The following is a 288,358-nucleotide window of genomic DNA, read 5'->3' on the forward strand; positions in this document are numbered from 1 at the left end:
CGGGGGTTTATGTGAGATGCACACTTAGGGCACTCTTCCCTCTCCCCGTACAATCTCAGCCACCACTCAGGCCGCAGATGAAACCCTCTGAGGACCCAGGCACATGGTGGGAATCCCTCTGGACAAATCTCCTCCTTTGCACCAGTCCCAGTGGCCCATTCCCTGTTCTAGATGAAGTGGTGGGACTTCTGCCACCATCCCGGGCCTTCAGGAAAGGAAGGGCAGGATGTACCCTGTGGCATCGGGTGTTTCCCCTTCTCCAAGCCACCCTCCAGGACAAATGGGGAACTCAAAAATGATCAGGCATCATGGTCAAACCGAAGGTAGCTCAGCTGTCCTCTCTAGCCTCCACAGGTCTTTCCAGCTCCATCTGTTCTTACTCTGCTACCTGCCTTGGCTTCAGTCAGGATGGGTGATCTTTAATAGAGCAGAAGCCACCTCTGCAGTCCTGGTCTTGCTTCTCCACCACCTTTTCACTCTCAGCCACTCGAGATTGAGCAACTGCTCCTGGCAAAGGAAGGAGAGCTGGTGACTCTGCTTGCCCGCCACTGCGTGGGGACATCTGCTCCCCTGCAGAGCTGGGCTATGAGCTGTGGCCACCCCAGGAGCAAGTGGGACAACCCCAACAAGGCAAGTTGCAGCTGCCCGTGCCCACTGGGGCACCCGCCGTGCTGGGGGTCCAGCTGAGGAGCTGGCCAACCCTCCTGGGGACGGGGAGGCGCTGGGTACGGCCAGAAATTTGAGGGGGAGTGGGGGGTGGGGTGCTGCTCTATTTGCCTGCAGGCACCACCAAGAAGCACCGAGGAGTTAAACCCCGTGGCTAACCCAGCTTCAGGTCTGCTCGCTTGCGTCCTTTTATTCACGACGGGAAAGAAAAGAGATTATTTTTAAAGAAAAGAGCTTCCCCACCTCCCTTTTCTCCTCCTCGCCCCCCCGCCCCCCCGAACCCCGGAGCCCTGATGGGAACCGGACGACCAAGGCGCTCATTCGCGGAGCTGCGAAGAAACCGGAGCGCGCAGCAATCACGCCCCCGACCCCGTCCCCCCGCTCCTCTTTCCTCCTCCTCCTCCTGCCGCCGCTCTCCCCGCCGCCCGGCCCCGCTCGCCCCCGGCGCGGAGCTCCCGGCGCCCCCGCGGAGCCTCGCGGCCCGGGGCCGGCAGCGCGGAGCCCCGGCGGGGGGAGCGGAGCCGCCCCCGCCCCCCCGAGCGGGGCGACAAAGAGCGGAGGCAGCCGAGGAGCCGAGTGTCGCTGTGTGTCCCCCGCCTCCCCTCGCCCCGCATTTTCCCTCCCCTTTAAGCGTTAGGGGGTCGTTTGTGTCCGCCGTGGGATGGAGATTTCTGGAGGGGGGGAGACTTTCGGGCTGGTAAGACAAAGGCACGGGCGGAGATAGTGAAGGTGGTCGCAGCCCCCCCGCCCCTTCCCTCTGCGGGATGTGCTCCTGCCGCCCGCCAGAAACGTGGAGCCGGGATGGGAGGGAGGAGGAACTCATCCTGGGCATCCCGAGCCCGGGACGGGAAGAAAACCCAGGAGGAGGGAGAGTGGTTTGCACTGGAGACCCTCAGGACTTTTAAAAAGGGGGAGAAGGACTGGGGAAAGCGAGGAACTGACCAAGCATGAAAAGCAGACCTCTGCAACCCCTGGGTATTTTCATCCCACTTTATTTAACTCTCCCCTTCTTCCTCCAGAGCTAAGGTTTCCAAAAAATATCGGCCAGACAGACTTCCTCCTTGAGTTGTCAGAGGCCTGAAACATTGTCTGATTTACTGTGGATGCTTCGTTGTAAATATTTTAGGCAAAGTAGAAACAGTAAACCTTTGCTCGGGCTGCCAAATGTCTCCCATGACAAATCATTGTTTTAAGATGTTCAGATTTGTGTGAGAAAACCCAACAAAGGGAAAATGTTTAGGCTTTGTCTCAATCCTAAAGCAATATCGTTGGAGGGAAGAAAAAAAAAAAAAGAAAAAAAAAGAAAAGAAAAATAAAAGATCCTGCTAGCTACATTGTAGTCCTGAGATGAAGAATTTTCATTACACACTTTTTAAGCACAGGTTTTATGTTACTGACTCAACAATGATTATCGTTTAAAATGTGAAACACAGACCCTAAATGGTTCTTTATGAGAAACCATTGTTTTGAAATATCTGAAATTAATTAGACTATGGCTACAGCCAATGTGCAAATATCAAACTGAACATCTGTAGAAAAAAAAGCTTCCTATCACTTGAAAGAATATTGTGAATCTGAAATACAGCCTACCAAGGAAAAACTAATTTGTCTAGCATAGGTTCTCTCAAGCTGTCTCTTGTGACTTTTCCTTCATCTTTTCTTAGGCATTTTTTTTTTTCTTTCTTTCTTTTTTTTTTTTCTCCTGAGCTGCTGTGTGTGAAAAGCCTTACATAAAAGTCAAGGAAATAATTCATGTAATTTAGATGCCAGAGTAGTAAGGTCAGTTCAGGCAAGTCAACTACCCTTGAAAATGATTCTACTTGGCCATTAGCTCTGAAGGTCTAACTTCCCATTCCCATCTACTTGCAAAGAGCTGTGCCATGCCGCCTGTGCTGAAAACGAGTCTATCAGTTCCATTTTCCTCTTAAAGGTACCGAAACGCAGGCTTCTTCCTGATTCTGCTGTGATTCAGTTATCTAAAACCCAATGTGTTTTCAGAAACCACAAATCTTTCGAAACAATAGACTTTTGTAAGTTCTCAGATTCTGTGTTTAAGAAAAGCTTTTCCCAGTCCTTTTCTTTCCTCTGCTTCAAGTCAAATATGTTTTTAGACCCAAATTAAAACTCTTCAAAGGAGTCAACATTAGTAGCAGTGGTAACCATAGTGTATACAACCACTTTCTCAAATGAAACACTTGATGGCTTATGTCAATGTTTCTTTTGTGGCAAAACCCTTCACCTATTTTTACTCCATATTTCTGCAGCAGAGGAGAGAGAACTCCAGCTATGAAAAACTATGAATAGAGTGTTTCATTTGGTAACAGAACAAACCACAATTGATAGCTGGGTATTATTTCTGCATTAAATGTAATGATGCAGACATGGCATTATCTCCACTAAGATTGTCAGCTTCCAGAACAGGGTTTATCAGGAGGATGTCTACGACACAGAAGCTTTCAGCGGCACTTGACCATGGCAAAAGACAAGAGTATGTTTCTTTCCTGTGTTTTGATGCTGCATTCTGTTCTGCCACAGTGCTTCTGCCCTGACTCCAAGGACAAGGGGCCAGGCTGGGATATTTTTGCCGATGCTTCCAGAGCTAAGTCTCACCAAAATCTGAGTCAGAAAGGTGGTGGTTCTGCCTGGTGTAAGCTAAAGTATCGAGCTCTGTCTTCAGGTCAGGCTCAACAAGCAGTCTGCTTTATGTAGCGAGCTCTGACTTGTTAAAGAATAGTTGCTTTGTAATTTTGGGGAGGAGTTGTTAGGGTGGGCAGGTCACTGCTGAGATCCTTCTTGACACTGATCCCCCTGAGGACCAAACCCAGGATGAGGCAAGAAGGGGAAAAAGAAACTAAGAAACTTATCTGCATCTGGTGGCCTCAGCCATAGTCAAGTGTTGCGCTAATCCATACTGTCCTGGCCTTCCTCTGGTAAACTCCATCCTGGACACACATTATTTTTGTTTTGATAACTCTGTGCCTGCATCATAAGCTTTAGTGCAGAAGTAATCCTGAATAATCGAATGTGGTTTTGTTCACTTACTGTTAACAAATGAAATGAGCCTTTCATAACTTCTTTGGTTGTTTTTTTTTCTTTTTCTTTTTTTTTTCTTTTTATGATAGGAAGGTACCACCATTGTGCAAAGAATAAACTTGCTGGGTCTGGTTCCACACTGATAGGACAAGCTCTTGAAACGGATTAAGAGAGATTTTCTTAACTAATCTCTTTTTCCTGGGCCTTCTCATCCTTTGCTAAAGCCATAACAAACATTCGCAAAGTGATTATCCAAAACCTACTGAAGTCACTAGAAAGATCCCGCTGACTCCACAAGTGTCAGTCAATAGTTTCTTCTCCTTTGCCATGTGTGAAAGGGAGAAAAGAAATGGAATAAAGCAGGAGGACCCTAAAAGGAGGAGGAAAGGGAGACTGTAGGCTTTTTCTTTGTCCTCCATCATGCAGGCAACTCTCTACATTTCTTCCCTGAGGTCTTCTTTCTGCAGATCAAAATAAAAAGGTGGGAGATGTTGGTAGCTGTTAGCAGGCAAGGAAAGATGAAAAGATCCACATCTACAAGAAAAGTCATAAACTACCTTGAGCACCCTACATGTTCTGGCTGGCTCTCAGACATGGTCAGGATAACGTTTGATATCATCATTTAAAATGAATAAATAAATAAAAAGTGCAAGATGGTCTGCAAATCTTACACAATTTCTAAGATCCTTGGGGTAGTTGCAAACATTTCCTTCACAAAATGCTTATCATTTCCTATGTAGGAAGTGATCCTCTTTTGTTCAGTGGGGAAAGGATGGGTATAACAGCATGGAGAACTTTTTAGTCCTTCCACTGGAGAACTGTCTCCCTTTGGTGCTGAGGACAGGGTTGCACATTGTACTGGCTCCTGCCAGCAGCTGTGATGGCTTCTTCATGCTGCTGCAGGTTCCACCACTGCTGACCCCCAGCACAGCCTCTGATCCTTATGCTGCTGGAGGAGTCCCTCTCTCTGATGAAAGCTACACCGCTTTACTGAATGGTCTGTGATTTTTTAATGCCTTTTTTTTTTTTTTTTTTTAATCAAAGGCCTTGAAGCACCAAATACAGTGCTCAAGAAGCTCGTTTGCATTTGACACAGCACATGAATCACGGTGGTAGCAGGGAAGAGTTTGGAAAGAGGAAGCAACTTTGCCCTGAAGACCCAATGTGCAAATAAAATTAATCAAAGACAGAAAAAACTGTGATTTGTAAAGCAATCTCATTGTTTGAGAGGAAGATGGGCCGAGTGTTTTGGGAAGCCTGGAACAGTCAATAAGTGAGAATCCATGTGTGGCGTACACTGCGAGCACCAGCGCCGTGCTCTGCAGCTCACGCCTCTTCCAACAGCTGCAGCAGGCAGGTATAGCCAACGAAGACACCTCCCAAGGTGTGCCCTGAAAGTCAGGCATTGAGCAACGCTGCTGAAATGCCTCTGCAAACCAAATCAGGGCCCTCTGCCCAAGGAACCTCAAGCTCCATATGTCCCCTGTCCCTGCCCCCCACCCCCTGCCCAGTTTCCAGGTCTCCGTTATGAGCAAGTATCAGGACTCTGATATAATCAAGGACTGCTTACCTGTTTTTGCTACTCTGTTAGCAATGGCCACCTCCTGAAGACACATGCCATTATCTTCTAGCTGCTGAAGGAAGGATAATAAGAAGTGCTTCTAGTGTCCAGATACTCAGCAAAAGGTTTTGTCTGTTGTGGTGACAGGGGTCTCTCAGGATGAGAGAGAATGGGAACAACTTTAGTTGTTACAACATTGGCTATAGGAGCTAAAAATGCCCTTTTCAGTATAAAATCACATAACAGTACCATGAACTTTGTGATAATTTTCCACACAAATGCCAGTGGATCTACCACCACTGTTAGCCTGTGCAGGAGTGCAATGGAGGGGTCCTCTTTGCTATTTTGAACAGGACACCTGGCTGAGCACACGCCTTCAGCACAACAGCCCAGCAGCTGACATTTCTATGCCCAAAGTGCTTAGATAGCAGCTTGTGCTATCTCTTCTGGCTGGTGAGTTTGCAAACAGGGTCAGTGACATGGTCTGCAGCAGATAAAAGGCTCTTACACTGGGGGCATAAGCTCCCCCGAGACTCTCCAAAATCTGCTGCCATATGGATGTTTTATGATCCCTGATGGTCCTTCCTGATGGTCCTGCCACCAGTAATGGTCCTGTAAGCCAAGAAATGATGGTGACTGTGGTACCATAAATACAGATAAACCCACCTGCCTGGTATTTTATTTTGGAGGAGAGGTGGTTCGGGTCTACTCAGGCTGGGAGGGCATAGATTTCTTGTCTTTGGCCTCAGTTACATCATTGCATAGAATATTCCAAGAAAAGCCACTTAAGAAGGAGTTATTTGATCACCTTCCTCTTTTTTTTTTTTCCTCCCCTGGTTCAGATGCATAAGGCACAAGTGAAGCTGTGGTTTTAAGTGTGTCTAGGGAAACCAGTAGTAACGCTACTCAGAAGCATACCCAGTTGCACAGCTTTGGTGTCTTGCTTATTACTAACATTGCAGGCTATTGCACTTTTTTGTGTGCAATGGATCAAACAGGTAACCAATTGAAGACGGCGTCAGCCACCCCAAGGGCCATGCTGGTTATGGGATAGTAGGAGAGAACACAGTTTTGGGGAGTTTGCTTCTTGCAGGCTGCCTTCTGGGTTGTTCCTATTATGTATCCCACAGTCCCAAAACGTGTAGAGCCTATCAGGAAAGCAAAGTAATACAGAGTGTGTAAGTTAGAGGAAACCCGACAGCATAGAAGCAACAACTTCTAGTGGAGCAAAAGCTGGCTTGTCCTTTGCACATAGCTGCTGCATGCCAGCTATGACCAAGCTGTTATAACGAAGCCCTCCAAAGTATAGCAACCTCTCTTTCTTGCATTAAACAAGTGTTTGGGACTGCAGGCTCAGGTCAGTCCAAAGGGAGAGAGGATGCACCTCCCACCCCAATACACTTCAGGGGAACAGCTGTAAGCAGCTCGGGGCATGAGGGTCTTCCCGGTTCAACAAATAAAAGCTGACTTTTGCACCAGGGAATTTGAGGGGCCATTGGGACAGCAGAGACAAAGAATGGACCTGGCGTCAGCAAGGCGGAAGTACTCTGAGGGATGACATGGCCTGATCGCAGGAGCTGTCTGTCCTGCATGTAGCCAGGCAGAGGTAAAGGGGGTAGAGGAGCAGCAAGATGCCACGAAAGCAGGAGAAACCAGGGGACGGTATAGCCGAAGGAGAATGAATGTCAAAACAAACTCTGCAGGACAACAAAAGGCAGGGGAAAAATAAGTGTTTGTTTTTCTCTCTGTTTGCTTTTTAATGAAAATAGGCAGGCCAGTATTTGAGAGTTGTTAGCATTTCTTGCTGACCTGCAGCTGGCGCATTTTTCACCCACTTCTGTCAGAATTTATTTGAGTTTGGTACTGAATGCTGATCAGACTTTGCCCCTTGCTTTACTTAGGCTTGGAATTGCTTATACAGCAAACACTCTCTGCTAGGGTTCTCATTAATCCACTTCTTTGTTGAGGTTTCCTAGAGGAATTCTTATTTGGTAAACCAAACAGCATTAAAAGGAATGCATCTGCACGGGGGATATCCATCTTGGGTCTCTGGGCCCTATTGTCCCATCTAAATTAGACTAGGAGGCCCCCTGTGTTTGCCTGGTGCCTCGATTCCCATTGGCACTTGATAGGGAATTAATAGCGTGCATTAGCGCAGGGCATGTCGCACGTTTGCGGGGGCCTCCGGCAGCGCCGCGCGCCCCGCGCCGCTAGGTGGCGCTTCCCTTCTTGCCAATTACCGTAATTAAGCCGAGCGGCGGGTGCCGCTGATGAGCGCAGCCCGCGCTTTCTAATCGGCTAAAAGGGCTGGAAGATGATGCACAATTTTCACTTTTTATTCTTTCCAAGGCAAGATTGGTGAATATGCTCCGGCTCAGCTTCTTCTCTGTTTGGGCTTTTTTTTTTTCCCCCCTTTTTTTTTCCTTTTTCGGATGCTCACAGTGATTTCTTTGCCTCTGCATTGTTTTGTTGAGACTTGTCAGCCTCCTACACGTGTGTGAAGTTAGATCCTTTCCTCTTGAGATAGTGCCTGTTATTGAAAACAGGCAACTTAACGTCCCAGTTCAACAATCATTCCTTCTTTGTTGCCTTGGTATCAGACTCAGCCAATACGCCATGAAAGAAGACAAGACAGGAAAGCCAATTTGGGCCTTCCAGCTACTCCTTTCACAGCACCCGCAGAGAAAGTTTAAAATGAGTGAAAACATTAGTTTCACTCAAGGAAACATACACTTTCGTTAAAAAGGAAGAAAAAAAAAAAGAGCCAAGTTTTACTGTGGATTATGTGACATTTCACCTTGTGCTTTAAGTTTCTATAAAGCCTAGTTTAGGTCAAACTGATTTTGGCAGAAAACCAGGCATAACTAAGAGCTTCATACAGTTTCCATCTGAAAACATAAATCAAGCAGCAGGCTCATGGACAGTCCAGCCAAGGTTTGCTGAATCTTACAGCTCCAGACAGTGAGGCTTTCAGTGAATGTAGTCTGATATGCAGTTTTGGCTATGATATGCAGATACGTAGTTTGTTCGTTTTGCACAGCATCTGGGCACAAGCAGAGGAGGAAAGGTAAGTGAAATGTGGCTTTTTCCAAGCTCGGAATCTGCCCCTAGATCCCTGGTTGCTGGCGAACAGTGGGCTCTTTTACACAGTCCTGAGTGGCTCGGCGGAAGCATGTGGGATGCAAACGGGAAAAGGGTACGAAGGGATTTATACACTTTTCAAAATGTGTGCACAGATGTATTTATACTGTATCATCTGTGATGCAACCAGATATCCACTCATAACTGCACACTCCCACTGCCCCTTTCACTTTTTTATCCATCCGTCTTTGTTAGCTCCATGTTTTGGTGGACTTGGAGGCCTCGGTTTTGCTAACCCTTGCATGCTTCTTTTGTGCTCAAACACTTTCCTCTGTGCTTAGTAGGACTGCTGTCGTATAGGGATAGAGACCTTAGTTTGCGGGGCAGGGTTTGTATGTTTTTTTGTGGAGTGCCTTGAGATGTTCAGTTTAAGAGATACTTGTATGGTTCTAAAATTGAATGAGAACACATAATTACCTATTTGTGGAACGGTCTAATAAGCTCTCATAGGCTTAGAGCAACACAAGGGCTTGAACAATGCTTTTCCTCAGCACTTACGCACTTTGTTGTAATTTTGTTTCTGCGCTGTGAGAGCCTGAGTGGTTTCTAGTGAAACCCTTCACGCAGTGTAACCTCCGCCGATTGCCCTCCGCTTCCTGCACCGCCGCAGCCATTTCACTTGCTTCACAGAGGGCTGGCTTGTTTCTTCCTGTGATTAACCCTCAGGATTAATACCTTTTAAAACTTCCTAACATATTCCGGTCCATTCTGCTGCTTTCAGCATCACACTGAAGACTTTCAGTGCACCGCTCTGTACTATGGATTTGGTGCCTTATTAATGAATACTAATTATGTCACTGCAGCTACACAACTGCAATAGGTGCCTTATATGCAACCCAGGCATGGAAGGGGTGGGGGGGGTGGGGGGGAGGTGGGGTGGGGAAAGAAGAACTGTACGGTACAAAATGCTGAGGGATAAAAGGTGAAAGTATTTTTACAATATTCCAAAGCTGACAAGAAGAAGTACTCCAGTTTCTGAATGTGGGGCTGAAGCTGAGAGCTGTAACATTGGTGAAATCCCTTGAAAGTGATCCGTGTCTGAAGACTAGAATTTGTTCATTGTTGCGGATGCTGTATTGACTATGATTTTTCCCTGGACAAGCAGTGGGGCTGCTGGACGTGTCAGAGGGCTGTATGGATGCTGGACTGCATCAGGAGACTCTACAGAGAGGTGCTTTGGGGCCAGTGGAGGTCCTAGAGCCTGTTAGCTCCTGGTAAATCTACTACTGTGCTCGTCAGCAGCAACCAGAGAAATCTCTCCATGAGCGTTACTTCTTCTTGCAAAGTTTGCCCAGTGTTTTCTGTTCATACATGTCTTTCTTGAATGTATAACGTGTCTGCTTCCTTCCAGTGCCTGTCCTTTTCTTGGGCAAACACTCCTTCTATTCTGACTTAAAAGCTGAGAAAATCCCGACTCTTGGTTTGTGTTTGAGTTCCCACACACCAGTGCTTACAGTATCTCAGGGTGCTGATGGAGAACAGGATCCGAGGTCTTGTCAACATCTATTTTCACAGGGTCGTTCTTCAAATTCCCAGTGCCGCAGAGTAGCTGCTTGTGTCCGAGGAGCCTTCAGCAGCACTGATTCTGTTCCTGAAATCATAATCACTTCAATCAGCATGAGGGAGCCTGAATCGTGGGTGCTAATACCCCCATTGCACGTATGTTCTTGACAGTCCTTGTTCCTCTTAATTACTTTGACCAACTGTGACACTAAAGAGAGGAGGGCTGAACAGGGCAAAGAGAAGAAGACAAGATTTTTACTTTCACTGCTTTCTGCTAAAACTTTTTGCAGAAGCTTTTCTTAAAGATCTTTTCCAACCTAAATGATTCTACGATTTTGATGTGAGAATGGTGTTAATTCTAACCCAACAAAAAAAAAAATATCTAAGCAAATAAAGCCCTTCTCTTAAGAAGGAAACTTGAGGAAATCTCTACACTGTTAGATTTTGATTCATTCTTTTACAGATATTAAGTGGTAAAAATAAATTAACCAGCTAGATCAAAAATGCTCCCTAAGATCTGAAGTAGTAATAAGTTATTCACTGTAGTTAGCGTCACAATTAAAATACCTGTGGGATATCTAAGTGCCACCCCTGAGACAGTTCCACAGCAATGTCCTGCTGTTGCAACGTACTATCCGACTATAGATGATCCTTGGGTGCCAAAAAGCTATAAAGACGCTCACTGACTTTTAAGACTGGAAGTAACACACGTAACATGCATACTTTACATGAAAGTCTCTACGCAGTCTTTTTCATAAGAGTTGATGTTTTTTTCAGCAAAGCAACAGCAAAGGTTTAAGTCAAGAAAAAAATCAGCTATTTCTTATGTGCTGTAGCTCTTCAGGATTCATTTGCAGTCTTCACTTTGCCAAAAGATAGCTGGTACCCAACCAACAGCAGTACCCTCTTCAGCCTGGATGAGCAAAAGAGATGCCCTGAGAGAGAACGGGGGTTTCATGGGAGGATGCAATGGAGGCAGCCCTCCACATGCAGTTCACTTCTGCAGCAGGTGAAGATGGCCATGAGTACCGTGCAACTATTGCTGATAGTACAGCACAGAGCTGAGTCTGATGAGAAACCTTCTCTCTTGGCAGTAGAAGGAAAAAAAAGACCTCAAAACAATCTGTTTTGGTTTTTTTTGTTTTTTTTTAAACTGATTTTTTTCCACTAATATTCATTACTTCCTAGTCCACATTCTTGACCTGATGATGCAGGTAAAGAGCCTGAGCCATGGTTACAGATCTCAGCGACAGAGTGAGCAAACTCATGAATGTGGAATCTCTGTTGAAAGAGGCCATTACATCTTAAAGACAACATTTTAACCTCTAACAGTTTAAAACCTGGCTACTGAAGTCTTGAAGGGAAACATTTCTGGGTGAAGGGAACAGGTATTTGGTCTCTCTAGCAGAAAATTAACTACAAGGAAGGAACACTGAACCCAAAGAAACTGGTCATAGGAGGTTACTCCTGTAACTACTGTCAAGGAGCCATTGCAGTCTTACCACTGGGTTTTTCTGAGTTCCCAAGGAATTAAAGGGATTCTTAAGGCTTAATTTGCAATTTTTCCTTGTGGGATGTGTATATGTAACCACATAGTTAGAACTTATCCATATACCTTTGCTGCATTTTTATTATTTTTATTGCTATTTTATTAGCTATTATTAGATTTTATTATTAGATTAGCCCCATTTTTTAAAAAGAAGAAAATATTGGAGGTATCTTTATCTCTTGTGTCTTTTTACAGTATATATCTAGGTCTTAATCCCAAGTCTTTGAATTTCCTCAGAGTTCTTTTATTGACTTCGAAGAGCTTTATGCTCTGACGTGATCAGTAAAAAGGTCAAACAAAAGGAATATGTTGGCTGTGCTTACGCTTCTACAAAAGGAAATTTGAAACCATTTAAACAGAAAAATGTTATCTTTCTGAAATGCATGTTTTCAGGGCCACACATTTAAGCCTGCCCAGAAGACTGCAATAAGCTCTTCACATAATAATGCAATTACTTTAATAGGCTAAAATAGGATGCCCTGTTTGTGTGAGTTCATGCACCCATGCCCACGCACACATACAGCACACACTTCACCTATCAAGAGGACTATTAGCATTCCCTGGGTTTTGTTATTGTGTGCCTATTACCCTTGGAAAAAATACATTAACATTCAGTTCAGGGGCTTAGTTCACAATTCTGACTTTGCAAGCTGAAAGCTGAGCCCTGATTTGACTTAGGCAGGCTTTGAAGAAAGGCAAGATAAGGTAGCATTAACCTAAGTGAGCAGTTCTTTTTGCCTGAAGGCAGAGAGAAAGAGAGAGCTCCTTTGGGAGAGCGGAGACCACCTGGGCATTCATCCTATCGGTCCACAAATCTGTGTGTTAATAGCATGTGTACAATAGCCTGTCAGAAAGAGCGGGAGGTGTCTTTGAATGGTACCTCTAAAGAATGGCCAGAAACTGAACGTTGGCTTTTTTGTTTTCTGAGCCCATCCCCAAGACAGGAAAAATAGATACCAAACACGGAGGAATATAGCCCAATGCAGTAAGTTCTTGATAATCCTGATAATTTTGTATCATTAGTTAGATGTAGGTACTCATACAACTGAACTTTTATGTATACAGGTGAAGTGTTTTATTGAATGAGGAATTATGGAAGAAAACCAACATAAATGCAGTTGCAGCTGCTTTATGGGCACATTGATGACTGATTCGGGAAAATGATCACAATTTTAGACTGAGATTTTCACTCCCGGAGTGAAAAGCCCAGCTATAATGTTCATGTAAGGACTGGCCCAATAAAAGTAAGCTCTGAATTGAGAAGCTGTGACTTAAATGCACCAGTACCACAACTCCTGCTGGCATGTAGCATAAAGAAGCTTTAGTTCAACCGCGGATCATGTGTCCTTCAGAAGGATTTGATATTAGAGGCCTTCTGCTTACATATTACCCATATATTAACATTTATACTGCCATGCAGCAAGTCACACAAGAATGTTTTCATATTCCTAACTTGAAAAAGTGCTCCCACATACAGAGCAATTCCATTATTGGGTCCCAGATAGCAAATGAAAGCTCTTACAGAAAAGGACTTGCACAATGACCTATTCAGATCAAAAGTTATACAGACATGCCTTTTTTTAGAGCAACAGATATGCTACCAGCACCCAGACAGACTAAAAAGAGCAGATATTTTAATATTGTAGCCATTTCTAGTTTGGTGGGAGGCATCGTTCAAGAGATCTTAGCATTCACTCCCCAAAGCCTTTCCAATTACCCATCACTAACCTACACCCATACTACTGCAAAACAGGTAATCTGTCTCCACGTACAAAACGTGGAACTAAAATATTCATTATCTTTATACATTGCAAGAACACAGAAATGGATATGGTATAAAATACATCTCTCCGCTCTAACAAAGACATCAACACCACAACATCTGTTCTTTCATTTCTCTAAACGCATGGTAAGACATCACTGCTTTATCACTTTTCAGCTAGAAGTATTTGGAGCTTGAGGGAGCTTTGTGTCTGGTGAGAGGTACACTAAATCATCTGGGAGGTGGTCGCCTAACACACAACTGCTGTAGAGTGGCAATACTGTATTCCTTCCACCCTTGAGCGATAACTTAAAACCTTTACATCATCCATGCAATGTTTATAAGGCAGCCAGACTGAAAGTGAGTCAGGGAATGGTGGGAACTCACAGTGAGCAAGCACTAAGAGTGACTGAGTGTTTCTTTGGAAAGCAAGGCAGATGGACGAACTAAAGTCATGAGGTACATGTAGCATATGGAGGATTATATGAACTACAGGGATGGTTGGTAATTTGCTGAGGAAATTTGCAGGAAGGAAGATGAAATCAGTAGATCGTATTCAGATCACTTCAGCTGTATCTGAGAATGCGTACCCAGCGTCTACCACTTTTTTTGCACGATGTGTGATTTCACCTTCATTCTTTGTCACACCAAAATGTTGCGACAGACACCTGGCATGACCTTACTGAGATGTCATTGCCACAGCATGTCGTGACAAAGAAGTCAAGACTTTTTGGTAATGAGACTGAGCTGGTCTCTCACCTCCAGAAAATAAATCAACATGCAAACTTTTTGGCAACTTTTTGGTTGCTTTTGTTCCTGTTCGAGCGCTAGGCTGTACCATGATTGCACAGAAAGGACCATAGCTTGTTAGCATCCATGTGCACACAAAAAGGGACCAATCCCACTTTGATTTAAAAATTACAGGTCACCTCTTGCTGTTCTCTCTCCTTTTAGCATCTTCTCCTGTAAGTAGTTTTCTACCCAGAGGTGAGGCACCGGTGTACAGAAACACAGCTGTCAGAAGGATGCCATGAAAGAGGGATATAGTCCTGCTCCTGATGAGCTCAATCAGCTTTTAATGTTTCAATTTCTGCAGGCTTTGGGACCACCAGCACACAGTGGCTGAAGTTTCTGTTCTCTCTCTTCTCATGTTGTGTTTATCTAATTAGCCTCACACACCACTTATGTCTGATGTTTGTGAGGCTTATGCAGAATGTAAATGCAATAAATGATACAAAGAGTTCAATACATACAGCTCACAGAAGCGTTACTGCTGTCTTTTTAACACATCACTTTCCACTGACTTTACATGAAAATGTAAAGCTGATGCTTTTATTATATAATGTAACAGTACTTTCAGTTGCTAAAGAGAGATTTTGAAGTTGAAAATGTCAGAGGCGTGGGGACATTAGTAATGAGCATTTCAATGTTCTCTTTTCAGACCTATTTCAAGAGGAAAATAAGTTCAGCAATCATAAATTTCCACTTTCATTTTATCATTGTTAGAAATATTTCCGCCTACAGCCCAGTCAACAGCAATCCAGTTGTGATTCATGGTTTTAAAGCCTGAATTATGACAAAAGGAGTCATAAATTGCAGGAATTATTTTACTTTAAAGATGATGGAGTATCTGCTCTGACCAGAAGGCTTTTAATCTATTATATTTCCTAAATAAATATGCCTAAGCAACTAATCACTTGCTATTAGCACTCTCCTATGATCACTTCAACTAACATAACACTGTACGACTTAAACAAACCGGCAATGTGCACAGCATAGATTTATGGGACTTAATTTCTCAGCTCACGCTTGTCTCTTCTGCATTCAAAACAAATCCAGACTGTAGCTGTTGGCCAGTGTTTGTAGGATCCATTGGTTTCGTATTTTGAGAGTAACTATAATATTTGTCAGCTAGTTTTTGCCTGCATGTTCTGCATGATAAAAAACCCTAAACAACTAACAACACAGCAACCTGCTGTGCCTCTGGATAATATGACAGCATTGGAAGACAACTTTTTTTTTTTTTTTTTCCCCCGCATGATGACATGTTATCTACATGGTTTCTCTAGTGGAAAAGATGTGGTTAGCACCAGCAAAAGCTTTATAGCTCTCAGCAACAGGGAGTCCAATTGGTATAAAAAGGGGGTGTCCCAAGGGGTTCCCTGCTTAGCTGCATTGGCATATGTCTCCTAGACAGAAACCAGGTTCTGAAATCCTGGCGTTTTGTCACCAAGAGGGTCCCCAAGCAGGTCACTTTTTAACTTGTTTAATAAGCATGTAGTATCCATCGGTTGGTGTTAGTCAATGCAAGTTACACGTCAGAATATTTGAAAAGAACTGTTTCAAGCACAAAAACAACAGAAGAAAAGTTTAGCATGAAAAAGCTTATTAATGCTTATGGCAAAAGGCGTAACTTTTAAAGCAACTCTTCATCAAAGATGATCTCATGTCTGAGGCAGTTTTTGTCCTTCACCTTTCCTAAATACATTCAGAAGGCCCCAAGGGCAGAAGAGTCAGGCTGCCTGGGGAGGATGGGGAAAGGTCGAACTCTCCTCATTGCTTCACTCTGATAATTCCCAGCAGCTCTGTTGGCACTTCTCACCTATAATCAGAGCTGAGGAGAAAACAGATTTATTTTTTTTTAACTGCTGGTTGAAAACAAACAAAATAGAGGACAAACAGAAAATAAGACCTTTATTTCAGGCTGATCCAAAGTTTACAGCTTTCAGTCAACTAAAACATTACTTTGGGATTAAGCAACATTTTCTCATCCTTAAAAAATAATTTTGCTTTGGATTGAGAGTTTCAACCTAAGGAAAATGAGGAACAAAAATCTGGCCTGAATGGGAATCCCCAAAATAATCTGAAGCAACATTTGGACTTCTGTTTACTTCTCGTTTCCAGTTTTTCCTGGACTTTCTGGGAATTTTTATAGGACACACCACCTGGCAAAAACTGAATTTGAATTTCTAAGATGTTATGTTATCACCACATCTGCATGTTTCCTAGAAAAAATGTTTAGCCAACTAATCCACTGGACAGAAGTGCCACATGGCAACAATAATAAATACAGCTCGGAAAGGTGGTTATTTCCCATTAGTAACTAGTCCATCAGTTGAAAGTGAAAATAAAACCAGTTTCCCTATTTGATTGTAGGACAGTATCTTCTCAAAGAAGTGTTTCACTCTTCCATAATTACTCCTTTCAAGCCCATTGGATGTACAGGGATGTGGTATGGCACCAAAGAGGTATACGGTGGGAACTTGGAAGCAAAGACAACTTTCATTTGCCTTGAAATACCTCGCTGCCAACTGTGTCACGCCAGGAGCTGATCCACAAGCAACTCAGAGATCCAAACCCTGAGGCAAACCAAGGCGCAGATGCCGCCGCACCGAAGCTGCCGTGCCGTGAGCTCGGCCTGGATGTGGCTGCAGCATCACGAGAAGAGGCTGGCGCTGGCTGCGGGCGCCCTGGTGTGCCGCTCGGCGGACAGTGAGAGGGTGCCAGCGCTCTGCAGCACCCTGGGATGGGACGGCTTGTGTTGGGTGTCTGGATTTCTGGGTCTGTGACCTCAGAGACACAGGCTGCCTGCGCCTTTCTCCGGCAGGAGCCAGCTGTGCCCATGCTTTGAGCTGCTCGCTAAGGCTGTGGTATCGCCGAAGCTGAGCTGTAAGTGCTGCCTCGCCGCATACACTAAGAGCTCGCTTGCCTTTGCAGGCGGCTTAATAACACGTCTCGTGATGGTCACTCCTCTTACACATTCTCCAGATGCATGTGTAACCAAACATGGTCTGGTGTGTCCATCTGCTGCTGCTACTGCAGGGTCTGTGGCTTGTACACAGTTTATACCAGCACTTTCCAACAGCGCAGGGACTTCCATTCATTTCCTTCAGTCTTCATTGGGAAACCACTGATTTGTGAGAGCTTGCTGGCAGTATTTTACTCCCTAGATTTTCTTCAGGAATTTTTTGCTCTTTGTCTTGGACCAGTCAGTTTGACCTTGGTAGGAAAGAGTTTACAGTAGATGATCCGCAGTGGTTGAGTAGTAGTCATGCACTGTGGCATCCAGGTAAAACATCCCGTGGGGAACAAGAGTCAGTTGGTTATTTAGAAGATGAATGACTTGACATTGAAGTTTGGGTGTGGAGGTGGTGGTGTCCTCCCCTTCCCCCCCAAAAAAAGCCCCACCAAAACCCAACAACTTGGTTTGAACCTTAAATCCCCTTGTAAACATAGGTGATACCTGAGAGAAATACTATATAGAAGCTCAAAATTTTTTACTATGACTTAAGCCAGGTGTAGCTGTGTCACAATAAAGCTTGGGTTTTAAACAGGAGTTACATACCAGGGATAGCATCCTGGAAGGATCTGGTGGATAGATGTTTGAGTGTGAATGTAAACTTTGTAGCAGGTAAGCTTAGTGCTTAGACACTGGCCTTTAATTCAGGTGACCTCCAAAGAACATGTACAGAGCTTGGTCTTCTTTCCTAGGCACTTCAGGTAGCAGAGTTCTTGAGAGATTTCAATGGTATTGAGACAAATTCAGATAAACAAATCTCTTGTATTTTGGTATGCCAACCCCACTCCTGACATACCCGTCATTTATCAGCCTGTTACCCCAACTAAGAAGTGCAACTGGATTTAAATTCAGGTACCTGTTGTGGGGAAGGTGACTGGGAAGGATAAAAAAGTAAATCAGTATTTTTATTTATGAGAAAGTGAAAGATCAGGATTCCAGATTGCTCTAAGTTCCCCTATCTTACCAGTGATTTAACTTTGCATATATTAACTGCAGCTATCACTAAATTTATTTCTGGTCTTTGCAAGCGAAGAATAGAATTGAATAAGATGGCATCCATGTATACCTCCTCCCCTCACACGCACACTTGTTTTAGGTACATACCAAACCTGATCAAAACCAAGCAAAAAAACCCTACCCACAAACCAAAAGAACCAACAAAATTGAAGCTGTTTCTGGTGCTACGCCACTAACACCATTCTTTAGATTATTGAAGGCATGTGGCCTACAATGTGTAGATCTGGGCTTGTTTTGTGAAGCCAGAGTCTGAATTCATCTTTGGTTCATGTACAGTCAGAAGCAGCCAGGCCATCTGCTTTGGTCTAATCTGGGACAATAAAGATGTCCACATGGTAATACTGAAATGCATGGTAATTCAGCCTAGAAAGCCATGCCTTTTCCCTATTCACATATTCTGTTCATATCACCCTCTAAGATTGTCTTGGTTCTGTAGGAAGTATTTTTGCAGAATCTAAATATTCACTTTTATTTAGTTTGTGCTTATTTTATGGAAAGCTACATGTTTTCAGGTCAATGGTCAATGGGATTCTTTTTACAGCTGCCTCCTCCTGTTTATCTGTCAGTAAAGTAAACTCTCTTCTAGTTGTTTAGAAATGGAAGTATTCTGCACTGTTGTGTCTAGGCGCCGTGTCGCTCATGGCAGAGTATGAGCTATCATTACGTTACCGGCCATGCTTAGAAAACCATGCTCTGCACGGTGGGAGGCAAAACGCCTGCTGAACAGAGCCAAGAGCTCTGTGTCGGTGCGCAGTAATGACGTTGCATCTTTAGAGCCAAAGGCAAGTTGCAGATGCCCCATCCCTGGAAACATTCAAGGCCAGGCTGGATGGGGCTTGGAGCAACCTAGTCTAGTGGAAGGTGTCCCTGCCCACGGCAGGGGCGTTGGAACTAGATGACCTTCAGAGGTCCCTCTCAGCCAAACCATTCCATGATTCTGTGATAAGCAAAATTAATCCTGTTTGTTAGCTCAGATCTACCAAGATCCACACCTACAAACCTGGTTATCTGGGTTAATTTAACTTACCCCTTTCTTCAGTCTCTTTGTAGCTGGCTTTCCTGCTGCCCTCTTGTACTCTGACCCATCAGCACACAGAGGACAGCCCCCGAGAGGACACCTCCATCACCTCACATCCCCTAGGCCAGGCACACTCATTGGATTTCACCCCAATCTAAGCCACTCCTTGCACCTTTTTTGCTCAGTGATTCTGTCACAATGTTTGCACTTCACTTGGGTCTCTCCCTACAGCCTTACCCCTATGGCTGAAATACAGTTTCTCACCAGAAATTACCGTTGAAGTACACTGCATGTCTTGAAGCAATATCCTTATATTTTGGAAGGAAAGCACAGAGCTTAGCTGCAACTAACAACATATCTGTGCTCCAGTGAGCTTTTGCCTTTCCCTTTCCATGAGAAGAGCATCTCCAGAAGGCTGGATCCCTTCTTTTATTTGGCCATATGCTCTTGCTGTAACTATGTTCTTTTCATAACAACCCTACACTAACCATACATTATCAACCCCTAGAGACAGAAACTTCATTTTAACATTTTCCTGTAAGCACCGTGCAAACCTAGAGTATAATGCTAATGTATTCCCCCACCCCCCACTTACACTTTAAACATAAAGAGAAGGGAAGTCAGCTTTAAAAAAGAAAAAAAAAAAACTGATCCAGTGTGAAGCATCCAAATCTGAATTATTTTCTGGTAGAAAAGACATGCAGGTGGTAAAACATCTGTTCTCTCTCTGGGCTTTAGGTATCCAGCATTGGCTTGTACTTAGCAACTCCTTCCTCTTCCATATGTGTTTCTTACAGAAGTTTTAACACTTACTTGTTGGGCTCTCTACAGCATTTTAAAATTCAAAACAGAAAATAACCTGCTTTAAGCGTAAAAGATAATATTATTTTTCAGAGTTTCCGTAATGAAGATTCCCCTCTAAGTTACAACAGGTTGTTTTGTATAAGGTTCAGTAACTTGCCCAATAGATGCCCTCTGTAGGTGTATCTGCAGTCCACCAGTGCTGGTTGCACCATCATAATCAGTACACCGAATAGATCTACCATGTATGAGCAGGACGGCTCAAGAAACCTAAGAGAGAAACGTAAGATATTAAAATGAAGGTGAAATAACACATATCCTGCAGGCTAGGACTCCAACAAGAAACAGGGTTTGCCTTTTTGTCTTCCCTTGCTGACTGCGTGAAGATGTGACCTCAGCGGTGGACTCCTAGCAGATCCACCACCGAAGGGAGATGCTTCATAGGAGGAACTGCAGGGCGTTGGTCTCCAGCACCCTCAGGGCACCAACTGACGCTTGCAGCTCCTGAAGATAAGACCACTTTGGGGGAGCAGGAGCAGAGATCTCCTCGACAAAAGCTATTTGGTGTCAAGCCAGCTCCCAACCGAATTAGTCTTTGGAGAGCTGTGGCACCCGGCATGACAGGCACCAGTGCTGAGCACTGCAGGCTGTCGTGTGCAGCTACGGATGCGGCGTGCAAGCACACGGCCAACGGGTTTTCTGAAGACAAATCCTGTGTGCCAGATAAATGGAGAGTAAGTGTAATTCACATCTCGACTGACAGACTGAGCACGGTGATGTTTATAAGAGCAAAATTTTTTTTTTTTCTGGCCCTTGTTCCTGCACTTTAGGGGAAAAAAGTTTGTATCAAGAGATCTCAGAAAATCCTGTGATGTCTTAAAAGTCTCAAGCTGAGGCCTGTCAGGATATAATTAACAGATGTAGACAGCCACTATCTCGGCATGACTAAGCTAGTTTTACACCGGATAAGCCCGAATTATATTTATTTTCATTTCACAACACGTTCATGATTTTAATGAACTAGTGTGAGATATGAACAGAGAAACAAGGCACCATGACCGATCGTCCTCCCTAAGCTGCTGGCTCTGGTATGTTAATGGAGACAGCTAACAAAGCAATCGCGCTGCAACAACCTTCCCAATAGATTGAGCAACATGAATGTGGCTGACAGGGAGAGGAGGGGAGGGAGCAAGCAGCTACTGGGGCTGATTCCCTAGTACCAGCTCTGTTATTTTCCATTTATGATCAAATCAAACAATCATAAGAACATTATCTCAAGAACATTGCACTTTAATCCAAAAGCAATTGGCCACGGAAACCAAACACTATAATTAGCCAGCAAAATGTGTCTCAGGCTGAAACACAAGAAATGTTTTTCACACAGGGGAGCACTATGAAAATGTGTAGAAAAGTAAATGGAGACCAAGATGTTTAACAAGAAGACACACGGGTAGACAACATGCCGTAACACAAATTAGACCTTGTCCAGCTGCAAGGTTACAAGTTCTGCACTTGAAACAGAAACTGCATTTTTCTGCCACTGACCTCCCACAAGCAGCCTACGGATGCTCCAGGGTTGTACCTGTGCCTAATATTGTGCCTTTATGGGTTGATACCTGTCCCTGTCGGCAGCTGGCCAGATGTTGACTTGCACAGCAAAGGCTTTGCTGTTGCAGCAGTTGCAAACATATGCACCTCATTTAATAAGTGACTACATGGTGTTAAATTTAAATATCTGAATAGGAAATTTTATGACGCTGGCTGAAACACAGCTCACTACACTGCGCCAAATACCATGGCAAAGCATTACTTTAACCTCTGGAGGCTGAAGAGAAGACAAAGGGCCAGACTCAGCTCTGACCTCATATGGAAGGACACAACGATCACATTTGGTGCTGCCGTATGATGCGCAGCAGGGCTACCCACGGGGAGACGGGCAGTAAGGAGCACTGTGGAGATAACAACCTGCCTTACTCATAAATCGAATGACTGGTTGTAAGGCAACATTCCCCAGGTTCATTACAACACCAATGTCTGTGGGAATTTCCTTTTTGGTCCTGCAACTGCTTTACTTCCTAGGCAAGGCATACAGTGACCTATTAATGAGCTATACCCGTAAGAACAGTCATGGCTAGCTTAGATCACAGCTCTACCCAGTTCAGCATCTCTTCACAACAGCAGTGAGAAGCAGTAGCTTAGGGACACATAGGAACAGGGTAATATGTATGATACCTCTCCCCCGTTACTCTCTCATCCCCCAGATGAGACCTTCTGGGCCAGCATTTGGTAAGCCTTTTACAGAACACTTCAGCTGCTTCCTCTTGGAGCCGTGTTAGCTTTTAGCATCCACCCTGCCTTTTGGCAACGAGCTTCAGGGGTTGCACGAAGAGCCACTTCCTTTTGTTTGTTTTAGTTTGTTCAGTTTGTTTGTTCAGTTCTTCTTTGGCTATGCTTGAAGCTCCGTTACTCGCTCCCTCTCACATTTCCCACTGCCTAATGCCACCTTCCAAACCCTTTTTGTTTATGATACATCTCTCTTACAGATACCCTCTGTGGATGACAAACATCAGAGGATGCTGAAATGTGACCTAGTATTTCTGCTTAGGATTTTGAAAGATCACAAAACGATCCATCAAAGATCTTAACAGCAAAGGTAGTTTTTGGTTGCACAAGCTCACAGGTCTTCAGTCAATCCTACATTCAGGGCAGCTATACTCAATTAAACCCATAGATGTATGAGTTTGATTCAGAAGTTATCTGAAGCCCCTAGTGCTGTTTTTGGCACACCTGGATAACTCGGAGAATCCCTCAGCAGAGACAGAGGAAGACAGAGAGGACCTCTTAAACTGCATCCATCTTTAGGATTGGGGCCACTGGTGGTACCACAGCCTGCAGCCTAAGCTCTTCTCTTCAGTAAATAAATAAAAAAATAAATCAAAACCTCCTGCTTTTCGAAAACTCCGCCAAGGACTACCCTGTTCCTCTAAAGCACAGCTAAGGGAGATCCCTTTTCACACACTACCCTGACCATCAGAGCCCTCCTGCCTTAAGGTGCTCCTATGCATTGTCTGGTTTACTTCTAGTCTGTCATCTTAGCCATGCAGTACCATTTTCATGAACTTTAAAAAGCACGTGGGTCACATCCTTGCTTTCCTGGTCTGCATGAGCTTTGGGGTTGACTGGAGTGAGGTGAGGATTTGAATCATGGACCCCCTTAGCAAAACTCTGTCAAGTAATTATATGCTACAATGGAAAGCAATTCAAGAGGGCTGAAGTATAAATCTAGCCAGGCAAATAAAGAAAAGCACCACTGTCACTAGAATTTATTGAGACATTTTCGAAGCCCTCAAAGGGATTTTATTTTGTGACAGTTTTCTATTCAAATTGTAATCACAGGGCTGGATGTGGAGTAACTTCTATTTGGCAACGCAGTCCCGGTGAGAGGGAGGGTGGATGTCTTACAATCACAAGCAATAAGAGAACAAATAACCTCGGAGCAGCCCGACCAAGATGTGAAGATCAATTTGAACATTTTCGCCTGAGCTGGGAAACAGAAATCACTGTCAAACAGGAAAAGCTGCCCAGAATGTGACTACCTCCACTCTAGCCTGATTTTTTTTTATTATTATTTCTCTCAATATCAGTTACGTGCTGAAGGGGAGCGAAATAATACGAAGAAGTTGTTGTGAAACACACGTATATCTTTTGTGAAATCAGAGACTGCATCTTTCATTTTTTGGCTTACGTATCATCTTGTGCTAGTTAAGTTTCATTTCTCATTTTACGGTCTTGAACCAGAGTGATGAAACCAGCAGGGTCACCCTCCCCCATCCCATTGTTTTAAGAACTGCCAGTGGTTTTCATGCATAAAACTTTGGCCTCAGCTGCCTAATTTGGGGACTTTAACTTCAGAGATGTCCCCTCTGCAGGGGTCTTGCACCAGGCAAGCCTGCAGGTTCCATGGCGTGGACCCCTATGCTTTAGGAGGAACTTCACACAACATCACTTCTCCTGTAAATCTTACTGATGGGTCACGTATGCCCTGCTGTCATGAAGGCAAGTTTGTCCATGAACTTTGTGACAGGGAACAGCTCTAGGCAGTGGTGAACGGTACCTGAAGCTCCATCTCAGATCTGAGTGCATCACTCCATTAAAACAGACATCTCTCTAGTTCTGCTTGAGTCTTCCCTTTGACTGATCTTACCTCCTCTGGTGGCCTGAATCCCAATCACATGCTCATACACGCCTCTGACGAAGTTTTATTAAGCAAATGCACCTGCTACAAGATGCAAAAAGCATCTGAAGGCAGATGAATCGTGCATTGAAATTGGTGATAGCAACGGGAAAGGTCCTCACCACACTTCCAGTTGGAGAAAGAACACTGGAAAACTAGAATATTGCTAGTTAGTTCCTCTGTACAAAACTGAAAGCAAAATCAAGATTAAAAAAACTGCAAAACAACAGCTTATTCTGGGCTAACTGCAGCTTATTATTGAGCATTTGCAATAAATCATCATCCAGTTTGGCTGCTCAGCTCAACTGAAGTCAAAGGGGAAGACACAACATTCCTGGGATTTGTCATGAGGAGGTTTGTCACATCTTTCCAAAGCTTGCGTGAGGAGGAATGAGACAGGCCGCAAGAGGCCAAGTGTTAGGCAGAAATTATTTCACTTCCTCCGTGTCTTTGCAGCATAAAATACTTCTCACCATAAATCACCTCTGATTAGTTTATTATGGATGTTTAGGTTAAATGTCTCAATTGCTCTTTTGTTCTTGGGAATCCAATCTTATTTTTATAGATATTTATTAGTACAGCTTCTAGACAGCTGATTTCATTTCCCATCCCTTTGTTTTTGGCTCTGTTGTGGGAAGGATAGAGTCATAAAACTAAAGCACCCGCAGACTTAAAAAGCAGGACACATGCTTTTCTCTCTATCAGCCACACCGACACCACGCTGCGTGGCTAACGGGGGGAAGACGAGAAGCCGCTCAGAAACCCACGCTCAGCTATTCTTTTCTCACAGACCTGCCACGGCTTTTGGAAGAAATGTGGTTAGCCAGGCAAGCCTTGAACACGACCACCGCATGATAGTTGACCCAAGACCCAAGGCTGCCTTGCTGTCCTTGCTGTGCAGCAACACGTGCCTTTAATTCACAAGTAGGAAAGATTCATAGCATCGTGTATTTTTACTTCTACTTCTCCCTGTTTGAAAATCACTGTGCTGCAGTGTCCCGGGTAAATGAGATGGGGATGGTCTGACGTGAGCAGAAGACTGGTGTTCCACATCGCCGAGCTTTCTCCACTCTCAGGTGAACAGCTCTGTGGACAGTTCGGGGTAACTGGCTCACTCATCCTCAGTCACCCGCATTACGTGAGGGTTACTACCTGCCCCTTGCACCAGCTGTAGGGAATAATCAACCAGCATTTGCAGGGGTAACACTGCAGGAGAAGTATAGATGTGGCAGATGTTATTTTCTTCCCTTTTGAACCTCGGTTATTTAATATCTGGGTTCTACTACGCATGTCAGGCACCTGAGTGCTCAGCTTTACATATCCATTCCTAAGGACCGGCCGTACTGCTGCACTCACTACATCCACACCTAATATAACATTTGCACTTGGCTTCCTCCTTAGCTGCTGAAAAGAGGGTGGAGTGAACTTTACTTCAACATGTCTGGTAAAAGTTCCCTGCAGACAATGTGTAACAAGGTTTTGATTTTCCAAAGTAAACTTACAGCAGCTCGTATGAATGCAGGATCCCTTCTGCTCCGACTACTCCCCTTGCAGAAGGAGTTCGCGCTACCTGCCTGCCAGCCCTGTCTGCCTCGTGCGTGCCAGCAGCTCCATGGGATGCTTTGCACCGTGCCTCTGAGTGCAGCGGGGAAAGCTGGACTACGCCGCCTTTAATGGGACTCTGCTGAACCCAAAGTGCTACAGCAGTTGTTCTTGGCACTGAGAAAGCTACCTCCTGGCAGCATTTCAGTTTGAACATACTCATAAATGCCCTTTGGGCTCGGGACAGGTTGTAGGGTTTTCTGGATGAGGCTGCAAGACAGAGGCTAGGAGGGATGGAGCAAATGGTATTTAGATCGGGGTGCACTCCAGGGCTGCCAGCAGCCTCCAGCAGGTTACCAGAAAGGATAAAGATTAACTTCTTCCCTCCCTATGAAGGAACATTAACCATGTGCTTGCTATGTGGAAATGGTACCAGCGAGTATTGCTAGCACTTCCTTTCCTAATACAGTGAGAAGTCAAAAGCAGAAAAAAAAATCACCCGGATGGTGTGGGAAACTCCTAAGACAGGTCTCTGAACAACCCAGAATATCCAGACCCGCCCCCCCCGCCCCCCCCCAATTAATCTGTGTCACAGTAGATGGATTTGTGCTTGATCACAGTATTTAATATTTTGATATATCTTTTATTGACTATTTAATAAACATTTTTCTTTCCTTCTCTGTCTTCTTAATTCTTTGTGGCATAAAAGCTTTTCCAGTGTCCTTGTAAATAAAAATCTAAAAGCCAGCTTCTCCTTTGAGGTGACTTTGCTTGGCATCTGCACGATACACGAGGAACAAGCAGCAGCCAAGGCAGCAGAAGAATGTACCTTTCCCCAAGAGCAGGCCCTGGGGGCCTGGACATCAGCAGCGCCAGGTGAAACACAACAGACCACCTTCAGACTGTCTACAGACACATCATCGTGCGCTGTGACTTTTTTTGCATACCACCTTGAACGGGTCTGATAACCCTGTACATCAGGGACTCTCAGCCACTCTGTTGCTCTCAGGAGTGCAGAAGCCACAACAATGGTGGCTAGCCATCACCCACCCATGGTCACCTACCCAGCCACCCATGGTCACCTACCTGGCCTGAAACAGCCACAAGCTTCAGTGTTTGCCATCTACATTCCCTCAGTACTCACGGAGAAAGAGAGGGCTATCACCTGGGAGCAAGTCATCTCATCCCAAGACAGGTAAGCTGAAGATACCCAACTTTTCCTTGCTGCCAAAGGAGCTGGGGTGACTGTCTTGGGCTGAACATCTCAACCCGTACGTTTTAATTCAGCCCAGACCGTTTTCCACTCACTTACATCCTTCAAGTACAGTAGCTTCCCACATTTGGGATACTGCATTAGGCTGATAGGCTAACGTTCCCGGGCTCACCGCAGGAGCCAAAGCCAACCTGGCCACCAGGACTCCAGCATGGGGTGGCTGAACAGCTCCAGCACCCTGGGAGGAACGGTGCTCTCTTCCTTCCCAAGCTCCACCCGTGCCTCACCTCTCCAGCCGGTGCCTCTGAGCGCAGTCTTGCAGTTTTCCCCTCCAAGTCTGACAAAAGGGAGACGAGGTGACTTAATTGGGCAGCGCTTTCCCATCGCCAGCTTTGTCATTTATGACACAGGTTCTCCCTTCACACTTCAAAGCATTAGGAACAACCAAGCGCTAAGGAGGCATTAGCAAAGCTGTTCCTTAGTTGGTTTTCTTTTTTCTCGCTTGACAATGAGAATACCATTAAATTTAAGTGGTTCTGGGCAGTGGTTTTAATCTCCCCCTGGAATCAGCTGTCTTTACTGGGCTTGTGAATAGTCCTGCAAATGTATTTTACTACCTTTTTGTGTTTTATATGGCCTGAGTTGTCTGCAGGATAGTGTGCAACTATCCCCAGCCTTTTCTGCTTAGAATTCTGGCTTTTGGTTAAAATTAAAATTGATTTTTAAAATAACTTTTCATCTACCTTGGGATTCAAAGAGGATCTTGTAATAGCCCAGAAAGAAAACCAGAAGTTAACGGGTAACATGAGAAAACTGGGGTAGATGCTTCGACTTAATCCAGGGGTCACACTCAACCAATGTGAATCAGGACCATGCAGTAGAAATGAAAGGCAGGACTTCCAAGTGATATTTAATTAAGCGGGAAAAGAAGGACAATGTGATCTTATTATTTTATTTACTCAGAGCAACATAGGTACTTCATGCTGTAGTCATGACTACTACATGATGAGTACTGTAACAGTAGGAGTTGCATAAAAACATCTGCTTAAATATGTACCTTCATGCCCTTCAGAAAGTACTAGAGTGGCTGTCTACATCTGGATCTCAACTTTCCCATCAGATGTTCCTCTCAGTCTCTCTCAAATAAACAACAGCTCTTTGTGGGAGAGGACCTTTGTAAACAGAGGCGGTAAGGACAGCAGTTTTTGGCTTAAATGTTTAAATGGAATTGATAGTTTCCCAGTTGTGAAGACCATCCCAGCTAGGACCCACCGGTTTCAGCCTCAGCAGAGGCATAAAGCTATGACTCAGAAGAAACCTTTACAGCACCTAGGGTACATGTAAGCATTGAAGACAGAGACTTGCAGTGGGATGGGACCGCAGCATTCATTAGCAGTGCTGCCAGGTGAGTGCAGAAAGCTTTATAAAGTCCCAGCAGAGTGATTTACATTCAGAACTGCTATTTATATTAAAGCTTTTTGGAAGATGCAGATGAATGTTATTCTCTGCTTGCTAAGTAACAACCGACTAGGCACAGCGCGAGCATTGGACTACATGGTCTTCAGAGTCACCTTCCAACCCCAGCTGTCCTGTGACTCTGTGATGTTGTAGGTAAGACGGTAAAATCTTCTTCAGTTAAATACTTCTGCACAAGACAAACAGAGCCATAAAAAAAACAAACCAGTGCTATCCTTCCTTTCCAAGAAGTAACCTAAAAATAGTATGGTCATCCCTTTTCTCAAGGGCATTAACAAACAGCTCACCTCTGACGCTATTTAGGCAGCTATAGCTGTTTGACAAGACTTGAGAATTCTGGCAAAAAAAGCAATTTCCAGTTGTTGTTATCCTCTGTGACCAGTGGGATTAGCAGGCAATTCAAGATCAGACAATGCCAGGCATCTGCTGCAGTCCTGCTCCCCAAACAGAATGAATTACACAGAGTCAAGTGTTTAGCTCAGGCTCAGTCCTCATCCCTTTTTCCAGTCAATATTTAGGCCAAAAAAACTCTCACTTTCTCTTTGTCTCTCTCTCTGTTTCTCACATGCTCTCTCTTTTTCTCAGGCTGGGCTCCCAGAGCTTTCCCCACCCATGCTCCTGGGCTTTCACAGCTTTACTGTTTCCCCCCACCCCCTGCTCTTTCCCTCTGTGAACAGGCATACACAACTCCACAACACGACCCGTCAGAAATTTTTGATCCCGCATGCCTTGCTCACGTGTTGTTTAAAGGTGGCAGCTGCTTTTACTTCAAAAAATAAACAGCTATTTCTCATAAGGCTTCCCAGACACACATCCTCAGCAGGTTTCACTGGAGTTCCTACTTTTTGTGTCAGTGCCACTGATGAAAGTGACGAACGGATGAGATTGGTAGCAAGACTCATCCTTTAAGATCCGCAGAAGTCATCTTCCTTCAGCTTGGTATCTTCCATTTTAGTCATGTCCATTTTAAAAATACGCAGTGTTTTTCTAACAGTAGCAGATTAATACTGATAGGTTTTATGAATGAAATTGGTTTTGGAGTGTATTTTATAATAGCAGGGAAATCATGTAATGGTCAGAGAAGGATGAAAATTCAGAAGCTGACCAACCTTATATGGAAAAGAAATGAGATGGAGGATGACAGATTGCCAAAAGGAAATTTAGGAAAAAGATTTGATAAGACCTCAGACTTTGTGAGGGGAATTAGAATCAAATTAGAGCAGAAAAATACTTAGCAGAAAAGAGGTACTAACCCCTGATGCACTATGGAGACAAGGGGGAACAGAAGAGGTTTTCCAGAAGATGTGAAGCTTCTCCTAGCTGCTGCCCTTTCAGTAGGAAAACCAGCTCCTGGCACATTTTTCTAAGCTGGTATTGCTCGGAAGACGTTCATTACCTTCAGTCTCTAAGCAGTCTGGACACACTTTCATTGCCGTGTTTTCCTACCATTTTTACTTCACTGTTTCCTCATTTTATTTTTCCCTCAAAGCAGATGGCAAGTCAGGAAAAAGAGCAGCTTAACCTTAAACATTTAGCAGCATCTCAGTTCTCATGTGTAAGGGCTTTTTCTTTCCTCAAGTACCTCTGGGCTGCTAGATCAAACCGCAGAAATTGTCAAAGCCAGCTAGACTGTACTAAACATTTCAAGACAATCATGTTTATACACACAATAATTTATATGTTACAGGTGCAAAGCAAGGAAGAACAATAGAACGAATACACACATATAAACACACGGGTGTCTACTTTTGGGAATAACAGCCAGAAGGTAGTTACAACAGTGATACAGATAGGCAAAACATTATCTCAAAGTCAAAATAATATTTTCATCCCAAAGGCAATACTTTACACAGCACTTTCTCAGGAAAAGAGGTGGGTTTTCTTTGGTTCACAACAATTATTTTGCTCTTGAAAAATACATTGTCAATCTTTTTGAACTAAAAGATCTGCTGGGTAAACAGGCAATTTTCAAACCTCAAATGACAAATTGTTATGCATAAAAATGTACACCCTGTTTAAATAGTTACTTTAAAAGTGAAAAACTCTAGATGAGTCTAACCTTTAATGAAAGATAGCACGACTTTCCTCCTGTAAAACAAATGCATGTTTTGTCTTCCTCAAAAGTACAGTTTAAACAGAAGAAAAAAAAATTATTTGGGAAATCATTTGCACAGTAATATCAAACAGAAGTATTAATTAAAGATGGCCTTTAAAATCTGATCTGCGTTTCTTAACTTTGGTTAATTTCCTGTCTTGAAAAACCGTTCGTGGGCATGTTTCTCTATTTTGTCTTCTGTCACCACTGAAATATTTTGGACTAGGGAGAAGCAATTGACTGACGTCTCATGTCAGGCTATTGCATGTGACAGTTTTATAGGCATGCCTGGAAGACACGGCCTTCCAAAAGGTGAGTTAGAAAACCGTGCTCACAAAGTAAGTCTAAGTTTAGTAGTTCTACTAAATAGAAGGTCGAATGGAGTGAGGCTTGAGTCCAGGACTGTTGGTGTTTTCACTAATGGGCTGGATGTTAGCAATGGAGAACGAACTTACAACATTCACCCGTAACACCCCAAAAAGCTGAGGAAGAATGAGCATTCAAAATAATCTTGACAAACTAGAGAAATCAGCTCCAGAATGGGATGCAAGTCAATAGGGTTAAATGCCAGTTACGAAACCCACGTGGGAATAGTCAGCTGCACAAACACAGAATGGAAAAACAAGTGACTACCCAGTAACTCTGCACTGAAGAATCCAATGATTATGGCGGATCACAGCATGAACATTAACTATGAGATGTTATGCCATCTCATAGGTGAGATATTCATCTCATGAAACAGGTGAACATTATATTTGATATATGAATAGGAGCACCGTCTGTTGACTCACAAGGGAACCCTACTGCTCTGTAAGCTTTGGAAAGCCCCTGCAGCAGAAACTCCATCGGCGTGGAGTGATAGAAAAGATCCCAGCTTTTCTTGGAGACTTAACCAAGCACCGCTGAGTATCATATTAATGCAGTAGGGTTTTAAAAAATACGTAAGAGGCGTTCTTACTGAGTTCCCTTCCCAAACTTAATCACAGGTTAATCTGAAACAGATTTTACTTGGCTTGGTCAATGAAGGCCACTGGGTCTATTTCAATGCATCCGGATGAATGACTTTGAGGATAAAGTGGACGCCCCCATTCCTTGTGGACAAATATGCATCCTAAAGAACTTCCACGGATTTTCTGCAGCTTTTGCAATACTAAATCTGCTCTCACAGATAATTTGTGCTCATTTTGGTGGGTCTCTCCTCTTCGAAGTCAACTGGAAAATGAAACCTTATCAGCAGAAAAGCAATCCTTTCTCACACACGTCTTCAGGAAAGAGCATTTCGCTAACACTTCTTAGACAGTTGTGGAGACTGACATAGTGCAAGGCGTTGAGGGAAGAGGAGGTGTCCCTGCTTATACAAACAGTTTCAGCTGGCTGGAAACTGGCTCTGTACCACAGCTACCCTAACTAGACGACACACCTGTGCTCATATAGCCCAAGGTATGTATCCACCATCACGTAATTTTCTGCTCAACTCCTCGCTTGACTCTATAAACTTCAAAAAAAAAGAAAAGAATAAACATTCTGACAGACTTTATTATATCTGCCAACTGTGTGTAACATTTCCTATTTATACAAGAACGTTTTACTATTAGAAACCAACAGTTTCTTGAAAGCAGATTTTCGCGGGCTATTCAGCTCCATTTACCTTCATTTTACGCTGCAGGCACAATTAAACCAAGCTCTTGTATTGTGGGTTAAGTCATGGAACATTTTCACATTAAAACTGAAACGATATACAGGCTTTTGCTGAAAGCATTGTCAGATCAGCGCTGGAAGATTTTAAATCAGGCAATGTCTATGAATGGCTGTATGAATAGGTCTTTTGTGGTCCTGTCATTTCTCAGGCACAAAGTCTTTGTAGCAAGCAAAATATTTTGGCCATTCACGTTTTACTGTGTGATTTATATCATTGTCCCAAAGCCCTTTGTGAATTTAAAATGCTGTGACCATGTTTTCCAGAAAGGAACGCTTAAATATAGTATTCCCAGATCCTCATGTAAGTTCTTAAATGTGGCCCTGATCCTGCAAATACCGACACGGATGCTTTCAGTTAAACACAGGACTGAATTCTGGCAGAATCAGGGCCTAAATAAGCTGCCTTTTCAAAAATACCAAGTAGTTTCCAAGGACCACTGCAAGCCGCAGAGCACAGAGGCAGGACTACGTTGCATAGTCCTGCTGACTTCAACGGGATTACTCACATGTTTAACACCCTTGCTGGAGCATGTCCTTTCTGAGAAGCACTGGCTCCCTCTGCCTCAAACGAGAATGGATTCAGGCTCTTAAAGCCGCAAAGCAGAAACCTGACATGCATGCTTAGTTCCGTACACTTGATTTTGACTGCTGAAGGTAAATACACGTTGCTACCTTTTTCTTCGATGAAGCCCTAAACCTAAATGTATGCACCAGCTTTGGGCAAGAAAAGGTCATGCACTAACACACTTTGCTAACTAGTCCCTTTACTCATACAGTGTCTAAGCAAATAAAGCCAAAATTGATGTATTTTTAGAATGCGGGGGTTTTTTGTTGGTGTTTTGTTTGTTTTTTTTTTTTAAAATCACCTTAAGAAAAGTGATGAATTACCAAAAATTACAATTCTAAAGGCTATGGATTTCTACAGAATGTTCAAATACAGTCAGTATTGACCTGATTAACACTTTACTCCCTAAAGCAGGAATACTTTATAATGCATAATGCTGCAGGGAACCTTCAAGTAAAGAGTGAAAGGATATTTCTTTGGATGCTCCAAGTCAGAAGATATGGTTCTGAACTCACAGTTTAGGAAAGTTGTATTTCAGTCGAAGTGGAAGATGATTTAGCTAGACCACGCCTACACTGAGCTGCTCAAAAAAGGGGCAGCATATAAGGTAAGTACAGTGGTAGCCTTAATCTTCTTTACATCTGACATCCTCTGGGGACAACTGGAAACCAGTTGATTCTGGATACAATCGGCAGCCAGAGACTGTTAGGATGTAAAAACACTATGGTGGTGGTCTCCTTCCCCACGCCACATGATACAAGATCTACACTGCAGCTAAGCTGATTTCAAGGCTGTCACAAATCAAGTCTAGCAGGCCAAGGGTCTACAACTGTGTAGTGAAGAATGGGGACAAGTACAGTGCAAGGGGATTACAGCAATATGTCATCGAATACTACCTCAGAGCAAAGATTTCAGCTCAGTGTCTACAACAAAGCCTTTCTGTTTTGCAGTTTATCTCTATTAGAAGCGTCAGTCTCTCAGTTTCTCAGCCAACAGATAGCTAGATGTCACCAAAGAGGTCCTCTGGCTCACAAGTGTTTTCCAGTGTTTCAAGATTCATCACATCCGGGGAATGCTTGCCCAATGTCTTCTGTGAGGCCAGACTGGGTCTGGAAATATAAAGCAGAGAGATTTGATACAAATTCAGATACAGATATAAACAATCCCAACATATACACAGCCAAGGTAACCACTTAATAGTGTATTTTGAGCTTTTTGTTAAGGCTACATGTAAGAGAAAAGTGCTTTTTTGTAAGAGCTAATTACTTCTGAGAGGGCAATGGCAAAACAAACAGATGAAACTCAGCTTATAAATGTCAAGGCTTCAGCTATTTCGTTACGAATGTTAGGACCCTGAGAATGACCATTTCACCCACAGTTTTCACATGGAAAGCTAGGGAGAGCCAAATGCAGAAAATATGCAAAGGATCTGCTCTGCTGCTATTGCACAGCATGATGCTCTACTAACTGCTCTTTATTTTTTCCCTGGTGCTAAGCACGTGTCTGTTGTCCATCAGTTTGACACGGAGGCACACGAAGAATCTGAGTTGTCTCAAAGGTCCACTCCCCGAAGGTGCAAGCCTCGCTCCCAAACAGCAGAGCAGAAGAAAACAAAGGCAAAAGAAGAAAATCCTTTCATAATACAGGAATCCACAGGGAATACAGGGACTTTCAAATCCATGGCCTTTCCCCCTATGTACGTTGTGTTTACATTTGCTATAAACGTATGCAAAGAGAAGCACTTGCCGTTCATTGATGTGTATGCTGAGGTGTGCGTTTGCACGCCTATAGCTGGGCATCACAGAGCCCTATCTGAAAACTTCAGGCCTGAATCAGACATCCATTGCACTGATTAACGTGCCACTCCGCATCAATCGGTCCTACCTAGCACACCTTTGGCTGCCCTCGTCAACGCAGACACTTTAAATGTCTCTTGGCTATAATGGCGCCTTGTGTTTCTCAAAAACCCACGTTCACTGTTTCTCCTCTCTCAATGAGACACCACTCTGGTAAAGACGGCTCGTGTTTCCAAAGATGGTGGCATGTGCAACAGATTCTGATCCCCACAGGAATTAATCTTATATGTATAGGCCAGATCTGCAAAAAATCTTTGAATCCTGAAGAGTCAACTTTGCTTTTGCAAGCTTTAAGAGGAGAATTATCAGTCACAGATACGGGTGTTCTCAGTGACAAGATACACCAGGTTGATATCACTAGCTGCTTTGAAAATAAGACAGAATCTCTTAATCTTGGCTCAGTATGCCCCAGGGAATCAATGCAGGAAGCATGGAACAGATGTGATGTGCTGGTATTGCAGGATTTTGGACCGGTTGAAGTTTCATAAGGGTTGATGTCTTCATGCCCAGGTATATTCCAGTGGTGTAATCCTGACAGAAGGTGAAAAATTCATGTATTACCAAGGCCAACACATGAGCCACCGGGATGGAAAGAACTAGACAGAAGTGATAGAAAGTGTTACTCTCGAATGCTGCCATATGGGGCTTAGCGCAATGAGGCATAGGATCATAGACTTATAGAACCACTTAGGTTGGAAAAAACCTTTAAGATCAGCAAATCCAACCGTTAATCTAACACTGCCAAGTCCACCACTAAAACAGTCCCTAAGAGCCACACCTACAAGTCTTGCAAAAGCAATCTTTACCTTCAGACTAACTCAACCATTTGCCGTTAATTGCTCCATGTTGTAGAGCCAACATAGTTACAAAAATTCAGTAATTTTTCTTCTTTTTGAAGAATTTCCAACAGATTCGGAACCAAGTTTCCCAGAACCCCTACCCAGAAATCTCTAGGGAGCAGAAGGTTTTATAAAACATTGCAGTCTTCAAAGTACAGTAAGTTTCCTAAGACCCCAGCCACTGCACGATTCATAGCCTCTCACACTTCAAGTCTGTCAGGCCCTTGGAGGTTCAGAGGTTTCACCACGATGTTTCCTGCTGTGGACCTGAGGAATGATTTTCATTTCAAGGTGGAGCCCCCTGTGCTCCTGGAGAATCAGCAAAAGCCCAGTAAATGCCGACTTTGGAATGCCGTCACTTCCAAAGAGCTCTCTGTTATTCACAAGGGTTTCCTCACCATGCTATCCATCACTCCAGCTCTGCAAACCATGGTAAAGTCAATGTACTGGTATATCCAGATTATGATATTTTCTTTCTCTGGAAGTCTAACTAGCGTTTTCTGTGAATTCTTCCAAAATGCTTTCCTTCAGGTCCGAATAAATCGTGTCCAAGCATATTTTTTTTCCTGTTGGTATGCAGTGACATCTAGACAGATGGGTGTCTCATCAAAAGTCACTTGGACTAACTGTGGAACAAACCTGCCAGAATCAGACCCTTAGCCAATGACCTCTGGTCATCAGGATCAGAGCACTCCACAGCCAGCAGTCAATTTATTTGTACCATAATTTTCTTTTAAATATAGGTAGCATACTCCAACACAGTGTGATGCTCAAGGTTACTTATTGAAGGCGTGTCGTGCCTTTACCTTTCTAAGTCTGTTTAAAGCACTAAGACTCCAGTGAGAATGTATGTAAAACACACAGTATAAAGCCACACATTGATAATTTTAATTAATTCTGAAAGGTCACATCAGCAAATAAATTAGGCTGCAAAGACCTCTGTACTACCACAGGCTACTTCAGGCAGTGGAATATTTTTTTTTAGAGCATATCCTCATACGCCATACAGGCACATGACTAAAAGACTTCCGGGACTCCACATTTGTGGACTTTGAGGTTTCACCTATTCCAGCACTTTCTGATTTTGAAAAGCAAGTCTGACAGTGCTTAAGCAACTTCAACAACAATTTTATCCTCATCGGCTAAAATAACCGTTTTCAGCACCATACACGAGATCACATCTATAAGCCAAATCACTGTGGAGTCTCAACTTTACACAGCTAGGACTATTAAGCTTCTGTGTTCTTGTAAGAACATGGTCCTCATTTAATCTCCACAAGCTGTATTACCATGCCTGTGAATAAACCCAACGACACTTGCAAAGTGGAAGCATTAGGCTCTTTACATGAAGTTCACAAGCAACTTAACTTTGGTTTTAAGACTTGATGATTCCTATTTACATGGCAATTATTCACTGAATGGCAACAGCTTGCTTTGTGCTGTGAAATTATTTTGAACCTTGGATTCTCACTGAAGCTGTATTACCATACGCTAATGCATAACTGACTTAATTTCTTTAAATTGCAGTGAGTTGTATAGTCCTCTCTTGCCAAAAAGCCTGCAAGTAAGGCATTCTTGAAAGTTTATTCTTCTGTTGGATCACTTTTTGAAGTCTTGCCTTTTGGTAAACTTAAACTCCATTAACACATCTGGAGAACTGCTGACTGTAAGAGATCATTTCATATTTCCTGACATTTAGTTCAAGCCCTTCATAAATTGAGACAGAAGACCAGATCCACAGCTGGTGTGAATCACTGGAGCACTAATAATGTCAGTGGAGCTCTGCTGACTTACACCAGCTGAGATTCTGGCCCAAGATTTGGAAGAAAGTGGTTACATTACTTGGTATTTCTTTCCACAGCTGAGTAACAGCCATAAGAAACAGAAGACACACAACACTTCAGTACTTAAGTAAACAGCAGAGAAGCTCAAAGCTATGCAGGGTCACGGTTTTGCATAGCTTGGGAGAAAATCCAACACCTTTTGCAGTAGGACAGATGGACCACTCCCACCCGTTTCTTGCGATCAATTATTCCTGAGCTCACACAGACCCCAGAGAAGATCTGCACAACGTCGTTCCAGCTGCAACAGACCACCAGTTCCACAAGATAATGTTTGTGAAGCCGTATAAAATAGAAAATAACCTCCTACGTGACTGCTACGAATGACAGGATTAAAAAGATCTTTGTAGTGGCAAAAAGATCAAACAAGTTGTAGTTGCACTGAAGGAAAATCAGCTCCAACATCAGCACAACTGCTCCTCTCGAGGTACTTCTTGCTGGAAATACGAAATGTTCTCGCACTTAGCTATGCTTGTATTGTCAGCCTAGCACATTACAGTTACAATTTTTGTGTTCTCCAGCAGCTCTCATGGGATTTGGGAAAAAAAAAAAAAAATCCTTGTAAATTAACATAGCTAGAAAAGTTTCCCAAGAAACTTAAGCAATCTAGGAGGCATAGTTGTCTCCTTGGACCACTACATTATTTTCCTCATTTTTTAGAAACGGAATTAATCAGTTCCAATCAAAAGTTGGCATTTTACTAAAAGAGGAGATTTTGGCTCTTCCAGAAGATGTGTGGCAGTGTTTTAGGAAAAGGCTGAATTTCTCAGCGTGCATATCTTTCCTTAGCCTGGTTTAATGCTTCAGTTTTGTCATTAAACTGAAAAAAAAATGAAGGCTTAATACCATGAGCAGATATTAACAGGGGATATAACCTGATATATACTTTCTTCGGTATCATAAAAATAGGTGGCAGCAGCAGCTTATAAACAGAGAATTGGTAGCCATTGCAGCATAAACATAGGAACAAAGGTGAGGCACCTCAAACGCTAACGAGCGCTCACATTGCAACTGGCAGGGTGAAAGCTCAGAGCAGCATTTGTGCTCCAGAGATGGTATTTTCAGTTCACCCTGAGAAAAGAACTTGGATTCTTTGATTTATAAGCAATCTGCAGTCTTGGCTGCATAAACCTTCACAGAAGGTCCTCAGAAGAAAGGTGCTCATCAGCCATTGTTAATAAGGATTGTGAAAGGAGCTCATGGCTCATGGCTATACGTAAAACCTTGGCCTTGAATAACCAATGCCCTGTGGTGCAAGCTCTTGGGAGACATCATATTGATTGCCTGTGGCTACTGGACAAAAAGAAGAAACTTCAACCATGAAAAGAAAAAGAAATGGTGTAATAGAGGAGCGGGGAAAGCCTCTTATGTGAATAGATGCCTCAAGTACACTGTGTGCAGACAGACCCCTTTAAAGTTGGGTATCAAAAATGTAAGGAGACTAAATTGAAACTACATCTGATTAAAAACACAGTGACACTCCCCTTTACAGAAATGCTACCATGATTGTAATTTAAGGTCAATTATAAAGGCATTTTTATTTTAAATTCAATTTATAATGGAAAATCAAACTCAGTAATTTGGTTTAGGTTTTGGCAATATTATGAGTATTCAACTTCCAGATATAGTCTACTCTGGCATTTATTCCTAGAAATAATGTGAAAACAAACCCATATATTTCTAATTGATCTTGCAAAAGAGGAGAACTTGCTGGACACCATCACCTTCATGATCTGAAATTACAGTTGATGGGCTTTTCCCTAAGCTATGTCAGTGATGAAACCGAAAAAATTTCTGCCAATTTCAATCATCTGAAGAGATCAGTGGTGTCAGAGATCATCAGAGCTCAAGCTGTACCTGGCCCCGACACAAATTCACAGAGGCTAGAGAAAAATACTTAGGAAATAGCTGAAAAGAATTATTTCTAGCTTAAGGGATACTGTCCCATCCCTCTTAGAGAACCTTCCATGCGTGGCGTTTTCCTACACGCAGTGTATTAAGCAAACAGTCTAGTCTCAGTTAACGTCAGCAGACAGATAATAATAAGCAGCTTGTTCAATTACACAGTTAATGAAGAATATTTTCAATGCAGCAACCACAAATTTAATGTTCAGCCAGGGAATCAATGTTCCTTAATAAGCTTCCACCTCTGGCTGAAAGCCAAGCTGTAACTGCACCTGCATTCATCACAGCCACTGCGCAGCAAGATAAGTCTGTAGTTCCCTCAATAAACAAAACTCAAAGCAAAACTTCAAAAACCAGGACACTGTCTTAAGCTCACGCAAGCACCACTCTTTGCTCTCTAGAACTAGAAACTATCAAATAGGGGACAATTTTGATTTATGCTTATACACGCTCTTTTTCTTTACATATCCCTGGAATCCTCCAGAGGGAAAAAAGTGAACTAGGAGTCCCCAAAACGTCACAGAAATTGGTATAGTGATTGTGGCGAGAACAAATTCACTAACAAATCTGCTACACTGAGATGATATTCATACATCTCCTATTGATATAACTTTTAATATTGATATAACTTCCAATGACTGTTTAGATCTGTTCTCAACATTATTAATAATCCACTCTATTTAGTCCTACAAAACAGAAGTCCAAAGATCCTCAGAAAACGGTATGTGACGTCCAAAACGGCTTCACAGACAACATGTCATGTAAACAATACTGATCGTACTTTTTTATTCAGTTGCAAATTCCCAATTAACTTCAGTTGGTGTAGGTGCAAGTCCTTATTTCAAGAGAGCATTCCAGTTTAATAATATAGTCTTGGATCTTTATATCTGACTGAATGCACTTGCAGATGCTTACTAACAAAGATCGACTTAAAAACGTAATAATAGATGTCACTTATAAGGAAAGCCCTAAACCATGTTTGTTTTAGACAAGTGGCACATATTTCTGTGGCTCAGTTCCACTTAAACTCCTTCTTGCTTAAATAAACTGGACCAAACTGCCTTTGAGGAACATACTAGCACCACTGCCTTCACTGGGAAAAAAACCCACAAATCTCTTAATCATAGCTACAAGAGTACATAGTAAAGGAAAACTTAGTTTGTTTAGGAATTTTGTCAAGGTCTTTCATAAATCCAGTACATCGCAGATTTATTGGCAAATGCTAGAAGCCATTCCTCATAGCCATTAAGAGCTATTTATCACATATACATTTATATAACACCAGCACCGGCTAAACTGTGTCATAACCCTTTTCCAGGCTGTCAGACCCTGGAGCTGCTCTCTCTCCCTAACCCTTTCTTATCCCCTCAGTGTGATCACAAACAGTAGCCAGAGACCTAAGGGGGCAAATAAAAATCCCCGAACCAATTTTTCATGTAGGAAATGTGTGTCCTCCTGCTCCCCTGTCTGCTGCCCTCCAGGACAGAAGGGGTCGAGGTGGCTGTTGCACAGTGGTGGAGCATGGAGGGGCAGGTCTTCCACCTGAAAATCTGAAGCCTGCAGACAGCAGCTACAACTGCAAAGCCACCTTGAATCAAATCGCAAAAAATAAGAGCATTTAACTGGAGGAAAACCCAGCAACCCTAAAACCTAGATTGTGCTTCAGATGTTCCATGTCTTTTCCACTCCTTTCCAGTACCGAGGCTCTGTTTAAATCCAAATGAATTCAACAGGAGCTAAGCGCTTGCCTGGAGTTTACAAAGCTTCCTGAACCTGAAGTTGAAAGAAGCACTTCTTTACAAAGCTTCCTGAACCACAGCTTCAGCTCGCAACTCTCGGGGGTCTACCCTTCGCACTGACTGCTATAGAACGAAACCCACAACTTCACAAATTAATAAAATTTAAGTTATTCTTAAAGAAAAATGGATTAGTCCAGCATTCATAGGATGAAAAGTTTCCTCTTAATACTAGACTAGGGTACTCTTTTTACTAAATTACTAGGTATAGCTAAAAAAATCCTCTTATCAGAAGGAGGTAGGAGAATCGACGGACATAATCCTTAAAATGATCTTTTAAAAACTCCTGTGATTGAATTAGGCAAATTCTTTCTCCCTGCTGAACACTTCGTACACATATACTGGTGCCCCGGCAGAAACCTATTACTGCCCAGATCACCCACTATCCAGAGATCTGCTGGGCAGGTTTTGAATCATTCACTTTAATCAGCTTATTGCAGAAAACCACTCTGGGTTGGTACAGTGTACGGATATGACTTATGTATGTATTTTCTGATGACAAAATGCACTTAGAAAGATAAAGTAGCAGTGAGTTATTAATAAATCCGGAAGCAGTGAATTGAATAAAATGGAAGGGGTTTTCAATTTACAAGTTAAGGTAGAGCAGATAAAGTATAATGAGCCTTTTTTTCCTCCCTGTAATAGGTCTTTATTGAGTAGAAAATTGTTTTAGTACCGATAATTGTACTTTCCTTTCTGCCGTCTCTTAACTCCTGTTCAGCCTCTACTATGTTCCTCCTGCCCCCGCCGTAGCCACAGATCTGAACTCATTCATACTTGGCTGAAATAAGATCAAACCTTTGATATTTAACATCAAATCCCTGCCTACAGTGACACCTGTGAGAGCTGCAACATGTTCAAACAGCAGTACAAAAAAAAAAAAAAAAAGGGGTGGTGGGGGGTGGGTGGGGTGCCTGGGACACAGCACATTCAGCCCTTTGAAAACATAAGGAGAAATGTAAAAATAGGAACCGTGGCTGAGACAGAACAGAGATGGACACTGCAACAGCCAGGGTTTTCTGGCTAAAATGGAAATTTTTCTCCTTTGCATTTTCATCATGCCTTACCCATTCCTGAGGTACCTCCTCACCCCGGGTAGAGAACATACATTGGCTTTGTCTGCCTGATGCCAACCCTGCCCCTTACTTTGGGGTGCATAAAGCAAATGAACGTGGGCTGAGGAGCCTGGTTCTGACTCCTGAGCTTCTTAACTTGCTAGTAATAATACTTCTTTTTACTTTGGACATGTGGTTAAGATGTTTTAACAACCTTCCCTTTAGAGAGCCTGTCTATCAAAATGTCTGTTCAGTGGAGTAAAGAAGCCACTTTGAAAACCTATCTTCTATTATCATATGAAGCAGAAACCATCTGCAGCTTATGACGGAACTGCTGTAAGACAGTCTGTATGGCAGGCTTCAAAACTGATTTTTTCTCCTCTGACACCCCAACTGGTCCCCATCCATTCGAGCTCTCAGGGTCTGCCTAAGCATCAATATCTGCAGTAAGTACTTTAACAGGAGCACTTAACAACAGACCAAATACCCAAGTCATTGCTTGTTGAGTAAATGCTGCAAAAGAATCTAGACTATAAGATTTTTAAGAAAGGTTATACTGCCTCCAAAACAACAAACCCCCCAACTAACCAAAGGGACAGGACTGGCCCTGTGTGTTCCTTTTAACTGAAATCCTTACATAAAGAGGGGTTTTCTTTCTAATGAGCCCCTCTACTTTTTATTTCCATAAATGGTCATAGTCACAGAAAGATTCTTTAGCCCCTAAATTTCAGATATTTCCTTTTCTGGCAGAACCGTTTGCATCCATGTTGTACCAGGATCTAAGGGACAGTCTCAGCTTTCACATGCACACACGGACCTCCCCCAGCAATGAAGGTCGGACAATTAACTGGTGCTAAGCTGGCTGTGACTGTGCTGGGATTGCTGCAGATCTGTCCCCAAAGGTGCTACGGAGGGGAGCCAGAATGGCCACCAGTCAGGTCCTGCCTCTGCATCGCAGGCCACCCATCCTGGTTTTGAGAAAGGAACCGAGACGGCTGATGGACGGGAGTTACATGGCACAAATTAATGAACATGGCAAGCTGAAAGACAGCAACCAACTCGGTACCTTAGACACAACTTTCTGATGACGACCTTTCCATGAATATAGACGGACACAGTTTCAGGGAGCCTATGCACCACAAGTCCCTCTACCAGATACTCCTTCTCAGGCTCCAGGCTTTCAGAGACACTTTGTTAATCAGGAAATTAAGAGCAGGGTCTTGGACAGACTTCAGGCATCTGAGGCTGGACTATCTGTCACTTGTCAAGACTACTAACCAGATGCACAAATGCAACCATGAGAACATGCAATACTGCTGACACACAGCCAGGCTGCTTCGGGCTGCTGCGCTCCCCTGCTCACCACCCTTACTTGGAGAGATCACCTTATGCTTTAGGCTCCAAGCCTGCTCAGCACCTGTCTCGGCACGAGGCACGGACACCTGCAAGCGTTATTTCACATGCAGTGTAACTAAAAAGCATTCAGCAATTTTGGTCACTGTGACCCGCACTGGGCTTCCCGCAAGGAAGAAACAGGCCATGTCAGCCAGTCTGGAACAGGTAAGGGAAAAGGTGATTTACCAGGCACCTACAACCTGGGAACAGCCGTCCTTGGGTCAACCCAGTGCTGCTCAGAACCCCTTCTCCAGCAGCGGCCAAAAACAGATGTCTGCTCTGTGAATGAAGAGTACGGTGCTTTCCCAGCGTCCAAGCGTTTGCAGCTCAGAGGCGTCCTGAGCCTGGGGTTAATTTCTGTGTATTCAGTAATATGCAGCACATTTCTCGTTCACAAAATGGCCCTGTTCTCCCCTGAGCCCGTGTAAACTTCTAATATTCCCAAAAATCTTGTAGGATCTCCACAGGCAATACATAGGAATAGGAAAAACAGCAGAAAACATAGAATACCATGAGAAGGGTGAAAAACATGACGAAATTGATTAGATACCAATATGCAATAATTTTCTTAACACAGCCATTTCAGTTCTACAGCCGAAGACAGATTTTATCTTCAGTTGTGATATATTAGTATAAACCTGAAGTACCTCCATCTTGTACCAGTCTGGTTCGAACCAGTATTCAAACTTTATAAAATTTTAATCCAGAGAGCGCTTTGATAATTGTGCTGGTGCTGCACCACTGACAAATTTAGATACTTTGCCTTTTTGTGAGTTTCAGCATAGTGCTGTAGGAGATTTTTTTGTCTTACAAATGCATTAAGAGAAAAGGGAGCACCATACAGGTGGGCAACTGGGACTTTATTAGGAGAAGGTGGATGTCAATCAGAGTAGAATAATCATGGTGAAACAGATGCTGCCTGTGTAAAACAACCCAGTGTGCTGTATAGATGAATCACTGAAAGTGCAATTACACCTGCATCTTGGGTTACTGGTAACAGGTCCAGTTATTGGAAACCCAGCTGGCTTGATCCACACTACAGTACTGGGAAACAGGAAAAGAATAACACTCATTTTTCAAGTACACCTCCTCGCTTGATGTCTCCATTTTTTCTTTTCAGAGAAAAAATAAAAATCGATAGTAGGTTTATAGCCCAACAATCGCAGGTCTTCTGTTAACTAAGATTGTGACAGTTTTTATGTTTTGTATCTTGATTCTGTCTAAAATGGTTATCTTCGCAAAAAAGAGAGGGAGAGAAAGTGAAAGAGCAAGAATAAGAGTTCCCATCTGAAACATAGCACATAACTGCCTCAGCCCTGGCATAAATTCTCATGATCAGAGTGAACAGTTCAGATAGTATAAATGGATGCGAAGAATTTAAAAGACCTAGTTGTTTAAGGAGTTGTGGGTTTTTTTCCAAGGATTATTATAAATAAAAATGGTTGTTTGAAAAGCTTCCCAATAATTGTGGCAGACAGAAAGCATTTCTGGTATCATTAGGGAAAGAAAGAATTTTTCAGAATTCAGTCTGAAGCCCGGATTTTCAGTCCAAACTTAGCTTAGCTCTCCTTTTGACAAAATCAGCTTCTTTCAGAGCAGAGTCAGACTAAGTTACTGGCACTTCGAAAATGATTGCACATGGAATTACCAAAGCTCTTCAGCTCTGAGGATTCATCTCAGGGTTGATGAGTTCCTGCTTTCACTTGTTCCAGCACCGTGCAGGGTAAGCTGCAATTCCCTACATGACATTGCTGGCATGCAGCCCTCCTAATCCCCCACTGAATCTTCCAAAGAATTTTATTACTAACAATATGTAGCATAACAATTGACTGCATTGTACATACACATATATACTCTTGCCTATTAAAAGATTATAGGTCTGGTCATGAAAGATGGAGTTTCCCCACTGGCTTTATTTTGCTTTGTATAGGTTCTTTGTACACAACGTGCTAACATCAGCCTCCCAAAACACAGCAGGAGGTCAGCGGACTGTGTTTTTAACCTGTTTGCTTTGTTTCCCCACACCCGTCTGGACTCACTAGTCGGACAGAAGTCCAAAGTATATGGCCATCTTATTTTTACCTTTTAAAACTAAGGTCAAAACGAAAAACTAACAAGTAAGACTGCCCCGGTTGCGTGTGCCATTGGGTTTTGACACAAACCAGAAGCAAGGAAAGAAACCCAAAGCACATCCTACTCACTGGTTAGGTTTTGATGGTGATATTTGTGTGCTCGCTTTGTATGCAATTGCTTGTGCATTGTTCTGCCAGGTACACAGCATTCATTGGAAACGCCTGCCTCAACATAAAGCATACAACAGAATCAGTAAGAAATTAACAGGTGCTGACACACTGATTCTATGCACTTTCTTTAAACTACGAGAACATTTTAAACATCAGTGAAATAATAAAATAATTTATATTGATCCCTGCAAAAACCATGACGCAAGATAGGTATTTGGAACAAAGCAGCAAGCTGAGAAAGATGTTTGACTGTGTGTCTGGTTTAATAACCAATGTAGCTTTTAAAAAATTTTGTTGACCAGCTTTACACCAGCCACTATGAGAAGAGGAATCCATTCTACCTTTTCATACTCAGTATTGCTGATTGTAATAAGATATTCAGGCAACAGTAATAAAAGCTCATTCAGATTTAGAACCGATGAAAGCCATTATGGTGAGGGCTTGGTACTGTCAAACTGTCAAGTTTCAAGCTTAATGTAATTCTTCAGAGTTTATGCTTTCTCTATTCCAGAAGAAAAAGACTGCAAGCCATTTTCTGCTGAGATTGCTGTGAGACCAAGGAAGCAAGCCATTTAACTACAGAATGCCAAAACACTATATAAGGCACCAATAAAACTATATGTCATGTTACAGCAATTCTTCAGGAAGGGAACTGTCTTGCATTCTTGGATATTACTAGTTAAAAAATACGACAAGGGCCTTGAGGCCCTTGGTGGGGTGGGGTGTGAGAAATTTCAGAGGTCTAGGAAGCGCGTTCATTTAAATTTTATTAATTGTTTCTGTTTTTCTATGCTAGAGACATGTTCCATTGTGGAGGAAACAATGAAATAATATAAAATAATAATGAGTCATTAGGTTTAGCCTGAATACTGCCATTTATCAGCAGAACATATTCTGCCTGAAGTTTTTTCTACAACTTCTTGCAAAACTAGCACTGATACGAATGCCCTACACACACTTCCAAGTCACACAAGCTTTGTGATTGTAAAAAACACAGAACTGCCAAAACAAGGTGCATTCTGTGTCCTACCTGTGTGAAAGTCAAGTATGGCATGGATAGTGGCGCTGATGTGCGTTTCCTCTAATACCCAGTGGAGCTGGCTCCACAACGCTGACAGCCAAGTGCCACCAGGTCTGTGGAATTACAGAAGATCCCAAAGTGGAAGGGAGCCATAAGGATCATTGAGTCCAATTCCCTGCTCGTCACAGGACCACCTAAAACTAAAACGTGTGACTAAGAGCATCATCCAGACACTCCTTGAACTCTATTTATCAGTCTTCAGCTCCTCAGTTGAAGCTCCCTGTGATGATGAAAATCATCCTGAACAATGACTGGATGCACCAGGAGGCAGATCTCTCAGGGAGGACAGATTACTTCACCTGTTCGTTTCCAATATTCCATGAAACAACAACTGTCAGTTCATAGTGAACCTGAACTGGAGTTGAACCACTTGCCAAGCAGCCAGTGAGTAGACAGCAATAAATAACGATGCATGAAGTCAACCTCAGTGGAAATAATACTCCACTTTGAGTTTTAATTCTATGCTGACGGAAATAAGATTTTCTCTTTCACTGGGGGGCCAGGCGTATTAAAACTCTGTGAAAGAGAGTACAGCACAGGGCCACGTAAGGGACCCAGATAATGTGACGGAGATCTGGCAGAGATCATAACCCAGGCAGGAATGACCATAGAAGGAAACCCCAGTTCCAGATCTAGGAGTGTTGAAGTGCCATCTATACTATCTATGTTACATCTGCTCACCTCCAGCAAAGAGGAGGTGCGGCCAAACTATAAATAAATCAGCATGGTGTAAGAAAAACAACTGAGACTTTGATAAAACTACTATTAATGACTTTGGCTTGTCACAATTGCTGCATTAAAAAAAAAAACAACCAAACCCAAAAAACAACACAACTTTCCTCTGTTAGCCAAAAAATTCCCAAGAACAAAAAAAAACAGTCATGTGTTCATCCACAGCCTAGGAGACTACGCGGGAATGAATTAAAACAAAGCTGTGCCCAGGCACAAGGGGTAGGATGCCGTAAATATAAAAGCAACTGATGGGCATTGTACCATTTGCTGCTCACAGATAAGATGCCTATACCTACAGAAGGAGAGGCTGTTTGGACTTAAAACTACTTCTGTTCTTCCCTGCACGACAGTTTAATGAACAGATACACACATCTAACTGACCCTTGCTTCATAACAGGAAGTGCTCAACAGGCAGAAGAAAGAGTTGGTAGACAAGGCACAAAGAATGAAACCCCTATTTGATTACTAAGCTGCTGCAAAACCGAGGCAGAAAGAAATACTCATGCTCCCAAACAGAAATTGTGTAGTAAGATGTTCTTCCGCTTCCTGTAAGCATCCTAGAGCTGTTCCCAGCAATACAAAAGCAAGCAGATTCAGAAGGCTTGGAACTAGACTGGAGGCTTATCAAAACCACCCAGTTCTTCTCAAAACTTACAGCAGAGAACAATGAAAGGGTACATCTAAGATTTCTGCAGTACTGCTTTCAGAAATGAGAGGAACAAAAAAGCCATCCACTTTTTACAGAGTGGGATGAAAAATGGGATAACATGAACACTCTGGCCAATTCTTTTGAAGTTTGGATCAAAAAAGGAATGAAGCCTTGGGGGCAGGGGTACAGGAAGAGAAGTCACTACTTTATCATATTCAGTCATTCATCCTCAGCATTTCTATGCTTATTACATGTCAGCAATCACAAATTAGACAGCAAAAGTATGATAAAAGTAGCCATGCCTAGAAAGCGCTTCTTACAGACAATGCTTAATTCACAGATGTAGTGTTTTTCCTTTGAATCGTTGGCTGAAAAGAAAAAAACTCTTAGTGAAACTGTCCCTGGTGAGAAGTCTAGATCAATATGAGGTGAACAGCTAGAATGAAATCAATAAAGGGAATAACGAATCCAAAGACACTTCTTTTTAAAGCAAAAAACACAGGTGAATCAAATTCCCTCACAGATACTGTCCTGCCTCACTGGAGTTTACTGGCCTCCATAAGGGTTGAAGTTCATGAACCACCGCTGCTAAAATGCCCTAAAATAAGGAAAATAAAAATCAGGGAAAATTGTCCTGTGCAGTATTGCATTACTGTGTGAATTGCCTTCAGCCTTGTCCTTTCTCTCCATCCCATAACGTGGAGAAGGTAAAAGCAGCCGCAAAGGCACACAAGCCCCTTGGGAGACCCATGGCCTTCCACGCCGGTGTCCCAGGGCTCACTAGCAGGCACCACCGGCGTGCTGCCCTGTGTCACCTCAAAACAGCACGTGGTTGCTCCATGGACTCTGTTAGCTTTTGCCTGCACCAGCAATGTCACATCCATCCCTACTTCAATGCTAATACATACGAAGATTAAAAATTGAAAAACCTGGGTGAGGGAGAGAAATGTACGTGTCTCCTGAGGACCACTCACAGCAACACAAGTATGGACAAAAATTGCATTTGGAGAGAAGCCGTCACTGGCAGACTGAAGGTGGCTGCTGGACAGAGGTAAGCAGATGTCACGCTATGTAGTAAGAGCAAGTTGTTATTGGCAGAGGTTAGAATAGCCACATTGCACATGTGTATCTATGCTGCGGTGGCTTACACAGCTTGTCCCAAATGAGTGCCAAAAACACCTATTTTCCCACCGTGCCTTTCCATGCATTTCATTCATTGCTTCCACTCTCATCGTCCAGCAGTCCAAATTGCAAAATCCAAGTGCTGCCTCTGACGGGAAAAGGAACACAGTAGCTGGCTGGCACAAACGGTACAAATTGGGAGAAACTGGATCTGGGCCAGCTACAGAATAGGCAGCTTTTGGTGGCAGAACAGTTTTCAAAAGTTATGTACACCATGCTCCAGCAGAACCTCCAACGGATGATGTATTGCTTACTCTTTCCAGACCTGAACTCCCCTAACGAGAAGCAAATCCTAGAATCACTAAAGGGTTTGCTGAGTTAATATGTTAATAGTGCTTCTTTATGCTACAGGAAATTAAGAGAATCTTCTGAAAAGAAAAAATATCAAAAAAACAATCCCGGGAATAAGCGCACTGCGGCGGGCTGGCCTGTGTCCGGCGGTGCGAGGCGCTGCCGCCCGCCGGCGCCCCCCGCGCGGTGCCGGGCAGAGCCCCTGTAACCCCCGGCTGGTGGGGCGAGGCCCGGGCAGGGAGAGCGCTCGGCAGTTCCCTCCCGGCACAGCGGGCTCCGCCGGGGGAAGCCGGGGGCCTTTGGGGCCGGCCACAGCAGGGCAGGGCGGGGAGAGATCCCCCCGGCCCTGACACACACCGTGTGCTGCCCTCCCCCGCGGGGCCCTCCCCGGGCGGGGGGCACGGCCTGCCCGGCCCTGGGCTGCCCGCGGGCTGCCCTGCCCGGCCCTGCCCGGCCCTGCCCTGCCCTGCCGGGGGGGCTCTGCTCCGGGCCGGTCCCCCCCGGCCTCCCCCTGCCCGGCCCTGCCCTGCCGGGGGGGCTCTGCTCCGGGCCGGTCCCCCCCGGCCTCCCCCTGCCCGGCCCTGCCCTGCCGGGGGGGCTCTGCTCCGGGCCGGTCCCCCCCGGCCTCCCCCTGCCCGGCCCGGGGGCTGCAGGGCCGCTGCTCTCAGGCAGGCTCTCTGCTCTCTCCCGCAGCTCCGTGGGCCATTTCCCCCCCTCCTCAGCCGCGCTGCCCCCGAGGGGCTCCCGCCGTGGCGGCTGGGCCGGGCCGTGGCACGCCGGCAGCCCCCGGCACCAGAGCTCGGCCGCGCAGACCCAGCAAGGCACAACCCTAGCTCAAGGCTTCTCAAGATGTCTGTTGAAAAGACTGCAGAGAACAGGAATCACACCGAGAACAGTCGTGGTAATACAGTTATTATTGCAAAAAACCCACAATGATAAGTAACGCATGCCGCACTAACAGCTATTTTGCAAGGCTGGATTCCAACCTTACCATTCAAGGGAAAAATAGAATGATGCTAAACAGGAGATCTGGAAACAGACTCTTCCATCTTGAAGTCAGTTTGCTGAGTAACCGCCCAGCCACCCGTGCAGCCTCTGGGCTCCAGCAGTCATCACCTCCTGCAATATCCTGCCTCCAGGAGAAGTCCAAGGAAGTATCTATGGTCCACAGACCCCCTGAACTTGTCCCCTACACAACAGCTATTCAGGGAGCTCTGCCGCACCGAGGGTATATTGTAAAGCCCAACAATCTCTTGTTATCTGAAACTGGAGGCTGTTAGGCAAATTTCCTGAGGATATGTTCTTGCCAACCCTCCTTGGAATAATCTATGTCTATGAAGCTATTTATATGTATAGCCAGTTGGGAATTTTCTGGCTGTTTTTCAGCCAAATCAAAGACGCATATTAAATACACATCCATGTTACTTTTAAGAAATGTTGGGAAAGTAGGGCTTGGAGTTCATAAACCAATGACATAGTTACACTCGCCCACATAGAGCATTTTTCCTATTAGTGACAGATAAAGTGGCTAGCAACCTTTACTGCCCTTCCTCAACTTTGTTGTGCAATGTTCCCGTCACCAGTGGTACTCCTGTCTTTCTCAGACACGACTATCTTAGAGACTAAACCACACACATTGTCAGAAATTCATTAGGTCTCCCTCAGATCTAAATTTCTAATTTTGGGGAAGAGACATTAAAAAAGGTTTACAAACAAGAATGGAATGTGGGCACTGTTCAGCGTTAAGTCTTGCACCCAGTATTAATGAATATTGTGACACAGTGTACCTGGGCCAGACCTGGTCTGATCTGCAGGGGTGAAACAAAAAAACCCACACAGGACACCATCTGATGAATCACGGGTGTCTTGCTCCCTGCAGCGCTGAAGTTGTTACCGACAGCCAGTATCGGCCCTCCTCGTCTCTTGCTCCACTCAGGTGTGCATCTCAGTGGCTCTGAAGTCCATCTGGAAGGATGTGACAGCAGCGAACCATTTCTAGTAAAATGAACGCTTACACCTTTTAATTTGGCATTTACAAAAAGTGAAATGCAGATTATACTCGCCTTTTAAAAGCGTCCTCCCCATCGCAGAACAAAGGTATTAGTATTTTGCTTTAAAATATACCGGATTTATCACTGTATAGTGGAAACTATCTAAAACATGAGGGGGAATACAGTCATTTATTTTATATGTTTGCCAGATGAAAATGCAGATATTAAGCACCAACTTAAATTTGCATTTGAAGAGAAGGGTACAGACGAGTTGTTCTGTTTGCTGCTGTGACAGGACAGTCCTCGTTCTCAGCTTTTTCAGTTTCTGTCATACAGCTGAACTTGTATTTCTGGGTGAATATGCTAAAGAGAGTCTAGAGGTAACTATTAAACCAATAACTGCAAGGTGAATAAAAAGCCTCCTCCGAGACAATCTTTTACTTAAAGTTAATCATTTCAATAGATTAATCACTTTGGCTTGAATTTCTGTGCTGCTGGAAACTTGCTTAAAATAATCTAATAAAACCAAATGATCAAACAAACATGCCATTCTCTAGATATTTGTATGTTAATGGAGCATTTTATGAATATGAATTGGACCAAGTCTTCTGATCTGGACAGCCGTGAATTTAAGTTTAATGGAAATTTCCAACAGAACTATAGTTACCTCAACAAAAGACATGTAAAAATAACTTTGCATATGTTTATCATAGCAATTCATCCTTATGTACTATTTTTCAACTCAAACTGTTGATTTTAGAACAGAGAGGACTGCATCTTGGTTTCTGTCAAGATAAACACTTGTGACATATAGTGGACAGAAAATAATCCAAAGTGGCAAAATTGATTTTGGAAAATGACATTCACTAACACAACTAATGGTGAGTAATTCCAGATTGGGATTTACCAGATTTGATTTGAACCACAAACTACTTCTTGGTTTGTAGTCTATGGAGTAATACTTTAATGTAACTGTGGCAGATTTCCCACACAAAAACCCCTCATTCTAAAGACATAACCATTTCCTTACACTAGTAAACAGCGTCTCATTATACTGATGACATTGTAAGAAATGCAGGCTTTTGATTAAGAGGATTATCATTGAAATAAAGACAGATCACCTTTTAAACATGGTTGGATTAGCTGGAGTTAATTTTGCATAAAGATATCATGTTGGTTATATTTTCTATGGGTTGATTTTTTGCAAATGCATTTCACAAAATAAGTAGGATCTCCTATTCTGAGACAATCCTCCACTTCTCTTTTCCCCTCCCTACACACATTCTCTGTACGGCAGGCACATGGATGACTACAACATCACAGGCAGCAACAGGCAGGAAACACCCTCAGAAATGTGCCTGCCTTTATCACAGGTCCAAGGACTAAGCAGTTTTCGCTCCTTTCCATGCACAGTTGGAAATCCATTGCCGTCAGCCTGCACTAGCACTGATTTTTCAGCACCTTGTATGAAACAATCAACCGACTGATTTTGTAAGGATTCCTGTGAATGAAAAAAACCTCCTTCCCCATTCCTTCTGCTTTTGGTCCACATACCTGACTTTCTACTGTCCTCCCCTCTGATACTGTTTTCTGCATTACAGTCCCCTATGGTTGGTGCACAAACAGCTGAACCAGAATTGCAAACTCCTCTGACTTTGGACTCTGCCAAGAGTGTGAGCCCAGCGTGAAGAAGCAGTTTAGGGATCCAAGTTCCTGTTGCCTAATCGGTCCTTTCACCCTAGCCAGGAGGCAGTCATGCCTTTGCTGTGGTTTTGCAAAAAACATGAATTATATGTCAGTACAATGAACTATCAATTACTGACTCAATTTGCAATGCTGGGAATCAAATCCCAAGGAATCTACATGATCAAAGAAGAATCGTAGGTTGCAAATTTTATTGCCGTATTTTTACTGGAACACAGTTTACTCCTCCTAAAATCATCTGCATTAACACAATACTTACATGGTCTGGAGCTGTTTAAACAAAACCTCATTCCACAATTCCACATTTCAAGGAAATTAGCCAAGTAATAAGACAAAGCATTTTCTTAAGAGTATTAGAAAAAGTAGGAAAAGTTTTAAAATTTACCTTTTGTCCCTGAAGCCTTGAAACTTTGGAAATAAAACATAAAGCATATCTTTTCTAGATAACGAAATGTATTTGTAATGGATTTTACAATTAAATGAATGAAAAGTTCTAGAGTCTGTTAGGGATTATCAAACTAGTGTAAAGAATTCACTATTACGTCAAATCTACCATTAAATTTCTTGAGCATTTAGCCACAGGCATTAGAGAAGAAATAATATTTTAAGCTGAAAGAGAACCACTTATTCAGAAGATAAGGACTTAATTTAACCTACAGAGCAAAATGTGAAGCATCAGCCAAGGGGATGCATATAGCATAACGCATATGCAGCAATGGAAACAGCTCTTGTTTTTCATTGTTATTTTCCACTCTGCATCCTGTTGATGCATTTTTTAAATCACTGGAAGCAGACGAAGCACATGTTGGCATGAGTGAGGTTTAAATGGACAAATTTACAGAATTTTTTGCTACCACCAGCCACAGCTTTCATAGAAGGAGCTGCAGAAAGGAAAGAATTTTTGGTTGCTTTCCAGTGAAGTTAAATCTGCAGGAGAAATTTAGGCAACACCAGACCATAATTGCAAAACAACATGCCCTGTGAATTCTGAAAGGCTTTGCCTTCAAGCATCTCACCGAGCAATGTCCCTAACTTATAACTGGGCTGAAAAAAGACCTGTTCTGAGGACAACCAGAACAGAGTATATGTCAGCAGGAAACATGGTTGGGGTTTTTTTGGGTTTGGTTTTTTTTTTTGGTGTGTTTCCCCCTGCTCCCTCCCATAGTGGACAGATAAAAAAATTTTGCTCTTTTCCTCTCTTACTAATAGTTTATTCTTCTTGAGTGTTGTCAGTGGGGTCCCTCACGCTAATAGGTCTCAAACTTATTAGCCTTCTCTGAGAGCACTTGCTTCAAGCAGCCTGAGGCCTCAGAGGCTTCAAGCTTTTTTTTTTTGCAATTCTGCACGCTAGGGTCTTGCACATTAAAGAAAAAAGAAGGGACTTTGAATGGAATCTCATTCTACTAGTCCCAGCTTAGCTATCATAACCCTACTGAAAGCAATCCTCCTGGTAGCAGGAGCCTGCAGTAAGATTCAAAAAGGTGAAGCTCTCTCAAACAGGCAGAAAACACACTTCTACTCAGTTCAGAAATAGGTAACACGGTGGATTTAACTGATGATTTGAGAACATAAAAGGAAGGAGAAAAAAAAAGTGAAATTGAATGAACAGATGCATATACCACAGCACAGTAGTTCTGTTGGATCTGGCAGGGGTAAGGAGTAGGCCGCTCTACTGCACTCCAGCCATGTAGATCTAACCAGTGGCTTTAAACACTCACATATGGATCTGAACATAAAGACTAAGATGGTTCCCATCTTTGGCTGCTTACTTTACACATACCTTTGTAGACCAGAACATCAGATTCTCTGGCCCTTGAGCCCTCATGCTTTTGCAGCTCCTGCGTCCTTGAAAGTAAAGACCCTGGGCTTCACCTGTCTGATTACTGGTGGTGTGTAGTGCAAGAGAGTGACAGACAGAAACCCCAGAAAGGCACTGATTATTATAAAGAGTTGTGGATGTAGTCCACAAGAGCTGGAAATCTGACTCCACAAAGGATGTGGATAAATATCTGAAGAATAAATTCAACAAAATGCACAAATTAAAAGGCATAAGCAGACTTTACAAAATATACTGTGCTGTACTGATCCTACAAAAGATGCTTACGTGCTATGGAATGCTATGGTTGAAACTGAAAAAAATCCCATAGCACTACTCTTCTGTGTGCTGCTGCTAAGAGAGAGACAGGATTATTCTCTTTATTATAGTTTGATTAGTTGAAGAGCCCTGCTCCCACCTGCCCCTGATGGAAGGAGACCCAGCACAGAAAGTCAGATATTGTGCTTTCCTACTGCCTATCTTAAATAGGTTTACAAACCTATTCATGTGTTACACTTACCTATTCATGTGTTACACTTACAGGATCAATCTGCCTACATTATCTACGTATGCATTCAGTCCCACTAAAAGCTAAACCAGCTTTATTCTTAAGTGTCCAGGCCATAAGATTTAGGTGTCCCAGTGTTTTCAGTACTTCAGAAAATGGTATCCTTTCCTTACAACAGACCCAATACTTTACCTTCACTTGAGAACTGCAGGATTAGACAGTAGAGGAGGCACATACCCGTATTCTCCGCATATGAACTATGTACTGAAAATGCGGCAGGGTTCTTTCTACACAGACCAAAGATGAGTTTTTCAATCACAGTAACTCATTTCAGCAGAAAGTACTCCTTAATGTGGATGGGGACACCACATTTGAACTGGTCATCTTGATACCGTCGAAGAAATCTCAATTTACACCATGTTGAGCTCATCTGAACACAAAACATTAAAGCGTGGTTGCAAGAAGCACAAACAGGGAAAATGAGGTAACACCAATGCAGAGCGTACCTTTTATCCATATAAACAATTTCTACGAAAACAAGGTGCACAACAACGAGGCAGGATGCCCTGACATCTAAAAGAGAAATTTGTCAGAGACTTCAGTGCTTGCATCTATTTCTGTATACAAATCTAGAGCTGTACTGGCTTTCTTGCATGCACAAGCTAATTCATTTCTCTATTTACATTGGCTTTCCAGAATATAGTGTTAGATGAGGGGTCTTTATTTAGCTGTAACTCCTTACAAAGGACTGTGAAGGGTAACAAACTGGAGTTTTGTCAAACTAATCTATTTCCTGCTACAGAAGAACTCTTCATCATTACTAGCATTTTTGCAGTGTGGTTTTAAATGAAACGAGATACTGCTTAATTTTTCTCTGGAAATGCCATTCTGCAAGCCAGTAAATATAACTGACAATTTCTTAATATATTGTCCAAAAGCTCTTTCTCATTTCAAGTCATCTTCCTTAATCCCATTTCTCATATTACATTCTCTGCTTAATGTTGATACCCTTCAAGTGTTATCAAATATTTCCTTTGTTGTCCTTCCTCCAGCCTGTATGTATTTAACGTAAAGCTGTTCCTTACAAATCCAGGCTCCAAATACCTTTCCTGTGTATGCTGTTCTTTACTCCATCTCTCCAGCTGTCAATACCTTTCTGCTAATGAGACTTCAGCATCCCAAGTGACAGGAGACCTCTGCTTATTAGACTAAAATTGAATTGGTCTATTGCTGTCAAATCAGTATTCTAAATTAATGCTTAATTTCCTGTCAGCTACTACTTTTAAATCTCTTTTGGCATTACTGCTTTCGAAGGTTTCTCTCGCCCATAGGAATCCATGTCTCAGATTATTTTCCCCTTGATAGGCTTGCACTAATTAATGTTTCTAAAATGCTTTTAAAAAGGAAACCACTATATAAATATTAAGTATCCTTATCTGTAATGGGAAACATGCTCCATTACCATTGTCACATAAACTTCACATCAACACACTTTATGCATCGTCCTTGGTCATGGGTGCTTGATTTTCTAAAAAGCATTACTAACTGAATACATTAATGGGAAATATTTATATGCAGCCTATGTACACATAAGAGCTGGGGCAGGCACTGCATGTGTTACACACACAAAATATAGCTCAAACCACTCTGTTGTTTATGTGTTTAATGTAAACAGAAACTTAGTCGAGTTTGCAGTTTTGCATATGTATTTTGCACCAATTTTCATTGTATAAACACTGTCTTACTGAATTATTGACTGTCTAGCAACGTCTGGTGCAGGGAATTGTTCAATACTGAATGAAATTATGTTTGGTAAGTTTAGGCAGCTTAGGTATTAACCATTCAAAGAACAACAAAAAAGGCCCTGTACTTTTGCTACCTAGTATTTCAGACAATTGAGTTTAATGTGTGTAATTTCAAAGAAACCCAAAATATTTCTGTACAGTTTAGCACCCTTTATCGACAGGTATAATGAAGAAGATGGCAAACTGTTGTTATCGTGGATGGTACTGCGCGGCATCCATTCTCACTACTAGAGTTGATGCCTCACGCTGCCCTCAGGGACTCGCAGTTCATAGCTTGTGGGTTTATAATACAAAGCACGTGCCCAAGGGGCTGATGAGTGCTGGGGGAGACAAAGGAGGGAAACTGACCCAGATAATTTGTTAAAGCAGGCATTAAATAGGTTGGCAAGGTTTGTTCTTCCAAAATGCTGCATTCTTGGTCCTGGTCCAATAAATCACTTACCGCAGAAGTCAATGGAGTTCTTCAGAGATTTGAAGGTTCAATTTTTGTTTACATGTTTTGTTTGTTTGGGATCCTCACAGCCAGCACCCTCCAGGACTAGTCTACCACTTAGCTCCAGGGTTCTTTGAATTCTGCCAACTTTTGACTCAGAAAGCTCTGTGACAAATTTTCTGCAAGCCTCACTTCCAAGGGAGGTGGATGGCATATCTTCACTTCCACTTGTATTTTTTGCCAACAAACCTAAATTCTATGAGTCATGTTATGAGGCATTCTATCTTATTCCTTTTTTTTTTTTTTTTCCTGGACTAGCAACCCTCTTCGAATTCCAGATCAAAGAACAAAAAACAGCACTTAATCTTCCTGAAGACTATAAGAAAGCCATTCTACCCAACCATCTAATATTTTTGTATGAGAGCTTATAGCTGTTGAACTGTACGTGGTGATGCCGAGTTACTGATAGGTGTGTTCCCACTATTCCTTTCCACGTGTGGAGGCTGATACACCTGTGTCACATTTGCTAAACCATAGTTTCAGATAAACCGCCAGCAGATTGCTTATTTTGGAGATTGTTTAGGCAGAACAGCACGCAGCCAATGCACTCGTCACGCTACCACAAGACCAAAAAAAGGTGTGTTTGCCTCCCTTATAAAACACAGTAGGGAGCCCTAAACTCGTATAAAATGTCTAGACTCTGGATAAACAGTCACCAAAGCCAGTGCTGTTGCTAGTTACTAAATTACCATGAAGATGAAGCTGTACTTTAATAGTATGTCAATCACATTCAAGGATGAGAAGCAGGTTTAAGATAAACTTTGCCCTCCAGAGATCTGCATGGTCACCTACAGTCATGAAGAAGCAGCCCCAGGACCAGTTCGGCAGGCTCCACATACCAGAGCAGACCTTCTCAGTCCACCTGTAGGTGATCCTCAGCCTGGTTCACTTTTCAACTCAAGTACATCTCATCTTCTGAGACCCAGCTGGAGTATACTAGGACTTGCAATATCTCTGTCAGAATTATTATTATTTATAATAGTTAACCCCAGTCTCCTCGGCAGCATGACAAAATGCAGCTCACCGAGTTGCAAAGGCATCCCCCTGCAGTTACTGTGTGCTCATATAGTTCATGTAAACATCATTAGGAATTCAGGACAGTCTGCACAGACAGGAGGGAAACTTAAAGAGAATCAGCAAAATGTAAAGGAAAAGGGCATACTTTACTAGATACGGATAGTTTCCTTCAGGAGTACAGTATACTTTGTTGTAGATTCACTCTGTTAACTTGATCTTACAAGTTAAATCTGTCTTATTTTCTACACGATGATACAACACTTTTAGTTGAATATTACCCTCCATGCATTTTAGTGTGTTAAAATTGCTTCAGATTTTATTTCCTGGGACAAAGTACACAAAGTATGGCAACACGGCTCTGGAAAAAAAAAATAATAATCCTGTATTCTCAGGGTGACATGAACAACATGCACAATTTTTATTTCTACTACTATTCACAGTAAAAGACAACTATAAAGATGATAAGGACTACCACAATTGGTTTGCAAGGGATTTCTGTAAAAGAGATATCTGAGGTGATTACAGCATCCTCAGCAAACATACTGGAAAATTCATAGCCATTTTAAACAAGTGACAATGCTACATAAACCAAATGTATGTATGAGTAGTGATTACCTTCCCAGTTAACATCTACCTCCTCCTTTCTGTACTGCAGGAAATATTTATAGAAAAAGCCAACCCTAACATGAAAGAAAACCACCTGTTGCTGTTTCCACAAGCAGCAGGTTTAAAAGACCTAGAAAATGGGACAGGTTTAAAAGAATTTTCCGAGATTTCATCCAGGAATGCTTCTTCCCTGGCTGAAAACCAGCTGGGCTGCTTGCTTGAAAACGGCTGAGCAATATTTAATCAAATTTTCTGGTGGGTGTCTGTGACAGAGAGAAATATTCAGAAGAACTAGGAAAAGAAAATCAGATCCATTTACACCAGTGACCTAAGCAGAAGCTTAAATTGAGATTTAAAGACATGAAAAGTGAACAAATGCACTATTTCACTCTGCTCATATTCCAAGTTACAGAGACATAAACAGATAAATACGGCAATAATTTCAGTTGGCTTTTACTGCGCAGCAAGCTCTTATGAATGACCAACTTCTCCCCACCACATTTTTAAAAGAATAATTTGTTCCTAGTCAAAAAGCCTGTATGCCAAGTCTCAGCACAGAATAAAATCTTTACAGTGGAGTTATAAATTTTTGAAAAGTGGGTTCTATGTACTCACATACACTTAACCATTACAAGGGTAGCAGGTGTCACTATAACAAATGATGTAAAGTTCAATTTAAACATCAGAGAACATACTGAAATACTTTGGAAATTGCCACAGGTCACTAACATTTTATATGAAAGAAAAAAAAAAAAAAAAAAAAAAAAGAAAACCAAACTCCCCTCCCTAACATTTAATTTTTCCCCCCATAAGGCAAAGTAAAGAAAATACAGACACAGATTCTTTGTAATTAACAGGACTGTGGTTTTACAGCTAAACATGGGCCAAGAAGTGGAAAGTTAACAAATCGTTAGACAACATACATTGCTCTGTATGAGAACTGTAGCAACCTGCAAAATAGTTTAGGATACATGAGCATGAGGTCAACTGTTTTCAGTAGATAATTGTACATATAAGCATCTTTACCTCATGGACAAGGCATGCAACATAACACAGGAATATTCTGGCAGCTTCAAAACAATCATATTTGCCTTCCACGTAATTTAAACAAATACAGGAAGTAAGGTTGCTAATCAACAGTTATGATTTAAATATTAAGAAGAAATTGTATTTTCTCTTCCTCCCCACCCTCCATTTTTCTGCAAGTCACCATAGTTTCCATAGCAGCTACACCGTTTGGAACACACTGGCCTCTTCCCCCTCCTTAATGTCACGAAGCACTTTAACACCTACTTAACTTTGAAGCTAGAGGGTTCCTGTGGGAGGCTGGTACCCTGTGTAGATGCTTTGCTCAATTCAGGGAAAAAGAGGGGAAACATCAGGTCACCCAAAGGAGAAATGTAACTATCTATACACTTAAAGATACTCCTCCTTTCCCCAACTGTCCTTCTGATAAAGTGCTCAATTTTCAACATGACCTCCAGGTTTCAAATGGGAATCCCTGCTCCTCCCAAGTTCCGTGTTGTACCTGGTAGCACTCGAGCCCTAGGAACATTGCACAATGACCAATGTTTTAAGCCACATGTTGTCACCATCCAAAGATCAGCTGGATAACTGACAGCAAAGAGCAAGTTTCACCTCCAGCCCAAGGTACCCTCTGAAGTTCACAGGAGCTGTGGTGAGCCTGGATGTGAGCCTGACGGCTCGACGTGGTGGCCCAGACCACACAGCTCTCCTCCTTAACCAGATGCTTGATCTCTGCTCTGCAGCGACACATCCTACACGGCAAATCTAGCCGATGGAGGTGCTTATGCAGTACGACAGTGCTCTTGCTGCTACCGGTGTCACTACCTGTATACGACAGCAAACAAGTCACAAAAGCAGCAATTTTAATTTAAATTTTTAAATTTTTAATTTTTTAATTTTTTAGATTTTAAAATGTTAAATTTTTAAAAATTTGAACCCTGCAAAACCAATTGTAAAACCACACCGAGTCCAGACATCAGAGGTTATTAGCAGCATCAGCAAAAATTAATACGCAAGCAAAAATATGCAGGGAGAAGTTTTAAAGGGATGTTTTAGTTTTTAGTTTTCTCTTAAGAAAGAGAAAAATATGGGCTATGGGGAGATTGGGTGTGGGACTGGAAGTGGCCAGCAGCTGTGAGTAAGGTCTGTTGCTTTTTTTGCTCCTTCCTCAGTTTACCCGGGGCTGCTAAGTACCCTCAGGACAGGCTGTTAGGAACCAAAGACCCCTTTGTCTCAGGCAGCTTCATCATCCGCAGCGGTAGCTGCTGCTCCTGGTAGCTTGACCTCCCGGTTCAGCAGGATCTGCAGGGAATCACCCGGCCAAGCTGCAAATACTGCTGGAATAATCAATCTCATCTCCTCTGCCCTAGGAAAAGCCAGCAATCCACAGCTTTCACCAGCAATGTCCTGCGCAGCTGCCTGTTTCACCTGTGCTTGAAGCTAACTGATAAATATTTAAGCCCTTACTCTTCTTGAAAATTAACATTTTAATCCGAGAAATACGAATATTATCTGTTAGACATTTTTTGTGGGGTTTTTGCTTCATCATAACTACTCTGGCCCTGATTCAACAATGCACTTAAGCATGTGCTTAATTTTAAGTAGATGAATAGGCCTGTTGAAAAAATGCTCCAGTTAAGCATAAAATTGATAACGTGTTTCAGTGTTTTGGATTAGGCTTTAATTGCAGGAAAAGTTTAAAGCCATATTGTATAACACTTAAACATCCACCCATAAGCAAGTTTATGCTTTCCCTTAAAAAAAAAAAAGTTACAGCACTGCTCCCTGCAAGAACCAAAGTATAGCTTTAAAGATCCCTAGGATGAAACCAATATTATCTTGCAACGTGATAAATGTACTGTAAAAAATGATACGTGACTTTTCTGCTAATCTTTGCTGTCACAGAAAAAAAGAGATTTTTTTTCACCAGTCTCTGTAAGTCAGATTACATAGTTTAGAAATACCAGTGCAGTTAGGGTCTTTTTTGCTAACTTGTTCCGTTTTCAAATCCCAAATGCAGTAATTGAGGTAATCGCGATTCCAGACCACTGTGATGTCAGCACCTCTTACAAGCTTTACAGTACACCTGATTTTTTTTAAAGTGAGAAGTTATAATTCCTTGTATCACTATCTTCCACAGCCCACTTCGAACAGGAAAACTATATTTTAGTCTTGTTGTTACATATCCCAAATAAGTGACTCAAATGGCATACAAGCAGTACAAAGAATGAACATGGAATATGTGCGCCTTTCTTCCCTCCTTATGAAGGAGGTGTCTATCAAGATAAATTCAGCAAGAAAGGAGATTTGTCCTGGTCTGAGAAGTATGATCCTGTTCAGTGTTAATGCCCATCACGATGAATTTCAGCTATGCTTGTGAAATGACAGACAAAAGCCAAATCTGGAAATCTGAAGCACTCTGGCATATTAGTGGTATGTTGCACAAAGAGACAAGCCCAGAGATGTGCAGAATGGAGATGTCTTTGCAAGGAAGACTTTCTAGATACTAAGGCAATCTATAGTGTGGATCAGAGATAAACACAAATACAAACTGTTCATGACAAAGGACACACTTTGGCACTAGCATGAATAAATATGAATTGGTCATGAAACATCAAGCATCTGACTGAAATCAGAGAACAAGAGGGACTGTGAAGTTCTTAAATTAAGGACGATGATCGGTATTCAGGCTTAACCTCCAGCTGCCTTAAAGTCGCTGCTTCTCTCTTAATGCAGATTAAAATTACATGTTCATTTCTGATGAGGTCCTGAGCAAGGCACATCATCTGTGCCAGTTACAGGAAAATATTTATGGGGTACTTGATAGGAAAAGCATACAGAAAGAGGAAGGGATAAAAACGCCAGGGGACATTTCTCTCTGCAGCTGACAGTAGGAGGCTACACACCAAAAAAAAAAAAAAAAAAAAAAAAAGCTCCAAGAAATTTTTGCAGTGCTTTTTTCTCTAGAGACATGGATACAACGATACCTATTCAGTAGCCTCAGCCTCAGAAACACAAGAGAATTATACTTCCCTACTTCTATGTGCAGTTCTCTGTTCACATACATTGTCAAACAGCAAATGAGACAGAGAGAGAATAGTTTCTGTAACAAAAAAGAACTCTGTCTGCTGGGACTCTCAACATGTTAGAAATGCCAAACTTTTATTCATAGCATCTATGTAGTAAGACTTCTCAAAAGATGAAGAAAAATATTTTATCAGCCTGAATCAATACTGGACTTTCTCATCAAACACTGCAGCATTTTATTCCTACAGGGCTCCCTGAGAGCTATTGTCTGAAGCCACTGCCATCACATAAATAATTTTTTTTATTATCAATAACAAGAATTTTCAATGCAATTGTAGTGGGAACAGTGTTCATACACTGATCTCTCCTAAAGCAGTTCCAGTATAGTAGTGTAACTATCCTATGTTGCCACCTTTGCAAACAAAAGTCCCCACAAGTTATAAAAAAACTCATGGGCTGTTCCTCTAAATGATCTGATTTCTCTCTTGTGTATTATAAAAGACTTTTCAGTGACACTTCAGTATGGGAGACGTGCGGCTATACAGTTTTCTTTTATTTGTACCTGTCTATTAGATGCTTCCAAACCAAGCAGGGCAGTACAATGCCCAGGGTAAGAGAGAAGCAACCTACCAAGATTTGATAGACAGTGCTGAAGAAATTTTCAAGTATACGTCAAATAAATTATATTGATGGTAAGACTGCAAAACAAACTCATCCACTGATTATTTTAAAATTCAAGCTGGTATAATATTTTCCCCTCAAAACCCCATGGTAACAATGGTAATAAACCCTATCGGATTACAGGGAACAAAGATATTACCATGTAGCATCATTCAGAAAACAAACAAACCAACAATAGGACATTTCAATACATTTTTACTTGATGATTTTTGTCTCTTTTAAACTGCATACGGTCTATACCAGACGTGGTTGTATTAGTATCTTCCTTAGATGATGCCAAAATGACAAGCTGTTGCAGTCAGAAAGCAATGAAGAAGAGATCCCATTATCTCCTGTGCTCATGAAGCAAGAGAAAATAGCATACATTTTGATATATACACTTGGTGGATTGACTTAGATTTGAACCATGATCATATAAAAGAGTATCACCTCTGACACCGCATTAGGTGCCACAGCAAAGCACAGTCATTGCAGAACAAAACTACTACGGCTGGTTCTTTTGCTTGACCGAGTATAAAATCAGAATGGGGGCAAAGGGAAGCACAACAAGTTAGAGTGACGTTATTAGTCAAGATCTTGTATTTCATTAATATTATGGCTTGCATGGCTGAGTAATTTTTGTGCAAGTAGGAAGGACTAACATCTCAATTTCATCTTGAATCAGGTCATCTATTTATCTTACATTGGTGTCCTTTCACCATTCTCTTCAATAAACTGTACATACGGGAGTCGGTGGTGGGGAAAAGCAAGTTTAATAATGAATAATTCACATGATGTAGAATATTATTTTCTCTGGTTTAGGCCAATCAAAGTAATGTACAATGCAATGATTAGACATAGTAACATTTATGCATGCTAACCCTGAAAGTAACAAAAGAGTAGCCAGAATATTCAACACAACTGTAAAAAGCCAGAACATTTATATGCAGTAACCTGCACTGCAACTGAAAGACTTACCCTCCTGTATGACTTAACCATTATTATTCAAGAGATGCTTAAAATTTCTCCACATCACTCTACAGCCATATGGAAATAATATGTACTAGAGCAAAATCATGTCTGGCAATGGATGAGCATTTTGAAAATGCTGGGGTTTATGCTCTCATTTGATGAAGAAATACCTCCATCTTTGCCTATAAACCAGATAGATTGTATTAGTGAAGTAAAATCTGTGCAAAATTGTTTGCTTGTCTTTGGACTTAGTGATTTCAAAATTTCAAAGCAATATGGCCTCTGGTGCATGAAGCAAGTTGTAAACCCCTCTTCAACAACTTTTTTCAGCTAAGCAACATAACTACAAAAAAAACCCAAACAACAACCACCCAACAACCTTTGCTACATAAACATTCAGGCAGGCCTAATTCAGCTTTTTCTCTGGCAATACCTGAAAGAAAATGAAGTGGTACAGATTTGCAAGGTGAATGCCTGGAATTGACAGCCTTTTTATGAAGCTGTAGTTTATTGGGATGCAATAATGAGTTGCGTTTTCCATACTTGACTGCAGTGATATTAGGATGCCTGATTGTGAAAATGGGAAATTGCATGGAATACAGGAAGACTGATCAATATCTCCTTGGAGGTGGATTTCTCTTTTGTTATAAACAGTTTGCCATGGACATTTAATTGCACCAGCTCAACTGTGCATCCCACACTGACAAAAACTCTTCATAGCACTGCCATAATTTTCTTGTTGATTTACAAGCTGACAGCGGATTTACATGAAGTCAGATTAAAAAATTCTAAGTCTTCTTTCCAAAGGGGCTCTTTTACATAGTTCTGCAGTGTACAATACTCTTCTCTTACTTGCCAGTGACACTGTGCTTGTTTTCTTATAATTTTTGTCCTTGGGCATTAAGTTTGAAGTTTTGCTTTGTTTACATCTAAAAGTTCTCCATTTCACAATGAAGTCCAGTGTCTCATTTCTCTGAACTGTAACACATAAGCGCTTCTGAGATTAATTCATCTATTCTCTGAAGATTTTACCGAAACTTTAATTCTCCTGTCATTGGCTCTGCATAGTTGTTTTTCACTCGTTTAGTTTTCATAGTAAATAGAGGAGCTTTAGTTACAACACTTTTGTGGTCATCATGGAAAGACTTCACCAATGAGGAAGATGAATACGTGGTAGTTCTTATTCTCTCCACTATACTCTGTCCTCCCTCACAAATTTATTGCAGCACTATCTGTTACTGCATAGCAACTACAAAAAAGTGAAAGTTTCTAGCATAAAGGAATTATGGATTTTCTTATATTTTGTCTTGTAATGAGTTGAAAACCAGTACGAAGATATTTCCAAATTTGTTTTCAATTATTGGGAAAGTAGTATTAATATGCAGGTAACAGCTGGCTGACTTTTTTATTTCAAGAATATGAACAATTAAGATATCTATACTGAGCTAAGATGATATCTTTCTGTAAAGTGATTTGGTAGGACAGGTCATAAAACTCAGGATTCAAATTGCAAAAGGCATACTTTTCTGCATTACATGCAGTAAAAAAACAGCAAACTCCAAAACTGCTTTTCCTGCACAGAAGGAAATTCATCCCTTGTACTACTATTTAACATTTATAAATGTAAATGGAGTCAAAATGATAAAATCAGTTTCAAAATGACAATATAATTTCTGTCATTCTTCTGTTTCCTGTGTTGTAGTCTATAGCTCTCTGTACGCATCTTAATTCAAGACTGAATCTTTCAAATGTTTACTCTCAGGTGTGGCACTTACTACACTGAGAAGTCCCACTGAAGTCTGGGGACACTGTTAAAGAAAAAAGTATCCCAGGAGACCAGTTTAGACTGAAGAATGTAGACAGGGTGTTTAAAGGGTGCTGCACTGCGAATACAAAAACAGTCTGATATTTACGTTGGTTTTGTAGAGTCTTCCCTAGCAGCAGAGATGGATTTTATGAACTAAGAGAGGCAAATTCAACGTTAGTTCAAAATGCATCAGCCTGCTTCAGAAATCTCAGCTCTGCGTGTTTAAGAGTAAAATATAAATGCCTATTGTTATTGTTTTTACACTGTCTATCATTCACACATGCTTTAATACAGATCTGTTACTAATTCAACTTCTATTACACTCTTCTTTTAAATCAACAGTACACGTTCAAAGCCACCGTGTTTACCCATACAGAATAAAGTGGGGTATCATCATAGAATGATACTAAAGAGACTTCAAGAACAACCAGCTTGGAGGTCTCTTGCAGCATAGGTTTCAGATAGCTAGGTGAGAAAATGCATGGGTTTTACTCTCGGATGCTTAGCACCTACCATGAATCCAGTTTAACCAACACCACCACAAGAACAATAAAAATCCTCTCAACTCCCACCGAGATGCTCAGTAGGACCAGGTTTTCAGAATGTTTCAGAAGGTTCAGAAGATCTCTGTCATGATACTCAGTAATGGGAATTGCTTCTGTTGACATCTTAGTGGACGACAGACTTTACAAAATACAGCTTTGTTTACGTATACTGAAGTTTTAAAGTAGCTGGCCATGATTCTTCACCACAGAGATTTATATTAGCAGTACATCTTCCGTTACCTTCAGTGTTCCCTGCGCTGTTTGAGAAACTAATGGCTGAGTGGAAACGCATTTTAAATGAGATGAGACTAGAACAAAGAACCCCCTCACGGGTTTGCTAGCAGTGATGGAGGAGGAGTATGTGGTCATCGTAGCCACAGGTATGGTGGGTGCCAAGGGGCAGCTGAGAGCTTCCCCTGTGAACAGTGCCCTTCCTCCATCTGATAAGCCAACACTGCCGCAAGGAGAGCAGGAGCTGCCTACGCAGCATCCAAGCACGTGTTACACCCACGCCAAACAAGTGAGTGGAGTGAAGTACTCACATTGTATAAAATACATGTTTAACCAAATGACTCACTGTATCCTACAGAGGATAGTAGGTGAACAGAGTTCCTCTATGCTTAATAGCTGGTAGGAAAAACAAGCAAGTAAATCACAAAAGGAAAATGAAGTTGTAGCGTTCAGATAATGAAGCAATTATCCACTTCACAATAATGAGAAAAGCACCTTCCACAAGGGAGTTTCTTCTCTTTCTTTTTTTTTTTTCTTTTTTTTTTTTTTTTTCTCTTCTTGTTTTTTACCCCGTGGAAATATTCTGCAGTCTACATCCCTTTTATCCTTTCCATTAGTTATTTTAAGGGCTACAGATGATTCTGCCGTGAAACAAAAACAAAAGGCACGAGTATTTCACATAGTGTATCAGAAAAGACAGTTTTAAAAATGCATAGCCTTATGCCTTAAGCCTCTACAAACACTTAAAATGAAGCAATTCATTGCTTTTCATGTCAATCATATACAGAGGTCTCCAATGCCTCCAAATTTTATGAACTGCCACTCATTCCAATCCCAAAGGTATGCCCTGCAAATACAAGCCTAATGATCCTAGAAAGTATGGTTGAAAATTTTTGCTCTACAAAAATGTAAATTTAAAGCACAACAGTAACAGAAACTAAAGAAGAAAAAAGCCTAGGAATTTCTTATTAATGAGTATTTTTATGCCCTTGGATATAGGCTGTCTTTGTACATACTGAAATAGACATTTTGGTCTTGGATGGATGAAAATGCTGCTCAAGGACATCTGCAGACAGTGAGTGTCATCACCTTAAGTCAGTGAAGATTATAGAGTATCTGGATTGTTTCATTACCATTTTAATCACTTACAATACATGATGTCTCTCGTTTCATTGTATTTGAACTTTTATGATAAACCAGAAAAATTGCTGTTATTTGTCAGACTTTACATACTAGCTTATGCAAAGCTTCCAAAACCTGCCACCGGTGCAGACTTGGAATTTAAATCGCATTTTCCTTTACATTAAAGATGGGGTTAATCTGCAAAATCTGTGCACTCCCCTGAAATTCAGTATGCATGTGAGCTGTTTCACTGAGAGGAAGGTAGCACTAAGAGGGCAGGTTAAATCACAGATATCGACACTGTGTTTTTTTCAAGGGACTCACAGAGTGAAGAAATGAAATATTAATCATTTGTAGAGCAATGGACAAAGAAACAAAATAGTCCAGCAGAAATAAAGAGGGAACAAATGGCTGTATCTATTGTGTTAATCAGCCTGGCAGCAGAAAATTAACTGGGTACCAGGTGTATAATATTGTGAAGAACTTATGCCTCCATTTGCCATGGGTAGCACCAGAACCGTTAGAAATAAAGTTAAAATGGCCTGGAAAATACGTTACCTGCTTGCCTCATTGTTCTATCTGGTTTTTAAGGTCTGTTTGGAAGACTCAGGTGAGCGGATTCAGCTAATACAAATTAACATAGTCCTCAACTTCACTCTTTTACATAAACTAAAGTATTAGATTAAATGAGGAAGCAGAAATAAACTGAAGAGTTAGCTCTTTTTTTTTTTTTTTTTTTTTTTTTTAATCAAATTGTTCTGTGCTACCAACATGGCAACTCTAAAAATCAAATAACCTATGTAAACTGACCTGAATATGCTAACACTTGCATTTTACCTTTTAAGTCACTCCCATTATCACTTTTCATCTGATGTATGAATACAAAATATTACCATGACATTGTCATTGTTACACTACGCGTTAGTATTTGACATGTGAAGGCATTGTTAGGATGGTGCAAAGCTATTTTTAATTCTTATACACTCATAAAAAACATTTTTATTATAAAACTGAGAAGTAATCTACCTCTACATAAGTTCCGACTAACAAAACCTATGAGAAAAACAGGTATCATTGGTAACAAACGGTTCCTGATACTGATGAAAATGCATTCCCTAATAATGCACATAATTTCATACTCGACAAGTGGAAGAGCTAGAGCTATGAAAAGTAATTTTTTCTTGAAATGAAAAGTAGTAACGAGAAACTTTTGATATGAAGATTTCTTGCCCACTGAAATACGTAATAAAAAGTACTAACCAAGAACTTAACTTTCACAAAAACCATCAGATTTGCAATTGCAATACCAAATTCTTCTCAGCTAGTAAAGTAAAAGATTCTTTGCAGCATTCCTCAAAAGATCTTGTCTCCCCAACTCCAGACCTATGCGGTGGGTACCCATATAACATGGTCACCATTGCAACTGCCGTTTCATGCACACTTCTTGGCAGCCTCAGCAGAGGACAACGTAGGATTGAATGTGTCAGACCAGTTTGCAGAAGAAATTTAATCAGAATATAACGTAATTTTAATCTACACTTTCCAGCCTTTCTTCAAGTGAATTTTATTTTGTCAAAGCAGTCCAAATAAACTAAATATTTAGAGATCGATATATTGATTATATATGCAATTGCATTTTGCAGTTTGGGTGCACGCTGTAATTGAACTATTACAGACAGCCTTATTAATTGTTAACTATACAGTGAATGTGCAAAAAGCTTATCCTCTAATAAATCCACTAGATTAATCAAAGTGTTATTGCTGGTTTTGGTATTCTTAGGTTGGTCTCACTAAGTCCTACTGATTTCTGTGTATGTAAATTTTATTCTTTTTCATTTGGCTTTTCTTAATCCCACTCCCCATCCTTAGCCTAAAATAGAGCTCTGTATATCTTGAGAAGTATGTGAAATATGGCATAAAAAAATATAGGTCAGAAAAAAATTACTCTTTTTCAGATTTTGTGTGTTGCTTTCTTAACCCCACTGTAGACTTTCAGACAATGTGAACTGAATGGGTACAGGCTTTAGTCACAAAGATATCACTTGCTCTCACTTCTCAGTTTTCTTATTTTGATACAACAAGAACAATAATAATAAAAAAAATATCTGGGGTGTATTTTACGCTTTTTATGGAATAGGAAAGTTTTGCACATGGAATGTGGCTCTGAGGAATGAGCTAGCTAGTAATTACGGTAAAAGTACTAATAACCTCTAGGGAGATTTTGCACAGACTTTACTGATACCACTATAAGGAGTAAGAATACCTCAGGGTAAGCATATGGCTTGTCAGTGCATGTCTGCTAAGATATGTTATTTCTCAGGGTACTATATTTGTACCACAGAATTCTGAAACATGAACACGAAAATAGTCCCTATCCTTAAAATACATGTCTTTCCTGAACAGTACAAAACCAGTATCATAAATGGCACAATCAACGTTTGTCTAAATTCAGAAATATGAATCAAATAGAAACTCCAGGTCCTCATTAACATACACAATCAATTTCTTATCAAAACTCTCCGGTTCCCTTGCTAATGTTTCTACTTCTAAAAATTTGCAGTTCATTACTTTTTCAACAATGGCCTCTGCAAGATAAAGCTGCAATGTGAAAAAGAAACAGACGTAAGTGGGGGAGATGGATATGGACAGGGTCCAGGGATTCAGATGTTCAGATTCTGAAAATTGGGCTAACGGTGGTGTTGAGAGCAGAAAGGGAAGCATGCTAGCTCTCGGCTCCATCAGGAGCTTGAGGACCGAGATGTGACCTGTGATACACAATTCTGCTCTCCCTTCCACACAGCTCCTTTGCAGGCAAGATATTTAATAAATACTGACTTTTTTTTTTTTTTTTTTTCCCCAAAAAACCCCCGCAACAGTCATTTTCCTCACCGAAACTGAAATCAAATCACTGCTAGCATAACACCTTGGGACAGTGAAACAAATGCTATTTATAACATCTAGCAGTAACCTAATATCATCAGGTATTCAAATATATGCCCTCAGCTACAGCATTTCCTTAAAGCATTCAATCCTTTTAAAGATCCAGTTTTTGTGGCAGCGGTTGAAAAAAATGTTCCTTCTACTTGACTAAGAGAACCATTTCATTCCCTAAAGGTATCAGATGTTACCTGTCAGGAATAGAGACAAGAACTGAGTCTTGTTTCACAGAAGAAATATTAAAAACACTAGACAAAATCAGTGTCACTGCAGTAAGTTGATGAAATACAGCAGTTGGGAAACAGAGCTTTGGTTAAAAGCTGCTGGCTAAGACTTAATCCAGGAAACAGCAAAACCAACATGCACACACACAAAAACAGAAAAAAAAAAAAAAAAAACCCAGAAAAAAAACCAACCCAGCAAGCTGCTTGGAAGGGCTTTTAGAAGTTGATAAAGGCTATCAGCAAAGGCTTGTGTTCTCTCGTAGTTAAAGAAGTAGACAGGCTGGGAGTCGCTGTGTCTAACCTCTCCGAACAGATAGTTTCAGTGTTGTTTTTAAGTGCTGACATAAGGTGAAGGTGGTAGCAGAAGGGACCTTCTGTACAGACTAAGGGAATAAACAAATCTGTTTATAATTATTATTTTTATGGGATCAGTAATTTTTATGCCTGATAAGTAATTAAGGAAAAAAAAAAAAAAAAAAAAAGACACGAATGAGGAATTCTGTATCTCCTGTGCTGTAGGTCTGGGCTGTCTGAGGGGGTGAAAGATGAGTCAGACCATGACTCAACGAGCTGTCATGCCGGCACAGGGGGAATTGAGAGCCACCTTCTGTCTTACCCTCAAAGTGGGTGATCTGGTCTCAGCAGTGCTGTAACATTAGTCATCTGATGGCAATAAATTCGTGGAACATTAAGAAAACTCTCTGCCATAAACACACACAGCCATAGAAACAGAACGAGGATAAATGAGCAAAGCAGGAGCAGAGCAGCCACGAGGATTGGATGCTCTCACATGACGCAGACCTTTTCAAAAGGTTCCTTGGCCATCCACGTGCAAAAACAGTGGTCAGGAAGCACCTCCAAACCTGATCAGAGACTTCGAAGCAGACGTGGATTACGTGTCAGCCTGTGTCTAAATACACCAGACCTACAACCTCACACCTAAAGGGCGTTCAACGATTCAGGAAGAATCATCAGCTGGATCCTTACACTAATTTCGACAGATCGTGTCAAGTGTTGGGCGTAAAGCCTTGCCATTGCAGCGTGGATCTTCATTAATTTTAACAGTAAGATCGCTTCTCTGAGTTAATGTTTCCAATCAAGGTAAGAACTGCAGAAGGGTGGGGAAACTATGTTCCACCCATGGAGCACAGCTCAAAAGCATTAAAAAAATGATCAGGAATTAAAACGTTCACAAGACTAAGACCAGAGAAATGGAGCACTGTTACAAAATGCCCTGTTGCAGCCCAAGGGCTTCTCTGCCGCATCTGCAAAACCTGGATTACTGGCAGTTCCTTCTCACCCATCAACCAGCTGTTGTGAGCCACCACCTCCAACATGGTCAAAACACACACACAGACCTGAAAAGGACTTACTGTATGGCTGCCCCATGGCGTTTCTCTGGAGGGCATAGACAACACAAAGACTTCATACATTATAAATATATCCAGTATGAAATTACAGACTGTGAGCTATCAGTCTGGAAAAAAAAAAATGGTCAGGAAAACAATCAAATAAATTAAAAGCTTTAATCTCTACAACATTACCATGACAGGAAAATAGCCTTCATGCTAGGACTAAATCAAACAAGTCAATCTGAACTGCACGCAAATAATTTTTTGCTAGGGACAAAGATCTGTCAGTTCTCGAGTTGTTTGAAACACTGAAAAAAATTTCCCATGAACAGTTTCAAGAAGAAAAAAAGAAAGTCCTGGAATGGGTATCTAAACGTGGCAGTAAGTAAGTAAGTATGATATGACTGTAAACAAATGACAGCTGCAGAGTGAAACTTTCAAATTTAATTATTCATGATTGTTAATTATTGGTTTTATTGCTAAAGTAGTATCTTCATCAATAGTAAGTGGAACAACGATATATATAATTTTACAGCACTTGTAACAATAAAATTCTTTGATATATGGCACAGAGCATGGTTTTAAGAGAAAAAAAAATAACAATTCATTAAGAAAGAAAAGAATATACTTTCCAGAATATTTTCTGGTTTCATAAACATATCCAGTTGTAACTTCCTCTTCCCCCTCCCCCACCTGCTTTTTTCTTAATCCAGTAAGATACACAGGAACTTTCTAACACTCAGGCTTGAAGCGGATAAAAATAAATGTGTAATAGAACAAAATTAAATTACTGTATTTTCCATCCAGGATATATAAGATGTTTTAGCCTAATTCTCTTAGTTACAGAGGGAAGTAAAAAGTAATGTGAGAACACCTTTTGTATTTTTCTTTTTAGAAAGGTAGCCTTTGTCTCCCAAACTGACAAAAACTAATCACCTGGAAAAGATAAAAACCGTAAGGATTTCTACTGCCCACAACTTTAGATGAAGCTCTATTGAGAGTGCTTAACCAGCAGAAGGAAAGGAAGGGCAATGCAAAAGCCGGAAAAAAGGAAATAGTGTGTTATCAAAGGACTATTAATTGCTCCCAAAGTAAGAGCGAGTGATCATCTTCTTCCTTTATTTACTTGGACTTTCAGCTGTCTAATCAAAGAAATGTTGTGTTGGTTGTGCTGAAAGAGAACTGTACCTTTTGTTTCAGTTATTGCCCACTAGACCTTAAGGGCTTTCATCGGACTGGTTTTATAGCTCACAACTGCACTTCAGAGAAGAAAACGAGCAGCAGACAGCTCCCGATGTCAGCTTACGTGGTTAGTAAACAGGAACAGGATTACAGAGCACCACTCCGCTCACTGGAGTTCTGTGGCTGTTATTACTTGCTCCATCCTTCCTCCAAAGCTGAAATTTCTAGTTATAGTAAATTTACTGCATTTGGAAATCTGACTTTCTAATTATAGTTAGCTTTAATATTCAAGCCATTAGATCAAAAAAGCTAAAACAAAACATCTTTCCACACGGAAGACTTAGATTACAGGTTTTGAGTACTTATATTCCCTGCTCCCAGAGCAAAGCAGTTTGGCACGAAGTACATTGCCAGTGGCCCTCTTGCAGCTAGTACCTGACTAAGTAAATTAAAAAATGCTTTTTTACTGCCCTGCAGACCTCAGTATACTAGATCTTGGTCTTCAACTCTAAAACCTGGAAGAAGAAAAGACAGAAATGCACCTCCTGCTTTTGTCCTTTGCTCCCTGCATCCCTCTCGTACAATCCACCTTACCGAAGTGTGCCCTACCAAAGCCACGAAAGCATAGAAGTATCAAGTCCTCTTTTTGTTCAGAGCACTAAGTTTTATAATTTGCCTGCAGGCAGGAACAAGCAGCTTTTCAAGGCTTTTATAGCATAAAAGAATTCTTAAAACAGCAAAATTATTTTGGAAGAAAAATTCTAACTCCTGCTGGAGAGAGCAAAGATGTTCCAGATGATCTGTAAATAATATGTAATATATGCTGATGTTTTTCCTCTAAATTTGCTCTATTCTGCCTTTTTAAGGCTTTCTGAACATTGAAAACAGAAACCATTTCTAATAACGGATGCCATTAAAGAATTCATGTGTACTGGCTGAAAACAACCACAAGCACATTTCTCGAAGCATGTAAGACTTTATAGCTATTTCTGTCCAAGATGAGGCCTACAGGAGTGAAGAAAACCTACGATACTCTGTACCACCATTTTTTATTCAAGATGTTTACTCCTCTGCAGATGTTATAGGTTTATTTCTTTTCTTAGATGCTGACTGAACACAGCAAATCACTCCCCTGGGAGTTTGCGAGCCAAGGCACATACAAGTATCCCTATAAACGTCTGCCTGCATCCATAGGAATCCAGATACCGTTAAAAAAGCCAGTCTTTAAGGGGTTGACGAAGCTCACGTTTTACCGGACCTGACGAGAATTCTGGCATCTCGGTGAAAAAAAAAAAACACCACACCCACCAAACACAAAGAAAATGGGCCATTTATGAAAAAGCTTGCAGCACAACAGCGTCAGCTCCGGCTCAAGCCCTGTTATTTTATGTCCCACTCACCCCCCACCTCTTACCCCAGGTGGAGAGGGGGGCAGTGGGAGATGAAAGGGGTAATCGGGCGCAGTAAAAGCGCTGAACGGGCAGCGGCGGGGCAGGAGCACTTGCTGCGGCTGCGGCAGGAAGCAACAACACACGGCCATTGTATCCCAAACCTGTCCCGACAAAGGCAGCTCTGTCCATCTGTTTACTTTTCCCAGTTTGTCTTGCTTCGTGCCTTTGATAAACTGTCAGGACTAGTTCCTCCAAGGACCATATACCCCCCCCCCGCCCCCCCCCCCCAAACGCTCTCTGCCAGCCTCACATATGGTACCGTTTCTTGTGCCTCAGAAAGCCTGCAGTTCTCATAAGAACTCTTCATGTTTTCCATAATAATTTTAAATACTTTTCGCATTATTTCTCCAGCTGTGCTGTGTACAGACTGAGCAGCATTGCAAATCCTGCCCTATAACACCACTTACTCTTAGCTGGTGCTGCGATCTTGCGGGTTAAGCTGCAGAAATATTAAACGCTACAGATCAGATGGCCGAGTGCCAAACGCAGTGCCAGTGTTATACAAAACAGGTAACTTTACCAATGTTACCCAGGTGCTGAAATAAAGCAAATTTTAAATCAGATTACTTTTAGCTCATTTGGCTCCAGACAAACGGAACACTCGGGTTTCTCAGCTCCAGAGACATTTTTTTGTTTGAAAGCTGATCAGGGTGAACTACGTCCCAGAAATCACCACTGTCAGCAAGCTTATAGAGCAGGACATCTATTCGATAAAATAACATTTTTCAACAGTCAGGACTTTTCCATTTTTTAAATGCCCCGGAAGAGGAAGGGGAGAAAGTTTCTCAGGTGGGGACTCTCGTGGTATATGACTGCTTCCCTGGGGTCCTGCTTTGTCACCCCATGGAGCTGGGGACAGCTGGAGCACAAAAAGGGATAGTTGTGGAGTAAGAGTGTCATTCATAGACCTGTACAATACTGTGTCATTCGTGGACCCATGCAATACTACTGCTCTTTAACTCCACTTATTAAACTAATAGCTTATTTTGCAATAATTTGTTTGCGTAATCAAGCTCATAGCAAGGCCTGGAATACAAGAACTGTTAATACCAGGGTGACTTGTAAAAGCCAGAGAGAGAAAGGGGATAAAATGCATGTCTGACGGCAGAAAACATTCCGCACTGAGAGGACAGAGTGGCCTTTTTCTGAAGAATCGAGCGCTCCGCAGCTGCCCTGACCTCATTATATTCAGTCCGATGAAATTCAAACTTCCTATTCTGACACCATCTTAGGAAGGTGAACGAAGAGGTTTTCAACCTCACTGGTCATGGATGAACAGGCACCTTCCTTCCACTGATAATTAAGAGAAGTCAGATGCCTAAACGGCACGCATGCTCTCCAAAGCCTCACTCCTAGGAATGCAGCTTCTGGCAAGCAGTGTTTGCACTGAAAAATTTCACCGGCCCATTTTCACTCACTACCCCTCCAAGCTTCAACAGCTACGGTTCAAAATGAGAGATCCCCTCTGGCAAGGCTGAAGCAGATTGGTGATAAATTGCTTCTCCTCCTATTAAGCCATTTTCAGCACATTATTCTGGTCAGTTCGGTAGGTGACCATTCTCCCTAGGAAGGCACAGAGACCTGAGGGAATGAAGATGAAAGCTTTTTTCTCCATACATAAACATGGTACATTTAAAATTTATTAAGATCCTCATCTAACTCCTCTAAAACCAACAGATTGTTCACAGTGCTCTTTTAATGGGAATCATAGTGGATTACCGGCAAGTACAAACTCAAAGATAATCCATATATGAGAATTTAGTACTCCCCCACAGCTGCATGGCAAGTATTGTTTGCCTGTCATCAGCATTTTTGAGCATTTCTTGTGTTATTATGCTTTCACTAACTGAAAGTAGCAATGCAAATATTTATGCCCAGTGCAGTTCGAACTGGTGGTTTCCCTGGGACATCACACGGGTGCTGATTTCTTCACCACACACCAGCCTGAAGTATCGCATTCCAGCCTCCTGTCCTTGACGCCACTGAAACTGTTCCCATTTACTCCAAGAGTGCAACCTATGCTTTAATATTCTACCACAAAACCTTTTGCCTTAGAAAGGAGACGCATTCCTTTCCAAATCAACGGTGGCTTCCTGAGAAGGTGGGCAGACCGAAGAGCAGCCGCCAGAGACATGACGGACCTCTGCTACACAACCACACATGAGACTGCTGCTCGTCTCACACCACCCCTGGCTTCCTGCAGTTTTTTGGGGAGCCGCAGGACACAGTGGCTTCCTACTTTCTTTTGTTTCCATATGTTTGAATGGATGTCATACACTAAATCACAAATCAGGATGAAATAGGTTGTTGCCGCTGACTTTTGGGCTGACTTTAACCTTTTGCAGACCACCTCTTTACAAAGTTATCTTTTGATGAAAGTCCTAATGATTTGGGTGACCACAGGAAGAGAGATCAGTAATTGTATTTTCCATAATTACCCTTTAATGTTGGAGAACAAAATAGGCCTTTTTGTTTCCCAAACAAACCCCCACATGCTATGTAAAAGAAATACAGATGAAATTTTGCTTAGATACAAAAATCCCCTTTCTTTACCGAAGCCCTGCACATTTTCTAAGAACTGAGATCTTAAGATTTTGGTCGCATCTTTTCTCACACATTGAAATCACCTATGAAAATAATTTCTGTGAAATGTACAATAAGAAATTTAAATTTCAATCCACAAAAGTCAAAAGTAGTTTACTCCAGCTCCATGTAGTTATGACATCGCCCAACATTAAGACCTGCATTCTGAAATAACGGAGGATTCAGTCCTCCAGAATTAATATTTTATGCTCCCCTTCTTTCTGACTAAAATTCTTAGAAAGGCATACACACAGTGACACGGTGAGATTACATAAAGAGGAGACCAGAGGCCCCATTAAAGTATTCCAGCAGGTAAGCTCAATAAGCACCTGACTGATCTTTGCATAAACAAACCATTCAAAGGCTAAAAGCAGGTCCACCTCCAAATGATTTTTACAACTGATGAGACTAAGTGAGGAGGCTGGGTCCATATATCAAAGGAAAAATATTTATTTCAGTTTTGCTAAGTATCTGTATTCATCCATTCAATCACACTGTATTGATCATGTGTTTGTTAGAAAGGATTCTTTCCCTAATGCAAATGATCCCCAGCCTATAAGCTCATTCTCTTACGCTTAGTACTGTGTTAAGTATATATTTTTTTTTCAGACAACGAGCTGCATGTAATTTTTTCATTACTAGAACAAATGGATGCATAAGAAATCTTCAGTCGCTTTCTAGTTAGGGCTACAAAAGCCCCATATCATCTGTGTAACAGTTTTGCATTATTTAATACCATGAATAGTTGTATACTGTACTAGAATACATGGTACAATAAAATCAGTCTAAGATGTATTCAGAGAGAAAATATTTGTGTTTTCTGAACGTAAAGAGAGAATTGTAAACTGCAGTCAATTAACCTTTTGTGTTGATGGGTAAGTCTAGGGACCACACGCCACGCATGCAATACTTATTACTCTCTTCTTTGTATTTCAGAGGTAAGTACATAAAATACTTGAAACACTATAGCAATTGTCAGACTGGGCTTTGGAGATTATGTAAAAGACATCTCCATTGATAGGAAAGAGACTATAAATAAAAACACATGATAGATTTTATTGATCTAACGCCCTCTGGACAAATAACTCATCAAGGTGTTTGAGAACATTTAGATGTCTGGTTTGAGCAGCAATCCACATCTGTCCATAATTTGAATTTTAAATTCTCACATTAGCTTCAGGGAAAAACAGTGGGTGTACTCAGCCGGCTAGAGGTATGAGGAAGAAGAGATAAGAAACATTAAAACAGAAAAGCAAGAAAAAGTGTCTATTTCAAAGTGTGTTCTGTTAATTAAGATGTTACGAGCCAAAAAGAAAATGCATAAATATTCCAGAGATGGGGCTCCCAGTTTAAAAATAAATTTAAGTCAGAATTCAAAACAACTCCAGCAGACATTTTTTATTCTAGTAAATACTGGCTTTTTCAGTTTATGAACTACTTTTCCCTGATTTTTGAATGCAGGGACAATACGTTTTATTTAAGACTGAATCTTTTCTTAGTAAAATTCATACTAATTTGGTTAATGATCAGTTGCTGGATAGTGACAAACCCCAACAGATTACGCCTGAAATACATGGAATATACTTAATTGTTCTGACCTAGGCTTGAGCCTACAGTAGTTGCAGGAAGGCACTCAAACAGGCGTCTGCCCCAACGCACCGTGCTGAGATAAATGCCTGACCGATCAGGTTAGATGAGTGATCCTACCGCCCACTGACTTGCGATGCAATTAATGCAGTCCTATTATTTTAATTATATTTTAATTTTTGCGGTCCCTGGGAGGACCAGGAGGTGTCTCGTTCCATGGATTCATAAAGGGACCTCTCGGAGGTCTCATGCCTGCGTGGGATCACCTGTTCACGGTTGAAGAAGAGGTACTCTATTCATCATCAGATCCGTACAGTGATAAGCAAGGAAAATGTCTGCCCCGCTATAACCAGTTTTTGGAAGTGTCTAATACCTGCAAAGCATACAAGGAGTGAAAAATGTCTAGCTTTGGAGTCTAGGTATGAGAGTAGAGTCATGCAATGAAAACTGTACACTTGAAGCCAGCTTCTCTAGCCTAGGATAACCGTGTACTGCACTTCCTAGTCACGTTTACACAGAAAATGCTTCCCCAGTTGGATAGTAGGAGGACCTGAGTAGCCTACATAAAATACATGGTCTTGATTGTTGCCCTACAGTTGTCACTACCTCCTTAAATCACCTGATCCTGAGATGATCTGGCAAGCAGAAAGCCATACCACAGCTGAGACCCGATCTGTCTCCAACCACAGAAAGCTCACCAGCCTGCCCACAGTACAGGGACACTGGAGTATTCTGTAGGACAGTCTATATAGTTCACAAACAATATGAAACAGGGAGGAGGAAGAAGTAATGTTCCTGGGAGGAGGAGGCTGGAGCAGGTTTTCTGCTGTCTTCACAGCATCAGAAAATACGAAGTTGCAGAAGATAGATACCACTCAAATTGTCGTAACTTGTGACTCTGGAAACCTCCCAATAGGCAAAGTCTAGTGTGGTGGAACACCTGACAACCATCTCTTTAATGCAGAAGGTACGACAGAAGCTGGCAGGCATAAAGAAATGGTCAGGTCCGGCTAGCAACACGGCACAACTTGAGGTTTGGGAAAGCGGGAGGACACTGTCAGGCTCTATACCATTAGCCTCCCAGAGGTTTGCTTAATGTAGTCTCTAAACAGACCAAGATTTTTTCTGTCCCCTACCTATACCCAAGCACTGTTTATGCCTAATTATGCTTTCTTCAGAAGTGCTTTTTAATAAAATTGAAGCCTGCTGCTTAAGCCTTTGTCACACATCTGTGCCATCCTTGTGATGTCAGTTCATTTATAATTAAACACCAGAGCTTTATGATCTGTCAGTCATCATTCATCTAGGGGGTTGTCCCATTTATCCAATTAAACAGGTACACATTGTCAATGTACTATATTTTTTCTTGAATACTTGCGTGGTGCTGAAGCTCTGTACCTTTTCATTTAATTTGTACACACTAAAATCTAGAGCAAAATCCTTCTGAATTCAGAAAGTGTAACAATAAAAACAGTAGCTTCAGAATTGGCATTACCTATGAGTTCTCATGTAAGCTTCATACACAGACTGAATATGGAATTGCTATGGTATACTTTAATGTGGATTACTGCTTTAGTTCCCTTTCAAGTTAATATAAATTTCATTATAATTTATCTGATGGCTTGGTTCCTGGCAGGAGAATTCATTTTGCTGAAAGAACCATAAGAAAATAATAGTACCGTATGGAAAATAATATGAAATAAGGAAGGAGAATGAAAGAGTATAAATTTAAGTTTTCCCATTTCTGGGAAGAAAAAGACAGAAGTCTAGGGAGATTCTTGCTCACACTTTTATAATAAAACTTTGTCAATTATAGCCCAGTAATATCCTGTCCTGCAGCACAGATTACTTCCCTGGCTAACTAAAAATTAATTTTGCATAGTATAAAAACGTCTTTTGAAAAAAAAAAAATGAAAAACAACAAACCACAAAAAAAAAACAACAACCCACCTTCTTCTCTAAGACTTGGAAATTCTTCTCTGCCAATAGATCCGTAATAGAAGAATTGACATGTTAATAGTATCTATAAGAATTTATTAAAGATTGAGGACACTGATTGTGTCCTGTCACCCTGCTGACCTTATTTAATTTCCTCTGTGCTACAGAGTCTAAGTATGAAGAGTATCGGGATTCCAAGTATACAGATCTTGCCATCAAAGCTTTAAAATTATCTTGAATATTAATTCAGAGGTTTTTAGCTCAAGTGTGATTTCACACTACAAACATGATGGAATCAGTAACCCATAAATTAATATATAAAATTTTTGAAATCTCTGGATGAGCTTGGTCTACCGAGAGCCCGCTTAACAACCAAAACAGCTCTCTGGTCTACATAGTTTCTAGCAATGTCCAATTTCACAATCATCGGAAATGATTAAGCAGCTCCCTAGATAGCCTAAAAGTTCCTTGGGAACTTACCATTAGCTACACACGTATGTCCTCTGGTACCATGCACTGAGCTCTGATATAATCCAGAATTAGCAGGCAAGCCCCAGGACTATCAGCAGAATCTTCTAGAGAAGCTCAGAAAGTTAGATGAGGTGAAATGAAATTAATTTTAAGCTTGACATTCACACCACACAGTGCCTCCTTCTTCTCCAAAGTCTAGATGAGAATACTTGTCTAGTGGAACTCAGGATGCTAGACGCTACACAGCCTGAGAGACTGAACTACACCTGTTTTCCAGCAGATGGTTCAAATACTCAGATGCAAGGACCTAGCTTTTCCTGTTGCTTCCCCAGAGTCCCCTGAGGGACTGAGCAGCAGCTAATGGAGACTGTGTTGAATCTAAGATAGATGAATCAGATTATTCTTCACAGTTCTTCCAAGGTACCTGCTTTTGTCAGTTAACCCTATAAGAAATTTAGGCTGATGTGTCTGTCAGACAGGACCTGCCTTATCTTGGGCCAGACCTAAAGCTGAGGTGATGTAATTGCCCGAGTTAGACACCATAGGTGGAGCAGACTGGGTTCCAAAAGCTGTTCCAAGATGCTACTGACAAAGTTATGAGTTGTCTCAAGAAAAAACCTCCAGCCGTGGATCTCATATTTGTGTTTCCGTCATCTACATGTTTAGGTGAAACTGCTCAGAAAAGCAATCTGACTTTCTCTTTTCTTCTTTGTTTCTTCACGTATATTAAGACACATTTTGCTCTAGCAGACAATACAGACTGTGTTAAAGGAGTCATCATACTTTTGTAAGAACATGTAATGGAAGAATAATATTTGGAGATGTGAGGTGACGGCAAGTTAACCTACACACAGGTGCACCTTTGTGCGGACAGTGCTAGGCTCCACTTTGGCTCATTTTCTGAATTCCGTGTCAAATTGACTAAGTCTAACAACTGGAAAGTTTTCAAGATGAAAACTACTTGTCAACATGACTCAGCCAAGGAATATATTTAAAAGCAGAGAACTCAATTACGTTTGGAATGTCTGTGCCCTGCTAAGGACAGCAGTTTTAGGTGTGACAGAAATTTTAATGCTAATGATTTGGAAGTCCTAACTAAGACTCAACTTTTTAATGCTAAGGTAACAGAATTTGAATAAATATCAGGTGAATGCTTTAAAGCTAAACACTGCACTTAAATATTACTCAAGATGGGAATGTCTAGTGAAAAAGTGACAATGTGAAACAAAAATAGGAAGAGCCAGCTGAGATTCAGGGTGATTCAAGTCATTTGAAAGGCTTGCATAGAACATGCAAAATTAGCTGGCCAACAACATCCAAGCCTGCTTACATCTATAACAATTGATACTGAACTTCGTTAATACAAATGTCCCTCAAATTATCATTTTCTTTCACTTGCGTGTTTCTCTATTGGAGAGAAATTTATCTTTTGGTGGATATATCATGAAACTCAAATGGTGTTTGGAAAATTCTCAAGCACTCAGTGCCACTGTTTTGAAAGCTGGGTAAACTTCCAAGGCATCTGAAAAGCACTTTCTGTGCTTTAAAAAGGCAGGTCATGTTGCCTTTATCTTGTTAGCTGTAAAAACCTTGCTCAGTCAAATGCTGACACCAGAAGCTACACAGGCCAGTAACACACATCATATTCAATATGACCTATCTACATATGGGCTGGTTTTGCAAAGGGACCTCAGCAACAGAAAGTATAGAACTAATGAAGAAATAAGTTGTGTCTTTTCAGCTTGAGAACGTGTCAGGACACAAGATCTGGTGCAGGACTGGGAGTGGAAAGAGGAGTGTCTAGCTAACATTGTCATAGGGTAACATGAAACATTGACTCTTTTGTATATCTAGCCTAAGAAAAGGTTATAACAGCATTAGAAACGTCTCAGCCTTGCAAATCGTTTCACTAGAGACACTGTGAACTTAGGATTGCGGTCTCTGGCAACATCCTGCACCAAGTCATACTGAATAAAGAGCCTAGCGTGCATTCATACGTCTGTCATAAGACGTGATGGTTGATTTGGTATTATTTAGAGCAGAAAAGGTGTAGATGCGTACCAGGCATGCAGAAGGCCATTGTTATACACCTCTGAAATGTTATGCAGGGTAAGAGAAAGTATGAAGGCAAATAGGAGACAGAGATCTTGCACAAGAGTGGATAAAGACTCAGTTGGGCAGCCCTATATCCCTCTAGCACTCTACCCCACATCACTATAAACTTTCCAGCTCTTACAATCCCATCCCATTTATTTCAGTTTTTCTAAGTCTCCTGCTATATACATAAAAGTTTCTGCTTCCTCACTGTCCTATTGCAAAACAACCATGTCCATCACCTCCCCACTAGCGTGCTCTCAGCTACCACCCAACCAAAGGTGCTAACTGGGCAAAACCCATGCAGACGTGTCAGGGGAGCTGTGGCCATGCTGTTTGTTTGGCTAGCAGTGGTACACCTGAACCCACAGGCAGCTGGACCCGTAAGCATCACCTCTGTTTAGACTCATCAGCCATCACCTGCCCACACAGGGTCAAACAGGACATTGCTTCTTGGTGGCTTGTTGGCCCAACCAACCACTGTTGCTCCCAGCTTTGGGAAGTACAGCATATACCCTGGTAATTATATAAGCACTAACTTGATATATATTGTACAAAGACTGTTTTGCTCCCTTCTGCTTCTGTTCTTGCCCTTGCCTCTCTCCCACACCGTTATCATGGGTTGGGGGATACTGGTTTGGAAGTTTTGCTTATACTAGCTCTGGGATCACTCTGAGTAACACTGATAAAAAGTTGATGCTTTTGGCTCTTTTTAAAACTTTTAATCTGGAGCTCTTGAAGTATTTTGTATCCTTTAGAATCACCAGCGAACTCATCATATCCTGATGACATTTTATTTTTATTTGGAGATTTTCTGTTTGTGTTTTCAGATCTGTTTTTACTTTAACTGAAACAGCTGTTCAGATTCGATCACTTTGGAATTTGTCAACACAACTGGGTATGAACTGACTTTTTTTCTCATTGAACATCTTCAGGCAATGCTATAGTTACACAGACATATAAGTACAGGGGAGTATTTACATCCTGAGGGACTCTTTCTCAACCTAATGTTTCAGTACAGCTTGACAGTGGTAGAAACCTGAGCAGAAAAATAATTCTGTAGTTGTGATCAGCAGCAAATCCAGCAGGTATAAAATCTGTAGAAATGTTGTATTATTTAGTGGTGTATTTTAGACTTGAGGAGGCTTGAGGAGATTCTTAAAAAAAAAATTATGTATTTCTCTCTATATATAGATATATATAATTTTTCAGGATACTGTAATAGAAGTAGAATTTTGTTCAGGTAGTTTAATAGTTATCCAGGGAGCAACTCCAGAGAGACAAAAGCAATAATAGTCTGGATGGTTTACACCACCACTAGAAACTAAATGACATGATGCATCACCACTTCAGTTTTACACTTGAGGAACTTCAACGTCTAGTGAGTTGCACTGGAACACTGAAGTGATACACTCCTTTCTGAGAAAAAAAATAACCCCTGTTAAAATATTCCAAAGTGTTGCTTGGGAACCTAGGGAGTGGAGTGGTGCAGATCACAATGTGAATTTAGTGTTGATAACAGTTTTCTTCCTGTGGCCAAGTAGTAATTCAGAACCTGATAATTTTAAATAATATGTAGTTAACTTCTCAATATGGAAAAAAGAGATCCATCATTTTTCCAAACTTTTTCTAAATTCAGTGAAGCACTCTCTGTGAATACTTAATTCTAATTCTTAATTCTAATACTTGAACCAAATTTCTTTCAACCTTTTTCTAAAATTACAACCTCTTTCAACAACCTTCTTACATTGTGTTCTAAAGTTAGGTACCTTCATTATCTTTTCTAGAGAAACACAAGGCTAGAGGTGCCATTTTTTAATTTAACTGATGGGTCTCTTACTTTGATGTCACATTTTCTTTCTGATACCTAAATAAGTGGTAGAAGCGCTATACAAAATATTTATTTCTATACTCTTGAATAATTATCAGCCCTTAAAGAAACACATTAGAAATGTCTTCTGGAATGGAACCTAGTATGAAACTTACCCTCATCAAAGAGCAGTGTTTACATGCACATTTGGCGCTTTTTCTCAGTTTTAGTCATTATTATTGTGTTCATTCTAAATACATAGGATGAAACATTGATGTCAATGGCTAGACTATCATAAAGATTTGAATTGACATTAGTACTTCAATGTCTTTTGAATCACTAAGATAATCTTGAAAAGATTCTTTTATTTTATCTCACTTCTGCTATTTAACGTGCATTACAACACTGACTCTTTTGCTGATAATTTTTGAATATTGACCATTCTCCTTCAGTTTTATACCAGGTCCACTTATAATAGTTGGTATACAGTTAGCAATCTGAAGAAAATACAAGCACGTAATTAATTTTCAAGTTACTGTTCATGTGTCGCTTGAATGATGCAATAGCTACATAAAAACTGTTATGCATGGTTTGACAGCTGAATAAAGTAAGCGATTTTTAAAGTGTTATTAAGTAATCAAGGAAGTCCTTCAGCAGTATTCTGTGTAAGCAAGGGCTGTATTAATCTAATTCCGTACCTCCTGCAGCTTCTAACAAGCTCTTGTTTTTATTTATGTTCAAGGAGATTGAAAGGGTAGTTCTATTATTTTAAGAAAGACATAATGTGAAATTTGTCCAACTCTTCCTCTTATTCTACAAATTTTTAGACTGATGCATAAGAATGTGCTATATACCCCCCACAGATGGCAGAACTTATCAGAAAAGATACTGATTAATGTCATGCTGAATCCTGATTCAAGTTGACAGAAAGAGATGAGTCCTCTCAACCAACCATGAAAGTGCATTTGCTCATACCGTATGTATTAGTCACAGTGTATAAATTTATGAATATTTATCCATACAGACCAGATTTAGGGATGCTCTAAATATTATTGAAAATCCATTGTCATGGACTTCAAGTGCTTAATGTACTGCTTTGGGGAAATGTGTACATGTGATAAACGGGAAAATAAATGCAGAAATCAGTGCCTTTCATCACATTCACTCTCATCTGTCTGTTCAGTCATGTGCCCACCACTATCTCTCTACATGTTTCTGTAACCCTCTCTAGACCTTTTCTTGCTCCTTCTCCAACTCATTTTGAAAGATCAACTGCTTTATGAGGCAGCAGGTATAGGATTAGAAGAAAGCTCAGCACAAGTCTGTTTACTTGAAGTCCTTATCCCTTTGGTTTTCCTATGTTTTTTCACTAGATTTCAAGCAGTCTGGAACAGAAATGTCCTGATACCTGTATCTTGCTCAGTTCCAACAGCATCCTTGGCAACTATGAAACAGTAAATCTCAAGAACCTGTCATAAAAGACATAAAAATAGATGGAGAGAAAGCCACAGGAAACGTTGCTGAATAGGTTCTGCATTATACATTATATACAGGAGGTCTACCAGGTCACCAAAGTCTGATACAGTATTTCTTACTGGATAGATGCAGGTCTTCACCATCCACAGTAATAAGTGAAATTAAGCAGGTAAAAACAAATAGGCAACCTAGACAGAACCTGCAGTATTTTGAGAAGCAATATCACTACTGGAAAAAATAAATTCCATGGATTTAGTTCTGTGTTTTTTTAACAGAGGATTAATCGCTTATTTTAGCATAAAGAAATAGAAGTGTTGCTAAGTCCAAATGGCAACCTTTGCTGAGGTGTGACTGTTTTTGGTGGGTGGGGGGAGTTGGTGGGGCAAAGGAAGGAAGAAAGGATAGTTCATTGGTAAAAATACAGAAAAAGGGCAAATAGAAATAGAAGTAAAAAGATTAATAGCTTCATGCAGTGAATCTGACTTTTGAAGAGCGCACTGAACTGAGCAGAAGCGAAGCAATCACCTCAACAGAGCAGAGGCATTTGCAGGTGTTTGTGAAATTATTTCCCAAATCCTGAGTTTTAGTGTATTTTTGTGTACGGGGTTTTGTCCAGAACGTTTCCTGGGATCCATAATGAGTTAAGGGATTACTGGTCTTCACAGACAGTTGTGCTATACGGAATACTCTAATCCAGGTAAGAAGACAGACTTCATGATCAGTCTAATGAACAATGAAAACAGATACCTGAGGCAGCTTTATCCCATTAATATAGGCAAGCTTTCATCTCATCCTGTTCTGTGCTGTCTATCTTTGACATCAGAACTAAGCCGGCAAGCATGGTTACTTAGGCTTTCCATCAGTCTAATCTTAACCTCCTGCCAACGTGTATAATCAGAATCTCAGGCATCTACATTACCTGCTTCTTCCTATTAAAAGTAATGTGAAAATAATTCTGCCTGAAGAGCTGTTTTAGGAAATTGAGGTTTAATTGACACCATCATCAAGAGCCCTTCACAGAAGTGTTCACAGAGTGTACACTTGCTGCCATATTCTAATCACAAGGATGTACAAGGAATTTGAAATATGGCCTTCTTTGTTGTTCTTAATGCAATCTCCTTTTCTTCCTACCCACCCTTCCCCCTGGAAGACTGAAAATATTGTATCTTGGTCTACATCAGAAGCCAAAATATTCCAGCACTGCCAGTTAGCTCGACCCCATGCAATCTTTCCTCCTTCTTACTGTAATTTCCTGTCAAGGAACAATTCTTTTGCCTCCCACGTTAAAACACCCAAGCGGGCATCACTGTATTTAACAAAACTAATCCACAGTGCAATAAATTAAACTATACCAACGCACAACCTACCTAAGAGAGGCTTAAAATAGAAAATTGGGTTCAAACATCATTCCAATATAAAAACTTTACTAGAAAGGTAAGGGAAAAAACCACTAAAAATTTACCAGAACGGTAACGGAAGAAGATATTGTTTCCATTTATTAAGCTATCCTCTTATAATCTCACAGCTACCCATTTCACTGAAATGCACTATAGATTAATCATTTGAGACTTATATCTCACTAGATTTGTCACAGCAGTAAAATCGTGCTGTAAAGAACATGCCCTGAGAAAACACAGGGTAGAGTCCTGTCAGTCTTATTGAGTAATAACTTCTCCATCAGCAGGCGATTATTAGGCTATTACTAGTGACAAAAATTGGTGAGATGTGATATAACTAGAGAGCTGAGTGACCTCACTCAGGAGAAACTGCAACCTCGGAGGTCAGTGGATAATGATCATTTTTCCCTGCCCCAGGCTTTCAGCCTTAATATTTTCCCATCTTTCCCTGGGGAGTCGGGAGAAGTGGTGATTGTGGACACCAGTTCCCTGCACTTCCCAATGGAAATAAATCACCCCTTCCCCACATGGATGGTGGAAGCCTAATTATCTACTGCTCAGTTAAAACAAAGACACTGTCTGCACAAGAAGGCAGGATACCACCAAGAGAAAAGCAACTGTACTATGTTGTATTTATTTCTGCCTTAATTCATTGCAGTTGAGTATGGAATTGCAACCTTTTTTTTTTTTTTTTTTTGCAAATATTGCTATACATTGTGATCAAAGGTTTCCATCTTGTCCTCTGGTGACACACCTCATTTTCGTACAGCCACACTCACATAACACAGGTATTAAAACACAGCTCTTCTTTCCACTGCAGCCTTACGCAACCTCGATTATTTACAGGTGACTGTTCAGAAGATGAGTATCACCTATCAACACTCCTGTCAGGCCACACACAGTTACAGGACAATTTTTAATGTTTGCACAGGTGAGTCAAAGCAGTCTGTGTGGTATGACCAGTGACTGACCGCTGCTGCCAACGTCATGGCAAAAAGGGAAAGGAAGAAACTATCCAAGTGTAAAAAATTGCTGAGCATGAATGAAACACAAAAAGGACTTAATTCAGCTATTTAAAAAATCTGTGGTTTGAATCTCATGTTAGAGTATCAAGTGAACCTAACTGTCCACTTATAAGAGACTTCTTATACCTGTGTACATTTCTGCTTGAATAAGTTAATTATAAAGAACTTTCTAGCTGCATTCCATAAATTTTCCATGGCAGATACGAGCTTATCACTCTTGTGCACGGACACTACGTTGACTCACTGATATACCAACGACCATAGTGCTTTGTCACACCCTGCAAGGCTCTCTGCAGATTCTCTCTAATTGTATTAAATAAATACACTTGATGAATAAAAGAGTGGCATGTCAACGTGAACTCTCAAATACAACTTTTTTTAGAAGTGGGTAACTGTGGTGCAAACTTTATACCTCCTCTGGACCATGGAAGTTTATAGGATCATTTTCAGTGGAATCCAAATTTCACTTGGTTAAACTTTTATGAGAAAGAATTACTGGTGTGGACAGTAACACAAATGCCTGTGTGTAACCCTCTGAGAATGCCAAATTCCAGGATAAATCTATGTTTTTGCTACCTGAGTCACTGGTGGTGGCAAACCACATTTTAAATAAACCTTGCATTAGGACTTTAAAAATGTGAACCGCAAGCAATAAATTAAACAAACGCAGAGAGATGATCTCCGGGGGATTCCTGGCACACCACAGGCTACGAGTGCTTTTAAAGGGGTGGAAGGTTATCAAAAGAAAGACAAGTCCAGCTTATTACAGTATTGTAATATAATGCTAAGAGCTTTCTTTTCAAATAAATGATATATACCTACGAAGACTGCAAAAACCTTTTGAAGGTACAGAAAGAGAGCATGAAAATTAACCACACCCCCCCCACCCCCCCATTTATCATTAACAAGCAAAAACTAGGCAGTTGATTCCACCCACAATTACATGTGTGACTAACGTTAACCAGACCCTTAAGTCCAGGACAAACACTGAGCATGGGGACCATAGAAATTGTATTTAAAGTAAAAATGTCATTCTCTCTTTGGACTCTTCTAATGGGGCAGGTGATGGCAATGCAAGTGGCACAGAACACCCCTTGGAAACCCCTGGCACTTCCAAACACCCAGTCAGCAATCGGGATCTGTTTTTTTCACTTCATTGCGATGTTTCTGAGGACTCCAAATACCTGTTGCACACTTTGAGCTCTTTGAAAAGGCAGAATTCATATGTTGAAAAGAAAGATTTAAATTAACTGGTAGCAAAGATCCTATCAAAATCAGTGTCACCATGACTGCATGTAAGTATTTGAGCAAAACCAAACATACCCAAGTTAAGGGAAAGCATCCCTTTCCTTCATTTTAAATGTAGGCCTGATTCTGACCGTCACTCAGTTTTATCAATCAAGCAAGAAGTGTCAAGCCAGCAAAAGTAAAATTTCAATAATAAAAAAAAAATACAGTAACAGCCACATCAAATGTACAAAACTAGACTTACACGAAACTGAAAGTTTTGGCACACAGGCGAAGTCAGAGCCACAGTGCTTGGTGTAAACACATTTTTCTTTATAGAAAAGGCAAGTAAATAATACCTGTTGTTTCTCAGTCAACTGAATTAAAAGTTTCTTGCCACTTGCTTCTCAGAATTATGAAGCATTTTCTCTGTAATAACATATTTTGGCTGTCTCTACTCTTATTCTCAGGAGAATCCAGCATATTTGCATCCATAATAAGGTTTTTCCTGCATTTAAGATGCTTTCCCCAAAACCACTTCTGGATTTGTACATATCCTCAACAGTATGTACACATTCAACAGCAAAGAAATTATAAACACTATGCAGTAGCCAGAACGGATTACATTTTGAAACATAAAGAATAACTGTAAAGAAATTTTGGGTCTTATCCAGTAAAGGCTTCCTCCTGTGTGGATGAGGACCATAAAACTCCATCCTTTATTATTAGGAATTAACAGACTGACAGAAAAAAAAAAAGGTTTTGCTTTTCTCAGCTATTTAAATCAAAATAATTTTGATAAACCAAAGCAGAAAGACAGCTTTTTACTTATGGAAATAAAGCAATAGTTCTAAGCTGTAACAGAAAAGGAAGCTTTTTCCCTGACTTTTGTTTTATTTACAAATATACCAGCACTACTTGGGTTGCACTGTACTCTGTGACTACAGATTGTACAAGCTACACAAAGTATTCTGTATGCAATGACAATGATTAGTTTATAAAAGTGTGTAAAATTTTTTCTCATCTTCAGTAGGCACTATCTTCTCTCAATCCAAGGTCCAAATACTTTTAAAGTAAAACTATTATAGAAACATCCAATTATTTATAGGATTCATGCTGACAGGCCATACACTTAAGCCTCTATATTGAATGCATATTCTACATAGCTAATAGTGTTATTCATACGTAGTCCCCCGAGAGCTTTGGGTAATGCATCAGTAAGCATAATTTCTAACTGTGGATTGGGATTGCTTTTATTAATTTTTCTCCTCTAAGTATGAAATGCAAATTGTGAAAAGTAGAATTTGCATCTTAACTTGACTTACACATTATCTCTGCTTTGCACCTTAGGAAATTGGCCAGATATTAAGTTACAGTTAAAGCTTCGCCAATACCATCAGAGTTTACTGGAATCAGAATAATTGTATTTTACTTTCCTGACTCAATCATATTTTGAACTGTAAGAACCACCCTTTGTGACATTTTAAAGATGTGTAAATTGTGAACCACAGTTTGACTGTTATCAACTATAAGTAACATCTGTCTGCCTAAAGAAGCATTTCCTTTCATTGGGTACCTCAGATTTGAAAAACAACCTGCCAGAGACCTGGATAAACCTGAATCTTGGCAGTTCACTGACTTTTTTATTTCAGAATATTTTTATTTCAGAATATTCAGAATAATTATTCTGAATTTCCACTTTATCCTAAAGAGTATCTTTATCTCAGCAAATAATTAAACAGTCCATTTAGCAATCCTTATTCCACTAATCCTAGCTCAGTCCTTTGCTGATCTCATGTCTATACTTTCACTAAACTTAATATTATCCAAAGCACATTTCCAAGTTTCATTAAAAACGTTCACTCCTTGAATAAACTGCCACAGTAATACTAGATATCTATACAGACAAATACAACTTAACTCGTTTTCCTGCCACTGCACCCACACACAAAGCATGAGAAAGGCAGTACTCCTTTTGCTCTAATTTCTGTGTTAAACAGATTTTTATTTGCATTTTTCTCAGTATTCTTGGTCATATCTAAGAATATATTTTCATTCCAAATGACTAGAGAATTGCTAACATAACTAGCCTCAACATCCATAAATCTAAAATACTTGCGGAAACAGAACCCTTTCATTTTTCATGACTCACTGTTTCCTTTAGATGCTCTTAATTTCAAGCATAAACAGTACTTTCTTACCATACTTTAAAATGTTAGGAGAAAGACAAAGAAGATGTAATACCTATTATGTGATAATAATGACTGTGCTGAAAAACGCTGTGTTTTCAAAAAACAATCTAAAAGCCAAAAAGAAAAGAAAAACTTGGATGTTCTCCTTCAGTAAAGAGTTTTTTTTTCTTCTGATTTAGGATCTCGTATCAATCAACTTACGATGCAACAATATAAAGACAGCATTATGCTCTTGATGTTTGGTTTGTAACTGCCCCTTCATTGCCTGGCAGTCATGAAACAAGCACTGATGATGTCAGCAAAACTCACAAATGGAAAGTAACTCTAAATCAGTTTTAACTCATTAAAGCAAGAACCGTGGGATACAATTCTATGTGATAGCACCTTGAAGTATTTACATTACAAGTAAAGAATCAAATCTTTCTGCAGGTCTGTGCAGGAGAGCTCAGAAATAAGGATTCATTCGTGCATTTGCAAATGTGATCACAATCTGTCATTTGATCCTCCTGCCAAACAGAAAAGCATGATACGCTTCCAAGGGCTGTATGTATTCCATATTTGTGATGGAGCACTTCCAAAGGTGAAGGAATTTAGAGGTTAACTTCCTCCCTGCCTCCCCAGCAGGCTGGGGTGGTTTGCTTGGATCAGTAGTTTTTTGTTAAGTGACACAATACTGGAAAACATTTTGGGCAGGACCCCGATGTACCATCAGCTTAAGATAAAGCCTTTCACACTGTGTAGGATCTAGCCTTCCGTCCCTACAAATCACTGAACAGGCTTCATAAAAAGAGACATCTATATTTGTGAACTGGGTTATGATACTAATTCTGTATCTCCCTGCTTTTGACAGGCCAAGGAGTAGTGAAAATTACTAGCCAAGCAAACTGGCTGAAAGGTTGGTTAGCAGCTGGCAAAAGACAAGGTGAAGTTCAAACCCAAGAACTAAGCGGGGACATCGAGAAAAATAATCAGCAAAATGGAAATTGTTACAGTCCGGCTTTTGTAATGCTCCAGGTAAATGAGGAATAATACCTTTTTATCCAGTCGAACAATTCACACTGCCACTGTATTTTAAACTAAAGAAAGGACTGAAAAACACACTCCTGTACCAAGCAATTTCACATTTGATTTCTGAAGTCACCACAGGATCATAGAGCTACGTGGCTCTTTCATTGTCCGATACACCTCCACCGTTCTGGCAGGTATGTGCCAAGCAATGTCCTGACCCGTAGTGCAAAACTGTTGTTTACAATACAATTGACACACGCTTACTGCAAAAAGAAAAATGGGGATAGAGACTGAAAGAATGGCTGTTCCATATGGTAAGCCTTAAAATATTACTGATTATGTTATAGACAAGAAGAAGAGCCCATCTTCAGATGTAGCCCGACATGATTCTAGAAGCATATTAGAAATTATTTGCACAGTACGAAAAACACAGCGTTGTGCTGTTTTTTCTAAGACTTGCAGTAATTAAAGGAATTAAACCAAAAAGATCAATATCCTCTTAGCCCTGCCCTTAAACACAGGACTCCGGTATGCATACACCGAGGATTGCTCAGCCCAAGGCTTCTATATACCTGCAATCATTTGCCTCTGTAGGTTTTCCTTCCACAATCAATACTAAAAAGAATGAAATTGTATTTCAGGCAAACACAGTCAGGCTTTCAAAATCAAACTGACTACGTACCATGGGGAAAGGGCATTGTTCATTGTAATATACTGGACTTTAAATGAACAGAAGAGCAGAATTTGAAGTTTTTTCTAGACCGTTCTAAAAAATATATTATTATTCTTTTTTTAGTAATAAAACAGGATTGTAAGTATAAACATTGCCCGCTGGCATCAAGCCACAACTTTCTACGTCAAAATAAGATAATTATCTCCCTCATTTGAACTGAAATCTTTGCTAAACACGGGAAATGTCTTTGTAGTCTACTTGTGTCCATGTCTGTTTAAACAGTTTATAATCCTTTGGATATTACAGAAAAAAAGGGAAAAGAAGTATTTTCAAATCTAACTTACCACAGATCTTAAAAAAAAGATCAGTTTTTGATGAAAATACCACCAATCATACTGCAGCTCCGAAGTAATTCTATGCATAACTAAGCACCTCCCCGATCAGGTGAAAATGTTTCTAAAAGTTGAGAGTGACACAAGACGAAGACGACTTTTATTGTGTTATAAATTCTGACCCCCTTGTCTTTAAGAGTGAATTCTTTCTTCTCCCCACTGATCTTATTTCCAAAAATCTATTCTTGTTTGTTAACAATGGTATTGTGAATTAATTTTTACCGAAATTACAAAGACAGAATCACAGGATGGTGAGGTTGGAAGGGACCTCTGGAGGTTGCCTAGCCCAGCCTCCCTCCTCAACCACAGCAGGTTCTCCAGGACCATACCCAGCTGGATTCTGAATATTTCCAGAGATGGAGACTCCACAACCTATTTAAGCAACCTGTTCCTGTGTTTCACCACCTTCACCGTGAAAAAAGACACTCATAATGCTACTAACTTTCGGTGACACAGCTTAGCTGAATCTGTCCATCTTAGTCTGACACTTGCTATAAATGCATCCGTCTTTGTCTGCAGGGTTACACGGTAACCTACAGAACATTGTTTTAGTAGGCTTCAAAGTATTTGCTTAAAAGTCATCCAAGGCAATTAAAGAATTTTACAGTTGTTACTTCAGAGCTGTATTAAAATTACTAAGTGATTGGGACTGACAATTTAATCATTCACATCTATTGAAAGTTGGGTAAAATTACTGTAAATGACTATACGGAATGCAACACAAGAGTACTCAGTCTGAAATACGAAACTGCACAAGAGAGCGCAAAGAAACCCAAACCACAAACTCTCTGACATCTTTAGATATAAAAACATTTCATTATATACGAAAACTGCTTACTGTTTCCTGGCTGGCAGCTCTGTCTCGTACGCAGCCATCTTTGCTCCCACCCCGGCAGACTTTGCTGTCCTTTGTCTTCGCTTTCTTCTTGGAGCAGCATCAATGACGTCGGGGCTACGCAGAAGGGAATCCCTTCGTTCCAGTGCTGCCAAAAGGAAAATGATCAAAGTTGAAAAGAACTTGGAAGTGTTGCAAGACGATGCTTAAAAAATTTTGTTTATTTTTATTAAAATCTCTATACTGCTAAGATGGGGTCAGATTTGACAGCAGTTTGTGTCAAAACAAACAGATGACATAAAGGGAAATTAAAAAAATACCACATTTAAACTAGACAGATAAGCTGTCCTCAACATCTCTTTGTAGTCAGGAGACAGAAAGATGGGCAGTCATAAACCAGAAATATACTGATGGTCTCCTCATTCCTCCTTTCAGATTCTACAGTAACTAGAGAGGTAGCTTACAAAGCCCAGGGTCACCTACCTGAAGTTAGTCTTTGTTACATACAAAATAACTGAGGAAGACGTGCACATGGCACAGGGACATGACCCTGAGTGTTCCGCCTGCTACACGGCTTTTGTCAGACTACTGGTCTGCAGTATGGACAGCTATATACACCCAGAACAAAAAAGAATTAAGTAACTGTCAATGTTCATTAGGATAAACCCTTGAGAGAAGGTTACTGTTGTGGTCCAGCATTGTATTTTGTAATGTACTAGTCATTCCACTAACACGGACCTCCAGGCAACGAATCCTTACAGGTTCTGCTGGAGACAACAGGCAGAAAGACCGACGGACAGCCTGACGCCTGTTCAGTGAAGCATGGAATCATCCGTCTGGAGCAAACCCACGCGTAAGAAGTGGTCACACCGGCTCACTGGTGGAACCCGTGGAGCAGGTGGCCCTGGTTCAGACTAAACCTCTCCAAGTGACAAACAGTAGCTGCAGTCTGAAAGGAAGACAGGGAGAGCTCCTAACAGCTCACAGCCCAAACCTGCACATCCCGTCCGTGATTCCACCGACGCCTCTGCTGAAGGAAAGTAAAGTAGGCTCCGTTCAGGTTCATTTGCCTACAATTCTAATCTCCATCATTACCACAGAAACTACGATTTCAGATCTGGTTCACACTCACATTATCATGTGAATTCATAAAAGGTGCTTTACCATCACACTAGAAAAACAATCCCTGCTCTGCCTTGACAGTCACCTACTGGAAGCAAAAATGTCAAGACAACTGGATCCTTCCTTAAGCTAAACCCCTCCTTTCCCTTGCTATTAATGCACTCAGAAGATACGGAGATATTTTTATCCCAGCTATCAACATCACTGTAGCATGCTTTTATTTGGCATGCCTGTTTTAAAAATAAAATCTTTAATTGCTTTGAATTTTCAAGATGATATCCAGAACAGCACACATTTCAACTGAAATATATGAAATAATAATGTAGTGACGGAAGCTGATGTTATTATGGGAAATTCCCTGATTATTACTTTCTGTGCGTTTTAGGAAGATTGAATCTCCATGTGGATGAAAGACACCATAATTTGAGATTCAATACCAAAGGTTTTCACTGGCAGTGCGTAATGGGTCCCATTTCTTCATTCCTTTCACAGTAGCTATCAGCCTCTACTGACAATGAAATGGGAAGAAAATATGCAACCCACAAGTAACATTTTCACTGTATCACAAAAAAAAAAAAAAAAAGAAAAAAGTTTCTGACCAATAACACTGCAAAATTAAACATGTAGATAGAGGCTCCCTAGAGCAGGTGCAACCACTGCTTACAATGAAGCATATGCTCAAATACCAGAACCTCTTAGTTTTTACTTTATACTGCATCACCAACTTAGATTCGTAGGGTGAAAACAGGTGCTAGTGGACGTATTTTGAAGGCATAAGTCCAGTACAGACAAGACATGTTGCCTATAATAAATGCTGAAAAGGATTAAATTACAGCCCAATTGTCCACACTAAACTTTAACTAGCTGTGAATACTTTCCCAGTGCTAAATGTCGAAAGTATGTTTATGATAGTTACTATTTACTGGCAGCACGTTCAGGGTAGTGCATCTAACATTTACACTAACATTATTTTGTATATTTCAACATCACTTCCTAAAGTCAGCCCCTTCTTAATTAATACACATAAAATAGTTTATTACCAAGAACCTTGAACAATTTTATTATGATAGCTCTTATCCTTTCTTGTTGCTGTTCTCCTCCCACACTCTGCTTCTGCCAAAAAGCAGATCCAGAAGTTAGCTACATATACATAAACAACACAATGCTGATGTTAAATAAATAATGTCTCCGTGCTTTTACTTGTGTAATATGCAACGGTGCTCATGACCCCCACGCTCAGCATTCTTTACTGTTTAGACACAAGTATGGTTTATCTTCTACTAGTGCTCCAGTGGTGCTCGAGTGAGAAAAATGGAAGAGAAATGTTTGTATTTGCAGCATATTGCGTTTGTGAAACTTCAGGCTGGGAAATGTTCTCAGTTTTCTACTAAACATCTCAATCTAATCTTTCCCATTAAAAAAATGTTGCTCTTCTGACATATTTAAACCAAGCAAAATAAAAAATACTGACCTAAATGATTCAGTTAAACCTGTGCAATAAAGTTGACAGTTTCTATTGTGAGAATGTTCCTTTTTAAAACACCGAGAAGAACGCTTCTCATTCAGACAGCCTAGAGTGAAATGTTACAAATAGTAGTAAACTGGCTCAGAGATAATTGCTGATCACCATAGGTTTGGGGTTTTTTTGTGGTTGTTGTTGTTGGGTTTTTTGTTTGTGGTTTTTTTTTTTGTTTGTTTGTTTGGTTTGTTTCTTTTAAGCCAAACTACCTCTTAGGTTAGAACTGCTAATGAAATGATGGCATATACTTGAAGTTTAAAGTATCATGCATCACCATATGACTTTTAACACACACTCACTACTGCTGCCCCAAAATAATTCTCATTAATGGATTTATTTATAGCACTTGACTAAAAGCCAGAGAAAGCTTCAGCAAAATATTATCCATTGCTCAACACACAATCATTTGGAAAAATGAGAGACAGTCTTGAACATAAACCTAGTTTTTAATTCTGAAAAACTTTCCTGTCTAAATTTCATCACTATTCTAAGGAAGTTAAGTTCCTTGAATTCTCATGAAATTTAATTTCTTCCATCGGCATTATGTAATACGATATGAATGACTGTTATACCTTTGAGAAGAACAGTACCAATTCAAATACAGACAAGAGTATGATTTGATGAAAGCCAGTTAATTAAACCATGTAAACCACCAGGGCTGATGAAGAAGACAGAAGTTCCCAATATATAACATAACTTCTGCTGGTGAATAAGTTTGCAAGAAATAAGATTGATAAGAGAGCAAGAAAGGGAATCATAGTTCAAGAATATTTGTGCTTAAGAGGATTAGAGACTTTACATAAAAACTTTATGTTTTTTGTTTTTTTTTGCTGTTTGAAGAGTGATACTATTCTGTGGGTAGAGGGAGTTTTCAAAGAAGAAAGGATATTCTAGAAAATAATTTCAACTGAAAACTAAAAATAGCTTTCACTGGTTTGGAAGTCAGAATGAAATTAAATCAATTTAGGCTCATAATGTTGGGAGCTTGGAAACAGACGATGCCTTTACTCTAATACAGAAAAACACCAGGAACTCATTCGCAGGACCTTTGGTACATAGCACCTTGCATCCACAGAGAACAGCACTGCCTCTTCCTAGCTCTCTGCTGGGGGCAAAATCATTGCGGGGGACATGCCGGCAATGAAAGGGGGCAGATATGTTCGCCCAACTCCCCGCATCAAGGTCTGATCCTGGCAGCATTGTTTACTGTACTAACATAGCATCATGATCTCTGAAAACTACAGGCGCCTTAAAATTAATTTCTATAGCTCCCTTACAGCTATATCTTTAAATTGACTTTTGTGTTAATTTATTTTGATACACAGAAGTCAATTATTTAAAAATAAATACCTTCCAATCTACCACATTCACTTTTCAGTCTCAAAAAAAACCTACCCACCTTCATTCCCTGTATATCATTACCTATAACGAAAATTCTACAGCTTTAACTTTTCTAATTATTAATGACAGTGTTGTACTCACAGAAAACAGAATCCAGATCCTCTCAGTACAAGCTCTATTCTCATTAAAGGACTAAAAGCAGTACTAAAAGAATAGCTTTGCCATAAAAAAAAAATGGAAAGGAGCATAGCAAACAAAAAATCAGTCCACATTTGAGCAATCTGTTTGCCTACAATGACCTAACTTCACACAGATAAAAAACATAGCCTCAACATCCACATTCCTGACAGGTGTACTGCAAACAGGAAACAAAAAGTAGTAGTGCATGAGATTTTACATATAGCAAACACAGTCACAGACATCACTTCTCTTTACCTTGCTACCATATATTTAAGATATAACAAAGGATTCCCAAACTTGAACACTTATTTCATTCCTATCATTGGAAACATCTCGTGAAGCTGCTACATTTGCTTAGCTGAACTGTCCTGTGTAGGTCCAGATTAAAACTCTGTACCCTAATAGTATTTTGAAAATGATCTATTGCTGACTTTTAATGCAATATGGATGGCAGCAGAACATAGACCTTGTTATTTATAGTTGAAAGACTACCTCAGTGTCCTCATCTACTTATATTTCTATCCTATTGGTAACTAGCCTCAAGTGTATCGTATGTTTTTTGTTATCTTAATACCCATCATTTGTTTCCCTTGATAAAATATTTCTTTTCCTCTCTCAATGTTTGTGTTCCTTACCATGCTAAGTTACATTAGAGGGGGATGTGTCCTTTGCAAATACATCCCTACAGCCACAGGTCCCGTGGGATTAGTCCCACTGGTTATAATGCCCAGGACAGATTCTAAGTTAACCACAGTAACTCCAGCAAAGGAGACACTGCAAAGGGAAACATATTTAAACTCTGTACTGCTGTCAGATTTACTTCATTGAATTATCAGGACATAACACAAAACCAGTCACCAATGTCAACGGGATTCAAGGAACATTCACATTTCTGGCACGTACCACTAGATTAAAGGTATTTAGCATCGTAAACTTGCTTCCTCACAATAAAGAATTTGCATTATAAAAAAATTATGTTATAAAAAAAACCCACCCAACTTTATTTTTGGATTGGAATGGAACAGGAAAAAATTATAAAGGATGCAAGCATTTACCCTCAAGAAAAGGACTGGCTTTTGTTTAAAATGATCTCCTGTCCTGGAGATTTTATCAACAGCAGCACAAAAGTCTGCCAATTTTAATTTCTGTTCTGAATGAAAATTTACCTGATTCCTTTTTCATCAGAGTAGTAAGGACATCCAAAAAATCAGATTTTCAGATATTAATGCCATCACAGGTCCCCTAAATTCCTCTCAGAGCCCCCCGTTAACAGAACAGAATTTCCCGGCTGAATTCTGCTCAACTCCAGGCAGCACGTGTCGCTCCACAGAGGTATCAATCGAACTTCCAAGTTCTGCTGTCTCTCTTTAATGAAGCAGATGAGAAAAGGAGGCTCAGGGAGACCTTGCTGCTCTCCACAACTGCCTGACAGGGGCTGCGGGCAGGTGGGGGTCAGTCTCTTCTGCCAGGTAACAAGTGACAGGACAAAACGAAACAGCCTCAAGTTGCACCAGGGGAGGTTCAGGTTGTGTACTGGGGAAAACACCTTCACGGAAAGGGTGGTCAAGCATTGGAACAGGCTGCCCAAGGAGGTGGTGGAGTCACCATCACTGGAGGTGTTTAAAAGTTATGTAGATGTGGCACTTAGGGACATGGTTTAGTGGTGGACCTGGCAGTGTTGGGTTAATGGTTGGACTCCATGATCTTAAAAGCCTTTTCCAACAAATGGTTCTATGATTATACAATTTAACTTAAAATCAGTCCCTTGCTCAAGGACCTTGCCATTTTCACTAGGATGGTTTCTTTGGGAAACAACCAGGCTGCACACAAAATTACTGCCTCTTCTGCCTGTGCCTTTACTCAGCACTGGTAGAAGATAAACTAGACTGAAAGATGACAAAGTGGTCACAAAATGGGCACCAGGACTACCTGTGACAGCTGCTCCCCAAGTCATGAAAGAAAGAAAAAAAAAAAAAAAAGGGGGGGGGGGGGAAGCAGAACTTAGCGCTTTAATCCTTGACTATAGTGTAACTTCAGTAATTATGTGGTTTCTCAATCTCAGCCTAATTCCTAAGGGATCACCATAGCTGATAATAATTAGCGTCTCTTTGACATTCTCAGCAGAGTCTCCTAAATGAGCGGGTATGGAAATGAGTGTGTCTCACTGATGTAGGCAATTCCTGCAAAGTAGGATTAAGTCATTCTTGACAGGCAATTTAGGAAACATCACTTCTACCTATGCTAAAGTTATCCTGTATATACATATTCTGGCCATAATCAGGCATTTTTCATAAGAAATACATCTATTTAGATCACTCAGAGATCCAAAATTAAATATTGGTATTTATGGTTCATGCATACGCTTCAGTGCAAGTAACAGGAATATGTCACTATTTTAATTTTAGGAAAACAGTGAGAACCATTTTCCATTCCCTTTGTTCTGTTCTACTTTATATTTCATTCTTTGTATAAATTTGGGTTTACTGTACCATAATACCCTGGGGCCTACAGACAGTTGAGACTGCAGTTCTATAAATTTTCTGTCAGTTAGTCATTAACATTTATTTTTATAAAGAATATCTCCAAGGGAAGTGTTTATGAAGACACATTTTAAAACTCCAGCAAAAAGTTTAGATCCAGCTATACAAAATTTATAAATTGTATCCAGTTCAGTAAGGACGTTTACATTTCACCCTCCTAGACTATATTACCACTGACAAAGCGCTCTGTCTTAACAAGTAGACTTTTCTATTTACAGACTGCTCTTTCACTGATGCCACCCCTTTTCAAAACCTTTTAAAATACAATTATTTTCTTTAATTAAAAAAAAAACTTATTTCAAACCTGCAGGGAAGCTTATCAATTTATAATAAAAGCATGGTTTCCTTCTCAATGCTTATTTATGGGAGATACCTCAGGTGCTTATCTGTTACCAGTTGATATCATCTTGAAACTAGATGGCAAAAAAAAAAAAAAAAAAATCAGTGTAAATTTGACAAATAATAATTTTGGACAGGAAGCATAAACAAGTCTCTTTTCATATATCAAAATTTCAGAGGAGAAAAAATAATTTTTAAAAATACCTGCAGAGACTCTAAAGGAGCTCGTTAATTTTAAACATCAAAACCATGATCTCTAATAGAAATCCCTCGATTAAAAATACTTCGATATGGGATATTTCAATGAAACATATGCACTTAATCGATGAGATACTAATTTTCAATAATCCATAATAATGTTTGTTGCTAAAAGTACTTTAGTAACACCATAATTCTAAGAAAGTCACTGCTTATAAACATGGTTAAAGGTTACGATTTACCAGTAACTCAGCGATCTTGAAAATTCCCACAGTACACAGCTGTCTACCATATATTTGTAGTGTCTTTGGCCCCTAAAAATTATTACCTGCTTTACAATGCAAACAGAAAGCTTTGCAACATGCTCCAATCTTTCCTGACATGGGTCGGGTAGGGGCTCCATCACGAAGCAGTGAAAGCTAAGGGATTGCAGCTCTGATATCTGAAATCTACTAACAATTACCATTCCTTTCCCTGCCCTATTTGTACGGATGCTTGCAGAAGCAACGGCAACGTTGGCGGCTCAGGTGCTGTGGTGGTTTCTGACTAGCCAAGGGCTGTTTGGTGACAAGTTGGGCTGCTCAGCAACAGCATGTTCCAGCTTTCCAATGGTCTGCTGAAAGATCAGGTTTATCACATGTAGCTTCCGAAGTCCGTTTCCACCTCTGACCCTCACATCTTTTTGAAACTCTGCATTAATGCTGCCCGAGGAGACTGATTTTTGTGTACCACGGCTGGACGTGCTGTCGCCTAGCACACCAGCAAATCCGAGTTCAGGCAAAAGCATTTAAAAAGTCGTTGTCTGAAAAGGTTTAGATGAGCTCAGTGTCCTGGGTGTGACTGTTTGCTGGAGTCATTCTCTGGACTCCCTTGATGTTCTCTTTGGATCATCTGTACCACCCAGGGTGGAGGCAGGAGGCTTCTGAACAGCATCCCCAGGAGACATTAAACGGCATGCAGGTCAAGTAAACAAAACAACAAAACAGAGAGAAGAATTAAAAACATCAAGCTAAGAAAAGCTTTGGAAAAAAAAAAAAAATCCGGGCTGTGATCTCTCGATGCAGCGTGAGGTAACAGAGTACAAAGTCATTTCTCACCAGGTATGTAAAACATATACCTCATGCCTGCAATTCCAGCTGACAGCTTTTTTGCCCTAGTGAATTTTTCTGGTCTACAGCTTATGCTGGTTGCTGAGCCTGCCCAGCTTATCCAAGCCCTAGCACTGACAGCGGTGGGCTTCCAAGTACCACCTCTAAGGTTACCCCATACATCAGACATCACTTACTATTATGCCTAAACCCTGCCTGTGCGGACGGGGGGGGGGGGGGTTCTGGTGTTTGAAAGTTGCCTTTCAAACACCTAAAACACATAAAACCCCTAAAGAGGAGGTTTAATAATGGCAATTATATTACTTTATCTATTTCAAATCAGTGATATTTTGTTAGTCTTTATGTAAAATTGTCACCATAATGCTCTTTAGAATGCGAAGATAAAGTTGCATAGCTATTTACGAGCATTTTGAAACAGGGATTCTGAATTCAAGCTAATGGTAAGCCTCAAGCCCTTGGACATGCGTTTGTAAGAAATATAGCTACTCCTGCACTAACTTCTTCACTCAACATCAGTATATCTTGCGTGGTGAAATACACAACAGTAACTGAAAAGATCTGTAAACAATAAAGACTTCTGACTCCTTTTTTTTTTTTTCTTTCGTTTCTTTAGATAAAGCACTGGGTTGTCCTTGTGCTTGACTAGTCTTTAGATTATATAGTCTGCCTCCTGGAATTGTACATAAAGCCAGTTCAGAAGATGACCATCTTGACACACATATTTTATTCACCAAGAAGCCTGCAGGAATCATGAGGCCAGTGAGATCCACCTCTGTGTACCAAAGGTAGTCTTAAATTAAAAGCAAGTGCGAGCTACGCTCCGGCCATAACCTACCCAGTGCCCTGAAGTTGCACCACAGGGCTTTGAAATAGCTGAAGCTTAGACTCTTATGCCATGAAAATGATTTCTTTCCCCATTACACTATTTTTGAGGAAATCAATACAACTCAAGGGAAGCCACAGGCTGCAATAACTCTGGAAAAATCTATGTTTTCATAATGATGGCATTTTATGGTGAATAAATTACTAACCTCTACCAAAAGCTTTATTGTGTGGCATTTTCTAAGCTGCCTTAGAATTTATTTATTTATTTTTAGCTACTATTATAAATTCCGTTTTTTGGGGTATAGATACTTCAGGTTGAGAAACATTTCAGGCAGAAAAATCTAAAATAAAATTCTATTTAAACATGAACTTTGCCTGCCTATATTTCACCGTATATTAGTAAGGAAGAACAATAATGTTTAAACAAATGCTACATTCAGATCGGAAACTATTTTGCTACTTGCTTATATAGCAACATAAACATGTTGTCCTATCTGTTTTCTCCGAGAGACAAAAAGACAGATTTCAAAGTTTAAAACAATTTACTCTAAAATTTAGTGACATAAGCCCTATGTCCCTCTATAACAATATGCAACTTTAACCTTGGAACACAGAACAGCTACATTAAAACTGTCCTTGTATGTGAAAATGCATAGTTAATGATTGGATTGAGCCTAATCGTTCAAAATTTCGTTGTCAAAGGGAAAACGTTGAGGAAGCATTAGACGACTGAAAAAGGACACGGAGCTTGCAGTTTATATGGTGGCTCTGCATCCCTAACAATAGCATCGGAAGCAGCCAAGGGCAGCTGCTTACTCAAAAAGTTACTAACATGCTTTTTAACTCTAGCTCCCCAATTATAATTCTGTGTATGGTTGTGCCAACTAAAAGTCACCACTACTGGTGGCTGTTTTGTAGTAGTGTAAAATGGCTTAATTTCATCATGCTCCTAAAGGAATATCTGTTACTTGCTGACATTTGAGTAAGACGCTGGTACCTAAACATGGATAAAATCTTCTGGAACCTGTAAGCAGAAGTTAAGTTTAATATTTTTTTCCCAACTCCACAATATTCTGGCATCCAATACTACAAATAATTTTCTAAGGATCAAAGTTATTCAACACGCAGAGCCCTGCACCGCATGCAGGGGGACTCAGGATCTGTTCCTGGTCCTACCACTGGCCTTGATGCATACCCATACTTGGTTTCTTTGTGTGTAAACCATGAGCAATGTCTGCTTGACATTATCTTCACACTGGGGAATGAAAAGGATCACACAAGCCAGGTCCAAAGGACAGAGGCAGCTCTGTCATGTAAGAGCAGCTAAGAGGTATTACTGTTTCTGCAGACGCCAGTTACGTGCCTGTGTGCAGGGACTCTGGAGGATGGAGAGGGCAGGGAGGCTAGTTGTCTGTGGGGCAAACGGTGAGTCTTGGCGGGGGTAGGTGTGACAAAAGGGACAGTTTTGTCCAGCAAGGCCCAGCCACAAATAAGCTCGGGATCTAACAGTACAGTGAGCCGCTCCGATGACCGATATGATTCTTCAGCATGTGAAAGATTGTAAAGTGCTATTGTAATCGTCCAATCAATGTTGATGGAAAATAGCTGAATGAATGGAGACTGATTAATACAAACAGTACTACTGACAGGATCAAAGGTCATGTCAATATTATAAACTGTGTAATTAATAAAATAAATTAAGACACTCATGGGTCAAAACTGTGGGATTTTTGTTGTGGGTTTTTTTAGAATTTTTACTTCTATGTAAAGTAAACCTTTAGAAGAGTAATCCACTGCCCAAAGTATTCAACATCTTGACTACTGAAGTGAAAAACTGGGAAGTTAGACATGACACCATGAGACATGCTTGGAAAAGCCCATGCTTTGCTTCCGCACCCTCTGGGCTTCAGTGATGATTACCAAAAATTTTGGGTGTATCCCGTAAGATTTAGTACTGCCGCCTTTTCCATCTATTCCCCTGATCCCTTTTCTGCCTTCAGCAAATTTTGAGACAAACTGAGTGTACTGTGGTGACTGGTAAAAGGAGGTCGTTGCCCATAAAATGACTATGCAATGTCCTTGACAGAATTATAACAAAGTACAAACCCGTTCCTTCTGAAAGATTGTTCCAAAGAAGCTCGTGCCCTTACCAAATAACCTTGCTACAGAAAGGATTACTAGAATATTTATATTGTACTTGTTGTATGTATATACCCTCTTTCCAAATTGAATATGCTTTAGATATTCTATTTCTATTGTGCATTTTAAAATTTTACATAACCACCTGATACGCTTCCAAACTCTGGCATGCATTTTCTTACTCTTGCTGTGAAATGAGCAAGCTGACCTGAGGTCCCAAACGCCGTTCACTAGGAACAAAGTTCTATTTACAACATTAGCTTCCTGGACCCATTTATTTATAATAAAATTAATATAAACCCTTCACTAAATAAAAGACATGCCATTAATATTGCCCACAAATTGCTGTTAGCTACCTGCTTTTTTCATACAGTGTTTCTAAAAGGCTTTTCACATGCTGTGAATTTAAAGACAGCATTTAAGATGTCACTATGGCATGTCTTTATATACAGCTGCCATTAAGGTCTTTATGATGGATTCAGAAATAATGAACATAGAAGGTGCATGTGTCTCAGTCAGACATGACATTAACGTTTTTATGGCAGATGCACTGGCACAATTTCAATCAACATAACAGGATAATTTTGCTGTGGAAAATGCTACATGTAATTTCGGTTACACTAAGAGGTTCTGAGAATGTATTTCAAGAAATTTAAAGATCTCAATAAGCACCCTGAGAGAAGCAATACATTAATATTTATTATAACATTTACTGAGCAATGAACATGAAATCTGATCATGTACAAGACAGTAACATATTATGAACAAGAAATAATCAATCAGCATGTCTCAGTCAGAACCAAGAGGTTGGTTTAATCTGTAACAACATCTATTTTAGATGCTTTTAAACACTTACAATGCAGTCTGCAAGACATACATAGCACAATTTCAACTTTTATTAATCATTTATTATTCGTTGTGAATGGATCATAACATTTATGGTAGGGCTCAAGACCCGAGTTTACATTCTGACCTGGGCTGTTTTTCTTCATCAGGTCCCTGGACATCTGCAGGGTTCTCCTGATCTGGCTGGGCTGTACACACATGCAAAGTTCACCACTAACAGACCACGGCTGAAGATGTGGTTAGAAAGGAGCTCAACTTCAGAAGCGTTAACCTACACGATGAAACACACTGTTATTGACAAGCTGGAAGATATTCAGGGAGATTTTAAAGGGTAACGGTGACAATGAATGGCAAAGGACTATGGCAAACAGCCTGGCCCAAAGTTAATCGGACAATAAAGATTCACAGCCAGGACGCAAGATGAAGTAATTGTGTGGTGTGATGGTAAGAGTCACAGCCAGACTCATTATGCAGAACTGGCTTTGTTCCCCCTGGGATCCACTAACTCTGGGATAGTCTTTCCATATGGCAAAAGCTCCACTCCTCAGTAAGAAAAAACAGGCTCACGCCCTGAGCTGCGCTAATGTTCCATGTTTCCTTCCCCAGCCGATGTCCCTACGACTCACCAGGGCCAAGAGGCGCCACACAAATTCTTTAGTAAAATGCAAAAGACAAGTTTTCGATTACCTAAATCACCAAACCCACTTGATACAACAAAGCAACACGTGTTCAAGTCTAGGAAACATACTGTTTTCTGCTGATAAAGAGTCTTACTAGTATGCCCTTCTGATACTCAGACTAGCCTTTTGCAGCATGCAGCAGCCTGAGAAATTGCTTAAGGGTAGAACACAGCTCGGACTCAACAAAGCTTCATGTAATTCCTCTACCCCTCCATCAGCATGCAGTGATGCTTAAAAAAAAAAAAAAATTCTTTAAGTAAAAAAAAAAAGTAAAAAAAAAGTGAAAAAAAGGGGGGGGGAGTGTCTCTTTCTAGGGATAATTTACAGCTGCTTACTATTTTATGCAAGCTCAAAATATCTGTTTCTATATTTAATGTTTTTATTTTGTAATTTCATTACACTGGGAAATTCTCATGCACCTTTAGCACCAAAAATTGATCTAAACTACTAGGGCCCTGTGAAGATTTAAACACTTACTGATACTCCTCCAAAACAACCGCCACTGTAATGGGAACGCAGTTTCATTACAAAAAGTAATGCAGTCTCGCTGTAACTAAAGCAAGCTTAGAGAAAATGGGATTTCAACACATAGGGTGTAAGTACACACTCCTTTTACCCACAACACAGCTCAAGCCTCATCTACAGACCCTGAGTTTATCAGAACAGGATTCCAGAAGATCAGTGAAGGGTAGAGGTGACCCCCCCCTCCTCTTTTAAACAGCTAAAAATCCCCGGTGAATACGTGCGTAGATCATTTGATGTGAGTACAAAGAAATGCACAGAGGTTAATTATTTCATCTATTCTATTTCCAAGAAAAAGTAACTTGTCATCTGTGAAATGGAAGAGGTGGGGAGAAGGCAGCATGGTGACATTGATCTCATGAGAGAACCATGAAGGCAACCGCAATGAATGCGGCAAATGGCAATGGAGGACTAAAAACCTTTTCTTAACCAATGGTTCAACAAATGCTTCCACACTTTTCAAGAAACAGGCATAAAAGGCATATACACTGCTTGAAATCAATAATAAAAAAAATTTCATTATTCTAGACCCAGCAGACAATTTAACAGATTGGGAAGAGTTCTTTCTCTGGCATCTTGCTGCAGGAAGAATATGAAGGGATGGTCACTGTGATATAAACCACATACTAAATTCTAGTGATGAAATACTATAAAAACATGATGTATTAAAAGAAAGAATGTTAGTGGGTTACTTCCAGCAAAATTTCCTGAAGATTTTAGAAAGCATGCATGATTTTATGACATTTTCTGAAGAAAAAAGAGAGAAAAAAAAAAAGCACTTCAGGCTACAAAGACTTACAGAATTAAGTTCACTAACAGTAAAATCAGAATAAGGTCATGAGGTTAAGTGGCTGATGTGTGAGATGACAGAAAGCCATAACAAGGTTATATAAGCAGAAAATATTTTATCCTTTGGTTTTAGACTTTTTTTCAAGAAAAAAAAAAGTACAACAGAGAATCTCAATATCATATTTTCCCACATTACAGATTACATCTTACAAGTACTCCAGCTCTCCTAAATAGTACTGTATTTGACAGCTTGATCCTTAGAAATAATGAAGTTGATATTATTTAATGATGGAATTTTTGCCTGTAACTGATATTGTTTCTAACCATCATAATACTTGTCTAAAAAGACTTTTGAGAACCTGTAATTTTCTTTTATTGGGATGGATTAATCATTATTATACTGGTATAGCTGACTCAAAAAAAAATAATAATTAGAATCACAGAAAGTTCCAAATCAGACATTTAAAAAAAAGTCTTTTCTTTCCTTGACTGCTCAAGTTTAAGCAAGGAAGTGTTAACAGTACTGCCCTCAGTCCCATGGTCACTGGTACTGACTGTTATTTTGGCAGTGCCTCCCAGGAAAAGCACTCTGATTAGACTGCCCGTGGAGAAGAATATTATGCAGAAGAGTAAAAATGTCAGAATACAGTTCAAAAGCAGAGAAAGATACATCTAATCTTTGCCCATGTATGCCCTGTTGTGCACAACACCCTCTTTGTTGATCAACAAAAAAGACATTAAAACATCCAGGACTGGGTACAAATTACTAATGTGAATAACGGCTGCTAAGATGACTAACACTTTTATTACATATTCAGAATTGAACACTTCAGCCAGAAACGAAGCCAGAATAAACCAGAGTAGCCTCTCTGAAGGTTAATGGAACTATAATGAATTACACCAATTGAGGATTCAGAGTATTATTCTGGGATAGCTTGCTGTTGAAATACACAAAAAAAAGCAAAAATCCAATTGCATGCTATGCATTAGCATAGTAATTCTAAATTGTATTTCCTGAAAAGGCAGCTGAATAATATCACTACCTAAGAAACACCTGGAATCCTTGACAATTTTTTTCTTTAGTAAAGCTGTAGATAGTAATTTCGTACTTTTTTTTTTTTTTTTTTTTAATTATACAATACAAAAGGACCTACCGTCAATTCCTTTTTTCTTTCCCCACAAGCTCTCAGTTAGCTGGGAAAAAAAGCATCACCACAACTATTCTGTAAAACATTTCTTAACCTGTTAACACACCATACCTATTCCAGAATATGACATTCTATTTGATACAATAAATCTTTCCCAACCTTTGGGAGTTGCACAGCCAGACCAGTTTGAGGGGGATGTTCTTGGATGCTCCAAGGGGCTCCCAGCCCATGCAGCCAGCTGGTCTGGTCCCTGGGCTGCTGGTAGCCTGCATGGCTGTATATAAAGGCAGACATTTCAGAGCCTCTTATTTTGGTGGTACAAAAAGGGAAATGCTGTGTACCTTCATGATTTACTTTCAATAGTCTCTACTACAAAAATACCTGTTGTTTTCTCTACAACTATTTTTACTAATAACAAGCACTGTGCTGACCTTGTTATCCAAGGATATCTACGGAAAATAAAGCTACCCCCTCTCTACCAGAAGCCGTTCAGAATCTTTCCTACCATAAATCACTGCATGAGCTCAGCGGTTCAAAGTGCTGCTTTCTCCCAACGGGGATTTTAAAGTTCCTCAGATCCCTGTGCAATAAGGGGACGATTTATTCCAAGATGGGGCCACGAATTAAAGTGTCAGTGTATTTCTGAACGGCAGCAGCAGCAGCATGGATCCAGCCTGAGCAATCCGGAGACAGGAGCAGTTAAATCCTGGACACCAGACTGTTGGAAGGAAGGGTTTGCTTTTTTTGGTTTTGCTTCCTAGTCTCCTACCCCTGATGCAGGATACAGATATACAGCACAGGTCAGGGCTAACACGCTGCCACAGAGGTAAGGGTCAAGACTGACTGAACCACTGGCTACTGTTAACAAACGGGATTTGACTTCACTCTTGTACTACAGTATTTTAGCAAGCCACAGTAAAGAGAAGAGGGTGCAGCGGGAAATAGCTTACGCTCATCAAAAAGCGGTGTCGCTCCTTCCCGTCTGACATCCCATTTCGTAAAAGAAATAAAAACGCAACTTGATCTGTCCTTTACTCCTACGACTCCTTGCTGCAGAAAGATGGAGCAGCACAGAGTGAGAGAGGCACGGTTCCTTCCTTCAGGCTCCTGCCATCTGCAAAATCCCTCATCTGTACCACAAATTTATTACCTTGTCTCCCGCCAGAAAAGAGGAACTGTGGGTTCTCTCCTTGCTGTGCTACAGCACATCTCCCCCAGACCGTGTAGTCTCCCTCTGCCCACTACTCCTCTCCTTCCAGCTGGACATAGACTGGCTGACATGCTCCTGCCCAGGGGATTTGCCAGTGAGTTATTTTAAAGCAACTTTGCATTGTTTGTGCACAGAAAGTTCTCCTCAATAGGCTAGAGACACAGCCCTACTAGGGCTGTAGCTTTAGAAAACTATTTTAAATGATGTATTTTAGCCATAAAATATAAACATCTCCTGAAAGTGCCTTCTTATCTGGATGCTCAGTGCAGCTCTCCAATGTCTATGCCACTTCAAAGAACAGAGGAACATTCACAGAGTTGGCCTTGCTCTGCACATAAAAGTAACTTCAATCCCCCAAACATCAGCCAAGCCTCACAAGCAAGGCACACAGTGAGGGATGATATACTGCTTACAATGGGATGACTGTATTTCCTCCATCCTTAGTTATCCTGCCTTGGGGGATAAGCAGGAAAGCAATAAATCAGCTCCTCTCCTTAGCTCTCCAAAGCTTAATGATTACCTTCTCAAAGGTCCAGCATGAGGCAGACAAGACTCTCCTTCTCTCAGGATGCAGAAGGAATGATGCTTGTTCCCCAGATCTGTGGGATTTTGCGTACTATGATTGTACATCTTTTATTTTCATAGATTACTAAAATTTAATTACGTTACAAAGCTAACGAGGAAGTTCTCAGACATCTAAACATTTTTTTGATGTTCACGTGCCTAGAAAGAAGTTTATTTTTTCACTAAGCAGTTTGTGAACCAAATGTTGTAACTGAGTAAAGAATAAACCGTCGTTATACATTACAGTTCAATAGCCTAGAAAGTAATACGATCCACTCACACAAGCGCACAAATGAAAGGCCAATCACTGTTCCGACCTTGCTGATGCTTTGTGAAAATAACTGACATCAATCTCATGGTCCAAATATCTTCAGGATGGTTTGAAAGCACTCATAGCCCTTAAAAATATTCCAGAGAGAATCTTCTAATCCCTGTCCTGTTTCACAGGTAAGAGACTCCGGACATGCCAGAACTCATGACAGAGATCCAATTTTACCCTTGGTCTGACGGAGTCAATGTCATCAGCCTGCAACATTCGAGGTCAGCTGCTCAGTGTAATAGTTAGCTGTGAGACATCTTTTGGTTGGTTGGTTGTGGTTTTTTTTTTTCAAAAAAAAAAAAAAAAATCAGTTTAGATGCAGGCAGGTGGGAAATTAAAGATCACACTTCCATCATTTATAACCCACGTCCATCTCCGATCACAGAGAAAAGACAGATGTATTTGTGTCAAAAGTGTCGAAAATCTTTATCAATTCCTTGGTGGCCAGAAGCACTTCTCACATTTCCTTGAAAGCTGTAAGCCTCAACTGTTTCTTGGACATACACACTAGAAATTCCTGAAAGAAAACACCCTTCTCTTCCTGATGAAAATATAAAACATGCTTATATAACAAGCTTCATTTGCAAAAGCTAAGTGCACAATACAACTTTACTCCTCCGGGGCACTTGGAGAAGATGTGTATATAATTTTCTTCTCTATCTTGATGGCAACTTGTGCTTGGTTAGTGATTTGTTAATATTCTCAGAGCTTACAAACACGACGGAACACATTCCTAGATGTCACTCGTTAATGATATGGCTTTAAACATGGGGGGACATTAAAAAAAACAAGCAAGTGAAATAAAAATAGGGCACATCATATGAAAATGAATGACAGTACTGTCTAGTGATTGAAAATTCATTTAATTTAAAGGTGCATCGCTATTTTACATCTATCCAAAAATCCCCAAGTTTCTTACCTTCTCTATAAATAAACATCAGCCGTGGACCTGCTCTGTCACTGTCAGTTCAGCCTTCTACACGGGCTCAAAGTCTTAGCTACCAAACAGTCCAATATAAAAGTAAATGTAGCTGTATTTGCCCAAAGTGATTGTATTTCAACAGCCGTAATTACCAAAAAGCTAAGCAGATGTTTGTCTAACTTACCACCACCCTTCTCATGCCATTAAATCGACAGCCAAAGGAATGAAATTAGATCAGCAGTAAAGTCACTTCTGTTCCTGTGCCATTTTCTCAAAAATTGACTATTCCTATTTTTTTTCCTCCTTTCTCCTCTATTTGCCCCCAAATCATCTGACTTTGTTGCATGGAGGGCACTCTTCAGTGCTGTTCCTCCTCTGCTTGGGAGACGTGTTACGTTTCCTTTGACCCCACGGCTGCATACCTGTATTGCTTTGCAGCAAGACAACTGATCGCTTCAGTAATACTCATGAAAATCCACCACTTCCCATTCTTACGAGCTACTCTATCACACCCAACACAAGACTTTTAACTGATGTAAGTCTCTAATAAGTCAGAACCCAGCTGCCTGAGCGTGTGGCTCTAACAGTTCAACCACCGTCCTAAAGTCGATGGCTCATCTGGGTGCTGTGTCCCCAGGATAATGCACCTTTTAATGGTACAGATTTCTTTTAAGGAGCAGGGCTAAGCTATGCCAGTGAGCATTTTCTTTTTAAACACAAGGTAGGTGACAATATTCGAGTTGACCTTTTTGCTGAACAGAACCGAAATAAAATCAGATATAATTTACAATCAGCTTCAACTGGAGGACAAGAATCAACATGTTTTTCATCTCCTGCATAAAGGCTCATTTCTCACGGAGCAGCCACGCAAACAAGCAGCAGTGTTTCGTAGGGAGATTTAAGCACACCTTGCTACACCTTTTAAAAGAAGTGAGCACTGGGAATTGTGACTCAGTTTTGCTGTTGTCAAGTAAGGAAATCAGGGAACTGAGTATTCAGGCAGCCTACAATCAGTCTCAGTTAAAGCAAACTGTGAGTAAGTGACAGACCCTTGCCAAGGAACAAGTAATGAGCTGAATACTCTTAATGCTAATTTGAACTTAGGTTTGAATAAGCTGTGGATGAGGATTTGTCTTTGGATACAGGCGGGAGCTGATGCCAAGCAATTAATGTAAGTGATGTTTCACAGCAAACAGAGAGGCAGGTGATTTTGGTCATACAAAAGTCCTTGTTACTAAACTTTGTTTAGCACTAGGACTAAACATAAATGAGCTGTTATGAGTTGTGTTGCAATTACATGCCAAGAAAAGCAGCTAGGTAAAAACTACAGGCATTAGAGATCTACACACAATTCTGTTTTGTGGGTTTTGAAGGATTTTTTAAAAACAAATTGGCTAAGAAAATTATTTATTACCATGTATCCTGTTCATATTGTACATTTGTTTTTGTTTTTTATTTCCCATATCAACACAGTGTTTCTGGAAATCCCAACAAAAAAATGCTGCAAACCTTTCACATTTAGAAAACAGGAGTCGTTGGAAGGCAAGAACCAAGTATCTTAATTAAAGGATATCCAGTGGTTCACAACATGTAACTGCTTTGGAAAAAACAGCATTTCCATGAAATTCTTCCAGCGTTGCCTATGGGGTTCTCTGCTTTGAATGCTCCTTCTTAATGCATACAATCCAGCAGTTAGATTCTCTGTCATATAATGCCATGTATGCTGTTTCTAATACAAAGGCATATATTTTACTGTCTGCTTCATTTACATTCCCTTAGCATACACTGATCAATGATGCAAGAAGCCAGTGTCTGACTTCTCAGAGGAGAGTCCCACATCATCTCCTTTTTGCTGCGAGACATATTCCGTCCATGTCTCTCGTTGGCCATGGGGCAACTTCAGGGAAGTGACTAAGTTTTTATAACGTGCTTTCTCTCTTCACCTCTTAAACAAGAAAGAACAAGCAATGAAGCTTTCGTCTCCATCAAAATTCTGAAACTCCTGTTTGAATTAAAAGACTGCATGTAAAATGTTTCAATGCTTTCTGCAGGAGCGATGAGTTACTAGTGAGCCATTTAGTTAATGATACTGTTCCTGAAACAGACCAAGTTTTATGCATAACTAAAGAAGTTAATATTTGTTGAAGTATAACAAAGTAAACTACTGACTAGTGAGTAAACAACAGCTTTCTTTTCCATTTGAATTTTTGAATTCCTTTAAATTACCTTAAAGTCTTCAGCATACAAGTTGCATTCACACAACACGGAGGTACAAAACTAAAATAACTTTACGCAACGGAGAGAGCCAGAATGCCAACATCACCCTTACGCAAGAACTCCCGGAGGTTACAAACAGGTTAAGCACTTAGTTTCACATACTGTTTCTCAGCTCCCACTCCAAAGCCTTCTGATTGCCTGCCCCACATGTTTCCCAGGAAAGGTCTTAAGGAAATGGCTGGCAATCAGACACTCATGACCTGACCCTTCTCTCCCAGGAACCTAAGTAATGAGTATCCTTGTGAGAATTCAACTCGTGGCTATAGATTAAAGAGCTATTTTTTACGGACTGAGACAACAGCTCGCAGTATGGCTGATCCCAAACAAGCATTGCTTTTCCCTTATTGAATTGGACGCAGCTGCAGGATCAGCAGATGGAAATCTAGGGACAGCTTGTATAAGCAGAGACAACAGTTTAGCCAGGTAAACAGACCTGGAAGATCCAAAGTCTCAGTTCCCGAAGCAGGGCTGAGCTTAGCAGCCCAAGCACTGCTGGAAAGGGTTCTCCTACAAGTTGAGTTTATTTCTCCATTTGAAACAAACAGGTTCCTTACGAAGACAAAAATTAGTTTACTGCCATGAATGTGTTAAAAGACTGTAGGCAAAAAGAAAGTGCATGGTGGAGAGGAGGATGAGGAAAACAAACGCAGTGGCTAGTATAAGAATTAGACAAAACGTTCTTCTGATTTGCAAAAAGGTGGTGGTGAATATAAACCAGTATTTTACAGTCAAAGGCATATGTAACAGGGATTTGTGCAGTGTCAGCAGTTTTCTCTAGTAGTCTACAGACCTCAGATCTGAGTAAGAAAAGTCACAACAACATAAAACACTGCATAATAAAACATAAAACAACATAAAACACATAAACGCAGCTTTATATTAAGTTTAGCCTCTCCCTATTTTCTGCATTCTGTTTTTGTCCCCACTCAGTTCCTCTTCCCCAGCTCACAGTTACAGTTCTCCTACTCAGGCCATACTGTCTGCTGAAGATGGCCAAACCTGAACGCAACAGCCTCCTCTACAGAAGTTTCAGCGTAAGAGATTTGAGATTTTTGGTCTTGTTTGACCTGGTTGCATGCAATAACGTTCCAAGCTATTGACAGAATAATTAATGACATTATGGAAGTTACTTTGGTCATTCTTGAAATTTGAGATTATTAGCTACTGGCACAGTTGCCAACAAGGTGCTTATTCACTTTTGTGCTAAGAAAGTTTATTTTTTGTTTAGTAAAAAATATTAAACTCTCCTCTCAAACTAAACAAAGAAATCCCCTGGCAGTAAAGCGGGAGGCAATTGAAACTGGCAGAATAAACTGGTTTTCTGCCATGGACACCAGTACTGCAGACTAGTTTGTTTTGTCTGTGTTTTTCAAATGATTGAGGCAGTTATTTGGTTAAGAGAGGTTAAGAAATATTATTATGGAATAACTGATGATTTTTATTTTTTATTGTACTCTTAATAGATTCCAGAATACTGGTACATATGAAAGTATACTAATGTACCTTTTTTCATTTTAATTTTGCTCATTTTGGACGCAATTAATATATACACAAAGGGCTAAGTCCTTTTAATCCACATTCCTTAACAATAGAGAGTTAAAAATGGGCACCTGTTCTCATTTCTCTTTAGATATCCAAATGTATGCACAAATTTCTAGAACAATGTACCAAGCTCATGAAAAGAGCGATAGTGTACCTTTTTACATGCTGACAGGATCGGTAATGACTTATAATTGAGCTATGAATGACATTTTTATAAGCTATAAGGGAAGAAAAGGATAGCAGGTTGAGTACAGGGGTACCCCTTCTTGGGCAAGATGTATTACTAGGTTTAAATTTGTGAAGAATACAAGTGATGGCCCAGCGATTTCAGTATGACGATCAGTCCCAGATGACCAAGGCCACACTACTAGCTGCTGTCTCACAGGCATATGAAAAAAGCTGTCCACTAGGTAAAGACTGGTGAGCTGGGGATGAAAAGTGCAGAAAAACTAATCCATCTCAGGTCATGCTTTTCTTTAAATCTACCCTTTTTAAAGAAAGTTAGATCTTTAGCTTCAAAGACAGGGGAGTCATAGTCAGGATGCACAGATCCATATCATCATTTTTTTCTGAACACACAGCTTTCAGACAAGAGATTTAATCTAACCACATCCAAAACTAGCCTGTTTTAGACCATATACTGTGAAGTACTAGAGAACGGGTTTTGCACCCGTCTTTCTATATATATGGAAAGCTCTGAACCCGATGAACTGACGTTTTACTTTTTACAGAGGGTTAACAGTTGTCATGTTGTACGTGTCAAACCAAAGCAAAATACATCAAACCTATAAAGAACCATGTAAATAAAGTGAGGCATTTGTAAGCATAAGGATATACATCCTCTCTCTGTTTCAGGCATGCTGGGTTCTAGTCTCCACTCAATTAAAAAAAAAATAGCAGAAGACAGAGTTTACAATACTTTGGATTTGGCATTATATCTTTTGTTCCTCTTAATTTATACAGTAAGTCAAAAAACTAATAAGATACTGCTGACAGCTCCCGTTTGGAAAATGCCTTTCCTCCATAAGGTCACATGTGAGTAAGCTGTCTTTCGGAGGGTGTAACTTAACGTTTGATCTCCTTGAACGCAGGCTTTGTAACTGATAGCTGCTTTATGAGATAATTTGGCCTGTTGTACGTAAAAGCATAAATCAACAATCTCAGGTTAATCTTTAAAACCAAGCGGAATATAGTGAAACGCACTATCAAAACCGGAGCAATAACTACAGATGTCATCTGCCTATTGTTATTTTTTTTTCCCTTCTAAGTTTTGCAGATGCCTAATATTCTACATGAAACTTGTATATGCGATGTATGTAGTATTATGCAAATTAAGGAAAAGGGTCCCGGAGAAGAGCCTTTCATCCTAAAGATGAAAAGGAAATTCTAAACTTTCCAGTACAATGCTCAACACGAAACTGTTTTGCAAGAAGTATGGCATCATGCCAAATGATTTCTGTGGAATCTGTGTATCAGCTAGAGCTGTCATTTAGGGCTTCTATTAATTAGAGCAACTTTTTTCTAATACAATTTTATCACCTCACCCTCAATAACTTTTAGATTGATCTATGTGCTGTTTTAAGAATAAAAGCTAAAGTACAAATAGGAAAGTGATTTTGTGACAGCACCTATTACTTGAGATGGACATAAATAACAAAAATATTCAGTAAAATAAGCAGAAGAGAAGGAGGGAAGAAGTAAAAAAGAAACAAAAAAAACCCCAACAACCCACAAAACCCTAAACATAAAAAAGTTTAGGACAGTACTACATTCATGAGTTTTAGCTCATGAAGCAAAGGGATTTCCTTCTTCTTAACCTAGGGTTATTTACAAGATTAAAAGAAAATGTAACCTTTTCCTATTCTTATTTCATATTGTATGAAGATTTTGACTTTTCTTTAGATGTAAACTGTGTTTCTAATCAAGTGTGCACTGGGTATAAAGAACCAAAAAAAAAAGGGTACAGAAAGCAAACCCAAACAGGGAAAACAACTCTTAAATCTAGCGAAGACCTATCAGACTCTTAGTATGATGTTTAGTTAAAAGAAAATTTCAATTTAAAAACAAGGGTGCGTGCTTTAACCTGGAAAAGTAATAAATCAAGGAAACAACCAGAGGTTATAGTACAATCTTCAGCAACCCAGCTTTTACTCAAGATACGCTGTTTGCTCGAATGAGACGTACTACAGTTGGGAAGTAATTAAGATAATTATTACAATGAATGTTACACAGGTGGCCAGAGTATGTGCCCTTCCACCATTTTGTCAGAGAGAAACCAACATTCAAAATACAGAACTGGAAGGTTGTTACTGTGAAAAAAAAAAAAAAAACAACAAACCGAAACAAACAAAAAACCCCAGTGTGGGTAAACAGCAGCGGAAACGTTTGATTACTTGAGTCACTACCTGCCATTTAAAAATATCAGACAGGAACCATGAAGTTTAAGATGACAACCTACAAAATACTAATCTTCAAGTGAGAAGAGCTGTTATAAAATGTGCAACAGCCACAGGCTTCAAGTCATGCCAGAAAATGCAGTTTGAATGCACTGCTCACAGAACACAGGACTCTGGTCTAGCAAGAATCTGCAGTATCTGGGCTTTGCTGGTTGCCACTGACATGCAGCCTATTCAACAGCTGAAGATAAAGGCTTTTATATCCTCATGCTCATGATTACAGAAACTTGCTATCAGTACCCCTGCAGGAACCATTTTTCTCAAGAACCAATATTACCCTTTGATGAAAGGACACTTCTCCAAGATCTGACACTGCTAAACCCAAGATGAGCTCTTCTGAAGCACATCCATATTTCCAAGAGGGAAATGATTACAAATGCATGGCATTATTTGCATGTGCAAGGTTTTATTTGTTTTCAGTACACCATGAAGTATATCTAAGTGTTTTCTACGCCTTTTCTCCTTTCTGAATTGCATGTCTATATAAAACCATCCAGACACCAAAAGAAAATACCTAGCTTTGTAAACATGCACAAGAAAACTATCATAATAAATGCTGTGAACTGGATAGAAAATAAAAAAAATCCCATTAAATTAGACCCAATTATTATTTACACTAAAAGCAGTTAAACCCTAACACTCATGATAAAGTAAAACATCCTTTACAGAAAAAAAAAATAAAAGTCTGGCTCAGTTTTACCTTTCCAAAATACCCCCCAGGAAAGGTAAACCTCTGATTGTACCTTCTGGTAAACCAATTTATGACTTACAACTCAAAAGAATTGTTTAGAGAAGGCCTATGGCATGAAGATCATAATGAAACCGTGTAACAGCGTGGCTTCAGTGGCAGGTTCGCACAGACGAAGACACAGGAAGGTAATTTCTGTAGTCCATAACACATGTATGGAAGCATATTTTGGTATAATAACAATAATAATTATTGCTAGTTCTTTTAATTACACCAGATCCCCAAAGGACCACTATGCTGGACACTAAACAAATACATACAGAGCCTGTGAATTAAAAGCACACGAACAAACAAAGTATTAGCGCGGGGATTACCCCAGGGAGGTTATATATGACTGGCAGAAGTTTCCTATTTACCTGCTAAGCAGTTGTTGTTTAACTATTTATCGAAAGAGGATGAAACAGAGCAGGGCTATTCACAGCACCGCCCCACGACCACTAATGTTACAGTTTCACCACTGATTAATTACATTCTCAACTAACAGGTGTTGAAATAGGTCTTCTACAGTTCATGAAGAAGAGAAAACAAAGAAAGGGTCCCACCGAATTAGTGTTGTCTCGTAGATGGTCAAGCTACAGGGCTTTGCAAAGGAAACAAGTATCAGAATGTGCATGCTCAGTGCAAAAGTGCCTTGACTCACGGAATTTATGTCCCACTCTGCTCTAATTACAGCCTGTTGGGTACACGTCAAATTGGTGTGAAATACGAGCAAGAACAGAAGGAGGGTCTGCATTTCCTTTATGTGCCCCATAGGAACATGTTGGTACTCTACACAAATACAATAAGGATTTGTTATCTCTGCCTAATGCTGCTTAATACTTTCAGGCTCTCAAGCCGTAGCAAAGCACAAGACATTTTGAAGAGGAGTAGAGGGAGCGTTAAAATGCCAGCGAGCCAGGTACACACACACACAGACAGTTTGCTTCCTTTGGGAGAAAACCTGTTTAGTCATGGAAGAAGACACAATTTATAAAGGTACTGCTTCATTAATGGATTTGATTTTGACTTTTTTTTTTTTTTTTAATGACAGGAACTTGATGTTATTTGTTCTTCTTTGCATGGATATATTGAACCCACAGGAAAAAATATTAAAAAATTCCACCTCTGTTCGAAAAGTACATTGCTAGTTTAAACTAGCTTTGTTTTTAAGTAGAGGAACAAACCCCAACAGTATTCATGGAAGTGTCTTAAGCTTGGAATTTCCAGGTTGGACTAGAAACAATTCTAAAATCAGAGTCTTACTATTTGACTTAAATCTGATAAAGACAGTTAATTTGATGATTTAAGTAAGGCTTTAATTGCACTTCAAAAGGTTTTACAGCTGATCAGGCTCCTTCTTATGTAACATTTAGTAATATGTGACTAATACATAAACAAGTATTTTTAAATTTTATATTAGTCAGTGCTGCTGCACCTAACCTGCAGTGTGGTCATTAGGTGCTCTTACTTTTTTGGTCAATCACCAAACTTTATAATCGGCAACAGTCTAACCAAAGCATAAATCCATTATGATTATATCACATTGTATCACTTCACTGAATAAATATTGACTCATTTAAGGGCAACCACATTCAGCTACATCACTTTAAATACTGAAGCATGCACAATAAGATGCACGCAGAGGTATGAGCAGTTTTGGTAATTTTCATAGTAATATTTTAAAGCAATACCTTATGAATCCCTCAGTACAATATTCACGACAGGATTTTTAAAGGGATACGAAACATATTGATCTTTTTACTGCAAATGCATTTTGACCGTGGCACCTAGTGTAAGACAGAGGGAAAGCAGTTTGGCAACTGCAAATGCTTTACAGGCATAAAACTATCGGAGAGGTGTGGTGGTAGTGGTGGGGGTGGTGAGGACCAGTATCAGGTTTAAGAAAAAAAAAGTATCTGCAGCTTTAAGGGAAAGGGAAATGAGATTATTCCTTGGGATGAATCACTTCCAACTATAGCTTGACAACAAAATAAAGTAATAATTTAAGCTTGAGGTCAATTAAAATGGTCAAGTTCTGAAACTCCTTAAAATAGGCTTTAAAATAGAAGCCTTCACAGATGGAACTTTAACTGCACAGCACAGTTGGGTGCTGTTATAACAGGCATTTTTTTTTTTTTTAAAACCAACTTTGATCAAAGCTTATTAACCAGCAGCATCAGTGGTTTGGACTACACAAGACAGCTAATTAAATTTAAAGGGCTATAGCCCTCTGAAGGCACAACATGCAATCCCTGAGGCAGGAACCTGAATGAAGGGGTTGAGAGCATTTGCATAGTAAAACAGTGGAAAATGGCAAGGTGCTTGCTCTTATTTATTCTGAGCATTATAGCGAGTTTATTAGAACCAATTTTGAATCAGTCCTCATCATAAAACATGTAGAAAAGTACGCGTATTGAAAGTCTGAGGATTCACTTAATATGGAATATTTCCATCCATATGGCAAGAAACACAGAACATAAAAGCTTTCATTTAATCCAAAAGGCCACATTGTGAGATCCTTCCTTACCCTAAGGAGCAGTAACTTCTACCAATTTCAAAGTGAAATATGACTAAGGATTTCATAAAGCAGAGACAAAGCAAGCTGACTTTAAATTGGTGCCCAGTAGCCTTGTTCTGCCTACATGTAACCACATATAATAGCATATTTCCTGAAAATAACAATAAAAATTTGTAAAATAATTTAGTCCATTGCTTATCTCCTGCCTGCTACATTATCCTTCATATCTATTACAAATCTCAGTGCATAACATCTTTCCCTAGAGTTTTGTCGTATACCTGGGAAAAGTAGTAACATTCTCTTCTCTGGGCATCTTCCAAACACTGTGAAGAGGGAAACTATTACCTTTCACCTACCCTTTCAAGCTCCTGGGAAGCAAGCAGAAAGGGTGGACGTTTACCCAATCCCTATTCCTGTTTTAAAAGCTTCCTGACATATGGACCACTAAAGTATTTTCAGTTAATAAAAGGTTTTCATTTGTGTGACAAAAACATGATTGCTAATCATGACATCAAATGATGTTTTCCTAGCCTGATAACCTTACTGTCATTTGAGGTCACGTAGGAGAAAGGACTCAATAGCTAGAGTAAATAATAAGAGTAACATTTAGCACTGAGCAGAAGAAAAGAGGAATCAGCAACAGCTGCGTTGTGTTCTGGATTGTCCTTAATCAGCAAAAGTCTTTCTGCATTCTAAAATGACAAGCATCTTGCATCACTGTGGTGGCATCACACTGAGTCACCAAGTCACTCTTGCGGGCTAAGAGAAATACGAATTGGCAAATTCCAACCTTTTGGTTTAAAAAAAAAAAAAAAAAAAAAAAGGCTGGAAATTGCCAGTCTGTATTTTTTAAAATATCATGCTAATATTAATAAATATTAATATATTCTGTATTAAAAAAGAAAACCCACACACAACAAAACCCACCACAGGTCCTGTTGGCAACAGAACGTGACAAGAACCACAGTCTTATTCAAATCTACAACTCTGCAACCTTTCTAAGCCTGCTCCAGATGTTTCTCATCTATGTGTGTGTATCATTCTCTCTACTGCCACAGGACCTCACAGTCCCAAGCAAAAGCGATGACCTAAAAATGCTAGACACCAGCAAGCTAAACAAAATACCAGACATTTGATGAAAGAGTTGAAGGTGAAAGACTAGATGCAATGTGTGACGGAGGAGTGAAACAACAAGGCAGAACATCAGCAATCTCAAGTGTGAGGCGCCTGCAAAGTTGCTGGAATTTTGTTGAAGTCGCAGCAGTGAAAGCAACAACTGTATCTGGTTTTGGTGCCTCAACTAGAGCCTTAACAACCCTGGAGTAAAACAAATAACAAAACAAAGCAAAACAACCTCCCCCTGCTTCCAAGAAACATTCATACCTCCCCCATTCATGAAGAACTGCTGAAGAGTAGGATTTCCTTCCTGCCCTCCTTCCAGGGCAGAAACTCTCTCAAAGAGCACCCCAGCATTCACAAGGACCTGGCACATCATATATAGCTGCTGTTTAAGAATTTATTAAACTGCAGTGAAGGCAGGAATCACGTGCCTCTTTCATTCTCACATTCACAATCCTAACCGATATGTCAAAAACATACTAATACATACGTACCAATGGCATGATGGGCAAAGCTGTTGTACACAAATACACGGAGTATTATTCATCCAAGTTGTACTGTTCCTAAAAGCTGTACTTCTCATATACATCAGTTGTTTTCCTGAGTGCTTTATGCTAAAATACCTAGTAATTCAATTTTAATTTGTTCTTTTACAATACAAAGCATTAACTACATCATCATGTAATTAGAGACAACACTACCATGTTTCAGATGATTTTGGCTTAAAGCTATGAAGTAGAAACTGCTGTCAAAAACCAAACCATAAATCATATGTACAAATGGTACTGTAAGTGCCAAAACACTACATTTTTAGGTAAACATTTAGGTTACTTTTTAGCTGCCATTATAGGGAAAAGGCCTCTACACAAAATTTATCTGAAGCTGAACAAATAAATGTAACTGACTGCAGAGGCTGAAAACCTACCTGATAGCCATGCCGGGTATTCATATAGGAGTAAACTCATTTTTGTAGAAGACACAAGAAATTCTGCAATTCATGTGCTGTTATAGAGGAAAAGCTGTCATAGTTAACAGCTGTTTGCAGTGCCCCACACAACACAGGCTGTGTACTTCTTTGAAGTTCACACTTTTATGAACAGGATCTTGTCTTTTTATTACGAGCGTGCCACTGTGATTTCAGTGCTGGCAGTGATGGACAGCACCCATCATAACTTGGTCTAAAATATTGCAACAGTTAATTATGCTACCAGGAATAACGTCCCACTTTTTGTCTTTGTCTAATGTTAAGTTACAGTTATTCAAGTTCATTAAACACCTGTACCTGCTGGATGGAAGGGCCATCTACAATGACATCGTTTACAATGTAGTTTCTTTCAGACCATGAAAACAATGATTGTTTAAGGTCCTTCTCAGCATTTCATTTAAATCTTTTGCAAATCCATCCACTGTTAACACAACATTATTCTCCCCAGCTTGCTAACATTTACCTTTTTCTTAAATCTGGATGTCCAAACTTGACACAGCACTGCATCAAGGAGCCAAATCTTATCTTGACTCAAAATCACACAGTCCTTTTTGCCATAACTTTGCAAGTCTGCTTATTTCCAAACTCGATGTCATCTTTGATATTTTTTTTTGGTTTTGTTTTGTTTTGTTGTGGCTTTTTTTTTTTTTTTTTTTAATATTTAAAATCATTGTTTCTTCAGATAATGGTCTATATGTTCTTTAATACCCAAAGTAGCCTTACCCTCGATCAGTGGTTCCCCATCACATGAGGCAGGTAGAACTTGGAGGTTACAAACTGATGAGAGGTCAGGCAGAGACTAACTGAACTAATGTGGCTGAGCCCCAGCTGATTCCTACAAGGCCAGGCAGGACAGTGGTACGCTCCCAAAACAGGTGCCGTACGGAGCAGAGCAAAAACGTTGTGCAAGTAGCTTGTGGCTTTGCTAGACGGGTCCACATGGGGAAGAGGATGGCAATCCATGGAGGTACCCAGCTTTATGTGGCAGAATGAGCTAGAGAAAGCAAAGCTTGAGCCACTTTTGGTTTTCTCAAGTGAATCATAGCTGTCAAATGACCAGGAATCATGGCATTACATTATTAGAATGCATATGTTTTGTTTATAGTTGTTGTATCACGAAATGCAAATTGGTTTATATAAACTATCTTCAATTTCACACTCCACAGATATGAATTATAACTTCCCATTTATATTTTGAGATAGACATATTACCTCACTGAAGAATATATTTATCACGTGTTACGTTAATTTCCATATTCTAATTTCTTGAATAAAATGTGGTGCAGCATGATATCATGGATTTATGGAAGTCAGTCTATTACTTTGCTAATTTTACCTTCATCAGCCAGCTGGTGATCTCATCACAGAAGACAGGAGTACCTAGTTTTCAAGCTCCAGTTTATGTAACTTCACAAAGATTGTAATTAACCATTTTTACTCTTTTTCTTAATATTTTTCTTTATTGGGTCTTGTTCCAGTATTTGCCTCAAATCAACCCTAGACTGATACTCCCATAACTGAATGTGCCATTTCATTTTCTTTTGGTAAATATTAGCAGCTTTTTTCCTGATCCCCTGGAATGCCCTCAGTGCCCCAAAAAATTCTAGAAGAAAACCAATTATTGGTGGTTAAGACAAGTCCTCAGCCAGCTTTTTAAACTCTGCAGTTCAACATTTCCCAGCTGGCTAACTTGAAAATGTCTAGATTTCACAGCTGCTGTTTCATGCCCCCTCGGTTGCTAAAACAGAACTACACCTAGTTTTCCCCTCTAAACACTAAGCAAAAGCACTTACTGAACACAGCTGCTTTGTCAATTACTGGTGAATTTTTATCATTGCACTAATGAGGCCAGTAACAGCCACGTATGTGTTCTCAGCTGAGCTGAAGACTGGTCCTTGACCTTCTACCTCCTGGCTTGAGATTCTCTGCCTTTGTATCCTGTGGCTTTCTTCAGCCATCTCCCACAGCTCCTACTTTTCATTTACGACAACCAGCATCCACTTCCTGCTTTTTAAAATTTTGGACCTGCACCTATACAAAAGCACACTTAATGTGTGTATCTGGCATATACACACCTGCCTTCACTTTCCTTCAAAGTATCTCTCCTGTGTTTTTCACCAGTATCTATGAAAACATTCTCAAAGATCTTCTAATTCCCATTGACTCCTAAAACCCACACAATGACATTCCAAATCCAAAAGGAAAAGAAATGTAATTCTGGACTAAAAATCCAAACGTTATTTGTACCATCTTTTATGCCTTACAGTCCTTGATGTTTGAAGTAGCTATAAGCTTAAATATGCTCATGCCACTCACCCCGAGTCACTGTTGTCTTCATAGAGACACAGACTGCCTCAGACATCTTTTTGCACATGAAAATCCTTGACCACACTTAAGATATTCATCTCCTGTCTGTGCTTTTCGATTGTTCATGGAAGACAAAGCTGTGAACACAGGAGGAGTATCAACTGACCTAAGTGATAATTACTGTGCAGGTTCAAGAATGCCATTACCCTGAAAAACTTGAGTGTTACCCAAAGGATTAAGCTTATAGCCTTCATATTATTTACAGATTTTGAAGTTGAAAAAACTCTCTAGTCATGATCAAAATCCTGAGTACTGCATCCCTCAAAGGCAACAGAAAGCACTTTTTTTTTTTTTTAACCACTCAAAAATGCAGTTAGTATTTTTTCCTGTAACATTGATCAGTCCAGTTCCTCACGATTGCCCAAGTGGAGCAGTGGGGGTTTGTTTTCATTTTTAAATACATTTCTATTTCAAAACTCTCACTGAGCTAGTTAAGTCCTACTGAATCTAACAAAAGGATCAACACCTTCCATTTCTCCTTGCCTTTTCACTACATGTATTTCTCCCCACGTTATCTGAACTGACTAAATACCACTTGAAAGCAAAGATTTCTGAAGAGCACATTAAAATATAAAGTGATTTTTTCCCATGACTGCAACTTTCTCCATTTGCCTGAAGATCTGCCTACTTTATATGTTGAGGACTTCCTCATATAAAACAGGGTCATATGAGATATAAAGCTGAATAGCACTGGTGTCAGGGTCTTGAACACTCCTGGTTCTCAGTACGCACAGTAAACTGTTGTGACAAGTTGTTGTTTTGGATACTTTTACCTACGGTGGAAACAGAAAGCTCCAGTGAGAGAACCCATAGCAAACCGTGCAGACCTGAAGGGAAGTCTTCTTCTCTATATAAAACTATATGACAAGTATCAAGGCAGTTCTAAAACTTTGATAGCATTTTTCCTGCATATTCCTACTAGTTTGGCAAAACATGCCAAAATTTTATGATTCACTGTTAAATATCTTGTATTTAGAATGGGCAGTTGCTGCATCCCATAGACTCTACAAGTCTCTAGTCCTGGAAAAATCAGACAAATTAAGTTTCATAAGCATCTTCGTGAGGCCAAAAATTCACTTACGAATTAAAATTAATTCTGCTATAAATACATTTTTATTCCATTTATGCACACAGTGCTTTTTATAGCTGTTAAACCTCCTCTTTCCCCTTTTAAAATGCTATTGAAACTGTCAGAATCTACATTTTACATTTTAGCAATCACTGAATACACATCATGATTCCTAGAATTTAAAATGGAATTGTTGATGGTTCAGATACCGTTAGACTGTCATTAGTTCTGCAAAGTACGTAATTTGTCATTTTGAAAGAAATGACAGTACCTTCACTTGTACAACATGCTTTTAAACTTCCTCTCTCTAATTTGAAAATGTCGGTATTATACTCTGCTTCAAGAGAGATATTTTTAAGGCTTGCAAGTTGGCTTGTCACAGAGCAATTTGTCAGGTAGTATTTTGTCTTCATTAAGGTTTATTCACATAAAGTGATTGGCCTGTCCGTGATATTCCCCAAAGACAATACATTCTGTCTTACCTGAAGGTAATGAGGCCCCTGTTGAATTTTCACCTTCCTCATCAGTACTGCCATCATAGTCATTTTCTCTCCCTGTAGCCATCTGAGTGGTGGTAGCTACACTGTCCCTGGAGGTGTGTGAGGGGAGGGGGGGGGGAAGGAGGAAAAAAAAAAAAAAAACCAAAACACACCACATGTTTGCCATCTAGTATTCCTGCAAAAAAAATTTAATTATTATACAATGCAAGCTGATACACATCAGCATAGTGTCCCCTTGGTGAATACTCTAGCATATTCATATACAAGGGCAGACAATTAAAAATACGATGAAAAACCAGAATGAAAACAGCAAACAAATTGAAGTGTGTTGTAGCATTAGAATGATTCACCTTTTTTGGACATTTTTTAAATTAAAAAAAATATTAAAATGTTTAGATTTAGATATTTTTCTTTCCCAAAGCATAAAATGAATGAAATAATTCAGTGAGAATGCATATGAAAATACCACCTATGCAAACGGCAGGGGCATACACTGACTGGAAAAATCAACTGCAATCTAATAGAAAAAAGGACAGATTCACTGAATATTTAGTTCTTGGCAACAACATCCAGAGCAATACGCTGCTACTTGCAGTGATACCACAAAGAATCCTCTGCTTTCATGACTAATAGTATTGTCTTGGATAACCGAGCACTTAAGCCAGGAAGAACTGTCACTCATGTTAGAGCCAAAGAAATGGAAACTAAACTAAACCAAGCATCAGACATGATGGAAACTCAGGAAACTTAAGAAATACCTTGTACATTTGGCATCTGCAGCAGATTCTTCAGCTTCATTCAACAACCTCTGTAAGTTTCTTATCTTTGCCTTCTTTTCATTCAGCACCAAAACAAACCGGTTGTAAAGATCTGCCTCTAGTTCTTCTTTAGCTTCCACACATTTTTCCAGCCTACAATGTAAAATCAACTGTTACACTACTTCTTTTTAAAATTCTGTGTTTCCTGGAAGAAAATTCTATAGTGAGGCCAGCCTTCCTATTACAGGAATCCCCATATCAAAGCATGCATGACTAGTCCAGCATCTTGTGCCTGAAAAAGGACAGAAGAAGCATTATTTCCCCCCCCCCCCCCCCCCCCCCCCCCCGAAAAGTAAAATGATCTTTGCTACCAAAAAGGGAACATTCCAAAGGGGAAAATTTTCTTTTCATGCTTTTTTGATAGGTTTTTGCACACATGTGTCTGAGACAACAAAAATTTAAATAGGCAAGTATTCTCTAGTTCCAATGCTGAATTCATCACAGTGGGCATATTTTAACAGGATACACATAATGAGATTACGAAGAGATATGATTAAGCTTGACAGGTCCCAAATCTGGACCACACACTATAACTTGAAATATATTTGATCGGGGTGGGGGGGAGAAGAAAAAAAAAGAGACAAGAAATAGATAGCTGGTGACCCCCAAATACTTTACTCCCCCTAGCAGACCTCTGCCCGACCATTTCCCATCAACAGCCTTGCAGGTATTGTTCTGGTGAACTGGCAAGGTACAGAAACCAGTTCCTGGCAAATTTCAACAGGACACTGCAGCAACATCTGATGGCGACTGTAATCCCCCCCCCCCTTACGGGCATTCAGACAAATTCACTGCTAACAACCACAGCGCTGCAGACTCCATTTCGAACTACACAGATGCAGAGCCGAGATCTTGCAGCCACCTTTACAGAGACTCCTCCCCACCACCACCCCAAACCGGTCACAATGACTTGGCCGAGGACTAACACTAAACAATGTATTTAAAAATGTTTTAAAAGTTCATTATTCATCTTCAGAGTAAAATATTCTTCAGGTTTTTAAAGGTTTAACGTGCACCTGTAGGTAGGTCAACGTCAATACAAGTAAGCACGACGGAAATATAAAATTAAGAACATGGACGTATACTGTCTCATAAGCAAACCAAAACAAGAATATAAGCAAACATGAGCACAATAAATGAGATTACTTATAGCAAATGCAATCCTGTATTTGCTTCTTGTATTTCATAACTTTTTAGTCCTGAGGTTGAATCACAAATGTTTCAGTAGCTGCGTTCATAAACAAATAAACACCCTGATAATCTCATTGACCATGGTAACTCCATTATTACAGCAGAGAGTCATAACTCATAAACATTCTTTTCACCAACCTGTGCAAGGTTGTAAAAATGTTTAGAAGGCTTCCTTTGTTATTAAACCCAAACATACAGCAGATTTAAAAAATATTAATTTATAAAGGTAAGAAATTTCAACAGACTTCCTATATAAATACTAATTAATTTGTCCATAGATCAAAACTATATGTAAGGTAAGAAGAAACACAATAGAAAATAATCTCATGAAGTATTAAGTCTACTGTGCAATGCTTTAGGGATACGCTTGATAGTTGATAAATAATTCATCTAATTTAAATGCAAATAGCGGAACATCATTTCCATATAGATCGTTTCAATAATTCCTAAATGAAAGATCATATGTACTAATCAACTACCAGGAGACTTTCCACCTACAAAAGGGAAGTTAACTGTTTAGTGGGGAACAAACAAACAATTCACAAAGAATCATAAACCCTAATGCAGGGTCCTGAGGTGCCTGAACATGTTTGTAACTAACTATGTCTGTATACATAAAAATGGAAAAACAAGGGTTTTGTGTAAAATATGGTAACCCTTACCAAATCCTAAAGTCTCCTCTCCCACACACAAAACAATACCAGCTAAAGGAAGTGCTAACCACCGCGCCTCTGTTTTGCCAATGGACTGGTTTATGGTTGGTTTAAATAGTTACCCGGAGACACTCTGCTGACTCAGCCAGAAAGGTGTCGTATAAGGTAACTTCGGTGAGGCCCTCGGATCCTGCAAAGACACCTACTGATGGAAAACCACATAACTGTAAACTCTCCGTGAAGTAAAGCTGGTGCTGTGAGAAGCACAGTATAGGAACCTATTGCAAGACTAGCCAATTTCTTCCGCCTCTGGAGGAAAATATTAGTGCCTCAAAATAAACAAACTGACTATATACATAGATCAGAGTATTAACTATTCCCTGTAGGAAAAATCAATTAGTAGTATACCATCAGTTCATCTTACATGATTGTTTCCATTTATGTGAACACTTCCTGTGATTTTTTTTCCTGTTTAAAGTAATCCATATATAAATTCCATTCTCCACACATAGATACAACATTAATTTGGAGTAACATTCAATCAGTGTAAAATAGTATGACATTAATGCTATATTTACAAGTTAGGAGTCTTTAAAAATATACTGTTGTATGGCGTATGATGATACTTAAAAATGGAATAGTAAAAAGCAATAGTCCTCTGCTGCTTGGGAGCAGGGATGTATTAATTATGCAGACTGTACGTGTGTGTGGGGGTAGCTCAGGCTGTAACTCTGTGTATCCTTTAGGATTCACCCAGCATACATTACCTGAATTACGTGACCACTAAGCAAAGCTGGCTGGGTTTCATTCCAATACCTCATCAGTTACCAATACAAACTTCAATTTCAATTCATCACATGCTTGCACCTGTCTGCAATTTGTCTCACTACAGGCCAAATAGAGGCTGCTCGTCAAAAAGACAACTTTCAAGTACAATGAAAATAAAGTAAGTGAGGGCTAGAGTAGCGCAAGTCTCATCTGCACATGCTTTCCAGTTTCCATATTCTTGGACCTCTCCGTTATGTAAGTGCAATGCTTTTGATGTGCCGACACCCAATTTGATAGCCACCAAAAAGCTTGCACAACCTACTGAAAGCAGCTAGTATTAGGAACGGTTATGATTAGTAATTGAGAAAATAAGATAACTGTCCATTTCTTTGATTGGTAATTGAGAAAATAAGATAACTGTCCATTTCTTAAGTGCTGCTTAAACACAGAGCAATCATACATGCTTCACAGAGGTTAATGTGAACTATGTAAATTAGGGGCCTTTATACACTTCCCACACTCCAATATTAGAAAGAAAACATTCAAGATCTCTGCCATTTATCCTTGTCCTCAGTGCTCTAAAACAACTACTGGTCTTAAGGCACTGCTCTATTACATTTCAGATTCACCCTTCCCCTAACGGTGCCAACGGCATGGAATCTTGATGAGCTAATGCTGAAGAGTCAGTTTCAAGCACCAAACTAACTTGCATTTTAATAAGCTGGTTTTGATTTAAATATTCTGTCACTATAGTTGACCACAACATCAATTAGCAGGTGTTTTGATTTTGGCTTGTGTACATTAATTTTAGATGTTTGATATAAAATACATACCATACCCAAATCAGGAATTTAACTTGTATTTTATTGGCAAAGGAATTATTTTGCTACAGATTGTTACATTTACCATCTTAATTACCTATATGAAATAAAAACTGTAGCTGTCCTGCTCTGATATTTTATCTCATCCATCCTTGAGGTGTGCACACACACTCGCCCCCAGGCACCTGCCTGCAGCATTTTCAAATAGTCCTTTTGAAAATTCCCATAGCCTCTCTATCTAGATCTTGCCAGATGGTGTCTTAGTAATTTTTGCTTTATGCTTTTAGATCAAACACTGAAGAGTCTGGCTAGCCAACAACTCTCATACCGACATCACCTACGTAGGGGTCATTTCCTAAAAGCAGGGAAATGTTCAGCCAGGTAAAATTCTACACTTAGGTCATCTCATTAAGCAAGATGATGAAAATTCTAAGGGAGTTACAGCTTCTACAAGAAACACTCTCAACTCCTTAGACCTGCACATCTTAGACTAGAGTACATAAGTAATTAAACAATTTGGTGATGCAGCGGATTCCTCTTCAAAAGGATTTTTGGCCAGCTCGTGCCCTTTACCTTTACATGAACCTGAGCTGCAGAGGGAAGCGGCAGGAGCTATTTCTGTATCTGGCACAGGGCTGAGAGCAGCAAGCTGTTTACATCTCATGTACATTGAGGCAATTGCCAGCAGCAGACTGGGGCTGGTATTCAGCCCACAGATTGCTCACTAGGCAGATTTAGCCTCGTGAATGAAGTTGCTTGCCATTTTACAGACTGAATGGAAAGAACAAGTTTATACCTCAAGAGACCCTGAAGAGCTACAGGGCAAAGATGCTGAGCTGAGCTCACAAATCCTTTATGACTGTAGAGAAAATTAGAGTAGGGAAAGGGAAATGGGATGATTGAATTATTCCATCCAGTGCCCCATGCTTATCCTGAACAAAAACAGTTCTTGGAAGCCCACACGCTATGTTTCAATTCTAATGAGGTCCTGAAGAGAGATACTTTAAGCAAAGGGAACGGCGGGGCTGAAACACTGGAGCTGATGTGCCTTAGCTCCAGGCGAAGAGGAAGCACAATTCTCCACATCACATGCTTTATATTTCATGTTTTACCACTCAACACCATGAGTGATACAGAATGTGAAGCCTGAAATCCTGTCTACTGAAAAAAGACAGGCAAAGGTTTTGTTCAGCTCCAAGAAACTCACAACACTAGGTCCAGCCTTTGGAGCCAAAGGAGCAGGGAAAGAAGGGTAGACTAGGCTGTGGCACAAAGAATTAGAACAAACAAACAAACCAAAACCCCAGCACTGTTTGGACAAAAATTATTTTTATTCTCCATTTAGCAGACATGGCCAAAGTTTGGTGTCCATATGCCTTTTCAGTATTCATTTTGAAAAATAATGTTTCAGCTATTCAAAATATAAACACACTAAAGAAAACCACCAGCTTTCGAAGCTTGGGTACACTGCTTTCGAGAGCAAAGGCTGTCAGGCAACTGTGATTTTTTTTTTTTTTTTTTTCCTTTGGGGTTACTCTTTAAAAAGTGCCACACCACCATGGAAATTGATACAAGCACTAATGCCTATTACACGTTAGCGTGTAATGCAGTGCAGCATACTGGTTATACAATACACTATTGTTCAATAAACTGTTAAGCAGTAAAACACTACTTAGGAAGGCCATATGCTTGTCAGGGAGATTGTCAGGAGAAACTGTTACTCATTTTAATGAGAGGGAAACAAAACTAACTCCTCCCGGAAGTTAGCTCTCTTTTTCAAGGTAAATTAACCCCAGTTAGCTACATTCTTTCATCAATCTTCCTAAACATGTTTTTTTTCAGATAAAGCTAGAGAAAACCAAGATGGATCTCTGACTTGTATGTACTAAGTGTTTTATGCTAACTGAAAGAAACTTACATCGTTTTACTATAGAGTGCAACGGCAGACAATTCAGATCATAAATGCAATGGCAATTATAAAAGTCTCTCAAAAATAATGGTACTTCTTTCTGTAATGACGCATTGGTTTTCCAATACTGGCTGCTTTGACAAGGCAAACAGATTAAAGCAATGGCAACTTATTTCCCACTCATAAATGTAAACAATCTAAACTGCTAGTCCTAAGAATTATAGCAAATAATGGAAAGAAAAAGGCTTCCCCTGAAGAAAGTGGAGATGATTCTACAGAAAAGAGGTAATTTGTTTTTTCTACTTCCTAAATCTAAGCCAGTTTTAATTGCAAAGTTTGTAATACCAGTTGTATCTTTGACATAGGAAGGAGAACCACAGCTACCTGGGCTGTAGATAACTGGCCTCAAAACACTTGTCAAGAGAAGAAAGATGTGTCCTCCTTTCCATGTACGACTTCAAAAATGCTCATCAGTAAAATCCGCGCTGACAGTCTTAAGTATCATCTGTGAATGCATTTTTAAACTTACCGCTTCTCCGCATCACTCCAGTTGCTGAAAAGTCTTTCATTTTCTTTTTGCAGATGCTCATTTTTTGCCTGCAGTCTTCCGAGGCAGTCCAGACAGTAACCGATCAGCTCCTTAACCACATCTGCCGGGCTCGAAACTTTATGTAGCTTCAGACATCCAAGTCTAAACTAGGACACAAGGAAAGAATGAGTTACTTCACCTGTACTAGAAAGATCACAAAACCTTGCTCCAAGAAACTCGAATACGTGCATCATAAGCATAAGAAATACTCCACAGTCCTTCAGTTCAAAGTGATATAACAAATTTGTCACAAGAATAATTGTGGAATAATCTACAAGCCCATTATTTATGCAGCTAATATGTCTTAATGGTCATCTATCATCTAATAAGCACGGGACATAAGCACTGACATACTTTCTAATGGGCAGGAAAAGAGATGCCATGCAGCAAGAGTAACACGATACAGCAACGACCTGCACTTGTACAGATCAGAGGAGGTCAGTAGTACAAAGGTGCAACCACAGGATTTATATAAAAGCCATTTTTGCTGTAATACACAACCGCAGGAACTGAAAAACTAATGGCATTGCTAACACGTTCTTGCCTTCTGCCCAATTCTGGTACCTGCAACAGCAATACAACCACATAAACATTCCTGATAAAATTAATAAACATTAATTACCTTTGATTTTAAGTAGCACTACATATGCCTCCCTATAATGCTTGCATGCACCTGAAGGATGAAAACTAGCCCACAAGTTCTCCCCTTCAGGGCTCAGACAAGAAGTTCTTAATAATAAAAGGAGCCCTTCCATTAAATAGGTAGCCTCAATAATTCAATGAGATTAAAGGATAAGAGCTATAATGAACAGTTGTATTTCTTCAGCAATGAGGATGTCATACAGGATATACAAGAGTTCTGAACAGATTTGTTTGGCAGGAACAACAAAAAACTGTTGTTTCTGTTATCTTAAAGAGGGAATAGCTCAGCCGTACCTACAAAACAACATCAGCTAAACTATAATTGTGCAAAGCTGGATGAAGATACCAAAATAATCAACATGATAGTTTAAGTCCATTGAAGAAAGATATTAAAGCTGCATGAAAAAGGTCGCCCACATCATCTTAAGAGAAGCAAACCAGAAATGAAGGACACTAGTGCTCTGGTGTAGGCAGATGATGGGGAATCTGAACTACCTTAAGGTACACTTCTGCAGCTGACAAAGCCTGCAGAAGCCACAGGAGGCTTTCCCGATGCCTCTCTGCACCTAGAAGTGCCACCATTTGCCTGGCTTGACAAAAAACTAGCTGAGGGAGCAGCTCCAGAGAAAAGCAAAATGGGCTGGATGATGCTATCCAGACTTTGGCGAGGCTAAACTACAGTAGAAACAGATCTTTCAGGAAAAAGGCATCAAAATGACCTGGCTTTGATTAGAAATGCCTGCAGAAACATCCAGTTGGTGAGGGGTACTTGGAAGGAGAAGGGGTCCTCTCTCACATCTTGTAGTTATTAAAAGTATTGGCAAAACTGTTGTGGCATTTCCCTATGAATAGAACCATTACTCGTCTTTTCAACTTGAACACACAGCAATAACATCTTAAAAAAAAATAAATGTCGCACATGCTAGGGAAAAGTTCAACCTATGTCGTGGCACCTCTGCTATTAAAATCAGAAATGGCATTTCATTAATTTTTCTTCTTGCTTTAGGTCCATTTTACTTGGAAATGCATGGAAAATAACTAAATAAAAGACATTCATGGAAAAAAAAAAAGTGTAGCATTTGTTACCACTTTTTTAAGAGAGAAGTTTACTACTACTATACATAAGGTTTTGCTGACAAAGGCCTTGTGAAATTGCTTACAAAGATTTCAAAGGCACCGTTTCAAACAAATAACAGTCCTTCAACTTAAGATATTTTATCTGTGAAAGTCTCTGCTACAACACATGATACCATCATGACCTTCTTCAGCAAGGTTAATTTACCAGAAAATGCAGCACACTCAAATGTTTGATTTCAAATTAGCCCCTTATCTTTCTTCCAAATTCACATGTACTGTCTCTAACATGTTGCTTTCCTTTCGCTTACATACATCTGATGGCTATAGATGAAAAGATGCATTTAATTTATTTTTGGAAATTAGATTACATTATCAGTAACCCACAGAATGACGTGTATTCCCTGGATATCACACTTGCTGTTTGACAGCTTTAACAAAGATGGACATTTACGTAAAGGAAACTGTTTTTCATCACTTGCAAGCCACCACCATACTATACGGATAAAGAATTCATGCCACACTTGAATACTAGCCACAGAGATAAAGAAGCAGAGTAGCAGAGATAAACAGCAACACAATCTTCTACTTGTACTATGGAGGAAATAGCAAGAAGAGTACATCTTTTTATCTTATGCTTTTAATATAAACAGCTAAGACAAGGTATAGGCAAATATGTTTAATCAGGACAAACAAGCATTGTCCAAATTACAGTTTAAGCTGCACAAAATAAAATACGAATGATCCTCAAACAGGTTAAAGGGAGTAAAAATAATTTCAGCTGAAAGCCTCGTTCCACTCACAACCAAAATCGTGCCAAACACACATCAGACATTGCAAAAGCAATTGTAGTTATAAATAAACACCAGTTCAGCCTCTTACTTAAACGTATTACATAAACCGATACTGCTAGTGCAACGTGGAGTTCTGAAACTACAAGATACATCCCCATCTTTATGGACCTCTGCCATGAAAGGATTTCTGGAAATCTGAAAGCAAAACCACTATCCTTCTTTTTATAAAAGTTGATATACTTAAATCAAACCAGGATTTGGGGCATGAAACCTTTTTTTATGAGTTCTCAAAACAGAGAAGGGGGAGAGATCACGCTGTGAAGAGCGGAGCAAGGAATGCATGCCAGCCTGATGAGCTGCTGCTAACGTGTCACCCAACAGAGAGAAGGTGCTGGACGGATTTGCCACATGGCTACAGGGACACAACAAATTTGGTTGGCCACCTCTTTAGGCGTTCATTTCAAAGTCCAGTAACAGTTAATCTTTAAGTTAATCTTTGATTCAGTCTTTAGACAAAGCAATTGACTTCCCTAGATCAAACTTCACTGTACTGTTTTCTATGTCTCACACACTGTGATCTCTGGACCTCTTCTAGGAGGCTCACAAAAGGTAAGCAAAGCAAGACCATCACCTGGAGGCTTAAATTTATTTGGCAGGTGGTCACATGTCAGCTGGGGGGGAAAAAAAACCCACCAACAATCATAAAGCTTCTGCAAAATGGGTAGTATTCCGTATCTTTTTTCCCCATCCAGTCATCTGATGTTAACTTAGGATAGTGGTAGGCATAAATTATCCAGGTTACATTGCAGCTACCTCTAGCACCTCAGCGCAGAAAAACATGGGACGTTTAGATACAGCCCTAATTAAGCCAAAAGTAATGTGGTATTGGATAGTGGTTTTCTTTTGCCTTCTTCACACAGAATGTTATACAAAGTGTACCAGGCTGTCTCTTCAGCATGAAGTCATTTCTAACAATGAGCTATTACACCATCTATTTAACTAAGAGAAATGTTAGCACTAACAATAGTAACATTGTTATCTGAGCAAATTACAACTGATTGGCATTTGCCCCTGTAAAAAGCCAGTGCCGAGAGACTGATAAGCCATAAAGACAGCCAGATCCATTTCATTTCCAAAGCATCAAGGCGAAGCAGAAGCCATTTGTAAAACAACATAAAGAAAATGACATCTCAGGAGACTTCTGCCCTGCAGTCCTGCTGGCATCCCAAATTTGAAACCAAACTGGGAAAGGATCAGTTGCACAAAATAGCACAAATATAGACCCGAGAATTCTGAATTTGGGACAGACATGCAATACGCAACACTGATTAAGATAGATTTCTATTAAAATTGAATGCTTGGAGGAGAGGTGGGGATCATTAAGAAGGAGGCATTAGTTTTCCTACTTATTGCTTAGATTTTACTTGCAACTTAACCAAAAAACAGTCCACCAAACCAAAAAAAATGTCCTTCATCACCAAAACCACAGTAGTGAAACTGGAAACAATTCTAGAAAGATTCAGTTGAAGTAGCTAAAGACCAGGATACTATAAGAAACAGTTAACTAGGTGGGATATCAAACATATCTTGCTTACTGCATGAATGAAAGCTCAACACTAACACTTCACTAAGCTAATTTTACATATAACATGCCTACGATTTGGATCGCATTTCCAAGGTGAGCCTCATTTTGTAAATTCCTGCACATTGCTGCTCTCTAGACCGATTTATATTTCTTGCCATTCTTCCAGCTGCTGTAGCTTTCCATCTTCACATCATCTGCAGATGTAATTTATGTGCATTTTATTTCCCCTTTCAGATCATTCAAGAAAACATTATGTAAAACAGCGAAGCATTAAACACTTCATTTATACAGATAACAAGCAGCTCTGCTAGAGGTCCCAGTAGACAACAGACTGACTGTGACTGATATACTGCTCTCCTTCAATATCTGTTTTATTTGTGTGTTCGGGTTTTTTAAATTGTTGTTAAAAACACATGAAGTGAATACAGAGTCACTTAGCAAGCCGTGTTCCCTTAATCAGAAATCACAGTCAGCACTTATCCATGAGACCAGTATTTTAGGTTTAGAAATAAAAAACAAGAATTAGAAGCTTATGACAAAACTGCCATTTTCACATCTTCTCTCATCCTTCCCACTGTTTGTCTCCTACAGATGAGGACAGGGGTGTCTTAAGCATAAGACAGAAAATATTTCAGAAGGAAACTGAAGAGCTTCTCAAATAATTTTTCCTCTACTCACTGATATTTACAGGAAGATGCTTCACATAGAAAAAAAAAAAAGTCATTAAAATATGAGCCAACACATTTTTTCATGGAAAATTCTGAAACTACATGAAAACTAATTTATGCTATAGAGGTGGTGGATTTTAGCTTTGCATTTAAATATATATATATATGCCGTCTATTCTTTGCATTAATTCATTCCACTAGAAATGAGAATTATCCTATTTAAGGCAGTAACTATCAAAAGTTATGCGCTGAAAGGAGAAGCCATTTACACGACAATGCCTGCATCTCTTCTAAGGCAGAATCTGAAGCTGGATACTAACAGTGAGCTAATTTCCAGTAACAATTTTTCATTATGACATACTAGTCTGTAAGAAAAAAAACATTCATGCTGGAAACTCTCATTGCATCTGCATTGCTGGCCATGATTTCTCTCTGTATTACTTAAGTATCTTGACAATCCTCTCTAACAGTATTTGTTACCCAAAATATATTTAAGGAAGTCCATACTTATTTAGACAGATTTTGTCTCTTCTTGTCCTGGCAGGCTTAGCAGCCATGTAGTGTGTCTCTCTTCTATTCATATTATATACTTAAATCCTAAACTTTGGTGTTTTGTTTCTTCCTTCTCCATTTTTAAAATGATTTAACAAGTAATTTTTATAGATAACACTTACAGATACTTATATTTGACTTTGAAATTAAAATATTCCTACTATGTGAATTAATTGATGAAGTTTTAATTGTACAAGCCAAACTACAGCCTGTAACAGAATCATCTCTAACTCACCTCACTCATCTTCCACTTCTCCTACACCTTCAGAGAAGGACTCTGATCTGTGCACTCTGCATCTAAGCATAGTATTTCAAACTACATTAACAATCAGCTGGGTTAGCACAGTTAGTAACGTCTACATCCTTGCAGACAGATGCTGCCTTCTGCAAGGTATTGTCTAAGCAAATGTCCTTTCACCAGGGAAATATTAGTGAAGAATTTGAGGGGAGGGAAAATTCCACAGCAGCCCACCAGCATGGAGCAGCTGTGTAGTCCCTCTGTCTTTACCAAGACCTGCCGTTTGCAGAAGCAGCTGTGACCCCTGCGTTGAGGCAGGAAAGCCCTGCAGACCCATATAGCGACAGACCCTTTTGTCACAACCCTATCCTGAGCACCTCTCAACACCTTTCCTACGCTAGAAGGGAGCTACACCGGGAGCAATGTTCTACGACGGAGTTCAGTCTTACTAGAGGTTGGTCTTTCCATGCTGTTAATCCCAGTTCAACTGGGTATTCGGGAACTAGGGCAGACAGAGGAGAAATCAGAGTGGTTTTTATTAACAAAGATCCCACAGTCTGAAGCCATGTTTTCATTACTCAAAAAGCCATCTCAATAATCTCAAAAGCCAAACCAAACCAAACGCTTTACTCGCTTCTTTTTCAACACTTGCACAAATTTATACCTAGAAAATCTTGCTAAGACAAGATATTAAAAGCTATCAATTGAACTATCCTGAAGTCACCTACTCATGACCTCGCCTATGGCTGGTACTGAAAGTAAATTCTTCACCACAGAGTTAAATACGAGCCCTGACAGACAACATCAACTGTTAATTCAAAAACCAGAATGCAGAACCCCTTCCATGCTTGCGTTACAGTTGGCAGTGCAAGACACAGCAACTTTCTTTTCCCAGTTGATCGTTGGAACTCTTGCGAGAATCAGCCCTGCTACTGCTGGTTAAGTATCAGCTACCTCTTCTATTCCACATAAGCACAGACTCTGACCTAAGACAGAATCTATACTTTGATAAAACTAAGTTTTCACTAAAAAAATACCTATGAATTTAAAAGAGGAAAATGTTAATGAAAATTCATGTACAGGGTTAAAGAATATGACCTACAAATGAATGATGCTGACACTTATACAAAGAAAGTATTGTTACAAGCTTGAATCTGGAAAGCATTATACCATTTTTATTTCTTAAGTCCATCAGTGAGTGGTCTTGATTTTTTAAAGCTGTGCCACTATTATCTCGAGGGAAATCATTCAACAGTAACCATGACATCCCTGGGTGTGGTAATAAAATGAGTACACTAGACTTGCACAATACAGTGATGACAATGTGAAAGCAGAAGTTGCTTTTGTAACAGCAAACTCTAGGAAGCTAGAAAAATTACAAAGCACCATGGAAGCCAAGAAATCTTGCCGGTTACATTAGTCAGTATAAAAATATGATCACCAGTTGCAAAAATCAAATTGAAGATAAAAATTCTGCCTTTACCCACTCTTGCCTTTTCCTCCTGAAACGTTATTTATGAGCAAAGTATTACTTCATCCTCAAAAAAAAGTATCATCTTGACGAAGGCATTATTTCCATTCTAGAGCAAGACCGCTGACAAGTGATTGCTATTTTTCTCAGGTTTATACTACAGGCTGCAGAAACCTTCCACGTAAATTGCTGTCATATTAGCTCCACATCAACAGATCAAATTCCATCTGGTTTCACTATTTTGTATGGCAGGGGTTCCCAAATATTTTGGGGAGTGCTTCACTGTTTGTCACACCCTCAAATCCACACATTCATGGCACTGTGGCCCCCGTAATAACTGCAGTGCAAAGAGACTACATCTGTAAACTAAGCAGAAATTGGGAACGTTGTCAGGTGTTGGAATACACCAGTATCATATATATCTAAGAACTAGAACGGCCACAGCGTGTCCTTGGCCCATGCCATTCACCACTTCACCAAACACCCTGTAGGCACATTGCAGGAGCTGGAGCATCCCAGGGACCACTTCCAAGAGGCAGTTTGCATACAGCCACCCTCTTCTGCAGGCTGAGGGAGTTTAATATCATGGACACAGACGGGTCCCCAGCAGTTGGCGTCTGTGCCTGAGTACCTTCCCAGGAAATTTTAATTTACTGGTGCAGAGGCAACCACAGTTTCAGGTTTGCAGCAGAAGCCACTGTATTTTACAGGATTAAGGAGGACCAAGGCACACTGCAGGATAAGGTCTCAGATTTCCCTATTGATCTGGATCCTGGGGAACAGAAGTAGAAATAAGGCTGAAGAAGGCTCTGCCACTTACAAGTTATTCCATTCATCCCTCATCAAGCTGTACACTGCAGCATGGGCCAGACTGGAAGCAGATTCCTATCCTGAAAGCTCTTCTTAGAGTCATTGATTGGAAGGGACTTCTGGAGGTCTCCTATTCAACCTCCTGCCCAAAGCTTAAAGGTCAGATGAGGTTGCTCAGGGCTTTATCAGCTGGGTCTTGGAAACCTCCAAGCATTGAGACTGCACAATCTCTGTGGACAAACTGCAACACTTGACTGGCCTACTAATGAAAAACCTTTCCACTACATCCCATCGGGAACTGTGGTTTTGATTTATGTCTGTTGACCCTCATTGTCTGAACACGCACCACTGCACATTGCCTGGCTCTGTCTTCTCAGTAACTTCCTTGGAGGTGCTGTGCAGCCACACCTGAAGTTTGCTCTTCCCCATGTTCAAGCAGCCCTGGTCCCACAGCCTCTCCTCACAGGGCAAGTGCTCCAGCCCCACAGCACCCTGACAGCCCTCTGCTGGACCCACTCCAGCCGAGCAGTGTCCTCTTTGTACTGGGAACCCAAAACCAGATGCCGGATCAAACTGACTAAATGCCAAATGAAGAGGGACAACCACTTCACACGTTCTGTTAACTGTACTCCCGCCCATATGGCCTGGGATGCTGTTGGCCGCCACTGCTGCCAGGGCTAGGAGCTCAGTGCCCACCAGAACCCACTGCCTTACCTCCCCAGCCCCACCAGCCCCAGCCCATCCCCCTGCAGGGGCTCTCCAGGCCTGGGAACGGCTTTGCATTTGTCCCCTGACTTTCATACGGCTCCTGTCACCCCATTCCCCCAGTCTGGCATCTCTGGGTGGCAGTCCTGCCCTTGAGGGCATCCACTGGTCACTCCAGTTCCGCATCAATTGGAAACTCAAGGGATGTTCACTCCATCATCTCCCCCAAGTTACTGTTAAAGATATAAAACAGGACATGTTCCAGGAGAGACCAACACTTGTTACCAGCCTCCAGGCCCACAGGACCCACTAATCACTGTCCTCTGCATCCCATCACCCAACCAACTGGCTCTCCACTCACCCAAACCATAACAGCCCAACCTGGGCATGCTGCGGGGTGCAGTGCCAAAAGCCTTTCCACAGTCCAGACAAGTGGTACCCTCCACTCTCCCTGCAGGCACAGATCCAGCCATTTTATCAGAGAAGGCGTGCTAGATGGCAGACACAGTCTGCATGGTCTGGCACGGTGTAAACTTGGCAAACCCACTCTCCTAAACACCACATTCTCTTTCACGTGCACAGAATTATGCTCCGAGAGCAGCTGCCCCACAACTTACCCAGAAATCAAAGCAAACTTGACCAACCTCTAGTTCCTCTGAGCATCAATCCACCATTTTTTGAAAACTGGTGGGAGGTTTGCCTTTCTCCAGTGGTTCGGCACCGCTCCCAATCTCTGTGAGCTTTCAAATTTGAACAGGGAGTAGTCTCATAAAGGCCAGCTCTCAAAGCACCCTCAGGATGCAGTGTGTCTGGTCCAGTGGACTTGAATGGGTTGTTGTGGTGGAGAAAACAGTAACATGAAAAACCAGCTCTGCTCAGCAGTCTAAAGTTCTTATCCTTACTTGGATTTTGCCAAAATTCATTAAGGTCCTTGGAAGCACTGCATTTTGACTCTCCATATTTGAGATCGTTCCAGCAAAACGCTCTCAAAATCCCACTGCTCTGTTCAGGGGAAAGAAGAGGAAGACTTCTTTGAAGACTTTGATACTGTAATAAAATCTGAATATCATTTGCCTGAGACCTCACTAAAGCCAGCTCTTTGCAATCACAGGAAACAATGTCCCATAAACCCTTTTGTAGAGGAACTGAAATTTTAGTTTCCTAATCTCACTAGTCTAGCTGGAAAGCTGTTTGGGACAGTTTTTTCTAATTTGCCTCCTAAACACACACATGCCCAACTTGCATCCATTTGCTCTTGGACAGATACTGTTCCTTAGCCTATTAGCATTCTTCTCCCTCTCTAGTGTTCAGACTTAGAAATTCATAATTATTTTTCTCTGTCAGTATATATTCTGTTGAACTAAAGCTCAGTGTTGTAGCTTTGGCTACACATATGTTAGGGTTCTCTATTCCTCACATCCTACAAGCTTCCTCCCAATTTCAATTTGCATTTCTCAACTGTAGATGACCAGAACTATACATGTAATTATGAATAGACAACATGACCAAGTAGACTGTGCAAATACACAGAAAATAGACAAAGAACTTCTGTGACATTTGTGAGTCATCAATATTGAGTCTATTTGCATGTTTCATTTCTTTCTTTCACCCTTCACACCTTACATTTACCCTGTAAGAATCGCCAAGATATGGTGATTATCTGTATTTCAGGAAGCCTCGTTCTTCAAATAGTTTTAGAGTAAAAAATTATAAATGCAAACTGTAAGCACAGCAGATACTGCTTAAACACCCCCTTTAAAATTTAAAAAAAGAAAAAAAAGAAGAAACTTGAGCTACGTAGGCAGGTAAGAGTTGTTGTGTGAGCACTGCAAAGATGCCTACTGAGCAAGACACTAATTGGTTTATTTAATGAATAGCGTTATATCTGTATGTCCTTCTTTAAAGTCTTTGGAAAACTTCCTACTCAGAAACATCATGTTCCAGGTATCGATACAATCAGCTACTCCTGCAAAGCTTAATGGCACCCATGCTGAAATGGTCTTTAGCTACTGAATTTTGACAGCTGTGACATGGTCTGGGCAAAATCTACTCAGGCTGTGATTCACTACCTGAAAGTGCTCTGCAATCATTTCCCCAAACTTGGTCTAAAAACTGTTGCTCATCAGAGTACTTGCTCCTCCGAACTTCAACCCGTATGTATCAACAAGAACCAAATCACACCTTTGTGAAAAATGAGATACATGTCAAAAAAGGCATGAACTGAGTAAAGTTACGGAGCATTTGCCCTAAAGCAATGTTTATCTCTCAAGGTGCTAAGCTACAGAAAGCTGTCATTGATTCTCCCCTCTATTTTCTTGAACACTATGCAACTGAATCCCTTAAAATCAGAAATACACTGAATACTAACATGTGCTGCAGCAGTAACACTCAGCACCTGTGATATTAGGTATTTCTTCCAATTCTTTGCTAATGGTCATCAGATACAATGTTCCATTTCACTAAGAAAATCTGAGCAACTGGAGTAGAACGGCCAAAGGCAAAACTCCAGAAAGATCATGTGTAATAGCTCGTTATTAGAATAATAAATATGAAATGGGCAACTATATTATAGTTCCACATTTAGTGATAACAGAGTCATCATGGTTACGAAAAATATGAACAATTTGAGCAGTTTATTGAATTTGGGATGAAATCACTACACTTCACCAAGCAAACTGGCCGGCTTGCGTTTTGCACATACATCCAAGCACTTTATCTTCTTTTATGCTTCTCCTCTTTTATCATTCCCTTCTATACTTCAGGCAATAGTGTTCGTTCTGCTTTCTGCTAACAGTCTGCTCTGAAGCGACTTCACAAAGACAGCTGAAGCAAGACATCCTTAGAAGGTCTTTTTTTTCATCTTTTTCCTCATTAATTCAATGGCTCCAGGAATAATCGGGCACTTTCCTACCTCACTGAGTAGCAAACAGACCATGAGCAATGGAACTACTGAAGGCTGGTTTCCTATGTTTATGACTCTTGTGCTGGATCCCCATATGTCTAAGAAGGTGAGAAATCCAGTCAAAGCTTTTCCCTTATTTAATGCATTCATAACTTCTCTTTCCCATGAGGATTTGCTAGTGTCTAATAATACAGTTGATCTCATTCCAGAGTTTTTTCTAAAGCAGACATATGAATAGGATCTCTCTTCTCGCTCCAGCCACCCATTTCCATGAAACTAGTAGGAACCTGATATCTTTGAGACCTTTACTCCTGTCAAATCTGTTTGAAATTGGCTGGTAGTTTCAGAAGTTATTGGGGGGGAAGGCAGAGGAGGCAAGCAACTGGCAGTCAGAGGCACACAGCATGACCACATAATCCCCGTTTCCTTAGGAAGCGGGGGAAAATAATCGCACATTTTATTATTTAAAAACTCCCATAAATTAATTAGGAAATGAGCTTTACTTTGAGTTCTAAACTTGTTTTCTTCCTTGTTTTTCACGTAACTTACAGTGTGGCATAAATACAATAGACTCTAGGTATAACATCAGGATTCGGATCCCAGGACTCAAATACATGCACAATTCCCAACTATTGTTAATTTAGATTTCTTAGGGAAAGCCTAATAAGACAGCTCACATCAGAATGCATTTCCTACAGGCTAAGAACAGAACATAGGCCATTACCATCAATGATACACAAAATTATCACACAGCAACTTGTGTTTGTGGCTCAAGTCTCCCAAAAGTATGAAAGAATACCTCCCAAGGCTTTTTAGCTTTATCTGCTGGATATTCTGCATTTACATTCAGGTTTCCAACTCTAAAATTATTCCAGGACCAAGCTCATTTAAGGAAAATCTTTAAAATAGGAGTGTGAAGCTCTTTTTCTGAGCAGTTAATCACAAAGTATGCGTAGCACGAACATGTAATACTGAACATCCCCCCCACCACGCAACCCTTTTGATAACATCCAGAAAAGATTCTGTAAATGTTACAAAAGGTAGACCCAGATAAATGTACTTTTAGCAAAGATCTCCAAAATAAAAACAAGGCTTGCAGGAGTGCTTGTGATATTACTGTCAGTAAAAGTTCCAAGGTAACGACTAATACTTCCAAGATTAAAAAAAAAAAAACACCACATTATGTGTTAGCTGCTGCATAATGGCAGTATTTTAAGACTACCTGTCAACTGATCATATTCCTACATGTGAAACCCAGACTGCAGCTTTCTTCAAAAAAATTAATAAAATATAACTGAAATGTCTGGAGTAATAACTGTCAGATACGAAGACAACTTGTCTTGGGAGCTACTTCCCCTCAACCATTGACCTTTAGGTTTGGGAAGTAATGGAAACTATAAAGTGCTTCTTGAATACACCCTTGGAACTAACATGCCAACATTTTGCAGTAATTTAAGCCTGACTCCCCCTAAATATGCTGTACTCTGGTGGTTAACAGCTCAGTGATTGCACGATTCTTTGCTTGGAAAGTAAATGTATAACCACGTGAATAAGCATGAGATAATGCCTAGACCAAGGCGAAATAAAAGTGTTCCCAGCTAAGTACTACAAACAATTTTCCAGTGTGACTAATAACATTTAGAACAACTACTGACTGTTTTCAGGGTGGTTTTTCACCCGTTGTTTACAACGTCCTTTCAGGACGCTGACAGACACTTGTTAAAACCTTTAAGATCCAAACATCTGACTACTTAATAAGGAGTTCATTGAATGGAGTTATTTCACCCCATTCAAGAAAATAAGAAATTGAAGATTTTCCTCTGTTGTAATAAACTCACCTATCTGCGTACACTTGCCCCACCCACAAGCATGGAAATATTCTGTGCATCTCGAGATATGTGTGGTGAATATGCCACATCTCTGGTAAAAACAAAATTCCAAGCAGTGTTAAGTCCATAGGAGAACATAAAGGCTTCTGTAAATTATCAAGATATGAATAGCGTATTTTTATCTATCCAAGAGTCTAACAAACAAACAAAAAAGCTAAACTCATTTTTTATAGAAAGAAGCACAGCTCAGATTCAGGAATACAATGCATGTGAAATAAACTTTACTGACCTATATCTGTTTACGTTAATGCTCCTTTTCTTACTGTTCAGTTTCACCCATCCCCTTTAAGACTTAAACAACTCCACAGATATGCAGAGTGCGATCCTACACACAGAAGCTGAACCCTTCTAGCCATCCTCAACGATTATCTCTTCTGCCTTCATGCAGGAATACATAACTGCCTTCGTGGCATCTTAATTTTACATAAGCATATCACACACACACCCAACTATTTCACAGGAGTATTTAAAAAAACCCCACAAGGTGTATTTGCCTCTATTTCCTTCTAAAACACTGTCAGAGACACAGAAATTTGACAACCAAAACTTGTTCTAGACTATATGGACCTAAAAGGCTCTAGTGGTAGTAGGACATATGTTTTCACAGTTAACAGAGATTCTCACTTTGCTGGAGGGTGAGGGGTGTGCATCCCCTTTTTTGTCAGAATACTCCCCTCCAACAACAACGAGATGTTTGTGACCACTATCCCATCAAGGACCCACCAAGCAAACCCAAATCTGACATGAAATCACAACACAAGGAAGACAGTTCAACCCTGAGCCATCTACGGGCCCTGCAGCAGCAGCACATCTGTAACCTGAAAGAGGTGGGACTCATAGCGTCCTTTGAGCTGTTCTTCTCAAAACCTCTGCAGGGACCATTGCATGACACTGTTCAGAACGACAGCTCCCAGCACCGAATTCCCAGACTTCTACCCAGTTCCCTTTGGATATATGCATCTCAACAGAAGGATGTAACGAAACAGCAGATGCAGATGGTATGGGACGTTAAGGAATTAAGATGCCATTATTAAAAGTAATTTCCTGTAACTGCTCTAGTCAGTAGCAGTTCAACACCTAATACTTACATACAGGGACTCTGGAAAATACTGTATTTCACATTGTCCAGATGAACTAGCAGCTCACAATACGGTTTTGGTCTTCAAGCAGGATCTAAGGAATTAAGGTGCTACAGCATGTCCAAAGAAGAGCACAAACTGGTCTAAAGCACAAGTCTTATGAGGAGCGGCCGAGGGAACTGGGGTTGGTTATCCTAGAGAAAAGGAGTCTGAGGGGAGGGAGACCTTATCGCTCTCCGCAGCCACCTGAAATTTGGAGGTGGCACGCAGGTGGGGGTCGGTCTCTTCTCCCAAGTAACAAGTGACAGGACAAGAGGAAACAGCCTCAGGTTGCACCAACTGAGATTTAGACTGTGTATCAGGAAACATTTCTTCACAGAAAGGGTGGTCAAGCATTGGAACAGGCTGCTCAAGGGAGGTGGTTGAGTCACCATCCCCCGAGGTATCTAGAAGATGTGTAGATGCGGCGCTCAGGGACACGGTTTAGAGGTGGACTTGGCAGTGTTGGGTTAACAGTTGGACCCGACAATCTTACAGGTCTTTTCCAACCTGAACAATTCTATGATTCTACAGCATCACTGCACTTTGTTTCAGGACACCAGTATTCAACTGTTCATATTACATAGATATTGCTTTGCTTCTAGGCTCCTTAAAGGAACAAATGAATACACAGAAAAAAAGTATAGTTTATTTCTCAGAGGTTTTCCTACAGTCAGAAAAAAAGGTAATTTACTACAATCTTGTTTATGCCTTGTTGATGCTCTGGGCACGAAATTAAGGTTTCCATTCTCAAGTCTGGCACTACCTAGACTCATTACAACACAGGACGATTTAAGAACATGTACTACCATGTTGCACATTCTACCATGTAACTAAAATATGACATTTTTACTTCATAGGTAAAGGTCATTTCAGAGTACTGATTGATCACAGGTTATTTCCAACTGATCAAATGTCATTCCATACACTGACTGATTCAAGGTAATTACTAAGCTGATATGTCAGATGCATTCATTGGTACTACAAACTCAGCTCTAGCAAATAATTGTTCCATGTGGATTATTATCATGACAAAACGTGTCAAAAGTTTTGCATTCAAGAAATTCACATTAAATTCTAGTAAAGATCAAATAAAAACTAATGTTTTCCTAAAAATTCGAATCCACCAAATCTATTTTTATATACATATGTACCTATATATATATATATATAAAAAAGGACAAAAAAATCCCTTACATACAAACAAACCAATGCCTAAAATACATTAAATTATAATGTATGTCTTTTCCTAAGGGAAGTTTTTACTGAGATGGACTGGATTGGATTCAATTAGAAAATATTTTCCTTGAATTCTTATAAATTCTCATCTGCAAAAGAAATACGGTTAACAGATAAAAATGTTAAAGTGGTTGCTAGCAACACAAACCAAACATTTACTTTTTTCCACATAATACTGTTTGCAAAAGCTGTTGTCACAAAGTATTTAGTCAACTGGTGTTTTCTGAAGCCAAGACAATCCTGGAAGAAGGAAGGCATTTCTTTCTCACAATGAGAATTCTATAGAGCACGACTGACTACTTCAAGGGACAGCGTTTTACAACACGTTAATACACAGCCTGCTAAAGCTACAGATCCTAGTGAATTAAAATGCTGAGTTCCTGAATCAGTCCTCCAAAAAGTCTGCACGCTACTTGCTTTGGAACGTTCTTTCTATTTTTCAGATGAGTCAGTGAAATAGGTTCCTTCATTACACTTCTAGCGAAAGGTATAGTGAGTATATTTTGTAACTGGACTGATACATCACCGCTAGGAAGGTTATGAGCCATCAGAAACAAATGCCAGTAGTAAAAAGTAATTAAGCCAATTACTAAGGTTTCAGCCAACAGTGCTATGAGACAACAGGGCAGACCACCTACTCTCCTCACCCTACAGTTACCTGCATTGCTACACATCTCAGCCTGGTGGCATGGTGTTTTCCCTGATAACTGCTCAGCCAGGTGGCAGGGTATTTTGCAGCTGCTGGTTAGACTATGATTTCAGGTGAAGCACCGTAAAGCTACACTGCCTGCACCCACAGGTCACAGCCACATCATATTGTTTGCACAACACTAAAGGCAAAAATTTTCAGGGACCCAGGGAAAAGAGTGAAGTCTCCTTTATATTACAGTGTAATTAGAAAGCATGAGCCCTATGTCTTCAAACCCGGAGGCACGGACAGACTCCCTCTGGACAGCCCCAGCTGTCTGTCAGACATCTCAGAGGCCAGCAGAAGTATGCTCTACTTATCACAAAAATGGCTCCTTGTAAGAAAGAATCAAAGAATTTCGTCTTTACTGTAATTTCAGTTGAGAAAAACAGTATTTCTCAAGTCTGTTATATTTCTATATCTCATTTAATATTTTTACATATGCAAAATGGAGAATCCACTGATGTTTTTAAATCCCTGAGTCTACAGTAGTAATGTAGAAGAACTAAAACTTTCATATGAATCAGAAAATGGTGGGGTTTATTTGTTTAGCTTTGGTTTTGTTTGTTTTTTAAACACCCACATTATTTTATTTCAGAACAGTAAAATACTAGCAAAGGAGTACCTTAAAGAAACTGTAATTGGGCCAGTGCTGTTTAACATTATCCAAAAAAAAAAAAAAAAAAAGCAGAAAACAATGCATACAGTGGTCTGGCAAACAAGGCAAAACTCAATAAACACATATTTCAGTTAGCAACAAACTGGAAAAAAACCACAGAGCAGCAAATGCAAGCAACAGCCAAAGATGGAAAGGCAATTTTTCCCTTAATGTCACGTTAACCATCAGTCATCAGCATTAAAAAAATATCAGTATGCTAATATATGGGTAAAACAAGATCTATAGAGGCAACATGTCTGGGAAGAACCACAGTACTGCTGAGAACTCAACCACTTTTCAAGGCAGGGTCCTGGTTTTGGTGATTTGGTCATCCGTGTCCTGCTCAGGAAGCTGTGATGGAAAAACAGACTCAAAGACCACCCTACATTGACAGGTGCCCAGCCCAGGGGCCAGCACAGAGAGGGAGCAGTAAAATGCTTAGTTTTACAATTTTTTAAAAATTTTATATCTATATTCCACTGTCAAAGGGTCACTGCTCAGTGAGACAACAGAATGTCCTGAGTTAACAGGATCCAATATGTTCACATAAGTTCTTTTTTGAGTAGGATAAAGCAAGTACTCCCACGGTTTGAAGTCTCCTCAGGCAAGCAGTTACCTCTCTGTTGCCAAATAGAGCTTTGCTGAGGTCCTCAGCAGTCTGGTTCCATGTGCAGTCAGTTAGAGATCTGCAAAAACTTCTTGATCCCAAATAAAAATCTAAATCTATTTCTACACGAGGAAAAGCAAAGCAAAGATCCACCGCTATTTCTGAAACTACCGAACTGATCACTAAATTTTCTTCCTATTAGAATAACATAATGGTTTTCTTAGGCATATACAAAAGCCACGAAACCGCTCCTTTACACAAATCCCATCTCGTGTACAGAAAGCACATGGATTTGAAAAGAAGCCATACCACATTCTGGGACAGCTAGTTTAAACATTTAAGATGTGATTATTTATTCTGAGCTGTAAGCTTAAGGAAGTAGTGCTTTCGAGCCCTACGCAGCTGAACTGGAATGACTAGTAGCACAAAATAGCCCAGACTGTGAAGCAAATAGCGTAAAGTGACTATACGAGCCCACACAAACACAACTGAGAGATAAGCCAGAGGTTCAGAACAGAAGACTTGAAATAGTTCTTCACTGCCGAACACCAAAGTATAAGAACTCATTGCAGTGTGTGTAAAGTGAGGAATATCACCTTGCAAAGTGAGAAATATCATTTCACCTTTTGCAAGACCAGTGTCCTGTAGTCAGTAGCCAATACCACTCAGGCAAACCTCAGAGCTGGCTAAATTCTTTGGCAGACCAAGATTTAATCACTCATTAAAATAAATCTAACTTCAGTAAGGATGCTCAACACTGTTAAATAATTCCTTTCCTCTTTAAGCCAGCTGAAAGTGATGATGGTAGTTACAGCACATGTGGCTTGGTTAAGTATATCAAGGAGCAAAAGAAAATAGGTAACTGCTATCCAAATTTCTGTTACAACATTAATTATACGTTAGAGCACACTGATACTGGCAAATGCAGCACATTTATTCTTTTTATATTTGTTTTTAATCTACTGAAGTGTAATGAATCAAATATGCGAGAAATTGAAGTGAGAATGATAGAACTCCAACTGAACATGGAGACAAAATTTCCAAGAAGGAAAAAGATCAGATAATCACGAAGAGAATCTGTGTGAAATCCACCTGCAAAGCAGTCTTCCATAGCAAATGAAGGAAGATTGTTTAATCTTTAGAAATAAATTGGAAATATTTAAGTCTTCACAATCCACAAGTAAAACTTCAAAATCAAATGCAATTCTCCATGTGCCATCTGCCAGTCCTAACTTCTGGCAAGCTGAGGTTCTACAGAGACAGTAAACGGACTAGTCCAAAATACCAAATGCCTGCATCAGGAACTACAGATTAATTACTTGCAAAACAAGTGCAAACAGAGAAAAGGTGTTAAAAAGGTTACTAGAAATTGCACCAAAGTGCAAAACGAACATTGCCTTTCCAAGTTTTCACACTCTTTACCAGCAAGATTGTATATAATGGATCTAAGCATTTATATTTGGAAGACTTCATAAAGGGCCAAGATAAAGGATGGCAAATTGCAAATTTGCACTAGACAAATAAAAGAGAAGTTGCCAGCATTTCTCTAGGGGATAGCGAAACAACTGTAAACTTGTAAGAAGATCCTAAGTTGCACCATAATATTTAGAAGAACTTCTCTGAACCTTTTAAAATATTTAAATATAAAATACTTACGTTATGGAGTTATGACAGAAAATGTTCTCCTACTTACAGTGACAGTACTGTCCATCTCTTTGTCATTTGATAAGGTTCTATCACCTCTGTGTCCACCTGCTTATATCTGTGTTTAATACCTACAGCCATCTTCGATTTATATTATACTATCCACAACAGCAGTGTAAATGCTATCAAGATAAATCTGAGCAGGATCTTAGATCACCTGCTCTCTGCAGAACCAACATCCATGTGTACAGAATCATCTACTGTGTACAAAATTAAGTAGTTACAACTCACTGCATCCACAATTTCTCCTTAAACCTGAAGGCAGAGGTAGTTACCCAAAAGATCACAGTCATGAGTACCTGTGCCACGTCTGAACAAGACTCACGCAACCACTTCCAAGAAAGAAGTCACACTACCAACTGAATAAAGCCTATGGAGTTGTAAAGATAGAGTATAATGAGAATCTCCAAGACTGGAAATAAAGCTGCAGTTTTCATCTGAATAAAGTTTGAGGAGTTAACTGTTATCTTATATGAAGGTAAGTTTCACAGACTAATACTTTTGGGTAGTAGCATATGAAAATCATAGAACTGCACCTAAAATTGTGCAATTGCAAAACTGTTTTTAGGGATATTATCTTCTTTCCCCTACATTACGAGGCAGCTCTCATCAACAAAGAACAAAACATTTTTGTTATACACCTCCCAAGAGAAAAGATAGCTCTTTGCAGAACTGCAAGATAATTCATGCCGCAGCTAGGAGAAATCATAGCTACTATGAAAACAAATACTGTATTTCAAAACCCACTGGGAGGATCCTGTTGTGCAATGTGTCAGAATAGTTAGTGCTTTTGTACTTAAGTTCATTAATTGTAACTAAGGATTGATTTATTTATAAATATAAGTTCTGTATCATACCATGATTTCCTTTCTTTTATAAAACAGTAATATGAGTCTTATATACATAATTACTTTTCCCTTCCAGTGATTCTCAGGTTAAAAAATCGTAATTGAAAAGTAGAACCCAAACAGGATGACTCCACTCACTTTTTTCTTGACAAATTAAGAGCAATATTTAAATATAATATCATATTTAAATAAGCCATAAGTAAAACAAACAATAACACAGACCAAATGCTTAACTGAATTGCTCAACTTGTCCAGAGAGAAGTCGCATTTAGACACATAAGTTAGGAAGCTGCAGTGTTACAGAAGTAGATGAAACAATTCCTCCCAGACCTGGAAAAGCCTGTATCATAAGGAGCAGCTCCACAAACCTGCAAAAACCTCAGCCACGGGCAGGTGAGAAGGGCAAATACCCAGCAGATTTGAGAGAAAACTTGGGCCCAGTTCAGGAAGTTTAAGCCCCTACGTGTACTATTTCTTTCAGTCAAACACCATGGATCCAGAACCACCCAGCAGGAGTGGGATTTTGGCCAAAACTAGGCTGTTGAAATGAGATCTTCAGAGCATGCCATGCATCACCACGCACTAAGCATAAGTACTTGAGCTCTGCGGTTTTAATTTTACTGAAAAAGAAAACACTTCTTAGTTCAAGGGAAGAGTTTCTACTGCTACAATTCTTTTTGTTCCTTAAACTGGATCCATACTGTTTAGGACTGATCGATTTTGTAAAGGACTCTTGGATCCAACAATGACAATGTATAGAGGGTTGAAACATGGAATCTCACCAGCCTTTAATCCTGTCCTGAACAGATAGGGTCCCTGCCCATGCACAATATGTTGCGAATTCAGATGCTAGACAGATTCTTACAGAGTAAAAATCTGCAAATACTGAGACCAGATTAGACTTTTAGCTCTCCCTTTGCAGGTCACACTGACTCTGCAGCATTTTCAGCACTGGGCCATCACTTTACGATGCTCACAGATACACGTTGTTCAGACATACAAAACTAGTGTTTCACAGAAGGAATAAGCCCCCAGTTCCTTCAAAGCTTGCGCCCCAACAGTGAGCTCCTCATCCCTTGCATTCCTTCACTCAGCTGAAGAGCCAGTAGCCTCTGTGGTTCACTGCCATTTCCCCTGCAGCAGAAACAAAGGAGCGGGTGCAACACATTGCTCAAGAGGAACACAAAATTCCTGTCACTTAATGAAAGATAACAGCTGCTACTGAATATCAGCATGGTGAACCTCACAGTTACAAACTCTTACAACTAGATTTGTAGGCATATCCAGTTTCCTACTTGTAGGCAGAGATGAAGGACACATTTTTTTTCAGCCTAAACACTGGCTTCTCAGTTGTACTTTTTTCATCTTGCAGTTAATCAAAGAAACTACTAACTTCAGGACACTTTGAGTAAGGAAGTCTTCAAGCTGACACCTCCCAGGATCCAGAAGACCTGTAGCCTTATCTCAGACAAAGGAAAAAAACCACCAAAAAAACCAAAGCAAAACCTTCCTTTGTTATGAGCCAAACTTTGATTCAAGCATCATCATGCACCCACACCATTGTGAGGGATTTCCGAGAGAAGATATATGAGCAGTCTGTGATGCAGGTAGACAACAACATTTCAGGTCCCCCAAACACAGTTTGCTAGCACTGAACAAGCTCAGTCTACACCCTCTGCTTTGATATCTAAGCATATCCCAAGATCATCACCACCCTCTGGATCATAAACGTTGTTATGGTTAGTTAGTACTGCGTACTACTGTGCTATATACGAGGTGCTGGAGAAGGATTTGTCTCTGGTCAGGTCAGCTGCAAAGGTTTTGCAGCACACAAGAATGCATTAACACAAAATTCCTTACTGCCATTATAATTTCTGTATACAATATAGAAAGCTTAGTAAGTCCATTCTTACTTTATGTAATTTCATCCATCTAAGGTAACAGGAAAATGTGAGTGCATCATACAAAATATACTCATAAAGAGGAAACAAAATTAAAATTTTCCTCTAATTAAATGCGTAAATGTGAATACTTCTTATATAAAAACAAACCAATCAACCATCCTATCAAATGAGGAATACACTTACCCAGAAACATATGTCTTCAAAAGAAAATAATGAAGTAGACTTTAAAGTCAGGCAGTCAAGTAGTGAAAAGTGATGCTATACAAAAATTAGGGGCAATTTCATGCCTTACAGTAATGAAACATAACCAATATTTTTGTATAGCTTAACTCAACCTTGTTCTGAACTTGCTCCTTCTCCTCCTGGAAGCTTCCGTAGACTTCATAACAGCATACTGCAACTTTATTGTTCTTATCATAAGAAGTCTTTTAAATAAAGTTAAAAATCAGAAACTATATGAATAAACAATATGTAACTTACTGGAATCCTTGATCTAGACCTTGATGATGTGCCTTGAGCTTGACTTATGACTGCTAATGTTTTTCCTAACTGAGTTACTACTTTTAAGTCACACACAAAGAAAAAGCAGCCACTTAATAATTTATGTCAGAAGCTATTTCTTTCAAGGTGTCAGTAGATAAAACTGAGACATCACTTCTACTTTTGTAGAACAATATAGGTGGCTGGGAACTGTGGAGCTCATCCTGTCCAAAGTCTGATGCCTACTGACATCTTATCACCAATATAGTTTTGTGGAGTACAAAGGAGTTTCCTAGATATTTTCTTTCCTAATAAGCAGCCCACTAATGCTATTTGGCCCTACTCAGCTTGTAAGAATTTTGTAGCATTCATATTTTAAATCTTGGCATCACTGTGATTTCAGGGAAGGTATCACATAATTTCTGAGAAATGCTTATATAACAACAGGCTTCTCTGCCACTCTGTCATCTTGTAGAATACTCAACCCACTGCCAAGCTCCCCCACCTCCAAAACAACAAAAAACCCTCCAAAAGACTAATGAAAGTTTGTTTAATATTAATCATATTCTGGAGCATATGGGTTTAGAGTTCTACTTTCCATAACATCAACCGGTTTGTAGTTGTAACAGAATCAGCCCTATTTCAGAACAAACGTGTGTTTACAATGACTTACAATAATATGCCAGTCATGGAAGAGTTTTTGATGTCAAGGACTCCATTATATGTTTGGGTACAAGTTCAACAACAACAGCTGCTCCAGATTTAATGAAGGTAGTACTCAAGGGACAGACATTTCCTGGATTTATTTATGGGGGCTTACAGAAAATGTTCAATATGTACCAAAATATACATTGTTCAGAGACTTTCATGCTTGAGAGTGAAACTCTCAGTGTTTGATTCATAATGGCTATTTCACAAAGGCTTACAGGAAATAAAATTGTTTGTTTTAATTGCATACAGCAAAATGTTAGAAAAGAAAGATTTATATTCTCCAGTGACAGTGCATGTTTTGGGCTAATTTGTCATGGTTACCATGGGCAGAAAATAAAGGATTATTCAAGGACTACTACAATACATAGAATTCTTAAAGTCTAGTATCAGCAAATATTTACAGTACTGTGGGTTCTCTTTTTAATCTTTCATGTACTCGTACAGCACCTACTACCCGTGTAATTTTATCATTTTGCCTTTGTCATTCTTCTCTGTTAATAGGAAATACGAATAAACAGCCAAGACGTCTGCTTCTACAACGGACTCAAACTAAACCAATAAAATGCAAGGTGATACTAATTACGGGATTTTTATTATTTTTATATTCACATTATTTTTAATATGATTAAAATAAAATGCATCTACTCACAAAAGTATTTTCTGTTTCTGCCTTTTGCTCATCCCCTTACTGTGTGTATCATCATATGCATACAAATTACTTACGAAGTTTTGTATTTCAGTTTGAGACCCTTGAATTGAGCAAAATTTTAACAGCAGTTATACAATACTTAGGAGGCTGCATACTAGCAATCTCTAAGTGTGTCAATGTAGTTTTCCACTCCATCTTAGACTTTTTTTTCTTGCTGACTGTAAATATGACATGTTCTTTCAAAAAGAACAAAAAATTTTAGAAAATAGAGCGTCTTCCTTTTTCACTTGAATATTACCCAACAAAACAATGTGACAGTGACTGAAGAAACAAATGGAAAACAATAGTCTGTGGAAATTCTAGCTTTGCACTATTTTGGCTTATCTTTTCTGAATTTATGATCATAATAGTATCTGATCACACATTACTGGTTGTTACTGTGTCTTGTTACAGGCTGTTTCAACAATCAGGGTGTTAACTGGAAAGATGACGGAGCAGAAATAAATGTCAGGGTATTACAAATGCATCTTGTCTGGCTGTTGAAATACTTCAGTTTCAGCGTCATAGTGCCTATTCCAAAACCTTTTCCTTCCATATTCCAACCTGCCAACTCTTGCCTTCAGCAAAAAGAAAACAGAAAATACCCCATAAATGTGCTGTCATCGCAGCAAAGGATGAATTCCAATACAATTCCAGAGAACATAATTATCCTGTGACAATTAAAACTCCTGGAAAGCTATAATCTTTCAACTGTTTTAGACCTCACAAAGCATTAGAAAACACAGATATCTTTCTACGAGCGTGGCCTTCATTGTATCTCATTTGCCACAAACCACTTGTACTGTGAACTATGAGACACCAAAACCAGAAATCTTTCACTTGTTTTCATTATTCCACTATTTTTCTCCCTGCCTCCACAACTTAATTGAAGCACTGCTTTTGCCATAGACTATTTCTATACCACAACTTTTCCAACTTTATCTGTATTTTCTAAATTGAAAGTGTGTTTTTTAAACTCAAGGTATTTAAGAATACCTGCTACTTCACTGTTTTTAAAATAAATGTAGAAACAGAATTGAAATCAAAACCAAACCTTGTTCTCAACTTGTTTCTTTTCATTAAAAAGTGACAATACCTGAGTTACTTCATGTCAGCCTGAAACTGAAGCATTTTTGCAATTTACAGTTGACTGAGAAATTCGTTATTTACACCATGTATATTTCCAGAGTTACAGAAATAATGATTATTTGCCTTAAAATTATCTGAATAAGTATCTCTGTGAGAGAATGCCCCAAGATCCACACACATTCAAATTTCCCTCCAACTTCACAAAATCAGATTAGAGACTCTTGGATGTCACTGAGAAGGCACGTTAGGAAAACGCAACATCCATTTCCTCTTGCTCTCTGGCAGCACTAGCAAGCACTTCTCCAGTCTTTACTCACATTCTCCTCAGTCTGGACTCAAACATGCCCCCCATTCTCAACCTGCCTTTATCCTTTCTTTGGGATTTGTCCTTTCCCATTTAAGCATTTCAAATCATTGTTATTCAGAAGGAAGGAGTTAGTAATGGCACTGGGAAACAAAATACTGTATGCGTTTTTTCACATTAAAACTTCAACATTAATAACCCATCTACAAATTTGTAATACAGATTCTTCATGATCCCAAAATCATAATATCAGTTTAAAATGAAAACCTTTTTAAATAAGTGTCAGCTTTAAATCTATTTTCCCCTAAATTATTTTCTGTATTTTTGAGATTTTAAAGGTTGTATTTTCAAGGGGTTTTTTTCGTAACATGCACAATGGGGACTCTCAAAACTTAAATGAAAGCTAAAATTTTTTACTCCGCTAGGCAACTGTGGGAGTTGGGCTTTAAATAAACAAACCGATCAGTAAAAATGCACATGCTTCCCCTTCAAACCTTGTGTATTATTGTTTAGGTTGGATGTTTCTCATACCAATAATTCTTTTTCTTTAAGATATGATCTAAAAAAAAGGCTCTAGATGACACAGTAACGCATACAAAACCCACAGGAAAAATCTGAAGCACAATTTAAAATTCTACTTCCTGTATCTGCTGATCGAAGCATACTATAATGTCAAGGAAGCACAGATATTTTATTTTTTTTCATGTTTCCTTCTTTTCTGTACCATTTATTCTGCAACAGGTTTCCACACTAAGAATCCTGTGCAACCCCAACAAAGTTAACATCACCTCTACAGTCCTTGTGATAGTTTGAATCTATTTTTCATGTATAACAACATAGTTACCAACATCAGAAAGCTAGTCCTAAGCCTGTTAATTGACTTTGCACTTCAGTTCCTTAGGAAGCATGACAAAAAGTTAGCAGAAAGCAGTTTAATGCGGTTTATAAATAACAACAGTAAAAAACATTGAATTGTTTTATTTCTTTCATGTTGCTTCTCAGCTTGCATTATTCTTTACATTTAGTAGGGCTGAATAAAAAGTAAACAGTTATTAATGGCTTTCTCTTCAGTAGTCATTAACTAATTTACGCCCTTTTATGGAGCTGGCTCCCATCCCTGCATGCTGCGCCGCCCAGTGCCATGACTCAGGGCATCCGCAGCACCAGTGATTCGCTGGACCTTTAGTGGAACTTTTATGATGCAGCTGAGATTTCTTCCTCAGGTTTTCAGCCACTCCCAGTAGGTCACTCCCTGACAAGGCAGAAACACTCTTCTCAGAAATTGTCTCCTGCCAGTAAGATTATGGCAGAAGTCTCGGACTATTTAAATCCAGACTCCTAATTAATCAGTAGGCATCTGTTATTTTATTCTGCAATGCTCATGTTCCCATTTGCTTACAGCTACTGAGATTTATAACTCTGCCTTGAAGGGAGAACGAACAATTGCTGACCTAAAGTCCTAGGTACATGTGAAAAAATCCTCAACTCAAATTTATCAGGCTTTCTTTTCCAGTTGGGTTGTCCCTCCTGTCAAAGGGTGTATGTCAAAGGATGAATGAGAATAGCTTATATGCTAATAAGACCATTTTCCACAAAGAGGTTATCAGATCACTCCACTCAAGGGCCACTAATCCATCAAAGCTTTCACTCTGTCCCATCACAGGCCTGAAGGAGACAGATTTTCTCCAAGATGCACTGAAAGGCCATTCATATTGTTTCCAGTGTTGCAGCCGACGGAGCACAAAGGAACACGAGTTTTCCTCTCAGTATTACAGTACATCACAGAAATAAGCAGGAGCACAGCTGAAGGGCTCTGCACACCCCAGCCACCTTCCACGAGCGGTTATCATTAGCGTAGTTCAAGTGTAGACAAAATTTCTGTGAGCATTACTCTGAACCCTCTCTGAAAGACAATCTTAAACCTGCACAACTGAAGCGAGCTCAGAGGATGCGTATCTCTTGTATCAAGCTATATACAACCATCACTTTGATGCTCCTCCTTCAAAAATCGTACCTTTAATACAGTGTTTTGCTTTCCAAACTGATGTAAGTACGTGGTACTCCCATTATTCATTCAGAACGAGCTACTGGTTTATATTGGATCTTCTACTTACAGCAGTCAGATTCGGGAGGGAGTTACACTACATCTCAGCCCCACTGAGGCTCAGAGCACAGTAGTCTCTCTGTGGTTCTTCAGTCAAGCCAAGAAAGGAATAAAATGTAAGTTTATATGAGCCTTAGCAACAAAGTTGAAAGAAACTTCTTTCAAAGAAAGACCGAAACTTTTATTCAACAAGACTGCTAGCCTGCAACAGAGACAGTTAGAGGAAAAGGCCTTAAAGCAACTCCAATCTGGATCAACATTTCAAAACTATGTTAAGAATACAAATCCCTAGATATCATTAAAATTTAAAACAGCTGCTTTCCTCCAGATCAAAAGGTTTGCACCTGTCACACAAGTCAGGAGGCAGAAAATAGCCTAGGAATGGAAGTCAAGATTACTTTATAATTACTCGGTGTCCAGACGCTCCTGAATGAACTGCATGTTTATGGTGAGGGGCTGAAGAGGCAAGGAGGGGCACTCCATATCTGGCTGCGACTTCACTGGGAAACATCAGCATCTGACCGTCTACAGTATATGGCTGTCATAGGCATTGCTGTGGTTTTCTTTACAAATAACATAGCTGCTGTAGTTACGACCCAAGGAGCATATAAGGTTTTCCTCTTTGTCACCCAGATCATCAGGAACTAGATCCATTCAGGTTAACGGATACTGCCTGAAAATAGCCATGAAGAGAAGGATGAATGCAGCATCTGGACTGTGTAAAGATTTGCTAGGAAAGTTACAAATATTCAATAAATCCTTTTTAAAGATTAGCACGGAGTATTTACAAAGTAGTCCACATCAGAACACTAAAATTACACTACCAAATGCAAGTTTTAAAAGGCATTTCAAAAAAACAACTTAAAATGATATACGATAAAAGGATGGAAAGAGCAGTCATTCAGGATTTGATGACCTGTAACCAGAGCTGAACAGAAGTCCTTCATAACTCAAGAACTTGGTGAAGACAGCAGTGCTGCAAGCTTTTCCACTGCTATTGTCCAGTGGGTGAGTAACCAAGAGGAACCACCCTGTCTTGGACCAGGCCCCTGCCTCCCCGCCTGCCAGCTCAGGCTTCGTGTCAGCTGCAACACACATTTTTAAGGTACATATGCATAGACTAAAGACCTGGCTCAGCTTGATTCATTTGTTTATGAATTCAAAGAGAAGCCTGGAGGAAAAAACAAACAAACAAAAAAAAAAAACAAACCCAAACAAACCACACAACAAAACACCAAACCAAAATGCAAAAAGACAACATTTTGTATCAGGTTTCTAAGATCATCAGAGCCATCCTCACGGTCTCTTTTTTCTTTAATAATGCAATCTTCTTAAATCTTCACAGAATCTTTCTCATGTTTATTGAAATACAAAATTTTATGAAGACATACAGAGAAATACCAGACATCTTATACAAATATTTTGTGCTGCTACAAAACAGTGATCATACTCTGCAGATTATTTTGTTCAATGAATCAACTGCTCACATATCGTGAATTTAAAATAGACTGTATTTTTCTCACTTGTTTATTGTCTGGTTGCCACAGCAATACACTGCTTGTTTGTTTTGAACATTACACGGACAGTACATTCACTAAAGGCACTTTTTTCTCAGCTTTATACTGTACATGCACTGATAACTTCAGGCATAAGAGGACACAGGACTCTGAATGCACAAAACCCGAAAGAGTCCAAAATGAACGTTAGCCAATCCTAGTTTTAGAGCACCAAAATGTCAAACTACAGCTGTTCTGCCTTAATGAAGAGATGTACTGCCCAGCTTAACCCAGTCCCTCTCTCTGTCCTCCCCAGAGGGAAGCCAGTGACCTAACGTCAGTTTATCTCACTAATGTATGTATCTCATAAAGAAGCATCCTGCTTTATGTCCTCCTTTTCTCACTTGCATGTCTGACTTGCGCACAAACACAACCTACTTTAAAAACTGTGGAAAAGAGTTTTTCTAAAGGCTTTGAAAAATATTTATTACTTCGGCATGTAAATCGGCCTAGAAAAGTAATTTTGCTAGATGAAGCAAAACACGATTTCTTGCATGGATGGAGTATAACCTGTTGAGATTTTTTTGTTTTAATCTCTTACAAAAAAATCTTACATACAAACAAATACTCTGCGAATTTAAAAGAAAATTGTGAACTGAAATTGATCAAAACATCACACATTCTTGTTCTGCTTATGAAATAAATGCAGCACGTAATTTCACATTAAAAATACTTTAAGGCCAGGCAAAAGGCAACCAACATTAGCTGTTGCAGTTTTCCACAAATTTTAGATTCATTCCAATCAACCTACCAGTACTCTAGAAATCATCACAGAACACATCACACATTTTGAAATTTTTGCTTTACACAACTTACACTGATGTCAAAGTTATTTAATGCTTACCTTCCCATATTTAATGCCAGTACATTACCACATTCCCATCCCATTTCTGAAGCATAGCAGTCCTGTTCATCATACTCAATCTAACACAAAGGTTTCACAATTGCATTCCCACTGCAACCCCACTTCATCATGGGATGTCCCAGAATGCATAACTAAATTATCGATTTTCTTTTTCTTAAGAAAATATAGCATTTTAATCTCAGAATTTTCATGAAAAATATACAAAAATATTACCTTTTAAGTTCTTTAGGAGATTAAATTGTAAATATATTTTTAAATGTGTTTCTTCCTTTGGTATACAAGAGAAGGTGCTTGCATACATTCACTTTTTAAATCATCTGAGCAATGGCATGAAATTCATTACCATTCTAGCAAAACAATGAATAGCATGGTCTGTGTTATGGACTATTATTAACAGATGCAAACTATAATGATATTTAGGTTTTAGACAGCCATTCCTGCTAATAGTCTGGAAGTGAAACAATTAAAACAACACAGAAAATTTTGACAGTGCACTCATCTGACATTGAATTCCATGATAAAAAAGTTCAGCCTTTTTCATAATTTTTAAAGGAGACTGTAAAAGCCGAAAGTATATACAGAGGAATACTATTGTTTATTGTTCAGACAAATGTATTCACAAAATAATACATGAACAACTTTCAGAGAAAAAGAATTGTGTATCTGAAATTCTGTGTTGCAGGGCTCCCAACTACACAAAACTTAACCTAGCAAAAGATTATTTTTTCCCAAGCCTTAAATCATCTGTATCTAAACTATCAGAGCTACAACCACACAATTACTTTATTCCTTAATAGTACTGGCACTACCAAAAGTTTACTGGGATAAAACAATTGTTTGCTTTTCCAAGTGTTAAAAAGCATCCACAAAATACAAGTACCACAACAAAAACTGTACCAATGCCATTTCCCGTCTCTGAGTTTTGCCCTTTGCTCAAATCACTCTAAGATATCCTCAAATGCAGCAGAATTGCTTGGCAAAAACTACAAGCCTAAATTCCCCCGGACTCCTTTCAACAGAGATCCTTCTCTAAAGAAACTTGAAAATATTTCTCCTACATTGACTATCTTCATCTGTTGAATTCTAAAGTCACTCAGGTGTTTTTGTTTTCCTTAAAGAGATCACATCATTAAAGTTGCTTTCATTATGATCAGGGAAGAGGCGCTTAGTTTCCTCACGCTAACCTACTGCTATTGCCACCATTAGCGGAATGCACTTACACACTCCTAATTTGTTCTCCATGTCAGTCTAAGTGATACCATATCTCATCACTATGTAGATGATAAGCCTTAAAACAGATCTATGAATGAAGAGCTATATCACTTCCCCACATTTTAAAATGTTTGGTTTCTGATACAGTTTTCATTTCTTGATTTTATTCTGCCTTATCTAATTCACCAAAAGGCTGCAGTTACAGGTGCTAAAGAAAAAAAACCCCACGAAATCAAACCAAAAGAAACATACCAAAACAAAGAATCCACAAGGCTATGACTTTTAAATAATGTTGTTAGGGGGAAAAAAACACTACTCTAGTCCAGTTCTACAGATTTGCAGCCTAAACCACTGTAAATGGTTTAAGCTGTAAAGAAACAGAAAATGAAATTGGGGACTGAAACATAGAACTTGCATGCCAGTTAGCTACTCTATGTTTCAAAGCAAGGTAGGATAAAGGCAAAGAATAATACAAGGTCTGAAAAAATATCACGGGAATTCACTAACATTTTATTACCTGAATACAGTAAAATACAGCAGTTATACAACATGAATACAACCTGTAGGTATGTTTTCGGTTTTCAAGGGAAAATAGTTTCAAGGGAGCAACAAATAATTCTGCTGCTGACAGGTCAATAAAATACTACCCACTCACAGCCCAGAAGTAAGTTTTGAGTGAAAGTATTCCTCAGAAGCATGTCTCCAAGAAGGGGCTATGTCAAATCTTAACAGAGGATAAACAGCCTGTTCCCCTATTACTTGCTGTATGTAAACTTAGCTAGACTCAGCTTCCAGCCACAGTTCTTTCCTCTGATTTACCATACTTGATAGAAAAGGCTGTTGTGGCATTTTGTCATATATACAGCATTTTTAGAATTATGCTGAAAGACATTGAGACAACAAAATATGCAATACACTAGCATAAGTCTTCAGTGCTCCATATAATAAAACAACCAACTTCCTACTCATACAACTATGAAAAACGTGGACCTTTTTACCACAGGACCAGACTGGCAGGTCTTTTTAAGCTGTTTTCCATCTGAAATCCCAAAATCTTTTTCAGAACTGCTACTTCTAACACTCTCCCATTCCTCTTCGCAGCATCCTTTGTTCAATAAAAGTTTTTACAATGCTTACACCTGGAGACTTCCTATCTGCAGTAGCATTTCTAGAAATGAAACGTACAATACTTACTGTAAATTTGATGAATGGTACAAAAATAAGAACCATAGCTATTACTTATTTCACTGAGTCTTAAATACTCAGGTATTTCATAGGAAATAATTAAAACCAGTTTTCATGTAAAATATGGAACACCAATAAGTCACCTCAGAAGAACCTGCTGCAGTATCCCTCATCCATAGACTTCCTTAACAATCCTTTCTTCACTTTTAGGTCAGTCTAAGTGACCTTGACTTTCTTTTCTTTGTAATTGACTAACTATAGGAATTTAAAACTTGGTCCTCTCCTAAAATTCTGAAAGGCAGGGTTTGTTTGTTTGTTTTTAAAGGAAATGTACCAGCAACAACTACATTTTCATTCTGTAATACCCTAATATTTTAGCAGACTTATTACTTTAACTCCAGACTGACTACAGCATAGGCAGCATCAGATCTCAACACAGACAAGAGGGACGGGATACCCAGCGTATGCTGACAGAACAGTAGCACATTTTCAACTCTTCCATAACTTCCTAAGGATATGGCATTAAAAACATACTTAAGCAAGTCAGAAATCAGTTCAGTCAATTCTTTTTGCTCCCTTGGGCACAAATTGTTTGAAGAGGATGATAACTTATATGTACTGATATCTATGTAATATCTTTCCTAGTAACTAATGGATTGTCTTTGTGACATGGAAATGTTTTTGCTTTTCAGATTCATAACAGAAATGCTAATGGAACATCTTGGCCTGTTCTGAAACGATGGTAGCATTGTTTTCATCATCATTCAGTAACAGAAATACAATAAGACTAACAAGAATATCAGCCTAACACGACTCACAAAACTTAAAAAAAGCATTTCTGCTCATAATTCTACCAATTGCAGATCCTTCCCTAAAATTACTCTTACTCTGACCTTTTTTTTTTTTTTTGTAAATTCATTTTTTTCCCTATCTATTCTTTTGTATTTTTAAGCTCCTACTTAATCAGGAAAAGCCACATTTAAATGTGCTTTGTTAAATAAGAAACAGTGAGATTTTTGACCATTTAAATGTTCTAAAACCTGTTGATATACATCCATGTATTTGACTGAACCATCTCTATGGTCATTACTACTTTTCCTGAAAGTAATTCAGTATGCATCAAGTTAATCAATCGAAGATCAATCATCCTTTACATCAGTGTATAGGAAATCCATCGTAATCTATACAAACAAACCACTAAAGAAAAGAACTCAAAAGTATTTGTTTTGTTGTTATAACCACCCACACCACGACCCCCCCCGCCCCTTCATTCCCATCATGCAGCATTATTAATCCAACCTCCTGGCTGCTGTAACATTTTAATAGCTCACTTCATGGCAGCCGTGTAAAGATGCACAAGATTTTAATAACTAAAGTGATGGGAAGACAGATACCAGGTTAGCTCTAAATTCAAAAAACCCCCATGCAGCAGCCAAGCATGCTGCCAGAAGACCACAAATGTATACCATATGAGCAGCTTAAACTGCGATACTGAAGGGGAAGCCACGGAAATTCTTTGTTTATAATGTAGTCATGTAATTCTAAGGTGTAACATACAACAGCCTGGTATTTTACTGGGTTTGTTTTTCAGTTTTATAGCTATACTAAGAAATAAACTTCAAGAAAAGAACTCAAAAAGCAAAATAACAGTAAACTTGCAAGTGAAAACAATGCAGAAGAGATTAGTATTATCAACAGACCATGAGAGAGAGAAATAGTTTTGAGCTGATTTTTGAGCTAACGGAATTTAGCACAAAAATGTAATTACATCTTTCTTTACTAGATCCAGACACTGATCTTATCACAGTGACTTTTTAAAAAAGAAACTGGCTTTCTATTCTGTTAAGAATGAAGTCCCCAAGTTACAACCTATATGTGAACGAAGTCTTTTTGTCTTTTGATAATCAGAACTATCTGCAGACAGAGTCAAGAAACAGCTTCTGTAACACTGCTAAATTGCAAATGACTAATCTAGGGGAGTGGGGTGTAAAAGGGGATGGAAATCTGCCTGGACTGAAGCACTGTGAAGAAAGAATGATTGCTGTGTACATCTAAAGCTATTGAGACATAAATTGGCTGACCTAGTGGCCAGTTTTTAAGGCTTGGCACAAATATAAGAACCAAGCCCTCCCTTGGTATCTTGCACTTCCCCTTTCAACAAATTAAACTTTCCAGTTGCGTTAATTTTGAACAGAGACATAATTTTCAACTGATGAGGATGCCACATTGCTGAAGTGATCAAAATTTAGAAGCATCAGCTGAAAAGCTGCTACTTCAGCTGAGTTTCATTGTTTGTTTCAACAGGATCCAAGTAAGGGACTGAACAATAAATAGCATTTCTGAAGCCCAAACTCAGATGTAATTGTGTTTGACAAATACGTTAAAATTTCCAGGTTCTTTTTCTTGGCTATCTGTTCTGCTGCTGACTTAACTACTGCACATCACTCTCACTTGTGTGAGCTTTCTCATGTAAAGTCTGGAATAAGCAAACAATTAATAAAAAACACAGACTGGGATTTCTCAGAGAGAATATGTTCAGCAAAGTCTCCCCGAAGACACAAAGGACAACAGGCAGCTAGATCACTTTTAAATGTCATCATGTAGGGGACTAAGAGAAATTGATTTCAGAAAAAAAAATCAGCATTTTTTTTAGTGTTATTTCTAGTGGAACTTTCAGCAAAAACATATCGGATTTGTAGACAAAAGTAGCCAAATTGAAATGCCAAGTAGTAGCACTACTGTAAAACTATCTGTAGTGTCTTAGTATGCCACTGTCTGCAGCCAGTGGCATTTCTATCAGTTACAATATTGCATGAAGTAAAATAAAGAGAATACAGGCACGTGACCTAAAATGCTCTGAAATAATCAGTTCAACTGTTTATCTACTGAGTGTTCTAAAATTAGTTTCCATGCCCATGGGAAAGAACTGATGGAAACTCAAGATCTTGCCTATCTTCCATAGGTGTCAAGTTGATAATGAATGGAAAATTTAGGACCTGTGAAACAGCTGTGCATCTACTCTGACCAAAAGATAATCCTTGAAAACAAACACTGAAGGAAACCAGATCCTACCTCTTAAACAACTCTCCTTAGGCCATGGCTATGAATACTTACTTTTCTTCACTGAAGAGAGCAGCTGGGATCTGTAACAGAATGATCTCCAACTTAAAATGCGCAACTTCAGGGGAAACCAAGGGTTCATTCATACAGACAGCACTTGGGAAATTCTTAATAGTTGCAAGAAACCACCAGAGGCTTGACTGTGTCTTAATTACAACTTCAGGTTTTGTTGGCACCTTTATTTTCTGTTTTCATTTAAATTTTCTTATTTTTACTTAAAATGAGGTTTATAAGGAAGGAGGGAAATAGAAGAAAGGCCACCACACACAAAGAACATTTTAGTGAAATGGAGAGGACTACCTGGAAAATAATCCTCTCTTGTCCTCTCTTTAATTTAAGGATTTTGTTGAAGGGAAGATCATGGGGAGAATCCCTCTTACCCTAGACCTGGCGCCTTCTAGAGGGTCCTGACTTCATCAATGAAGAACTTGCCTGGTGCATCTGCTGAAGAGATCCTTTTGCCTACTCTGCTTTAGCCTGCTACACAAAATGCATACTGAATTTTTAACATAAGCACATACTACAGTATACCACTGAGGCAGGGGATAGGCTTTCTTGTGGGAAAAGAAAAAGAATAACTTAAAACAGATTGTGTGCATTGCGATACTATCATCAAGTTTTTGCTTCAGAAATCTAATCACGGCAAGAAGGTTGTAAGACCACTTGTTAAAAGATCACTTATTAAAATATCCCTCAAGACATAGATAAAATCCTTCACAAACAGGTCTATACCTTTTTTGTTTTAAATGTACCTCATTCCCCCTGCAAAGCAATACAGACTTAGTCAATGTCTCTCATAGTTTTTTCTAAAAATGTCAGCATAAACTCATGAGTTTCAAATGGTGACAACAGCCTAAAGGTTCCCTTGCTGTAGCATATTTAATCTGACCAATGCGCAATGACAAGCTGTATTCAGTGCATGGTCCAAACACATTATATTCTTTTTTAAAAGAAAGAGGTGTGCCATTTGCCTGGATCTCAGGATTCTGCTTACCTTCAGTCTGATGAAAAGGGAGAAATAACTGTGGCTATAAATTTAAAAAAGACAAACTTGTATAACAAACATTTATAAAATTAAATACAAAATAAATATAAATGTTACAAAATGCTTGACATATTGAGAAACTGCAATACTTCAAAGTAAGAAATCTTATCAATATTGTTTTTCAACACTTCTTTTTCCACCCTTGTGAGATTATAGCTAGTCTGTCCCATAAGAAATACATTGTCTGTATTCCAGAGTATCATTCACAAGATGACCAGCAGATATAAAAAAAAAATTGAATCTACAAAATATTTTTACAGATTACATTTAATACCACAGCTAAGATTTCTATCTCTTTATGGAACCAGGTTTACTGGGGCCTTACCAAAGTAACACCTCCTGCTGTCCTGTTATATAAAGTAAAAATATATGTTCACTTATTAAAAGGTACCGTCCTCCGAAAAGGCCACATAAATTGCTTAAGGAGTTCAATAGAGCTTTTCAAAACTAATTACAACTTCTGCAAGCTTCCAGTGGAGCTTCTGTAGAAATGCCAGTCTGTTTCAACTAACAAGACCATTGCACAATAGAAGCTGTGTTAATGTCAGAGACAGGATTAGTTTCTAAGGTAGCAAATGTCTATAGCTTGGGTGTTAACAACAGTCAATTTCTGTCACTTGTCAGCTGTAAGCTGTTTTTGAGCACTACCCAAAAGCTTTAATAATAAATGCAAGAAGAATGTCGATCTTCATCCCGTGTTGCAATTTGAAGACAATACCTACACAGTATCCATTAAGGATTCAAACATCCATTAGAGAGTCCCACCATATAAGTGTTATCTTTCCACTTTCCTGAATTCTAAAAACCAGAAAAAACACTTATTTCCATATCGTTGAAACTTTAAAATTATGCAAGCGATCCCAAAAGAATACTGAATTCAAAAGACTACTGACCTGCAAGCCAAAATTACTCCAATGAATCATAAATTGGTTCTCTTAAACAAGAAGAAAAAAAAAAATAGTATTTCATTTCAGAGTGACACTACTGAAATTTTATAGTGTACATCAGTAATAAAGAATAAGGATTCAAGTATATCAATTAAACAGAAAATTTAGACTCAGGGTCTTAGTTGCATCAGTACTACCTGCCCACTGAATAAAAGTATTTCCCACAAAGTATCTCAGTACTTTAAAAATTATTTCAGAATTTTATGTATTTCTTCCTCCGCTGTTACCTTAACCTTTAGAGCAAAATACGTATTTCCTCCTCAAAAAATCAATCAATGCATTTTGGTACTATTCTGAATTTCTACAGAGCCCTCAATAGCCTGGTACATCAGGGCTTTCAATCACATGCTAATGAGTTACATCATTCTAGCTCTCAAAAACAGTGCATTTGACAAAGACAACTTTCTCTTACTAACCATTTTCCCTTCAAAGGTATTGAAAACAGTAAAGCACAGAAGTCACCCACCAGACTACTGAAGCGTTAACAGTTTTATGCCCTAACTATAGAGAAACCCACATGAATTTTTTAACAAATATTAATAAATTCTTTACCATATGGAAAGGTATTTTTTTCCAGTGTCATGGTCCAGAATAAGTTTGAAGTTGTAGCTGAAAGGATAATGCTCATATGTTGTAGAATCTATGTGTTATTTTCCTAAGGCATATGACCTGACATTCAGGGACTTTTTTTTTTTTTTTTTTTTTTTTAGTTAAATTAGCTGCCATTTGTTGAAATACATAATTTCCCATGCTCAAGGACACCAACTAGCCATGCTCTTAATTTGTTGTAGTTTCTTCTGTATTCTTTCTTGTTTGGTTAGAGTTACATTTTAGCTAGTACTGCTCCAATTGAACGGTCTACAGCAGTTACACTTCCAGTACCCCACTTGAACTTGGGGGGTAAACTCCTTCTTGTCACAGTTCAGAAAGCACCCCAGGGGCAAAAAAGTTATCGCACAGGAGAAACTTAGTGTATCTACAAAAACACTGAGGATGGAATTGTGGATTTGAGCCTCAGTTTATGCTAAGAAAAGCAATCACATTTGAAGCGTACGTTCCAAGGACTGACGCATCCAATATCAGGAAAACTCTGCCAGATAATGAAATTTGCTCCTGCCTCCCTGCAGAGGGTACTGCACTGGGAGAAGGGAAAGTCCACTTCTTTTTCAAAAGACAGCACGGAGGCCAGGATCAAGACTGGCTATATATAACACCAAATTGTCACTAAGCCTTACATACACAAGCTACCAAGTTGAGTCACTCGTATGCCATGAAATACATTTATTTCTTTATGTATAAGTAACAGAGAACTAAAAACTAACTAACCAAAATCCTAGGCTGAGAAATAACTAAAAAAACATTTGATTATACCCACGTTTTTATAAAGTTCTGAGATGGATCAAAACTGAGTATGCCAGGTGTGGTAAATTTATCAGGAGGCATATAACCTAAGTATCTGCTATCAACCTCTGAATTAGCTGTACAATCACACTGAAAATCTTCATTCAAACACGGTAGTATCACGAAATTGTAAGCCTCTCTACCAAGGTCCAAAACCTTGCTGACAGACAGACCTGTCACCGAGTCAGCTTCTAGCTTCTTTTTCTCTTTCAACAAGGAAACTCAAAGACTCCTCAAAAAGCAGGATAATAAACCCTTAATATACGTCTGGATCAACCCCACTATTAAGACAGCTAGATTCTGACCTGTCTGAAGCCTTAAAATAGCAATCAGAGAAAAAAAGTTAAAATGCTAAAAATCAGCTTCTAAAAAAAAATAAAAATTTGCTCTTAAGAGAAGAGAAAGATCCATGACAGTTCTCTCAACCAGCTCTAGGAATACCGGGGTTAACTAGCACAGCTTTATCAAGCACCAGAAAACCTGAAGAGAGACATTTCCCTCCTGCCCCCTGCTACTGAATTTCATATGAAGAGAAAAAAAAAAACAAAAAACAAAATCAACTAACCACAAACAAGTCCACAACAAAAGATTAACTTGTCAATACGAGAGGTAGCGGTAAAACAAAACATCTTTATTTGGCATAAAAAAATACTAGAAATCAACAGAAGCACACCAAGTATAATAAATGCAAAAGATAAACTTGAGTAATTATGTAATTCAACAAACATTGGATTGGTTTTGCATGTGTGACTAAATATATATTCCTAATGCTTGAATATTGTGTGAATGCACGTTTTTCTGAACGCTACCAGGCACACTTCAGTTCCTGCTCTTACCAAGTGAATTAACACCATCTCAAACATACTTGCATTTCTACGTGTTCTTTCAGTACCAAGTACAAAAGGCTAGTGGAGCTTTAACACAATCAAGAAATTGTTCCATAAACATGTGGAACAAAAAGCTCATACTTTTATAATATGAACAAAGCAGCATAACAGATGTGAAATGGTTTTGTGGATGTTTCTGTTTAGACAAACCTGGAAAAATGGAGTTTGCTAACAAATAAAAGATAGCAACAACAACTATAAGCTTACAAATCTCCACGACAACTGTTGATTTGTTATTATTACCCTGAAGCTCTCTAAATGATTTGGACTCTGAATAATATACACAGAAGTAAAAGAGATCATGGATAAAAGGTACTAGTTCCAGAGATGCAGTACCCTCTGGAATATTGTTATCCTGAGTGCAACATGATAGAGTTAGAAAAAATTCACGGGTGATTCTAATTTTGGCATCCTATTGATTATGTATACTGCTCTTTCTAGCCTTTCCATAATAGCGGTCTTGATTAAAGACTATTGTTCAGGAAGGGAAGCACATGCATTTCCAGATGGCATAAACATGCTGCAATGAGTAAACAACTTTTGATGAACACATGCAGCTCTGGCAGTGCACTAGAAAGAAACCACTGAATTCATGATATAGAAGTACTGTCTGAAAAACTAGAGATAAACCACACAGCTAGATTAAGACGGGTAAAACCCAGGAACACACTACTTCCAACTCCAACTCTTAAAAAAAAAAGATTAGTAATAAAGGTTAAAAAAATTGTTATAGTGTCAACTTTACATATTAGCTTGTTCAACAGAAGTTAAAACTAAAATTAAGCTTTTTTTTTTTTTTTTCTCCTGTTTCCAATCAAGCACTTACTTAAAACTGTTAGCTCACAAGGACAGCTTTAAAATACTTGCTTCCTGTTTAGCCTGGTCTCTTATTTTCATGTATGTTAATTCCTGATGATGCTATTTACACTCAATATTCACCTATCCTTTCTGAGCTGATGAGCCTCAGTTCCATTTCTATTCCAAGACCTCATAGCCCCCTCAGCCCATCTCCTGAATACCTCATTGTCTGCCTAAGCTTGGCATGGCTAGAGAACATAAATGCTGCCTCCTCCAGACATTTATTTATTTTATTTATTTATTTATTTTCTGTAGGCTAATACAGGTATCAGCATCATGTCTGCTATTAAAGTCTGTGAACCAGGCAACACCCTCAGCTCAAATCTCTCCTTGGATCTTAGTCTATTTTTTGCTATTAAAGGCAGCAACATTTTGTAATTTCTTTCCTCCGCTAGAGAAGTGGGTTTATTTTCCTTGTGAGACATTCAGACATGAAGGATGTGTATCTGTCGTCTTTCCTCTTGTGTTTGGGTTTTTCGGTGGGGTAGTGCCCATGTTTTATGTTTCCGTCATAGCACCTACAGAGATCCACTACCCTGACCAAATAACATAATGGCAAGAAAATAAGAGTAGCATTGGCCCCATTTTTTTTCCCACAAACCAACACACTTAGTCACAGCAAATGGTCCCAGTCTCACCCTGTGGTAAAACACTGTGTAACTTATCTTCCTGGCATCCTAGCCACAAAGAAAACAGATTGCTTTAGAAAAATGGATTCAAAAATTCTCAAGGACCATAGACAAAAGGGAAAATTACATTAGCATGGTAAACCAAACCCATTTGCAATAGTCAGGCCTTCATCAGGTTTTCAGTAGTGACACGTGTGAGAGTCTTGTGAAAGCTGTTGAGCCCAAGCATTCATCTCACTTTCCTCAACCTCCAAATCAGTGCACTTGTCCATTTGTAGTGCCCCTTGAATCTGTTTTGACATTCAAAACACCAAGCAGTAGCCTAAGAGTTAACAAACAAGTCCTGTCCGCCCATCCCTACCACACACAGTCTGGTGGAGTTATTTTTCTCACAAATTCAGAACACTTTTACCTTGAATAATTTGCACTCTCTGGTGCATTGAACCACAAAGATGTTAGAGAACTATCTGATTATATTATCTTCTTGTATAGTTAGGCGTTATTAAAGATGGACATAAACACTGATTTTCTAACAATAAAATACAACGGTTTTTTGTTGTTTTTTTTTTTTAAAGATAGAGCTTAATATCCATGAAAATTGCTAAAGCTCTTACAAGATACACTGCGTGCTTGAAGAGAAAGAGCTTTTCATTACTAATCAAGCAATTTTGGAGGCTACTGTGGAACAGCTTCTGTACTTTGCTTCTTTTGCTTATCCTCTCTCAAGACAAAGTACTGGAGAAGAGGAGATTGGGGGGGCGGGGGGGGGGGGGGGTGGTGTGTGTGTGTCTTCTTGATCTCCTATAACTACCAGACAGGAGGCAGGAGGGGGTTGGTCTCCTCTCTCAGTTAACAGACGCCAGGACAAGAGGAAACGGCCTCAAGTTATGCTGTGGGAGGTTTAGAATGGGTATTAGGAAAAATGTCTTCATGGAAAGGGTTGTCAAGCATTGGAACGGGCTGCCAGGGAGGTGGGAAAACCATCATCCTGTTTTTTAAATACTGGAGGTATTTAAAAGATGCATAGATGCAGTGCTTATGGACATGGTTTAATGATGGGCTTGGCAGTCCTGAACTAGCGGTTGGACTTGATGATCTCAAAGGTCTTTCCCAACCTAAATGATTCTACGATTCTACTACAGCTACCTTATTTCTGCACCATATTACACAAAGATATTTCCATTTGCCAGTTTTTACAAAAAAAGACATCTCAAACTTTTTCTTTTCTTACGTTTCAAGGTAATTTCAATATTGAAAAAAAACTATAGCAGAACTAGTGTGTGTGTTGAAGTTGACTGGAAGCACCTACTCAAAGCTTCGAGGCTTAAAACATATCCATTCAATATTTTGTACTTGTAAAGGTTCCATTTTAGTGCACAAAAAAATGACCAAACATTATTACCCTGAGCTTGAGGGTTTTTCTCTGCCTTTGCAGGTAGAAAGTGGAATGCTTCCTCTGGAGCTGTACAAGCATTTCTGAAGAGAAATATAGGTGAGATTCTTGCTGTTCTTCAGGCTCTGACTGTTGTGCATTCTTACAGAGAATATGGGACAGGGTCTTGTAACGAAGTTTTAAAACTTCTAAACAGTAATCTTTTCCAGAGTAACTCTTGTCATCTTTTCCAGAGTAACTACTGTCGTCTATATTTTTCTTGGGAAACTAAGGCTTGTCAATATGCCATGATTTAAAGATTTTCCTCCTAAAATGAAAGCATTTGTACTCAGCTGTGTAAGTAAAAGTAAGCCTTGATATCTACATAGAGATTTGAAATGCACAGCAGGTATGCTTAAAAGGGAAAATCTGAAGGAATTGAGGAAGGGAGGGAAGATAATACAATAACATCAGGAGGGAGAAAGGACAACTGCCTTTTCTTCTTGTATAAATCACATAAATATCCATTATTTTGCTGTTTTAAGAACATTTTACAGTTATTTTTAATATATTTAGACTGTCATTGCACTCGTGAAACAAGAAAATGGCCTTGATAGTGTCATTTACAATAGGCCTCAAAACCAGTTAAATTACTATTTTTGTTTAGTTGGATAGTTCCAGTGAAATCCACAAATCCTAACAGGCAGGGAGAAAATGTAAGAGTACTGATTCATTGCAGTGTTTTGATTCTTCCTTTTTCAACAATCCCTCATTTTTAAAGGTATATACTACGAGCATTTTAAATGCATTTCACCCCAACAGTTCTCCAAACTACTGCTTATCAGAAGCAGCAACCAGACAGCTAAACAACCAAATAGCTTATTACAATCAAATAGCCTAACAAGGAAAACGGCATAAATAAATTTTTCCAGGCATTTTGTCAATTATTGTACACATATTAATATTTTGGGGGAGAAAATGATTTTTTTTTCTGAAAACAGCTTTTCTTACCTCAAGGCTACAGAAGTGATCCAATGCATTTGAAGAGTACCTACAAGTCCTAAAGAGTTCATCCAGGTGAGATGGAGAAAGTTATGTAGCACTTAAAAGTCTGAGATTACACAAAAGGTAGCAGTTGACAGTTTTACTATACAAGGCCCACTAGTAAGCTATTTCTGAACTGGGCTTCCAAAAAATTTATTCAAGCGTACACTCTTAAATCCTGAAGGACATAGATATAAGTGATACAGAAGAATCATTGCTTTTACAGTGATGTAAATTTAATCGTATTCTCTTTCTGTCTTTTCAGTTGAGCAAGTTAGTCGAATTGCCTGGGAAACAACCTGAACTCTCAATGACCTTTGTTATGCAAACAACATATCCTCAGTGGTTTGGAGCAAAGTAACTATTTAAACCTTGAACCAAGACAGTTCGGACAGCATAAATTCTACCAATTCTACTGCATTCATTCAGTATGCTGTGAAGATTCCTGGTTAGCATGATTTTCTCCAACGACTTAACTTGTATTAAGCTCATAATGCACTCACAGAACAGACCACAGAAAAGCAGCCACAGGAAATGGAAGAGACAAATAACAGCATCTCTTCCATCAGTCTAATTGGCAACAGTACTGCATCTAAGGTGGAATTTCTTAAGCATATATCCTCCTTGTTTACAAATTTATGTGAAAGGCAAGAAAAAAACCAGAGCCTGTCACATTACTGTAAGGACGACAACTGCTAGCACTCAAATAATTGTTTATCAAAGGCTATTTAATCAATTTAATTGCCAGTACCAAAAAAAAAATCTTGCCGGATTTCCATTATTTATTATATGTGGAGTGACTCGCTAAAGTACTTGGAAAGATTTACTTCCAAGTGGTCACCTACTTAGATCAAGCGCTAAATCACTGACTCTGTGATGGTGTTTGTTTAGGTGGCAGCAGTTTAGCTGGCCCAGCCTCAATGGCCCCTTACTGAGATCTCTGTGTGTGTGGCCCATTTTGCACTGCAGCTGGCTTGACACACAAGTCCCACTGTATACCAAACCCATTGTTATTTTAATGTGACTCTTAACAGTATACTTTGCCCTCACCACCCTAAAAACAGTTCCTAAGGGCAGAGTGCTGTACGCCCTACAGCAAAGCCACCTGTCATAAGGAAGATAAATCCCAAAACACATCAGAATTTTTAAAGGCATAATTTTTTAGGCTCAGCTACATCAGGCTGCAATGCAGCTAGAACAAGCATTTATAAAGCTTGTTTCACAAATACACAGCATTTTATCTTTTTTGATCACTGTTTCAAAAAGATAAGGAAGTACTAAAATCCTCACGGATGTCCCTTAAGTTAAAATTACATGCAACTGCGACACTGCAAAACACACATTACATAATTCATGTCTGATTCAGAGGAGATCTATCTACCACTTAAGTTTTCCATCCATTAAAAAAAAAACAACTAACAGCATCAACACCTAAGCAGAATCATTCATTACATAAATCCCACATATATTAACATCATTATTATATATTAATCATTATAAAGATTTTTAAAAGGATTTGGAGACACAGGTTTGTTTTCATCCTATCAGAATAGGGCTAGAGTAGTTGCAAGCATTTACTTTTAAGCATCTAAATTTGGTGGTAGGTAAGAGTTCATGTAAGGAGTCTACCTGTTCAGCAACTAAAGAACAGGTGAACTGTAAACTGTAGTCTTCTGAATGACAGCTACACAGACGCTGTGAATGACTCCCCGGATCTTTACTTGTGCGGATGGTAAAAGCTATGCAAAGAATTGTCACAGGGTTTTCAAATCTGGATGCAACCTGCCTTCTTACACTCCCCTAAGTTGCTACAGATCTCCCTGGCCTTCAAAATAGGGCTTTGGCCAACAAATGTAATTCCAGCCTTAATGAACCTGTACCAAAAATGGGGAAGTAATTTTGGAGGAATCATAGATGGGTTTTTAATCTAAAACTTGTTTATTTCCACAGGCAAGTTCTTCCCTATCAGCTAGGAAAGGAAAACCAAACTGATCTTCAAGGCCCTGTTTGTAAGCTTACCTCTATGAGATGTTTACAATGCCAACTTCCATTGCTATCTGAGAGAATCACTCAGCAGACTTACAGCTGTCCAGTGTTCCATCTAAGACTATAAATGACACAATAAACTTTGAATAACCAGCCTGTGGCACCTAATGGGAGATGATATTCATGAAGCAAATTTGCAAAAATTACATCCTCTGCCCTATTACTCTTCAACTTGTGTTTGTGTATCTGTCTACAAATACCAGTTCCTTAGTGAAGACGTTCATTGCACCACAGGAGCTCATATATGCAGTAGTCTAGGCTGGCAAACTGAGATTCACAGGTTTCATGGAAGAAAAACACCTATTAAGTCACGTAATGTACTATACTGACAATGCAGGAGAGTTTCTTACAGCGCATTTTCCATTCCTTTACCCACTCTGTTTTTAAGTAAATGATGCAATGGGGCTGCTACCACTCTCTCTGGCAAACACTTCAGCAGTAAAACAAAATTTCTATGTCAGAAAATATTTCCCAATAATAGGCCTACATTTTCCTTTGCTAAATGTCACTCCATTATTTTTATTTGCACTCCTATAGACCACCCAGTACAGTTTTGGCACATAATTCTATTTTAGGGAAGCAGATCTTTAAGCAAGCCACTCCAAAGAAGGTAAAAAATACTTCAAATACCACAGTTTAGTACAGTTATGGAAACTAAAAATCTGTATCTACCATTTATCATTATCAAGCGACAATTACCAGTCGCTAGTCCAAAATCACCTACAGATATTCTCTACCAGAAAACTGGAAAATAAATGTGCAAGTGCATCATTAAAAAAAAAAACAACTACTAATCAAACCCTCAGAAAAATAGACTATTGAAAACAGTGTATTTCAGATTTACACATTCACTAAGCCACTGCAAATTATGTATGCGTCTATATATTATATTATATGTGTATATATATATTATTTCAACATTGGTAATTACCAAGCTGAAAATTATGGTCATCAAGAGAAAAACAATGAAGTGACACTGGCAACATAGCTAACTTTACTCCACATCAGTCAATGATTAAATTACTGATCTGTAACACTGTAAAGACTGTTTTTTAAGGTTTAAAATTTTAAACACTAACTTCCGATGCACTATCGTATGAAAACTTTCATTATTTATAACAAATTAGAATCTGTTTACCAAGTTCCCAGTCTATATACAAAGCATGTAATCATGTACAGAGTATGTTTCACATGTGCAGATATTTGCAAGGAACAGGGATCAACAGATACACCGTGATGTACACAGATGTAGCAGTATACTTCAACATGGATGTGATATAAAAAAGGAGTTGTAGTTTATCACTCTCTCTGCTTTCTCAGGCACATTCTCTTTGTGAATTAAAGTAACAAAAACTAGTAAACACCATACTATTATTAACTAGTGTGAATAATAAATGCCTCTGTTATATGGGACTATTCATTTAAACTGTGGTATCTAAAAATAAATATGAGTTTTCTTAGCAAGACGACAGAATAAGCAGCAACATATCTTACAAGCTGCAAGAATTTACCATTGTGAATTCTTTAGGATGCTTTTAAAATGCTCATATCAGCTGAGGTATACCCATTCTGTACCCAAACCTCACAGACTTTTCAGCCAGCAATTATTTATAGACTGTGTAGATATCATTTGTTAATACAGACCCAGGACAGAATTCAACTGAATCTATGAGGTATGTAGAAGGAAAAAGGCAAATTCTTTTGTGGAAATTCTACTCTTCATTTTTGATGGGAATTAGTGGTTTATGCAGACTAGATGAAGAACTATAGCAGAGCACTTCACTGAAAATTACTGGCTGAGATGAGCCTAGATGACTGTTGGTAAGTCAACATCATGCTGTAGGCAGGTTTCATTAAAACCAATTCAAATAATCAAGTGTGTACACAGGCATGCATATATACCTCTAACAAAAGGCATACTGATTTTCCAAGAGCACAAAATTTATTCTTAGACACTTGTGTACCTGAGAAAATTTTCAGTAATAGATAGCTGCATGAATTGATAAGCATTTTATAACTCACAAAGTACAACAATGCATTTCAGAAGTTTTGGTAGTTTAACTGCATTATTTAAGACTAAACAAAACATTCAGTGTTCAAACACAACCAACCACATCTTCATGCACACTTTTCTGTGATCTCTTCTTTTGTCATGTATCAAATGATAAAAACATTGGTTTAAGAACAGTAACCATTTAATTATTCCTGATGATTTAATGGATGTTTCTCACAATAGTGGTTAATAATATAATGAGGTAGGAGAAAAGAAGCAGGGAACTTGAAAGTAGTATTAAGTACACTACTGTCGAAATCAGGAATGATTGTTCTTTCTTCTTTATGTCCACATTTTTAAACAAAAACCATGCAGAGTAACTGTATCTCTCAGTTTGACTGCAGGTAGCACCTCTAACAAAAGAAATGCAGTACTTTAACCAAAAGTTCCCCTCTCTCCACACACACATTGCCACCTTCGATCCATCCCCGCCACCCCACAATGCTCTTTGCAGGACTGTGAAGGTTGTAGTTTGCATATGTATACATTTGCTGAAATATGAAAAGAGAAAAATATCCATGACTAAATGAAAGACACAAAGACAAACACCCAGTAAGAAAAATAAGTAAGGCTAAGAGACAAACACTGAATTTAAGTCATGTTTAAGTTGCAGAGTAGTTTCTCTAGGCTTCCTCTGTGGTAAATGTACATTTAGCTGAACCTCAACCCACTGGATATACAGAGCCCAAGAAGATTAATTTCCTAATCTGATGCTGAAAGAGATACATTCTGAATACTTTCAGAGAGAATTTGCAAAATGTTTGAAACTTATACACCTGAAGCTATTTGTAATTCTGAGAAAAGCTTAGGCAATTTTATTTGTAGGCATTAGTTTAGTAGAGGATGAAAAAAATACGTGTATTTTCACCCAAGAAGCGACATCTTTTCTAAAAAGTCAAATTCTTTTGTCACCCAAAGTTAAAGCCATGCAGAGCAATCAGGACACTTTGTATTTTCAATTTCTTTGGCCAGATTATTATTTTCCCAAATTGACATAAAGATGTTTTCATATGAATTAAATTTCTTGTAAGCCTTAACTGATGGAAACACATAATAATTGGGCCCACATATATGAAGATATTTTTCCTTAATAAAAATATAGTATGTATTTCATCTGTCTGGTATTTAGAATATATTATGTGTGACACAGACAAGAAAAACAGGATTCTTAAAATTACTGCTCTGATTTTCTAAGTACAATTTGGTCCTAACCTTGTAATCCTTCTGTAATACAGTACTTTTGACCTAGACCCTTTGTGCACAGTACTGAGCTCTGTGCACTCACAAGAAGTGTCAAGAAGGGGGTACAGAGCCCATAAAGCCTTGCGTAAATACATAGAAATACTGATAATGCAGACTGGAACACTTATATCAACTAACTTTTAGCACCTTAGTCAAGAGCCAAATTGTGCTAAAATTTCCTATATTGCACAGGGAAAAAGGTCTATAATGAAGTACCCTTAAGAAGTTGAACTTCATTCCACTGAATCTCTTTCTCTGCTTACTAAAATGAAACCAAGACTGACAATAAGCACTTGAAGTGAGCTGCTACTGATCAGGTAATCTGTATTGCCCCCCTCTTTAAAGTGAGTTTCTCCTTATCCAGGAGAGACATACACAAAATACATCCATTCTCCAGCTTCAGGTTTGTGACAAATACCTGTACTGCATTCTTTGCCTATTTCCAATATAGAGGAAAACAGTATTTCCAGCTTCCACTTCCAAGAGAAACATCCCAGAGAAAGTAGTGTCTTTGGTTTCATTTTATGTTCCAAGTCAGACACCTCTCCCAGCTTCTTAAAAGATTATACCTGCTAAAATTAGCCAAATGAGAAGCAAAGGATGTCCCAATGGTCAGAAGAAGAAATATAACAGAAAGCAGGTGGGACAATCTCTAGACACTTTGCACTCAGACACAACCCCATCCTAGATTTTTTCCCCAGGGAAAAGATTTGTCCAGACATTCCTACTCTTCTCTATCTGCAATCTTGTCTCCATTCTCTGCCCACAATTTTCTTGCCCTTCATAATGCCACTGAAACCGATTGCAGAACTGTGCCCTGAACTAGATCAGTGCAGTTTTAAATCAGTGCTTTTTAAACCCAGATTACTTCACTAATGTGGCTGAGTGGTAAATCAGCCCCACTGCTATCCTAGCACAACTGAAGCTGTGACAAACCTGGGGAAAGGCAGAACATTAATTTCTGGGGTGTGGGAGGTGAAGTGTATAAGCAAAGATGACTGCCTTAAATTAGGTTCTTTCCCAGAAAAGCTTCAACACAAAACCACTACCTGAAATAACCAAAAGTGTCTACAGATACAGATTATACTGGGTTTTTTCTTGCTTTAAGAGGGTCTTTTCCTTTGCAGCCTGGAAACCAACATGGAACCACATTCCCAGTTGCAATTTCATGCATTTCCAAGCAGGAAACAATTTTAGTGTAGCTTTGAAAATCTTTAAAGCAACAGAAAAGCTCATTTTAAAATTATGTTTTAGCATTTGAAAATAATCTTACTTAAATTTTAATATTTTTTCGTATGTAGTTTAGGATAGAGAGAGAAAAAATAAACAAGCAAAGAAGAAATGCATTGGGGGCCGGAATTTTAAATGGGAAACACAGTTCTCAAGTTAGGAATTAAAAGCAAAGTTACAGTTCATGAAACATACCATCCTAATATTAAACTACAGCTTTAACGTGTAAGCATACATTCCTTAAAAAAACCTCAAAACACAGATCATAGAATGGTTTGGGTTGGAAGGGACCTTAAAGACCACCCAGTCCCACCCCCCTGCCCCGGGCAGGGACACCCCCCCCAGCCCAGGCTGCTCCCAGCCCCGTCCAGCCTGGCCTTGAGCCCCCCCAGGGATGGGGCACCCATAGCTGCTCCGGGCAGCCTGGGCCAGTCTCACCACCCTCGCAGCACAGAATTCCTTCCCAATATCTAATCAAAAACTATTTTCTTTCATTTAAAACCTTTATCTGTCATCCTATCACTACACTATTCAAAAACTTAAATAGAGAAGTAATACCGTTATTCAGTAGCATTTAAGAAAGCAACAATAGTTCTATTGATACCGGGTTTTGGGGAAACCACAAACTTGTTCCTAGTTTGGCCCACGGCAGAGTTCACAATATTAATTCAATCTCAAACATGTATCACAGATCTATTCAATTTTAAAGAAACTAATAAAATACAGAAATGTACCAAGATGGTTGTTCTCACAGTTTACCACTCAAATTTAAACATTTAACTATACTTACAGAGCCATCTTTCAGATTTTTTTCATAGGAGAAGTGACACTCCATATTTTCTTTATCTCTTGAAACAGCAAAGTTATATTTGCCAGCTGATTCTTCTCCAGCTATCAATGCTTTCTTCAGTTCTTCAACATACTTTTTTCTATCCATTTCCATGTCGGCAGCCTCCCTAGAAACGTCAGCTTCAGACACTATCAGAAAGAAACGTATGAGAAATCAATACGCATATGTGTATGTGAACACGTATATATATTTATATGCACATACGAACACATGCTCACACACCTTAAAGGACAGGCAAATATTAGACTATTCTTCCCCTGACATAGATCAGTATGCCAGACACCAATGGAAATGTAGCAGGAATACTGTGTTTTTCATGAGAATTAAGTCCTGTCCCTTTTTTTTCCTGTCTCAAAATGGTTTATTGCTACTAGCCCACAATTCTACTTGCCTAAAGTTATTCTGAATAACACTAACCTTACAACAAAGACTGGAATGTTTTAACTATGATTTATTGTGCCCTCTCAGTTCTCTTTGAAAGTACGTAATCTAAACCCAGTAAAACAACAGATGCAACTGTCTCCTCACACATTCTTGATCCAGTTCTCCAAGTTTGTAACTTACAACAACATAAAACAAAATAAACTATCAATTTACAAATGAAGCTACATCTGGAGACTTGAGAATCCATCTTTTACCATTCATATTCAAGGACCACTAAATGGGGAATGTTCCTCCAGTCTGCATTACATCAGGTCTAAAAAGAAGACTTTTTTCCATTCCTTTGAAGATGAAGAATGGTTGAATACAGTACAGAACAGGCCAATAAAGATATACTGTCATTGAGATCCCTGATAGCCTTTCCTGGCTGCTTTTGATCATTTATTTCCTCCTAAATCTTCTTTTGGTTAACACTCAAACTGAAATGGCAGCTTACCAAGACTACTCACCTTTCACTAGGAGCAGCAAGAAACAGTTCTTGATTTTACCACCTGGGCCCCTGGTTATTTTCCTTCCTTTTTATTTTATTTTACATACTGTATCCTCAGTACTTTTGAGATCATTATGCCGACTAACTCTAATGAGAAGTGCAGAGTTTCTTGCACAGACAGATATAAGCAAAATCTCTAAAGACAGGATGTGTATAATATAATGCAGTCTTTTAATGTGTCACCTAACAACACAGTATTTTAGATTGTTTACTTGATCAATCTTCTTCTGACCGATCTTTCTGAGGAAGACTGCTCTAAATTGTCACTTCTAGCATCTGCCCAGCATTTGAGAGACCAAGATGTGGAAAAGGACATTAGTTTGTGACAGCCTGAAAAAATAAAAACCACAAAAAAAAAAAAAAAAAAAAACACAAAACAAAAAACAAACCAAAACAAAGGAAACAAGACCACACACACCAAAAACCCAACAAAAAAGATCCAAAACACATCCTTCACAGAACTACAAGTGACTCTAAAAAAGCATCCCCCTTAAAATCCTCATTAATAACTATAACAACTGTATTTCTTCTCTATACAAATGCCTTTGAAGAGAATTTCATATTGAGACATAAGCCCGCACATGTATTGGAAATCCTACTGTTAAGAACAGCATTTCAAACATGAGCCTGTTCAAATTGCCTCATTTTTCTTTAATTTTCTTGATACAGTAGCTAACCTCATATTTCAAAGGAGGCAGTATATATCAAATCAATCCATCGTATAAAAACACCAAGAAAAGCCTACCTGCATCTTCTTTACTCCCTCTCATCAGACATTAACTAATACACACTGACAAAATCTCCTTGAAACTTCTCTCCTCCAGGCTGCACAGTCCCAGCTCTCTCAACTTCTAGCACTAAAGATGCTCAAATCCTTCAGTCACCTTCATCAGCTGTCACTGGACTCGACACTGTAAGTTCACATCTTTCTTATACTGGAGAGCCCAAAACTGGACACTGCATCACAGGTCTCACCAGGGCTGAGCAGAGGGGAAGGATCACCTCCCCTGACCTGCTGGCAACACTCTCAAATGCAGCCCAGGAGGCTGTTGGTTCTCTTGGCCACAAGGCCATGCTGCTGACCCATGTTCAGCTTCCTGACCACTGACTCCCAGGTGATTTTCAAAGAGTGACCTGCTTCCAGCCAGTCACCCAAGGCACCGGTACAGGCTGGGGGCTTCTTCACACCTAGATACACAGTTTTGTACTTGCCTTTGTTCAAACTCATGAAATTCCTTTCAGCCCAGCCTTCCTCCAGCCTGCCTAGGTCCCTCTGAATGACAACCCAGTCCTCCATCAACCCTTCCCTCCAGTTCTGCATCATCTGTAAACTTGCTGAGGATGCACTGGGTCATCATCCAAGTGATGGATCTATTATGTATTGGACCCAGTATCGACTCCTGTAGTACCAGGCCACTAGTAACTGGCCTCCAGCTAGATTTCACGCCACTGATCACAACACTTTGAAATGTGGTTGAACCCGTTGAGCTCAATCCACTTCACTGTCCAGCTATCTAGTCCATACTTTACCAATTTGTCCATAAAGGTGTTAGAGGACACAGTGCTGAAACCCTAAAGAAAAAAAAACCCAGCCACTGCCCTTCCGACATTCAACAAGCTAGTAGTTTCAGAGAAAGTTATTGGGTAGGTCAGGCACAAATACCCCTCTGTAAATCCATACTGACTACTCACCACCTCATCCTCAGTATTTTTTGAAATGGTTTCCAGGATTATTCCTCCAACACCCTCTGGCTGACTAGCCTCCAGTTACCCTGATGCATCCCCTTATCCTTCCCCAAAATAGGAAAGACATTTCTTCCAGTCCTTAAAAACAACCCTCGATCACTATGTGGCCTCACAATGACATGGGCCAGATCCCTCAGTACTCAGTCACATTCAACCAGGTCCCATGGACTTGTAGACATCCAGTTTCTTAAGATATTCTCTAACCTGATCCTCCTCCAAGGGTAAGTCTCCTTTGCTCCTGACCTTCCCACTGATCTCAGGGGCTTGGGGTTTCTAAAGCTAAATCGTAACCAGAACCAGCAAAGACTAAGGCAAAGAAGTCACTGAGTAGTGCCTCAGCCTTTTCCATGTCTGCTGTCACCAGTCCACTGCCCCATTCTGCAGCAGGCCCACATCTTCCCTCATCTTCCTTTTGCTACTGATTAGCCTGCAGAAGTCCTACTTGCCCTTCACATCTCATGCCAGATGCTATTCCAGGTGGGCTTTGGCTTTCCTAACCCCATCCCTGCGTGTTTGGTCACTGTCTCTGTATCTCTCCTTGGTCACCTTACCCTGGCTTCCAACTCTTGCATACTCCTTTTTATGTCTGGTTTATCCAGGAACTCTTTGTCCGTCCATGCAAGCCTCCTGCCACCTTTGCCTGATTTCCTGTTCCAGTGAGATGAACCATTTCTGAGTTTGGAGGAGGTGATCTCTGAAAAACCAACCCTCTCTCCTAAACCTCTCTTCTCTCCAGATCCGTATCATATAGATTCTTTCAAAGAGATCCTGGAAGAGGGTCTAAGTCTGCTCTCTTTAAACCTAGGGTTGTTATCCCACTTTTTACTCTTTTCTCTCCTCTTACAATCCTGAACATCAACTCAACAGTCACTGCTGCCAAAGGCTGCCCCCCACTTTGACTTACCCAACCAGCTCTTCCTTGCTCACAACTATTAGCTTTTGTAGTCTTCCTCTCTACACATCTCAAAATATGGAAAACATGATGGTAGACTTTACCGATCTTAGACTTAATTGAAGGGATTTTTGTTGGATTTGGGGCTTTTTTGTTGTTGGGGGATTTGGACTTTTTTTCTTTTTCAGTAACAGGTCACAATAACCAGTTAGGTCATCTATTCACAAACACATTAACTATTTTTGCACACAAAAAAGAACTACTAACTTGCTAATCACCTTAAGTGATTAACATATGTCTGCAAAATCTGATAAGGCAAGTCAGTCACTTAACACCCCACTCTATTACTCTGTTCCTAAGAGAGAGGCTAACAGGTAAAAAAGGAGGTGTAGGTGGCAAGAGAGAGCATGCTGATGTCACCACTGCAAGGAAACAAAGACCTGACACAAGGAGCAGCTACCCCCTTCTGCTGAAAATCTGAGCCTGCAGATATGCTCAGTTAAAAAGATAATTAGTGGGTCAGAATCACTTTAGTTATCCCCTAGCACATTTCTTCCTAGACAGATTCAAATGTGTTATTCAAAAGCTAGAAAGCAAAGGGAGGCAAGGCAACTGAACTGCTTTGGAGTTATGGTAAGGGAAAAGAAAAAAAAAAAGTAAAAAAAGAACAGAACAGAATTAGGCTCAATAAATACGAGCCAGTCAGTCTTCTGTCACACTAAGATGAAAAATGTCAGACTTATGGCAGTCTGAAGTCTGTCACAAAGTTCACAATATTCTCCTTAAAGAGAAAACACTTAAAAATGTGTGTTTTCTGCTCCCCTGTTCTTTTAAAAACACAAAAGAAAACCTGTCAGACTCATACTAGCCTAACATAAAGTAAAAGGACAGGGCAAAATACATAGCATTTTACCAGATCTTCAGAAACACAAACATTCAGCAGATGTAAGAAATTGCAGAAATGTTATTATACATTAAAAAGAATGTAGAAGTGCTGTGGAGCGTGCATTAGAATAAATCAGAAACAAAATAACTCTATAATCAGTATTACTAGATTGGGGAAGATGCTTATATCCTCACATTTTAAGCTGCATTGTCTATGTTGCAGAGAAGGGCTGGGGGTGGGGTGGGTGGGGGATGGGAAATGGAGGAGGTTGCGAAAAAGAGGCCAGGGACAAACAAGTGTGACATACTATGTATGTATGTCCCTCCAGATTTGCAAATTCAATATGTCTGCCCTTCATACATGCACATCTCCGGAAATGGAAACTCTGTTCTGCTGTCCATTGTAACAGATGTAATAGACAATCACACATAAATGTTTTTGTATACAGGCTAATACTGATGACCTTTAGGGCACTGAAATATGCTGATTCACCTAATGAACTAAACATTCAAAACATTTATATTTTAGTGTCATCATCTGAAGAATTCAAATTTATTCCTACAACCCAACAAGACAAATTTAAGCAGAGCAAAAGTAAGTAGCAGCACTCTTCATTAAGTTGGGGGTTAAAAAAATCTTTATGAAAAGGAACACAGAACACAGAGAAAGAGGAATGGAACAAGGTGTAACAGAACCCTTTTCGCACTGCATGGACATCACAACCATCTTTTTTCTAATACGTAATACCCTTCAGAGTCCAAAACAGAAGGTCACGCATATAGCCAGACAGTACTTGTCCTGCAAACAGGACTTCTGAGTGCAAAGCCACACTATTTCGCTGCAATGCTGCATCGCTGCCTTCTTCCTTATGCCCCAGACACAGCTGCAGCTGGCATACAGGGACATGAACTAAAGCAAAGCCAGCTGGCAGCACGGCAGACATGAAAAGATGTACAAGCAAGCAACTACTAAGTCAATGTCAGTTGTGCATTAATCCTCACGCATTGAGGCTGACAGGTATGAATTTCAGAACAGAACTTGGTACCATTACAAGGGGTGCTACAAAGCTGGAGGTTGTAAACTTAACACTATCCATTACACATGCTACCAGTTCTTCTGTACCTCATTGCAAGACAAGTGTTCAACCCTCAGCTCCAACATAACTAAACGTACCCAAGTACGTCAGATGAAGTAGTAAAAGTATTTTCCAAAATTTTTAAAACATAACTTAAGCATGAAATGGATGTTACCAGAAAGGCTTAAGACTTTAACAACTCACAGCTGCATCTTGGGTTTTTTTTAAAACTGAAAGCAGCACTTTTAACATTCATATAAAGAATGATACATTAGAAATACTGTCAGGAAAAAAGCTGAGCCTACATGTTAGTGAACAACTGGGGCTACAGTGCTGGTCAACACTCATCCTGCACAGCTAACAATCCGCTACAAATAGCAATGCAGTGGGAAAGACAGGCAAAAAATCTACCATCAAAACATTTCTATTTTATTATAAGCTCCAGTTACCAATCATTTCCACATTAGTTAGCTTATTGCTTGTATAGGACACTAGGCAGAGTTGAGAGAGAAAAGGCCACTGGTACATCAGCAATCCCTTTAAATCCCTCAAAACAGTACAGACAGAAATGTGGAATACCTTGCAGTATGAGGCAAAGAGGGGCAGAACAAAAATAAATCAGATATACTTGCAAAAATAAGTGTATGCCTACAATGATTTCAACACTGAGGAAAAAAATTAGATTTTTCATTAAAATAAGAAAGTTAAAAAACCAAAAGATACTAATACACTATAATAAAGCACTGTGGGGTTTTTTTTTTCCTGTGGTGCCTGTACATGCTGCATGTTACCTTATCTTATAAGGCTAGTAGAACTGATCAATCGTTAGAGAAACATGAAATGCATAAATTTATATAGCTGTAGTTCTTTAATCCTATACCAAGTTAATACATGAGATCATATTGCATATTTGTGTGCTTCTCCTCACCCCAAGATTTACTTTTTTTCCCTCCTTAAATAGGACTCCTAACACTTTTCATCATCACATTAAATGCACAAAAACCGCAAAAGACAACTCAGTCAGCAACCCTCATTCACTTCTTGGTAGGTCTTGCCAAGCAAAATAATCCACAGCATGAACAACCCAAAAGGGATTTCCCATAGCAAGCATTCTCTGACCACTGCTTTCCCTCTAGGTTTTGAATTTAGAATCTAAGCAGTCTCAAACATGATGCACTAACTTAGAAATAAGTGATCTAAACCAACACTGAGTGTATGAAAACACAGATCTGCACAGCAAGAAAGCCCTATGCATAAGGACTTCAACTCCTAATGAAATTATTCAAAGGACTATAAATTCAATAGGAATTCTTTAGAAATTCGGATTCTTGCAGAAGAAACAGAAGTACTCTTCTTTGGATGAGTACCTAGTGCTCATGCTAAGACTCTTGGGGGTTTCTTTCTTTCCTTTTGATAGAGTGAATTCCTCTTGCTTTCACTGGGCCTTTGTTTTGGAAAACCATCATCAAGCCATTCTGCCACACGCAGGAAGTTAACAAAATGAGAACCATGTTCACATATTTTTTTCTATACTCTTCCAGTTACAGAAAAATAACAGATTTAAAAGTTACAAAAAGCTGATTCTTTAAGCTGGGGATTTTAAATCTACGTAAGAACCACCAGAAAAGCTTTTAAACAGAAAAACCAGTATGCTTAATTAGTTATTTAATCAATGTTAACATTCTTTTATTGTTATTTTAAAAATACATAATTTGACTATTCTGTTGTCAAATCAAGAAAGAAAAACATGTCATAGCCAGACTACAGGGAACCAGCATTGAAATATACGTATTTGTCTTGTGCAGGAGCTCCTAATCAATAGTGTGTTTGAAACGTTAAAAGGAATATGGAAGAGTAGATTCAATACATATGTAGACATATTTTAACTTGGTCACGTTTCCTAGATCTGAAAGGAAGGTGAAAATTGTATTTAAAAGAAAGTTAATGAATGATTAAGCTTCTTTTCAAACACAGAAAGTATAGACACACACATATATATCGTGTGGATCTGTATATAGAAATTCTACACAAAGTCCTATTTTATTTATTTTTTTAAATATGTATCAGGCCTGTTTGAAAGCTTGGCTTATGTAGGAACTGGGGAGAAACAATGTCCTCTGGGCAGGGAGAAGGAAGGAAGGAAGGAACCACATGGCCTACTATTCTCATAATTCAGAAAAAGTCAGGAAAACATTTTTGCTTACAATACACTGTAACATATGTTATTTTTTCCTCCTTTTGAAACATTTTTGCCACCAAAAGCTTTTTCATTAAGTATTTGATACATTTCTAAAGGAACACACAGATCTTTCCTTCTTCAGCTACCCATGAATGAGAAGCATGCTCTCATGAGATCCATGCTCTTATTTAGGTTTCCAAGTGGAGAAAGAAAGAATCTCACAGGCTATTTTTTTTCTTCTGATAACTTAGACCTAGGAATAAAACACTTTCTTGTCTATTCTCCTTCTCAAAAATTCACCTCAGTAGCAAATAGAGCCACCTTCAGCTCTCAAGATTTTATGAAACCATATATAAAAATGCTTCATGAACTATTGTTTCCAAAAGGAACTTGCATGACACATTTGTTCTGGAATCTGGATAAAACACAAAAGTGGTACTCCAATATCACTGCAAGAAATTATATTCTTGAGGAAGGACAAAACATTGCATATACATATGCTAAATGACTTAGTATTGGGTTTGACACAAAATCTGTCCAGATTTGAAAGATCTCTGAACATGTCCGAGAGGATACCGAAAGATAACAAAACCATCTACTCCATCACTGGGGAGAGATAATGGTTGTAAGTTTCTGATGCAAGTTATGGGTCACAGTTTAGAAAGTGCTTAAAAATAATAAATAATAATAATGATTTCAAACTTTTGTTTCTTTCTACTATTACCTGTCCCAGTCCATGCACATTGCCCATCAGTAAGTATTATACCAAAGCCAGCGCCTAAATCTTTTTCCCACGACACTTGAAGAAAATATGTTGCTTCTGGATCAGAAACTGGATGAATTCTGTTCAAAGTCTTCTCCATTTTCCAGACACCTGTTCAGGAAGTAAGATAATCTTATTATAACCAGTGGCTTATTTTCCAGAGGTGCTTAGCAGTTTCATGTAACTAGCTGCGTAAATAAGTAAATAAGTAAGTAAATAAATAAATATATAAAAGACACAAATATAAGCATACTTAGAATTTTATTTTACCTTCCCGCACAAATTCAGTTTTTCAGAGAACCAGTGATATTTCCAAACAGAAAACTGGATTACAGTATGTAAAGTTTAAAAGAGCAGTGCCAACAATCGCATATATTTGAATAGTCCCAAATTAACAAACTGTCAGGAAGCTGGGGAACAGAAAATTACAATACACAAGCACTTCCCCGTGGCTATGTTTTTAACTTACTGGCTGGTATCACCCAACATACAGTGCATGGGTAATAATTCAAAATAATCAATGTTCATCTGGACGACTGCCATGTGAAGGCACGCTACTAAATTTCACTGCAAAGCAGAGGTTTATAATGAATGCCAGCAACTAAAGTAGTTATGTAGAAACCTGGATCTTGCAGAGAACAAAATTTATGATGCTACAGTGAATTTTTTGCTCAGTGTCGAAGGCACCTGGCAATCTGTACTTGACATAAGACCTTCTAAAGGGTCCCTGTATTTATACAGTCTAATCTGACAATAACAAATTCTTACAGTACTCAAGAACTTTAAAGCTTCATTTGGCAATTTGTTCCAAAGAAAAATGAAGAAACAGTCAATTTTGCCATTAACGTTGACATACAGCATTTTCATTGAGAATGCTTCATGCTATCCAGTACCTGAGGAGTTTGTTTTGGGGTGTTCAGTTGTTTTGCGCTTTTAATTTTAGAGTTTTTTTTAAAAGAATGATATGAATGAAAAAGGCCTACGAGTTCACATACACTAAATATAGCATGAATTAATAAAAGCAGGAAAAACCACAACTGAAGCATTTAAACTACAATGATGCTTGGGCAGATTAAGTATTAAAAGTTCAAGTTTTCTATCTAAAGTGTAGCAATAAGTAATCACGATCAGGCTTAGTTCAGACCCTCAGGGGACTGCTCTTTCTTTGCCCATAGACACTGAAAGCCAAACCTACATACAGATTTAACTACCACTGGCCTCCCCAAAAGTTGGCATTTTCAGGTTAGGAAGAACAGTTTTAACTGTAGTTGACTGCAGTTGTCTGACCTTTGCTGAACGCTGCAGCCAACAACATTTGAACATGCAAATGCATGCAGTAGTATTCAAAAGCAGCAAAATACATGAATATGACTTGTTTTTCAAGCATAAAGCTACATTAACACCTAGACAGCAGCTGCATTGTCAATAATATAAACATTCACTATAGATATCAATAAGGTTAATGAAAACAACACATTAAGTCCCTTTGGTGGGTAATTAAATCACAATATAGATCACCCTGCACTAATAAATAGCATTTCTGAACAACAAGAGCAGCATCATGGAAATATCCTGCTATTCCAGGCTGAACTTTGGCTAAAGCATGTCACTGGGCACTTCCAGCATTCCCATACATTTTTATCACCAAATACTCAAATACTTCATTTTTTAGGCTGAAAGCTTAAGTACACATAAGCACCATAACATTTCCCTGTTTAGAGAATTTTTCCAGAGAGTTTACGATTCAAAAGCTATGATAGGAGTAGAAGGAAAAAACCATGTACATACAGCTAAGCATCATAAACTACCAACACCACCAAGAAGGATGATTTTACATCTATAAACCACCACTGCATATACTACTACAGATGTGATACTCTATTACTATTCACAGAGTATGTGTCAAACTGAAGAGTTACTTAAAAGCAATATTGAAAAATAAGTCTGAGTAAAAAAAAAAGTCTTTTATTTCCTCCACCAAGCAACTGGCCACTTCTGAAAAATCTACACTACGTCTGTGCACCTATAACCAAGAACAGAAAATAAAGTATTTGGGGCATGGAGGCCTGTAGCAAGGCTTTTGCAATTAGTTATTATAGAACTAAAGCCATTTTAAAGACATGTAGTGCACTAACTGCCTGGGCATGGGTCAACAAAGAGCACAGGACAGGAAACATAGTAATGTCTGCAGTACATTCAAGGACACCAGCGTGTCTTCTTTGCCTGCCAGGTACCTTTTTGTTTGTTATGGAAAAATACAGAGTCCCTTATGAAATATTTTCATTAAAGTCCTTCTCTGAAAGTGTTTTTAAACAGACTTTATTCTTTTTCACCTAAACGTTGTAAATAGTTGCAGACAACCAAGACACACCACATACAACGTACTAAGGCACATATATAGTTCAGTAGGGACTTTTTGCTTGTCGCATTTCATTCTTACTACAAAGCAGAGCAGCACTCAGTGAATCAGAGGCTGTCTTTTCAGCGCAGATTGTTTGTAACAGAAAGCAAAGCAAGGGAGTTTTATTTTCTATTTATTACAGTGATAAAGAGAATGAAGTGTCAGTTCTCAGTCAGAAAAATTTATGTCGAGTCACACAAGAAAGGAAATTAATTTATTTAAAGATGCACTAAAAAGGTCTCTAATGCCTGAGATGAAATTCATCTGATATCATAATACTGTGTTTTGCATGCATCCATATTCACATATTTCACTCAAGTGATGTGGAACAGCTAAAAATTAAGATTCTGTTTAGACATCATTCTTAAGAGCTCAGCTGCCAGCATAACGGATGAGCCTGTTAGCAGAACTGAGAAAGATTCCATATGATGTCTACCTGTGGTAAAACACAACTTCAATAAAAGCAAACACACCGAGGAGATAAAACACAGAGGAATGTTCTGTATTCCATAATAAAATGCAAAATACACTTGTCAAGCTTTTACAGATTTTATTGTGCATCTTTGAACAAACAATTTTACAAGAGAACATAAACTGAAAATACTTTTTCTCCCAGCCTTTAAGTCCTTCATTGTGCTCACCGACCTTTTGAGAGAAGTATTAGCTACTACTACATGTTTAGAAACTGCCTTACAAAGCAGAGCTCAGCCTTGCTTGAGATCTCCGGGCACTCAATTGTTCCAACCCATCAGCAAAAGCTTAAGGATTCTTAGCTTTATATAATGGCTATTATTTAGTTCAAGAGGAACAAACCTTCTTCATGAAAATTGGTCTGACCTACACAACACATAGAAAAAATCAGTGCAAATAAAAACATTGTACCTTACTGCTTTTTTAAAACCTGTTTGGGATAAAAAAAAAAAGGAAAAAGGAAAAAATAACCAAAGCACACCCAAATAAAAAACCCACATACAAACCCCTCTTTCACAAATCTCCCAACAACACAATGCTTCCACAGAGTTTAATGTATTTGTGAGTAAACGGATAAACCACACAAAGTTAATGTGTGAATATAGGAAAAAAAAATAGCAAAGAGTTACCTAACTATTTAGCAACTAGCAATTACCACTAATAAAAGAAAAATACAGAAACTAAATCAAAGCATATTGTTTTCACTTACTCTAAGGTGAGTGTATGCAGCTCATACACTATAAAGGCAAAAACGTAATAACATACTTACACCAGTGTATTTCCAAAATATGAATTTCAGAGGGAGGAAGTTGGGACTTCCTACCTGAATACCTGAAGTTAGTTGTACATTCACAGGATTCACTAGTAACTTTGTTCAACATCTTTATACGATGTATCACTCTATACTTCAAGAACTGAACTAAACTATAATACCTTCCTTATAACTAAACTATCTCAGTTCATCTACCTCCTTACTATAGTCTCTCATCACCCTGTCAGCTTTCAACATGCCAAGCATATATGACTCTTCAAAAACCAAGTACTTGTGCATAAAAGGTGACTGTGTTCCTAACAGAGTTTCTGCCCCAGGGTTTTTGTGGTGAGGGAAATGCTGTGCACTGCCAAAAAGTCTGAGGGGCAAATGAAGAACAGATTTGCCAAAGCAGATTCTTCAGTTCCCCTTGCCCAAATTCACACTCAAACCTTGCCACCCACCTTAAAAATATTTTAGTTTGGCTACCAATGAGTGTTGTCTCCAGGCGTGCAGGAGACCAATAACACACCTCCAAGAAACTTGATTGAATCTACACTTCTTTAGTCGCTACCATGGGAGAAGATGTCACATACACGCAAATTGGACAGTTACCATAGCATCAAGGCTGCAACAAGTTAGGTTTCCCATTGTTTCTGTTCACTTCGTTACCTCCCAAACCCTAAATGTAGGTTCTAGAAGTGATACAGTTGGGTACCTATGTAATACCTAAATAATAATTTAAAAGGCCAGTTATGACAATGAATTATCCTGTTGAATAACTACCACACATGCAAAATTTCTGCCAGCAGTCCTGCATGTGCTCGTCTAAGAATCTACCTTTATACATTCAGAAAGTAGTCCCTCTAGAAATATTACCAGTAAATTTTTAAATGAACACCAAGCCTTTTCTCTGTTGTGGCTATTGTCTCCAATAATCCATTAGCACTACACCTACAACTGAAGCATTAAGCGTCACAGCTGTTTTAAGTACTCAGGGCCAGACACTCAGGCAGAATGAAATAACTGCAGATGTACAGACAAAGGGGTCTGAAAAATACATGTCAGCTTGGGACCTGACCTTCCACAGAACTGGTCACACAAGCTTGTAGAAGCTGGTACTGCTTTTTAAGGTTTTAATAACATCCCCATCTTCACCAAGTTATAATCTCCATATCAAAGACAGCCAAAAAAAAATCAAGGATGAGGGAGAGCTGAAACTTTTAAGAGTCAGTTTCACATCTTTGGGTGGAAAGGTAGGGACACAGGTAAGAACTGTATTAGTGCCTAAAATGGTTAAAACAGCCACCTGAATTTTGGTACTCTCTCTATTTAACATCCCAGTTGCTGTTGAAGCTTGTGAAAAAGAAAACATCATTGCAAAAAACCAGAATATTTTGATAGCTACACAACAACCTAAATTAATGAAATCAGACCCTTACTATTACAGTCTAAAAAGCACCTCTGAGTCAATCAGACGAAAGGAGTACCTCTGAGTGCCATTCAATACTCAGCAACACCATCTCTGCAGGCTCTTTCCATTCGCTGGCTCAACAAACTGAGAGCAGTCAGTACTTTCTTCCTCCCTTAATTATTATAAAGAAAACTGCAGAGAAACTGATTGATTAGGGCCATAAGAAAGCCAGTGTTTTTCTCCTTAAGGGCACAGGAGGTCATACCACATATTAGCACCTCTGGGTGTTAGAGCCAAGGCTTCGAAACAAGCTTGCAGGTGGGAACAGCTGAGTCCCACCCCAAATTTGTAAATCAGAGGTTTTATTGAGGCCTTCAAACAGTTGAGGATTGAGCTGTTTATCTTTAGCACTTTGTCTCTTTGTTTTTTGGCTTCTATGATCTACATTAGGCAATGTTTCTTTCTAAGGAGAAATCAGCTGTTGGCTGATGTGCAATTGACTGGAGTCTGCTCTCTGAATAAACAGTGTACACAGCTACTTCTGAATAAACAAGACACTTTTAAAGATTGGTTTACAAAGAATTTTATATGTTGTTTTGGATAGCACTAGGCATAGACCAAAAGCCAAATATTTTAGGCTGCTCCAACACAGCATCATTGATAATATTTTGAACTCCAGCACTTCATTTTTTTTTCCATGGAGACTAATGGCTTTTTTTCAAATTGCTTCAGCAGCAGGTGTTCCAAACTTCAGCAGCTATGCATGGAAGGCTACTAGCAGATCTGAAAGAGCTACTGTGTCCTTCTAATGGAGCAATTAAGTTAAGTGCTTTCTTGTTGAGAAAAATAGGGCGCTATCTACAGTGAGTTCAGAACAGAAGACAAGCACATACAGCACACTGCTATTAAAGTCTATAATGTGACCCTTTCTATCATTGGCTTGACCACAACATACACTACAAATCTCAGAAGAAAGTGAATGGCTAACCTATAATCAGAGAACAGGTACGATTCAGAAGATGCTATATGTACTGATAAGTGGATAATTGCCAATTTAAACCAGTCAAGAAAAATTCAGATTGCTTTTAAACATTAAAACTGGCTATTACCACATTTTCTAAAAGAAGGAAAAAAGATGTCTATATTTATGAACATTTCTGGAGATATATTTCATACAAATTGATATTCTCTCATGTTAATTTAAAATTCCATTAACTCCAATACTTCAAATGGAAGAGCATTAAAATACCTGACAAAAACTTCAAATACGACTCAGTTAATCTAAGAACTACTATCAACCTAATAAGGATTTCCTCTTTTTTCTTTTCATTTTGGAAGAACATGATTGGGCCAACAAACACGAAGAAAACAATACAGCATCCTTCCTATCACATCTCACCATGAGCCTCCCATCCCCTGGGCCACATTATGTTGACACTGAAGAAAAATTCAATAATAACATTCAGCTGTAACTTAAAGACACATCTGAAGACCAGAGAAGATAAAATTTTTGAAAGAGCTTTGTTTCCTGATGAAATTTAGAAGGCTAACACATTTTTGTATTACATGCAACCCAAGTTGTACCTAGTTGATCTTTTGTTTAACTTTCTTCTATATTAAAAGCACAAGGATCACAATTTTGTCAGTAATGCAACTTTGTCTTGCAGATAAAGGAAACTAATCAAAAATTGGCACTGGATATGAAGAAGTGATTGAACGACTATAACTTTGTGCAGACGGGCGAATGGCCTATTTTAAAAATTCAGTCCTGCATGACAACTTTTGATCAAGCGATTGACTTCAGGACAGCTGCAATCAGTATTTGGTCCTCATTGGACCCAACTGCAGATGCAAGACTCACATGGCTAACATTTGCACTGCTTGCTTCCCACTGTTTCGTGGTAGCCACAAAAGGATTGGAAACATGCATGTACTTTTTGTGCAACTGTCCAAAACAACCCAGCAGTCTTCAGCTTGTGAGACTCCATAGGCCAATAAAATATGCAAGATTTGCCACAAAAAGATCTGGAATCAACGATAAGGAGCAACCCTTGTCAGACTTATTTACTACAGTCACCAGCTGAAAAATGAGGAGAAACAGAAGGAAGCAGACAGTCAACAACCTTTATAGTACGAATCTTACTAACAAGCTTTGATCTTAATTGTAGCCTGGAGACAAAGCCCACCCTGGTGTCTTTCATCCTCTTGAAGTCTCAGACCTAACCCACTACCAACTCCAGGCATTCAGGCTTGCCAAGCTTACTTATAAGCATCTATATTAGGAGACCATTTAAGCTATAATAAGATTTTAAAAAAAGGCCTTCGTCTATTAGAACAAACACCCAAGTGGACAATTATAATAATATATACTAGCAAGTAAGGGAGTATCTGGATAGACTTCCAGAAGGGACAAACTTTTCTTTTTCTTCTATGAATTCTTCTTAACACTAACACAGTTCAGTGTGTGCGTGCTGTCAAATCCTCACTTTCAAAAATGCACATTAGAAAAATCCAAAGGTTTCCCTACATAAATCAGGATACACTAACAGTAAACCTGTGAAAAATAAAATTAAGACATAAAGGTGAAGTATTTCCTGATGAAAAAGTTAATTTTAGTACTGAAGTTACTAAAAAGTGTGTATAGAACTAGAGCAAGGATCAAAGACGACCACCACACAAGTGGGCAGATCTGGGATGCAAAGTCAGCAGGCATGCCCAGGAGACCCAGACTCACTTACCTTTGTTGCCTCTGGGAGATGCAAGCCCCAACATATATTTCGTAACTCTAATTTGGCAGTAGGTCAGCCTGGCTTTCCAAGGCCCTACCAAAGCCAATGGCAGCATGAAGCCACACCTACTTTGCCTTTCCTTGAAAACTGAAACCTTGGACTGTTTATTAAGAAAGATAATTCTGGAAAAAAAAATAATCAAAAAACACACCCCAACCACAATCTAAATATACATCAGTTTCCCTATAATCTCTCTGAAAAGACAGCATGAAAATAATTATTTGTTTTGCAAATAAACAAGAAAAGGAAGCAGATCTGTATAATTCTGCCAGATGCAACTTTTGAGCCTGCCATATACAATCAGTAGGAAGCAAGAATCAGGAATTCCTACTGTCTTAGTCACATTTCCAAAAGCATGTCTGCAGTTTTAAGTAACTTCACATCACCCATTTGGGTATGGGAAAGTTGAGGAAATAAAAAGAAATTTAATAAATAAATAAATAAATAAGAAAAAGCAGCATGTTTTAACCATCCTTGCCCATCCAAAAATACTCAGATACATATGTCTTTTTGATGTATATTTGGATAACATAGTAGTCTGGTCGAAGTATCATCTGTTTTCCAAAACACTGCCTTCTTTAGGATTAAGTATTATCAGGATATTCAACACAAATCTGTCCTACAGATTTCCTTTGTTTTCTATTCTTTAGTCCCCATATAGACCTATTATAATCCCACTCAATCTGACAAGTTTCTGTGAATGTTTGACTTAACATCACTTAGCAAAGGATTCTATGGAAGTCTGCCCCTTTTTTTTTTATTAATAGTAATTTGAAATAAAGTGAAATAAATTCAGTACTATTGAATCCACAATAGCTCCATAGGCAAGAGAAACAAATCTGAAACAAGGACAAATGAAACAAAGAAATCAGTGTCAGCCAGATAAGGATGGATGTAATTCTATACATAAGATTTCTGAACAGCTTTCAAAAATTGAGCCCAGTAACCTAGGAAAACAAATTTCACCAACTGTAGCCACCAGTGGGACAAGAATAGGTATAAATATGAAGGCTTATATATCCTCCTCTCCTCCCACCTCTATACCCAAGTCTTTTCAAAAAGATGGATTATTTTAATTTCACATCCCTGTCACATTAATAATAAAAAATAGGCCTAGACTCAAACTGCTTTATCTTGCTAAACAGTTTCCTAAGGCATTTTCTTTGAAGAAAATTCCTGCACTACCCCTTCTTCACTTAACAAAAGTTTTATTATGTTTTTCTTTCCATTTGCTATTTGCAACATTGATCTCCCTGCAAACAAAGAGCTCATACTAATTTATACATAATTGATTTTGTTTCATCTGGCCTCCACAGAAAAATACGTCACAAGACATTTTCAATGAACTGCGATATTCACTTTCAATGCACTTAAATTTTAATTGTGAAGCTCTTTATTCAGCCAAGTTTATCACTTTGTATTGAAAATTAATTACTTTTCTGATGGATTAGCCTGAGCAGAGTCTGAAGATATGGCAGACATGCATCCGTATCCATCTGTACTGAACACAGATTTCAACTGTTTCAACCACAGATGGGCACAGGTTCAGCTTTGGTTGTTTAATTTGCCTTGAATGCCGAGCCGCAATCTTCAATGTAACATGACAGGCAGACATACATAGGATTATATGATGCTGGTGCCCTATGGTGCAGCACTGTCAAAAGAGGCAAGAAACCCGCAGGAAAGCAAGGCACCAGTTTAGCTTAGGCTTTGTGACCATGCACATTGGACAAGCCAAAAAAAAGGAGTGAAGCACCAGTACATATCCAAGAATGACTGACATGCCAGTAGTACAGCAAGGAGGGTGGTCAGTACACAAGTCCCACAGCCTCACCAAGCTCTGAGCAAACAAGCAACACAAGCAACTTTGTTTTAAAAAAATAGATAAAATAAATAAGGACAGAGTTCCACTAAAGAGCAAATTCATTTGCCACTGATTCTACACCCTAAGCAACCACGTATCTATCAGCTTGTGTTCAATCAGCACTATGTCTACAAACCACGATTAGAAAGAGCTTCACAAGGGTCACTTGTACTTTTTACATTTTAAGTTCTATACGTAAAAATACAAAACTTTTCAAGACATATCAGCATACTGCTTTTCGAAGTAGTTTTCCTGACTCCTTCCTGTGGTGGTTATTTTTCCCTAGTATGGGCTAGGCAAAAAAAAGATCAGCAAAACCTACTCTCAAAAATTAAACCCTTGCCCAAGACACTTGATGCCAAGCAGGGGGTCTACTTAAGGAAGCCAGCTTTTCAATATTAGTTTTCCCTCACAACTACTAAAGAATGCTAGCTTGCACCAGAGTGAAAAGAAATTTGCAGACTAATATGAGGACACAGCAGGGGCACACCAGTGGAAAAATGCCACTGGGACTTGAACTGAGAGGGTAATTAGGTACTAATTAGGAAAATACAGCACAGAAGTGCTTTGATACTTCATGAGTTAGATACAATCTTGAGATCTTAAAGTATACATTACTACAAAGCAAATATGTGGAGCATCACTGTAGAGGTCTCAGAAGTGTTGCTCTAAGACTGTAAGTCACTGCTTTCCCAGGTAAGTTAAATCAGATCTTATGGAACAATGAAATAAAAAAATACCGGGGGTAGGCCAGAAATTGAACTAGAACAAAAGGAGAAAAGATTTTTAAAACAAGACTCAGTTAAGCTTAGGCTTCAATGCATATTGGGTTGCACTTCATGTTGCTGGGCTTTCTGGTTCCCAACTGCAGAAGCTTAACAGAACCGCTACTGCACATCACTATCTGAAATGAAACAGTGAATAAATATGACAGCTCTGACCTAATGCAGGTACATGAGCATAAAAACCCCCCACTTTGTGCAGAAGTCGATTCTCTAAAGTTCCAACAAACCATTTCAGTACAGTACAGTTTTATATACAATACCCACACTGCATTTTCCACCCTTCCAATATTACAGGTACATTCATTCGTTTTGCATCAACTACCAAAATCACAACACAAACCTTGAATTACCAGACAAAAAAATTCCATACGAAAAAATTAACATACAAAAAAAAATGCCTCTTCTATATCATTACTTCAAAAAAAGAGGGAAAAAGAAGTCTATTTTTAGGATGGTTGAGGTTAATAAAACAAATCCCTGGAACAGACAAGATTAAAGAAAGATTATAAAATATAAAGCGCAGTTTTCATCGCTATACTTTCCTGACAAAGGCAGAGGGAAAAAAACCCCTTCTCTCTAATATTGCCTTCAGAAGATTATGAAACTTAAGTCAAGTAGGTTTATTACCAAGACACACACATAAGAATGCTTCAGCTGGGTCCTTGCCTCTTACCTCAAAAAATAATTATCCTCTACGACAGCAATACCTAGCTTTCAGTGAAATTAACATTTCTGCCCAATCTCCATTATGCCTATGGCCACTGTGTGTTGTACTCTGTAAATTAATGTTAAATTTCACAGCTGGAGAAATTTAATATATGCTCACACAATACACTTTGCTGTCTCCAACGGCTGTCTAAGCTTCCCCCATTGGCTCAGTCAACACAAATCTCTCCTCAGGTTTTTGTGAAGTTTCCACCATAAGCTTGACACAGCTGACAGCATTTGGAAAGCCCCATGCTCCCTCTTTCCTGTCCAGCTACTGTGCTGAAAAGGGTGGCCTCTAAGATCCTTTTGTAGACCTGTAAACAAACAATCCCTTTCATAATCATTTGAATCATTTTTTAAAAACAAATGCAGCCTGTGATAGGATATATAGCCTCACTCTTCCTCTAATTGCATTAATTTTTCCATCCCAAGATAGGAAGCGATTTGGCTGACGTCTAGATCAAGAACACAAAAGTTCTCAGTCTCTGCACTCTTGAAATCACACAAGATTGGTCTCTCTGTTTTACTAGTTATTTTACAAATCCCTGCTCTATCTGTCTGCTCTGCTGGAGGACACCCCTTCCCTCCAAACTCACCTAGATGTTTGCAAAGCAGATGTAGAAATATTCCAGTAATTTTCCAAACTTTGGAAATTTGGACTATCTAGTCAAGTAATTTTTTGTGAAATTACTAGTATGCCTCAGAAGACAGAGGCCATTCAACTTGGCACTTTTCCTGCAAGATACATTCTTCACATTGACCAGATTACTGTCAGTTTAGCAAACAGTAATTTGTTTCGTAATTCTCTTCCAAATTTCACCTTCATTTGTGTCAACATGGTACCATACATAATCTAGTAAGTCTTTTATATCTTGACATATCTTGGACAGCTGTCATTAATAATATATTATCTGATACTAAGTTCCACTAATAATCTACAAATTCACAGGAGCCTTTTGCCACCTTTCCTTTTTTTCATCTCACGTAATAAAATCCATAAAGACATCCCAATTAATCCAGGAAAGGTTCACAGCTCAAGTCGGCACAGGGACCAGGGATGGAACTAGAGCAAACCCATTTTTTGATACAAAAATTTTCATTTCATGATATTTTAAAATAGCTTTCTAACTTGGATTCTTTGTTACTTGATGTTATGATGTTAGTCAAAATCATAACTTAAATGTGTATGCATTATGTCACATTCCCCACAATAACAGCAAGCACTACAGACTTTTTGCCAAATGTAACAGTGAAGAAATCACAGCTGCATCCTATTAACCTTGAAGACATAAATAACGGTTTGAGATGTTGCAAATCAACCCTAAACTGCTGGTGATTCCACCTACTCTTCAAGGATGCGTGGTGCTTTTTCATTTGGGGCTCCTGAGCTGTAACACAAACACTTAAAAATATTCTCCACCTGCTGCTAAACCCTAGGTGACAAGTAGTAAGGATTAAAATTTCTCATCTTCAAGTGGCACTGAAAGATAACAAGGACATCAGAAATAGGCATTGAGACAAAACAAGTGACCCTGTAAGGCTCATTGCACATACGTAAGCACATAACATGTAACATAGTGAAGCCACGATGCAGTATAGTAAACCATTTTAAATGTTCTCATCTGTTCTGAAATGGAAGTCTATTGGTTGAAACAGACCACCAAAAGCCATCCAGCATTCTTGCAAACTTGCTGGCAAGACAAGGCACCAGCAGCGGTGACACTGGAATTGTGTATGTCAGGTCATCTGCGTCATGCACAGCATACTTCTACTGCAAGCTGTGACACTGGGGTTATTTTGTGAGAAAAGGATGGGATGCCTTGCTAAGTTATTCAGCAACCCTGGCATCAGCCTCTTAGTTGTATATTGCTTTATCTTTTCTTTTTGTGTTGTTCTAAAATAATTTTTAAAAAGCTTTTTTTTTTTTATGGAAAAGCTTTCTTTTATGAGTGGGATGTATTGACTTGGATGTACTTGTTTTAGTCCAGGTAAATGCTTGAAATCAACGGGATTTAAGTGCTGAGGCAATTTTGAAAACCCTTTATGCATCTTGGTATACCATAACAGTGTATGTATAAGCCTTGCTAGGTTTAGTTCTTAAGTACTTCAGCAACGGATACACTGGAATCATCATCTTGAAGATCCAAGATGCTGCTATTCTGTTTATTTTCACTAGCAATGTCAAAGGAACTCCTGATGTGCCTGTAACGCCATTGCTTCACATAGCACACCATTCTAAACACTCTACATAACTGCAGTCAAAAATGTTGAGCATATAAACTAACAGGCAAGTGTCTTCCCTCCACAATCTTCACAATGTAGCCACTATCATGTCATCCAACAAATAAAGGCATCCCAGACTATAAACTCAGTATTTGTGGACCCCACGTCAAGTATAGCATAATAGCTGGCATATTCATTCCTCACACTCTGTCCAGACTCTAAATCAACTCCTATAAAACAGTAGCCTACACAACTCACAGAACTTTATCATACTGACAGAGGACAGCAATTCACATGAAACCTGCCACAAAAAGCAGAAATTTTAAGGTGTAGGAATTACCATCATTATGTGAACATCCCTTATCATACATCACATGACATTTCTTTAAAATGTTACAATACTAGGTTAAAGCACTCCTCTCAAGCACCTCTGATGTGAAGACTGAGGATTCATTCTGGCTAAGAATAGCTGCAACCTCCAACATCTTGCAGCTCTTGTGGTTCATCCTACTATAGTGAATACAGGGTGCACTTTTGCTAGGTGACAGAGGGAGTTAGGAAACAGAAAGAAACAGAAGCCACACCTAAATGTAGATACCTTTTTTGTAAAATGATATTAACAAACAAAATGCCATGTTCTACTACCACTGCCAGCATATAGAACACTACCTACTCTCTACACGCTTGCCTGAATAATGCATATCCTGTATGTTCTGCTGCCTCCTTATTCCAGTGGGAGAGCTAAACTAATTTGTAGCTGTAGCAACTATGCAAATAAGTTTTTATGCATTCATGCTTGTACTTGAAGATACTAGGAACAACAGAAGTGGATGCAACATTAAAGTCAAAAAAGGGCATTACCAGCTTTTATACAAATGTACCTGCCATGTCAGTCACCCACCTGTGATATTTGTAAATTATCTTCTCCAATCCTCCTACTTCTTATGAAAGCTATGAGACAGAAGTTATGTAGATAGCCTCCCTCATGCAATGGACATTGTTTTGTTTCCTGCATTTGAAAACAATCTAGAAGCTTAATCTCTGAAGTCACCTTTTTTTAACCTTTCATTATAGAAATTCCTAAGTATGCTCTATTACATAAACACTCAACTGAACAGTATGCAATCTCTTCACTGGCAAATCACACTACAAAAATGTTTCTTACTACATATGTGCTACAAAGCCCAGACAATATCATTAAACCTTCTTTAACAAAACAAACACAGAAAACCAGTATTTATCATACTCTTTTACCTACCTATTTGAATATTGCTACATAGAGCAATATAATTTATACATTATATATATATTATATAAACTTCTGATTTAAGATTTCAACAGACAAGAAGGCATACCCAGCCAATTCCTATAGACATTACCCAACTGAGATATCTCAGTCACTTGTAGCTGGTTTTCCATGACAATATATTAATTAGGAGGAAAAAAATACCCGGGAAACTGGAGTACCACTACCTGAAACCTGATATTGCAATCAATACATATGTGTATCACAGCTGCATCCCTAAAAAACACTGTCATGCTAGCTACACTCTCTTTTAAATGATGCCACTAAGGCTCCTGCAAGATCATTAATGATCTAATGGCGTTTTTCACACAAAAGTGACACACACAGCTGAAAACATTTTAATACAACATGTAAATTCTTCTTCAAAGGGTTGAGACCATTGGAAACGTCACTTGAAAACTAAAGTGCTAAGGTAAACAAAAAACATTTTTGCAAAAATCTGCAATGGATTTCATATGTGAACTTACCAGAAGCCATCAAAGTAAATAATAGTATGTAAAAACTATCATATAGGCCATGTTTGCAAACAAGACTACTGAACTAGAGAAGGCTAGCTGATCACCTGGAAGCAGGCTTGACTACAGTGTGACTGAGAACTGACAGCTGCACTCTCTTCTGCAGTTACAGAAATAATTTTTCAATTTCAGTCACTAACCCACATTGAAAAACCAAAAGTGAAACCAAAAAGGAAAAACGAGACACATCAGCAAGTTCAGAAGTATTACTGCCTCTAAATTCTAGGTTCATGGTAAGCATTAGAGGTTGAACTGTATGTTGATTATAGGTGTAATTTCTCTCACTTTAGAAATCTACCTTAATGGGACATCAATATCAGACACTTTGACAACAGGTTGTATGAGGCAAGTCATCTGTTTTTAGAACTGTCTTTCTGCATTCTAATTGAATTCCAACTTTCATCCAAAACCTCAACATGTGAATAAAAGAAATTGATCCAGTGAATGTAATGCACTAACAAAATAGGAGTATGAAGTATGAACATGTTAGGACAAAGTGACCACGCGTCTTGATGATTACCTATTACATCAATGGATAAATTTACAAATTAATGGAACCCTTCATAGCTACTAGACTTACACAACCTCAAGAAAAATAAGAACAAATCTAAAATCCGTATATCTGAAAACCACAGGACCAAAAAAAATAGTTATACAAGGAAACCCATCTTAAATTCTACAGAGAACTCAAAATTGTAGTTACCAAAGTTGCTGCTACAATGAAGTTGCTCTTCAGAAAATACTAACAGCATTAGAAGTGGATTGTGTATGTTTCCTTTTTTACTTGCTGTAGTAGAATACTGCCTTGACTCCACTATACACATTTTATACACACTCCCATTACCCTGCAGCCTCCTACAGCAGCTTCTGGAAATATGTCAAATGTTATCCCTGCTTGTTCTGTTAAGATGAAAAATTTGTTTCCTCTTACCAAAGGAAAAAGTAAAACCTGTCCCACGCTCAACAGACAAGCAAACACAGTTTGTCCCCCATACTGAAAGATACCGAGTGCCAGAGACATCAAGCCAAAGGCATAATCTTTGAAAGGGTTAATGCTTTTCAAGTTCTGTAAGATACAGTGTACTTCTAACAGGAGGAACAGATTGTTCATGGAACTTTAGAGGTTTGTCATGATGGCAACAACTAGGCATCTTACTCTAAGTACAATATTATTACAATGAAGTTCTTTGACAGAACTGGTCAGAAAGCATGTAGTCTTCACTTTACTGAAGTCTCTCACAGGATCAAAGTTAATTCCTAAAAAAAAAAAATAATAATCCCCTGGTTTAAAAAACAAATTCCATGTATTTTTCATGGCAAGCCAAAATGAAGGCCCATCCCTTTAATATGGCTCAATGGTAGACCAGGCACTGTCAAAAGCAGCTGCAAAATGCAAGAGTCATTGAAGACTTCAGTGAACAGGGTTCCCTTATAAGCAAGTATTTAGAGGTCAGACATTTAGACCATCTAGGATTTTTAGTAATTCTGTGACTGAAGTCACAGAAAAATACACTGCGGTCTCAACAAGGAGATATACTACCTTTACCCAAGAGTTTTCAACTTGACCTAATGCAACTAACCTAGTACAATCACGGAAGAGGGAAGAGGAACACCCCCTACGGTGCTGGAGCACGGGGCAAGCGCAAGAAGAGGAGACCAGACTGGGGCAAAGACCGGGCTCTGCTCGGCCCACCCCCTCTCCTCAACTCCCTCCCCGAGGGAAGCCAGTCAGAATTTTCCCTAAGGAGGAACAGGACCTTCACGTCACATCACAAAGCACCTTACTAAAACACAGCCTCAGTAAAGCATTCTTGATGCGCTGTTACGTTTCACCGGCAAGCGGCTCGACCCCCGCCGCCGCCCGCGGGGAGCGGAGGCCGCGCTCCCCCCGCCGTGCCCGGCGGCACCGCCCGCCCCTCGGACCCCCGCCCCGCCCCTGCCCCCGGGCAAACAGCGGCCCGGACTGGGCGGCAGGGCGGGGACGCCCGCTGGAAACCGTCAGCACAAATTAAAAGAAAAAAAACCGCACCAAAAAAACCACCAAACAAAAAAAGCCCCAAACACCAAAACCATCACTTTTGGCGAACGGGCGAGCGTCGAGCGGCCACGCTGCCCTGGGCCCGACACCAGCGGCACCACTGCCGTTCCACGCCTGGGGAACGGGGCCGGGCCCCACCGTTAGCAGGCCAGCTAAGGGGACAGGCCCGCTTGTCCCGGCTCCGGGGCACCGGTGGGAGGTGACGGTCCTGCTCGCCCGGGGCCCACCGGCGGCTACCCCCCCACCCCCCCACAACGCCGAGGGGAGGCGGGGCGCCCCGGCCTACCTCCTCCTCCCGCACCGCCGCCTGCCGCTTCCGCCCGCCCGAAAAGGCCGCGCTCCTGGCAGCGACGTGGAAGCCAATGAAATTTACCCTCTCCCTCTCGTCCCGCCTCCTTTCGGCCATTGCTGCCAATCGCGACCCTTCACATGGCCAACCTCCAATCCCGACGGTGGCCCCGCCCATGCCCTGGAGGGGGCGCCCCGTAAATGCGCTTCCGCCCTGCTCCACCCGCCGGAAGTGTGATGTGGCCGTGAGCGGGTCGCCATGGTAAGCGCGGGGCGGTGGGCGGGCGGGGGGTGCCTGCTCCGCTGTGGCCCCGGCCCCCTCCCGCCGGCACTGCCGGCTTCCGTGCCCCCCGGCCGGCAGCGTCTGGCCGAGGGAGGCTTCCCAGGCCCGCTGGCGCCCCAGGGGCCCTTCATATCCCATCTGGGGCGGGCCTTTGAACGCCCTCAGGGTATTCCCGCCTGTCGCGGGGCAGCGAGCCCAGGCCAGTTCCACCGTCCGGCCTTGCTTAGCAGCAGGCCTAGCAGTGACCTGAACCGGGCATGTCTGCACCCCCTTGCTGCCTTCCCCCCCCCAGCCTGACACGTTTTCTGTCTAATGCGGCCTAGCCTGGGTTTTCCGTGGGGCAGTGCGCTGTCTGTCAGGATTTCTGTGTCCCCCGATTTCGTGGCTATGTTGTTTGACATCTTGCTTCTTGAGCAGCTGGCAAAGGCCTGACATTGACTGCTGTTCTTGTTCTTAGGAGTAGCATCAGAGGCGTAGTCCTGTTTGCTAACAGAAAGTATGAGTGATATATACGTGGAGTTGACCTAGAGGCATACTAACATTGCTGTTTGCTTCCTATGGTTTCTGCCTTTTTTTCATTTTACGTACAGAGAATACGAATGGAAGATTTGTATTTGGTTTAGAGCTAAAGCTGTACTCTGAAATGGTCTCTCTCAGCTAAGCTAAAGGTCTTTGTTTGAGCCGTGCAGATACATGATTTCTAAATTTAAAAGAAAAACAAATAGCTAAGGGGGGATGCTTTCCCTGTATAAATAAAGATTTGTACTTAACTTTTATTTCAACACAGAATTATTTTAAGACTAGCATTTTCAGATTTTTTCTTAGAATCATAGAATGGTTTGGCTTGAAAGGGACCTTTAAAGATCACCTAGTCCAACCCCCCCTGCCATAGCCAGGGACACCATCCACTAGATTAGGTTGCTCAAAGCCCCATCCAACCTGCCATTGACAGGTTATCCATCACCAGGGATGTATATTTTACAACTTCCACTGAATCTTTTTATACTTCCTGCATATTCATTGAAAGATTAATATCTTGTGAACTTTCTTACGGTTCAGTTCAAAAAATGTTTCTAGGCTCCAGATCTTGTCACCAGCAGGAAATTGCTGGAAGTTGCTCACCTGAGCATTCCTTGGCAGATCTTCTAGATGAACCTGTTCTAATCTGTGGCTTCAAGCAGTGAACAAAGGGTTTTCGTGATAAGAGGCATAAATTATCTCAGAAGATCTAAACCATGGATACAGAAAACAAGAGACAAAAGGGAAGTGAATAACTCACCTCTAATCAGTGCCTTGGAAAGGTAGATACTGTAGAAGTACAGCATCACCTTGCTGTTCTTCATAGTACTTAAAAGGATTTGAAATTGTAGAGGAAAGGCAAGAAAATCTTGATGATCAATGTGACATCTATATTGCTCAGTTTAGCACTTCACTATAACACTGTTTATATCTAGCAATAATATTATGGCAAGCATACGAGGTCTTTTGAGAATTTTTTCTCCATTTGTCCATGTTGCTTGTTAGAGGCTACCCTGTATCCTTCAAGGAACCTTAAGTAAGAACCTTTTAATGAGATTTTTCTTGTGATTTTATGTCAAAAGAGGTGAAAATAAGATTCCTCAGTCTTGCAGTGTTTGAATTCTGCAGGGAAGACAGTAGCCCTCATGGCATATATAGGACTTTGGATTCTCTATGATTCTACCTCTGGTGTTGTGGTTCTTTAGGAAAAAAAAACCCTGTTGTCTGGTGGGATTACCAGTCATGAGCTGTAGTTAATGACCCTTTCTTTTGAGCTCACACTTGACTGTGAGATAGGAAAGAGCTTCTGTCTGTGTATTGTCAAATGGAAGAGAGTAAAACTACACCTCCAGTTTGTTCTTTCTCCAAAGAAAATGAGCTGCAACTGTGGCAAACCAGTAGCTCTGTGAATAGCATGCTTTTTGAAGCGTAATTTCCAAAGGACTCTACCCCTTGGAACTTTCCATGCCATTGTCTCCTGGGCTTCTTTACCATATCCTTATTAAGCAAGTCAAAACTTGTGCTGGGTGACAGCCAGCTTCTGCCAAACAGAAGATACATATATGTTGTCTTCTACCTATCTTTTCCTTCATGTGAAAATGCAACCTGTGGTTTTTTCCTGTTCACTGCCAGTAGGTAGAAAAAAAATACTATTTTAATTTAAAAGAACTTTGAAAGCACGTAGAAGATGCTCAATGGATTTAAAAAATACTGGAAACAGAAGGGATGCAGTCTAATGACACAGCTGCTTAATTTATTTAGAGGCAGATTATATATTGTTTACTGGCTTTCATAAATCCTTGTGTCACTTGATGCTGTTGACTCGAAACGTATCTGAAAACTCAACAAAACTTTCCCTAGTGGGGTTGAAAAATTTCCATGTGGCATGGTGGGCAGAAAGAGGGAAGAAGCCTAAAGTAGTTAAAATTAATGATAAGCCTCTCACCTGTTGAAGGGTGATCTTCGCTTTCCTTCATAGCAAAAACGTGGTATTAGAGCCAAACAGTACAGGTACAAAAAACATCTTTGTAGATATATTTTGTGTATGGAATTGCAACTTGGTGATTAAGAAAATAAAGAATTGCAGAAAACTTGACAAAGATGGTTTCTTTCCCTTCACCCTCTGGCTAGGACTGACCTTGAGCCCCACTTTACTGCCAAAAAATTGATTTGGGAACTTTCCATGAGGACAAACATTTCTGTACTAATCTTTGTTGCTGTCTTAGCATAGTGTTTATAGAAGGAAGGGGAATTGCTCATATAACCAATTGTAAAAACATTCATCAGTAAATATTGATCCAAACCAAGCTCTTGGATATAAACATACCAGAATCTGAGACACTGCTCTGCAAAAGAGCTTTCAGGAGTCTTCAAGTACAAAGTTGTGTTTGGCTTATTCAAAGTTACAAGGAGGAATCAATCCTAATTCAAAATTGCTAATAGATTTTTACCATGGCTTAAAGGTAAATAGGATTATAAACATCTAGTTCAACTTAGAGTCTTAAGGTGTCTTTGTATTGTGAATTTATTTTAGAGTAATGATGAACAACGTTTGCATGTCAGTATTATAATGCCATCAGCCACTGAATTTTTTGAACAAGAAGCAACTGGAATTTCAGAGAGTTACAGCTGCGGTAGCAAATTTTTCATCTGATAAAGCCTGTGCTACCCTGCTAATCTGATTTTACTGGAAATCTGAAGATTTTACTCTTGCGCCAAAGCTGTAATGCAAGAAGGTGTTAGGACCTCCTTTGTCACCAGTTGTGCAACAACTGACTCGCATCCCTGCACTGGATACTGTTTGATTCCCGCGGCTGCTCTGGCATGCCCCTAGCAGTAGGAGCAAAACCTGCTAATTGAGGAGAAAGCAAGAAGAATCTGCTGTCTGTGTACTTCTCCTCCTATCAGAATAACAAGCTTGTCAGATAATTGGAAAGGCGAGAGGAAGGGAGAAACAGGAGATGCACGGTGGTTAGGAAGGGACGATGAAGTATGTTGTTCACTACACTAGTATTGGTGCTTAGTAAATCTCATGCCATCTGTCACTGCATTTGTAATGCTACTGTGGAGTAGGCATGTCATAATTACTATATGAAGCGTTCAGTATAGGTACTCTCTGCCAGTTTACAAGATGATATGAAAATATATCATCAACATATATCATCAATAGTTTGCTTCTGTGGTTATAGAACAGAAGAAATTATTTCTTCTGCCATTGTAAAGATTTGGAAAGATTAGGGTGCAATGAATCTGCTTTTTCTACTTTTACCACATACCTAAACAGTCCAGGAATGACACCAGTTGTGAGAAACTGTTTCTTTGCTAAATGCCGAGCAGTCCTTATTAAACATCTTTGGCATTCTGTCTACTATTAAATATCTTCATTTTATTTAGTAATAGCATGAAAAGTGGGGATCACATTTTTCTGCAGCCTTTTTGAAGTTAATAATGGGCAGATTAATTGTAGATTAATTACACCGTAGATTTTCCACTCACGATCCAAACGCTTTAAGTTGAACAAAAAAGGAAGTTACCATAAAATAATCTGTCACAATACATTTTTTTCATTGGCTGCAGAATTAGACACCATGTGCATCCACTGTAATAGCTACAGTGTTGAGTAAGTTTTTCTGCTGATGCACAGAGCTTGGTGTTCAAACTCACCAAAAATTCTCATTTTTGATTTTGTGACCAGGGAGAGAAGTGGAAACTGCTGGCATCTTGCTGAAAATTATACCTGTCTTACAGATGCTTAGAATCCAAGCCACACACCTGAACTCTGCCAAAGAGACCTACAGAGGGGCTGTAGGCCTGTTGGGTGCCATGGGACATCAGGGACTTAGTAGAGCTTTTCATTATTTCTTGACTAACTACGTATGTTTTTTCCTGATAGACAAGTATTTATTTTTCATGTTTTAAGGAGATGGGTTGTACTATTAATGGTCAAAAAAAGAAGTATGTAAACTGTATACTTAAATCCTTAGTAAATTAATTGGTAAATTAAAAGATAAGCTTTTTGTGCAGCCTTTAGAACAGAAGGAACATACTATCTCTTGAATGCATGCAGCAACTTTTCAGGCATTCTGTAAGGATGTTCAGGAATGCAGTTCAGCTTTGAATTGCACAGGCTTTCTGTGGCAATAAGAGACATTCAGAGAAATAGAATGCATGTGGTTATTTCCTGTTGTGCTATGGGCCCTATCTGTAGTTAGTTTTTGATTCTTGCGAGTTTGGTATGACAGTAAAACTTTTCCTATAACATTATTTTGGTAAATTCCTCAGATACCAGCAGATAGAATGTTAGCTGAATTGCAAATGTCAAAGTATTCAATACAACAAACCAAAAATATTTCAGTATCTTAGTAACTTTCTGAGAACTTTGACTTCCTTCTATGTTCAAATTACTGTAGCACCTTCTGCTACAAACTCACACTTTTTCTATCCAGCTTTTATTTGAGTGGGGATGTCACCTGACTGAAAATGTGCTGGCATGTTAGAATGACTTACATCTTCCATTCACACACACAGTTTTTCTGTTTCTTATGATTCTCTAGTAAATATGAGGTAAAGAATCTAATCAGTATGGTACGCAAGTTCCATACTGTTCCAGAATGGAGAGTTAAATGATTTGACAGAAATACGCTGATCAGTTACCAAAAACACAGGAATGGTACAAGTTTATAATTAGGCATACTTCTTCAATGAACAGCAAGAGAAACCAGAACTTACTCATCGTGGCCAAAGATGCCTTTTTCTTTACACAGATAATTTTTCTCCTGCTCAACTGCACTCTAGAAATTTCCAATGTACACATTTTTAGGGCAGGAGAGGTAGAAGAGCTGCAGGTCAAGACTTATGTCCTTTTGGAGAGCTCTGTGGTAATGGCTGGGTATCACCTCTCCATTCATAGTTCTAGAAACTATTTAGTCTCATGTTACTCTAGAGAACATGCTTAGCTTCAACATCCTAAAAAAGGGTTATAGAAATTGTTTCTGTTATCTAATGGGGGAAGACAGCAGACAAAAAAATTGCAAGCTATATAATCTGCAAAGAAGGTGGGGAGGAAAAGGTATCTTAAGCATTTACTGCTACATCTAACAAGTCTATGTTTAGTAAATATATGGACATATACACATATGTGTTACAATAGCCCTGATAAAAAAGCTTGATACTGTAACTTTAATTTAGTTTTTTATTGTAAGATTTTTTGGTGAAGTGCTGCACTTGCTAGCTGCTCACACCAAAAGCTCAATTTTGAAACTTCTCTAGGTATTGGGGCAAAGAAGGAGGAATTAAGTGAGCATGGAATTTCAGCATCGTCAGCTTGAGGTATCATTTCGTTGTTGGTCTGTAGATTTGAATTGCAGTAAAAAAAACTAAATCTGTTAAAGTCAAAAGCTTTTGTAGGAGAAGATAACTGCTTCCATGTGTTAATTCATTGCCTAATTGTTTAGAGAGATGGGTTACTTTTAAACAGATGTATTAGTCTTCAGGTGACAGGAAGCATACATTCATTCCTATGTACTATACTTACCATTTAATTTGGGCAGTATACTTCAAGAAATGTCTGCAGGAAAGACTCCCTATTACTGTAATAAAGCCTTAGCCTAAATTTTATCAGTGCAAAAATATATATTTTAGACAGAACTTTGAATATTTTAGGCAGAAATGTGAATGAGCATTACATACTGTGCTTAAATTCTTCGGAAAGTAAGTACTGGGGTGAATGTCCAGTAAACTCAAAGTAAAAAACCCTATTCATGTTGGAGCAACTAGTAACTGCTACCTCAGTGGTATTTGGATACTTATAAAGCACAAACCAGTTATGTCTAAACACCTCTTGCTTAGTTCTTCAGAGTAGTTTTGCCAATAATCACTTCAAACATAACTGTTTTGCAAGTTTTGTATTTTTTTTTACAGTTCTAATTAGCATGCCTCTTTTACAAATTCTTATTTTCATTCATTTTTTTCAGATTGCATTTGGCAGCAGTGGGAAAACAAATTATTTCTGAATAGGTTGAAAATAATATAATTATGTACATGTTTTAATTAAGTTCTAGCAATTGCTTTGATCTTCAGATGGGGAGTAGTGCTACATGTTTTATTTCTTTTTTTTTTTTTTTTCAATATTATACTCCTAAAAATTGGATTGAGACTGGGGAAATAAGACTTGCAATACCTAGTGGAAACCTGTGATACTAAGCATTTTCTCTTTCAGTATTTTAAGGACCTCTTCATTAAAATTTCATTGATTTCCTCTTTCAGTTTTTTAAGGACCTCTTTCATTGATTTATTTCAGTTTTCTGTGATGAGATTTGAAGCCTACGTTACTGTTTTAATGTAGGCTTTTTCATTTTTATCAGCTCTTGCTTAACCACACTTTAACTACAGTGTAAGGTCTTGCTCACATGTTAATATGACAATTGCAGCTAAACAGTCGTATATCAGTATTTGTTTCTTTGGTTCCACAGAACATAATCATCCATCAATTGTATAACATTGAGGAGGAAAAAAGAAGACTGTTCTAGAAAGACTGTATATTCCACCGCATATTGCACAAATGAAGTTATCATTTCTTTAGGATATTCCAATAATTTGTCTGGGTTTGCCCACAGAAATTGATTATTGTAATAGTAACTGTGGGGCAAAGTTTAACAACTTGCTGGCACTACAGTGGCCTTTCTTTTTATAGTATGCACAGATGAAATTGTGGCTGCACTGCAATCAGAGATGGAGTAATCATTTTGTAAATACTAGAAGTCTAGGGAAGATAAATCTTTGGTTTCAGTGTTCAGTCTGTTGAGATAAACTGGGAGAGCTTTTATAGAACCATGATACATGGTGTATTTTGAGTGAAAGTAAATGTATGACACAAGGGGAAATTCAGTGGGTCCTTCCATGACACATACAGTCGCATCAGAAGTTAAGATGTAATTTATTACAGTGCTACCCAAGGGTTGCATCGTTAAGTGGTTCATAATTCTGTGGTGTTGCCTGCAAAGACATGGAACAAAACAGTATCTGAATCAGAGAATGTAGGAGTGATGGAGTGAATAAAAAGTGCCGAGGCACATACAGGAAGTCTTGGCTATAGCTGTTGTTTTCACTGTAGACATAGTTTAGGATTCTTGCATCTATTACAGCTGTGTCTGCTGAGGTTGAATACGCATTTACTAGTGAGCACTAAAAATTTAGGCAGTCATCTGAGTGTGCCCTTCCTTTCAGCACATGGAATTAAATACTCGTATAAAGTGCAAGAGTTGTTGATAACCAGAACTCTGTTGCCTCTTTTTCTTTTTTTTTCTTCTCCCCAGCTGTAGTAAATTTAATGTTGCCTAAATTGCAGGAGTGACAACGTTGTCGTGAGCAGGTTGAGAGGGGCTGTGCAAACGTTACAGCCCATTGTGATTCCATTTTTCAGTTACATACATACATACTCTAAATGAACTGAAGTATATTATACTTTATACTTTATTATATTGAAATCTTATTACCGTATACTGTTCCATGAATTTCTTTTTACTCCATCTGCAAACTCCTCCTTTCCTCCCTCCAGAAATGAACTAGAAACTCCAGTAAAAGTAACTGTCACAACATCCCCTGCTCCTGTGTTGCAGCAGAGTGACCGATGGCATCCTCCAGAGGCAACTGGAGACCGTTTCTTTCCTTATAACTCTCTGTTTGCCCCAGTATCTCTCTACTGACAGCTATGCTGTTGAGATGTGGGCTCAGATGGGAACACATTCAAATGTCCCTAGCTGTAGTTTGTCTTCTAACTACTATATATTCACATGAGTATTTATAATGCATGCCACCACTGCTAATCTCAACACATGAAAACTTCCAAGAGTATTCATTCTTTATTCCTATGGCGTATTATATGGAATTACTTTTAGTAAGATATGATATGATCAGGGAAATAATATTGAGGGGTTTTTTTTTAAGGGCTGATGTTTTGAAGGATTTAAAAGAGCCTTTGGGCATGTAGCTCTCAAAGCTAACATCCATGGTCTTAAATTTCTAAAGACTTATGAAAAAACTTGCTCTTGCACGTTCAGCTGAATATAATACCTCATTAACGCTGCAGGTGATTTGTTAGTGCTCCACAACTACCTGGAGACAGCACACAAGAGAGGGAGGAGGGGGAAAAGTGTAATTACTGAAGTAACAGAGAATGTAACTATTGAGGTATTTCCACCAAGTCAGAAATGTGCCAGACACAGATGTAGAATGTCAGCCATAGCTTGTACTGTCTAAACCAAGAATATAATACCAGTAGTGATCTTTTCTGCCTTTGCAGTTTGAGTCTGGGAAGTTAGTTAACTTTCCACCAGTGTGTGGACACAGTCTGAGAGATAGCATCATGTTCTCAATCTGCTGAAATTTCTGTATAATGGGAATGAAGATCGTAGGATCTACATTAAGCCAGTCAACATGTTTGAAGAATTCAAACTACATTTGGATCAGAGGAATGCAGTTGAATCAAATTAACTGCAATCCACCTACATTACATTTTCCAAATAGCTTGGTATGTGAATGCACTATTTTTTGAAAGGATTTTGAGTAATGTATGACTCTTACAGCAACCTTTAATTACATCAGGTGGAGCAGCCGGATGTAAATCACCCTTTTCTGTAAATTCAGCTGGGTCCTAAGAATTACTTCAGATGTGAAATGTGAAGCCATCTACTTCAGAAATAAACTTTCATTTCCAGTTCAGAATTGTAAACAAATTTTAAAATATGCACGTCTGTTCTTTTAAAGTCACTGTATGGATAAATGTATAATTCAGAGCACATTTCAGTGGAAGGGCATCTGTAATTACAGTGACGTCCTACGCTGCATATCTGGAGAAACACATGAAGAGCCCAACAAAGGACAATTATATACTGCCCCTATTGATTGACTAATAACACATTTCATGAGTATACATTTACAATCCCTGCTTAAGAGGAAGCAAGTGTGCCCTTCTGCCATTTTCATATGTTGAAGTACCCGATACCGCCAGCCTCCTTGGGAAGCAGCTGCAGGAGAAAGCTTGCAGGAATTCATGGGAACCAAGCTCTGGCAGGCACTGCACTGTGAGATGTTGAGAGCAGCTGTCTGTCCCAGAGGACTGATCAAAATAATCAGTTGATAGGGAGTATCTGGCTTTGCTGAGAGGCAGCCACTCCTGGGTCTGGCCCCATCACGTTCCTAGACGTGCAGGAGCCAGGAGATGCTGCCTCTCATAGGTCGTAAGAGTTGCCTCTGCAGGAGAATTGAGAATTCCCTGGATTCTGAAGTTGGCAAAACCTTATGGCTAGTACAAAGGCAAGGGTCTACCAATAATGATGGGCAGTGTTTTGTCCTTTGTGAATAATCTGTCATTATTTACAGCATGGTACAACAGAAATGATGACTCTGCTAGCTAAGCTAGAACACTAAACATGATTTAGCTAATGCTGTGGCTCAGCAGAAAAGCAGGTAGCCTCACCTTGAGAACTGGCTTTCGGTGTTGTATCACCGCTCTACTTGAGCTGTGTAACATCCCCTCTCCATGTTCGCACTCACCGCAGAAACCTGCCTGCATGTCAGTTGTTGTGTGTAGTTGCCATTTGCTCTTCAGCTTCCTCCACTATTTACCTTCTCTCTGCACCCTAATCACATTTTCACCCTGTCCCTTTTTTTGTCTCTCAGACTGTTGTTACAGAAAGGGCATGAGGAACGAGGGAACTGGCTTGGGAATTTTTGCTCCTGCGGGATGGCTGATGCAAGGGGGCTCCAGCTTCAGGCAGCAGGGAGCAGTAGCGCACCCACGCCAGTGGCTGGTGCTGCCTTTGAGGACATGCCCTCCGGGATGCTGAAAACTCCTACAGCCTGCAGAGGCTCCTTGAGCCTCTCTGTGCTGTTCCTTCCTCATGGGTAGCTCCACACCCATGGGCCGCCTGTTGGACCCCGTTAACTTAGACATTTACATCGGTTTGTGCATCTAGCCCTGTCTAATGCATGTATTCAGGCTGGCAGTTATACACATGCTCTAGTATTGCTTCCTGTGATTGATGGAGACTTCTGTGTAAGCTAAGGTTATTATTCTTTTTTGTCACTAGGTTTTAGATCCCAGTATCAGAAAGGCTGTGGATGTTCCAGTGGCTATGTTCCTACTAGAGCTTCTTGGTTTTCTCTCTTAATTTACTGTTAGTGCAATACTGAACTGAGATACTGACTTTCTTTTATGTCTCTTTAACTATCTAGGGAAATTGCTTATTGGAGCTTCAAAACATTAGAATTTTTTGACATAGTAGGAAAGTGTACATAGATCAACAGGGATGTGCCCCAGGCTATGGAAATGGGAGCTGTGATGTGTTCTTAAATCCCATCGTGTTCTTGAAGAAGGAAACTGCAATGTAATATCCCTTCATAAGTGCTAAATATTTACATTTAATTAGATACAGCTTTCTGGGTTAAGCAGTACAAAAATAATATGGGATGTTCAGACAAAAATTGATCAGAACGCCAGAAATAAAAGTTAATTTACTATATTTGCTTTGCCATTTTTTTGGAGTTCAGACAGAGTAGGATTTGCAAAAGAGGGTAGCTGAGCAGAGAAGATAAGGCTGTTTGAAGTAAGCCATTACCTAATATACTACCTGGCCCTGTTGACCAAAATGTCAGTTGAGACATGCCAAGTTAAAAAAACAACCAAACAACAACAGAAAAAAACACAAACCAATAAAACTGCAGCATCGTGCTTCATGCAGCTGAATTACTTTCACATTGTAAGAAGAATCTTAAGTCTCAGATTTGGGACTAATTGTTAGAAGCTAAAATCACAATGACTAGTAGGGAAATATTTCCACTAAAAATTCCGGTGCATCTATTGGGGAAAAAAAACCAACCACGCTGCTAGTGCATCATTCATTGGAATGGTGATGTGGCACTCACTGGAAATCAGCATCAGTCATCCTTCTGCCAGATTTGGCACTTGGTTATGGAGTTACAGCAGTCTTTACATGAGTACCTTCTCTCTCCCTATAATGTTTATACTTCTGGAAAAGATTGCTTCACATAAGCAATGATGGTTGCTTTTAAGTTAATGATTAAAGATGTTGGCCACACAGGACTCAGACTTTAGCTTAAAAAAATGTTTGTGAGGTGCACTTCCTGCATATTAGTGATACTTTAAACTCTAGCAAATAGCCAGATCATGCAGCAGTTTCTCAGAATTGTTTTTTTCTTACTGCCAGTAGGCAGATCAGTTTACTATCAAACAATAGCACTTCTCCATCCTAATGCAATTCCCCCATTCTTCCAGCATTTTCCATAAAATGAGCACTTAATAAGTACGTAAGTTTAAAACAGTGTGGATGTTTTAAATTTAAAATCTAAAGGTGATTTGAAGATAAAATGAATCAGTTATCTTTTCTGTAGTTCAGGTGGGCTTAATTGTATGTATTTCTACAAATTGTGGAATTTTTTGGTGTAGTCTTCATAAAACAGTATATTAACAATCCTCCTACATATTTCTTGTGATTCGCTGCCTTGGCTGCCACTGGTTTACTTGTCAAATACTCTTCACCTCCACTTTCACCACCACCACCACCATACTCTTTGGATGCAGACTGCACTTAGACGTGTTCTTGGCCAGGACAGAACATCTGTTTTCTGTAACTCTTAGCCTGCTGCTAATGGGTTTCCACAAACTGGCTTTGGAACAGGTCCCTGGGAGCAAAACGGTAAGGTTACCATTTTGCCTGCTGTTTCTTTACCCTTCTCAGGATGGATTGAGAAAGAAAAACTTTGTTCTTCCATCACTGTGTGCAAGAGGCTGTTAGAAAGAGTTTCTAGCATTGTAGGTTTATTTTGGTTTTAGTGGGTATTGTCTACAGGATCACCTGTTTTCACCAGCTTATGCAGTGAGGGGAAGTTTTGTACTGTGAAGATGTAATTTTTCTTTTCTAATTTTCTTCCATAGTCTGCCATCTTCAACTTTCAGAGCCTGCTGACTGTAATCTTGCTGCTCATATGTACCTGCGCCTATATCAGATCCTTGGTTCCCAGCTTACTGGACAAAAATAAGACAGGGTATGTAATCTGATCATTTTATAAATACACAAGCTGTTTGGTTTTAACTGCAACATTTAATATCCTCTAGTGATAATACAAATCCTACTTTTAATTATTTCTCTCTTCTTTAGAGATAAAAAACTTCATTTTGTACCTTACAATAGAATGCACTAAGGTATTTGCAAGCACTTATTTTGCAATTGTATAGTGAGAATTTGTTACCTAAGCCAGCTAATACTGCTTTATTAGTGATTTTCTGGATTTATAACTTTCTTGTTAGATACTTATTAAAGGTACAGAAATGACTGACAGAAAGAAAAAAATTCCTACATGCTGCTATTGCTGTAATGATTTATTTTTGGTTCTTAGGATAGGTAAGAAAACATGAACAGCAGAAGCTAGCTCTTTGTTTTCAAGATCAGCATTTTGGAGGTTCAGGTTTGAAACAATAATCTGTAACTAAAAAAATGGAAACTATTAAGGTCAGCATCACTACCCTTTTCTATGGTCTCTTGAAGTCATTGTTTTGTATTCGCTAAGATGAAGGAAGAATTTTTGAAAGCTTCTACAAAACCTAACCTATATTTTTGTCCTTTAGTCACTCTAACTTCATCTGACTCCTATTCATGAAGCACATGTTCCTAGGTGACGAGTGTTTTTTCTCCTTTATGTTCCCCATTCTCATGGAATGTGCTTAATGTTGTGGGGCCAATACTGTGGCAAAACAGTTCTTCTCTACCCTGCTTGGCAGCACAATTTTTGGGGTGAAGGGAAATGGGAGCACCAACAGAGACAAATCTATGCCTTACTCATGCTGTTAGTGGCTTACCAGTTTTCTTTGTGCTATAAAGAATGTGATGGGATGTTGGGTGCAATCAACAGTATGCAGAACTGTGATTTAATTGCTGTGGTCTTAAAGTAATGATTGGGCAGTTTTGACCTAGAAACCACTGAGGCCATCCACAGTATTTCAGTAATACTGTTACCTAAAGTGAATACAAAGGAGATAGATAATATTTATAGAAGTAGGAGGTAATTCTAGCTGGTAATGTTCTAGGTGGAAAAAACAGACAGGCTTTTGGGCGCTGGGTGTTTTGACTTGGCCGCTTTTTCCATTAGATCATTTGTTGTTAAAGAAAATGTTTTTTTCCCTAAGTATCTTCTGTCACTTCTGCATTTAATTTCAGAAAAAGTGTCAAGTTTTAAGTAGACTCTTGTCACCAAGAACCCTGAGTGTTTTGTCTTCTGAAAGCCTTTGTTGAAATTAACCTCTGGAATTGCTGTTTTATCACACAAGTTTTCTTGCAGCGGTGTAAGATAGCCAGAGTATGCTAGCTTTTAAATTTAATTTTTTTTTTTAAATTTTTTTTAGAATTTGGAGTTCTAACATGAAAATGCTTCTGTCCTTTCATATGAGGACATGAGATTGTCACTGACATGAGAGATTTCTTTTGATGAAAGTAAGGATTGAAAGAAAGGATGACTTCATGAAGGACTGGTGGTGGGGCAGGGGGAATTTGGGTGTCTGCTAGTTGAAGATAACACAATAGTCAATGAGGTATACACAGTAAGAAGTAAGAATATTTATTTTACTGATTAAAATTTTAGTGCTGTTCTTGGCAAGGAGTATTTCCTTTAATCTGGAGCTACTCTGTTTATTCTTGAGGCAAATCTCTCTGGAATACAATAGAACTCTCTTCATAAAACATTTTCAAAGGGTGCTGACACAGTGGAGGAGTTGGGGTGTTTGATCTGTAGGTTTCTATTTATATATATGTTGGACATACTATTTTATTTTTGTTTTATATATATATGTATGTAGACTACTTTGTACTGGAGAATAAAACGTTGGCCTGGAAGCAATGAAATTTGTTTCCTGAATGGTAGATGTTTACGTGGAGCTCATATGCTGTTAAACCCCTGTCCCTCTTTGCTAACATATTCCATGCTCAAATGGAAATGTCTAGACGTACTGGATAAAATAAAATACTAGTGATATTTCATTTTACCACAGAGATGATCTTACCTCATTATCCCTGCTCCAAATTAATAGCATAAGAAATAGCAATAAAATATTGAAGTGACAGAAAGGAGAAATGTTGATAGTTGCTCACTGTATTTCTGACTGAGTGGTAACTTTGTTGAAGATTTAGGTCTGTTGATAATAAGTAAAGAAACATGTTTCTGTTGGTTGAGAGACTGTGTTGCAAAGTGATGTCACCGATCCTCATAACACTGTATTTCATCCCCTTGACTCGGCTGCCAAAATGTGTCTTTTCGTACCAAGCCAAACAGAATCTTAAACCTTCATTTTCCCTGACGTGTCTTGAGTGTTTCCATGTGCTTTGTCCTGAAGCAAAAGTGTTTAAGGTTGGGAAAGCAAGTGGAGATTTACTGTCTCATGCTTAGAGGAGAATGTGTACCACAACATAATTCTCTCCTCCCTGCCAACCAGAAAGATGTGTTAGCTTATATGCAGTGGAGATCTCCTTTGACTTGCCATAAGCATTGCAGTGGGGTATCTCTCACACTCCCTCCTACGGGGCCAGCGGAGTTATCCTGGTAAACACACGGCAGCTGCATTTCGCAGCATTCCCAGTCTAGCAGCCAAAGTCTAAAGCCCCACTAACCCTTTCTTCTCTTACTGGGCTTCATTTCTGAGGGTTTTTTGTTCTCCAGATAACCAACACCACTTTCATAATCACTGCTTTTAACATTAGCACTGAAAGCCAGGAAATATGCAGCAGCTCATGCACATTTGTCTTGTGGCTGCCAGAAAAGAGCAGGTATGCAAGCCAGACTGACAGACTTCACTTGCATCAAAACAGAGATGAAGATGAGCATGAAAGGGAGAATAAGAAACAGTGAAATGACTTCAAGTAGTTGCTTCATTTTCATGCAGGAGGGATTATTTTGGAGCAGATTCATTCAAGGCAGCATTGTTTCTGTGATAGTCAAACAGGTTTGGACTTCAAGAGGTGCATGTTGTGGACCTGAGAGGAACAGTAATAGAAAAATTCAGCAAAGCAGAAGGCCAGCACAGGCTCTTCTTTCAATGTGAGCTCCCCAGTTCATTCAGAGGCTGTGACTGTAGCTGTTTAGAAGGTCCAGGTTTCAATTTGCTTTTGCTCAGCAGAAAACTATGTGGACAAACAGATGTACTGAGCCATTCCAATAGCAGCACAAGCCTCTAAAAAAGTACTGTTGTCATCTTTTGGAAGGCTTGTCAGTCGTCATGTCAGTGCTGACTTTAAGGTCATAAATTGTTAACTGCGGTAAGGGTAGCTGATGAAACCCACATTCTAACTCTGCTGTACCACCCACATCATAAAGGAAAATCCATATTTTCACCAAGGGGTTTTTTTAGGGCGAGGGACAATGTACAATACTTAATCATAACTTTACACATGGTCAGAAAACCCTGAGAAGGCAAAGAAATACCCTTGCTGAGATTGTGAGGCAATTTCAACAGATTTGTAGACTGCCTGAAGGAGTTAATACTGTTTTTCCCAGATAAGATTCTTCTAATATGCATATGAACAGGACACTAATGTTTTATTTCTTTGAGGTTCTGGGCAAGTATTTGAGAGATGCAACATGAGGCTGGGCTGTGGAAGTTTTTGTGTTGGTTTTGCAGCATGCAATCTGTAAAAATTTTGCAGAGGGTAACTACGGTTTTGAGAGTCTTGTGTGCCATCTACACAGCACTATGGGGATGTGTATTTTGTTCTTTAAGATCTACACATGCATGCCTTTTTGTCTGCACGCATCTTCAAAAACTACACAGATGTCTGCAGGTTACTTTACTGTATGACCTCTTAGCCATGGTCTTCATGCAGGGTTTATTACTTCTGCTTGTGGAGCTATATAAAAGCAGAAAAAAATGGCTTTGACTATACAGAAATACTTTTGGCTTGAGGTAAAATGATTTAAAGCACAAATAAAAAAAAACCCTCTAAAAATGAAAACGCTTGATTGCTGTTCACAATAAATTGGTTAGCAAGAGTAGCGCCCATCAAAAAGCATTTCACTTTGACTTTGAAGACCTTAGTCACTTGTTGCCCCTTGGAATACTTGGTTCTCACCTGCCTAACACCAGACCTTTATTTCAGAAATAAAGGGGAGGCTGATAAATGGGAAGAGGGAGAAATGCTGAAGTAAACTAAGGCCATAAAAGAGGCAATAAAATATGAAGTAGCTCAGAAATTCTTTTTTTAAAAGTACAGAGTGTGTTGACGAAGTGTGCAGGAGCAAGTGGCCCAAAACTACCTGCCTGCATTTAAACAGAAAAAAAAGGCAATTGCCAGAGCCCAAGACAAGGGAAGATAGATAATCAAATCATTGTGGGTACGGGTTCAGAGCACTGTGGGAAAGCACTTGAAGAACTGCCATCACAGCAGGTAGTAGATACAACCCCACAAATTATGTACGCTGAAGTTACTCCTGATAAACTTATTGGGATAAGGAGGAAAAATAATTATGGGGGTTTTAGTCCATAAATCTATAAATAGACAGTATAGTTGAATCCAGGTGGTTTTACTGCATTGCAACTGGTCATGCTATGAAGGAAACCTTTCTGTAGACAAGCTTTCAACACGGTTTTGACCAACATGTGAAAGGCTGAAGTCTGGCTTCTAGTTCAGGATGCTTCAGTATTCCTCCCCTCTTCTTCCACAGATTCTAAAGCAGACTCTTCTCTTGTTCCTCTTGAGCAGTTGGTATGAGGTTATTTTAGTTACACAGAGAAATTATGAATTTGTGGCGTACATGCTTGTACATATCTTCGGATGTGCTTTGGATAGTTGAATCCTGCTTTTCTCCTTTGTTGCTCCCCTTGTGAGAATTAATGCCCTGGGCAAGCAGCGTTAGAGAGACGTGAGCAAAGTAAACCTTGGTAAAAGAGTGAATACAAACCTGAAGAACTGTTTTGTTACGTATTTCAACAAAGGTATTCTATATTAGATTACACTTATGAATGTGTTCTGCTAGAAAAGGCATTTTTTTATTTACTATAGCCAAGGGAAATACAAGGTAGACTACAAAGCATTAAATTTAAAGTACTCAGGTATATCCTCTCTCACACCTGCAGGAGAACTTGCTTCAAAACCTTAACATAAAGACTTTCCCATATACAATGACACGGAGGCCTGTTGGTATTTCCTACTCCAGTATTCTTCTAGTTCTGTTTTTTTCTTTACATAATTTTCTGTCTGGGGTACCTTAAAGTAGAATGTAGATTCTGATGAAATCTTTACACTTGAAACAGAGACTGAATAAATGCATCTTTGTTTTTCTTGCATGCAAAAAATCCTTGCTAGACTCAGAAAGAACTTTACCACTTGTGTACTTCATCGCCTGTAACCCTCTATGCAGGTATCTGGTGTTTTGTGATGTTGAGAAGAGTGTCAAGCTGACAAACTACAGTTAATTAGGATTCATTCAACACAGAAGAAAGAAAATTAGTTGACTTAAAGTATTTCATTAAACCAAGAGCTTAATGAATTTATTTTATCTTTACAGATTATTGGGAATATTCTGGAAATGCGCCAGGATTGGTAATTATTTTTTTGTTTGAAATCTTTTAACACCAGTGCTTATTCTAGAGTATGCATTATTTATGAGGATAATGTTTCCTTGTAGCAATGAAGCCCATACTCATGCATCATCTTAAAAAATGCAGGTTTTACTTCCATGAACTATAGTGGAGGTAGCAGGCCACGTGACTATCTTACCTAGCATCATGGAAGCCTGCATTTTCTAATGTAAATTCCTGTATGTGCTCTGCACTTTTTAGTATGTGAAATAACCAAGGGCATACGCGGCATACTTACTATTAGCATACAAAGAAATCAATGATCCCTTGTAAACTGCTATGTATTTGAAATTCTAATGAACCACTGACAAAAGCCAGATATTTACCTTATAGTAATAAAACATGGAATTCATATTGCAGGAAGGTTCTGTTTAATCACAAATGTCTTTTTTTCTCTCCTTTCTGTAGTTAAGCTTCTGTGCGCTTTTGAATTATGCAAGGCTGCTGGTGTCAAGTGGCATCTATATGCAGGCTGATGAGGTCTATCTGATTTTAGACATTTCCCCTTAACATTCATGTTTATATTTATTTTAATCCTTATTCTGAATCTATTTTGAGAAGAGAATGGCAATATGCAACAGAAGTTCGTTAATAACATTAACGTATATCCAAGGTTTTTTAAAAATTACAAATTTGTCATCAAAACTATTCTTCAAATTGCATTGTTAATGCTGAGCAGAAACTTTGAACTTGTAATTGTAGATCTTCCTACTTGTCATTGAACCTAAAGGAAAGATGCATAGTTCCCTTTTCTGCCTTCTCAGGCTTTGAAAGGGAGGTGACATACATTATTCAGTATGTCAGAAAGCATTTACGCAAAACCCAGTTTTTTTGTGAAGATCTGTTGTTAAAATGATTGCAGATACTGCCCTATTTAGATCATAGACGTAGCAGAACCAATTTTAATATTGCAATTGAAAGAGACTGGCAAGGTGGCCATTGTTAGAAATTAATTTTGAGCTATACTAGCAAAAACAAATTTAAAAATTCAGCTGCACCAAACTTTGTTCAAGGTTGAAGAAGACACCTTGGCTTGCCATCTTCTTTTTAAGTGCCGGCATATTTTTTCTCTTAGCTGTGCACAGCAAATAATTTTGAAAACTATTTAAGAGAGTACATGAGTTTTTATGAGGTCCCTGTCAACTTGATGAAGTTAAGAACTACGGTTCACCTGGAATATAGTCTTCCTTTCCAATCACATTTAACATATTAACATGTTTGCATTTGCTACATCCAAGGTAGTGCATGCACTCTTGTGCCCCATACTGAACTGCTTTGTTTTCTATTTTTCATGTAAAGCACTTCATTTCTTTTCAACTTAACATTGAGTGGTCCAGTTTGACTTTGTTTTAGAGTAGCAGGTGAGGAGGTAGCATCTTAATGTTCCTTGCTTTACATTTCCTTACATAACGGTGCCATATCCTCAGGATGGGAAATGGACTTTGAAGATCATTCCTATCATTGTGTTAATCAAAAAGGCATGTAGAAAGTGTAGGCTTCTATAAATGAAAATGCCTACTGACTTCCTTTACATTTAACTTGCCCAGTATGTTTAAACAACCTTTTCGCGTGTGCATAAGATTTTAATAACCAGCAAGTGGTTACATATTTAGAGTTGTGCAAAATTATGTTTAATCCTGCCACATGGTGATTTCTCTTTCAAGAAAACGAAGAGCAGGAAAGTATAACCCATATGAAAATTGTAATTCCCTAAACTGTAGGAGGTGAACTTCCTCAAAAATTTACTTTAAACAGATGTGAAACTGCAGACATTAATTCATTCAGTTATTTGAAGTTTAATTAAATATATGCCAGATCATGACAACATCTTGTAATGTCACTGTGGCAGGCACTCCCACTTATGGCAGGTGTCACAAGTGTTTTATTTTTCTTTTGCTGTGGAAAAGTTTGTTCCTCCTGTATTTGAAGGTCCTGCTGTTAGGAGACAACTTCTTTTCTGAGGATTGCACCTTAATGATAAACTTGGAAGCCTTGGCAGGTTTTTTCTTTAGTGTTTCTCTGAAAACGAACATCTCAGAAAAGGTGGTTTCTAGTAAGACAAGAGACCTCACACAGCAAAAGGAAATTGAACGTTGTGTAAAGCAAACAGCTCCAGCTCTGTCTTTATGCTTCTGAATGCATAAAACCAGGAATCTGCTCACTTTAAAGAGGCATTTGCTGTGTTAACACTTCCTGACAGTTTTGTAGGCATGAAGTATGATCTAGTGCATGGGACTCTGCTCTCCAGGGAGAAGTCAGTGGATTCATGAAGAGGAATGCTTAAGGAGAAGAGTAAAAAAGCGTGGCTAATTAGATGGGAGAAGTGCCCATGTGAATAGATAGCAGTCTGAGTAACATTACTAATACTCCCTTGATTGTGTTACAGTTCACTACCTAAGATTCTTTTTTTTTTTAGTAGTTTATTTGGTGAGCAAGAGACCTCTGTAACATTTTGTTGTGGGCCAAATGGGTGGGAATAAATCTTTTTCGATTGCCTTTGCCACCAATTGTAAGTCTGTTACTGGAGTAATGTAACTTTCACCCATGGTCTGCCCTGGAAAACTGTAACACTAATTTGAAAGAGTCAGAAATAGAGGTGTCTGTGCAGTTTCTGTAACGTGTTGACCATTTTTATCACTAACCTGAAAATCTGTGGACCAGACCCTCTCCACGTGCTAACAATGTTATGTCTCTCTAGCAGAGAAAAAAGGCAAACATCTGGCTGTGTCTGGGCTGCTGTGAGCTCCCCCTCCCAGTTAGCTGGCTCCTGCATGATACCATGCGTAGAAGATTCATGCTGCATATAGCAGCTGTCATGGCCAGACAGCGCTGTGGTACACCTCAACTGATGCAGAACAGCTTCTGAGCAGTGATAGACCTTAGCCAGAACTGGAATTAGACCAGTAGAAGATTTGGTGTCTTGGTCGGCTTTCCAATACCTGCCTCCTGATTCTTCTTGATGCTGAGACGTAGCAGCAGTAGATTCTTCTCCACACACACACCCACACCCCCCAAATGTTTTCCTGGAAAATGCATCTCAGAAAAGATGGTTTATAGTAAGATAGAAGCCCTTGCATTGACCTTTGCTTAAAGCAAACAGCTCCAGCTCTTCTTTATGTAGCAATATATATTCTATCCTGCATCTTAGATTTCCCACTCTCTTGCCTGTTCTTCCTCCATACATGACTGTGGTCATAATAGCATTTCTCTAGCTAAAAATGTTAAATATTAATTTGCATGTGCAAAGGGATAATTATCATGTTAGGCTAGGAGCAGCCTACATCTGTTTAGTCATGCCTGAATTTTTGTTTAGTTTGGGTTTTTTCATTCCTTTCAGGTGAACGGAAGAGCCCCTACGTGGCTGTCTGCTGTGTCGCGATGGCCTTCAGCATCCTGTTCGTACAGTAGCGACTGGAAAGTGTCCCATACGCCCCACTACCAAACAGCAAAGCATGGAAGAACTTCTGGCAAGAAAAGATAGGAAAGTGTCATCGAGTCTCTTCTCACATGTTGGATAGCCTGTCTTTTAGTGGACAGCCCTCCTCCTGCAAACAGAACATCATGTACAGTATTAGTGATCATAATGTAACTAACTCCAGATGACATGTATTTATTAATGTCAAGTCAGTACTGACACTCCTGATGTAACTCTTGAAAGGGTGTCTGTTGTATATCTGAGTTTCAGGAGAGCTTTCTTTACACCATGCACTTGAAAAGGTTTTTAATTTATTGCTTGATTGATCTAAGGTAGAAACCTAAAAAAGTTAAATCTAGCGATAGCAATAACACCACTATTACAGGAATAAAGAATATTGTGAGTGTGGGATATGTTATGAAAGTATTTTCAGTTTTTACTGTCTGAAGTATCCCTGTCATTTTGTGATAGCTGCACTCATATAATAAAAGTATGACCTCTAGCAGCAGTTACATTCAGCGTTTATTGCCTAAACATTTAATTCCTCAAATGATCTATCAATGTTTTTATTTTTAAGATACTAATAAGGGCAGGGGACCATGATTCATAGAATCATAGAATTATTTAAGTTGAAAAGGACCTTTAAGATCGTTGACTCCAATGAGTAACCCCACAATGCCACCAAGTCCACCAGTAAACCAGGTCCCCGAGTATCATATCTACACGGCTGTTTCAAAGGTATTTCAAATACCTTTTGATATTTCAAATACTATTTCAAATACAAAGAGGTATTTCAAGCCTCCAGGGATGGTGACTCCACCGCTTCCCTGGCAGCCTGTTCCAATGATCGACAACCCTTTGGGTGAATTGTAGTGATGTCTGGCTAGCTGCTTGGAAGGCACAGATGTCGGATTGAAGAACCTGGACTGCTCTGTGTAAAGTATCATATCTATTCACTTTTAGACCTCTACACCCCAGGTTAATCATTCCCCAACTTTTTCCAGTATTGTGGGAAAAGGATTCTAAAGGGTCTGCTGCTGTTATACAAGGATTTTAATACAAGGTTTTTAAATCGGCTAAGTGAAGAGTTAGGTTCTTAGGAGTCTGCAGATAAGGAAGTAGCAGGTTCCAGCATTCTGAAAGTTAAACACCTAAATTAGATTATACTTTATATTAATAAATATTAGATTGCCTTTAGTAATGCTTGCCCTTAGCATTTATTCTATAATTTTGCAAATTTTTAGTAATCTAGTATACTGCCCGACACGTATGTTTCCACCAGACCTTCTGTGTTTGAGAGAATTGTCAGCAATCCTTACTGTTCTGAAACTATGTGTGATGAGAAGTAGCTAGACTGGCAGTAAAATAGAGTAAAAGGTATATAACTGTTGTTATTCTTGTTTGAAAAACTTGTTTCATAGATCCAGATTACCCTGCATTTAGAAAGAAAGTGATTATGAGTTATTAGCTTTGTATTATCTCACATATAGATGCATGTCTAAATCACCATTGGAAGTACTCGTCCAAAACTGTTTTCTAATCTGGAGCCAGGAAAACTAGATTTTTCCAGTTTAGGCCAAATAAATACCCCTGGCTGTAAACCAGGCAGGTTCAGAGGAGTACAGAGCTGTGTGATGATGACCATGCTGTGCATGCATAGCAGCCTTAAACTGAGGAGGAGATCTGGGGAGAGGCAAAATCTATTTCTGTAACTTTAAATGTGAATGCTGCTCCAAACATAGCATCAAAGCAACCCATTTCTGGATTTCAAAGGTGCCATTCCTAGACTGGGGGGAGGGAAATTCCTAAAGAGTCTTGAGTTTTGACTGTCAGGTGTATACATGTTCAAAATATGCAGAGAGTCATCTGATAACTTTTTATATTAAGCAATTATATTCTAGGCTTTCATATTTATAAGACTGTATTATAAATAATGGTGTTTGTATGATATTCACACATTGCAGTTCATCCCAACCTGTTCCAGTTACCAGATTAATTCTTAGTAATCTCTTACATTTAGCTGTGGCTAGGAATACCAGTGAAACAACCCATGGAGAATCCTAAAACTGTTGACATGAACGCACTGTATTGCAAATGCCAGTCCTGTTCACAGCATTTTATCATTGAAGGGTTTCAGACAAATAGGCCTCTTACTGTTTGTCATTTGTTCAAACTTTAAAATTACTTTTTATGCAGCAGTTCTTCATTTTGTCCTAAGTGCAAGCTGTTGATGGATACTTCCTAGTTAGGGATGTTTTTATTTTGTACTTAATACAACATTTATAGGATATTCATGGCATACTAGCTGCATGGTTGCTCAACAGTGCTACTTCAGCAGCAAAGTAAATAACATTTCTTAGCAGCTGCTGGCAATACTAGTTCAGCAACAACTAGGTTGTATGCAAGCATGAGAAGTGATTGTAGGCAGAGGTAAGCGTCATGTATGGTGGGGCCGCTCAACAGCTGCCTCCAGTGAAAGTATCTGAAAACAGGAGTTTTAAGCTGTGACAAATCTCCGTTATTTTGAAATGACTGCTTTAGATGTGTGTTTGCCTCAGGAGGAGTTCTTTGTTTTTCAAAATTTTGGCTTTGAAGAAATTGCTACCTCTTCTCAGTTACTATGACATGAAGAAAATACTGTTTTCCCATATTAGCTCTTAAAGCTATTTTGCTTTCTTTGCTCTCTTTTTTTCTCATGCAAAAGAGACATGAGAAACCAAGAATACCGTGACATTTGGCCAAGGTGTAGATGTTGTGGGAAGGAAGGGGAGAATATAACTCTGGGCACACACACTTGCTAAAGCTTTGCCATAAGTCATCCTTAAACTCTCAGCCTGAACGGTGTCATTTTCAAAGAGCAGTAAGTAAGTTCCCAACAGAGCTCTGTCAGAAGAGGTGTCAGGGAAAGTAGTCTTCTCTTGCACTTGCTCTTTGCTCCAAGTTCTAGACTAAGAGAAGTGAAATGATGATACTACCAAATGATGCAGGTGCTAAAGTAGCCTGAAACAGCAGCAGCCTTTCAATACTTAAAGGGGATTTATTAGAAAGAGAGACTTTTTAGCACCGCCTGTTGCAATAGGACAAGGGATAAAGGTTTTATACTAAAAGGGGATAGATTTAGACTCAATGTAAGTGAGACATTTTTTATGATAAGCGTCATGAAACAGTGGCATAGGTTTCCCAAAGAGGTGGTAGGTGCCCCATTCCGGGAAACATTCAAGCACTGAGCAACCTGATCTAGCTGAAGATGGCCTTGCTCATTGCGGGGGGGGGGGGGGGGGGTTGGACTAGGTGAACTGTTAAGGGTTTCTTTCAACCTGACAATTCAGTCATTCTGATGGGCAATTGTAGGATTTGACGTAGGTTGACAGAGTAGGTAATGGCTGTCACAGGTGGCTGAGGAGACAGCAGCAGGAATTTCTGGCAGGAGTTTACAACCATGGCAAGTCTGTACACCTCCCTTGGAGAGGCGCTGGAAGGTGCATTGGGAGTGAATGGAATAGTGATTAAATATGCCTTATGCTATAGTTGTGCCTACCGCTATAGAACAGTACTTCCACCTTGGAGCTTTATCCTTTTATCTAAATGATATGGGTGATGGCTCTAACATTTGGCAAGCTTCCCCACCTGTACTTGTTGCATACATTGCATGAAAGGTAAGGGTGGTGTAGGTGGTGGTTTTTAAGTGCAGATCAGAGAAGGGATCCCATCTGGTTTTCTCTACTAATGAGAACAACGAGAATGCAGAATTATAGAAGAGCGTTTTCCAGTAAGAGCATACCTTGGATCAAGATTGTACACCTTGAAAAATATTAAATGTTCTCCCTTCCAAGAGTTGCATGAGCAGAAGGAACAGGTACGGACTCTTCATCTTGTGTTTGGCACGTGACAGATGCACTGTCTTTGCAGCATTTTATGTTTGTGATTGCAGCTCAGAGACATACCTGAGCTGTCTTGTGGATTGACAGAATTACAGGCAAGAGTAGGAGTCCAGTTGCAAGCCCTTCTCTTCTCAGGCACTGACTGAACTGAGCTGTGTGCTGCCATGGCTGTATTCCTATTGCTTCACTAAAGGTGTACCAAGATAAAATTTGCTAAAATGGCACAAATTTTAAATTTTGGAACAAAATGTGGCAATCTGTTTGCTGCATGCACATCCAGATTCACTGCTTAACAATGCAGCTGATAATAAATCAACGGAATAGAACCTGAAACATAACGTGTTGTTCTTTGAATACACAGGATATTTTATACCCTTGCATGTACTAGCTGTGGATTACTGTTATGTTAATTTTCATCAGCATCTGCACTCTAAATGACCTCAAATTCAAAGCGGGAATTTAGGAAGACTAAATTGGAAAGCAGTAATAGCCATGTTGGGAAATGAGTAAAGCATGAGTAAGAGATGGGATTGCCGTAAAGGTCTGATGTGCTGGAGAGACTGATAAGCAAATGGGCAGACATAGCTAGTGGTGGAGGAAACAAAAAGTGGAATCCAAGGATGACTGGAAGATTTCATGTCCTTGGAACAATGTTATTGTCTATGAATGCTCTTTCTACCTCGTTAACCACAGTCAGTGAGCAGTGGAAATACACTGTGGCCAAGAGGCGAAGTTGCAACATGGTAGAGGAAATAATTACTCTGTTAGTGCTCTAAGGTTTTTAATCTTTCAGTTGGTTCACAGTATTCACAGATAAAGCAACCTGCAGACATTCTCTACGACTCCTAGAAACACAAAGCATTGAACATGCAATTTTGCGATGGACAGTTGCAACAGTTAGAAATACTGGGGAGAAATTCTCCCCTGTGAGGGTGGTGAGATGGCCCAGGCTGCCCGGAGCAGCTGTTGGTGCCCCGTCCCTGGGGGGGCTCAAGGCCAGGCTGGACAGGGCTGGGGGCAGCCTGGGCTGGGGGGGGGGGGGGGGGTGTCCCTGTCCGGGGCAGGGGGGTGGGACTGGGTGGTCTTTAAGGTCCCTTCCAACCCAAACCGTTCTGTGACAATGTGATTCTGTGAAATACAGTGAGGATTACTGTTGCTTCCAGTATTATGACTGGTGTTTCCCTGCTGATGAACCCCTCAGAACATACCTGGATCTCTGATTACTGCTTGCAGTTAAAACCACCCTTTCCATGCCGCAAGTACTCTCTGGAGAAGCAAAAACAAAAAGAAAACTATAATCTATTATTAAACTATTTAAACTATTATCTTCCTAATAGTTTAAAATGCTAACCACGGTAGAAAACACCAGATACCAGGAAAGTGTGATCTAAACCTGCTTCTCATACTCATGTGGTGACTTTACGTTATCTAGTCAGAACGTTCCCAATTAAGGAAGGGTTTTCAGCCTGGTTTTTTACCTTCTTTTTCTCTTGTTTTACTTGATCATTGTTAGTCATTGCAGGCGCAGCTGATGAGTGCTTTCAACACACATTATGAGGCCCGTATAGGTTCCACATGTATTTGATGGCACTTGGCTGGCTAGAAAAGTAGTTTTCCTTTAGCTCATATAATGCAGTCTGATCAGCATGCTGGGTATAGAAGATATGTCTACACAGTGAAAAAACAGGTTTTGAACATGTGGCCGGAGTTGTTTGCTTGATGACAGTTTTTAGATTTTATGAATAATACCTTTTTTCATGGTGCCCTGAGGTCATGAGCAAGGCAAAATGTGTGGAGAAATACAGTCATTCTGCAAGACTTGCTGACAATTGGAAAAAAAACCACATGTTTTTGGACAGGAAGGATCTTCTTCAGGTCCAAAATTACAAATCTTACACAAAGAACTAACCTGTACTCGGCTTTCAGTTGACGCTTTCAAACCTGAACGGCTTGTGTGCTCAGAGGCACATTTATTATTTTTCAGTCAATCAATATCTGACAAGACATAATGTATCTCCAGACAACTCTTGCCTAAATTCCATGACCTGTTCGGCTAATAGACCACAGGTAGTCTGCAGTAAGTAACCTCTTGCTTTGCGCTGCACCCTCCTGTCTGGCGTTCTGACAGTTGGAGCCCAGGCTCCTCTGTTGAAACATCAGTCAGGCTGAGTTGTCACTCAAGCTTCAGAGACTTCAGAAACAAAACAGCCTTTAGCACTGCAGCTCACCCACTGCTTCCTACTGCACAAGAACCAGTAGCTGTAGGAAGATTGTCAAATGCTTCGTTAATCTAAATCAGAAAGACCTCCCAAAAGGAGTATGTTACTAACTCACGTAATTCCCACTGGCGTGGGAGTGAAACGCCAACGTTTTCTCAAGGGTCTGGGTATAAACATTTCCAGTGACACAACTGCTCTTGCCAGCTCCTGGTATGTCAATAGACAATTACTTAATGGGCTCCTCTGTCAGATGCAAAACTTTCTAGCAGAGCGTCTCATCACATCGCATCATTTCTGTTACTTGAAAGAGCTCTTTGGAAGCTCCACCACGAGAAAAGAGGTTTTCCCTCCAGCTCAGCTAAGTGAGTGGGAAGCAGTCAGCATGTGTCTCCAGCACAACCCTAAGCATATCCAGCTGCATTTCAGTAAATTGCCATGTTTGGGTAGACCAGTTCAGCTGTACACCAATTCACCAGTTTGGTAGGCCTAGTTAAACTCTATAGCATGCCACTGATCTCTTTTTCAACGCAATGTAAGCACGTATAATCCAAACACACTGACCCAGGCTCCTTGATGTCCTCTGCATCATCTGTTTACATCGTACATAAACTAGTCAAAGGAGCCTATCACGGCATTCATATCACATGACAACATTTACTCTTGGCAAACTTGGTGATTAAAATACTGTATTTTCCCCTAAAGGAAGACAAGGAGGTTATAAAAGGGTAAAATTATATATGGTTTCATTTATTCTCCAAGATCAACTTGTTTTAAAACACAAAAGACCTGTTGTTTTTAAGCAAAGTCAAGTCAGGTCAAAATATAAAAGTACCCTTTTCAATTCTAAAGCCTTCACAGCTGGTCACTCCCACATGCAAAAACTTAAATAACCTTTCAGGACTGTAGTAGGGCTAACAAAAAGTCCAACAAAATGAAAGATGTATTTGGACATAAATGTCACACCCAGTGGAATTAAAAGGAAGTATATAGTAATTTAACAGTGTTGGCAAGCTGCTTTTTTGACTATGTAGCACCACCAGCATATTTTACATGTGTATCACAGTCATGAATAAGTCAGACCAGACACACTCGCAGACCAATTTTGATTTCCTATTAAGCTACATGCTTATTTTCCTTCCCCCACCCTTTTCAGCTAATAAAGGAAGCCAAGGGAACACACTGATCTTCGTCTCTTTGGAACATATGTTAACTCCAAATTCTCATGATGGATTCTCACAGACTGGTGAAACTTCAGGATTAAATAAATAAATAAATTTTTAAAAATCCCTTTCTAATGATAAACCATTCTTGACGTTTGAATTGTTTGTTACTATGGACGTAAAATTGTGATACCAGAGATGGCAGTTAAAATTACCATCATCACTGGCAGTGTGCCTGGGGCTAGAGGGCTTGAACTGGGTTCCTCATTCAGGAGTTTCTGAGCGTGCAATACTCAAATGTATTCTTCCCCATACCACTTCCCTACACAGAACGTGCATCTGCCTGCCAAGGAACAAGTTTTGACATCAGTCTGGTAGTTTAATGATGCTTCTCCTTAAAGACACTGGAGGCATGGAAAAGATTTTCATCTCTGAATTCATAGTGACTTCTGGAAGCAATAAGAATTGTCTCCTCCTCTTCTCCTCACAAGCAAGAACAAATCCTTTGAAATCCAGCTGCTTCAGGTCATAGCCTGGCCTGTTGGTTTGACTATGGCACCATCTCCTTCATACCCCTCCTGCCCAGATTTTCACTTTTGCATTTACAGCCGCTTAAACTCTTTCTTTCCCCACTGGGAACAGAAGGCTCTTCCTCCTTACTTTGTCCGTCAGCAAACTCAGTAACACTGGGTTTGACAGCAAGCTTGCCCTAAACAGCTCTTCTCGTGTGTGCAGGTCTTTATGCATGTGAAGTGGCTAACATCATTGGCCTTCATTTCACATCCATCCATCAATAACTGCTTTTGAAACTCCACCCATACAGTGCAAGTTAACAAAGTCATAGTGACTTGGCAGCACCTGGTCATGGTTTGTTTACAGAAAACGTAGAAAATGGCAAGACCACAAAACTCCACATTTGATTGATACTAGGTACTATGTAGCTGCGCCAAGTTATGCATACGTAACTGTAGAAGTTTTGTTAATGACCAGAGTATGTGGTATGGTGTTGAACGTGGTGCATGAGTCTCTGCACAGAAGTTAAGGCTCAGTTCTTCTGTGCCCTTTGGCAATGGAAGCTCCAGTCTTGCATCTAAATGTCTCTCTACACCCTACTCCACTCCCCACCCTCCCACCAAGAAAAAAACCAAACAAAAACCAACTCAACCAGTAAGCATCAAAACCTTGGGGGAACCTAAACAGATACTTACTCAGCCACAACTGAGCTGCTCAGTCCAGCTCTGCCAAGGAAGAGTGCCTCCTCTTCTCCCAGAGCAGAAATACAAAATCCAACTAAAAAGGGAAGGAGACCCGACTGATTAAGATCTCTGCGTTGTTCCTTCCCATTTATGACCTATTTTCCACTCCTGTTTTAATCTGTTAGATTTTAAGACTGCCACGCTTGTGCGCAGCCTCTTCCTAGCACAGCACATTGCAACCACGGAGAGTGGAGAGTGAGGCGCTTCATGCGTTTCCCTGGTTTTCCCTTCTGTACATTGGAGGTGATGATCGTGCTGGCTTGCAGCCTTGATGGAATGATTCAATATGTGCTCACAAGAACCATAACGGTACTGGCTATTCCCTAAACTCATTCAGACCACTTGTCTCACATTTGGAAAATATTTTTTAAAGCAAAAACAGGTCACAAACCACATAAGTGCTCCCCATGACAAGTTTATTATATTTATTTAGTATGCCTTGGTGAGGGGCTCTGAATTGTGCGTACACAAAGAGACGTCTTCGCTCCTTGTCATAATAAAGTACAATATAATACACAGACAGGTGAGTGCCATGACCTGAGCACAGGAATGGAAGCTTGGTCCTCTTCACTTCCATTACTAAATAATTCACTAGTCTTGGGGAGTCCAACTCCTTGCTGAGACAGCAGGCTGTGTCCTAACAAGCCCAAAACCGCGACCTGCCCTTTATCAGTCTCAGGGTTCAAACTCTGGATGGAGAAGCAGGAAAACAAAGAGCCTTTTAAGACCCATTTTAGCACCATCATAAGCAATATGCGACCATACGGTGCATATGTCTACTGCGGTCCATGCCTTGCAGATGTTGACCTAGCTGTTTGGTTATGCTCCAGACCTCCCTAACTTCAGCATTTCCCGTGCAACTCTTCCCCAAGCAGAAAGTCTGTGCTTGATTAGGAACTGACAAACTCATTTCAAAACCACCCCATTGATTCAAGATGAACAGTGCAAAACACACAGTGAGAAGGGGCAGGGACAGAGGAAAACGAAATACCTGGCGAAAATCAGCATGAGGAGGAAATGTGAGAGCAAGGAGGAAAAAAACCAGGTGGCGTGGACTAGATTTTTACGCTGCTTCAGCCATCCCAAGGGTTTAATCGTTTACCTTGGACTTACCCAGCTTCAGGGTGAGCGCTGCACGGTGCCTCCCACAGGCTCTCTATGGCCAGAGGGCGGGAGCCGTCCCTGTGGAGGGGGTGAGCGCCCGAGGCTGAAGGCAATGAAGGACCCATGTCTCCTTTCTGGCTAAACACTCCAAACAGTGGGCCAAAAGCATTTTTTAGTAAAAGTGATCGGCACGGGTAGGCGTTTCCAACCAGAGCTAGCTACCTTCTTCTCCAAACCACAGAAAAGCCCCACTGGGCTGACTCCAGCACTCAGGGGGTGCTGTGCCCCAAACCCCAGGCCCCAGCCTTTCCAGCCCCTTTCTTACATTTAGACATATGCCTTTCACCTAAGCCCTGCCATGGCCAGGACAGTGAATTACGGAGTACTCACAGATTTTAGATTGGTAGCATGCACTACTTTTGAAGACTTTTGTGTCACCTGGGAAGCAATTATTTCAGAATGCTTTCAGCGCGCTGTAACATTTCATACATTTAAAGCACAGCTCCCTTTTTTAGCATTATACCTGAAGTCAACCAACACATTTGGGGAAAAAAATAAAAGTCGCAGTTGGAAAGCAACATTATTGAACACGTGAGGAAAAATGAGATTAGGTAACCTAAAGCCACCCAGCACAGAAAGAGAAAATTAAATTCTGTATTTTTCCTTTAGCTGCAGTGAGCATCAAGCTATCTATCTTCTCTTAGCTCATAATGCACTCATTATACATCTTCCATCCTCCTCAGTGAAAGCAGCAAGGTCCCATCCGTGTTTAACCCAGCTTCATACCTGGAACAGTTTCACCCCTAACACTGAAAGGGGTGCAGGACCACAGAGAATTCCTGTGTCAACGCCGTGTGCCTGAGCCAGGCAGCAGCACATCATTTCATCTGCCAGTACTACCTGAGGCCCAGGAATTGGGCAAAGTTAAGTGGAATCTGCTTAGATGGCGTTAAACTGGCAAAAGTACACAACAGCAAGCTCCAAATGTGTGCAGTGGTCATGTTTGGATTTTCTTTTTATCCCTCTATGCCCAGTTCTAGAAGCTGCATTGCAGGATTTGATCCTTGGAAGTGGCTGAACCCTTTCTATTGCTATTCCTCCTAACATGATATTTAAACAGATTCTGGATTTCTTTTTTTTTTTTTTTTTTTTTTTTTTTTAACATGCAATCTCAAACATTTTGAAGATAGAATAATTCAGTCTAAAAATACTCCTGATTATAGCATACCATTCTGTTGATGGGGAAACTGGCACAGAGAAAATTAGAGACCTCATCAAAGCAAATCAGTTGAGTTTTCAACAGATGAATATGCTGTTAAGCAATTCTTAAGCCCCATTAGAAATCCTGAGGCATCTTCACATGAGACTTTGAGGAGTCAGCAAAAAAACTCTTCAGCAATTTATGCGTGATCTTGCTTTGTTTCAGAAGATTGTCTGCAATGATCTCCCGAGTTCTCTTCCAGCGCTGAATTCATACAGTTAAACACAAAGCCCTGCCTACTCTCTTGTTGCAAACTCCTCATCTACACTTGATGCATTTTCTTTTCATCATTCTGATGGCACAAAGGAGACAAAATGGCACCAAAAAGAAAACAAAGTCCCCCAAATTCCCAGCTTGCAAATTCTAGGTCATCCATTTCCCCCATTATTTGCCCGCTAGCATCAGGGAGCATGCAGAGCATGGAGGGTGGCAAGACGTGCTCCAAACGGAGAGCACGCTGGTGTGGCTTCTGGTGCAAACTGGCACTGGGGCGCTCCTTTGGCAAGCAGGCAGCAGCCCTGATGCCGCTTTAGTTTGTTGTGAACACCTGCTGGTCTCACCCTGGAGCAGGAACCAGGGAATGTGGAAGGCTGCGGTACTCCCAGCCCCAGCATCCCCTTCATCTGTGCACCCTCATGCCTGCAGGTCTGTGGAGCAATTCAGCCATGCGCTAATCAGGCTTCAGACCTTCCTTAGGGGAGGGCATAGACCTTTTCTCATTCCGTGCCAGAACATCCAGTAGCTTCACAGGGAATGGCATTCAGGGTTAGGCACGCAGCGAAGAGCTAGCAGCCCAGGGCAGGAAAGAAACACCAGCTCCAGCTCCAGCTCTAGGACAGCCAAGGCTGCTGATGGACTATTAGCTGGCACTAAGTAACGTGAAGAACACTTACGACATTGTGTTTATGTATACGTACATAGAGAGAGACAGAGATTTGCTGAAGGAGTGGGATCTACTCACAGGTCTTCTAGCCAAGTACTCGCCAATTTAAACTGCAGTCCAGACCTTAGTAATTTAACAATAATAAACTAGGATACCTTTAAGAAGCCATTTTATCTCTGTATCACAGATTATACATGTAATTTTCAAGTACTGTGCTGTTGTGCTGTGCTGCCATTGGCCATTGGCCATTTCCACCTTCCAAGCTGTTATTTCTCTGTTGCGTGTCCACCTGGAACAAACTGTTTCTGGATGCCTAAATCAGCTTTACTTCCAAAAACTTCTATTCCAACAGTCTGTTGTTTTATTGTCTTGAAAAGCTTTATCTTTAGAAATAAGACCCTTATTGACACTTTTTATCTCAGAAAAGGCATTAGTACTTCCGATGTCAAAATAAAGTATTCTTGTGTCAGAGAGAAAACTTTTCCATTCAATGTAAGCATGAAGAATGATGCTTCTCATACAGCATTCATATCTACCAAATTTACAACTCACAAATGTGTAGGATTTTACCAGATGATACTCATGGAGAATTGCAATGAATGCCCAGCTGGATACTATACCTCTTCCAAAAGTGCTAACTAATCTTAGGTGTCCTTGTGATTTACAGCAATACTAATGGAAGTAGTTTAGAATGCTCTGGCAAGCAAGAGCGTATGGGCTAGGGAGAGGGAAAAATATCCTACACTGGAGGAAAATTATGCATTTACTGAAGGGAAGATGGAGCACGTAAACATAAACCACACACAAGTAGAATTAAAACACTCTGGTCTCAGGGTTTTCCTCTGTGTTTCTCGATATCCATTGGTGAGCACATAAATTACATTCACTTTTACTGGGAATTAATCGAACAACTGTTGATATCTGAAATTTCAAAACCCAAATGGCACCAAAATGGTTTTAAGCTGTATATTGGGTCCCTTTTTCAGCTGATATAAAATAGTTCCAATATTATTCATGTCAAAATGAATCCACTTAGCCCCATTTCTACTATTCTGTGATAAAAATGCTGTATTTTATGATAATAATGCTCCATTATGTTTATACTTGGAACCCTCCTTTCTCTCCCAGTTTCATTTTCATGTGCAGCACTGCCTTTTCCTCAGATGTTCGATCATCACCAATTTATTCCTGCAGTATAACTCGCATAACACTTTTCTGCTAAGCCTAATAGAAATAGCATCTCACCTAAAATTGTCACACCTGCTGCATTATTCCTCCTTTTCGGAAGGGAAACCAGCAGCTATTGAAGTGTACAAGATGATAGATACTCAACATTGCTGCTTTTCTGGTTGTAACACTGAAAGAGTTTTGTTTCCTCAGGACTTGGGTTTTGTTGACCATTGTTCCTTGCTCTTTTGGCTCCTGCTCGGTGGGCTCCTTTCCATAAGCAGCCTGGAAGACAGAGTCAAGGAAAACTGTGAGGCCGTGAGGGAAATCAAATGGCAAGACTACAAATGATGCAAACAGTAAATTAAAGTCTTTCCTTCCTCAGGTCCTTTACATCTCTAAAGTCTTGGGTGAATGAAATGCTAGGATTAGTTAATGTAACACCAGTGAACACTGCTGAAGTTAAGTAGTCCGCTGGTTTTTCACCTTCTTAACTCTAAGAAAATTGAAGAGACTAGAAATAGGAGAATTTTTCTCTTTCCTATCACATCTGGTTGAGAAAGAGTATGTTTTTCTAGGCAAGCATGATAATGCAGATGAAAGAGGAATTTACCACTAGAATAGAGACTTGATTATGATTAAGGAAGGGGTAGGGAATAAATCAAACCAAAAGAAGTTGCTGCCAACCTGCACAAATATTATGGCTAATTGTCAAAATTCAATCAAGTAGGAGAACAAATACGCGGCTGCTTGTCTCTAATCATAGTCTGTGGTAGAGAGCAGATGACAGAAGAACACTCATCCGGCTAAAACGACCAGCTTCTCTTCCACAGTGGGTGAAACTGTGAACCGTGACTCCTCACTCATGCACAGGACTGGAGTCCATGGTGCTGTACAGCAGCAGTGGTCAGGTGAGACAGCAAAACGTAAGAGGAAAGGCCACTGTCACAGCCAAAAAAAATCTTGTTTCTGCTGCTCTCTCCTTTTAAACATCGTCTGCAGAAAGTAAATGACTCTCTGGTTCTCCAGCCCCAGGCTCTTTGCAAATAGCAAGTTGGCTACCACATTGTGCATAGCTGGGACAAAAAGGCAGATCTGCTCTTCATACAAAAGTCAGCCGGCCTTTGTTTACCAAATGTCCTTTTGTTACTAGAAGCTTTCATCACTTGCACTGGGATAATGAAGGACATGCAACCTACAGTGTAACCTTACCAGTCTATTCTCATGAAGACCTCAAAAGTCAAGCCCCCAGCTGTCTCTCAGAGAAATGCATGCAGAGAAGGATATGAATTACCATTTTAGAGATGCTGTAGAGACACCTAAATTCTCACATTTTTAAATTAAAACATCTGTTAACAATGTGGCAAGAGAACCAGATCTACAGGCTGGTTTGTAATTCCATGTGAACATGATAAAGCTATTTGAACAATGCCCAGCCTCATGGTTAGGTTTTAATTTTGTCAGGACTGGGTGGTAGCTGTGCTGGTTCACAGTTGCAAGATGAAATGAAAACGATTATGTCAAGGAACATCTTACATCATGTCATATTTACTTATAGTAGACATTTATCTGGCAATGTGGGCCTTAAAACAAACAGTTTCAGTGCTAAGAGTTCATACGTATTTCCATGGTACGTACTTCTTAAACCATTAGGTCTTCATTGGTTATAACCATACACAAACTGCTCTTTGGATTAAATGTGATTGTGGACTATGAACCATATAAATCAGCACTCTTCACCAAACTGCTGTAGACCCCAGCAAGAGCCGGACTCTACCCTTCATTAGAATTTCTCATCAATGTAAAACTGGCGTAGCTCTTCCATAAATGATACATGTAGGAAATATTTTGAAACCTCAAACATTTCCACCAGAAATGCCAATGTTGCCAAAAAATTTCAATGATAATGGCGGGTTTTTTTATCTGGATTAGACATCTGCATGTTTCTCTAGCATACTAGAATGCCAACTGCACTTGCCATTGAGGAAGATAGCGGTACGACTTGGAAGCCTCACTGTTGGTGCTCATTCTCTAAAAAAACATAGAGCTACAGAAGGAATATAATTGAGTTTCCTGCTCCAAGCTTCTCTTCTGGGTCCAGGGTATAAGCTCCAAAAAAAGGACTCTAAAGTCTTGTTGCCCTCTTTCTCAGTGATCAGTCCCTGGCACAGGGAAATGCTCTCCCAAGTGTACTAATACTGCATGTCTCCTGCTGACTGCTCATGAAAGGAATGTTTTTCAAGGTGTGGATGCTACAGAGATACGTACTGCTTTTTTTAACTTAAGTTGCATCAGCATTCTGTTTGGCACGACAAATTCAGGCTCTATTTTTCAGTATTATGACAATTTTGTGAAGAGAGTTGTTAGCATCACAGGAACATCTTTGTGTGCCGCAGCACTTGTGACAATCCCAACCTGTATGCTCACTCTGGATGTTTGCCAAAAAAAAATAATGATAATAATAAAAAATCTAGTAGATACTACTGTGGCTGGCTAGCCTGTGGCTCCAAAATTTTGGACCAACACACACACACTTTCAGACTTTTCCCCTGACCACTAACATAGTCCTATGGAACTGATAAATGTTCAGTTTTTCTTGGTGAATATGGACCAGCTGCAAAACACTTACTATGGCTATACAGATCAGTGGTGTAGACCTACAAGAACCATCAGTTGCATGTGATGCCCCATACGCAATACACTTCCACTTGTTTGCTCCTTAGGAAGCAAGCTCTGAGTTAAATTTAAAATCTGTGTTTCTTCAGTAGTTTCCATCCATTTTGCTCGGTCTCTTTGTTACTCTTCTTCCCCAAAAAATGTGTTTAAGCATTACTGTCATTTTTACAAATTCATTTGTTTCAAGATTTCGGAAAATGCTGAGTACCTGAGACCAACTAGAAAATATAGATCAATATAACCTGCAGTAGGCATTATGGAGGTCTTCAACAGTGGAGGTCATCATAGGTTAAATGTAAGAGGAGCGATTATTTGCCAGCAGGAGACAACCACTGCCACTTTATAAGCCTGGGGCATTCAAGCTGTCTGTGCTGGGCTGGTGGGTATGACACAGGACCTGTGCCTTCACAGAGCAGCAGACAGGAGAGACATTCAGAGTTGCCATGGCCAGCGCAGCGGAACCCACACAAGGTGTCTGAAGCCAGGGAAGGTTCTGATGAACCACCACTTATGATTAGAAGGGACAAGAGCTAGACTTCCTCTTCTTCCCCATATGAAATGTTGCATTTCTGATGTGGATTTTGCTCCAAAGTAAAACAACATGTTGGGGGCGGGGTGGGTGGGTGTACAGTGCAGGGAGAAAAATAATAAAGATTTTTTTAAAAAAATCTTTTTATGCCAGAATAATCTCAAACATTTTGAGCAGCTGGAGAGAAAGATAAGACCAGAGCTCTGGCAATCTTGGATGGAGAGTGGGTAAGCATGGAGAAGTCTCACAGAGTCAGAAAGGGGATTTTAGTGGAAAGGTTACTCTATGCGTCGGTGAGCTAACAGGAGAAATCAGCCCACTGCAATTAAACCTTAGTTTTACTTTGATTGACCAGGGCAGAGTGCCTTGATGACTAGCACATGATGAGAAACAAGGTCCAGGTCCTAAGCAGGACAGCCCTAGCAGGAAGGCACAGCGTTGCACGCTGTGTCTCAGTACATAACACAGCCTAAAAAAGGACTGTCAAAAATACAGATACATGAAGAACTCCAAGAAACCTGTTACACATTTGAAAGTCATTTTTCATAAATGCTAACACCTGCAGTCCGGGGACCGCAGGAAAATCAAGGTCAGACTTTTCACCCCAGCTACAATCTACAGACCTGCATTTCGGAAGGAAAACAAGAGGAATGGAAACGACAGCTAAAACGTCAGGTTTTCTCGCACAGCAAATCTGTATTGGAGCACAAACAGAGCGGCGCTGATTTATGCTTCTGACTCTCTCCCCTAAGTACTGCTGACATAAGAGACCCCCCACCGAAGAGCGCCTAACAGCCCCCTTCCTCCCCGCAGCACAGAGCCGGCAGGAAATTCCAGCTACCCAAGACGTTCAGCTCCTGAAATGAAAGCTACCATTCAGAGCAAGCTCTGCACAGAAACAGCGCTGAAGTTGAGTGTCTGAAGCAGTTTCTGCATCATAAAACCTACCAGATTTACCTCGGTAGAGTTTTGGTGTAGGACAACCGAAGTTCACACCTGGATTTGTGGCGTATTGTCTAAATAGTCTGACATTAAATCTAAACTTATCCGTATTTTTGGTGTGAAACCATAGGTTTGATTCTGATTTCATATCTATTGTACCATAAATCTAGCAGAGGCATTTCTGATGGAGGGAGATACAGTAAAACTAGAATCACGCTGTATTCGAAGAAAATGCCAGCATACTTCATACTTTTTCTTTTTTTTTTTCTTTCTTTAAAGCTGGACTTGCACAAGATAAGATGGATGTTGTAATGGTTTATGAACATCCACACAGAAAAGACCGGAAAGTAAGCCCATGTATAACAAACCTGCAGATAATCTTGAACCCTAGAATTTAAAACTGCTCTATTGCCTGTATTTCCCTGGCCACTTTTTCTAACAGTAGGTTATTTTTTCAGTCCTTTTCCTACAGTGAATCCTGTTTCAAATTATGTGCAGGGAGAAACATTCTGGAGAGTATATCCTTGCAACAAGCTTCAGGATATGAAGCTTCAGGGTGGGTCCATCCGTGAGCTACTGGCTGGGAAGAAGCCTGAGGAGGTGTTTTTAGGTCCATGCAAGTTAAAGTGGAAAATTGTGTGATACCACCATTACGATGTACAACCAGAGATACATGTATCATTTCAGATTTATTGTGGGGAGGAATTTTACCAAAATAATATAACTTCACGCCAATGATGATGTCAGATGACAAAGGGATCGTTTTCATATACCGACGCTGCAAATCCATGTGCAGTGTAGGTGAACCCTTTTTCACACGTTCAGCTTTACTGTTGTTCTTAACTGGTAGGATAGCTACATGTATCCACTCTTTCTCATTTACCTTGTCTCGTTTGTCAGCCTCTTCAGATGTAAAATCACAGAAGGCGGTTTGTAGGTTTTTGGATGAACTTACTAAAATGGCAATTTACCTCTACTTTCTTGCTGCTTCAATCTTACTAGAGTATTCCGCAAGCTGCTTCAAAAATCAAGTGGTAAAAATGCAAAGAGAAATGAATCAAGTGTAAACAAAGGTATCTAAGGTCTGAAGCTGCCTTATGATATTCTTAGGCTGTTTATTATGGAGCGTATTATTATCCTGGGTAAGAAAACAGATAACCCCTCTATCTAAAAGACAATTTGGAAGCAGAGCCAGGTACTAGAATTTAATCACCATTGCTACGGTCTCCTTTCAACACAGGTTTTTAGTATGTACACAACAGTCCTGTGAGCTGGTGAATAAATACATTTTTAATACATTTGCAGATGCTGTGAGCTGGAAAAAAAAAATTTTGAAAAATTTATGTATAGAATATTTGAATTAGCTGGCCTAAATTACTACAGCCTAATTAATGTCAAATTTTAATGGCATGAGCCAAGACAGAAGTACTTGGCTTTCTCAGCAGCAGCACAGATTTTTCAGTCATATATTGAGCAGTTATTAATTAATGATAAGATGTCAGTGGAAACAATTAGCACCAAAATCCTTATTGAATGTTTTCCAAGCAAAAAATAACATTTTTTTTTTTAACATCTCATCAGAGAGGAGCATCTCAGCAGCGTGCATTATTATTGTTCCCATCTTGTCAATTGGACTACTGTCATGAGATGACAAGAGCTCATATTAGATCTAATCTAAGTCAAGATCTAACCTTTTGCTAAGCAAGATGTAAAATAAACTTTTACATAAAACTGTCAAGGGTAAAAGTTGGTATCGTAAGATGATTTGCTCCGTTAATTTGGGCACCTGTGAACTCATGCTAACATAGGTAACTGCGTGATGTTTTTCACTTAAAAATGTGAATCGAATTCAGATTTCTCAAAATGGCTAAAATGAAATCATACTGTGCCATGATTTACCTTATTACTGTGAACAAATTTAAACAGGATTTAAAACATAACATTCCAATATTCCAAACATAACATTATAGCAAACCAAAATGCCTTCCCTTAAAGGGGAAACTGCTTTTCTGGTTTCCAGAAAAGGTCCTAAGGGACATATATGTACCTGATATTTTATTTGGACTGTCAAAAACTTTTTCACAGGACCTAGCATGGAAGGCTACTGATAAAAACCCTTGTGGGCACAAGGCGAGAGGCACGGTACGGCCAAAGGTCAGGACGTGCCTGCGAGATGCAGGAGCGTGAGCATCCACGGCCGCAAGTGGTAGGATCAACAGCACAGTTCCTAGGAGCCTTGTGCTAGAAGAGTCAGGCAGAAGATAAAATACAATGATTTATCTTAGCTGGGGCTAGTGCCTGAAAAAGATTTCAGGGGTGTGAAATGCATGTCCAATAAAAGGCGTGCTGGGAGGAGTTACCTGAACTGCATAAACCTCAGCAGCGTGTTTCAAGGTACAGGTCAGGGATCAATTCTCTGCAGATCTTCTTTGCTCCGTGTAGAAAGCACATACACAACACTGGTCCTCCCCTTGCTCCTGAGCTCTTTAAAAGGTACCAAACCCTAAAAGTGATCATTAGCATGCACATGAGGCACAAGAGTTACAGGTTACATTCTGACAGTCATTTTCATGGTACATTTGGGTTAGCCCAAGCAGCTCTAACTTGATTCTCACCCAGCAACAGAAGGTATTTATATTTTGCTTTTGTCAAACTAGATAACTTGCTCTTTTGGGCCTGCTATTTTTCCTGTTCTTGGCTCCAGCTCTCCCCTTAGTGAGGATTACGATGTTCAGCAAAAGAAATCCAGGTGGCTGAATGAAGACTACATAAATTAAGTGGGAAACTTGCAGCATGCCAGTTTTTCATCTAAACAACATGTGCATTTAAGTCAATTAAAAAAGCTCCTATGGCTTCAAGATTTCAGTTATAGGCACTTCTGACAAAAGATGCTGCAAAATATTAACACATCTACATCTATTTTATCTCAAGGTAGCCTAAGGCAATAAAAGCCTAAAACTAAGGGCGTCCAAGAGTTAGCATCTGGAAGACCTAGAAGTCTGCTAGTCTTTTAAATGCTTTCCTCAAAAAGTAACAGGGTTAAAAACTAGGGGAGTTTATCACCTTCTCCTCAAGTTGAGCTCTACTTTATGCCACACATCAGAGGTCAAAGCCTCCTGTATCTAGCAGATTTTTTTCCCCCAAACAAGTCCCTCAAGTCCTCTTTGGATCTTCAAACACTTTATTGGCATAAAAGAGCAAGAGCAAATATGACATTTTTGCCCGTTTTAACCAGCTGAAGCTTTGCCCCAAAAGTTCTGTTGTGTGAGCCAAAATACGCATGAAATATTTCAACTGGGAGGTTCTTAATATTTTGTACAATCTATAATACCTAAGTGGTAGTTTATAAAAATCACTCCCTGAGCTGAAACTTTAATTCATCTTTTCTTGACGTTTTGGATAGCATATAACAGCAGCTTCTTGACGGCTTTTTTTTGTAGTTCTTGCTTTGTCTTTTTCTTCCTTAGAATAACAACGCTGAACAAGGAATACAGAGATAAGGCTAAAATTACAATATTTCTTCTTTATCTTGATTGTGTATTGTACTGGAATAAAGCAGCACTAGGAAACATCTTCAGATTAGGTTTTAGAAAGTTAAAATTTTTTCTTCAGTGTGATTTTTCAAAGGATTGTAATAGAATTAGAAGACTCCCACTGATATTTTATAGAAAGTAGTCCTAGTGACATTTATGTTGTGGGTTTGAAAAATCCCTCCCCCCCATATCGAAACATACTATACAATTTCTTCTTACTATAATACAGTAGAAACACAACTGGGTGAGCTAGCAGGACTGCTCTTGCTGATTTGCAAGAGGCCGGCTCTGATCCTAGTTATGTCGGAGGACAAATTGCCTTTTTCTGTTCTTCGGTAAAATGCCCAAGATTCTGAAGTTACATTCCTGGATTGTGAAGAATCATTCCAGCACCACAATCCAAACCCCAAATTCTGCTCTGTGGCATCCCCAGTGGGAGGTGCCCTTATTTGGTCAGCATTTGTCAAGACAAACAAATTTAATTTCCTCTTTCTCATCCACAGTTCATCCTCCACAGCACCCCTTTTCTTCCACTATTTTACCTGAGCCTGAGCAGAAACTGTTTTGAACAGTGAAACATTAACAGACCTTCTTAAGCTAGTAGGAAGTTCACACCACCAATTTATTTCTAAAGTATAAAAACCTGGGACGAGAGAAGGGATAGGCATTTTCATGGAAAGAGTCTGGGTTTTGCCAAAAATCTGTCATACTGGTCAATGTTTCAGTTTTTGAAGGTATGTACTGTCTGGAATTTTACTATGACATTTCTTCCTCCCTTTCAACTGCCCATATGGATTTCCAACAGCTCACTGTCTTTGGTACTAGATATGCCTGCTGTGAGTTAATTATGATCAGTGAGATAATACAAAAGGTATTTTGTTCTCATTCAGTCAGCACGCAAAAGCTTTCTGGCACAAGCATTACTGTGAGTGAGAGTGAGAATTTTATTTTCCATTAATTCTTTGTCGGTGCATGTTGGGCTGGGTAATCCAAGAACAAATGGGACAGTTGTGTGATTGGAACAAAGTCACTAAAGCTGAGAAAAAATGTACTGCATTGGACTGGCTTTTCTACTGTAAGGTCTAAGCTTTTCATCTTTATAACTAGGCTCAGCATGGCTATGCAGCACTCCACTGTTTCCATTAACCTTCATGGCATGGGCAGCCGTTAGCTCTATGGATTATTAGCCACACATTTATTATCTTCTGCATGCTTCTGGACAAATCTAGCATTGTTAGCTAATTTAATTCACAGAGAACGTGGTCTTTAATTTCTTACGGGTCCTAATAGCCGCTAAGATGGGAGGTGATTCTTTCCAGGTCTTCATGTCACTCTTGGACTTCTCAGTACCAACGTGTTTCCAGTTCTGGGAACACCCAACACACGTGTTTGCGTGACAAGAGGCTACCTTGGCAACTTCCCTCTGTTTCCCAATACCATACCTCCCTTAGCACTGCGATTCTGGGAAGAGCTGTTAGTGGGAGAGACTCGCTGGGCAAGGGAGGCTGTCAAGGAAGGAGATGGAAGAAATGGGAATGTTTGAGGTAAATGAGCTAATCACAAGGCAGAGACAGAATATCTTCCAGGATAAGTGTCAGATACTTTATTCCAAGGAAAATTTCTTATTCAGAGTCAGGAGAAGAGTGAGTCTTTACCAACATCAGACAAGATCTTGGCATGAGGAAGCTCCAAGCATCTAAAGGACATAAATTCTGAACAGTGAAGACAATACTTAGAGGTTCAGGATTCCTGCAGAGCAAGACTGGCAACATCTGCAAAATAAAAATGCCCTTCCTCCCACAAATTCCCAAAACTCAGTGATGTGTCACTGACTTCATTAAAAATAAAAGTAATGCCTATGATTCTTTAGGGAAAAACTATGAATATTACATGGCTTTCCTATTTATCTGCTTTGAAAAGTTGTAATACAGTCAAGAGGGATCGGCACGTTTTCTTCTTACAGGAAGTGTTGATATCATGCTCATTAGAGTATTTGTTCTCATTAGAGACTCTCTTGCTAAGCTGAATACAGAAAACCAGTGTGTGTCATCTTTCCCATTCTCAGCTGTCGGTATGCAAAGGGACACGGCACTGGGAGGAGAGTGACTGGAAATGTTAACTGTTACACCGACATTCATAGCCGTATAATTTCTGCAGGATATAGGAAATAATAATTTATTTTTATTCCAGGCTTATTACAGAAAATTGATTTTCCTCAGTTTATCCAGAATAAGATACAGTCTTCAGACAAAGGCACACATTTGCTAAGAAGAATAAATAAATAAATAAATATGCTTGGGGGGGGGGATTTTTTAGTTGGAATTAAAACAAGGACTTCCCTGTTGCTGGCAGTGGTGTCATGTGCAATAATCTGGTCATTGTAAAGCCATATCTGGTCCTAATTCCCAACCCAACACCAGATGTTTTCAAGGCGTGTTCCCTTGCAAGTCTGCTTTGCCGGAGAACAATAATGCAGGGATTTCAGCTTCCATGTTTTGGCACCTCATCATGGTTGTTAGAGAATGGTGAGAGGGATTTGAAAGCTGTAATGCTGCCAAAGGCCGCTACAGTGGCCAAGGAGGGGTTTAAAGGAGAGTTGAAGTCACGGCTACAAACTCAGCCCCCGGTGGGGCTGGGGCAGCTGTGCCTGACCCAGCGTCAGTGGGTCCCTCTCCCAGAGCATCCCATGAAGGCACAGCAGGATCTGACATCCCTCCAGCCAGCCGTCTGCAACACTTGGCCACTCTCACACAGATCAGGTTCTGGGAGACTCCTGTCTCCAGCCAAGCCCCAGCAGTCTGGAGGAGCTGGACTTACCAATGGGACAGAAGATGTGAATGTTACAAGCAAACCACTGTGCTGTGGATCACCCCCTCATCCCAAAATGCTCTTGACAGTTGGCTTTGTGGCTCTTTTCCCCACAATGTGCTCACAGGTGTCCCTGGGCAGCCAGCAGCTGGGGGGCCACAGCCTCCAGAAGACCTCCAGTCCCTGCTTCTGGCTGAATAAATTGTGTTTTCCATTCTTTTGCCTCTCCATGTCTAGCACGGCTTACAGAAACAGCAAAGCAGGGATGACTGGTCTCACCGTTACGCGTGAGCCCTGCGTGAGCAGCAAGGAGCATGCATTCAGAGGTTCTTTATTAAAAAATATGGGGTTATCACAAGCTCCCCCAATGCCACACCAGGGGTGCTGGCTCTCCTCCCCAGCCACAACTCCCTTCCGCTCTTTCATACTCTCGCAGAGATCAGCCTTACTGCTAGCCCCACCTTCCAGGATCCTCTGGGATTTTGGACTGTGTCCCCACAGACAGTGTGTCAACTCAACTCGTGCAGAAATGGATGAAGGTGCAGGATTTTTCCTGGTTTTGTGGCAGGAAAAATCCTGCACCTTCATCCATTTCTGCACGAATTGAGTTGACACATTTTCAATGCCAACTTATTTTTGCATGTTGCAGAGGTGGCCGTGTCAAGCCCCTGAGCAGGCGTACAGGTAAGCAGAAGACTTCCTTTGCTGCTTCCATTTCACGTACACCTGTAGTGTGTGTTGTGAATTAGGATTGACCTTCCTGTGTATATTTTCATCTATAAGGATGGTGTAGTGATTCCCACCAGACAAATTATAGCTTAGTGACATCTTCCCCCTCAACTGGGAAAATGCTAATCATCAGTCTGTACAATATATTTAAGTTCCCATACTGCTTCAGCAAAACAAATTGTTTTCTTAAATCATCCATATAAAATCTTGATTGATGTAAAATTTTCATAAATCATCCATATCAAATCTTGATTTGAGTAAATGAAGAATCAGGTGTAAAAATTAGTCACTTCTCGTCACATCTTACACAGGAAGGAACCCGACTGTTGATGAGCTATTTGGACTATGGAGTCTCTATAAATATATAAATATATAGATATAAAAATAGAGCAATCCTGAAATACATATGGTTCCTTTCCTAGTGATAGAAACAATATACTAATATCCCCCAAAAGCCTGAATTGCAGGGCTTTTATTCATCAATGTAGATGAATAAAGTTGCAAAAATGGGCAAATATACTTGGTGTTGGTACGTGCCATGACGACGTGTCCTGCCAAATATGTGTACAAATACCTGTCATTTTTAAGATCCCAGTTGTGATATAATGTCTGAGGCATGAAAAGTGGGGGACTTCCCTGAGATTCAGAAGGTCTACATGAAGTCCGGTAGGCACAGGCTCACAGGCTCGCTCTGCTGTCTTTCCAAATCACGATAAGCTTGTTTGTTAAGCAGAATTTGTAGGTGAACTATCGGTACTCATAATATACACAGTCACAAGGGGGGGGTTGTAACAACAGAATGGACATAGCCCACTCCTGCCTTGCCGTAAGACACACCTATAACAATATTGCTGTGCAAAAGGATGTAAATAGAGAAATCATTGAGTCTCCCATGAAATTTGCCAGCCTCTGACCAAAGGCTTTATAGGTGCTAGAAGGAGATTAAGTGTACTGATTGTGATTTGCCATTAAAGCCAAGTGCTTAAACGTGTCTCTTTTTGGTTTTTTTTTTTGTTTTTTTTTTTTTTTTTATTGCACTGCAGTAAAAAATCCTGAAGTCCCAGCTGAGTCAGGCTGTATTTTGCTAAGCCCAGTAAAAGCATTAGGACAGCATCCTACTGAACAGCTTACAGAAAACATTTTAAAGGACCAGAAAAATAACACTTTAAAGAGCTAGTAATGAGAGCCTAATAGCATAAGGATTTGCAAAACCCTCATCTCTGGCTGGAGATCCATCTGCTCAGTGCTACTGTTACTCCACCATCACTTCTACTTTGAACTTCAGTGGAGTGAAGAAGAGAGGTGTTTATTTCCCTCCAGAATAAGTGGTAGCACCTGCAAAATTTCCCTGATGTAACCCCTCACCAGCTCTCGTATATGATAACAGGTCTCTTCTTCCACATTCAAATGATGCTTCACCCAGTGATCAGGGCCGTGAATGAGGGGTTCGTCAAGCATGAAATAAGGCACATCAGTGTGTCACTCTGCTCCTTGTGTCATCATCATACAAGCCCTCTGCTCACTGCAGGCACTGTACCAGCTCCGCCAGGCCAGCCTGGCACTCTGCCTTTCCAGCTGGGCACTGCGGTCACGCATTGCAGCTGTTCCTCCAAATAGCAGCAATTGCAGAAATAAGGGAAGTGTCTCATCCTTGAGCTATGGTGAGGTGTAAGGAAAAAACTAAATTACTCGCATCTGGATCCTCATTACACTGACATTTGAATGATCCTCATTTAGGTCATGAGAAATCTCAAATCAGATCCTGACCATGCTCACACAGATACAATAACATTTCAGTAACTGTGTGAATCAAACGGTGCAAGTCTTCTGCAAAAGCGGGAATTCCCACCAAATACTCTGATATATGAGATTTTTAATGTAAGTAATTTTTTATAAACTGTTATTCTGTCTCACTGATAGCTAATCGATTAAGTTTTTGGTGGACAGGTTGTTTTCCTTTTAGGATCAGTTACTGGGAAGGAAAGCAGGAGAAGAAAAAAAATAGGTCCACAAAAGGTACATGGGCGTGACTCTGGAAATCACAGCCTCTAATTCAGGTCTAGCCTGACCTCAGCTTACGCTGACGCGCTCTCAGCACCCCCAAAGCCCCCCCTGTGCCGTCCTTTATGACTAGCTGGGCACAGCAAACACAGGCCTTGGGGGACTACAAAGTTCCTTGCTGCTACAAACTTAACTTCAAGCATGTGCTTCTGGTTTCCTGGTCCTCTGCCACTCCCTCTCTCTTCCCCTCCTTTTCCACTGCCATGGATGGACTGCCTTGAATGGCTCCAGCCTCATGCAGGGTGCCGTGCCAACATGCAGAAGACACCCTGGTGTCCTCACGTCTGTGGGATAAAGTTTGTAAGACAAACTTGTACAGCGCACGCACAAATGCAACCGGTGAGAATAAAACTGTGGGCACCCAAGCTACTTCCCAGCTTTGCTGGGCACCGCAGCCCACCCTCCGCAGTTGCTTCAGCTTTTATGGCTGTTGTTTGGCTCTCGTGGTTGTTCCCCCCCGCCCCCCCCCCCCCCCCCCCCCGCCCCCAGTCAACACTAGAGAGTGAACATCTCTGGCTCCGTGAGCTCCCACACTCCTGCGCTCTGTCACAGCACTCAGGCAGCCCCTTGTCAGCAGGGTGCCAGCGAGCCTCACAGGCATTAACTTATTAATCCTCACACCACCCTAACGATACGGCAGCTATTATTATCCTCGTTCACGGGGAGGGGGGGGCGGGGAACGGAAACTCTTCGAGATTAAACATCTCAACCCAAGGTCATGCAGGAAGCACAAGCCAGGCTGGTCTCCGACTCTCTTGTTTCTAGCTCCTCCTGGAGGAGTGGGCAACGGCCCCTCGTTGCTGGGAAAAACTTGTTTTGTTTGTTAGTCGGCACTTACACCCATGCAGCAGCAGGCAGACCTTTAGACATTTTAACGTGAGTATTAAATGTATTTGGTAAAATCAGGGAGAGCATCCTGTGGTGCACAGGGCACAGAAACATGCATCTTCAGCTCAGAAAAAAAAAAAAAAAAATCATCAGGTCTCAGCAGGCTGATTGTGGGGGGATCATTTATTTTGCCTTGGCTCATTTTGGCAATGACCATCAGTAGAAAGCTATAACGTACCAGGTGCCTCATCTGTTGGGATGGCCAGGCTGTGCCCTTGAAACATCCTTGGTGCAAAGGAGAAGTGAGCAGCCAAGGATGCATCTCAGGAGGTCGCTCCCACCTTGCATGTCGTGTACTGTCAAGGCTTGCTCTACCCTTCTCCTGCACAATCACCTGCTAACCCAAATTGCTTCAGCTAAAACCACACCAGGGGAAAACTCTTATCACATCACAGCAGAGACCAGCATTGAGCAGAAATGTGAGAAAATGTAATCCTGAGGGCAGGAGAGAGATGGTCAAAGCCCACTTATTTATGGAAATCAGATTCCTCATTTTCCTTCTACCTGCATTTTTTTCCACCTGTAAAATGGTCATGATGGCTACATGTGTTTGCGGCCATTGCAGAGACTTGCTTGTCCACAACGGGATATTCAACAAGCTTAGATTTTGTTCTGCTTCAAACTGGAACTAAAATATTGAAACCTCTTTTTTGTCGTTGTTGCAAAATGAAATCTGTGGTTTACAGCCACGACTAGAAACAAATAAACTTTTCAAACTAATCACAAATGTAAAATTAAAGGCACCTTTGTACAGCTACATTTGAAAAAGCAGGCAGGCATTTAATCTTTCATGAAAGACTTCAGCAATTTGCCCTCTCCGCCTGGATAGTTTGATACAGTCAAAATTTTTACTGTATGATGGGTGTGTACCCTCTGTCTCTGATGAAGAAACCAGCCCAGACATCCTTGGGTTCCTTTCCTGTTACAGCTTAGGATGATTTAAACCTGTTTTATCCTACTCTGCCTACTCACATTATCGTTAGAGATGGGCGAATCACAACAGAAGTGAGAGGCTGGGTTAGGTCAGTACTGAGTTTTGTTGCCGAGGCAAAGTCAGCCAAAACAATGGTGTATTCAAAGGATGCAAGAACATAATAAATCCGAAGTTTCTGATTTCTGGATTTGTAAAAAATATTCAGGGAGCAGGTTTTCTCACATGTTTTGGTGCTTAGTCTGGGATTTTACTCCAAATCAGAAAGCTAGAGATACACAGCAATGATAAAAAAATAATAATTAAAATCTGAATCAAACATTTGCCATTGTGCGAAAGGCTTACGTTTTGGTCTGAGATGTGAGAGGAGTCACACTTCATCCCGTGTACTCCGCTGTAGCTAGTGTGTCCTTTTCATTCGGCCAGCAGCTACCTTATTTACTTTAGGAATTTGATGTCTTCAGAAACGTGCATCCATTTTATTTTCATGGCAGCACAAACTGTCGGAGCTGTCAGTGTGCTCTCCCAGCATTCACCCACAGGATCTAAGCTGTTATTTCTCCTTCTGGTGATAGAAAGCGTAGGTCATTGAGAAAGTCTGTAGTTGCTTTTCATGTAGTGGCAAACGCAGCACAGAAGAGAGACGGTGTAGCAGACATTCCTCTGTTATACCTGGACATGCCTTGCGTGGCACGCCTGGCCACAGGGACAAAGGAGGTGGTTAATCCTTTTTTCAGCATGCCAGATGAGGGCTGAATATATCTCCCTATCCTACTGTAACCCAACTTCTAGTACAAAGTACTTTGGATGAAGGATACGCTGTTCCAAGGTAAGAGCGTGCCTAACAGCAGACTGTATCAAACATGCCGTAAATCCCCGCCACGCATCCCCCAGAACTGTTCATATGAGCATACTTTTTCATTAAATACCAAAAATTTCTGCGGATTTATTACAATATCAGCATTATATTGAATCCATTGCATAACTCCATAAATCAAGCATTTGCATTTGACTGAAGAAAGACAATATATATGTCGCCATACTCTGTACATTGGAAATGGTGGAATGATAAGAAAAACAAAACTTTCTAATTCAGCTAGCAATTAGCATAGTTGATGACTGTTTCCCTTTCAGATAGACGGTAACTTGTTGTTTTGATCAAAACCAAGGAAATACAGAAATAAGCAGAAAAACTCTGATGTTAAAACGGGTTTTGGCCACATTCTAGGTTAGTTATGAAGAACAAAGTTGGTGTGTGGTTTGTATTAGCAAATCCAGGAGGATGCATAATGATAAAGCTACCAAATCATTAGTGATCCTATTATTGTCACTGCGAACACTGTCAGCCTGTGGTGGTAGGAACCTGCAGAAATCCATGCAAGAGCAGACAAACCTCCAATTTACATTTTTATAATTAAGAAACCATTCATGTAGGAAAGGAGGAAGAGCAAAACAATGAATACATTATGTGCTTGGCATTTCATAGAGCCTGTAGAATGCCAGAGTGACTGAATTATCACACATGTAAGCAAGATAAGGAAATAAGCCAGAGCAGGGTAGACAAATTTATTCCTAGTGTCGCTCAACACTTGAAATAAAGTTTCATGAATGATAAATGCTGTTCTGACATTATTGGGGAACAGAAAGACCAACCTCTCCCCCTTTATGAAGTCTTGTGTTATCATGTTAGTGATGAAGGGGGATACTAGAGAAAGGGTAGATAGTAGCAGGCACATTGATGTCAGTGAATGCCCTTGTAGGGCTACTCTATCGTATGTGAAAGCTCCTGGAAATTGAGAGAGGTCCCTCATGAGTGGAGAATGACAAATCTCGCACCATCTTCAAAAGAGACAAGAAGGACTGTCTGGGAAGCTATAAGGTGGTCAGCCTTTGGTCCATGGACAGCTCACAGTTCAAGTCTTCAGAACACGTTTCTGGGCACAGGACGGAGAAGGTGGGCGTTTGGAACAGCCAGCATGGACTTGCCACAAAGCAAATCACTCCTGACCAGCCCGATTGACTTCTGCAGTAAAATGACTGGCTTTGTGGGCAAGGAGAGAGCAGCTGGATGTCTTTTACCTAGAACACTGCATGTAGTTTTGGCTCCCCCAGCACAAGACATCGATCAGCTGGAACAAATCCAGTGGGTGGCCACCAAGATGGTCAGCAGCTGGAGCATTTGCTGAGGCTGAGGGGGCTGGGATTGTTCAGCTTGGGGAAGGGACAGCTTTCAGGGAACTTCAAAGCACCTCCTCAACACCTGCAAGGAGGTTGTCCAGAAGACCGAGCTGGCTTCTTCACATTGTTGGCAGGATGAGAGACAAGAGATCTGTATTCAAACAGCGGAGGTTCAGCCTGAGACAGGAAGAAACACCCTCCCTGTGAAGGCAGCCAAGCACTGGAATGGGCTGCCTGAAGCATCCATGACATCTCCAGCCTTGGAGGTTTTCAAGACCTGTCCGGCAAAAGCCCTGGAGCAAACAGGTCTGACCTCAGAGCTGTCTCTGCTTTGGGCAGGAGGCTGGCCCAGAGGTCCCTTCCAGCCTGAATAATTAGTCTTTGATGCCATGAATCCTCCAGCCCTCTCCAGGAGATCGACTTCCACACAGAAACACAATGCAAGGTCCTGAAGCAGCCGGGCTTTCCGTGAAGAACCAGACATAGTAGAATCTCACCTGAAGTATATTTCAAGACATCTGTCAGTGTCTTCAGTAGGTCAGAAGAGATTACTGAGAGGATCCCAATTCAATGTTTTAAAAACAGACATTGCACAAAAACTGGAAGGCAGCTGTAGCTCTCCTCCACCACTACCCTTAATTTCTGTCTTAAAGGTATTGCACGCAGGTGAAGGATGGGTTGTCCTGGCTGAGCACCACTAGGAACAAGTTAGCTGAAGTAAGCAGAATTATCCCCATACAACTGTCATCATATTAATATTGGCCATTAAAGGGAACCTGGAAGATTAACATAAAAAGGAAAAATGCCCAATTTCACTGTGCAAGTAGGTGGAACAGCTGAAGGAGGTGAATTAAGGGTCTTTGACTGGGTGCAGACATTACCTGGTGATAAGAAATGGAAGCACACAGAACCTCCTTCCCCAGCTTCCTTAACCTTAAGGACGCTATGGACGGTACTGCAGCACGCTGACCCTGAAAGGGTTATTTCCAGAGCGCTCTAACACAAGCCCTGGCGAAAGCCCCGTCGGATTGTTCTGCTTGTCATAACCGTCCCCCCTGCAGCACCTTCCCGTGTCCCAGGCACATGTTCAAGCTCTGTCTATGTAAGGAAGGGGGAAGCAAGAACCAGCATGCAGCAGCTGGTTATATCCATTTTAGGGGAATCCCCAACCAGCTGTTACCATCAAATTTCCATTGACAATGGCCAGAAAAAATAGAGCACAGGCCAGGTTATATTAAAATGTTAACTGCAGCCTGTTATCTGTGCTCCGTAATTATGAGTGCTACAGAAACTCGTATGCTTTTCTCCATCACACTGCTGTTCTTCCATGCCAACATGTACATAGCAGAATTTTGTTTTTTAATCTTAAGCATGTCATTGCTTACTTGCTCTCTTGAAAGTCAGCTGCTCGGGTGGGAAACTAAGACAACCAGATGTTTTACTTTTCATGCTGAGGAAGTGAAATTAGAGATCATCTTCCTAAGCTTTTTATGGAAGAAAGTTCAGAAATATGAGAAAACTATAGTTTTAACCCTGCACAGTTTAAGCACTGAATCCAGTAGTTCATAACCACTGGTAAAAAAAACCAAACCAACCAAACAAAAAAAGGAATAAATGATGTGGATGTGGAGGAAGGTAAGGAGGCAGGGAGGGGGAAAGCAGAAGAAAATGGGGTAAAGATCACCTTTCATTCTCGCTTATAGCTTGCAAATGTATTATCTTCTTCATGTACGCTAGGTAAATCTCTACTACTTAAAAATTACTGACCTACAAGTCCAAAACCTTTTACATTCAGAACAAAGATTTCTATGTCTGGCCTTCAAGAGCTGATAGTACAAGGCCCCCACTGCTAAAACTGCTATGTGCCTTTCATTGCAAAATTTCCGCATGTTGTGGCTGGCATCTTAAATGAATACAAGTACAAAATTCACAGTGATTTTCTTGCAGACTTTCTTTTTTTAAAGCACATCTGACCGTCTTCAAAAGGGCTATTGCAGTATCAAGTCAGAGGGAACTCAGGGGTAGGGCTTTTTAGGCAAGCAGCCTAGAGCAGGAAAGGTCTCATATGTTGCCAGCTCTCAACAGTAAGTGCTGCATGAAGGAACATTCATAGCATGGCCCTATTTAGTTTCTCAATGTTATCACAAACGGGAAATTAAACATTTTTTTTCCTCACAATAGAATACATTTACTGGCTTGCACCCATATTCTTTTAATTTCATTTGAGCTAGCAATAAATCTGTTTCTCATTTAACTGCAGCTTCTTTCTCATCTATATCTTACTTTTTTTTGTGTCGTACTATGAGTGAATTTGTATTTATAGGTGCGCGGCTCCAACCGTAACTCCAAATTCAAACACCATTCCACTCTGGCACTGTTTAGATTTAAACTTCAGCCCCGATCTAAAGTTCTTCATTTGACTTCTGTCTATGAAATAGCCCAATTCAAATCCCTAGAGCTAAAGACCTCTGGACTATTAAGGGGTTGAAATATGGATCCATATAAAATTCACAGCTTGAGCTCATTTCTTGGATATAGAGGTGGGATCCAGGCATGAAGCTGGTCATGTATATTTTCTATCACTTTTTTGCTAATGGCCTTAACGTTGATTCACCCACCACTTTTTCAGGTCAGATATGCATATTCAGGTCTTTGTCAGCCTTCCAATTCAACTCCCCCCAAAACTCCCCTCCAAAAAGAAAATCCAAAAGTGACCCTACGTTTGCATACCATCATCACCAGTCACATCATTTCATGGAAAAGTCAGGTCAGAGCAAGCCAGAAAAAATCAAAGAGTGCTTGTTTACTACATCATTTGTCATGTGGTCTTCACATTGCATGAGAAGGCGTCACTATGAAGTGAGGAGGTCCAACCCCCCCACTAACATGCAAGACCCAACGAGTGTACAACACAACCACTCTGGGTCTGCTCTTAAACCTTCTGGAAGAGCTCAGGGAGCAGCATGGGAGGGCTCCCAGCCTACTGTAGGGGCTTGTTTTCATGCACAGCAGGAATGGCAGCATACTTAACCAAACTGAAACCAGAGCAGGGCAAACAGAGGGCAGCTTTTCTGAGCTCCCAATTCACTGCCTGCCTTACTGATTATAGAAAACTTTTTTTTTTTTTTTAATTTCTCCAAAACAGCACCATAATAAGTGTTAAAAATGCATATATTAGGAAGGTAACAATCTCTGGTTTCTAGTATTTACTTTTTAAACACTTCATGCCACTTTCTCTAAAAAATATAGTCTATTTTCAACAGATGATCCCCTAAATGATGTTCCTGCTAAAAAAAAGGAAAAGAAAAAAAACCCTTATGAGGCTGTTTTTCTCCTCTGGTGATGTAATTATGAAACATCAGCTAAAGGAAAAATTGCCAAAGGGAATGACAGGAGGAAATACTCTTTGGACCCCAGAGAAAATGCAAAAAGTTTTAATGACACATGATGGCATTTCTTGTTTTTTCATTAAGGAAATCACATTTCCTCTCACATTATTAAAAACAATTATTTTCTATACCTAGAAATATAGATTCACTAAGTGGCCTGAACTGATTTAGGCAATGATGAAGCTCTTTTTACAGGAGTTCTGCTGCTTGGTGTATTGACGTCAGGTTCTCCTTGTCTTTACCAACCCAGAGTTGTGGCATTTTACTTCTGGATCATGCCAAAATGGTTTTAATTAGGCACTTTAAAAAAAAAAGACAGTAAGCTTTGGTTTTCCACATTTGCACATTTTACTTTATTTATTTATTTATTAAGATTACAGGGAAAATACTGCAACGTTTTTCACTTTTTTTTTTTTCCAGTGCATGGGAGAAAAGGGGAATCTCTTTTCTCCTTCTGTTATGGGCAAAAGCATGGAAAGAAGTTTGAATGTTTCCATGTACCATTTTTTTGTGCTGAATATGTATTATGCTTGTTTTTTAGACAGCTCTCCTGTGGCACATCTGCCTGTAAGATTGAACATAGGATGCCATTACATACAACTCCCAGTTTCTGTGCCTGCCACCCTGCTTTGCTTTATCTAAGCACAGGCTGTTGAGCAAGAAAGGGCCTCCGCGGCTTAGAACCAGCATGAACAAGAACACCTGGTTGGGACCGCTGACCTGCCTCTGCATCTCCTTGGGTTTTGATTCCTCTCCACTGTTGAAAAGAAATGCAATCACAAAGCAGATATTCTCAGCTTTCCATGACCTAGAATTATGCTCCTTAATCCATTCTCATTTCTTATCAGAAAAGCAGTATCTTCCAAGTATTGCAAAGTGAAATGCACCGAAAAGGTGGTTTACTTTCATCATTTACTATGAGTTATTTAGGAGTGACAGCAACCATGGACATGCAACATTGTTAGTGCAAAATTTGTAATGGGAGAGCTTGGCGTGTCTTACTCTTTCTATTAAGATTCCAGTGGAAGGAAAAGCTGGAAAGTAAGACAAAATAGTTTTAAGCTACAGAATGAACTCTGGAATATATCAAAACTGATCCTTTACAAGTGTGTTCTTAAGTCCTCAAAAAATGACTTAACCTGATAAATACACGGAGAACTCCTTGCGGAAAAAATTATAATGTTGAAAGCTTTCTTAAAATCTAAAAGTTATCTGTTTGAATCGCTAACCCAGCAATTGATGCTAATTTAATGCTGAGTAAATGATAGCTAATGATTTGCTATAAATTTTTGCTACAAAACTACTGGGTAATAAGTGGTTGATGAGAGGCGTGTCCTCGGTCTATAGAGCCATAAGAGAGAGAGGGCACCTAGTGAATTTATTAGAACAAAACTTAAAACTATTCAGAAAAGCTAAAAAAAACCCCAAAACCCAAAGACAAGATTTTTTTATTATTATTCTGTTTTTGTTATACACTGCATTTTATTTGTGATACTCACTGCCACAGGGTGTCAGGGAGACCAAGAGGATGAGCAGTCTTAAAAGGGATTAGAGAGATTCATGGGGGTAAGCCCATCAGTAGCTATTAGGGTATCTGCTTGTAATAACAGAGACACTGTAAATCCATATCTCATCTGGAGTAGCCTTTTATCAGCAGATAGACCCTTATGTGCAGATGGGAATGCTGACCTCCAGGCAGCTCCAGCGGAGTGGGTGACCTGGGCAGGAACCTTGAGCCTGAGGCTTGAGCTCCAGCCACTTTCACGCAGCATGCCATGACTGACACGGCACTGCAACCCCCCCATCACTTCTCACTGACACTGGCCCTTTCTACATCAGCAAAAATGAAGGAAAATGAAGGACACTCGGTCCCTAATCCCTCTCTGCAGGAGGCTCCCTTCACTGGAAGGGTAAGTGTGAGTTGGTACCCAGCGTGCTGCAATGGGTCCCGTGCGGTGCGCGGGGACACCTGCGCCCTGGGAAGGAGATGCTGGTGGCTGCTGGTGGCTCCACAGGTGTGCTCCAGCTGAGCAGGGTCCCAAGGAGCTGCGTGTCAGAAGGGAGGTCAGAGAATCCTGAGCCCCAAGCTTGGACGTATCCTAAAACTTGGTAAACTGACTGATCCTTCGTATTTTTTTTGGCACGGACTGAAAACCTTTCTCCATTTCCCCCGTGGCTCTGTGGGTCCCTGCTGACATGCATACACAGCGTGAGGCAGCACATCCAGCTCTGACCCAACTGGCACTGGAAGCAATCCAGCTGTATGACATCGATCTCCAAGTCAGCTAATTTACCCTGCTTGAGAAGGGGTCCTGCTGCACTGCTCTTTGCTTCACACTGCCTCATGCACTGTAAGCAAGCCTCAGAGAAAACTTCTCAAATGTGCCACCCCTACCCTCCACCTCTACCCTATCCACTCACCACGCCACTGATCTGCTGTTCAACACCAGGGCACAATAATTGACCCACTGACCCCAGGGTTAAGCACAGTTTAAAGAAACTCCTAGACACCACCAGTAATCTCAATTTTTATCACAAACTCCTGCCGCACGTTTCTTCCCCGAGCCCCAGATATGCCTCCTCACCCTGAACGGCAGAGCAGGAGAAGGCATCACATGCCCCACTGGTGAGGACCAGCTAGATTTGCCTAATCCATTTAAATTTCAGCAGCCCTCCTACTGATGACAGCATGAGAGCTGAGACTTGCCAGAGGACGTTCTAGGCTTAGCAGGATTATTCTACAGATCAGATCTCATCAGATCAGCAACAGCGTTTCGTCCCATTTCATCCCATTTTTCTTTTCACATCCAGCATGAAAAGGCTGCATTATAGTGTGTCACTTCCATATATACAATAAAATATAAAGCCATATATGAAGCAGTCCTCTTTAGCCTATAAGTTTCCTGCACGCTCCGTCTGCACTAATCCCCACAGAAGCATATTTGAATGAGCATTAGTACCATTTCCTAAGCTAATTGCACTGTTGTGTGTAATTTTAAGTGAAAAAAAAAAAACCAGCAAAACAACAAGACAACAATCCCAGAAACCCCTTACCATTTTTCTTTTCCTTTTTAAAAAATGTGAATAAGCACTTTGTCCTTTTTGCAGATTTTAAAATGAAAATGTTTTGCAGCAAGCATGCTGTTGGGTCCTTAACACTCTGGCCTTAGCCAGCTGAGATGCTGACTCACATGTACTCCTGTGATGTATTCTCCTTGGCAAACTGAAAACAAGTTTAAGCCCATAAGACAGGAATCTTGCAAGTCAGACTGACCAACATAATGCAGTTCCATCCTGCGAGACATTGGGCAATTCTATTGATTTTTGCGGAACAGGAGGTTGCTTCACTCATCATTGGCTTTTTTCCCTCTGCAAATAGTTATCCTGAAGTCTCTCATGCGAAGAAACCATTTTGGCATCAGGCACTTGAGATGATTATGCTGCCTTTAGGACCGTGACAAAAATAATTTCCCTATGAAATTTATCACTTACACCCTTCCATCCAGCACAGACATAATCTGCACTTGCAAGACTGTGCTGAACTAATCACAAGGATTATAAAATCTTTAAACAAAGTTATGATTTATTGTGTATGTTCATTATTGACTGAAGAAGGGAATGATTATGACTGTATAAAGAATCAAAAGGAAGCATACAGAAACATCAATTCTTCCTCTTAAACATGTGTCTATAAAATAATAAGTGCAAATAAGTCTTACAGAATTGGTATCATGAGAAGATGGAAATCAATAAGCATGTGTAAAGCATGTGGAAATTAATGTTCTTCCTAGTCAATAAGACTGTCAGAATCTATTCTGCCTCCTCCCCTCAAGCTAGCTATCTGACAATGCGATGAAATAACGTAACATGGGAAGAAAATAATCCAAATCCTGAGAGACAAAACAGCACAGATAGGATCAAATTGTAAGAACAGCCATGCCGAGCTTGGCTGATGATCCAAGGAGCCCAAATCCAGTATGTGGCTGTGGCCAGGGACAGATGCTTCAGGGAGGAGATCTGAGTGAGGGGGAGCATCACACAACCCAATACCCACCCTCAGCTCATACCCATCGCACTTGTGAGCCTCACTGAGCTGGAAGCAACACAGGGACCATCCCGTGTAGTAACAGTCACCAAAAGACTTAACCTTTACAATTCTGTCTAATCCTTTTAACACCATTTAGACTTTTGGCCCCTATCATATTCTTTGTCAATTACTTCCACAATTGTATTAGGCACGGCTCACTCCTCTTGACTTAAGAAAGTCATTAATGTACGTATCCAGGGAAAGAATTGGATGTGGATTTGAGAGAGTTTCAGTTCTCCATACACGCTGGTTATATGAATAACCACAGAACAATTAGTTGTAAAACTTGCTGTTCAGACATTACGAAACAATGAAGACTAAAGTCTCACAAGAAACTGTAACAATATCCAGCAGAATAAATTAGATTGAGTGAATTAATAAATCTACACTGTTGATCCCATGACTGCACCTGAATCCAGATCACGCAGCAGCGGATGGCACACTCCTTATCCATTTTACTCACATGAGCCGCTGGGGGTACATTGCCCAACATTTGGCATGAATTTGTACGTTCAGGGAAACAGAACAGGAGAGGTGAATACCATTTTATATTCCATAGAGAGTAAGCCACTGCATAAAGTGTAGCTCACAACAAGGGGCTGTGGATAATGCCACCATACCCGACACAGCCGCAGCAGACCAAAGGCACGGCTCCTTGCCTTCTAACTTCCAACCCTGACAACAAGCAGCACATTTCAGCTCTCCCAATCTCATTCAACCTACCAAGAGGACAAAACTCCGTGCCTTAGAGGAAGCAGTTCTGTGAGATTTCTGCTTTATGCGTTTTGGTCAAAGGGATGGCAAACCCAGCAGAGTTTTGTCATGTCCGTAGACAAACACTTACACCCCTGTGCAAATGTTTATGGCCAGACCTACAAAAAGGCTTTGTTAGGATTTTAGGATCCAAACTGAATTCTCAGAATCCATCACCAACCCCACGCACAATTACGTTTTTCTTAGTAACCCTTCCCAGCCACCTGCAGTTCTGGACTAGTGCTCAGCAGGGGTACCCCAAGCCTTTCAGGGCTGAGCACCTCAGGGAATCTTTTATGTCGAATCCTAATGAGCACCCTCAGACTGGCACTTGCCCGTGAGCTCACCTACCACCAAAAAGGTCAGTTTTCCCCAAAGCTCAGTTGTGTGCTGCCTCCAGGTCGGCAATTTTCCCAGGGTATCAGTGACCTGGGTTGAAAGTCCCCCCTGTGAAGAGGGCTATGCCAGCTAATGCAGTGTAACCAGTGGTGTTGCACACCAGTTTTCTATACATCTGTATTAACCTTTATAATCAGATGAAAAATACCTTAAAAATAAAGAACAAGCAGGACACTAACGCAGATATAGGAATGGCACCTGGACTGTTATTCACAGAGCTGGGTCTGTTTAATCCAAAGACAGCAAAGCATAACGCACAATTGCGTGCTCCCCCCCAAAGAAGGCCAGAATACAGCACTCTCCCTTCCCAGATTAAACACTGAAATTCTGTTCTGATACTAAACCACTGAACACCTTCTCAGGATCTTTTGACCTCAAGCACATTGTATGCTGAGCTTTCAAACCCAAACAAAACTGGGAAGTTATTTGGTACCACTCAGTTGTGATTAAGCATGCATCCTCATGAGCAAGAAAGAGGAACCGTAAACATTAACAATGCAATTTGATGGTACAATTCCTCATTACTGTCAGAGTAACTAAACTTTCCACTAGCAGGCTCCTGAGACAAAGGAAATCTCTTCAAGTTAAATACATACTACAGGACCCAAGATGTAACACTTAATAACCACCCAAAAAAAGCTCTAAACGAGGTAAATATTACCCAGGCCTAAGTCCAAACAGCTCACAGTATCAGAACAGTAAACTGTTTACTGGGAGTAACATGGAAGGGAGTGAAAGTAATTCCTCCCTGCATGTCTTTAAAGGAAAAAATAAAGTAAACATTTCTAGGGTTACAGTTCTAGCAGTAAGCTCTAGCACTCCTTTCAGCATAGCTTGCAGGAGCTTCAATCTATAAAATCCATTGTTAACACTAGACTTAAAATACTGTTCTGTATGAAAAGTGAATGTATTTGAAGTCCTGTCTTCAGGCAACGCCAATTATACTGAAAAATGTATCTCATACAATTAGCTTCTTCTATTTACATTTGTTTTTTAAGAAAGAGAAAATAGAAATTTATAATATTTTAAATGCTTTATTTGTCACTTTGCTTTCTGTGTTTTTCTACAGAAAATTGTCTGAAGGCTAAGCTTTTTTTCTTTATGATTTTCAGGTAATGCACATTAGGACCAATGTTAGGAACCAGAGCAACCCTGAATAAGGTCTCTTACATAATACATTGTTGTGATTTATTATTGCAGTATTGCGGTGATGCAAAGTTGTCTTAGAGACACCAGTGTTCTTATTAGCATTTTGTATGTACTTTGTACTAATGTAAATGGGCATCCAAAATGGAAATTACAATCAGACCTGTGAGATTTCTGAACAAGTCATTTATCCGCTGCAAAATTTTAGCCAACAGAGCATATTATGTTTATCAGACAAGAAAGTAAAAAAGGCTGTTCACAGTTATACATTAGTGTGTTAAAGTAAAGGCTTCATGTGTTATGGAGAGATTGCTACCACTGTATGATTTAAATGATGATATAATTAACTTGTCTAACAAAAAATTAGAAAGGAATTCAAAGGAAACTAGCCAGAGGCAATTATTGTATTAGCAGTAATATCCTCCTTTGAAAATAGAAAATCTACTTTTAAATGCCCTGTGGGGTATGGATTTGCTTCTGATGTCAACGGAAGGAAAGCAAGTTTCCTTCTTGCTCTTTGAAGAAACACAGTTCATCACTGTCTTATCTGACACATAGTCATTATGCTTTTTACTGAAGTCAATTCTTAGCTTCATGGGAGGTGCTCAGCAGAGCTCCTTCTATAGAATAAAAGCACCTTTCCCAGAAAAGTAACACTGAAAGAAAAGTGGAATTTACTATTCCCTAAAGACATCTCGTTCTGAAAATTACTTGGTAGAGCCAAATTTATGCTTGCCCAACTGAAGCCAATTCCATTTGCACAACAAATGCTTACAGTTTCCCCATCAGGATTCAACATCTAGCTTTTGCCACCCACCATGCTTATTTTAAATAGGAAATTTTCAGTAAGATTGTTTACTCCAGTGCGGGTTCTATAGACTAGGAGCAAGATTTTCAAGTGGAATAACAAAGAACATGGTACAATTCTTCAATCACTCAACAAAACTTTCCCCAGAGTAATTAATATTGTTATTTTTTTTCTTCTTAAATGTGAAGAAGTAGCCTTAGTAGGCTATTCAAATACAAATTGACAAAAATGCGCACACACACGCAGAAAATGTTAGCTTATTGCCATGGAGATGCATCTAGTCCTGCCACTTTACCTGCTCCTCCCCCTGCACATTTCTTAAGCTGTGGACAGAACTGCAGCAGTATCTCTGGGAATTCAACGCACCCATGCCACTGAAGCTATCCATATATATATCCAGCCTGAAAAATTACTTGTACCTAGGTCCTTCATGTGGTGCTCAGCGGGCTAACGTGTATTACAGGAAGAACAATACCTGTTCCTTCCACATCTAAAACAGCAGGGGGAAAGAAGGGAGAAAGGGGAGAGAAAAGACATCTATGTCTGAAGGCAGACGTTGGAAAATTATGGGCAAGTCCCAGCAACAGCTGAACTGTAGAATGAATAGCCCCATGTGCCTGAGTGAACTTTCCTTGCAATCTCCCAACTTGAAAAGATCATTTATGCTTCCTCCTGCCTTACTCCCAGTCCCCTCATTCCTTCACAGCTGTTACCCATGTTGGGTCCTCAAAGCATAGTCAAGCGTTTGAGATGGACTGTCAGATGACAGGATTTCTAGTTTAGACCTAAGGGATTAAATCGAACTATTCAATATTCTTGATGGCAAGAATGAGTGTAATAATCTTTTTCTCCAAAATGAAAAAAAAAACCCCAACAACAACAAACAAACCACAAAACAAACAAACCCAAACAAAACAATCAAAAAGGTCTTAACAGGAATGCAATGCATATAATGGGCATCTGTGCTATTTAATAAATAATTAACCAGATAGATTTTGAAATTGTTTAAAGATACTGTTCAATAACCTTGTGGTGGGTCACAAACCAAATAAGCATGTTTAATTTCAGAAAAAAATCCCCAAAGAACACCCACCTATTTACTTATCCCTTGAATTAAGCCTACCTTTCCCTCCTGCACCAGCGATGCCCCTGTGGGACCATTCCCTGTTTTCAGGGGGCTGTCAGAACAGACCTCTGCTTTCCTCACCAGGCTGGACTCTGAATCTGACTCCCTGAATGGCTCCTGAGAGTCACTAACAGTTGTCTACTTCAATAAATCTTTGAAATAAAAACAAAGATGCATTGTTTAAATGTGCACTGTCACTGTAGAAGTAAATAAGTGCGATTAATGTTTTGCTTTAAAAAACGTCTGGTTTCTGTATTCAGAAAAACCTGGACTATATCTGTTGTTCAGCTGAAATGTAGTAATACAAATTGGTTATAAAGGAAGTTGTTTATACAAGCCTCTTTCCACCATTATTCCTTTCCTCTCTTCTCTGCTATTATTTATTTTAAATTCTAGTTAAGTGGATTAGATTTCATCCATAACCAGTATGTGATTGCATCTTGCCACCATGCCAGCTTCTGCTAGGACTCCACCGAAATCAGCAGCTCCCCTCCCTTCTGCTTGCCATATTAGAGACTTTCCAACGTTTTCCTTCCTAAAATGATTAGGAAGACGCTCTAGTATTATTACATAAAATTTATGAAAGGGAATTTCACAACCAGAGCCTGGGTAGTATCAAATCACCTGCATATTGCACAAACACATACACAGACCTGCAGTAAAATAAAATCAGCAGGAATGCAAGGTCATGTGCTCAAAAATCACGAAAGGTAAAGTTTAAAGTAGTCTGCACCTATGATTAAAGCCAGTAACATAATTAATAATAACAGTCTATCTCCATTCTTCAAGAAGCACTTGTGATACAGTGAAGATCTGAGGGGGGGGGTGGGGGGGTGGGAAGCAAGCTTAAAATACGACATCATATCACCATGTGGGGTGAGTCATCTCATTAAGACCTTTTGAATCACTTTGAATTCCCACCCTGCCTGGCCACTGAAGGGAAGAACAGAACTGGCAGAAGCAGGCGGACCACCGCGGTGTGGTCAGCAGCTGTGCAGCTGGCAAGGGGAGGCTTTACAACGGCTTGCTGGGGCAGAGGAGAGGTGCACCCCAGGTCTGCTCACGGTTCCAGGGGAAAGCACAGCCCATGCAGCACACAGCTTCCTACCCTCTTGGTCTCATCTGCTCTCTTCCCTCCAGTTTGTCCTTTGCCTTTCCACCCTCTTTGTAATGACAACTTTTCACTGTTGATAGTATCCTTGCCCAGTTTCCATATTCTCTTTCCAAATGTAACTGTTCCTTACTCCCACTTCATCTGGCAGCTCTCAGTTTAACACAAGCTTCATTCCTCCTTTTTCTCTTCCTGACCTACTCTCATCACACGTGTCCCTCACTTACTGTCTTCTGTCTCTCTGTGTTCAATGGCTTGGCTTATTCAGCTAAGCCTAGCTCTTTCCATCTACCTCTGATCCTTGTCACCTATGTTTCTTTTCTTCCATATCACAGTGGATCCTGGTCTTGCTTTCCAGTTCAAGGCTGTGTCACTTTTCCACCCATTATCACCCAATCTCTTCCCACCCCTTAGCTTCCACCTTCTAATTCTCATTCACCTTTTCACCCTCTGCCCAGTTCCCACCTCTGTCCCCTCCTCCCTGGGCTCTTCATCAACAGTCTTCTGCCCTTTCGCATCAACACCCATGTCAAGCAGTCCCTGCCGTACTGTTGGAGTACATCAAGGAAGCACAGGGGATACTATCCTTTATCTAGTGTTCAACAAAATCCAGCCATGTAGGAGATCACAGGTAAAACTGTCATGGAAGTCCTGCCAAATTCTGAGCTTTAACACACTCAGCATGGACAAGTATCTTCAACATTTACATGGTTCTAGTAATAATCTCTTTAAAATGTGTATCATTAATAAAGGTTTTCAAAAGAATATGCATCATAAAAAGAGCTTTTGCTGCCAGCGCTCAAGCTGCTGGAACTTCTCAGAGAAAAGTTGCCAGAATTCCTTCTAACAAGAACAAAATAATGTGCTTTTGTTCATTCTTGTTTTCTGAAAAAAACAGGTATTTTCCTCATAATTACAGTTAGCCTGAGGCACACATCTCACCTGGAAAGCTGAAGTTCAAATGATTAATGTTCAGCAGAGTTTAAAGCAACAGGGAGCTGAAAACAGTGCAAATACAGGCACTCTTAATAGCTGGTGCAGCTAGTCTCACCTCTAGTGCTAACCCTGTATTTTGCTTTTACTTCTAGAGCAAGATTCTGTATGCTGGGAATAAAACACAAGTCACAGAATTACCAAGATCTGAGCCTTTCCATGCAGAAATGCCATCTGCACCCTCCTGAATGCGCTGCAGCTCAGTTTTCCAGAAAACATTGTCCTTGTCTGAAAAGAGTGTTTTCCTTAGACAGCATACAAGGCTGGTGTCCTCCATGTCTTTTATGCTCCATCCTCTGTTGTTCAGTGGAATGAAAGCTATCAATGAACTCCCAAGGCCAAACAGTGCCTTACTTAGATCAACTGAGGTTCTGGGATTCTCTTACGAAAATATAACAAAGGGAATAGCATTGTTGTTTAAAAAGAGTACCAGGGGGAAAAATAGCCCCACCTCCCCAGTCTTGTTCCTTCTTATCTCTGACAATGCGTGCAAGAGGATGTACCACAGCAGCAGAGAAACGGAATGGGATTATTGTAGTAAGACTCTATTTATACCACAGAGAGCAGAGAAAGCTATCATAATAGCTGCTAATGGACGAGATGTTATCACATGTCCTTTGTATTACCAAGATCTGTAAACTCAATTTAAAATCCCTGACATCATCTGCCTTGGCAAGACTAATACATCATGGGTCAGGGCTGCCCCAAGCACAAATACAGGCTGGGCGGAGGATGGATTGAGAGCAGCCCTGAGGAGAAGGACTTGGGGGTGTTTGTTGATGACAAGCTCAACATGGCCCAGCAATGTGCATCTGCAGCCCAGAAGGTCAACTGTCTCCTGAGCTGCATCACCCGCAGTGTGACCAGCAGGTCAAGGGAGGTGGCTCTCCCTCTCTGCTCCGCCCTGGTGAGATCCCACCTGGATTCCTGCATCCAGCCCTGGGGCACCCATCATAAGGAGGACATGGACCTGTTGGAGTGAGCCCAGAGGAGGCCACAAAGATGATCAGAGGGCTGGAACACCTCTCCTATGAAGACAGGCTGAGAGAGCTGGGGTTGTTCAGCCTGGAGAAGAGAAGGCTCCAGGGAGACCTTATAGTGTCTTTCCAGTACCTAAAGGGTCTGACAGACAAGCTGGAGGGGACTTTTTACAAGGGCAGGTAGCGACAGGACAAGGAGCAATGGATTTAAGCTGAAAGAGGGTGGGTTTAGGTTAGATATAAGCAAGAAATTCTTCCCTGTGAGGGTGGTGAGAGCAGCTGTGGGTGCCCCATCCCTGGCAGTGCTCAAGGCCAGGCTGGATGGAGCTCAGAGCAACCTGGGCAGGTGGCGGATGTCCCTGCCCCTGGCAGAGGGTGGAACTAGATGATCTTTAAGGTCCTTTCCAACCCAAATCATTCTATGATTTTATGGTTACTGGCTACCAGAAAGCCTCGTCAAACAAAAGACTCTTACTGTTGAGTTCCTATATTCTATGGTAAATATACCATATCAGCCAAGTCTCCCTGAAGTACAGACTTACAGCAAACAGAGCCATAAGAATTGAAAAAAAAGATAGTAACCGTTTTTTATCTTGTTTGCATTTTGAAACACCTGACTCCCTACTTTTATAAGGATTTGATCCAAAAAGGTACTATACATTCTTTGATCCAAATCAAGGAAATAACTTCCCCGTTAACTCCAACTGTAAACACATGTTCAAGCGATGTTTTAAGTCAGAGCCCTTAATTTTAGGCAACAATCACAGTCCCAATGACAGTTTCCCCCTGAGATTGTAAGTAATGTACTGTGAATAACACAACAGCCTGACTTTCAGAAAAGATAAAACAATAGTTAGTGTACAAGTTCAAACTCCTTTGGTAATGTGGAAATAAAAGCAAGCAAAAAAAATCAAGACTAGACAATTAGACAATGTAGAGGCTACACATACTGAATAAAACACAAGCCATTGCTTTCGAAAAAGTAACTTCTAGATCAGTGAAATTCTATTGATGTCTAGAGTATTCTACAGATTACAAATATGTTTGTAATTGTTCCAAGTAGTTTCCCAGAGTCATATAAAAGAATTATTTGTTACTGCTTTAGATTCCGTTCCTCTGTGTAGTCTCAGTGAGAACCCATTATAATAGTTCTTTTAACAGAAACGAATGTTTTGAAGCATGCAAAATACAAGTTGCTTATTTGTTGCATCTCAATTTATTCTCGTTGGAAGAAATAGCTATCAAAGATTATTTGAAATACAAAACTCCCATGGGCTTAAACGTCTTGGATTTCTGAACACCGTGTAAATCTCAAGGAATTAAAGAACTGTCTCCCTCCAGTTGATGTGACAATTGCAGACAATTTAGAAGTTAGGATCTGCCACTTTTTTTCACCCAAGTCAAAGTATGAGTACTTTTATATCATCTAGAAATCTAAAATCTCACACTGCTCTTAGAAATATGAGCAGACTTAAAGAAAATGTATATTGATTTTTTTGAGCCACAGATAAATATTTAAATCTACTATAAAATTAGGAAAATATCAGAAAAAGATAATAGAATTTTTCCAAGAAGTGCCTGAAGTTGTTTCCTAGGAAAGCATTACTTTCTACATGCACTGTCAACATAATCAACAATTTTTAAAGTCTTTTGAGTCACTATGTCACTCCAGCACAGCTACCTTTAGACAAAGGGAAGCAAAAGTGTAAGCTCAGAAACTAGTTTATATCTGTATGGCTCTGAAAAAAATGTGGCCGCAGAGATCTCTTATGACAGTACAGTTCCCAGGTAAATTTATTTTCTTTCTTTCTCAGTCCCAAGGATTTTTATCCCTTACAACTATGATAATTTATAATAGACAGCAAATACCTGGAAAGGCTGCCCAAGTTTAGGCAGAATTCATTCTGTTTCATATCAACCCTGTTTGCAAAAGTGTTAAATTTGGAACCAGACAAAACTGGTATCACCTTTTTTTTTTTTTTTTTTTAATCTAAGGGGATTTTTTTTTTTAACTAGACAAAATTAAAGAAAAAAGTCCAGATATAGCTCACATTTTTGTGGAAAGTGATCCTTGAGGGTAAATACAGGTGAATGAACGTCCAACGAAACAAACTTGAGCCTGGTATGTAGTCAGGCTTGCATTGTAGAGATTCAAATTCAGTAGTTATCAAAAACTATCATAGATTATTTATGTACTATAAAATGATGTATCTCACTTAGGAATGTTCACAATTACATATTTTTTATCTAATTTTCTGATCCTCAAGGATACCAGGAGACAAAGCAAGGCAAACTGTAGTGTTCAGACTCCTGAACATGCTTTTGCCACTCTAGGACTCATGCACTGGTATATATTCAGTACCGGTGCACAAATCCCTGAAATTAGAAGCATTCTTTTAAATCTATGTTTAAATATGGGATTGATTTGTTTATAGAACTTTCTCTACTGTTTAGAAATAATAAATGAATTTGAACAGAACAGCTTGATATTCAGAAATCAAGCTGAGTTTCCAAAATAGGAATTTTCTACCTTTTTTTTCCCCCTCTGCATTTACTTGCAAATTCAGCAATAAAATTTAAAAACAGCACTGATACATGATAAAGAGAAAACCCACAATTTAATTTTCACTTCCAGCTTCACAGACCAGGGTTGCAAGAATTTATTGAGCTGGAAAACTTGTACACAGATTTCGCTTTATTCGCTACATATTCTGAAATAAAATTACCAGAATAGACTTTTTTCTTTGCTCTGTGAAAGTTATCCTTGTTCTGGGTCCCTTCGTGAGTCCCTTCATGAGAGAGACTGTGGTATATATTGAATGCTCAGAAATCTTTGTATAAACACGGATTTATCCAAATGACTGTAGTCCTGGAGGGGGATCAAAGCCCATGCAGTAAAGTAGCAAAAGCACTTCCTGGCATTTAAGGCTCACTAGTTCAATAAGAGCAACTAGTTTAAAACTGCAGTAAGGCATCTCCCACCAGCTGAGTCCTTCACTGGGTTTTATTCCATAACAAGAAGAATGAAAATTTATTTTAAACTTACTCTAAGAAATCAACTACAATCGCACTGTAACAAAATTTCATGTTGGGTCACCCCAGTTCAGTCTGTCTTGATTTCAACATGAAATTTCTTCGGTTAGTGTAGTCAACAACATCCTTCCTTCCTCCCACCTTTAATTCTTTTAATTGCATCTTTTAATACCATCACTTAAGAGCAACCTCCATGTAAAAGTATTTTTGGGAGGAATCCTGGTAAAGCTTTTAGGTCAACTTTTCATCCTGATTCTATCTGAAATATTTTCCCAGATTACAAGCCAAGTCCCTTATTCTATCGAACTAATCACTTCAAATGAAGGGTTTCAGCAATGAAATGAACCATAATGCAAACAAACTCACAAAGAAGTTTTAAACATCTAATTGTAAAAATGTTATCTTTTAAACTTTTCAAGCTGAGTCATAACAGAGTAAATTCCACTCTTCGTTACGTAGCCTGTGACTCCCGTTGAAGTCAGAAGCGTGACTACCCAGGAGGATGTTAACCAAAACTTTGGTGAAAGACATTGTTTCTAGAACTGGCAACACTAGTGCCTTTCATCCTTCACCAAAGCTCAAAATAGTCCTTAGAATCCTTCTTTTTCCACTAAATCACTTCTACTGGAAACACCACGTGCATACTATAGGGAAAAAAGCCCCACAGTCACAGGTGGGAAATACAGTAAGTCTTCCTGTGTGTTTCAGCGTGCTTATTAATTTAAGTCCTAATTTGGCAGGTCCTAGTTGAAAGTAAAGCCTGCAAATAGAATATAGCAATCCATTCCTTCTTGCCTATGCCTGACCCCAGCTGTGGCCCTGCTACCTGATGTCCCGCTGCTGTCTTTCCTGCACAAGAAGAGTTCCAAATCTTTGCATGTAGCTGCTTGAGCAACCCTGAGCCTGGCTCATACCCGTAAAAGCTATGCAGAGAAAGACCCCAAATATGAAGGCTTTGAAGGGACCTGGGATTCAGCCAGAGGATTAGGACCTTCGTAACATATGTAAGCTTTAACGTATTTTATTAAGCAAAACAGAAACTACCATCTAAGATTTACATGAGAGGGCTTAGCCAGCTTTGAGTGGGGATCAACACCTTCTTTTAGACTGACAATAATTAGTCCATTCCTCAGCTTCTCAAATTTTGAATCATTTAAATCTTTAATCATTAGGTTTACAGACGACACATACGGAGGTAGGAGTAGGGATCAGAAACAAGAACATTCTTCCAGGAGCATGCCAGCCATCGAGCTGCCATGTCCAGCAAGTGTCAGGAAACACTGGTCTTGCATTTTCTGCTGCAGAGTGATGACACACCAGCATGGCCAACAGATGCAGAGAAGAGGCAACCCCTCCGGCTGAGAAAAAAACAAACTGGTAGCTCAGCTTCCTGAAGAAATTTTCAGTTGTAAACATGCCAAAAAAAACTTGTGAGGTCTCAGGGATGGAGGGGGGAGGGGGTTGGGGATGTGGCGGTAACTACCCAAAAACCAGCACGTGGGCTAATTGCGGGACATAATGTTGGGACCCCAGCAGAAAAGAAACCTTATGTCAGATCTGACAGTGGAGTAGTTTACTTGGGGGGAAGTGTCAATGATTTTGAATCTGGATTTGTTCAGAACAAAATCAAAGATGTCTCCTAGTCCTCCCCAATCTATTATTTTTGTGAGTTCATTCATGTAAGAGAAAATATGTGAAGCATAGAACAAAAGGAAGAGACTTTTGTCTGAAGCAATCACACTACTTTCATAATATGTTGAGTAGTCTTGTAATCGCTTTGACCTCATGTCTTCACACTTGGACCTGTCTGGACATGACCGATGACTTGGACAAATCATCAGTAGAGCAAGGTGGTCTGGGATGACAGTGAGAGTGCAAAGTGGTGCAGAGGCAGCTTTCAGGCATCATTGTTTCTGGTGAAACACACACTGGGTCTGTGATTTGCGAGTTGCCTGTTTCCTAGAACACTGCTACGGCCTCAGGGCATTCCAGCATGCTGGTGGATTTTTTCTTTCTCAGGAAGATCTTAGTTCACGTCCCAGGGAGCAGGCTGGGAAAGTGCTGACCTCTGCCTAGAAGAGGGAATGGCTGGACAAGGGCAGGAGTGAACCTGTGCCCTCTGTGTTAAGACTAAGCCAAAGGTTGATTCCCATATCTGATGACTCATGGTGGAAGAAAACAGATGGGAGTGATGAACTTCCTTACAACAAGCTGAGCTTAGTGCGTTTGAATTCCTTTGCTCTGCTCACAACATCTGTGAGGTGAAGCACATACATGTACGTAGAATCAGTGGGAGCCTCTGATTATTTTGCAGATAGCAGAAGGGCTGTAAAGCATAGCGGCGATAAACAGTGTAGTTCCCAAACAATCTTTTTGTGCTGGAAAGTTACTGTTGTGTGATAAGCTAACCACCATGAATCTCACTCAATTTTAGCTATATCACAAAAAAAACTACTTCCAGGAAACATAAAATAAATCTGAATACCATATTTATATAAAAAGATCAAAAGTGTTGCATAGACCCTATTTACACCTGTACCACCCCAGCGTTGCATTAGTGGGCTCTGGGTTGGCACACTGTACAGCTCAAAGAAAATAAAAGACAATCCAGATGCTCTTGCTGTGTATTTCTACTTAAAGATGATCACTACCAAATAAATCATGTCTTAAGATAACTATGTCTAAGGATGTTGTTATCACACCAGCATCTTAAAGGAAAAGTAAACTTTGCTGTGAGCACACAAGGGACTACAGAACCCGATAAATCTCTGCAACTAGTCAACCTACAACTCCAAGGAAATACCACAGAAAAATAAACTACTAATAATGAATAATTGAAAGCCAGTTTGGAAATGCATCAAAAGCAAAAATATTTCTTAACAAGCCATCTGTAAAAAGTTCATCAAATGATCTGAAGCTGTAAAACACACAGAGGCCACCATAGTTATAATGTGATCAAGCATTTCTTTGCGTACTTGGTATTCCATCTATATGTCACCAGCTCATGTCTCTGTCTGTTGTCCAAAAAGAATGTGATGATGGGTGAAAACAAGTTCTCAATTACACCTCTACAATCCCACCGACCTCATGTGCTTGATATTGCATGTGTGTAACTGAGAAGAGAATACGACACACTGTGCTCCCTGCTCAGTGATGAAATTGAGCTACCACACCAAAAAGGTCAGAATCCAGCTAGGGATTATGGAAATCGAACCACGCAAAGGTGAATAAGCAACAAGGCTTTTCTTTTATTGAGGAAGGAAGGAATAGTCCATCATGAATTAATCTTTCTTCTGCCAAACCTAGAATAAAACTTTTAAAGATTCATGCTCCTTTCTCTTTTTCAAAGGATTCATGTTCGTAATTAACACATTTGTAGTGCTAAAACTGGTAATTTTTCCACCCAAATGTCAGAAGTTAAAGAGGAAGGAATTTGAAAATTAATTATATATTTACTGATGTAGCACTAAAGTATTTTGTGCTCTAATATGCTACTTACAGGCTAGAAGTTTCCACTGAATGAGAGTGCATCAGACATACCCGAAAGGCACGGGGTGAGCTGCATGCTGAAGCAGGATACAAAATTTGTATCCGTGTTAGTTTTCAAAGAACAATTTTTATACTTCATTGTGGCTTGATTTTAATTTAAAGTGACAACACAAGCCACTATTAAAAACATTTGGTGGTACAACCTTCAGTTAATGTATATGTAGGGTAGTACATTGAAACTTTCTCATGCTGCTTTTTTTTGTTTAAACTGCTGAAAGAGACTGTTGAACAGGGGCAGCCACAACGCTTGAACTAGTCCTCACATCCATGTTCCAGTTGCCAATGAATCAGAAGCAAACAAAAAAAACGGAGAAGTCTTTTCTTTGGAGAAGGCTCTTTGTATATGAGGGAGGAATTGCACGTCTCGGTTTTAAACAGACACTGGCCACGTCTGCAGAACAAAATGTAGTAGTACATCTGAGGCACAGCATAGCACATGTGAAGCACAATGCATCTAGCCTGAGGTACCTTGGCATGCCTGTGGAAAAAAGCATTAGGCTTGGAAACACGTTTTGCCAAATGTGGTTTCACAAAGGTATTG

At 39.9% G+C, this 288,358-nt stretch overlaps 2 protein-coding genes across 3 annotated transcripts; one reads left to right on the forward strand and one right to left on the reverse strand.

The window, feature by feature from the left end:
• Window positions 1–31,926: 31,926 nt before the first annotated feature.
• XRCC4 (X-ray repair cross complementing 4) lies at window positions 31,927–227,126 on the reverse strand. Of its 2 annotated transcripts, none has more exons than XM_080372566.1 (8): window positions 215,945–227,126; window positions 196,791–196,940; window positions 188,298–188,485; window positions 137,284–137,450; window positions 131,353–131,505; window positions 130,577–130,683; window positions 96,726–96,870; window positions 31,927–33,782 (listed from the first exon to the last, which is right to left on the reverse strand). In XM_080372566.1, exons 1-8 carry the CDS (start codon window positions 216,006–216,008, stop codon window positions 33,674–33,676), a joined length of 1,083 nt encoding a protein of 360 aa, XP_080228692.1. In that variant the 5' UTR covers window positions 216,009–227,126; the 3' UTR covers window positions 31,927–33,673. The 2 variants fall into 2 exon arrangements, with proteins under 2 accessions (XP_080228692.1, XP_080228693.1); XM_080372567.1 differs by lacking the exon at window positions 215,945–227,126 and adding an exon at window positions 214,381–214,470.
• TMEM167A (transmembrane protein 167A) lies at window positions 214,551–236,739 on the forward strand. Its single transcript, XM_080372578.1, has 4 exons — window positions 214,551–214,644; window positions 227,138–227,247; window positions 232,750–232,784; window positions 236,160–236,739. Exons 1-4 carry the CDS (start codon window positions 214,642–214,644, stop codon window positions 236,228–236,230), a joined length of 219 nt encoding a protein of 72 aa, XP_080228704.1. The 5' UTR covers window positions 214,551–214,641; the 3' UTR covers window positions 236,231–236,739.
• Window positions 236,740–288,358: the final 51,619 nt, after the last annotated feature.

Source organism: Falco punctatus, assembly GCF_963210335.1.
Source record: "Falco punctatus genome assembly, chromosome: Z".
NCBI classification, from domain to species: domain Eukaryota; kingdom Metazoa; phylum Chordata; class Aves; order Falconiformes; family Falconidae; genus Falco; species Falco punctatus.

Coding starts and splice junctions, on each gene's coding strand:
- TMEM167A (XM_080372578.1), top strand. Junction 227,248..232,749: donor CTGGACAAAAATAAGACAGG/GTATGTAATCTG, acceptor TTATCTTTACAG/ATTATTGGGAATATTCTGGA. Junction 232,785..236,159: donor CTGGAAATGCGCCAGGATTG/GTAATTATTTTT, acceptor CATTCCTTTCAG/GTGAACGGAAGAGCCCCTAC.
- XRCC4 (XM_080372566.1), bottom strand. CDS start 216,008: ATGAAGAACAGCAAGGTGATGCTGTACTTCTACAGTATCTACCTTTCC. Junction 196,941..215,944: donor TTCCAAGGCACTGATTAGAG/GTGAGTTATTCA, acceptor CTTCCTGAACAG/GTGTCTGGAAAATGGAGAAG. Junction 131,506..137,283: donor TGGAGTGATGCGGAGAAGCG/GTAAGTTTAAAA, acceptor TTTACATTGTAG/GCTGGAAAAATGTGTGGAAG.